Source organism: Microtus pennsylvanicus, chromosome 5 (genome assembly GCF_037038515.1).
Source record: "Microtus pennsylvanicus isolate mMicPen1 chromosome 5, mMicPen1.hap1, whole genome shotgun sequence".
Taxonomy (NCBI): domain Eukaryota; kingdom Metazoa; phylum Chordata; class Mammalia; order Rodentia; family Cricetidae; genus Microtus; species Microtus pennsylvanicus.
Window position 1 is genome coordinate 30,452,326 of NC_134583.1, and position 288,358 is coordinate 30,740,683.

At 38.3% G+C, this 288,358-nt stretch overlaps 1 protein-coding gene across 5 annotated transcripts; it reads left to right on the top strand.

Annotated features, from left to right (window-relative positions):
* The first annotated feature begins 94,057 nt into the window (after positions 1-94,057).
* Positions 94,058-241,403, top strand: Hnf4g (hepatocyte nuclear factor 4 gamma). 5 transcript variants are annotated; one of them, XM_075971453.1, is made up of 12 exons: positions 94,058-94,337; positions 128,409-128,490; positions 158,070-158,127; positions 217,418-217,589; positions 220,996-221,090; positions 223,867-223,973; positions 225,470-225,625; positions 228,736-228,823; positions 232,991-233,143; positions 233,260-233,496; positions 234,459-234,581; positions 238,415-241,403. In XM_075971453.1, the coding sequence occupies exons 4-12, from the start codon at positions 217,444-217,446 to the stop codon at positions 238,534-238,536; spliced, it is 1,227 nt and encodes a 408-aa protein (XP_075827568.1). In that variant the 5' UTR covers positions 94,058-94,337; positions 128,409-128,490; positions 158,070-158,127; positions 217,418-217,443; the 3' UTR covers positions 238,537-241,403. The 5 variants fall into 5 exon arrangements, with proteins under 5 accessions (XP_075827568.1, XP_075827569.1, XP_075827570.1 ...); XM_075971454.1 differs by lacking the exon at positions 128,409-128,490 and adding an exon at positions 146,595-146,667; XM_075971455.1 differs by lacking the exon at positions 128,409-128,490 and having other exon boundaries at positions 94,095-94,337.
* The last annotated feature ends 46,955 nt before the right edge of the window (positions 241,404-288,358 follow it).

A 288,358-nucleotide genomic window follows, 5' to 3' on the forward strand; every position in this document is an offset into this window, starting at 1 on the left:
TCCCCAATGTATGCATTCTCTGTTTTCTTTAAGTGGGCACTTAGTGCTATGTACTTTCCTCTTAGCACTGCTTTCATTGTGTCCCATAGGTTTGAGTATGTTGTCTCTTTATTTTCATTAAGTTCAAGGAATACTTTAATTTCTTTCTTAATTTCTTCCTTGACCCAGGTGTGGTTCAGTAGTTGACTGTTCAGTTTCCATGAGTTTGTCGGCTTTCTGTGGGTAGCATTGTTGTTGCCTTCTAAATTTAATCCGTGGTGATCAGACAGGACACAGGTGGACACTGATATTTTTTTGTATCTTTAGAGGTTTCCTTTGTTTCCAAGTATGTGGTCAATTTTCGAGAAGGTTCCATGAGCTGCAGAGAAGAAGGTATATTCTTTCCTATTTGGGTGGAATGTTCTATAGATGTCTGTTAAGTCCATTTGCTTCATTACGTCCAATAATTCTCTTAATTCTCTATTAGGTTTCTGTCTGATTGACCTGTCCCTTGGAGAGAGAGGTGTGTTGAAGTCTCCTACTACTAGTGTGTGTGGTTTAATGTCTGCCTTGAGTTCTAGTAATATTTCTTTTACATAAGTAGGTGCTTTTATATTGGGGGCGTAGATATTCAGAATTGAGACGTCATCCTGATGAATTGTTCCTGTTATGAGTATAAAGTGACCATCTTGGTCTCTTCTAATTGATTTTAGTTTGAAGTCAGTTTTGTTAGAAATTAATATGGCCACACCTGCTTTTTTCTTAGGACCATTTGCTTGATACACCCTTTCCCAACCCTTTACTCTGTGTAGGTGCCTGTCTTTGTGGTTGAGATGTGTTTCTTGCAAACAGCAGAATGTTGGATCCTGTTTTCATATCCAATCTTTTAGCCTGTGCCTTTTTATAGGTGAATTGAGACCATTAATATTAAGTGATATTAATGACCAGTGGTTGTTTACTCCGGATATTCTTATTGCTTTTGGTAGTAGAGATTGTGTGTCTCCCTTCTTTGAGATGTGCGGGTGAAGGGTCACTAGATGCCTGGGTTATTGTAGGCAGTGTTGGCAGTGTTGGATTCCTTGGGTTGCGATTTTCCTTCTATTACTTTCTGTAGGGCTCGATTTGTGGCTACGTATTGTTTAAATTTATTCTTATCCTGGAATGTCTTGTTTCCTCCATTGATAATGAACGATAGCTTGGCTGGGTATAGTAGTTTGGGTTTGCATCCATGGTCTCTTAGCTTCTGCAGTACATCTGTCCAGGACCTTCTCGCTTTCATAGTTTCCATAGAGAAGTCAGGTGTAAGTCTGATCGGTTTACCTTTATAAGTTACTTGCCCTTTTTCCTTTGCAGCTCTTAATATTCTTTCTTTAACCTGTATATTTTGTGTTTTGATTACTATATGGTGAGGAGATGTTTTTCTTTGATCCAGTCTGTTTGGTGTTCTGTATGCTTCTTGAATATTTAAATGAATATCTTTCTTTAAGTTGGGAAAGTTTCTTTCCATAATTTTGTTGAATATATTTTCTGGGCCTTTGAGCTGTGACTCTTCTCCTTCTTCTATTCCTATTATTCTTAAGTTTGGTTTTTTTATTGTGTCCCATATTTCCTGAATGTTTTGTGTTGAGAATTTGTTGGCTTTGCTGTTTTCTTTGATCTGTTCGTTTATTTTCTCTATGGTGTCCTCAGCATCTGAGATTCTTTCTTCTATCTCTTGTATTCTATTGATTATGCTTGTTTCTGTAGACTCTGCTCGTTGACCTAGATTTTCCATATCTGGCTGGTCCTCAGTTTGTATTTTCTTCCTTGCCTTCATTTCAGTTTTCAATTCTTGAACTGTTTCCATTACCTGTTTGATCGTTCTTTCTTGGTTTCCCAGGGTATCATGTACATATTTACTCATTTCTTCAAACTTTTTGTTATACCTCTCATCCATTTCTATAAGGGAATTTTTTACATGTTTTTAAGGGACTCTATTGCCTTCATAAAGTCATTTTTTTCCACTTCTTCTGTGTTAGATTGTTCAAATACTTCTGTTGTAAGATCCTTGGGTTCTGGTGTTTTCATGTTGTTTTTCAGATTATTGGGTGAGTTCTTGCCTTGGCGTCTGCCCATTTCCTCCTATTAATCCTATCTAATGGGTCTTTTAAAAACCGGATCAGGTTTCCCTGCTGGCCCAGGGCTCCGCTTACAAAATGCCCTCACTCTATTTCCTGGTTCCTGCTGCAGGCCAAGAACCCTCTCACCCCTCTGAAGGGTCTTCAGGACAGGACCAGGCTCCCCGTTTGCCAGTGACCTGGCCAACCAAAGGCCTACCTCTTTGATTTAATTGTAGTAGGGCAATCTGCTCTCCTTATTGCATGCCTGACCCTGCCGCTTGAGTCTGCCACCGCGCTGGTCTCCCAAAGCCTCTTCCTGAATGCGGTGTCGCTTCCGCGTCTGGCCGCCGCGCCGCTCCGCCTCTGTGTGTCTCTTAAACATTTTTTGAAAAAATAAAAGAGGGGGAATTTATAGGACCAAACACTAAAATATCCTATATTCTTTTTATATTGAACTTTTGGGCCAAGGATGGCCAAAGTCAGTCAGCCATGAGTATAAGTATGGTGCTGTCAGCCTTCTGTGGCTTGGAAAGTTCACTAGAAAGATTTGGCAACAGGAAGATGGATGAATCCTGCTCCAGTCCTGGCCAGGGTCAGTTGGCTGTTTGTATTTTCTCTCCAGATGCAGACGCTCCTGTCTGGATTCTGGAGAGATGTGTCCAGCCTGTGGATGACCATGAGCATGATGATGCTGATAATGACATGGCCAGTGCTGAGTCAAGAGAGGAGAGTGGTATGGAGCTTGGTAAGAAATACCCCTGTGTTGATGCCAGTGGAAATATATAGTCCATTTTGCCTGTTTATGTATACCACCAATTATACCACACGTTGGGCATCTGCTCATGTAAGGATTGAACAGGCTAGTATTAATGTTACCTTTACCCTAATTGATGCCCTATGTTTTTCCATAATAAAGAATGTGTCCCAGTTTGGACCAACCCAGGCAGGTATAGTCCCTATGTTTACAGGAATGTATTTCTGTGGACCATATGCCTGTATGGATGCTGTTCCCCTCATCCTTAAGGAGGGGCTTACATTTAATGAAACTGCCAATTATAAATTACACAGCTGGAAGGAATTTTTCCATCTGCTTTTTCCTTTGTGTATTGTCACCTTTTCTTTTTGTAACAGGGAGTGGGATGGATCTAAAAAGGAGGGGAGTCTTAACTGCTCTTTCAGCAATTGTACCACAAGACAACATCCTCCTTATAAGGATTCCTGCTGCCATGCCTAAGCCAGTTAAGATGAAAGGTGCATCACTATTATTTTGTATAGACAGAAGAGAGATTTTGGAATCACCACAGGCAGGTTGCTGTTATTGATATCTCTGCCACTGCTGCTACTACTGCCAGAATTGCTCTCTCCCAGACTGTGCAAACAGCTGAGACAGTCAACCAGCTGGCTGAAAGAGTCAGCAATGCTTTGGACATTCAAAATGATCTGAATGGACATACTCAATTGGGCATATTGATTTTTTTACCAACAAGTGGCTCTGGTTCAGGAGCAAGTCCATCTTTGGACTTTTCAATAGTTAATCATGTTTTGTGCATTTCTCCTGGCACTGTATTGCATGCTTCTTCTACTGTTATGGAACTCAACCGTTATATGAGAGGGGTTTGGAATATTACCTTTGTCAATTTTACCACCCAGTTGGTGCATGCTATTTAAGCTGTAAATTCTGCCCGGGTTGAGCCTGTCCAGGCCAATGATTAATAGGCTTGGATGGCTAAAGTAGAAGGATGGTTTCAGCGCTGGTCCAGCTCATTGGTTCTGTCAGTCCTGAGGATACTTGGTTTAGTGCTAAGTGTCTGGATCCTCTGTCAATTCCACCACCAGTATCAGAATCAGATGAGTGTCACGCAACAGGTGCTCCTAGCTATGGCTGTGCAGCCTAAATCCATGCAAGTTTGGCTGTAGATGCTATATAAGTGGTAGCCACAGACAGGCAATACCTTGCGGGCAGGATGTCACCTAAGACAGGGAATATTAGAGGGCTATTCCCTACAAAGAGCAAAGTATTCCACTTATAGTAACCTAAGACGGGCACCGTTTATTTTACAAAATAAAAAGGGAGGAGTTGCTGCCCTTACTTTCCCTGACTGACAGCAAAACTTCCTTGTACTCTGTAATCAAAAAGGATGTTGTGTTCTTTCTGGCCAGCGGTTTTTCTGCAGAAGCGTTTCCAGTACACAATGCCCTGGTCTTGACCTCTGGCTGCTCAGCATGCCTTGGGCCAGCTGCCTAAAGGTATAAAAGGCTCTATCTTGTGGCAAAATAAAGGTCTTCCTCTTTCACAAGCAACTGCCTCTGTGTTTGAATCCCAGCACCCCCACCAGTTTTGGTATCCAAGCCACGCTGGCACGACAATTATGAATATGTTGGAGAGAACTATAACTACTATCTACGGAACCCATTTAAAATAATAATTCAAGACCAGTGTGTGGAGGTGCATATCTTTCATCCTGAATCTTGGGGATCCAAATCAGATGAACATCTATGAATTAAAGGCTAACCTGGTCTACCTACCTAGTTCCAGGGCAACCAGTACTACATTTTGAGATCTTGTCTCAAAAAAAAAAAAAAAACAAAAAACAACAAAAAAAATAGGTTTTCTTATGAAAAGTTGTGTTGAATCCTACAGGTTAATTGTAATCTACTGAAGACTGATTTAAAAGAGCACCCAACATTGCTGACTTTGTTAATACTTCAGGGCTTTAAAAAATTAGGAACAATAGCCCCTGTGTAATTAATTAGCTAACATCCTCTGCCTTATTCATCTTACAGAAAAAAAAAACTGACTCAATAGACATTTATTGATGCCTCATAATCCAAGACTCTTTTACTAAGTTTCCATGGGGATATTTAAGCTTGGGTCTCTTTCAAGAGTGGTACACATCCTTAACCACTGAATCTTCTTTATAGTTCCAAAAAGCAATTGAATCATATTTTTAATTAGGTAAAATTATGTGTCAATATATTTTTTAAGTTGTTAAAAAATAAAGTGCTGAATCAATGAATTACATGTTTGGCACTTGACATTCAAAATGAAATTGTTTTAAGGAAGAATGTTATAGAGAACAAATAAGTTGTGACAATGGATTCTGATTCAATGGTAATTGCAACAAAAAGAAATGTAGATGCGGATGGATGAGAGAGAGTGAAATGAGCTAAATCACTTTGTTCAGTATTAGTGTCTAAAATGGAAAGTATTTGTGAGTATGATTACACTCATTCAATCTCTGTAAACAAACATGTTCAATCTAAAATAAGAAAACGACAACAGAAAATGAATCTGGAGTGAAAGGTGCAGGGACTTCCTAATCTTCAGAGAAATATTTAACTAATAGTACAACTAATTAAATTTAAAGAATAATAATCTGTATCCTCAATAGATGCCCAAGTGATGCTGTTTTAATGAAATTCATGAAGTCTACCATCACATCTAAGGAAATGTTTTTTTATCTTGATAACTCCCATTGTTCTTTGATACCAATGAAGTAAATGTATTTCTAGGAAGAAGACAGTTAACCCTTGGCAGTTTGACTCTGCCACTGGCTTCACGGGTGTCACTATAAAATAGAAAAAGAGTAGTACTCTAATGTGTATATGTTCCATACTTCATCCATTCTTCCATTGAGGGGCATCTAGGTTGTTTCCAGGTTCTGGCTACTACAAATAACGCTGCTATGAACATAGTTGAACAAATGCTTTTGTAGTATGATAGGACATCTCTTGGGTATATTCCCAAGAGTGGTATTGCTGGATCCTGGGATAGGTTGATCCCGAATTTCCTGAGAAACCACCACACTGATTTCCAAAGTGGTTGCACAAGTTTACATTTCCACCAGCAAAGGATGAGTGTTCCCCTTACTTTACATCCTCTCCAGGAAAGGCTATCATTTGTGTTTTTTATTTTAGCCATTCTGACAGGTGTAAGATGGTATCACCATAGAACCTTCAGCTGGCGATGGATGGAGATAGAGACAGAGACCCACATTGGAGCACCGGACTGAGCTCCCAAGGTTCAAATGAGGAGCAGAAGGAGGGAGAACATGAGCAAGGAAGTCAGGGCTGCGAGGGCGATGCCCAGCCACTGAGACGGTGGGGCTGATCTAATGGGAGCTCACCAAGGCCAGATGGACTGGGACTGAAGGAGGAGGTGATCAAACTGGACTCTCTGAATGTGGCTGACAATGAGGGCTGTCTGGCAATGGCATTGGGTTTTGATTCTACTGCATGTACTGGCTTTGTGAGAGCCTAGTCTGTTTGGATGCTCACCTTCCTAGACCTGGATGGAGGGGGGAGGACCTTGGACACATGGCAGGGAATTGGGACTGCTCTTTGGACTGGAGAGGGTGGGGGAGGGGGAGAAGAGGGAGGGGGATGGAAGTAGGAGGAGGGGAGGAGGTGGAAATTTTTAATAAAAAGAAAAGAAAAAAATTAATCTTAAAATTAAAGCCATATTATAAACAAAATAAAATAAGAGAAAAGAAGGATGGAAAATTAACAAGGAGTCTGACTGTTAAAATAGGTTATTAATTAGGACAACAGAACCGGGAGGTCAATGGCTTTATCCTGACCAAGGATGCAGTCTGCTGGGATCCCAGCAGCAGATCACCTGGCAGTGACACTGAGTGTTAGAATTGCAGGTCAGGTTTGACTATGGACCTGGGCAAGAAGTCAAGTTAGGTCAACCAGCTGTGTGGGTGTTCTTACTCAATAAGCACCTAAAAAAATAGGTCAGATTCTCAGCAAATAAGCATAAGTCATAGCAATTAAACACTGAGAATGGCACTTGTTTGGATGAATGAGTCTATGTTTTTTGAAAGTAACCTTTCCACAAGTCAATACTACAAGCTAAGGGAAAGTGTGAAAATGCATGTTTCTCCTTGGTTTCACTGAGTGACCAGTCAACAACTGATTCAGTGATCAAGGTGACAACTACAACATGGCTAGATTTAAAGGTAGACATGGACATATCTTCCTTTTATCAATGGGTCATTTTCATGGAGAACAGAGAGCATGCACACTCTCCTAAATGGCTCTGAGACCGAATTGAGATGCAGACCAGGGCCACTGATGATCCATTCCAAGTGTATTCCTATGGAAAGCTTCAGATTCTGGTGTCTGCTGTTGAACACATAGCCTATTCATGAACTTGCATTGAATTTGAAGGGTACAGGTGTTTTCCCTCCTCCCTATAAACAGGATGACATCAGTACATGAAAAGTTGGTTCAGGTTAATATGTCACTAGACATAAAGAAGCAAAAATTCAGAGGTCTAAGAGTTTCAATATCTTCCCTTCTGATTAGTACATCATCAGATGAGCCCTGCAGAGATCTATTGTCAAAAGCCATTGTCATCTTCCCTTGCTTCTGCCATTTCGATGACAATAATACTAGCATTATGAAATCGTTAAAGACCTTCAATATCAGTTATGTTCAAGTGAAAAGTGTCCTATTTTTTCCAGCTAATTTATGAACTTACACTTTTCAGAACCAGGTGAACTTTAATACGGTAGAACTATTGGAAAACATTACTGAATATTTACCTGAGTTAAGGAATATGCTATAATCTACCTATGAGTTAAAACCTAAGAGCAACTCATTCATTGGTATTTTTATTCAGATATCTTTTGCAGAATGAATCAGCACTATGATGTCAAAATATTTTGTTGCGCCGGGCGATGGTGGCGCACGCCTTTAATCCCAGCACTCGGGAGGCAGAGGCACGCAGATCTCTGTGAGTTCGAGACCAGCCTGGTCTACAAGAGCTAGTTCCAGGACAGGCTCCAAAGCCACAGAGAAACCCTGTCTCGAAAAACAAAACAAAACAAAAAAAAAGTATTTTGTTGCTGGTGATGACTCTCAGGAGCAGATCCGGGCATCCAGAAATATGCTACGTTCATGAGCTTTTATCCTGTGAAAGGGAACGCTGTGTGCTGCTAGATAAAGGCTGGCATTTGTGTGTAAAATTGCCTAAAATATTGGAAGCCTTGAAAGTTTTGGATGTATTTACAAAATCATGAATCTTCTTCACAAGTTCTGCGATGTGCAAAGGCAAGACTGCATAAGAGCTGGAGACTGCTGGCATTTAAATACACAGGTCTTCAAAAGGAGAGCATTTTGGAAGTAAGGAAAGTTTATATTTGCAGCATTGACTCTCAGTGTTATTTTTTCCTCTTGAACTGAGAGCAGCAAGGGAACTTGAGGGCTGCAGGAAAAGCTCTGAATGAAGTTGTGTCTCATAACCAAACTGTTCTCAGTTTTCGGATCTCACTTTGCCTAGTTCAATATTTCTCTACCCATCAAAGAATAGCTTTGAATAACTTGATTTACTAGCACTATGGAAAGATTATTTTTTTCCTTTCTGCTCTTTTTAATTTATACTAATAAGAGTAAAAGAAATAGTGGCCTAATCCTTTTGAAACAAAATATCACTATTTCTTTTCAAAATATTTTATATAGTTTGTGACTCAGCCATAAATCATCATAGTCAATGAACACAGGATACTATTATGGATAGTTTACAATAGCTACTAGTCCAAAAATTACAAATAAATAATTCATATTTAAGATCTATGCTGAATGAATTAAAGATAAGGCTGTGTCAGTGAATTCTACTTTTTTCTTAATAACTTAATAAGTCTCAGTACATACCCAGCTCAAGAAGCACATTTTAAAAGAGATTGCCTTAAATTCTTGCACTTAATTGTTCTTTCCTCTGTTTTATGACAATTTGTAGATAATTATATCCTATTTCTGTCATATTTAAACTTTTTTGTAGACTGTGAACCCCTTCAATCCATTGCATCTGTTTTCCTTACTAATTTACATATTTCTTATAATTTTTAAATTTTCTTTAGAAATTAAAATATAATTGCATTATTTGCCTTTTCCACTTCCATATCTTCTTGCTCCCTGTCAAAATCATAACCTCTTTTTTTGTTATGTTATACATACATATTTATATGCCTAAACATATAAATACAACTTGTACAGTCAATTTACTGTTACTTATTTGTATATAATTTTAGGGCTGAGCACTTGAAATTAGATAGCCAATTTGGGCATTCATTCATGGGAAAAAAAAGTATTTCTCCCTCTCTTAGCATTCTTAGATGCTCAAGCTCTCTGTGTAGAGTTGTAGCCTCGGTGAAATATCCTTCTACTGTATGACCATGTCTATTGGTTTCATGCTTGTTCAGGTATTGTTTAGGCAGCCATATTGTTAAGCTGTCATTTCTCAGAGATACTTTCTTATAGCATATTTTCCTCTGCCTCTTATGATTTTTCTGCCTCCTCTTCCTTGACTTTTCATGGGCCTTATGTGCAGGAGTTATGCTACAAATGTATCAGTTGGGGGTACCCAGTGATCATTTGTTTTATGATTTTGGTCTGGTTCTGATTTTCTGTAATGGTCTTTGTCATTTGTAAAAAGGAGGGTTTTCTTTTACAGGTATGAGAGGTATATTTATCTGTGGGCATAAGTGTAAGTATATAAAACGCAGTTAAATTTTATGCTGGTTTAGTAATGTGACAGTAATAGATCCTTCTCTTAGATCTATGACTCAATTAACCCTGAACAGTTGGGTAGGTTTTCAGTAACAGGAATGATTTTCTTCCTGTTGAGTGGACTTTCGTTCCAATTAGAAAGTTGTTGGTTACTGCTAAGATATCGTGCCCTTATTGCACCACTAAGGTTATTGTGCCATAGTGGTCATCTCTGTTGTTATAGATATATAGTTGTGTGAGACTATTGGTTTTTTTTTTCCTTTGGAAGCTTGCACAGCACTATCTCGTACTATAAGAGTAATTCCTCAAGAAAAAAAAAGGCTTCCCAGTGAGCTCCTGCTTGGGTCCTCATTAAACCATTCACTGAGAGTCTATAAGGCATCATCAGTGATGATTATTGCTAGAAAAAATTGTTTACAAACAGTTGGTTTTTCAATGGGTGAGGAGATCATTACTGCTAAGCTATTGTATAGAAGTTTCCCTGTGAGGGAATTAATGTCAAATGAACTGTGGCCTAATCATATACACAACTGAGCTCACCCATGGCCTGAAGCAGCCAGCTCAGCAAATCAGTTTGTTTTCTCCATTACCCAGCCAGGCTTCCATATTACCATCTTTAGGCCAGTTCATAGAAAGTCAGATTTCTGCCTCTAGCATCAAAAACCAGAAACCAAGCAATAGCAATCAAGTAAAAAGCTCCAGAATTTAATAAATAACTTACTAGGAACCAGAGGAAGCCCAATGTGTATTCCTGATGAGCTTCTAAAATGCCTTACTTCTAGCTGCCTTCCTTAGCCCCTCACTAGCAATGTTTCCCATCAGAACATACGAGAAGCTCTTTCCCTCCTGTCTATGAGTTTCACCACTCTGCTGCCTGTGTGTCTGCCAAAGCACAGGATATGGGGCTCCACTCCTCTAGAAAACACTGAATAGGCAAGCGTTAATTTTCCTCATGTGGCTGGTCTTCGTTTATTTCTTAAACAGACTCTGTAGCTACAAGTAGCCACAAAGAACCAAATGTCCATTTACTTTTCCTAGTTCTGTCTCCATTTATTGATGTTCTGAAACCTTGAATAGAGCACAAAATTGAGTTAGCATGTGTATGAGCATGTGCATTTGTAAGAGAAAAGATAAGATTTCTTTTAAAAAAAATTCTAGGTGTATAAGAAGACAAATTTGAAATGGAGGAATGCAGAAAATCTCACATTTTGGCATCAGGATGCAATTCTGCCTTTTTGTATTCTCATTCAAGAGAAATGTAGGAATCCAGAAGGAATGCGTTACAAGTTAACCTGGTTACGGCCCATTAGAAAGATATTCCTTTCCAACTATAACTGGTTCCTGATGGCTGAGAGGTATTCCAGGATTAGAACTCATTTAAATACCCAAATCAAGTAAACAAGGAGTCATCCTCACTATTATTCTGACACTTGCAGATTATAAAGTGACCTACATTATTTTGGGGCTTTTCTACTCCATGCTTTTATAAGAACTAAAATTATTTAAGTTTCCAATGAGTGTCAGTGAGATGCTTTAAAGGAAGTAAAAATGGATAAAATCCAAGGAAACAAAATATAGCTTGTCTAAAATACTACTTAAAATAATTTATGTCTTGTTAAAAGTATTTTTACATCTACTTGCTGTGTGAATGTATGTGTTTATGTATGTGGGTACTCATGTACCATTTCAGGAGTGTGGAGGTCAGAGGCCACCTTGCAGGAACCAGTTCTCTTCTTCTTCCATGTGGGTTCTGGGTATTGAACTTGGGTCATCAGCCTTGGTGAAAAGGACATTTACCTGTGTTGCCATTTTATTGATGCAAATAACTTACTCCTTATGCATAGCTTGCCATTCTGGTTTCCTTTCACTTTTTGTTTTAGACAGTTGTTGAAATGACACACAAATGAGAACTCACAAGGCAGCACACAGTTATCATGAATCTCCCATCACAATAAAATGTAAGCCATCTGTGCGAAATAGCTTGACAGACGCAAGGACTGAATTAGCTCCTATTTCACAGCAGTGACTACATATTATTTTCTAACTTTGTTATGAAATTATTCTGGATATCTCACATGACCCCCAGAAGGAATATTTTTAAATTTCTTTCACAGTCAGGTGAAATATCACAGTGGCTACATATCTCCCACGTGACTGATGGGGTGTAAACAAGAGTGTTCCTATTTGAAGGAAGCATCCTATCTCTTGGACTTAGACTTGTAAAATGAATTATATATAATACATAATTTATCATATAAGACTACTAATAGAAGAAAAAGAACTGGTAAATTGTTCCTCTATCATCCATATAAATGGAAGGAAATAATGACATGAATATCCAGATGCAGTTATTAGTGAGGTTTGGAATGGTTCTCTTACTTCGTGTACAAATGAACATGCCCATGAAGACTGAAAGGCTATAGTACTTTATCTCAAATTAATTAACAAAAATCCGCAAGTATTTAACTCAGAGAATGCTCAAGATTTGTTTTAATCTGTGTGGGGGGATTGAATGGCTGTATCCACGATCATTCTTCAAAAGATATCTAAATATAAATATAGAAACGTAAACTATGCCTTTACAAACTGGCTACATTTGAAGTTCCAGTCTTTGTAGGTTGGGTGCTTTGGTATAGCTAATTAAACATTTCCATAAGCCACAGGACAGAAAGAGACTTGGAGGAATCATCTGTTGACATTGAAATATCTGCCGTGCAAAGTGGAAAGCCAGATGTGCATCCAACAATGCCACCTGGCTGGCCCAGCTGCTTTTATAACCTGGCAAACTGATCTAGTGCCCTGGCACATTTTCTTCAGAAATTAGGTGGCTACTGTCAATATTATAACCAGCATTTTCCCCCTCATCTCCCTTAAATTGGGGTATATTCACTGTAACAGATGTCTCCCTCTTTATGGTGAGGTTAAGCTGTGTGTCTCTGGACACAGACTGGCAGCCTTTGGCTTTGGAACATTTAGTCTTCCATCAGGTTATTCCCTCAGTTTCAGGCATTGGCTTAAAGTCTCCCTTTTCTTCCAACCCCAACAACATAGTATCCAAACACTATTTCTCCATTAGTCACCTGGTTCCATGCTGCAAACTGCAATTCAGACTTGGAAACAAATGTGTATGCATGACCTTTAAGGTTTAACATGGTCTGGTGGAAAGCGCATTGGAAGAGTGGTAGTCTCACCAGCTTGCAGAGTGACCTTTGACAAATGATGTGACCCCAATATGCTTCATTTTACTTCCTTTTAGAGAATAGAGGCAATAGCATGCAACATCCTGCCCTGTCTTTAAGGGATTCCAGAAGGCTGAAATAAAATACTCTTCACATTCTGCTCTGATCCATTGGTGCCGATGGCTACTCTATCTGGGCTTGTAAAAACATGTTACCATATTTCAAATAAAAATGTTGAAAGAGGACTTAGTAGAAATATAATTCATGGTGTTATTTACTTCCTAGAACAAATACATTCCATTCATTAATAAAGCATGATATTTTAAAACAGTAGGAAGAAATGATTTAGAATCAGATCCCAATAGAAGATCTAACACCACTGTTTACAAAGTTTCATCGCCATGAATCCCGGCCACCAACAGCAACTAAGGCAAAGCCAAGGGATTATCACCACCTGATCTGGCAACTCTCAGGTGTCTGGTGTCCTCTGATCAGTGTATCTACTTTTTTGCAAATAGGATCCAGAGCACAGAATCAGCAGTTAGGAAAGACGGTGTGAGAGCTTTAAGTCACAGTTCTACAGAGACCAGACAAATTGCAAATGTAGTACAGTTCCTATGTAGGCCCGAGGTTATGATCAAAACACAACCCTCACAGTCTTGTGCATAAAGTAAGGGATCAACACTTGTGATCACAGGGAGCAGGATAACACAGATCCCTGTTCTGCTTTTGCTTTTTTTGCCCACTTCCTCAATCTGACCTCTCATTCTCATAAGTAGATATCTGAGTTCCTGACTTAAAAGATATAGTCGGCTTGGGCGCTGGGTCCTAACCCAAAGCTTAGGGCAAAGGGGAGCTCGGGGGCTTCTTTGTCCCCAGAGCCCGCCTGCAGCAAGCAGGGTGGGCCCTTTGTCTGTGAGCGAACCAAGCAGCACGGAGTTGCGATCAGGGCACCTAGTGAGACATCATTGTGGTGAGTGAGTGCTGCGGCACCCGGGAACAGCCCGCCTACACTTCCTGATCAACCTACAGGGCTACACTGCCCGGTACCTCCTCTTTATTCCTATCCCATCCAGCTTACATCCAGATCCCCCCACCCTCTGTTTCTCTCCCCCCTCCCTTCCTCGGTGGCAGAGCGCCTCCCTGCTCGGCCCGCTTGGGGGCTGGGTCCTAACCCAAAGCTTAGGGCAAAGGGGAGCTCGGGGGCTTCTTTGTCCCCATAGCCGGCCTGCAGCGAGCAGGGTGGGCCCTTTGTCTGCGAGCGAACCAAGCAGCAGGGAGTTGCTATCAGGGCACCTAGTGAGACATCATTGTGGTGAGTGAGTGCTGCGGCACCCGGGAACAGCCCACCTATACTTCCTGATCAACCTACAGGGCTTCACTGCCCGGTACCTCCTCTCTCTTCCTATCCCACCCAGCTTACATCCAGATCCCCCTACCCCCTGTCTCCCTCCATCCCTCCCTTCTTGGGGCAGAGCGCCTCCATGCTCAGCCTGCCTGGGCGCTGGGACTGAACCCGAAGGTGAGTGCAAAGGGGAAGGTGGTAGCTCCTTTGTCTCCATAACCTGCCTGCAGCAAGCAGGGTGGGCCCTTTGTTTGCGAGCTAACCAAGCAGCAAGGAGATCCGAACTGGACTCCAGGAGAAACATCACGGGGGAGTGACATCACTGGGAAGGTACATCAGTTGGCAAGAAGACCTGATCCTGTAAAAGAAGATCCATAGGAGAATATTGGGAGGAAGAGATGGGGAGACGCCAATGCAAGAATTCACCCAACAATCTGAAAAACAACACGAAACCACCAGAAGCCAGCGACCTCACAACAGGAGGACATGAACACCTTAATCAAGAAGAAGGAGAAAAAGCTGACTTCATGACAGGGATTGACACCCTTAAACAGCATATAAAAAATGCCCTTATAGAAATGGAGGAGAAGTATAACAGAAAGTTCGAGGAATTGAGTAAATCAGTGAATGATACCCTAGGAAAGCAAGGAAAAACAATCAAGCAGATAATGGAAACAGTTCATGATTTGAAAAATGAAATGGAGGCAAAGAAGAAAACACAAACAGAGGGCCGGCTGGACATGGAAAATCTAGGTAAACGAATAGAGACTACAGAAACAAGCATAACCAGCAGAATACAAGAGATAGAAGAAAGAATCTCAGAGTCTGAGGATAACATAGAGAAAATAAACGCACTGATCAAAGAAAACAGCAAGTCCAACAAACTCTCATCACAAAACATTCAGGAAATATGGGACACAATAAAAAGACCAAACCTAAGAATAATTGGAGTAGAAGAAGGAGAAGAAGTGCAGCTCAACGGTCCAGAAAATATACTTAACAAAATTATAGAAGAAAACTTTCCCAACCTGAAGAAGGATGTACCTATGAAGGTTCAAGAGGCATACAGAACCCCAAATAGGCTGGATCAAAAAAAAACATCCCCTCGCCATATAATAATCAAAACACAAAATATACAGAATAAAGAAAGAATATTAAGAGCTGCAAAGGAAAAAGGCCAACTTACTTATAAAGGTAAACCTATCAGACTTGCACCTGACTTCTCTATGGAAACCATGAAAGCCAGAAGGTCCTGGATAGATGTACTGCAAAAACTAAGAGACCATGGATGCAAGCCCAGACTGCTATATCCAGCCAAGCTTTCGTTCACCATAAATGGAGAAAACAAAATTTTCTAGGATAAAAACAAATTTAAGCAATACGTAGCCACAAACCCAGCCTTACAGAAAATAATAGAAGGAAAATCACTAACCAAGGAGTCCAACAAAGACCTCAATAACTCAGACATCTAGAGACCATTCACCAGCGCAACTCAAAGAAGGGAAACACACAAACCCTACTACTAAAAAAGTGACCGGAGTTAACAACCACTGGTCATTAATAACACTTAATGTCAATGGGCTCAACTCACCTATAAAAAGGCACAGGCTAAGAGACTGGATACGAAAACAGGATCCAACATTCTGCTGTCTACAAGAAACACACCTCAGCCACAAAGACAGGTACCTACTCAGAGTTAAGGGCTGGGAAAAGGCTTATCAAGCAAATGGACCTAAGAAACAAGCAGGTGTGGCCATACTAATTTCTAACAAAGTTGACTTCAAACTTAAATCAATCAGAAGAGATGGAGAGGGACATTTTATACTCATAACAGGAAAAATTAATCAGGAAGAAGTCTCAATCCTGAATATCTATGCCCCTAATATAAAAGCACCCATGTATGTAAAAGAAACATTGCTAAAATTCAAGGCAGCCATCAAACCGCACACACTAATAGTAGGAGACTTCAACACTCCTCTCTCACCAATGGACAGGTCAATCAGACAGAAACCTAACAGAGAAATTAGAGAATTGATGGAGGTAATGAAGCAAATGGACTTAACAGACATCTATAGAATATTCCACCCAAAGAGGAAAGAATATACCTTTTTCTCTGCAGCTCATGGAACCTTCTCGAAAATTGACCACATACTAGGTAACAAAGCTAACTTACACAGCTACAAAAAAATATTACTAACCACCTGTGTCTTATCAGACCACCATGGATTAAAGTTAGAATTCAACAACAATGCTACCCCCAGAAAGCCTACAAACTCATGGAAACTGAACAGTCAACTACTGGACCATACCTGGATTAAGGAAGAAATAAAGAAAGAAATTAAAGTCTTCCTTGAATTCAATGAAAATTAGGAAACAACATACTCGAACTTATGGGACACTATGAAAGCAGTCCTAAGAGGAAAGTTCATAGCACTAAGTGCCCACTTAAAGAAAACAGAGAAAGCACATATTGGAGACTTAACAGCCCACCTGAAAGCTCTAGAAAAAAAAGAAGCAGACTCACCTAGGAGGAGTAGAAGACTGGAAATAATCAAACTGAGGGCTGAAATCAACAAAATAGAAACACAGAAAACAATCCAAAGAATCAATGAATCAACAAGCTGGTTCCTGGAGAAAATCAACAAGATTGACAAACCCCTATCCAAACTAGTCAAACGGCAGAGAGAAAATTTGCAAATTAATAAGATCAGAAATGAAAAGGGGGACATAACCACAAACACAGAGGAAATTCAGAGAGTCATTAGATCTTACTACAAAAGCTTGTATGCCACTAAACTGGAAAATGTAAAAGAAATGGACGCTTTTTTAGATAAATACGATTTACCAAAATTAAATCAGGACCAGGTGAACAATCTAAACAGACCTGTCAGTCGCGAAGAACTAGAAGTTGTTATCAAAAACCTCCCTACCAAAAAAAGCCCAGGGCCAGATGGTTTCAATGCGGAATTCTACCAGAACTTCCAAGAAGACCTAATACCTATACTCCTCAATGTATTCCACAATATAGAAACAGAAGGGTCATTACCAAATTCCTTTTATGAAGCTACAGTTACTCTGATACCAAAACCACACAAAGACTCAACCAGGAAAGAGAATTACAGGCCGATCTCACTCATGAATATTGACGCAAAAATCCTCAACAAAATACTGGCAAACCGAATCCAAGAACACATCCGAAAAATTATCCATTATGATCAAGTAGGCTTCATTCCTGAGATGCAGGGCTGGTTCAACATACGAAAATCTATCAATGTAATCCATCATATAAATAAACTGAAAGAAAAAAACCATATGATCATTTCACTAGATGCTGAAAAAGCATTTGACAAAATTCAACATCCATTTATGTTAAAAGTCTTGGAGAGATTAGGGATACAAGGGTCATACCTAAATATAATAAAAGCTATATACAGCAAGCCGACAGCTAACATCAAATTAAACGGAGAGAAACTCAAAGCCATCCCGCTTAACTCAGGAACACGACAAGGCTGCCCACTTTCGCCATACCTCTTCAATATAGTGCTGGAAGTTCTACCAATAGCAATAAGACAGCATAATGGGATCAAGGGGATTCGAATTGGAAAGGAAGAAGTTAAACTTTCGTTATTCGCAGATGATATGATAGTGTACATAAGCGACCCCCAAAACTCCATCAAAGAACTTTTACAGCTGATAACCAGCTTTAGTAATGTGGCAGGATACAAGATCAACTCCAAAAAATCAGTCGCCCTCCTATACTCAAAGGATATGGAAGCAGAGAGGGAAATCAGAGAAGCTTCTCCATTCACGATAGCCACAAACACATAAAATATCTTGGGGTAAATCTAACCAAGGAAGTGAAAGATCTATTTGACAAGAACTTTAAGGCATTGAAGAAAGAAATTGAAGAGGATACCAAAAAATGGATGGAAATCCCTTGTTCTTGGATTGGGAGGATCAACATAGTAAAAATGGCAATTCTACCAAAGGCAATTTATAGATTCAATGCAATCCCCATCAAGATCCCATCAAAATTCTTCACAGATCTGGAGAGGACAATAATCAACTTTATATGGAAAAACAAAAAACCCAGGATAGCCAAAACAATCCTATACAATAAAGGATCTTCTGGAGGCATTACCATCCCTGACTTCAAACTTTATTACCGAGCTACAGTAATGAAAACAGGGTGGTACTGGCATAAAAACAGAGAAGTCGACCAATGGAATCTTATAGAAGACCCGGACTTTATCCCACAAACCTATGAACACCTCATTTTCGATAAAGGAGCTAAAAGTATACAATGGAAGAAAGAAAGCATCTTCAACAAATGGTGCTGGCACAACTGGATGTCAACCTGTAGAAGAATGAAAATAGACCCATATCTATCACCGTGCACAAAACTCAAGTCCAAATGGATTAAAGACCTCAATATCAGCCCGAAAATTCTGAATCTGATAGAAGAGAAAGTGGGCAATACCCTACAACAGATGGGCACAGGCTATCGCTTCTTAGGTATAACCCCAGAAGCACAGACATTAAGGGCAACATTGAATAAATGGGACCTACTAAAACTGAGAAGCTTCTGTAAAGCAAAGGACACTGTCACTAAGACACAAAGGCAACCTACTGACTGGGAGAAGATCTTCACCAACCCCGCAACAGACAAAGGTCTGATCTCCAAAATATATAGAGAACTCAAGAAACTAGACTTTAAAATGCTAATTAACCCAATTAAAAAATGGGGCGCTGAACTGAACAGAGAATTCTCAACAGAAGAAGTTCAAATGGCCAAAAGACACTTAAGGTCATGCTCAACCTCCTTAGCGATCAGGGAAATGCAAATCAAAACAACTTTGAGATATCATCTTACACCTGTAAGATTGGCTAAAGTCAAAAACACCAAGGATAGCCTTTGCTGGAGAGGCTGTGGAGGAAGGGGTACCCTCATCCATTGCTGGTGGGAATGCAATCTTGTGCAACCACTGTGGAAGTCAGTGTTTCGGTTTCTCAGGAAATTCGGGATCAACCTACCCCTGGACCCAGCAATACCACTCTTGGGAATTTACCCAAGAGATGTTCTATCACATGTCAAAAGCATTTGTTCAACTATGTTCATAGCAGTATTATTTGTAATAGCCAGAACCTGGAAACAACCTAGATGCCCTTCAATGGAAGAATGGATGAAGAAAGTATGGAATATACACACTAGAGTACTACGCTGCGGTAAAAAACAATGACTTCTCGAATTTTGCATGCAAATGGATGGAAATAGAAAACACTATCCTGAGTGAGGTATCCCAGACCCAAAAAGATGAACATGGGATGTACTCACTCATAATTGGTTTCTAGCCATAAATAGGGCTCACGGAGTCTACAATAGGCGAATCTAAAGAAGCTAAGTAAGAAGGTGAACCCAAGGAAAAACATATAGTTATCCTCTTGGATAAGGGAAGTAGACAAAATTGCCGGGGAGAAAAGTGGGATCTTGGGGGTGGGGTGGGATGAGGGTTAGGGGAGATGGGGAGAGAAAAGGTAGAAGGGAAGGAGGGGGGACTTGGGGAAACAGGAGGATCGGGATAAAGGAAGGTTGGATAGGGGAGCACGGAACCACAATTCTTAGTTAAGGGACCCACTTTAGGGTGGGCAGGAGACTTGACCCTAGAGGGGCTCCCAGGTGCCCAAGCTGAGGTCCCCAGTTAGTTCCCTGGGCAGCTGAGGATAGGGAACCTGAAATGACCCTACCCTAGAGCAATACTGACGAATATATTGCATATCATCCTAGAACTCGCATCTGGCGATGGATGTAGATAGAGACAGAGACCCACACTGGAGCACTGGACTGAGCTCCCAAGGTCCCAATGAGGAGCAGAAAGAGTGAGAACATGAGCAAAGATGTCGGGACCACGAGGAGTGCACCCACCCACTGAGACAGTGGAGATGATCTACTGGGAGCTCACCAAGGCCAGCTGGACTGTTACCAGAAAAAGCATGCGATAAAACTGGACTCTCGGAACATGGCGAACAATGAGGGCTGATGAGACGCCAAGGACATTGGCACGCGGTTTTGATCCTACGCAATGTGCTGGCTTGGTTGGACCCTAGCCAGTCTGGATGTTCACCTTCCTAGATATGGATGGAGGGGGGAGGACCTAGGACTTACCACAGGGCAGGGAACCCTGACAGCTCCTTGGACTGGAAAGGGAGGGGGAGAGGAGTGGGGGGAAGGGGAGAGGGGTGGGAGGAGGGGGAGAAGAGTGGGAGGAGGGGGAGGGAAATGGGAGGCTGGTGGGAGGAGGTGGAAATTTGTTTTTTTTTCTTTTCTTTATCCTCCTTTTATCAATAAAAAAATTTAAAAAAAAGATATAGTCTTTAAATAAAAGACCTCCCATATGAACAGTGATTTCTAAATTCCTTAAGATGTACTGTGAGTGGACAAATCTTGGTCTTATCTCTGATAGAACCCTAACCCCGAGTCTTAGATCATCAGGAAAACAATGGCCTGATCATCAGAAGCTAAGAAGTCTAACTTGAACAACCCCACTGCACTCTGATTTGTGAATCTCCTGCCAGGTGGAAAGTTGGAAAATTCTCTAGACATTCAAATCTGTGCATGCATGTGTGTGTGATTGTGTGTGTTTGTCTGTGCGTGTCTGTGTGTGTATATGTGTGTACGTGTGTGTGTCTGTGTGTATATGTGTGTGTGTCTGTCTCTCTCTCTCTCTGTGTGTGTGTGAGAGAGAGAGAGAGAAAGAGAGAGAGAGAGAGAGAGAGAGAGAGAGAGAGAGAGAGGAGATGGGGGGAGAGAGAGAGAGAGAGAGAGGGAGAGAGAGAGAGAGGAGATGGGGAGAGAGAGAGAGAGAGAGAGAGAGGAGATGGGGGGAGAGAGAGAGAGAGAGAGAGAGAGAGGAGATGGGGGAGAGAGAGAGATCTAATATATGTCAGGCAGAGTGGCAGGATGTGAAATGACATCTATTCGTTTACTCTATTAGACTTCATTTTCAATGATTTTATTTTCTATTATGATAACCTTGAGTAGATAATGTTCTAATTCCCATTTTATAGGTAAGGAATTGAACCAGAGAGAGTCTTAGTTATTTGCCCAGTGTTAAAAATCCAGTTAATAGTAGGGCTAAATTCTTCAGTTTTATTACAGAACCCATATTCTTTCTTTTATTGTATTTATTTATTTATTTTTGTTAGGGCAGTGTTTCTCTGTGTAGCCTTGGCTGTCTTGGAACTCTCTAGGTAGACCAGGCTGGCCTTGAACTAAGAGCTCCACTGCCTCTGCCTCCCGAGTGTAAGGATTAAAGGCGTGCGCCACCATGGTTGGCCAGAACCCATATTTTTAAGTACTATGCCAAATTGAGACAGTGGAAAGATTTTTTTTTTTAAAAAAAAATGCCTCTCTGAAGAGGTAGATTTTAAAAGTAAGAGCAATGGCCCAGTAAGGAAGAAGCAGGGTATGAGCAGAAACACAGATTAGGAGAATACAGTGCGGGTTGAAAAGAAAGAGATGTTCCATGGTGAGTAATATTGCTTATTGGAAAGGAAAAGGCAAATTAGTGAGATGGGAAGGAGTTAGAAGAGTCATGTCTAATAGCTAAGCTGCTTGTGCATTAACATAATACCACTAAAGAGAGACCAAAGTAGTGAAACCAAAGGAATTACAGAGTGAAGCATGCTTAGATATAGGTAAGGAAGATTCACAGACATTACATAGATTGTGTTATAGTAGGAATGGGTCCTGTATTAAGATGATTATCCCATCTAAGGTTGTCAGGGACTTCTTTAGTTTTAGCACGCAAAAGAAAAAAAAAAGCATATATCCAAAAGTCTCAGAACGAAAGGTTGGTGATGACTAGAAATGGGTTTCCTGGGGAGCGTAACTGTGATAATGTGGAGAGAAACTGGGTCTCAGCAAAGCCATTTCGTGTAAGTATATTCATAGGCCATGTAGGAGAGTGCTGATGATCAAGAACATAAGTCTCAAAGAAAGCAACTGAGGACTGCACACACAGAGCACATGCAGAGGGGCTCAACAACCATAGAAGGAAAATGTTCTTTGAAGTTACACAAAATGAAGATGAACAGACACGGGCAGGTGCCTAATTGGAGACTGTTTTGATTACAAATTCCTGCAATCTCTTTATGGTGAATTAGGGGAAAGAAAGAATACAGATTTACAGTCATTTCTTAGCACATTGAAAAAGGAAATAGTCTTACAAGGACCTCAAAACATGAAGCAGGACATCCTCATGTTCTATACCATCTTTAAGTCTCTGAGCCTCTCCTTTCCATCGTCCCTGTTACTTCTGCTAAAATACCACAACATTATCAAGTACAGCCTCTGAATTTGTGCATGTCATTCAAATTCAGAGACAGCATCAGAGGTTGACTAAGATCTCTGCAGCCGAATTTTGCAGTTTCATAAGAAAGTACGCCAGGGATCTAATTTGAACTGAAGAGTAGGTAACTTGTCCACGTTCAGCTAATCTTTCAGGACCATAAAGTGCAAATTAGCAGCAAAAACTTTTCTCTGCCAGTCAAACACCAAAGTCTTCATCTCTGCAAAGCACAGGAGTTTACTAGTGAAGTAAAGGAAAACAAATGTGCTAACTTACATTTTACTAAGGCACGAGGGTGCTCTGCCTAGTGTGGATGTGCAAAGTTGCATACTTTTCCATGAGTAACGAGGGTTGGGAAAGGTTTTCTTCAGAAAGCAAGGACGATTTCTATAAAGACCTCAGAAATGTCAGTAGGACATCAGGTTTACAGCTAAGATGAAAGAATCTTTCCTGATATCAACCCAAACCCTTAATGGTTTGGAAAATCTTGGCTGTTGGCTACAAGAGAGTGGGTGAAAATGTAGACAAATATAGGGCTCAAGTTGAAGATATTGTATAATTTGATCAAGTTTATATAGAAGTACCAGATGGTATATTGAAATGTCAATAGTTAGGAGCTGGGAAGATAGCATAGTCAGTAAAGTGCTTACTAACAAGCATGATGACAAGTTCAAGCATCAACATGGATATGAAGAAAGAAAGGGTTGCTCCACATGCTTACAAGCCCCGAGATGAAGAGGTGGAGACAGGAGATCTCTGATGCTTGCTGGTTGACCGCTTAGCCTAATTAGCGAGACCCAGAACCAGTGAGATGCTCTGTGTCAAAAGATCCAAGGCGGAGAATAGAGGCATGACTCAGTCAGTTCTTATGCTGAGCAAGCATAAGAACCTGAGTCTGGATCACCTGTACCAATTTAAAAACCAAGATACAGCAGCTTGTGTCTGTAATCCCGGTATTGATGGAGCAAGGGCACACAGATCCCTGAAACTCATTGGCCAGACAGGCTTGTCAAATGAATGAGCTCAAGATTCAGTGAGAGGTTCTGGCTCAAAGACTAAGATGACCAACAATCACAGAAGACATCCAGTAAAAACTTTGGCCTCTATTACATGGACAAACATGTTCATATGCACTTGCATATACATATTCTGTGCACACACCCTCATAAACATGTCCATATACCACACACACACACACACACACATACACGCTACCCTTAAATAAAAGGTGGCTGACTCCTGAGAGAAAACCTGAATTTGACTTCTGGCCTAAACATGCAGGGCACACATGTGCATGTGCGCTCTTGCACACATAGACATGAATACACATAGTTATACACAGACACACAGAGAGAAGTCTAGTAGCTGAAGGAACAAAGTTTTGTGAAGCTGATGAGAGAGGAGGAAGATATGGAGGAAAAAAGAAGGGAGGCAGGTGGGCAGAAGACAGAGGGGCACAAGGCGAAAGGAGCAAAGGGAAGAGATGAGGGATTTGAGTGAGCTGTCTTGATGAGGCCAGTGTGAAAAGCACACTAAAGGCCCAGGCAGAGACAGATTGATAGGGAGACACCGACAGAGAGGTGACCATTTAGGTTCACACTCTTATGGGGTAAAGAATGCTTTGTAATGTCTAGTTCCGAGAACTAGTAGAGAGCAGATATTAGATCAGATATTAGCCCTTCATGTCTGCACTTGAAGCCAGAAGATGAGAAGTAGCTTTGTGGTGGAGGGAGAAGCAGCCCTAAAGTGGAGAAGCTGTCCTGAAATGGAGAAGTTGCCCTGAAGTGGAAAAGCAGTCCTGAAGTGGAGAAGCTGCCCTGAAGTGGAGAAGCTGCCCTGAAGGGCGTGAGAAGGGGCACTACAGTCTGAACCTGAGATTACATTTCTATTAGGGAAACAGATTAATGTCTTTGAAGGCAAAACAGTGGAATTCCACTGTTACTTACTTGCCTGAAAAATAAAGGATTGGGGGTCATAAGTGATATCCAATTCAAAATTCAACAATGAAAGCAGAATAAATCAGTGATTTGAGTTTTACCTGCTCTGTCTTAAGAGACCTAAAATTTAGAATAGTTAGGGAGTGTTTTTGCTTTGGAATTTATGTTTCTGGTTCAGTGGAAATTTGACTATAACAGAAAACTGTTGAGTCACCTACTTGGCCTGAGAGTAGAACATCCCAACTAAAAACTGAAAAATATACTGAAACCTAGAACAAGCTTTGCTTGTAGTTTATGTTTTAGACATGTTTGTCTCAGACCATAAGTATGAAAACTCCCTGCTGTTGACACAGGTAAAGCTGCATACTGCGGGATGGCAAGTCCTAGATGCTAAGGACAGCTGGATTCCTGCTGCTGGGCTGGGCTCCTCTCCGCTGCTGTGAAAACAAAATGAGAGAGAGAGAGAGAGAGAGAGAGAGAGAGAGAGAGAGAGAGAGAGAGAGAGAGAGAGAGAGAGAGAGAACTGACAAGAGTATCTTGGGTAGGAAAGGATTTATTTTATTCTGTACTTTCCAGTCACAGTACATCATCGAATAAAGTCAAGACAGGAGGAACTGAAAGCAGGACTACTTGCAGCTCCACCTGCATTGCTTCTGACCTAGGAACTACTCAGATAGAAGAATTACAGCAGCAACCATGGAGGATTCTGCTTGCTTGCTAGCTTGCCCACAGATTCAGTCTTAGCTAGCTTTCTTCTGCATCCCATCTGCCTTGAGATGATTCAGCCAGGGTGTAGGGGTCCTCCTGTGACATTTTCAAGATCGTCCTCCCACTGGCCAATCTGCTGAAAGCTGTTACTCAATGTAGGCTTTTCTCTCACGCAGCTCTAGCATGTGTCAAGGTGACAAAGCCAGACAGGACACCATCTGATTGTCCAATATTTAATAACTTTTACTCTTGAAAGGGTCTTGCCTTGGACAATAGATGGTCTGAGCACAGTGTGTATTTCCCACTAAACCCAGCAGGCTTAGCAATTCCTATTGTTCCCACCCATGGCAACCCCTAGGAGTCAGTAAGAAGCCATCAGGACTTAGTGACAGAGTCACAGGGCACCTCACGGGGTCAGCATGTCTCTGTGGCACTTAGGCTAACTTTCAGAAAAAAATAGAAACCTTAAGTTAGAAGGAAAGATAATGTATTAACCTACCTTCTCACACTGGTGCAATTTCAGCACAATATCTTACTGATCATATGAAATGCCCTTTCATCTACTTTTTTACTACCTAGTTATCTAGAGTCATATCATCCTACTAAAGCATTTCTAAAAGGAAAGTTGTCGTTTTAACATTTTTTTGCACTCTGAAAATAATTCTTTGACTTTAATTTTTATTCTAAATTTTGAACTTTCTGTTTACATAACGAACAATGGATTTCTCTTGTCCACGGCAATTCAAGAGTCTTGTAACTTGTAGACTTATTGTGTCCTACTAAAAATACTGCACATGTCCTTTGGATTCTAGATGGTGTTTCAACAAAGTATGTAGAGTGTAACTCAGGATAACAAACAAACACCCAGAGCTTGAAGTATTCATGTTCGAAAAGATCTTACTGAGTTCTTCAGATGAAAGGGCTAACTTAGAGTAACTTTGTGTGAAGATGAGGATCTTTGGATCAAGTACTTAGGAAGAAGGCTGTTTCCCTCAAGCAAGAGAAAGAACATTGTACAAGAGGAACCATTTGGATAAAGCAATTTCAAGCTTTGGAAAATAATATAAAGTCTCAAAAGTTCCCAAATGAAAATGAGTAAAGTGATATTGACTAGTACAAGGAAATTGATAGGTTTTTGGAAAACCAAGTGATTTTTTTTCCTGAGCTGGATCCACAGCTGGCCAGTAGAGGGCTCCATAAGACCGGAGGAGATTTTGCTCCACAGCTCTGATGAGGTTCAAGTGAAGCCATCTTATGATTATACACAACACAATAAATAGTGTTTTGAAAGTCAGCCATAGTATTTTCCATGATGCCATACAGTAGAATGAGAGTAAAAAATTACATATGCACACACACACGCACACACACACACACACACACACACACACACACACACACACACGCATGCAGAGTGATCCAGTACTGGCTATGGGGGCAACCCTGGTCTAACACTCTGAGTATATGTAAACTAGCCAGCTTCTCAGACTGCTGTCTGGTGATACAAAGCAATCCAGTGTCTGAGCTGCGGGACACATGTGGACAATAGGAGCTGTTTCCTTGACAACCACTATGTGAAAGCTCTTGGAACATCTCCTCCCCAGGAGTTAATTTGTTTCAGATGGGGAAAGGTGATTACTTCTAAGAAAGAAAAAGAGAGACAGAAAAAAAGAGGCTCATGCTCAGGGGGGTTTTCTTTTCCTATCATCACTGAGAATCTCTCTCTCTCTCTCTCTCTCTCTCTCTCTCTCTCTCTCTCTCTCTTTCTCTCCCCCTCTCTCCCCCTCTCTTTCTCCCCCCTCACTCTCTTTCTTTCTCTCTCCCTAATTTTAAAATGTAGGGTATATGGTGGCAGCACTGGTAAATATTCACAACATGCTCTGCATCAAGATTGGAACTCAACAACAGGTTTTGCCTATATGTGAAAGAAAGGAGTGTGGGGGAATAGGAAAATTTCTTGGTTGATGCAAATGTATTCAAAGTATATTGCCTATCTCTTCCAATTCACTGAGAAATGTTTCCAAATCTTTTTTCTTTCTTTCTTTTTTTTTTGTGTGCAGATCACTGTAATGTGCAGATGTCTATCAAGCAGATAGAATTCCTTAGGAAAGATAATGAGCTGTCACGTAATAAAGATTGCAAATCTTCTTTCTTGCTTGCCTTCTTTCTTTGTGTTTTTCACCTTGAGTTAAGCACTGTGCTGTGTTCATAAGATGGAAATTTGCTTAATTCTGGAAACCTGGCAGCAGGCATCCAGTGAGCCTCTTTTAGCTGACTGGTTAAACACTGACATTGCTGACCACGGGTAAGTTAAGGTTTGGACTTAAAGAATTGCATAAAGCAAATGAGTTTACAAGCGAAAGAAAGCCAGGGCATGCAGGTCCTTTTCATCACTGTCCTGATGAACAAAGTGAACCAAACATTTGATGTCTTATAGAATGACAAGGATTGAGCTTTGAACGGAATCATATCAGTCCAGAAGTTTCTCAAGAGCAGAGGCTGTGAGGTTACATTTTGTAGGGCTTCTCAGCTTAGTATGGTCAAATATAAGAAAGGGGAAACGAAATTAAAGTCAAAGCCAAGGCGGAGAATGTAGCTCAGTGGCAGAGCACTTGCCTAGCATGCACCTGGCCTTATATTCCCATCAGGGCAAAAAAAAAATTTAAATAGAAAGAAAATAGAATCCAAGTATTACCTCAACAATTTCATGCTGAAATTGAGCCTTTATGGGGAAAGATAGCTCTGATGTCATCTGATATTTTTTCCTAGAATTTTAGGAATGTAAGTTCTTATCTTTTGTGTTTTGCAAATTCTCAGAGAAAAAGGAATAAGTAGTCTAACAAAGCCTTTCCTTGCTACTCAACTGCATTCTTACTGTAAGATTCCTAAAGAATTTTCATCAGAGGAAATGATTCTTAGGTCTGCCACTTAACAGGAAATCTGAATGTCTTAAAGTTCTTGTGAAATACCTACACAAATGTACATAGAATGGGATCTGGATGAATTATTACAAACATTAAATATCAAAAAAGATATTCAGATAAAAGTCCACAAGGTCTGTTAGCAGATGCCTCTGTGGAACTTGAGAGGTGAAGGCAGGAGGATCAGGATATGTCATCCTCAGCTATACAGAAAATTAAAGGCCAACCTGGGCTACAGGAGACCCTGTCTCACAAACGCCTAAACAAAATCCTAAACAAATAGTTCCAGTCATTTTAAAAACAACACTTTAGTGTTCTGTACGTTGCTTATGACAGTTGTAGAGTTCTATTTTCATAGAGAAGACTCTGGGTCACCACAATACACAGACGCACTGATGTGTATAGGGAACAATGCTCCAGAAGCATTTTTCTCTCTGGCCCTTTCCCCAGTTATGTTGATTGGTTTTACAGACAGATATGCACAAATTGTTACATCAGCTGAGCATGAGTGTACATAAGTAAAGGGATTACCTATGTCATCTAATATCATATTTTTTCTTTCAATATATGTGTATTTTCAATAAATTATAAAACACGTGAGCAAGGATAAATTTATAAAAGTTCAAATTCTGGGCTTTTCATTCTCTGAAAATATCATCTGTAAACTCTGAGTAATGCCTTATACTTATAAAAATCCTGTGTAAATCAGGTAATACTTTGGTTGTTAATTTGCTTTCTCTTACTTCAAATTACTCTAAACTAACCAATCACAAGTAAACAAGTTTCAGACAACAACAATTATTTTCTTCTTTGTCTTTTATTCACTTCCTTTAAAGACCATAAAATAGCTATGGACAATAGTGTGCTCAAGCTATAAATGTATCATATTTATAGTGTAAGAATCTTTGTTCTCAGCATAAGAGTAACAGCTTCATTCTGTTTGGTTCAAATTATTGATCATTTTCCCCAAAGGTGGTATTAATTAATTAGCCTGTGAATTGTTGGTGATGTTATGGCAACATTCAAGGAAGAACATTGTCTCACAAGGTATGCAGAATTGCCAGAAATTAATTCACCATCTGTTGCTTAAGTGAAATAGTCTTCAAAACATGCACAGAGTGTCTGCAAACTTCAAAACAGTTTTTTCCTCACAAATATCGCTATAACATTGGATACAGGAAAGACAGAAAGAAAGAAGAAAGGAAGAACAGAACAGAAGAAAACCACAAGTCCCTGGAGTCCTTCTGAGAATGAGTTAAAATCCAGATCCTTCTGAAATTAATTCCTTTTAACATTGTGCATCAGATCGTTAGCTGATCTTGTTTCCCAAAAGATAGAAGTTTTGTTTTCATAATGCATTCTCAGTTTGGCCTGAAATAAGAGAATTTACCTCCACATTCTTGGCAAGAAACATTTCTTTGCTGAAAGAAATGTTCACCTCTTAACTGAATATTTGGCTCAAGATCAGGGAAAAATAAGCTCAGATTTCTTTTACACGTGTCTTCCTTTTTCATGTGAGCCTTGTGCAAAATTGCCTTTATTCTTCACTCTGTCAGCTGTAATATAGTAAATTATGCCAGTTTCTGTTGATCTACACCCTTAGGAATTCTTCACGTAGCCCTCAAATAATGTATCTTTCACCTTATTGAAATCTAGCTGTATGCTAATTCATTCGCCTCAAACAAAGAGTGTGCATTGTGCCGTCCTCACTTCCTGAGAAGCCCAGTGGTTGAGGGCTGTCTTTAATTTTTCCAGGCTTCTTGCTACAGCGGCGCTGGCTCTTTAGTTCTCTTTGGCCTTCTCAGCCGGCGCAGTTCCCGCTTCTAGTTTTCAAACTGCTGCTGCTCTGTTTATATAAATGATTTTCCTAACTGCTCTGTGTCCTTTCCCAATACCCACCTCAACAGCCAGGCAAAAGGAAGTAGCAAGGAGAGAGGATGGAAGTGGAGAGCTCTGCTTCTGAAGTACACTTGCGTGAAGAGAACACAGTATTACAGTGCACTCAATAGTAAACCTTCACTATGAGAGTATACACATGATAAATAACTACTCAGTTATGTAATTTGAGGGTTAGCTTTGCTTGGGTTTTCTGTCCCACCTGGTACCCCACAGCCGGCAAGCCCCAAAGAAAATAACACAGAGATCTCTATAAGTTATAAAGCTGATTGGCCCATTAGCTCAGGCTACTTATTAGCTCTTGTAGCTTATATTCATCCATTATTCTGATCTATTTTTGCCATATGGCTTATTACCCTTTTCAGCTGGCAGGTCACATCCTGCTTCCTCAGTGGTCTACACAGGACTGGGAGGAATCAACTTCCTCTTTCCCAGAATTCTCCTGTTCTCATTGCATCATTTTTACTTCCTGTCTGGCCAATCAGCATTTATTTACAACATGATTGACAGAATACAGACAATTCTCCCACACCACTGTAAATAAAAATGATACTCATATTTATAGATTAAATGGAGAATGCATTATTTTAATCTTATGATGAAATAATTAAACATACTATGAAGAAAAGTATAACAGTTATTGATTGTTAAATGCTGTAAGTGGTTTGTGGGTTGAAAATGTAAAATACAAGTCTATATTATATGTGTTATCCTATAACCAGACAGAAAAGCAAGGAGATTAGCTTTCACCACTAGCCCCATTGTGTGTTTCCTGTGGTAGGTCTAGCTAGTATTCTATTGAACATTCAGTCTCTCTGATAGTAATTTAGTTGATTTGTAATGAGTTTTTATCTGAGGAAAATCCAAGAGGCCAAGAAGATCTTTGTCATTTACAAAGTCTCGGCATCTAGTTCAAACTTGCTTTAGATATTCTTTTTTAATTGTAGAAAATAGATATTTTAAAAGATTAATTTTTTATAGAATACAATTTTCTTCTCAGATCTTCCTCACTTCTCAACCCACTCAAATCTACACTGCTCCTTTCTCTCATTATAATAAAAACAGGCATCTAAAAAAATAATAACAATGGTATAAAATATGATAAAATAGTAGCAAACAAACCAAAGTGGAACTACTCAAACAGAAAAATTTAAAAAAAAAGCAAAAAAAGCACAAGAAACACATACAGATGCTGAGACACACACATTTTCACACATAGAAAACCCATAGAAACAAAATTAACAACCATAATAATTTAAAAAAAAACCCTCCAAGTAAACCATCGAGCTCATTTTGTGCGACCATCTACTGCTCTAATGCTCTTAACTAAGGTCTGTGAAGTCAGTGAGACTTAGCAGAAGAAAACAAATTTTTCCTTTTCCATGAAGTTGTCAGTTGAACATAGCTTCTGTTTTGGGAATGAAGGCTTGTGCCCACTGCATTGCTCAGAACTGGGACCCCAAATCCCTGTATGTGCTTCCAGTCTCTGTGAAGTCATAAGTGCTGCAGTCTTGGTGTTCCGGAAGGCCTTATTTTCGTGTCCTCTATTCATTCTTTCAGTCTCGTTCTCGGTGGAGTTCCCTCAGCTTCCTCTTCCAGGCCATCTCCTATCCAGACAAAGGTGTCAGCAGCCCACTGCATTATCTCCCTAACAGTTCTGATGGGACGCTAATTTTGTCCTGCTTGAGACTGCATCACACTTCCCTCATTGTCGTTCTGTCAAAAGAGTGACTTTAAACTGATTTTTTCAGATTCAAGCCCATATGCAAATCTTTTGGAAGGAAGGGGTAAAATTGAACTTAGTAACTTGAAAATTTGACCTTTAGCCTTTCATAATCTAAGGTAATGTATATCTGACCAAAAATCATTTTGCTTGAGGTCTTGAGTTCAATTCTAGCCATCATTCCCTATATAAATTTCACACATGCCCCTTTTGGTGAAAAAAGTTTTCCATATCCTGTGTTTGCCATTGTTTTTTTTCATTACCAATGTGGATATTCACTAATTGGAGCTTGTAAAACTAAAAGTTCTAATTTTGATCATTTGAACTAAAACTTCAAAAAAGAAAAAGAATTTTCCTTAGATAAAGCATTAATTGCTATTCTTCAGAGACAGAAACTCAAGTGTCTGATTCTCATGTCCATATTATGTACCTCATTTCTTCCTTCTCTTCATCAGACACCCTAAGTCTGGCAGCTGTAGGTAGCTCTGCCTGGATGTGAAAATCAAACACAATTGCACATTCTGTTCTCACTTCTTTGCCCAGTGCCCTTCAGTTTGTCACTGAAAACAGAATGACTTGTTCCTTACAGATTGCTCTCTGAAAACCGACACAAGGGCCCCACTGCTGAGGAAACATCCACACAGTGCATTGAACAAAGAGAGGTCTAGCTGGTGCCTGCATGGAGCCTTCACAGTTACATTCTAGTCTCCTTGGCACAGGCACTCTCCAGTCTATAGCAAGAGAAATCTGAGCTCCAACTCTTTTCTTCTTATTGGGTCAACTTGTCAAGTCTCGATATGAGGATTTTTGCCTTGTCTTATTATATATTGTTATTTTTTCCTATTCGACTGTCCAGTCTTGTAGACATGTTCTTTTCTAATAGAAAAGGAGGGGAAGTAAATTTGCAAAAGAGGCTAGGTTTGAGAGGGTGGAGTTACCTGGAAAAGAGTGGAAACAAGGGAAACTGTGGTCTGGATATACTTTATGAGAGAAGAATTTATTTTCAATTAAAAAAAGAAAATATAAAAGAACTGTTGATAGAAAATAGAATTAAATAAATCTAAAAAATTAAAGTTAAATATAATTATTATCATAACTAATTATTTAATATTGAGTCATCCTTATATATTATATATGCAGTTTTGTGCTCTGCACACCTGTAATTTGACTGCTTTCACATCTGTAATAATGTGATTATTATAACATGCCTTCCTTTGCTATACAGTATCTCTATTTTCTTGATCTATTTAAGTTTACCACTTAGGGGAAGTCTAAGAGTCTTTAGAGCATCATATGTAAAAGCTTCTAAGCAGTATTTATTAGGAGTGTTGCATTATATATTAATAAATTCCATCTTAAGAATTAGAAATGTTCACAGATTTGTCCATAATCAAAACTAATGGAGACTAAACTTCATCTTCATGGTACTTTAAGATTTAGTTATGTATAAAAAGGGATCTACATGTTTCAGTTTTTAAATAATATTTATTTATTTATGTATACAATATTCTTTCCTTGTGTATGCCTGCAGGCCAGAAGAAGGCACCAGACCCCATTACAGATGGCTGTGAGCCACCATGTGGTTGCTGGGAATTGAACTCAGGACCTTTGGAAGAGCAGGCAATCCTCTTAACCTCTGAGCCATCTCTCCAGCCCCTACATGGTTCAGTTTTATGAGCTCTATTTACTGTGAATCATGCAGGCTTTAATACTTTAGAATTTAGTGGAAAGGCCAAATGCCTTCATAAACTATTTTGGTGTACGTGTGTGCTACTAGTCAGCCCCCTATTAATCCTAGACAAGTACTTTATAACTAATTTATATTCCTAGCCCCATGATTCTGTATTTGATGGTAAGGCATCATATGCATTGGTTACAGAACATGAAACAATCATTATAGTACTGATCTAGTGGATTCCTCCCTATCGGAGAACTAGCATAGTTCTAGAAGGTGATATGCACATTGAAGGGAATAATCATCAATAGTCGCCTTTAGTATTTTCAATAGTTGAAAACTTTAGTATGGCTTCCTGGCAAGATACGCCCATGGTTGCAACAGTGACATGCATGTTATGAGAATAACCAACAACTTTCTGATTTGAAATAAGGCCCTTTCCATGGTAGCAAATGAATCCCTGGTACTGCAAAACTAAACAAGAACCTGTGAGTAGTACTTTGACAAGCTGTGAGTCTTTATGTTAACTGTTAGGCACTACAGAAATATGCTTCTCTGATGACAGATGAGAAATGAACTCTTCTATGGGTAGAGAGATAAGTTTTTAGAAGACAGATTTGCTATGTTTAGTTAACAGAAATCATAGTAATAGGTTCTACTCTAGGACATGTGATCAATAACTAAAGTTTCAAAATGTTAGACAGCAAAGATGAAGTTGATTCCAGAAGTGTCTCAGAATATGACATGTAAATAAATACAAGTGATCCTGAGTTAGTAATATGCATGTATTAGTCACTGTTCTATTGCTGTGAAGAAACACTGTGACCAAAATAACTTACAGAAGAAAACATTTAATTAGGGGCTTACTTCTACTTTCAGAGGATTAGCCCATGACCATCATTCAGGATGCATGACCGTAGCAAGGCAGACATGGCATTGGAGCAGTAATTAAGCATGTATATACTGATCCACACAAGACTGGGACTGCTTTGAGGTTTCAAAGCCCACCCCCAGTGATACCCCTTCTCTGATAAAACCACAACTACTCCAATAAGGACATACCTCCTAATCTTATCCTTCCAAGTTTCACTAACAGGGAAAAAATATGAACCTACATGAGGAGCGGGGGTAGGGGGTCATTCTCATTCAAACTACCACAATGCATTACCTTTCTATTAGTATAGCAAATATGTAATAACTCTTCATGCAAAAGCCAGAGTATGTCCTACAGAGACACTAGCACCAAGGATGATAAACCTCCTTTTGAGTTTTTGGTTAGAGTAGGCTAAGAGACTCCAAAAGCAACAAAGACTATTGTTGATACCCTTGATCCCAGAATTTGAATGTAAGTCCCTATTACTGAAGACTTTTATACACTTTGGACATAGATTTGAAAGAGTTTAAGTGGAAGTGATGGGGAAGCCTCCTATCTGAGAACGAACTCTTACAATACTCGAAGATGCTATTCAAGTCACCAAGGTAGAGAAGGAATCAACAGTTTTATACAGTTGTGAAACCTGTGGAGCACAGTAATGACCAGCAGAGCAAGATATCCACAAAGATACAGTAGTGGCACTTACCACTTGTTAGTAAGCAGAAGCTGTCTAATTGGAGTCAAGTGCCAATTAACAGAAGGAAATTTATGCCTAGTATTGTAACCCTAGCCAAGTAGCTATGGCTCAGGGGAGGGGTGGCATGGGACCCAGAGAAGAACCTACTCCTCCTACTTTCTTAAAACAGTATAATTTCTAACTGCCTTCTAGATGCATATCCTTATGCACACAAATACTTTTATTTCTCACTCCTCATCACAGACATTTTTGCTGAAAGCCGCAGTTGATCAGAATAGAGAGGAAAATCTTACTCAAGAGTACCCAGTTCCAATTGCTTTATCTATAACATAACCCCACAGTTCAGTCTCAGAAAACACCAAGGAAGAGAAAATAGAAGGATTTTAAGAGCTGAAGGTCCAGGATATCTTTTGGCAGACTGTCTTCTGCAGAGGCTAGAGAAGATACTCCATGATATCTCAACAATATGGTTACCTAAACAAGTTGGAAATGATGACATCACCAACTAGCTTGTCAACACGAATGGGGACAATCTAAGAAATGGCTACCCTCCTAGAACTTTTGGTAATTACTGAAGGAAGAGAGAGGACACCTTCCCCAGGCATGAGTCAGCTAACTAGTTATCCAATATTAAGTGGTCAACACATATAAACAACACAAAAATGACTTCGAAGGTTGTCTTTATGTATTTAAATATATGTAACACTAGAAATTAAGGAGTGAAAAAGAAAACAATAGAGATAACACATGAAATCAAAAAAAAGTTTAGAGGCAGAGGGAGGGGAAACAAATAGCAGGTCTGGTTAAAGGGGTGAGGAAAATTGGGGAAATTCTAGATGCATACTGACTCCCTGTTTATAAAAGATTTCTGTCAAAACACTAAAAGTAGTTCCAGTTTAGTTTATTGTTGAGACAAGGCCTGTGTTTCCAGCCCAGGCTTGGATTCTTGGCTGTCCTGACTCAGGCTCTTGAATGTCTGGTTTACAGGGTGTGCCACTGTACCCAACTAACAGTATGAGTTATATCTGGGTTGGTACTGTGCATAATCTCTGTTTTCCCTGTAATGACACAAGTCTACTTTACCACAGTACCACATCTCACCCAAACATTTTAGCCTGAGGAAGGAGGTCACCATAATCTTCCACTCTTCTCTTCCTCTTACACACACAAATATCTTTCCTAACTGAATGCTTTCAAGATTACAAGAGGTATTCGGATATAGCCCAGTCAGGAAAATTTTTGTCATTCAGTCCTGAAGACCTAATTTTAATCTCCTACGCCCATGTAAAATGTCAGAAAATTGTGGTGCATTTGTCATCCAACATGGGGGAGTTAGAGACAGGCGGATCCCTGGGGCTCAATGACAGCCAGACTTTCCTACTAGGGGAGCTTCCAGACAAAAGAAACATAGTCTATAAATATGATAAGGTGCATTGCTCCTATGACAACTTCTGGACCACACATGCACACACACACACGCACACAAACAGAGCATGTGTGCCTGCACAAATATGAGACACAAACAAAAGATTCCCAGAAATGTCCCCATGTGTATCTAAACTTTGATTCTCTGAGTAAATTTCAACATGATACCTCTAGAGGGCTGCTAACATAAATAAGTAAAACTTACCACCCAGCAGAAAGCAAATATGGCTTCTCTTAGTCCGCAGGGGCAAGTAAAAAAAAAATGGAGTGCAAAATAACTCTCGGTTCATTTGAGAATTGATAGGCTTCGAGTTGAAGCTAAATAAAGACCTGCTGTATTTATCTCTTCCCTAAGTAAGAGGGTGGTTCACATAAGGCAATAAGCTCATTTTAGCTGACACAAACTAACATTCTCAAAGCTTAGCATGGTCACATTTGCATTTTTATGATTTTTCAATTATTGGAAATATATTTTTCTCATACACTATATCTTGATTTTAGTTTCCCTTCCCTCTAATTTTCCTAGTTCCTTCCCTCTTCCCTTCCCCTCTGGATCCACTCTTTTTCTGTCTCTCAGTAGAAAAGACCAAGATTCTAAGAGATAAAAACCAAACAGGGCAAAAAAAAATATAACAAGATAAACCAAAACTATCATATCAAGCAGGACAAGGAAACCCAAAAGAGGGGAAAGAGACCGAAAGCGGACACAAGAGTCAGAGACCCTCTTGTTCACATAATCAAAAATTATAATACATATGCAGAGAACCTAGTATAGACTCAGGCATACTCTTTTCTTCTGCTTTAGTCTCTGGGAACTAATATATGAATCTTGCTCAGTTGATTTAAAGGGCTTTGTTCTCCTGGTATCCTGTGTTCACTCTGGTTCTTATACTCTTTCTGCCTCATCTTCCAATAGGTTCCCTGAGCTCTGAGGGGAAGGATTTCATGGAGATATTCCATTCAGAACTGTGTGTCCTAAAATCTGTTGTTCTGTTACATGACTTCCTGTGGGTCTCTATGTTTGTTCCTATTTACTGAAGAAGGATGCTTCTCTGATTATGACTGAATAAGACACCAAACTCTGAGTACAGAAGATTATCATTAGAAGTCATTTTTTGTTATTTTTGTGTTGTTCTTTGTTTGTTTTTGTACTTTTTAAGACCAGCAGTATTTGGTTTTACCCTAGGTCTCCAAGCTATCTAGTCTGATTCTTGGTCACCCAAACAATGTTGTACCAGTATGGTTTCCATCTCATGGTGTGGAATCAAGTTAGATATTGATTGCCCACTTCTACAAGTTCTGTGCCATAAATCGCCCTAGCATATCTTACAGGCAGGATATTGTAGGTCAAAAGTTTAATGAATGGCTTGTGGTTTAAGTTTCTCTTTTGGTAGCCGGTAGCATACTTTCCCACACCAAAAGTGATAGGACATTGGGATGAAGGCTCCATATAGGTTACAGCTGGACTTCTCCTTGTTCATGGAGTCATATGGGTGTTGTCCTCTGCAACAGGGCCTTTGCAAAGAGCAAACCATTGTCTTAGCAACAGCTTTGGAACTGTCTTAACCTACAACTCAGTTGAGCACAACCCACTCTCAGTACTAGAAGACTAGTTTGGTGGCAAGAGATGGCTGGCTGGGAATCTCTTGTTCCCATAATTTGAAGGCCTCAATTGAATCCCATTCACATATTTTCGGGTGTGTCCACTGCACTAGCTTTCCATACATCCCTCAAATGTCCCTCAGTCTTCACTGTCTTGCCCTGTATTCCCTCCTTTAGCCCTATCTCTCTTTCTTCTCCAGACCTGATCCTCCCATCAGTGTCCTGTCCTGTCCCTAGTTCACTCATAAAATCTATTCTATTTCCCCCTCCAAGAATGATCCACGTATTACCCTAGTCCCTTCCTCTATACCTATCCTCTCTGTTTCTACTGATTGTAGCTTAGCTATCATTTTTTTTAGTGGCTAATATCCCCTTATAAGCGAACACATACTATATTTATATTTCTGAGCCTGGGTTGTCTCACTCGATGATTTTTCAAGTTCCATCTATCTACCTACAAAGTGCATCATGACATTTTTTAACAGCTGAGTAAAAACCCTGTTTTGTAAATGTACTACATTTTCTTTATTCATTCTTCTGTTAAAGGACACCTAGGTTGATACCAATTTCTAGCTATAATGAATATATCAGCAAAAATATTGTTTAGCAAGTGTCCCCTAGGTATAAGCCTAAGAATGGTATAACTGAGTCTTAAGGAAGATTGATTCCCAATTTTCTGTGGAATCGCCATGTTGATTTCCATAGTGACTACACAAGTTTGCACTTCCACTCATAATGGAGAGTGTTCTTCTTGATCCACATTTTTTCCAACATGAGCTGTTACTTTGTTGTTGATCTTAGCCATTCTAATATGCGTAGGATGGAATCTCAAACTGGAAAGCATCTCACAGAAAAATTAAAATAAAGCCACATCTATCACCCTGAACAAAGTTGAAGTCCAAGTGAATCAAAGACCTCAGCATAAAATCAAATACATTGAAACTGAAATAAAGTTTCCCATTCCTTCCACACATTCTCCCACCTGACCCACCTCTAATCCTAAGAGAGGGTAAGTCACATTGTTTTGGGAAAGGTCTAAGGCACTCTCTACTATATCTAGGCTGAGCAAGGTATCCATCTAAAGAGATTAGATTTCCAAAAAGCCAATACATACAATAGGGATAAATCTTGGTGCTAATGACAGTGGCCCCTCAGTCTGCCCCAGCCATGCAACTGTCAACTACAATCAGAGGGACTAGTTTAGTCATGTGTTTGTTCCTTCCCTGTCTGGCAGGACCTTGTGAGCTCCCACTAGCTCAGGTAGACTGTTTGAGTGGGTATAACCGTCATGGTCTGGACTGATGGAGGAAGGTCATTGGTTAAATAAAAAGAAACTGCTTGGTCCTCATTGGTTAGAAGATAGGTGGAAGGAGTAAACAGAACAGAACGCTGGGAGGAAGAGGAAGTGAGCTCAGACACGACAGCTCTCCTCTCCAGAGCAGACGCCTCAGAGAGACACCATGCCCTGCTCCCAGGCAGATGCACGCCATGAAGCTCCGACCTAGAATCTTCCCAGTAAGACCGGTGCTATCATATTATTAGAGATGGGTTGATCAGGATATCAGAATTAGCCAGTAAGGGCTAAAGCTAATGGGCCAAGCAGTGATTAAAAGAATACAGTGTCCGTGTAATTATTTTGGGTAAAGCTAGCCGTGGGGGCGGCCGGGTGCCAGGGACACAGCCCCGCCACTCTTATTACTACACTGGACCTCCTCACTCATATTCTCATTCCACCCACTCTTCAATCTGACTTTGGGAGCTCCACCCAGTGCTCCAATGAGGGTCTCTGCCTCTGTTTCCACCAGTTGGTGGATGAAGGTTCTATGGTGATATTTAAGATATTCATCAATCTGACTACAGATCAGATCAAGATCAGCCCCCTCTTCTCTGTTGCTTAGTGTCTTAGCTGAGTCATCTTTGTGGGTTCCTTGAAATTTCTCTAGAGCCAGGTTTCTTGCTAACCCTATAATGGCTCCCTCAATTAAGATATCTCTTTCCTTGCTCTCATTTCTGTCCTTCCTCCATCTTGGATATCCCATTCCCTCAAATTCTCCTCATTCCTCCCCTTCTTTCTTCTTCTTCCCCTTGTACCCACCCTTCTGCCCCCACCCCCATACTCCCAATTTTGTCAGGCAATCTTGTCTCTTTAAACTTTCCATGTGGATCTATATGTTTTTCTTAGGGCTCACCTTATTACTTAGCTTGTCTAGAATCATGAACTATAGACTCAATATCCTTTGTTTAAAGCAGGTATCTACTTATGAGTGATTACATACTATATTCATCTTTTGGGGTCTGTGTTACCCTACACAGGATAGTGTTTTCTAATTCTAACCATTTGCATGAAAAATTCAAGATGGCATTGGTTTTTATTTTGTTTTTGTTTTTTTACCACTGAGTAGTACTCTAATGTGTAAATGTGCCAAATTTTCTTTATTCATTTTTTCAGTTGAGGGGAATCTAGGTTGTTTCCAGGTTCTGGCTATTACAAATATTGCTGCTATGAATATAGTTGAACAAATGTCTTTGTAGTATGATTGAGCATCTTTTAGGAATATGCCCAAAATTGATGTTGCTGGATCCTGAGGTAGGTTGATTTCCAATTTACTGAGCAACCACCATACTGGTTTTCAAAGTGGTTGTTCAAGTTTGCACATTCACCAGCAATGGATGAGTATTCCCCTTACTCCACATCCTCTCCAGCATATCATTGGTGTTTTTGATTTTAGCCATTCTGACAGGTGTAAGATAGTATCTCAGAGTCATCCAAGAGCATGGAAGAGCTTTGCATTTTCTGCTATTTTCTTCAATTTCTTTCTTCAAAGATTTAAAGTTTTTGTCAAATATGTCTTTCAGTTTTTTGGTTAGTGTCACCCCAAGATATTTTATGTATTTGTGGCTATTGTGAAAGATGGTGTTTCTCTGATTTCCCTCTCAGTTTTTTTTAATCATTTGTATATGAGAGGGCTGCTGATTTTTTTTAGTTGATTTTGTATCCTGCTGCATCACTGAAGGTACTTATCAGCTGAAGGAGTTTTCTGGTAGAGTTTTGGGGGTCGCTTATATACACTATCATGTCATCTGCAAATAATGAAAGTTTGACTTCTTGCTTTCAAATTTGAATCTCTTTTATTTCCTTTTGTTTTCTTATTGCTATAGCCAGAACTTCAAAAACTATGTTGAAGAGATAGGGAGAGAGTGGACAGCCTTGTCTTGTTTCTGATTTTAGTGGAGTTGCTTTTAGTTTCTCTCCATTAAAGTTGATGTTGTCTGTCAGCTTGCTGTGTATTGCTTTTATTACATTTGATTATGTTCCTTTTATCCCTCATCTTTCAAAGACCTTTATCATAAAGAGGTGTTAGATTTTGTTGAATGCTTTTTCAGCATCTAATAAAATGATCATATGCTTTTTTATTTCAGTTTATTTATATGATGGATTACATTGATAGATTTTCATATGTTGAACCAGTCCTGAATCCCTGGGATGAAGCTGACTTCTGTTAATCTATTTTTTAATTGGGAAATTTAGACCATTGATATTGAGAGATATCACAGATCAGTGGCTGTTGATGTCTGCTATTTTACTGTAGATAGAGATGATAGTCATTTGTGCAAGTGTGTGTATGTGTGTGCTTGTGTGTGTTAATGACTACATGTGAGATTATTTATTACCTGTGTTTTCCTGAGATTATTTAATCTTTTTATATTGGAATTTTCCTTTTTGTACCTTCTGTGTGGCTGAATATGTAGATAGATATTGTTTAAATTCAACTTTTTCATAAAATGTTGTTTCTTCCATCCAAGGTAATTGAAAGTTTTGCCTTGTTTAATATTATGAGTTGACATCTGTGGTCTTTTAGAGTCTTCAGGACATCTATCCCAGCCCTTATGACTTTTAGAGTCTTCATTAAAAAATCAAGTGTAATTCTAACATGTGTGTCTTTATATGTTATTGGTCTTTTTACATTGTAGCTTTTAATATTCTTTCTTTGTTCCATATGTTTAATGTTTAGAGTATTATGTGACTAGATAATGTTCTTTTCTAATCCAATCTATTTAGTGTTCTGAATGCTTCTTGGTCCTTCACAGGCATATACTTCTTTAGGTTAGGAAAATTTTGTTCTATGATTTTGTTGAAAATATCTTCTGTTAATCCCAGCACTCGGGAGGCAGAGGCAGGTGGATCTCTGTGAGTTCGAGACCAGCCTGGTCTACAGAGCTAGTTCCAGGACAGGCTCCAAAACCACAGAGAAACCCTGTCTCGAAAAACCAAAAAAAAAAAAGAAAGAAAGAAAATATCTTCTGGGCCTTTGAGCTGAGTTTTTTCTCTATTACTATTATTTTTATGTTTGATGTTTTTGCAGTGTCCCATATTTTCTGGTTCTTCTGTGTCAGGAGGTTTTTTGGATTTATCATTTTCTTTGCCTGATGTATTTATTTCTATTATCTTATCTTCAACATTTGATATTCTCTCTTTAATCTTCTGTATTGTGTTAGTGAAGCTTGCCTCTGTATTTCCTGTCTGAATTCCTAAATTTCCATTTCCAGAATTCCGTCAGTTTGGGTTTTTTTCATCTATTCTATTTCTGTTTCCAGGTCTTGAACAGTTTTATTTACTTCCTTACATTGTTCATTTGTGGTTTCTTGAATTTCTTTAAGGAACTTATTAATTTCCTCTTTAAAAACATCTACAATCTTCATAATGGCTGTTTTAAGATATTTTCTTTTGCTTCTGGTATGATGGAATATTCAGGGCTTGCTATTGTAGGATAGCTTCTAACAACCTTGTTTTTAACATCATCACCAGGTCATATGCTGGAAATACGTTTAGTTTTGTATTAAATTTTCAAAAGCTTATTTCAAACCGTCTACAAAATTTTGGATGCTCACCAGAAATGAGGGAGTGGCTATATATCTTTCTTCCCTTGCCAGCCTTTAATGTTTGCTCTCAATTTTGTCTTTCTTTGCTAGCCTTTTGTGAATTTTTAGGTGTTCTATTATTTCTCTGTGTGTTTTTGTTTGGAGACAGTGTCTTACTCTGCAGCCTAGGCTAGCTGAAGCTCCCATAATCAGGTGTTAGATTACTGTCATGCCTCATCATGCTGGACTTTATTTCTGTGAATTTCATTAAGCTTCTCTAAGATTTTGTTTTCTGTGCCTTCTTAACATATCAATTATGCTTTCTTGAAATATAGTTCAGGACTGGATAGATGGCTCAGCTATTGAAGGCTAAGTTCAGAAACAGCAAAATACATTTTTATGGTTTCTACAGAATTTACAGTAGACATTTACAAGCAAATGAAGTGTGCTTTTAAGTCACATAATACTGTGTTGTGAGAAGTTGTGCTCTTTTCTCATAGATAAAGATTCCTAACTCCTCTTTTTTTCCTTACATCATTGCTCTCATTTCACTTTACACACATGCTTGCACACAAACACATACAAATAAGCATACATAACTGTTGCTATTATTTTCAACAAAATATTGGCAGGTCATTAATACCAAAAATAAAGCTTTTTATGTCTTCATTTACTCCTTCTCAATAGTTCCTTCTGGAATGCAGATCTGAGTATTTGATGAAATAATATTCTCTCCAGAATTTCTTTTAGTTGTATACAACACTATTTACGTGTGTATGTGTGAGCCCAGGAATGTTTATGCATCTGGTGTGTATGCAGGCATCTGCAAAGGCAAGAATAGCACACCAAGTCTCCTAAACCTGGAGTTACAGGCAACTAAGAGCTGCCTGGCGTGGGTTCTGTGAACTGAATACAGGTCCTCTGCAAGACCAAAAAGTACCCTTAGTCACTGAACCACCTGTCTAGTCCCTGATGTTTGCTTCTTCTTGCTTCAGTTACTTCTGAGAAGTTGATTATATTGTGATTTTTTTTTGCTTCTGTATTGAGTAAGTCCTTTTGCCTCTGGCCTTTTCTTTACATTTTGGTTTCTACAGGGCTGTGTTGACAACCAAAAGTGCAGTGTGTGAGGTTTGATCCTGCTTGCTATCCTCTGAACCTCCTGGAGGTAAGGTTTGTTTTCAGATATTAATTTGAAAAAATTATGAGTCATTGCCTTAAATATTCTCTCTCTCTCTCTCTCTCTCTCTCTCTCTCTCTCTCTCTCTCTCTCTCTCTCTCTTTTCACTCCCTCCCTCCCTTCCTCCCTCCCTTCCTTTCTCCCTTTTCCCCTGTTGTTCTGTTAGTCTATTTTTTTTCTCTTCATATCTGTCTTATTACTTTTGTAAATTTACCATATTTCCTGGACATCCTGTGATTTCCCTTCTTCTTTTTATTTAAAGTTCTATCATCAGATCCTTTGCTAAAAGATTCCCAGCAGTGAACTATATAGAGAGAGCTTGTGAGACACATTTGCTATTTTCATGTATTGGTTTACAAAGATTTTCCAAAGAATGAACAACAACAACAAAATGTCAAGCACTGACTTTTAGAAGAGAATGTGGGGAATCGTCTTGAAGTCACAGACACAGGAAAAGATCTTCTGAAGAGAACAAAAATAGTGCAGGCATTAAGATTAACAATTAATAAATGGGATATGAACTGGGCAATGATGATACATACTTTTAATCCCAGGACTAGCACTCAGATGGCTGAGGTAGAAGGATCTCAATGTTCAAGACCAGTTTTATCTACATAATGAGTTCAGGGACAGCCGGGATTACATAGAGAAACACCATCTCAAACAAACAAAATAAAACAAATAAATAAATGAAATTGGGGCCTCATGAAACCGAAAAACTTCTGTGTGACAAAGGGCATTACTATTTGGACAAAGTGGCAACTACAGAAAAGAAAAATATTTTTATCAGTTACATATCTGAGATAGGGCTAATATAAAACACTTATAACGAACTCAAGAACTGTATGCCAAGAAAACAAATAACACAATTAAAAAGGTGGTACAAATCTAAACAAAGAATTCTCTATAGAGGAAACTCAGATGGCTGAGATACACTTAAAGAAATGTTCAACATCCTTAGGCATCAGGGAAATGCAAATCAAAGCTATTTTGAGATTCTATCTTACAAACACCAGAATGGCTAAAACCAATAAAATAAATGACAGCTCATGCTGGTGTGGATTTGGAGTAAGAGTGGCTCTCATCCATCACTGGTGGGAGTGAAAACTTTTACAACCAATATTGAAATCAGCATGGTGATTTATCAGGAAGATGTGAATCAGTCTATCTTAAGATCCAGCTATACCAGTCTTGGGCATATACCCAAAGGATATTTCATTCTACCACAGAGCAACAGGATAAACTATGATTGTTGCTGTTCATTCAGAAAATCCAGAAACTGGAAACAACCTAAATGTCATTCAACAGTAGAATGGCTACAGAAATTGTAGTACATTTACATAATCGAGTTTACTCCATTGTTTAATAAAATCTTGAAATTTGCAGATAAATGGGCAGAACTAGAATAAAATCATCCTGATTGAGGTAACCAAGATCCAGAAAAACAAATATGCTATGCAATTACTTGTATGAGATTATAACTGTTAAGTCAATGATAACCAAGCTACAATCTGTAGAATCAAGGAGGTTAGACATAGATTAAGGGACTAGGCAAGATGGATAGATCTCCCCAGGAAAGATAAATAGAATAGACAATTATGGATCAACTTGGTGGGGTGGGGGAGGCTGGAACCAGAGTTGAAGGATCACACTGAGAAGGGAAAAGAGGGACATGAGGGAGGGACTGATAGGAGAAAAAGGTAAAATTAAGGATCATTTTAGGGGTGGTACGAAAACCTAATACAGTAGAAACCTCCTAAATATATGCACACACAGAGAAGTTTCCTACTACAGCAGATGAGAACCAATAGAAAGACCCATAAACAGATAATGTGCAGAGTGAGAGATCGTGAAACACTCGGCCCTAAGTGGGATGTCTCCATCAAGTCCCTCCCTTCGGAGCTCAGAGAGCTTTGCAGAGGAGGAGGCAAAAAGAGTGTAAGAGTCACAGGGGATGGAGGACACAGCACAGGCCTGAAGCATAGATGTGCTCTAAACACAACAGGACTGAAGCACAGCTGAACTCACAGAGACTGGGGCAGCAGGCACAGGGCATGCAAAGATCTTCCCCAGATGGGATCTTAGAGATGAAAGAAGTGGACACATGTCCCTATCTCCGACCAAGAAACTAGCTCCTATTTATAACCACTTGTAGATGAAAATTTAGTTTTCTCCAAGGGAGTCTCACTGGGGAACAAATTATCCTTAAGGACAAGCCACATGCCCAGCAGTAGATGACCAACCAAAAACAAATTCAACAGCTTCTCTGGAAGACCTTGTCTTCTGATAGCATGTCGGGGCTCTTCCTTTTCTTTTCAATTTTATCTTTTCTATTTTACATTTCTCTTTCATGTACCCTATAGGTCCTTTGTATTTCTATCAGGGCTTTTGGTTTTTCTCTTTATATGGGATTCTTGAGTGTGTGCTTGCGTGTGTCTCTGAGTCTGTATCTGTTTCATGTGCCTTTTCAAGGGTTCTTTTCCTTCTGTTTGTGTTTTCTTATCCTGGTATGTTTATATTTGTTTTACCTTATTAATTATAGTATATTTTATTTCCCTATAAAATAATAAAACATGATGTAGGTTTTCTAATGAGAGGCAGAAGAGGGGTCCATCCGGATGGGATGGGGTGGAGAGATGCTGGGCGTAGTAGTGAGAGGGGAAAGAGTAATCAAGATATATCATACGGAAAAAAAATCTATTTTTCAATAAAAGAAAAACACCACAACAGTTTGTGGCTCAAACATGTAATTCCAGTACTCAGTAGTAAAGACTGGCAAGTTCCAGGCCCCCAGGTTGGCACAGTGAGACCCTGTTTCTAAAAAAACATCAAACTAAACAACAAAACCTTTCCATGAAATTCCCATATCTGCTTTTGTGCTCTTTTTCTGTTTTAATGTCCAGTCTGATGATTCCAATGCTGCTACTCAAGCCATGTCTGGTGATAATTTTTGTTCAGTCCCTTCAAACTATGGCTCATTTTTCAGTATGACTTTGATTTTTTGTCGATTGCCAGACACAGCATACTGAATAAAAGAAAATACATCAGGAGAGCCTTCAGGAGTAAGATGTCCAGATCTGAGAAAGGGACACAACCTATAGTCCTGTGGGGTCGGCCCAGACTGCAGTCGGTCCCAGGGAGAGCCTGGGACTGACTGACTACAGGCTTTACTTTACTAAGGTTTCAGTTTGCTTCACCTTAGGTGTGAAATGCTGAGAGGGACTAGAGCTGGACATTCACCTCCTCCTGGTGGGTTTGGTCAAGCTCTTAGGAAACCACAGGTCAGGCTCTGGCAAAGTGGTTTATCTTAAAAGCAACCCTTACTGATAACAGGATGTTCTTATGAATTTCCAACGGGCTCCTTTTCCCTTTTCTTTGCCTTAATACAAGGCAAGGTTTGGTATCATTTCCTGTGGAATGCTAGTCAAACTTGTGACCGAGCTCGGAAGAGTTGAACCTGTCCCCATGACTGGTTCTGCTGAAATTTTTATTTCTGACATACATCTAGTGTGAGCCTCCAACAATACAGCCTTCATTATCCAGGCTCTTGAGATGGGTGCCCTCTGAGGTTTTGGCTCCACAGTTTCTGTTACCATCAGTGGTGATCCACGTCAACCTGTCTGTCTCTGTAATATGAAGGGACAATGGTTTGACCTGTGACATCACATCTCTTATGGGTCTCAGAAGTCTTGTGTTTTTCATTTGGTGAGAATTTTGCTGGGTTTCAGGGTAGAATTCTTCTACACTCCTTCCTTCAAATACTGGAAACTATTATGCCTTTAACTTCACATATTTTCTGAACTTAAGTGATTGTTTTCTAACATGCTAGGTTTTTGTGTGTGGTGTCATAAGAGGGGGAGAGCTCAATTAGCTAGGAAAAGTGGGAGCAGCAGGTGATGAAGGAACAGTGGGATGAAGGTTAACTAAGGAAATGGTAGACAGAACTAGGATTGATAGCAGAGTAAGGTCAAAGGGCAAGAAAACTGAATGTGGCTCAACTTTCTTGAAAGGATGAAAAAACATAAATATTTTATTCTGGTGGGATAGAAATTATTGTTTGTAGTTAAAAACAAAGTCAACTAAAGGCTCAGAAAAGTTAAGCTATTTACTCCAACCTGCAAGGGCTTCTCAGTACAAGAAGTCCTTAGACTTTTAAGCACTCTCTACCTTGTTTATATTTCAGTTTAAATACTTTAACTCCCCACAGAAATGGAAGAACATGAGGCTCCTGTAATAGGTATTCTGTATTTTATAACTGCTGCTATTGTTCATACATGCAGATCCTTTTACATGACTGGATTTTTGTTTTATTTTATTTTGTTTTAAGGAAGTCACTGTGGTGTGACTTCACTTTAGATGTTCACTCTGTACAATAGTTTCCTCTGAACCTGAAAGGAATTTTAAGCTCTACTTCATCTTGATTACATTGAACATAAAGGAATACTTGTGTCTTTGCACATAGTCAAGGAAGAAATGTCATTTTATTTCAAAATTATCATGGTATCTAAGGAACTAAATATAAATAATTAGGGGAAACGTGTCCCAAAACTACAGGAAGAGCTGACATAGTGGCACTTTGTCAGTAGATTACATCTGCACACTGTGATGGAATTGTGTGGGTGCATGATGCAATAAATTAAATAATTTGTCAAGTAAGTACTATTAAATCACATTTAAATATACTACCCTTGATTGCTAGAGTGGAGATCCGAGTGTACGCCAGGGAAATCAAGTTGTTTTGAACTTAGTTATCTAGCCCTTAAGTCAATTATGCTTTGCTAATGCATTTGCTTTTGAACAAATTTCAGTCTAGACAAAAGAGGATACTAATATAAATCTCCTATGTAAAATAAGATTACCAAGATATGCTCTTACCATAATGAGAAATGTAATCATTTTCTAGGTCAGAAACATGATCTTGATAGTATTCAATTAATAAGAGCGTAATAGTTGTGGTAAAAATGGCATCACATTTTATTAAGAAAAGTAGATTATAGAGTAGTCGTTGTCACTAATGTGACTTTGGGTTAATCATTTATGTTTCTCAGTCCTCAATTTCCCAATGAGATAAATGACAGCATCGTCTCTACTAATTCTAAGATGTCTGATCTTCATATTAAGTACCAGAAGGAGGGAGCTTAACATGGCCTAAACAATTTAGTAGCCTTCTGATTTTTTTTCACCACAATCATCTATAATGGAAGTGTCCTCATCATGTACAGATGAAAAAGCAGAGGTTTGGAATGGTTAAGTACTGTAGTTACAGCTGACAACTGGTTGGTGGTAAGACTAGAATTTTCACCTATCTTTCAGAGTTGGAAAGACAGCTTCTCCAAAATGGCCACCAGCTGAAAAACAAGCTTTAGAGACTGTAGTAGCGGTAGGTGTACATATTCCCATTCATGCCATGACATATGCAACTAAGTGTAGTCACAGCTGGGAGCGTGTGGTTACCTTGAGATAGTTTATTAGTTCTCAAGTACTTACTTTCTCCTAGTAATGATGGTGAAGGGAAAGCCAGGCATTAGATGCTTGTTCTTGGACTCAACACTAGTAAGGCTAAGGCAAGAGGATTTGAGTTTACAGTCCGTGTGGGTTACATTGCAAAATCCTATGAAAGAAAGAAAGGAGGAGGGGAGACACAGGCAGGCACTCAGGCATACAGGGTATGAAGGGGAGGGAAGAGTAACTGGAAAGATCCAGTAACTTTCCCATAGCCACAACTTTTGCAGAAGAGCACTGAAGGCTGCCTCAGTACCCCAAAAACATACACAGTTATTAATTTAAAAACGAAAGGCTAAAGAAGAAAATGGCTTTATATGAGCAAGCCCTAATTAAAATTTCAACAAAATTTACCCCCAAAAATTACATAATGAGATCTTTCTGTGTAACAACAGGAACAAAATTAAAATAAATTAAAATTAATAGCAGTTATCTCTTGATTTTCCAAATTAATTAATTTTCTTTAGGAAGCACTTTGTAGAATACAAGCTCTTAAAAAAACTATGGATCTAGTAATGAGAACAATTAAAAAGAGAAGAAAGGAAGAAAAACCCAAAAGTTTGTTGTACCTAAGTGTGTTGTTGTCCGATATTTTTAAAAATAACCCTAGGACTGAATATAAAAACCACTCCATGGAAATGCCACAGAGCCTGGACCTAGACCACAGTTAAAGCTTTTGCTGCAGACACCAGTTCATGGTGACACTGTGAGAGGCTGGAGGTTTGCTGAGACAGCCATATCAGAGACAGGTTGACATCTCCTCAACCCTAATGATGTGTGTGTACCAAGACAAACACATCAAGGTGACCACGTGCTTTCCAGGGTAACTGATCTATTACACAGCAAATATTAGTTAAGACCTAATGTGTGCAAAACAATTCTATGAAGAAGTGTGAACACCTTCCATTTGGTCCTGGTTATAGAAGTCTTTGTAGAGATGGCTCAGGGGTTAAGAGTATTGCAAATACAAAGTATTGTATTTTCACACCTTTATGACATCAGTATTTTTCTTATATAGTTATTGACTAAGAAACTGGGAAAGCCAGGTGTGTGTGTGCAGGGGTGGAGTGCCTTTAATCCCAGCACTCAGGAGGCAGAAGCTGGAGGATCTCTGTTTACAGAAGTTTCTGCTCTGCCTGGTCCCACAGCCATTCAGTCCCAAAGAAACACACAGAAGTTTATAGTCATTATAAACTGTTGGGCCTATTATCCCAGGCTTATTATTAACTAAAACTTAAATTAACTAATAATTGTTGCCTATGAGAAGCTACATGGCTTGGTCCCTTTTCTCAGTGCAGCATTCCCATCTTGCTTCCTTTGTGTCTGCCTGGTGACATCTCTCCGCCTTTCCTCTTCCCACAATTCTTTTAGTCTGTTCTCCCTGCCTATACTTCCTGGCTGGCTACTGGCCCATGAGCATTTTCTCAAACCAATATAAATAACAGTGTACAAAAGCATTATCCCACAGTAGATCTCTGTGAGTTTGAGGCCAGTTTGGTCTATAGAGTGAGTTCTAGGATAGCCAGGAACAAGTAGAGAGACCCTGTCTCAAAAAGAAAAAAAAAGAAGAGGGGCTGGAGAGATGGCTCAGAGGTTAAGAGCATTGCCTGCTCTTCCAAAGGTCCTGAGTTCAATTCCCAGCAACCACATGGTGGCTCACAACCATCTGTAATGGGGTTTGGTGCCCTCTTCTGGCCTGCAGGCACACAGACAGAATATTGTATACATAATAAATAAATAAACAAACAAACAAAAAATAAATAAATAAATATTTTTTAAAAAAAAAGAGGAATAAGAACTGATTTGTGCCCACATGGCCAACTAAATTCCACTTAAAAATCTGAGAGAGCTTAGTTGTAGACACAAAAAATACAGAGTTTAGAACAGCTTCTTGCTGTTTGCTGGTGGCGTGTCACAGCTCCTTTAAAAGAGGTTTTCCTGATTCAGCTGTAGCAAAAGAAAACAAGCCATGCCATTTTGAAATGCTGTCTTTCTGAGTCATGCACCAGTGCTAATTCTGACTCTTTTGGGCAAGAGGTTTGGCTACAGAGCATTTGGATGGGGTTTGTGAGAAGATTGCTGCAGCTTGCCTAATGGCAACTTGGACCAGCTGTTTGCCTGGAAGTGGGGCAATATGTAAGACTCTTGGAAGGAAAGCAGTGAGCAGCTCCGCCATGCTGGTCTGGGCAGGGCAAGAAGAAAGTACCACATATATCCTAGTAATGGCCCAGCTTAAGTTTTAAGAAGCGCTTAGCATTTTAAAAAGTGCTCCTGAACAGTAAAGTATGACAGATATTCAATAAAGACAAATCCATATGAGTCATAGTGTTGGATAAGAGGTTTGGAAAAGAGAAAAAAAGTTATAAAATAAAGTTAATGCTTTAAAAAAAGGGGTAAAGTCTTTAAAAGGACAGAGTACAAATAGTCATAGATTAAAAGGATTAAAGAAAAATAATCCATGTAAAAATGGAAAATTCACACAGTCTGGATTATGTTTATTATTATGTTATCTCTGAATTTTTTGACGGTGAGAGAGCTAAGTATGGAGAGACATTTCATTGTATGGACTGCTTAGTTAAACCAAAATAAAGATTTCTTTTTTTATTATTTTTACTTTTTAATTTATTTATTTATTAAGGATTTCTGCCTCCTCCCCGCAACCGCCTCCCATTTCCCTCCCCCGATCAAGTCACCGTCCCTCATCTCCTCGAAGAGCAATCAGGGTTCCCTGACCTTTGGGAAGCCCAAGGACCGTATCCAGGTCTCCTAAGGTGAGCATCCAAACTGCCTAGGCATTCCCAAAGCCAGTACGTGCAGTAGGATCAAAAACCCACTGCGATTGTTCTTGAGTTCTCAGTATTCCTCATTGTCCTCTATGTTCAGCTAGTCCCGATTTATCCCATGCTTTTTCAGACCCAGGCCAGCTGGCCTTGGTGAGTTCCCGATAGAACATCCCCATTGTCTCAGTGTGTGGGTTCTTGATTCCAAAATTTGGGTCTAAGGGCATGTTGTTTTGGAAAGAGGTTCTTCTCTTATTTCCACAGAGGATGAGAACCTGTGGATTGCTTCCACACTGGTGTCATTTGATGGAACAAGACACCCTAAAACGTCTCCTTGAACACCCCTCAAAAAAACTACTTTGCCCAATAAACAGCAGGAAGCAGTGTGGAGAAACTATGCTCATATTTCCAAATATTGTTTTATAAATGTTTGTTTATATTTAAAGGGGGATATGCTATAAAGATTTTCATTGGTTTGGATTTTGGTTTAATAGTACAAATTTTAGGTCAATTTTGTTATATGTATATTTCTGCTCTTAATTACAGTATATGATTGTGTAGTTCATTTAAATATGTAATGTATAATTAAGAAACATAGGTTAATTGATAATCATCTATAATAGTCAAGGTTATAGTCATGTTAGTTAGGTTTTCTAAATATATAGAGATATATTTCACTTAGTTATGTATTCTTCAAATCTTTCAGGGACCTTCAAAATATGGCATTTAAATGTTTTTAAAAATTAAGACTTTTCATGACAATGAGACACATTTGCTCCTGGAAACACCAATCATCCTCAAGAGGAAGATGGGCATTGAAGAGGCTCCTTATGGAGTTTGTTAGATGAACTGAACATGCTGGACCCTCAGAGAAATGACTGCTGATCTTGCCTAAAGATGAGACAATCCTTCGAGGTCCCTTCTTCATAAAAGGGTCTGATAGCGATTCTTCAGGATACAGAAGAAAGTGACTAACAAACTCAATATAGATGAACTTGTCTTTGAAATTTCCTGCTTCATGTAAAAGTGTGCTGCATACTATGGGCCTTTAGGCTGAAGATGGATGCCCAATGGTACAGAAAAACTTTGGGTAACTGTCCAGGCAGTGAGATGTCTCTGTTAAATCTAGAGTTTTGGAAGTTGCTTACAATGTCTTCCTGTTTACTTAGGTAATATTATATCCTTCTGGAGTCTTTGATGGAGTTGAAGAATAGATAATTACTATTATTGTTTTCCTTAGTTACGATAAACAATAAAGTAGATATAAATATTGTAACTGTAATTCTTGCTTGATACCTGTTTTGTTATATGTAATTTTACTATATTAAAGTTAAAGCCTTTCTTTTTGTTTAAACTGAAAACGGGAAATGGCATGGGAGGTCCTTCTGTCTATGTGTTGGTTTTATTAGTTAATGAATAAAGAAAACTGGCTTGGCCTATAGCATGGGAGGAGGAAGGCATAGTTAGACAGACACCATGGAGCCACCAAAGTAAGATATGCCAAAACTTTGATGGCAAGCTGCTGCTACATGGCAGTATACAAATTAATAGAAATGGGTTAAATTAATATGTAAAAGTTAGCCAGTAAGAAGCTAGAGCTAATGGACCAAGCAATGATTTAAATAATATGGTTTCTGTGTGATTATTTTGGATATAAGCTATGCAGGTGGCCAGGAACCAACAACTGGGCTCCTACAACAGAAAAAGAAGAAAGAGAAGAAGCAGGAAGATTAATATAAGCTTTTCTAAAGCATCCCTTTTCCCAATAAACTGACATAAAATTTCTCAGGCATTATTTATGAAAAATGTCATATCCAAATGCATTTTGACATCCCCTTTTCTTTTTTAAGTTTTTTTTAATTTTTTCGCACCCACATATAACAGACTTTGTTCCTTCACCATCCTTTTTTCTTCTCAAAATCTAACAAATATCATGTTTCATGTGTGTGTGTGTGTCCCACTGAATTTAATGAGGGTTGCTTGCATGCGTATGGGTAGGTAATTACTTATTCATTCAAGGATAATAAAATGTTGTCCATTTCTTCAGAAAATGTTCTAGATTTTGCTTGTAAGGTTAAATCCATTGTAAAACATATCAGAAAATTTCATCTTAATACTGTTCTACTGATGTAGAAATTTGAACAACCTGGAAAGGCTAAAATATATTATTTTTCTCTGCTTAATTCTTTGTAGCTAAAATAACTTAGACAACTAAAATTGAACCCAATACATCTCAATGTATTAGTTACCAATGCCTGCATGTTGGGTAAATATACTTATCCTAAAATATTTTTTGAGCAAAGCTATTCATCTTTTATAACTTCAGAGATGTGGAGCATGAATACAAACATCACAATTGTATGAAACTATTTGGCTTAATTGTAAATTAGTGTAGAAAAGGTGGTTGAGTGACTCAACCTCACATTGGTAATCAGATATGTAGAGACCTAATCTCATGTCTTTCATTTAGGTAGCTGTGCTTCATCCCTGAGTCTACTCATTACCTAGAAGTTCAAAATTAAAACATCAATTCAACTTAAGCTTTATCTGACCACTAAAGCAGTCAAAGGAAGAGCCTGTGCTTGGAGCTTAAAAGTTGTCAGTCTTCCAGAAGACCTTACTTTGGTTCCCAGAACCAAAGTTGAGCTGCTCACAACCATCTGTAACTTCATGTCTAGGCAATCCAGAGCCTTCAAGTAACTTTTACAGACAGCCACATACAGGAGACTCACATAAGCACACTCATACATAATCATAAAATTTAGAATGATAACTAAAAATAAATGTTTGAAATAATGTCTAGCAAGTAAAGTTCTACGTTTTTTTCCTTCTCTTGTTTTTCACCCCATTTTAGTGCCAGGAGTGTGCATGGGGAGTATTTTCTTTTATGCTTCTCTGTCAGACTGTTGTTACACATAGCCTGGTTGTCACAGACCAAGATGTATCTTATGTAACTGTGAGATATGAAGAAGCCATGCCCTTCTGGGTTTCTTGTTGATATGTATACAGAGGAAGAAAACTTCTGACAGAATACTTTTTGCACTGTGAAAACTGAATATAACCTTATTCTTTCTGGAGAAGACCTCGTAACTCTTTTCCTCTCCAGTCAACTCTGTCACTAGAGAGACAAATGCCACTGGGTTTCCAGGATCAGTGTAGTTCAAAGGGAAATAGAGGCTAACATTTTTCAGTATATTATTTCTTCACAGTCTGGATCATGAAAAGACAATATGCCTTCATAACAGGCTATTTTTGGGACTCTTTTACCCTCTTACACTGGTGATCTAGTATTTTCCATTTGTGAGACCAAACACTTTCCCTACAGTTTGCCTTTTTATTCTTTTTTTTTGGGGGGGGGAAGCTTTGTTCTTGAGTCATTAATTTCTTTTTCCATTTGATGTCATCATTTTAAAGTGCCTCCGCACGGTTCATAGATGCTGCTCTAGCGCTTATTCTCAACTTCCTTCATCCAGTTGTTAGCTTGCGTGTTCTGCTTCCTCTCAGTGTGGCACTTGTTTGACCTGGGAAAACTAGAAATGAAGGGGTCTGGATAGGAAGCTATGTGTGCAAGGAAAAGGAGTTCTCTTTGGTGGGCGTCTTAAACCCCCTCAAAACAGTATTAATACTCACTTTCCGCTAGAGGCACTACACCCATTCTGCCAGATGTCCCTTGTTTTCATTAGAAGGGTCTTCTGCTTTCTAACATACTTTAGTGACCTCTCACAGAAAGTTCCTGCTTCCAAAATTATATCATTGTGTTTTGAAACCACTTTGCTTGTTATCCGCTCTGCCATCCCCAACATCAAGTCATAAGACCAAGTCCCACCTTCACATCTTAATAAGGAGATTCACAAAAGGCTGCTCTTAGCCTTTTCTTCTATGATAACATTTAGAGTAACTGTGATAAAAATAAAGTAATAAATGAAAAAAGTTTTATGGGGTACTGCTTTAAGCCAGAGAGTAAACTTACTTTTGGCATATATTAATTATTAATCCATTTTTCTAGTACACATGGGTAAGGAAAATAAGACAGTACAAATATAAGTACATGTAGTCCAAAATTATTGCAACAGAATTTTATAGCCAAGGAATGTCTTAAACTTTAGAAAAACTGTAACTACCATGAAATTACATGAAAAAATATCTTTCCGTATGCAAATATAGGTACAAAATATCTTTTTCCAGTTAAATAATCTACAAATCTCCACAACTTATTTTAAAATGTTGTTCTTGAAATATAGTTGTAAGAGAACTGTTGCTTCTTTCTTAGCTAAAAATGCATAGATCCAATTTTTGAACTCCTTACATTATACATTAACACTCCAGGTGGTAATAAGTGAGCAAGTAAATTATCCACGTAGAAACCAATGAAATCCCTGTTCATTCACTACCCTTGTCTGGTGAATTGTGGTGGTGCATGGAACATAGGTCTCCATATGCAGACAGTAGCATTTTTTTCAAGGAAATGATGAAATTGTACTTCTCAAAAACATGCCATGCCAAAATGATGTCCAATGTCAATGTCTAGAATGAATATTGTGACAGTGGGTTTATGGAAACCTAAGTATTACCCTTCAGCTTTAAAACTGAAATGTTTTCTATAATTTCTCTTGAATGTTTTTGATAATGGTTATGTAATTGTTTTAAAATTTCTAAAAAAGCATCTGAGTGAGTGATGTAAGAAGATTCAAGCTCTTTGTTCTAACATTTTGGCTCAAGTTTGATATCTCACCAAATACAATTTAGGTTATTGAGGTCTTTGGAGCTCTTATACCCACACACTTATATAACGTTTTTCAAATGTCTCATTCATTTTTAAAAATACATTTTATAATATCTTCATCAAAATTTATTAGTTGTATTTCAACATGTGGGCTCAATAGATATGCTTATGTGCTTATGTATGTTATGTGGTGTATGTGTGTGTGTGTGCGAATCTAGGTATGTTCGTTTATATGCATACATACACAGGTCAGAGAAGAAAAGTGAATATAACATCTTCTTACACCACTATACAACTTGTTGTCTTGGCGGTAAGTTCTCTTGCTGATCCAGAAGCTCGCCATTCTGGCTAAGCAAGCTGGCCCACAAGTTCCCAGGATCTGTCATTACTCCTCAATACTGGAGTTACAAGAATGCACAGCAATATGTGAGCTATTCAAACTCAGAGCGTCATGCTTGGACAACAAGTATTCTTACCCACTGAGCAACATCCCAGGTCCCTCAAAAGATATGCTATACTGATCAATGATAAATGTTAAACCAGCATTCTACGTTGATGTGATTTGTTTCAATAAAGTCTCCAACATTAATATTCATTTCTTTTCCAAATGATTTTACCTGATAACAAGACTGTCCTATTATATCTTGAAATATGAAATGAATCTTTTAAAACAACCAAGGCCCAGTTGTGAAAGAGTTTAGCAGAAGATTTTACTCCAAAGGCCGCATTGGAAATAGTTTACGTTTGCAATTGGTGGCAGATTCGTTGCAAAATAAGGTGTTTGCAGCTCTCTGCCATTTTCCAGTCCTGTGTCATTGTGATGGAAAGGCAGAAGGATTTTAACATTCAATATATTCTTAAATGCAATTTCCTGCAAAGATATGTAGATTCCTAAGATATTTGCTACCTATGTTTGCTTGTAAACCACACTTGCTCTCCTATTTCTGAGGGCATTGCCTGCTTGTGATCAGTGAGTGCTAAATCTGGTTTCTGAAACATGGATGGCTCACTGGAAATTTACCCGTCACCCCCAATCTCACTCATCTTAGAGATATAAACACAGTTTATTCTAAATTTAGAAATGCTTCATAGTTCATGTTGTAAACCTAGGCAGCTCATGAGCAGAATGGGAAAAGTCAAAATATAAATATATTATTTTTTGAAAATAAACCCAAATTTTTCTGCTTGACTATATCATGGGCTGTCTTATTGTCACTCTAAAGTCTTCTCATGAACTATCTCCCATGGCAACCAGGATTCCATTCTGCTGCATCAGTGAAATAAGTCAGTCAGAGTTGAACTGCTTCTCATCCATGATAGAAATAATGTCATTTAATAAAAAGAAAATTTAGAGTGGAATATTCTAAATTTCTAGAATATTTCTCAAATATTCTAGAAATTTCCTTATTTCTAGAATAAGGAAACATGATATTTTAAAACTTTAAGGACTATCAGAAATATAAAAACAATTAATTTATATCTTTCAGTGTACTGGTATGATGAGATATCTGTGACTAGAGACATGATGAAAAAGCAGTAAAAATTATGAAAATTACAGGCAATTTGAAAAGCTCTTTGGAAGCATCAGCATAAATTAATGTCAGCATAAAAGAACGAATAGTTTTGATTAAGAGCAAAGTACTCCAGGCTTTGTCATAAAACACAGTATATGCTAATCATTTTGTTCTTCCCCACATGGTATCTTCAGCCTCGCAAGAACAACAAACACTTTTGAATAACAGGGTTAATCTCCAGCCTTGGATAACATTCACCACAAAGTCGTCATGGGCCAAACATCTGAAAAATTAACTTATATTTATCATTCATGCCCAGGAAGATCACTGTGGAGAAACTGAAGAGGTAATAGTATTCTATTGAAATAATATCCTGATATTATATTGGGTACCTAACCAGAAATAGCAGGATAAATATATATATATATACATATACATATATACACACACATATATATATTACAAAAAATGATGATAAGAAATGTTAGTGTGTTGTTAGAGGACCAAATATTGTAGCTCTAGTGTCTATTCCCCACTAAACTTTATTTTTAACTTGATTTTTAAGTGCTCTGTGGGGGCTGGAGAGATGGCTCAGAGGTTAAGAGCATTGCCTGTTCTTCCAAAGGTCCTGAGTTCAATTCCCAGCAACCACATGGTGGCTCACAACCATCTGTAATGGGGTCTGGTGCCCTCTTCTGGCCTGCAGGCATACACACAGACAGAATATTGTATACATAATAAATAAATAAATAAATATTTAAGTGCTCTGTGGTAATCTTATTACAAATTTCCTTTCTTGCTACTGAACCTTTTGTTTGAATGTCATAAAAGCAAATATATTCCCATTTTTCACACACTCCGCATTGAATACATACAGAACACTACTAGTCGTCAAAATTTTGAAATATTTTTTCACACACTAAATAATTCTCTGGTGACTATAAGTGGATATCTTAATTTATTTCTGCCATTATCAACTGATAGTTGAAACCATATCTCTCAGGTTAAGTTATCAATACCCTAAGAGTGTTGCCCTCTTCAGATTCTCATTCTATGTAGTAGATTACTGCCTCTACTTCCGACTGGGTAACTATAAATTGGAGTTACTATGACAGCCTCCTTCATTTTTATTAATATACTAGCACAGCTCATAGAGCCTGGGGAGATACATACCGGTTTATTGTATTGATAAGGGATATAATAAATGAGATAGCTGTACAACCATGTGAAGAGAACCATGAAGTGAGCCTTAGTTCTATGAGAATAGACATACATACTTCACCTTTGTCTCCACCCAAAACTTTCAGTTCAAAGCAGTTCATTTGTTATGCTTCTCCTGATCCAAACAGCATCTTTAAAAATTTTAAATTCATCTATGAAGTACTTTGTGGCATTAATTTGCCTAGAAGTTTAAAAGCATACGCTGATTATCTGCTATGTCCCAACCCATGCTGGTCTTTTATGAACTCAACAGACAATAGAAAAGCCTTTTATTTAATGAAGTAGTAGAACACATACAGGAAGTACAAGAACTGGATATGAAAAGTCTAATCCAGACAGTAGGATTTCAGTTTTTATAATTGTTATTTAAATAACTTCAACTGAGTGTCTTCCCTAAATGTATGAGTTTCCTGACTTCATCAGCAGAAGATGTTTGGCATAAGTAAAATGTTTCTTGATAGTCAGTATTATAAATATAAGCATCATTGAAGACTCTGATATAATTACAGCACCCAGCTTGCTTAATAAACAGAAACAGGCCTTACTCATTTATTTAAATTGAAATAAACAGAAATAATTTAGATAAAATTACTGTGTCTGTAATGAACCCACTAATAAAAAAGCATCACTCAAGTGGATTAAGGTAGCCACTCAAACACTTAAGGCAGCCACTCTGAAGCAATGGAGCTTTGCTTAGGGTTTCACATTTTCACTATTAAGCTTTACACAAACATTGGAACTAAAGATTGGGAACAAATAATAATCTCCCAAAGGCAAATAGTATTGCAATTAATATAGTTTCAGTGTGACCATTTTGGGTCTGGGTGGTTGGGAAATGAACAAGTGGCCTCCCTATACAGATTGGCATGCCAATGTGTGCCAGCTAAACCTATGAGAGCTTGGAAAAAAATTCTAGACAAATCATCATCATCATCATCATCATCATCATCATCATCATCATCATCACTTTTTTTTTGGATGGGCCGTTGGCTGGCAGCCCCTTTAAGGAAAGGCTTAATGACTCAGCATAAGAAATGATAGCTTCCTGGATCATGCTGACAGAACAAGCTCTGGCTCTTTCAGGAGGCTGAGCACTTAAATGGGGTTTGTGCACAGTGTGTTACAAACTGCTTAATGGAGCAATGTAGACCCGCCATACACATGGAACTGGGGTGGTGTACCCTCTTGCAAAGGCAGTGACCAAACCTCTGTTATATTGGGACTGGGTAAGCCAAAAGAAAAAGTAACTTCAGTCCTAGTCACACTGCTTATTATTTTAAAAGCACTCCTGGTCAGAAAATTATTTCAGATACACAATAGGGCAGATTCAGACATAAAAGGCCTCGAAAAGAGACACACAGTGTGTTTTAAAAATGTACATAGGCATGGGAGAGAGAAGAAAAGGAATACACAGAGTTATAAAAAGAAGTAAAACATTTTTTAAAAAAATAAAACAAAGTCTTTAAAGAGACAGAGTACAGTCATAGATTAAAGGAGTAAAGAAAAATAAACAACATAAAGATGAAAAATACACAGAGTCTGAATTATGTATATTATTGTATTTATTTTAAATTTTTGAGTATGAATAAGCTAAGTACAGAGAGAGAAACATTACATTGTACACACTGCTAAGGTAAATATACATATATATACTTTAAAGGTATCTTGACTTCAAAATTTGGGTCTAAGGATATGTTACTTTGGAAAAGAGGTTCTGCCTTTGTTTCCACAGAGGATGAGAACCTGTGAATTCCTTCTAGACTAATGTGGTTTGATGGACCAAGACCCCTGAAAGGTCTCCATGAAGCCCCCAAAAGAAAATACGTCATTCAGAAAAAAGCAGGAAGCAGTTTAGAGAGAACTACACACAAATTCCCAAACAGTGTTTATAATTGTTTGTTTACATTTAAAGGGGAATATGCTATAAAGATGAATACTTTGCATTGGTATGGTTCTTGATTTATTGATACAAATTTAAGGTCAACTTTGTTCTATGCATATTTCTGCTCTTAATTAAGGTATTGTTTGTGCAGTTCATTTAAAAATGTAATGCATAATGAAGAAATACAGGTTGATAGATAATCATCTCTAATAGTCAAACTTGTAGCCATGTTAGTTAGGTAATCTAGATATACAGATATATATTTCAGTTAGATAGATAATCTTCAAGATTTATGGAATCTTATGGAATATGGCATTTAAAATGTTTTAAGAACTTAGGAATTTTCATGACACTGAGGCACATCTGCTCCTGGCAGCACCAATCTACTTCAAGAGAATTAAAGGTATTGAAGAGGCTCCTTATGGAGTTTGTTAACCATTTGGCAAGAAACTGCTTTTGTCTGGACTGCTTGATATTATGCTATATGAACTGGACATGCAGAACCCACAGAAAAGTTACTGCTGATCATTCCACAAAATGGGAAGGTCCTTCAGTGTTCCTACTTCACAGAAGAAACTGGCAAACATTCTGCAGAACACAGAAGAAAGTTACTAACAAACTGCCAATATAAGTGGAACTGTCTTTGAAGTTTCCTGCTTTATGGAAATGTCTGACAGATACTATGGGCCTGTAGACTGAAGATAGATGCCTAGGAGAATGTTAAGTAGAACTTTGGATGACTGCCTAGGCAGTGAGATGCCTCTGTCAATTCTAGAGTTTGGCAAGTTGTTTACAATGCACTTCCTGTTTATTTAGTTAATACTTTATCCTCCTGAGTCTTTGATGAAACTGAAGAACAGATAGTTATATAATAGTTTTCCTTATATATGATAAAAGATAATACATATAAAACTTTAGACTCATGAGAATAGATGATAGAATGTTTTCCTTAATTTGCTCAATGTAAATGGACTAAATATTGTAACTGTAATTCTTGCTTGATACCTATTTTGTTATATGTATTTTTGCTATGTTAAAGTTAAGACCTTATTTTTTATTTTGACAGAAAAGGGGATATAATGTGGGAAGTCCTTCTGTATATGTGTTGCTTTTATTGGTTAATAAATAAAAAAGCCACTTGGACCTATGACAGGGCAGAATAGAGTTAGGTGGGAAAACTAAACTGAATGCTGGGAGAAAGAAGGCAGAGTCAAAAGATACCATGTAGGTGCCACAGGAGACAGATGTGCTGAAACCTTACTGGTAAATCATGAGCCCCTTGGTAAAATATAAAATAATAGAAATGGGTTAACTTAAGATGTAAGAGCTAGCTATAAATATGCATAAGCTATTAGCCAAATAGTATTGCAATTAATAGAGTTTCAGTGTGATTGTTTCAGGTCTGGGCTGCTGGGAAATGAACAAGCAGCCTCTGCCTACAAAGGTGTTTGGGGTTTTCTCAGATCCTCCTTGTTTCTGATTTCTTCTTTAGGACAGGGCACAGTGCAAGAGTAAGTCTTGCAATACATATGCATGCCCTTGGATTGACTATGTGGAGTATTTTTTAGTAAAATCTTTTCAGTACATTTAGTTCAAAACTGAAAAAAAAACCACCTGGGGAGACAGAAACTGTTCAAATTCAACTGTTATTTTGCCTCTAATAACTTCCCTTCATTCTTCAGTGTATTAGGGAGAGGTTGAATAGATAATAAATCAGAAACAATGCAGGCAGCAGCAACCTTAAAGCAGACACAGCCTCAGATATAAAGGCATGACTCAGTTGGGGTGGGGCTCTTACTAAAATCAGGAAGGTATTCTGATTGGAAGACAAGTTATGTGATGGGAACCAAATGCAGGGTAGACATGAGTGATGGGAGTGTAGTGAACCCAAGTAGCCAAGGCTATGAAGCACTTTGCTCTTTCTAAGGAGGCTGTTCTTCAGGGCAATTCCTCTTATACAGCTATATGTTTCAACATCATGGATGAGATGGTTAAAAACTGCACCTACAGCTTTAGTACAAACTGAGAACCATTGATTTAGAAAAAAAGAAGTCACTGCCAGTGTAAGAACAAAGGACAGATAGTATTTTGTGTGAATTCATTTGCCTTGAGAAAAATAATCAAAAATATCATTGAAAAGAAAAAGACGGAGAGCTGGTGACATGACTCAACAGTGAAAATGCTTGCTGGCAAACCTAATGACATAACACTGGTACACAGATCACATGACAGGATGCAAAAGCTTTTGAGAGATTTTTCTGTCTTTCATATATATGCTGTGGCATGCATGTACTCATATGTGCACACCCGACAGACAATAATAACAACAGCAGTAAATTTCAAAGAAAGCAATTGAGGAAGTAAATTGGAAGCATACGAAATCCAAAGCTACACTACAAAACCTTGTTTACAGTCTCTGTGAGATAGAAAAAGGCCCAGGGTATAACTCAAAATTTTAAGAATGAAAAAAAAAAAGAAACAAAAAACAGATAAGAAATATCATTATCAATTGTGCATGATTTGTACCTCTGGAGAAGAATATTTGTAGTAATTTTCATGAACTGATAACTAGTTTATCTGTTTGCAAAACAATAAAATATTGTATAGTAATTGTTAATGTAGTTCACTTAATGTTTATAAACATTCTGAGATATCTAGGCTTAGACAGAAATTTGTTGCAAACATTAAAAACTTGGTGTATCACAGTCTTGAAAAATCTTAGCTTCTTTTAACTTTAGGAATATAGCTGCCATCTTCTAACGCTCCATCACTTCCTGCAGGCACTGAGAAAGGTGCTGGGGAAAACAAATACCATCATTCCTTTACCTGTGAGCAAATGGTCACACTTTATTCACTCTTGAGGTCACCTGACTACTAGCTAGGGAGTATTGTATCCATCAGGCATTTAAGCATATGCAGATTTAGTGTGAGCTGAAACTTCTGCATTCAATATACCCCAGAGCATGCTATCTCTGTCCAGAAGGATATTAATAGATGAAGATCTCTTCTTGAGCCTAGTTTCATCCCTCTGCAGTCTAGTTCCACAGCCTTGGTCAGCGTACCCCTCCTGCTCTCACTCACCAGCAACGTGAGGATAAACATTGTCCTAGTTTGCTTTCTATTGTTGTGATAAAGACCATGTCCCAAAAAAAGCTTAGTGTGGAAAGGCTTTATTTGGCATTCACAATCATAGTCCATCACTATGAAAGCCAGGAAAGGAAATCCAGGCAGCAACCCCGAGGCAGGAGTTGATGCAGACACCATGGAAGAATACTGCTTATTGGCTTATTCCCCATGGCTTTCTCAGTTTGCTTTCTTATATAACCCAGAACACCTCCCAGGAGTGTCACCACCTACAATAGGCTAGGCCCTCCCACATTATTCATCAGTCAAGAAAATACTTGCTGGACTTTCCTATAGGCAATGTGGTAGAAGCAATTCCTACTTGACCGTCCCTCTTCCCAGATACTCTTGCTTGTGTCAAGTTGACAAAATGACCAGCACAATCATAAAGCTAAAGGAAAATAAGATAAAATGCATAAAAGCATTGTATAAGTTATAAATGACTATAAGCATCTTAGATGACATATAAACAAAGTGCTTCAAAGATCTCTGTCAACACTGAGCTATACATGAGAGCATGCTCAGAGAGTCTGTTTCCAGTGTTTGTCATGAGTAGTGTGGATCTGTAAATTACTGACAGCACTGTTGCATAATTGTCAAATTAAAATTAACAGCTGTTAAAAATTAGAAAGTCAGAAAAATGGCTATAACTTCAGAACTTTATTTCGGTGTATGGGTGTCCTGAAACTCCTCCTGTTTGTTAACTTGTCACTGCCTAGTTCTCAAGAGTCACAAGGTTTCAATTCCCTACTTAAGTAAATACAACTTTAGTATAGCCATAATTCCATACATAAAGCTGCAGGATAAACTCAGGCTTCCTCAAATGTTCCTTAACAGAAACACAAATACTCAAGCTTTCCAACTTTTGTAAAATGGGTCAAAATTAAACCTCAAGAGTGAGATGTTTCCTTAAATAAACTGCTGACAAGACTTTGGAATGTTCAGGATTAAATTTGGCTTCCCTCACAATAAGCTTTCTTCTGTCCAGATTGTTAAAACCCATTCTCGTTTTTGTTCCAAAATGTCACTGGAAAGGATTTTTGTCCTTGCAAAGTGCATAAAATTTACAGTAGAATATTTGTGAGAGCAGCATGCTGAAACAGATCTGCTCTGATTCCTTGGTAAAGAGAAAGGAAGGGCCGGAAGCCACAGCTTCTATTTACCCTGGCATTAACTCAAGATAAGCCTGAAAATGACTTTTTGGTGTACAAACAGTGTGCTTTCTCCATCAAAAGGTTATTTGTTATAAAAGGGCTTTATTCTGTAAGATATTGGGTACATTCACTTTTTAATTAGAGCTACCAGACCCCAGGCTAGTACGAGGTCAAAGGCAAGTCTTTTTATGATATTCCTTTTTCTGATTATAAAGCAATAACAAGTACAAAAGAACCAATTCCTTTCTCTGAGGATTCTCCCAGAATAACTGTGCCATTAATACATACACACACTCATGCACACACCTGTGCATGCTCACAGCACACATACACACATCTCCTAATCCTGCACTTTTAATGTCCTCAAAACTTTTCAACAAGACAATGTGTTAGGGAGTCTGTGTTAGGGAGGGGATTGTGTTGCTATTGTTATTGCTGTAGTTCTTTTTAGATCCATCCAGCTCTGCATGGATGAATATATGAATAAATAAGTGAATGAGCTCTTACTTGAGGTGGGCTAGTTTGTTTTCCTTTGCTCTGCCAAATGAGCAAGCAACAAGCAATGGAGGTAATCAAATACCAATCTTAGGCTGTGTTAGTGTTTACTGCCTAGAGTTGTGGTGTAATTGCAGAACACAGTGACTAACTGTGGGAGGTTGCCACTCAGTCGAAATAATGAGACTGTGATAGTCTACCTACTCCAAATTCTGATTTTTCAAGTTTCTCTGTCTATTTCTTTAATTCCTTCTTTCACATTTGAGAGGCAAACTACTTTCATTCAAATAAATGGTTATTGTTCAAATTTTAGATTCAAGTGCTTCCACTAAGAAATGAAAGTTTGGAACATTAGGTAACATTCAAAGAGACAATCATGTTTTCAATGTACAGCCCACTACAAAGCTAGAGTAGTGCAGGATTTCCCTAAAGGAGCTGAAGTAGAGTATGTAAATATAGTTGTGTAATACAAATAGAAAGATCAACTTTTCGTATCAGGATGGAGTTAGAAAGATTTGGAAGAGAACACCTGATGGGGATGCAACTTCCTTCACCATTACTCAGGCAATGGTGAAAGAGAAGACAGGGCACCCAGTTGTGAGTGATAAAGGCCAATGGGTCTTATTCCATGCCCTGCCGCTGCCTGGAAGCTTAGTAGCAAGTGTCCCTTGAGACAAATAGTAACACCATGGTTTAGCTGAAGCTTCAGTAAGGTTAAAAGCCGTCAGACAGAGGCCAGCTCACCTCCACATAAGTCACACACTCAGAGGTTCTAGATGACTAAACAGGGAAACACGGAGATGGTGAAGTCTGGCGGATTCAGGTTATCTGAGTGGCCTATGCTGGACTGCCAGTGACATAAAGTCCTCAGAAACAATGCTGAGTTGTCTCTCACCATGGAGAGAGTGTACCCTGAGAAGAGAGCAACACCCAGGGAACCTTCCCAACACAACAGAGAAAAATGACGGTCATACAGCAAGTTAATATTTTTAATAATGTAACATTAAGATAAAACATTTTCAAATATATGTTAGATAAAATAGTGAAACCCACAGCAGAGGTGACTGGAGTTGGGATTCAAGAAAGCGAATTCATGTCTTTCTAGTCCTTATCCTCTGAGGAGTGGGAATGCCATGTACTTGCTTTGACACAATGCAGGTGGCTTGAGACAGCAGCCTTTGAGGAGCCAGTGTATTTCTGAATCCTGAAGTAGCCCACGTACTTGAAACATTCAAGATGTACAGCTTGCACACCCCTCTCAGTGCCAGGCTGTATTTTTCAAGCAACCCATCCTATACTGGACTGAGGAGGTCAAGGCTCTCACCTGAGGAACAAGTTCTGTACAGCTATCCATAAGATGTGGGAGAGCAAAAAAGATACTGCTGGCCGTGAAAGAGCATCTCTACCACCAGGAGCCATATTCCCAACAATATTAACTTCATTTTACAGTGAAGCCAGTGAGTAGGCTTGATTGTAACTGGTGTATTCATTGAGGATAGGATATGTGGCTGGGAGAAAAGGGGAAGGGGTAAGATTGTTTTGCATAAAACTGGGGCTGTCAAAAGTCGAAATAATGAATAAGTCTAGAATTTTCAAGATTTTTCATAGCACTGTAAAGGTGAACTGTGAGAAACTGCTCCAAAATCAGAATATGTCTAAACCTACAGCCAAGGTGCTCCCTGTCAGGTCTCAATGTTGCCCACAAAGGACAAGGCCACTTCCTGGGTTATCAGAGATGCCCCTAGAGAGCCAGACACAGACAGAAGAGGGCTGTGTCTTTCATTGGAGAGGACATAAAGAGAGACCACGCTGACTTAGAGGTGCCGATCTTTCAGGTTAGAGAAAAAGTACACTTTTCCAATTACTAGGTTAGAAATAGCAGTGTGTCTTTCTAAGCCACTGGCTCAAGTGTTGTGGGAAGGGCTGAGAAAGCATAGGAGATGGGAGAGGGGGACCTGAGTTCTTGGAGTGGAAACAGCTCGGGTGTTTGTTTGTTTGTTGGTGGGTTGGTTGGGTTTTTATTTTGTTTTGTTTTTCAACTTTGAGTTCTAAGACTTCTAGTGGCAACCTTTGGTCACTAACAATACAAATTTCATTGAGCCAGTTCAAGGCTGAGTGACTTCAAAATCTCTGGACTCAAGAGAAATCAGCTTTTGTATTGACACAGTGGATCACCTCAAAACACAAAATCTTCAGATTAATGGAAATCCAAACTGCTCTGTCTTCAATCATGAGACTCCTTGCAACTTGATATGGTTGGGGGGTCTACATCTGGATCTAAACTATAATATCTTTCATCCATGTGTTTAATGTCTGAAATTTTTATTTAAATGGAAACTTCACAGCATACTGTCATTTTATTCTTTAAAAAACTAAGAATCCAGAGATAGTGGAGAGAATTATTATTCTGTTAGTTACTTTTCATGGTTGCATGAAAATTATTATATTAAAGGCTATAATGTTCCAGAGAAAAATATGCAGCTAAACTGTAATCATTACAAATGTTTCAGACTTGTTTTGTCTGACTGTCCTTATAAATGCATAAATGTGCTGTTAGAATAAAAGCAAAATGGGTGACAGGACTTCTGGAATAACGTGAGGGGATGCTAGTTTTTTATTTAAGTCTTATTTTCCCTTTTTTAAATTGATTTTTGTTGAGCCCTACATTTTTCTCTGCTCCCCTTCTTGCCTTTCCCCTCCCCATCAACCCTCTCCCAAGGTCTCCATGCTCCCAATTTACTCAGGAGATCATACATAGATCTAATCTACATGGGTAGTAGAAAAAGACAAGATCTCCTGGGAATGCTATTTTTATTTGTGGAGCAATTTTGCTCATCCTTTGGTTCCCTTTCCTAATGTCTTTGAACTCTCTTGATAATGCTCCTTGATTCTTTGCCGGAAAAATAAGCCCCGAATGGTGGAATGGGCCACATCTTTCAGATCTCATGTTCTTATCCTGTAAAGCAAGGAGTTTAGACAAAACAGTAGCTGCAAAGGTCAAGGTTTCTAAGCTCTGTTGATTGAGAGTCTTCAAAAATCATTTGTATTAACTTTATCATCTACAATAAAATCAAAAGAAACAGCAATGTGCACACTAGTTACCGAAGCTCCATCTGTCATGTATTTATATTTTAGTTATTTCAAGTTTCCATAAAAATTGTGTAATGAATTACTGAAGTGTTCCTTCTTTAAGGGGAAAGGGAAAAATAGACTAACTAAACTCCACACTGGAGACAGGCCCTTAAAGCCATCTGGTGGCTACATAGAAAAATACACTTGTCTTTTTCTGTACAAATCACAGAAAGGTGTATTTCAAAAAAAAAAAAAAAGAAATGGATTGCTCCCATCCTAATATAATATTTGCTTAATTCCAAAAGGCAGGTCAGGTATTTTAATCCTTTGTGCATGTATATTTGCTGTTAGATTCTTTTGAACTTTTGAACTTTGTACATGTCTGTGCTGATCACTAGGAAATACACATAGCTGTCTTTGTTTGTAAAGAGTGTCATCGTGGCTTAAAGATAATAGTTTAATAGTTCTGTCAAAATATAAGCCTTGGATAGACTAAAAATGATGTTATTAAATGATGGGTATTTTATGAATATTCATATATAATCAGCTATATTACTGTAGTATACCTTCAATGGGTATACAATATTAATACACACACATATATACATTGCTAAGTGCTGGACTCTACAACTGTATGAAGCACAGCTTAAACTTAAGGACAAAAAGAGAAAATATTCTTTAAAGAAATAAAATTGCAAAATATGTATCTACTAGTTATGTTTAGGTTCTATATCACAATTATAAAGTTTTATAAATATATAATCTTTTTAGAAATTCTGAAACTTCTATTTGTTTCAGCTATTTCCAAGCAATGAAGCCAACATAATTTTCCAGTTTAACATTACTTCAATGATAGGTTACATAAAAGATTCACAGGTCATAATAAATGTCTATATGTATTGGAAGAAACCTTTGCTATCTAAGCAAAAAAAAAAAAGGCAGATCACAGAAAAAAGAAAGTAAAATAATCTATGTGCTGTATCGTCCACAAGAAAAGACAATTGCACTGTCATCATATTAAATGAAAGTTTTATTCACAAAACAGATTTTTGGGCAGAAGGTTCAGAGGGTGAAGGCACATCCCACCAAGCCCAAAAATCTGAGTTCAATCCCCAGACACACAGGGTAGGAGAAATGCAGCTTCTGCAAGGAGTCATCGCATCTCCACACACATGCTGTGATATATGTGCACAAACGTGGGCAGGCAGGCACACATGCATGCACGAACACCCACTCATGCATAAATAAAGAAGTTAAGCTTTTTTTTTAACGGTGTTTCTAAAGAAGAAAGTTTATGAGCTTAGCATTTTTGTGCATTTTCACGGTAGTGGCTTCACAGTCGGCAGAGTACCTGTAGGGTACTTTGCTGGTCCGGGACACACCTTTGTCTATACTAGTTATGCAGTGTTTGTTTAAACAAAGATTTTGCACACTTACTGCCCATATGATAGCCTGGCTCAGAATCTGTTCTCAAATGTGCAATGCTATCCCTCTTGCAGTCCCATTGCTGTCTTCATTAATATTTCATTAATACATCTTGAGTCAACATGCACCAAAGTCATACAGAGAGTCAAGGTAAGGTGGTGGTGAAAATTTAGAAGCTAGCCAATATGATAACTAAAGAACATGAGGAAATAACATGCTTTCAACTCCAATATTTACATCTAGAGAATTCAATAATCACAATATTTTTTGTTTAATCTAGTGAGTTTTAGAACACTTCTGTGGAAGCCACACTTAGCACAAATAACCAAGCGTGGCTTCTTCCATTCTCTGCTGCATTTTATTTGTTTGCTTGCTTGTCTCTTGTTTACGTAGCAAGTGTGTGTGTGTGTGTGTGTGTGTGTGTGTGTGTGTGTGTGTGTGTAGCCAGGATGACATGGCACGTGCGTGAAGGTAAGAGGACAGCTTGAAGGATGTTTTTCTCTCCTCCACCGTGTTGGTCCCAGGGTGATGTGGGATTTCATTGGTCAATAAAGAAACTGCCTTGGCCCATCTGATAGGGCAGAATTTAGATAGGCAGAATAAACAGAACAGAATGCTGGGAGGAAGAGGAAGTGAGGCAATCGCCATGCCTCTCCTCTCTGAGGCAGACATGATGAAGTTCCGACCCAGGGTGGACATAGGCTAGAATTTCCCTGGTAAGCACACCTTGAGGTGCTACACACATTAATAGAAATGGGTAATCAAGATATGAGAATTAGCAAGTAAGAGGCTAGAGCTAATGGGCCCAGCAGTGTTTAAATGAATACAATTTGTGTGTTGTTATTTCAGGGCATAAGCTAGCCAGGCAGCCGAGAGCTGGGTGGCAGGAATGCAGCCCGCAGCTCCCACTACACCAGGGATTGAACTCAGGTTGTCAAGTTTATCAACAGGAACCCTCTCATGATGAACTATTCTCACTTGCCCATGTTGCTGGCTTCAACATGGGAATTCACCTTGCTCAAGTCAAGGCAACTATAGACGAAACATTAAAGGATACAAAAGAATAAGCAAACATGCCTAGGAAACACTAAAACTGTATGTATGAAAGAAAAATCTATCATCTATATTTTTTTATGCTATCTATCTAAATTTTGGGTATGGATAACCAAATCCAAGTGTGCACAGATGACTGTCCAGTGTCCTCAGAATCCTAAGGTCCATGTGCTATGTGTATGATAGTGGAGTAGAGGGTGTGTTCAGACACTCCTCTTCCAAACCTTAAATGTATGTTTTCTGTATCACTTTTTGAAAATAGCAGAAAAACATCCTTACTTCTTTTTTCATAAGAAATTAGAAAAAATGCTGAATATATTAAGTCCATCTCGGCATTTGTTTCCTTTTTTTCCCTGTGTGTTACTTGGTTTTGCTTCTCTTTATTATCTTTTTATAATTACTAGTCAATAGGAAAGAAAACTTTTTGTTTGGAAAGAATTCAAGTAATGCTCTTCATCCTAGCTGGGTTTCTGTTGCTGTGGTGAACAATGATCAAAAGCAGTTTGGGGAGAAAAGTGGAAGTGGTCATTTCATTTTACCACCTGAAGTCCATCATCAAGGGAAGTCAGGACAGGAACCTGGAGCCAGGAACTGATACAAAGACCACAGAGGAGTGTTTCTTACAGGCTTGCTTTTAGTGACTTTCTCAGCCTGCTTTCTTGTAAGACCATCACTCCAGGGATGGTACCACCCACAATGGTCTGGACCCTCCCACACCAATCTTCAATAGAGAATATGCACCAAAAACCTGCCTACAGGCCAATTTACAGAAGTAGTTTCCTAAACAAGAGTCTCTCTTTCCAAATGACTATAGCTTACATCAAGTTGACATAAAACTAACCAGCACATTCTTGTTCCCTTTTATTCCAACTTTAGGTATAACATTTTTGCCAGTAGTCTCGTGTAAATGTTATGTCAGTGAGTGGAAAAGAAAAAAAAACCCTGGCCAGACACAAAACCCAACATGATCCAAGGGCTTCTTGCTTATTCGTCTTAACATCTACTGTTCCCTCTTGAAGACTACCTTTTTGTCTATTCAACTTTACCCTTTTCGGATCCTAGGAATGAGTTAGCGATATGAGATAGAGAACATGTGGCCTTTGTGCACACAAAATGTGTGACTCTGCCAACAAGGAGACTGTAACTACATCTGTGCTGACGATTCTGCATATAATAGACTGGCTAGAAGTTTGTATTGTGGAGAGTTGGAATGTTCCAGATTGAAAGCCAAAGTTATCTTGAGCTACATTCATAGCCTCCTTACAGACTGTTGATTTGGTCTAAGATCATTTTGAATACTGGATTAAAGTTTTGGAAGGGACTAATTTAGCCAACCACTAGTTCCCACCAAACCTGAAGCTAAGAATATCAGGTAGTACCCTGAGGCCCAAGATTTCCTTACCTTGTTGTAATACATCCCCCCATGATGTTTCCATAAAGAAATTTAGTAAGCATATGTATTCGTGGTTTTTAATCCTACGTCTATAAAAATATCATAAAACCTCTTTCTCAGCAGGGCATGTCATTCAGGATGATGGGAATGCAGTTTTCCAGGCCATGATCACTCATACTTGGTTCATATGAAATTCCCTTTGGAGGAAAGGTATGAGAGTTTACAAAAACATTTTTTTCTTAGCACTATAATTTTTTGTCTCTTTATTAGATTTTTGACTGTATGTCTCTATTTGCAGTGAGTTTTCCAAGGTAAAGTATTCCTACCTAACAGGCTATTATGAATTATAATTTTATGCATTAACTAAACTTAGAAAACTTAAAACACTCTGAACGCTTGTCATCCCCATCTTCACTTTGTGCTATATGTCACATAAAATCTAAAGTTCAAATTCCGTTATGTCACCATCTATTGAGTCTGAGGGAGGTTAGATAGAGAGGGCAGCATGAACAGAACATCCTTTCAGGGCATGAATTTTAACATAGTACATTCTGCCAATGCATCAGACAAATTATTGTCTTTTGTTTCTTTATTATTCTTTATCTTAAGGTGTCCTGGGTTTTGTAGAAGCAAGAGTACCTGAACTGGCCTTCTCCTGTAATCAGACTGGTGACTACCCCAATTGTCATCATAGAACCTTCATTCAGCCAATGATGGAAGTAGATGCAGAGATCCATGGTCAAACACTGGGCTGATAGAGAGACAAAGAGAGACAGAGAGAGACAGCTAGTTGACAGAGTCAAAGAGATGCCATGTAGCTGCCGAAGGAGAGAGATACTGGAGACTTACCAGTAAGCCACAGCCTCATGCTGATATGCAGATTAATAGAAATTGGTTAATTTAAGATCTAAGAGTTAGTTAATAAGAAGCCTAAGCTATTGGTCAAGCAATGTAGTAATTAATATAATGTGATTATTTGGGTCTGGTTGACTGGGAAACAAAAGAGCAGCCTCCGCTTACAAGACTAGACAAAGAATAGATTAGAGGGAACATTCAGTTAAGACCTAAATTGAGATCAAAGCTCAAAGAAGCCACAATATTGCAGTACTGGGCACATATCAGGAGAAACACATCTGGACTCTTTGCTGCTTGGGATTTGGACACAGAAATTTTGGTGAGATGAAGGGAGAGGAGTTGGCCAGGATCCTGATTAAAAAATTTATCCTCAATTGTCTAAGGTTAGCTTTCTGTCAGTGAAAACATTAGTCAATGCTGGCAATATTGCTGGCAATAAGTTCAGTCTCAAAAATCAATTTACAACCGACTTTGTAAACTATACATAATTGACAATTTTGAAAGGCAAAATTGTTTTAAGAAATTGGCTAAAAAGATAGCTATTCCAGGGTTTGTAATTTTCTGAACTTTGAGAGTTTCTATTTGTCTGGGAAATGACTTAGAACACAGGAATAAATAAATAGATAGTAGGGTGTCCTCAGAATGGAGCTCAGCCCTTCAAATGATGCAGAGACTTTCAGGTCTGCATAACTGTTGAAGAGCCTGGCCATGTTGTCTGGAGAAGATGGGTCCAGACAGAAAGGCATGCCTTGCTTATTGTTTTCATTAAATCCCTAAGTGTTGAAGGGAACAATGGAAAATCCCCTCAAAAGTTCACCCTTAAGAAAATAGTCACCACTTACCTCATAGAACAGGTTGAAGGGGAGGATCTCTTGCATGGAGTGCTTTGTGTGGCTTCAGGATGAATAGAAGTGGCTGCGGGAAGGCAATTCCTTCTGGCTTAACTGGTTGAAGGAGAATGATTCCTGGCCTCCCACGTGAACATCTGGCTTTCCAGCCTCTGTTGCAGAGAATGGTGGCCAATGGGGCCAATGAAAACAAAAGGACTTATGGGAGAGTCCTACATGAAAGACAACATAAGAATTAACAGTCAAGTTATGAAACACACTGAAAATACTTTTTCAATAAACACTTTGGGCAAGAAAATGAAAATACACTTATAGTAAAAACAGTGGTAAAATCAATTTCACACGTCCACACTATGTGCTAATTTCTGCTCCCTGCTCTGTGGGGAGGAAGCATACAGTGTTTTCACTGACGCACTCACTGAAGGGCCAAAGAAAGAAGTCTGATGAAGAAAGAGCAACCATTCCAGAAAGCAGCAGTTAGTTACAGAGACTGAGCTTGGAGACAAGATAAGCCATTCAATGGTGATGCTTTTTCTATATTTCAGATAACTGTCTATGTAAATTAATTTTACTCATTTTAATCCTGGACCTCTCATAGACTTGTGAAGTGATTATCCTTCTTAGGTTGGAATCACTAGCCAAAGAAGAAACTGATAGAATTAATTTTTTCAGAGATCTCAAAGGCTGAAAGAAACCATGACTGAAGTGTGTTTTAATAATGACTCAAGGATTTCCCCAAACAATTTATGGAATCAATACAGTCTTAAGATTTAATTTTTTCCAAAGTGAAACACCAGATGTTACCATGGATGCCACTGTGAATTCAATTAACAAGGTCAAAGTTAAATACAACATTTGTATTGATAATTTAAAATACCATATTTTTGTGAGACTCAACATCCTGACAAAATAATGTAATTTCTAAATTGGAAAACTAATGAACCATGAATATGCTTTGAATAACCTGTAGTGTAAACATAATTCATAACTGTACCTATGTTCATTTTTAACATGGCTGTTTCGAATTGCCACAAACTTAATGCCTTCAAAAAACACATGTGTCATCTTAGAGCTCAGTAGGTCAGCATTTCAACTTTGTTTCTCCCATTCACTGCAAATCACACAAATACACAACATACACATTCAAACATAACACACACACACACACAAAACATGCATAAGCCATGCCCATTCCAGCACACAAACACTTATACACAAACCACATCTTATATAAACATACATCTTTCCTACATTCTCACACAGCTCAAAACACACTACACACAATACCACCACGTCAAACACCCTCTGCACATATACACATGTGCCACATACCACATATACACACAAGTGCTGCCACATATGTACAAATAACATACATATGCCTGCACCACACACACTACACACACACAACTCACACATTTCACATACTATGTACTCAAACCATGCACATGCCAAAACCTAGTCACACATACACTTGCACACACATGCACACATGAACGCACGCATGCACACATGCACTGCAATCCACACATTCAAATATTCCCTGTGAGCCTCACCACAGCACTGTTTGCTCCAGATCCTGATGCTTTTCTGTTTCCAGTTGTTCTAATCCATGCAGAGCCCTCAGTGCTAAACTCTATCTCAGAGGTCAACTGTCTCTGCATTTTCTGCACTCTCTCTCTCAGAATGCCTTTTCCAGGTGCCTTCCTTAGTATCTCTGGGTAGACTATTTTTCCCTGTTTGATTCCCGTTCATTTACAAATAAAGCTCACACAAGCTTTAATCTCATGGTGGGGGGGATGCAAGGACACCTTAACAGGTGAAATAATATGTTATTAAAAACCAAACTTCTACTCTTGAAGGCAGAAAGTGAGACCTTCTAATGAGGCAGCTTAGAGAACATAGAAATTCACTATTTAAACACTGTGATGAATGAAACAATAAAATAAAAAACACTCCATCTTCTAGGCCATCACTCCATTGCCCTTCATAGCACTAGATTCCCCTTTCCTTTTTCTTGCTAACAGCTAAGGATGTTATCACTTACACCGAGGTCACACACGGGTAATGCTGAGCTTGGTGATGCTAATGAAAAGGTACAGTGGTGACAAGAGTTAATTGCATAGTTACCATGCAATTACCAATGTATGTTCTACTGATGCTATCACAGAACAGAAGAGAGCAAGAGAGAACTAGCTTTCTTTGCATCATGTATGGCAAGGCATGACAGTATAGTGACTATAATAATATAATAGAAACAATACTAGGTAGTGTGTGATTTTTCATTAACAGGTGTTTGCCATAAATAAAGATGAATAGCAAAAATAAAAGCTTTCTCAGCTTAACTACTCTAGCATCCGCTTGGAAATGGCCCTTATACCAACGATCAGGTCTCTAGTTTTAAACTTATTTTATATACTTATATTTCAGAACCCTCAACAGGCCATTATTTTATTAATTTATTTCATTTTGTGATACACAATGCAGGATAGACAAGAACTTTGTGTGTAGCCAAGGTTGGTCCTAAATTCCTAACCCTCCTGCCTCTACCTCCCAAGTTTTGGCTTTACAGACATGCATAACTGTGCTCCATGTTGGCTGAAAGATATTTTCAGCAAACCAAATGTAACATTATTAAATAAAAGTAGTTGTATTACCCTAAGCACAAATATCATTTTGATTTTGGGTTTCAGTAGGTACATAGCTGCATTCTAAACCACAGCGTTATACTAACATGTAAGTGCGGCTCTCACCTGTCATAAGAGAAGCTTCTTTCACAGTAAATGGAGATCATTACAGAAACCACAGCAGGTGATAAGGCAGAGCTCAATAAACTGTATAGAGCCCAGCCCCAAATGATCCACCCCATCGCATATACTGCACCTACCACTCAGGGAACATCTCAGAACAGAGTGTAAAGACCAGTGGAGCAGGAAGCCTGCCATGAGATTGTCTCTCCTAGAAGAACCATACCCATGATACCTCAACAGTATGGCTGCCTAAATAAGACTTGGAAACTGTAATATCAAAAGTCATGCTAAAGTAGAAAGAGGAGGTCTCACAGGGGCCCACAAGTATATAAAGAAGTACAAGTGACTAACAGCTGCTGAAAGAAAAAATAGCCTCACATTCATCATCTCCTTGCCATAGCTTCCCGAATGCTGGGGTTGTGGTTGTCTACCACTCCACCCAGCTCTGTGTTCTGCTTTAGAACTGTCAGCGTAGTAGGTTTGCTTAAGTCAGCAGTGTCTCAAGCATGTGAGGCAAAACTGTGCCATGACTCTATGTCAGATAGAAGGCCACCAGGTGAGAAGATATGTCGTATCGCTTTCAGCTCCGTTCTCCTACATGACCACTACAGTATACACTAGCTATCACAATGGTTTATACCATCTCACCTAAACATCTCTGCATAATACGTGATTGCTTTTGTTGCTGGTTAACAGCTTCTTTTCTCTCACTGTCTTGCCATAGGGTGAACACAAGTTAACAACAGTGACTGGACTCACTTTACCTGGCAGGCATTTCTAGTCACATGTTTATCTTTTTTCTTTTTTACAGTTCAATTCTTATTTATTTGGCTTCATGTTTTTTTTAATTTATTTATTTATTAAAGATTTCTGTCTCTTCCCCGCCACCACCTCCCATTTCCCTCCCCCTCCCCCAATCAAGTCTCCCTCCCTCCTCAGCCCGAAAAGCAATCAGGGTTCCCTGCCCTGTGGGAAGTCCAAGGAACCCCCACCTCCATCCAGGTCTAGTAAGGTGGGCATCCAAAATATCTAGGCTCCCACAAAGCCAGTACGTGCAGTAGGATCAGAAACCCATTGCCATTGTTCTTGAGTTCTCAGTAGTCCTCATTGTCCGCTATGTTCAGCGAGTCTGGTTTTATCCCAGGCTTTTTCAGACCCAGGCCAGCTGGCCTTGGTGAGTTCCCAATAGAACATCCCCATTGTCTCAGTGTGTGGGTGCACCCCTTTCGGTCCTGAGTTCCTTGCTCGTGCTCGCTCTCCTTCTGCTCCTGATTTGGACCTTGAGATTTCTGTCCTGTGCTCCAATGTGGGTCTCTGCTCTGTCTCCTTTCATTGCCTGCTGAAGGTTAATATTCAGGACGATGCCTATATGTTTTTCTTTGGGTTCTCCTTATTTAGCTTCTCTAGGATCACTAATTATAGGCTCAATGTCCTTTGTTTATGGCTAGAAACCAAATATGTGTGAGTACATCCCATGCTCCTCTTTTTGGGTCTGGCTTAACTCACTCAGGATAGTGTTTTCTATTTCCATCCATTTGCATGCAAAATTCAAGAAGCTCTTGTTTTTTACTGCTGAGTAGTACTCTAATCTGTATATATTCCATACTTTCTTCATCCATTCTTCCATTGAAGGGCATCTAGGTTGTTTTCAGGTTCTGGCTATTGCAAACAATGCCGCTATGAACATCGTAGAGCATATACTTTTGTTGTATGATAAGGCCTCTCTTGGGTATATTCCCAAGAGTGGTATTGCTGGGTCCAGGGTTAGGTTGATCCCGAATTTCCTGAGAAACTGCCACACTGCTTTCCAAAGTGGTTGCACAAGTTTGCATTCCCACCAGCAATGGATGAATGCACCCCTTTTTCCACAACCTCTACAGCAAAGGCTATCATTGGTGTTTTTTATTTTAGCCACTCTGACAGGTGTAAGATGGTATCTTAAAGTTGTCTTAATTTGCATTTCCCTGATCGCTAAGGAAGTTGAGCATGACCTTAAGTGTCTTTTGGCCATTTGAATTCTTCTGTTGAGAATTCTCTGTTCAGCTCAGTGCCCCATTTATAACTGGGTTGATTAGCCTTTTATGGTCTAGTTTCTTGAGTTCTTTATATATTTTGGAGATCAGACCTTTGTCAGTTGCGGGGTTGGTGAAGATCTTTTCCCAGTAAGTGGGTTGCCTTTGTGACTTAGTGACAGTGTCCTTTGCTTTACAGAAGCTTCTCAGTCTCAGGAGGTCCCATTTATTCAATGAGGTCCTTAATGTCTGTGCTGCTGGGGTTATATGTAGGAAGTGTTCTCCTGTGCCCATGTGTTGTAGACTACTTCCCACTTTCTCTTCTATCAGGTTCAGTGTGTTCAGACTGATATTGAGGTCTTTAATCCATTTGGACTTGAGTTTTTGCATGGTGATAGATATGGATCTATTTTCATTCTTCTACAGTTTGACATCCAGTTTTGCCTGCACAATTTGTTGAAGATGCTCTCTTTTTTCCATTGTATACTTTTAGATCCTTTATCAAAAATCAGGTGTTCATAGGTTTGTGGATTAATGTCAGGGTCTTCTATCCGATTCCATTGGTCGACTTCTCTGTTTTTATGCCAATACCAAGCTGTTTTCAATACTGTAGCTCTGTAATAGAGTTTGAAGTCAGGGATGGTAATGCCTCCAGACGATCCTTTGTTGTATAAAATTGTTTTGGCTATCCTGGGTTTTTTTTTTCCATATAAAGTTGATTATTGTCTTCTCCAGATCTGTGAAGAATTTTGATGGGATTTTGATGGGGATTGGATTTTACCTATAGATTGCTTTTGGTAGAATTGCCATTTTTACTATGTTGATCCTCCCAATCCAGGAGCAAGGAAGATCCTTCCATTTTCTGGTGTCCTCTTCAATTTCTTTCTTCAAAGACTTAAAGTTCTTGTCAAATAGATCTTACACATCCTTGGTCAGAGTTACCCGAAGATATTTTATGCTATTTGTGGCTATCGTGAAAGGTGATGCTTCTCTAATTTCCCTCTCTGTTTCCTTATCCTTAGTGTATAGGAAGGCCACTGATTTTTTGGAGTTGATTTTGTTTCCTGCCACATTACTAAAGGTGTTTATCAGCTGTAGGAGTTCTTTGGTAGAGTTTTTGGGGTCGCTTATGTATACTATCATATCATCTGCAAATAACGAGAGCTTAATTTCTTCTTTTCCAATACGAATCCCCTTGATCCCCTTATGTTGTCTTATTGCTATTGCTAGAACTTCAAGCACTATATTGAAGAGGTATGGAGAGAGTGGACATCCTTGTTGTGTTCCTGATTTTAGTGGGATGGCTTTGAGTTTTTCTCTGTTTAATTTAATGTTAGCTGTCGGCTTGCTGTAAATAGCTTTTATTATATTTAGGTATGACCCTTGTATCCCTAATCTCTCCAAGACTTTTGTCATAAAGGGGTGTTGAATTTTGTCAAATGCTTTTTCAGCATCTAATGAAATGATCATATGTTTTTTTTCTTTCAGTTTATTTATATGGTGGATTACATTGATAGATTTGCGTATGTTGAACCAGCCTTGTATCTCTGGGATGAAGCCTACTTGATCATGATGGATAATTTTTCTAATGTGTTCTTGGATTCAGTTTGCCAGTATTTTATTGAGAATTTTTGCTTCGATATTCATGAGTGAGATAGGCCTGTAATTCTCTTTCTTGGTTGGGTCTTTGTGTGGTTTTGGTATCAGGGTAACTGTTGCTTCATAAAAGGAATTTGGCAATGCCTCTTCTGTTTCTATATTGTGAAATACATTAAGGAGTATAGGTATTAGCTCTTCTTGGAAATTCTGGTAGAATTCTGCATTGACACCATCTGGTCCTGGGATTTTTTCGGAAGGGAGATTTTTGATAATAGTTTCTAGTTCTTCGCGACTAACAGGTCTATTTAGATCGTTCACCTGGTCTTTGTTTAGCTTTGGTATATGGTACTTATCTAAAAAAATGTCTATTTCTTTTGCATTTTCTAATTTTGTGGCATACGGGCTTTTGTAGTAAGATCTAATGAGTCTCTGAATTTCCTCTGTGTCTGTGGTTATGTCCCCCTTTTCATTTCTGATTTTATTTATTTGCGTGTTCTCTCTCTGTCGTTTAATTAGTTTGGATAGGGGTTTGTCGGTCTTGCTGATTTTCTCCAAAAACCAACTTTTTGTTTCATTGATTCTTTGGACTGTTTTCTGTGTTTCTATTTTGTTGATTTCTGCCCTTAATTTGATTATTTCCAGTCTTCTACTCCTCCTGGGCGGGTCTGCTTCTTTTTTTTTTCTAGAGCTTTCAGGTGTGCTGTTAAGTCTCCGATGTATGCTTTCTCTGTCTTCGTTAAGTGGGCACTTAGTGCTATGAACTTTCCTCTTAGCACTGCTTTCATAGTGTCCCATAGGTTTGAGTATGTTGTCCCTTCATTTTCATTAAATTCAAGGAAGACGTTAATTTCTTTCTTGATTTCTTCCTTGACCCAGCTGTGGTTCAGTAGTTGACTGTTCAGTTTCCATGAGTTTGTCGGCTTTCTGGGGGTAGCGTGGTTGTTGCCTTCTAACTTTAATCCATGGTGATCTGATAAGACACTGGTGGACACTGATATTTTTTTGTATCTGTGGAGGTTTCCTTTGTTTCCGAGTATGTGGTCAATTTTGAAGAAGGTTCCATGAGCTGCAGAGAAGAAGGTATATTCTTTCCTATTTGGGTGGAATGTTCTATAGATGTCTGTTAAGTCCATTTGCTTCATTACCTCCAGTAGTTCTCTTACTTCTCTATTAGGATTCTGTCTGATTGACCTGTCCATTGCTGAGAGAGGTGTATTGAAGTATCCTACTACTAGTGTATGTGGTTTGATGTCTGCCTTGTGTTCTAGTAATATTTCTTTTACATAAGTGGGTGCTTTTATATTAGGGGCGTAGATATTCAGGATTGAGACGTCATCCTGATGAATTGTTCCTGTTATGAGTATAAAGTGTCCATCTCAATCTCTTCTGATTGATTTTAGTTTGAAGTCAGTTTTGTTAGAAATTAATATGGCCACACCTGCTTTTTTCTTAGGACCATTTGCTTGAAAGACCTTTCCCAACCCTTTACTCTGAGTAGATGCCTGTCTTTGTGGTTGAGATGTGGTTCTTGCAAATAGCAGAATGTTGGATCCTGTTTTTGTATCCAATCTCTTAGCCTGTGCCTTTTTATAGGTGAATTGAGACCATTAATATTAAGTGATATTAATGACCAGTGTTTGTTTACTCCGGATATTCTTATTGTTTTTGGAAGTAGAATTTGTGTGTCTCCCTTCTTTGAGTTGTGCCAGTGAAGGGTCGCTAGATGCCTCAGTTATTGTAGGCAGTGTTGGCAATGTTGGATTCCTTGGGTTGCGATTTTCCTTCTATTACTTTCTGTAGGGCTGGATTCATGGCTACGTATTGTTTAAATTTGTTCTTATCCTGGAATGTCTTGTTTTCTCCATTTATAGTGGACGAAAGCTTGGCTGGGTATAGTAGTCTGGGCTTGCATCCATGGTCTCTTAGCTTCTGCAGTACTTCTATCCAGGACCTTCTGGCTTTCATTGTTTCCATAGAGAAATCACGTGTAAGTCTGATCGGTTTACCTTTATAAGTTACTTGGCCTTTTTCCTTTGCAGCTTTTAATATTCTTTCTTTAACCTGTATATTTTGTGTTTTGATTATTATATGGCGAGGGGATGTTTTTCTTTGATCCAGTCTTTTTGGTGTTCTGTATGCTTCTTGAATATTCAAAGGAATATCTTTCTTTATGTTGGGGAAGTTTTTTTCCATAATTTTGTTCAAAATATTTTCTGGGCCTTTGAGCTGTGACTCTTCTCCTTCTTCTATTCCTATTATTCTTAGGTTTGGTCTTTTTATTGCGTCCCATAATTCCTGAATGTTTTGTGATGAGAATTTGTTGGCTTTGCAGTTTTCTTTGATCAGTGCATTTATTTTCTCTATGGTGTCCTCAGAATCTGAGATTCTTTCTTGTATTTCTTGTATTCTATTGATTATGCTTGTTTCTGTAGGCTCTGCTCATTGACCTAGATTTTCCATATCCAGCTGGTCCTCAGTTTGTGTTTTCTTCCTTGCTTCCATTTCATTTTTCAATTCTTGAACTGTTTCCATTACCTGTTTGATCGTTCTTTCTTGGTTTCCCAGGGTATTATGTACGTATTTACTCATTTCTTCAAACTTTTGGTTATACTTCTCATCCATTTCTATAAGGGCATTTTTCACATGTTGTTTAAGGGACTCTATTGCTTTCATAAAGTCAATTTTTTCCACTTCTTCTGTGTTAGGGTGTTGAAGACCTTCTGTTGTAAGATCATTGGGTTCTGGTGTTTTCATGCTGTTCTTCAGATTATTGGGTGAATTCTTGCCTTGGCGCCTTCCCATCTCCTCCTATCGATGCTATCTAATGGGTCCTTTAAAACTGGTTCAGGTTTCCCTGTTGGCCAGGGGCTCCTCTTACAAAATGCCCTTGCTCTATTTCCTGGTTCCTGCCGGGAGCCAAGATCCCTCTCACCCCTCAGAAGGGTCTTCAGGAATAGGACTCGGCTCCTCCTTTGCCAGGGAGCTCGCCAACCAAAGGCCTACCTCTTTGATTTAATTGTAGTGGGGCTATCTGCTCTAGGTGTTGCGCGCCGGTCCCTGCAGCCTGCCTCTGCTGCCCAGATGGTTCCTGCCACCTGCAGCCTGCGTCCTCTGCTGCCGCTGAGGTCCCAGCTGGTCCCCGCTGGCTGTGGAGGGTGTCCTCCATCTGCCTCCGCCATCTGGGTTCCGTCTGCCCACACGTTTATCTTTTATAACACTTCCCTTCATTTAGACATTTTCCCAGGTCACTTCTCTTAAATGTGTTAGCAATCATTCTGCCCCTTTTGCCAGGGACTGTCTGCACCATACCTATGCATCAGGTTCACTGACCCAGGTTGGGTAAGAAATACGTTATCTTCAGATTCTGAAGTTAAGTACAGGGAATCTTCTAACACAACGAGTCCCTTAAATCTTCCAGTTCTCTGTCCTATCTGATTATAAATCAGCATCTTATGTTTTGTAGTATCTTTCAAAGATAGTCAACAGCAAGAATAACTGTTGAGAATGTCTGGTTCTTATGTATGGTCTATAGAGATGAAATTTTGATTAGGTACAGAATACAGTCAATACTATCCACAGTTTACCAAGTATTTCCCTGATACTCTCTATAGACTCTGGTTTGAGAATCTAGCTTTCCTACCAACAGATACACCCAAGTCCTTTAACTCCTGTTACATGCTTTAAGTGGCTTAGAATCCTTGAAAATAGTATCCCTGTTGACTGAGTTTCTCTCCTGCCTGGTCCCCCAGCCATTTAGTCCCAAAAGAAATCACACAGGGATCTACATTAATCATAAATTGATTGGCCCATTAGCTCAGGCTTTTTATTAACTCTTATAACTTATATTAACCCATTATTCATATCTATGTTATCCTCGTGGCTCGGTACCTTTTCCAGCGACATAGTCACATCTTCCCTCTTCTGTGTCTGGGCAAAACCGTGGAGGAATGAACTTCCTTCTTTCCAGAATTCTCCTGTTCACATTGACCCAAATTTACCTCCTGTCTGCTTTTCCTGCTTATACTTTCTGCCTGGCTACTGGCCAATTAGCATTTATTTAAAACATAATTGACAGAATACAGACAATTGTCCCACACCATACCCCACTTTCTTTATCTGTTAAAATTCTTTGGTTTAATCTGGGAGTGGTAGCTCATACCTCTAACCCTAGTGCTCTTGCAATTGAGGTAAGAAATTTGTCATGTGTCTGCAGTCAATGTAGGCTAACTAGTGTGTTTCAGACCAACCTGGACTGTGTAGTGAAATTTGTTTTCAAAGAAACAAAACAAAACAAAATTAGCTACCTTCTGTAACATCATCAAATGAAGTCACACATTTCAAGTAGGTGGGGACCCTTCTATGCTCTGCTCACTTTTGCAAGCCACGTTATAGAGCACCTACTCTCTGGATAATGAGTATATAGGTCAAGGTCTTGCGTATCAAATAGCTGATTCTGCATAGGCTCCAACTCTTCACTACGGAGACACTCAGATGTGAATAGGATGTATCCCAATTGATATAGCGTCATTGTTTTTGCCTTCCCATAACAACTGAGTTTCTAATCTTTTCTGTGGCTGTTAGACTTCAGTAATACTGTGTGCTCAAAGACTCTCAAAAGTAATAGAAAAATCTAAATGAATTTTTGTCTGCGAATAAAACACTGGTGAGAGGGTAAGGAGAGAGATGTCCAGCTCGGTGGTAGAACACTCACACTGAATGCACCATGCACTAGGTTTCATTCTCCAGTTCTGTAAAAGGAAAAAATAAGTTTGGATACAAGAAAATTGTTGGGAACAGGGAATCTACATTACTTGTGAAAATAGCAGATAATATTAGAAGGTGGTTAACAGAGGAAGGTATTTGAAGCTTCTGCAATAGTGACTCTTAAGGGAAAGATTTAAGCTTTTAAAAAAACTAACAATTTATTTTTTAGGGATGCATGAAATTGCCAGGAAGAGTAATAAAAATCTTAGGTAATTCTAGTTGTTATGAGATTGCTGGAGGAAAGAAGTGGGAAAGAAAGACAAAAGAATGTTAAGAAGGTTAAACATCAACTCCTGTTGGGATTAATATAAGGATTGAATATGTCCTTGCTGGATTTGCCAACGAGGAGTCACTAAGGCCTTTTTGGAGGAAGACAGATTCTGTGGAGTGGAACCAGCTGAAGTCGGATTACTGGGGTGGAGGGGAGAATGGAAGATGCTGATAAGAAGATGACAGTACTGAGCCTTGTGAGTCCTGGCTGTAGAGGATACAAGACAAAGTCACATGGGGGTGGGGGCTCAACAGAGACAACAAATTTTATCTTTGCTTTTTAAACACCTTTTGGTTTGTTGGTAAGACGTGAACTTATTTGTCCCCCGCAGTGAAGATGCTATTGAAGAGAGAGCATTTGAAGATATAAGAAAAAGAAATAATTGATAGAACAAGGCCAAGCATGGCAGGAGGAGATGGGATCAAGAACACAGGTGGAGGGATTAACGTTAAACAGACGTTGAATCTCCTCGTCCTGTGAACTTGTCAATATTTCTTCCTGCAAAGGAGCAGGTACACTTAGATCTACATGGATACACAGGAGAGATACAAAGGGTCTGACCGCTCTGGTCTCTGCTTTTATCTGCTGTCTGATCTTGATTGGAGGGAGGTAGGGGATCAGGAAGACAGAACTGGTGGCTTCACCCAGGAATAGAAAGCATGGCAGGAATCCTAAATCAACTGCTCTCAATTTTGAAAGGCAGACTCTACTCTTAAATCGATTCCTACAAAACACAGCGTTTTCTAATAGCTTTCTAATATGTGTGTTGAAACAAACCATATCAAGTCAACCAAACAAATAAACAAAACACCCTATGTCATTGACTGATCTCTCACCTACCCATCCCAGGGGGTGGGGACTGGTTCCCCAAGGCACAGAAAATAGAATCAAATTTATCAAGTATTAATTATAGTAATATGAGATTTTTCAATGTCCAACTTTCTTTTATTTATAAAGCAACAGTTCTTTTCAAAGGAATAAATTTTTGCATATAGAATAGAAAACTTGTTAAGAGCATAACTTAGAACGAAGCAATAAGGGAAAGTAATTGAGCTGAATTCAAGGATAAAACTTTGTGATCTCAGAATTTTCAAGATCTGTCTTACCATAAATAAATTCATTAATTGTAATGGAAGCAAAGTGGGCGTGTACTTTAGGATTAATCGATGATAAAAGGTTGCATTGCATTTGTCAAAAATTGTACTGGACACAATATGCTGTCTGAATATGCCATTTACTTTTTACAATATGTTTGGTTAGTACTGGATTTTACAAAAACCAGGCATTGTCTTTCTTTTCAGCTGGCTGTCTAAGACTTTTTCACACTGTGTGCCTCGAAGCAAATGTTTCTGTTGGAAGCACCGTGCCTGTTTTCACCTAGAACATGGATCACAATAATGTCCTTTCGTTTCTTTTCTCTGTGGGAGGTGGAATGACAGAGGGGACCCTAGCAGACCTTAATCTGGAAGCCCGTGAGCTCTGGACTTCCGGGCTTCAGCTCTCAGGATCTCCACCTATAAAGTGGTGTTAATGATGCAAATTTTCTAGGGGTGTTGTAAATACTCAACGCGTGAGCTAATTAAAATCCCAGGAGCAAACCTGTGCATGTTGTAAGCACGAACAGGACTTGAGAGAGGTGAGCGATCATTAAATATGGAGTCATTTTCAAGTAGCTGTTGGATTCTGAAAACCTTCCTACATGTGCTTTTATTTTATGATGTAAACTAAAAAATATCAAGTTGTCAATATCAGCTAGGTTTGAATCTGCTTTTAATGTTAAGGTCAAATTGTGGAGGAAAGTAATACTTATAACAAGATATCAGAAGTCATTGAGCTTGATGGCTCATACCTGTTAACCCAGAAGCACCTGAGAGGTGGGGATAGGAGAACTGCTGAGCTCCAGGTCAGTCTTGGCTATATGGAAAATTCAGGGTCAACCTTGGAAATTAGCTTAAATTCTGTCTCAAGCAGCAAACAAGCTAGTGTGTTGATGGGATTATCTATTATTATTTATATATTAATTATATAATAGATATGCATTTATATATTTATGAAGATAAATATATAACAGTTATATTAACACATATATTAATATAATACTATTACCACAGTATTACAGAGACTGACCCAGGTGGACTCCCATTGAGTTCCAAGCTAGCCTGGGCCACAGATACCATGACCCTGTCCAAACAAACAACAGAAAGAAAGAAAGAAAGAAAGAAAGAAAGAAAGAAAGAAAGAAAGAAAGAGAGAGAGAAAGGAAGGAAAGAAGGAAGAAAGAAAGAAAGAAAGAAAGAAAGAAAGAAAGGAGAAAGAAAGAGAAAAGCAGAAAGACAAGTAAATGAACATAACTTACTCTCCCACAAACAGGTTGGTGGTGGCAATAATTTGGTGAGCTTAAATAATAAACCTAAACAGAGAAGATCCAATCAGCTTTCTTTTAAAACGTTCCATAGCAACAAGACAGAAACTGAATTTAACCCAAAAGAAGTTAAACAGAACAAAATCTACACAATGAGGATATGTGGGAGAAAGAGTAGTATAGCAGCAAATGGGTTATCTGAGCAAAAATGAACCATTGCTGACTTCTAAACCCTGAAAGAACAGGACAGCTGATGATGGCAGTATAAATCCCCCTCGTATCCTTATTTGTCTCCTTTGCTTTAGGCTTAATCTTGTTTTGTTTCTATTTTTCTTTCTTACACTGGTTTCCTAAAGAAGAAAACTGTAGTCTCGACACCTGGAGTGGGCATTTTCTCCCATGCCCACTAGATGGCAGGTATGGGATTTGGAATACCACACTGAAAATGCCTAAGTCACCACACTCAGCTGCGACAGCTCCAGAAGAGAAAACCCACTGGGGCGAGAGGGAGAAGCCACGCTCCTTTTCCTCACAGCCTATCCCTACCTCTTACACATAGCTGTTTGTCTTTTAAAGACAAAGCAAAGGAAAGGAAAACTGCTAAAGCTGGTAAACGTGTATCAGGTTTCTAATACGGTATTTAAGTTCTGTGCAGAATTGCACTGGAAAAGAGGAGCAGCCCCAAGTATTCTGTTTCTTTAGAAAAATCGTGAAGCTACAATCTAGCAACAAATAGTCACGTGTTCTCGTGGGACATGTTTAAGATGTCTCTCTCCTCCTCCCTTCCTCCCTCCATCTCTGCCTTTCTTTCTTTCTTTTTTCCCTCTGAACATATACAGTGCAAATAGTGTGCTGCCTCAATGTGATCTCAGAGCTTTAATTTTCTTACAGTTGTAGGTAAAGGAGCTGAGTTTTCTGTTTTGAAGGGTGTGTGCCTTTCTATTAAGGGGCGGAGGCTCTAGAAATGTAAAGGGCCAATCTCTGTTACAGAGGGGTTCATTGCAGAGAAGGGTGTGTTCTGCAAAGACAAACAGGTCTCACAGATAGTTGCCAAGGGCACCGAGTACATCTTTGCATTACACCTTGAACTAGCGAGCTCATATCACCGGTTTTATTGCATGCACCATAAATGACTGTAAAAGTTTGCAAATCTTGCAGAGACCTTGGCAATCAATACTTCAAGAGGAAATTTACAAAGAGGATGGGGGGAGGGGTCCATCCTAGTAATTTGCTTTTTTTTTTTTTGGCACAAGAACCATGTGCTGACATTGAGAATTATTAAGTGTTCGATTTTCACAGTGTCTCTGTCACATGCATAACATAGTGAGAGCAGTTTCAATTTAGATGCTCAATTTGAAGTCTTGGCTTTGCATTTTTATCAACAGGTAAGAGAGCTTTGAAAAGAGTCCTCTGGTCTTCCTTACATAAACTGGTCCTCCAGGGCTGTGACTTGAATGCCAGTAATCAGTAATAAAGTAATTTTAATCTGGGTAAGACTGGAACCAAGTTGGATGGCATGGTGGTCCCTACTGTGACGCTTCTAACTTTAACGTCTGTAAGTCTCTGATTTATCCTGCCACCCAAAAGACCAGGAAAACATCAGGATTCCTTTTATTTTGGGGAGGATGATAAGAGATAACCAGTAAGTGGGCTGGGATTCAACCTGCCTGGTGACCTGATTTTCTTCTCTTCCTTCTCCTCTCTCCCTTTTTCCTTGAGCTTCCTTCTTCTTGCCTTGTATCGCTTTAAGTTTGAACTGTGGAAAGATGGGGGCCTGGTCGAAAGTTCAGCTAGATAAACAGCAGGTGAGGGCACCCAAGATGAGGTGCCTGTTCTAGTACTTCCTCAGGCCCAGGGACTGACCTCTTTGTAGATCACTGCCCAGAGTCAGCGAAAATGAAGCTGGCCCCAAACTAGTAGGCTGGGGGCTTGTTTTAGGCTGGACTAGGGGCTTAAAGGATTACAGATCCCCTCTTGGTTAGCGGGGATCACCTGAGAAAGCCCAGTGAATGGGGCCAACATTTCAGATGGTCTAGGAGTCACGTTTATCCTCATCCTCACCCTGCAGCCCCACCCTTCTCTTCCTCCCAAGCACAGTGACCTGAGTCTTGGCCTTCCCTTCTGATGCATAAAACATTCGAGGGTCTCCAGGGAGTTTTAGAAGTTTCAGCGGACACTGTTTTATCCAGTGCTTGGCAGCAGGGTCAAACATGGCTTCCTCAGTTGAAGAGTCCTCATCCCAGCACAGCGCAGGATTAATTTCAGCAAAGGTCTTTTACAGGCAAGTGGCTTTGATGATATTGCTAGGCTTTGTCCAAATCTAGTGTGTGTGTGTGTGTGTGTGTGTGTGTGTGTGTGTGTGTGTGTGTGTGTGTAGAAATGTTTGAGCTTCATACTTTCTTTGTATTTTCTCCTTCTGCAGGTGAGTATGACTGAGCTTGGACTGTTATTCACCTCCCCTGCGCCCCTGCACGCCGCGGTGGCCGGTCTGAGGCCTGGGTACCACAAAAAGCGCTTAGAGGATCATATTTTTTAATCTAGCCAGCAAAGGTGGCGGCGGTATCAGCTGGCCTCTGTCAAAAGCGGACTTCTGCCGGTCACGTGGTACAAAGGGTTTAAGTTCTCAGCAGGTGGGGCGGGATTGCCCCCAGCAGCCCTGTAGGGAAGCTCGGGGTCCTGAGGACCAAATTGTCCTCAGATCAGCCCTGTGTGCTCAAAAGGAAAAAAAAAAAAGACCGTACCCCACTCCGCAGCATCCTCACGTTCGCCTGCGCCCCCCTCCGCAAGAAACCAACTCTCCTGGCGAGCCCACTGTTTGTACGTAACTGCATCGGGAAACTCGACCTTTTAGACAATCTTTGTGGCGTTGGGAAGAAGAATGAAATAGAGAAAGAAGGAAGAATACGTTCAGGCTGAAGGAGAGACCTTTCGTGAGAAAGTGAAGTGAGGCGGGTTTTAAGGCACGTTTCGAGCGTTCAGTGTTCGGTTAAAGGGGCAGATGGGACGTAAATACGCGTGTATAATTTTCCTCCTGCCAGCAGCTAGTGAAACGAAGCTTCATGTGTCTTCCAGGAACCTTTCCCTGAAACATTCTCGCGATCTCTTCCTGCTCTTTGTGGGCCCACGCTCCACCCCTGCGGAGCATTAGGGACCGGCTCTGCATAAATGCAGACTTTTCACCTTCAGCAACTAAAACCCATGCCACGGAGAATCGGAGAATCGTACTAAATTAGGTTCAGTGACAGTATACATGATGGTCTCAGGCTCCGTCCTTTGGTTTACCTGGTAAAATTGCCAAGCTCCGAAGCCCGGGCGACCTCTTCACGAAATTTCTTTTTACCTGTAAATAGATTGCTTTCATACATTCATCTGAAATCACTCCCTTCGCGTTCTTGACCCTAAACGTCATCTCCCGTTCAGTAGGTTTTCCACGGAAAGAAATACAATACCTCTCTTCCATGGTATCTAAGACGTCACCCACTTTTGAGAGCTTGGCTTGGCTGTGTCCATCGTCATTAGTCAAAAAGCTGTTGATTAGATTTCCTGGCCAAAATTCTACAAATTGTCAGCACACTTTTGAACAGATTCCACGATTATTTCTTGATAGATCAAAGATTCTACCACACAGCCAGCAGGCATTGATCATGCAAAAACAAAAACAAACCGACTGATACTGTGGACCCACGGTTTAATAACGAGTTTTTTCAAGTCAAATATGATTTCCTTGTGGGCGTGTGCGCATCAGGTCTCAGCTTTATGTGATCAGGAAGGGAGTTCATCCCCAAACTTTCAGGTTTTTATGTTAATTGTACATTTATATTTTAGAATATTATTATACACTCTTCACTATCCTAGCTTCTGAAAATGGTCCTTTCTTCCTTCTTTTTTTTTTCTTTCTTTCCCTTTCTTTTCTTATTTTTAAACAATGGTCACAGAAAAGCTGTAAACAACACACCTGTGGGCTATTTGCATAATCAATGAAACCCGTAAATTCTAACTCTTTGGCTCTTGCTGACCCGACCTGGTTGGAAGCCACTTCCTTCCTCACACTGTTTGCAAAGCCTCATGGGCAATGAGAACCCAGAGAATCTGTTTTGCTCTGGAAAACTCCACGTAAAGAAAATTATATGTGATCTGCTTCCTTTGTTCCGATTTCTAAAACAGCTAACTTCTTGGGTTTAAAAGAACCTTTCAGCAAGATATTCAAAAGGAGGAAACTGAGAAAGTTTAGTAAATCCTATCTAAAAAGAAAAAAGACAAAAACCACTCCTAGCTCTTTGATCTCGCTGGGTTATTACAATACTAAAATAACAGCCAACCCCCTGGTCAGAAAAGAAAATCCGGTGGATTAAGTAACTGTTTATCTCATGAGCGTAATTACTTGTTAGACCTGAAACCTTTTATTCTTGCGACCACGCTGTTAAGTTGGTGAGATTAAAAAAGAAAATCACGGATCTGTCTTTTCCTGTCACAAACTTTTGGACAAGATGACCAGCTCTTGCCCGGAAGTGCCAGACATCATTTCATGAGGAAGAAGGTTCTGGAAGGTGCCAGTGGGTATGGGAGGGAGAGAGGGAAGTTTCCCACTTGAAACATGTGTAAAAAGGTATTTATTGACTAGATACCACGAGTATGAGGAAGAGAAATGCTTTCTCCCGTGACAGCACAGAACTCTTGCAGAACAGAGCACCCGTGAGGCGTTCCCGCTCACAGGCCCAAGGCGCAATTTAAAGAAGTGCCCTTAGGGTCCCCTAGCGGTGTGGCTGCAGTCCTGTCCCCAGGAACCCATTTAATTCCTTTTAATGATATTTCCGCCCTTTTCTGGACCTCTTGGGCAATGAATTAGATTCGCATACTAGGAGGACAGGCTTCTCCTTGCCACTTGCCTAAAGCACTTTACAGCTAGTGTAAATGCCGCCGCCAGGAGGCTTGGCTCCCAGGGGAGGGGAAGGTCCCTGGGTTCGGACACTCAGCCTGGCCCAACCTGGCCAGGACTCGGCGTGCCTAGGAGATGGAGAACGGCCAGCTAGGGTTGGAGGCGTCAGGCCTTGGTGGTCCTCTCCCTGCTGGATCTCAGAGCGGCTGTGGCTGTCACTGAGTGATGACTGCGAAGGCCCCGACGGTCACTGCGGTAGTCCCTAGCCCGCAAGCCCCAGGGCTCGGGAACCGGGAAATGAGCTCTCCCGGGCGGAGGCTGCCTCGCTGCTTTCAGTTTTCATTGAGGCTCGCTGGTTACTGTTTAACATCCCCACCCACGTTTCAGTTTGTTTAGTAAATCGATCTCACTGTGAGAGTCAGGCCCTGGCCCTGTCGCCATTGAGCAAAGCTAATATTCTCCCGGCATATGGTCCCCCAAAATCTTTGCTAGAGATCCTGGAAAACAAACAAACAAAACAACAAAATCCCTGGGCCACCTCTCCCGGAGCCCCACCCCAACTCCCGGCTGGCTGCAAACTTCCTGGCCCCAGGACGGTGCTCCGTGGGACACCGCGGTCAGGGCGGGTGGGGACCTTCTGCTGGGATGCGGCTCAAGCCGCGCAGCTGAGTGCGACGCGGGAGCTCCGGAGCCGCTGGCGTGGGTGAGTCGCTCCGCCCGCGCCCAGTGCCCGGGGATAACCCACTTCACGCTCGGCTGCTGTCTGGTACCGGGAGTCTCAGTTTCCCCAAGAGAGCGGTTGAGAAGCTGAGCACCCTGAACCCTAGGCCTGATATTATGTAAAGCAGACCAGATCACCCTAGGCCTTTTTCAGCCCAGGTGGACTGAAGAAAGGCTGGAGGATGCGGGAGTTAGAAAACCGCCAAGTCCTTGGCCTTGGAGAAGGAAAATAGAAGCTGCATTTGTTTGGGTGTTGAGAAAGCTTTGGTAGCTGTCGCTGGTCACGTGATTCCAAGAGCTGTTGATAGTGTTGGGGGAGTTTCCTGGGGTTTGGGGGGCTTTGGGTACTAGCTAGACTGGATATTAACAGACAATAAAGGTGTGAGGATTAGTGTTGGTGCAGAAGCATCCCCTGACCCCATGGTCTTTGCTTAAGTATGCTTCCATATATTCTTTCAGACATTTGGGAATGAGGCACCTTCTACTGATGCTTTTGGGGACAACTATGCAAGTCAGTAAAAGTGTCAGTTTCTTTGGGAAGATTTGACCTATTAGCTGATGAGTTAAACCTCATTTGGATTAAGTGACAGTCATTCAATGTCTAACGGGAAAAAAAATCAGTATGTGAGAAGATCTTAGAGCCCACTACCATGATCCCTACCCGAAGGGATGTGTTGTTAAGGGAGTCTGCAAACTGAGCTCATATATGCATCTCCAATATGCAAAAACAATCCCAGTTTTCATCTGAAGAGAAGAGCTGGAGAACACAAGTGAAGGAGCTTATCACCTTGTGGGATAGTCTGCAAATTGAAAGCCTCAGTGATGGCAGCATTTTCTGGTTTGGGCTTTAGTTACTTTATCCGGCTTGACAACTTATTTTACACGTGACTTATTTCTTTTCACAAGCATGTACTATTCCTCCACCTTGGCCGTCACTATTTGTCCGTAACCCTCTTCCTGCTCTGCCCCTCACCAGCTTCCTCTTTCTCATACTTCTGACTCAAGCATCTGATTTCCTGTGTCTGAGCTAAGTCAATGTTGGATTCCCTTGGTTGCACATCAAGTGATGGGGTGGGAGGCATAGGAGTTGCTGATAAGTTAGTCACTGACAGCTATTGGAAGCACGAAGGAAATAATAGCTACTTACATTCTCCTTGCTGGTCCTCTCAGTCTTCATTTGTGGCTCTACAAATACGGGGATATTCTCAGCAAGCTTTAGGAAGGCACAACCCTTAACCAAGATGTCACTGTAAAGATTTCAAGGGACTATTTATTCTGCGATTGTGGCTATACGCTTATGGAACAGCACAAGTTAATGTTAAAGATTGTTATTTTTAAAAGCGTACTCAGCATGCAAATGATAACTGTATTCAGAGTGTCCCATTATTAAACTTCAAAACTAACAGATTTTCAGCAAGAGAGTGCCAGCATCTTAAACATTGGCCCATATATATATATATATATATATATATATATATATATATATATATACACACACACATATATGTATATATATGTATATACATATATAGTGTTGCAAGCTCAGTAAGTTATTTCCAGTGGAGTACTACATTACTTTGAAATTCTTTGTTATTTTTATAAATTCCAGAAATAACACTAGTTTGTAAAACAACAGGCAATTTATAGTAAAATATGAAGGGAATGTCTGTCCTGTTATATATGGAGCCTTTGTTGACACTGGTTTTGTGTCTTCATTTATGTGTACAGATCATTAATGTTTAATGGCTTCAAAACTGAATAATGATTCATGTTATATTGAAGTACCTACTCTAAACTACCTATGCCTCAGTCACTGGGTACCAATTTTTAAGATGTTGTCAGTCTCTAGTTGAAAATTGCTTGTCAGTTTGGAGATTACCAAGTTTGGAGATTACATAGGCCATCCCTGGTTGGGTGAGTTCAAGAGTTTGAAAATTTTGCTTTGCAGGTTAAAGAAAGAAAGATTAGTAAAGTTTTGGAATGCTGTTCCCAAGGCTGGGGAAGTAGCATCATAAGGGTAGAACACTTTCTAGCAGGCCCTATGTCTGCAACAGCACCATCATATTTTTACCTCATAAAGGATGCTCCTGTGTTTATGACTATTCACCCAGATACAGGTTCCTGATACATGACAATTTCTACATCCCAGGTACCATTGATGACCTGAAAGTAGCTATGATCTGTGTTGCTAATGAATGCTATGCTTGTTCCTAAATGATTACTATAAAAGATTACTATCCACGTTCCTAAAAGAGGACTAACATCCTAAGGTCAAGGTATACTTTTAGTATACTTTTTTCTATTTAGTCTTCTTCATCTTCTTCTCTTCATTTTTTTCTTTTCTACTTCTCCTTCTCCTTTTTCTGCTTTTTTCCAAAAAGGATCTCATTTGTTCTCCACTGGCCTGGCCTTCAGATAGCTTTGTTGATGACTTTGAACTTAGGAATCTTTCTGCTTCTATCTCTCCCTTTCTAGGATTGCAGGTGTGTACCATTATCCCTGATGTAGGTGATGAGGGAGGGTGAACTCAGGGTTTTCTGTAAGCTAGGCAAGCACTCTACACAGTGAGTGAGCTATATTCTCAGCTTTCTTGATTTTTACATACAGGGTAGCCCAGGTTCACAGAGATTTTCCTGTGCTGCGATTGCGGCCACCATGCCCTGCTGAATTCTTTAAAAATTATGTGATCAATTTCCAAAAGATGAGAGTCTTCAAATCTGGCATGCCAGAATATCTTTGATAATCCTACCCCAGGAGATAGTGATAAGAAGGGCTAAGCCCTCAGGTGACTTCTTCAAAGCTATGGAGTGACCTCACTGGTGACCTTGATAGAGCATGAATGCTGGGTTATAGTAGCCTTTTCCAGCATTGCACCTTGAGAGTGTCTGCCTTAAATTCCTCACTTTGTACCATTTCTTCAAAGGAATAAACATGGGAGTGAGGAAGACTTCCATCAGTGAAGAGCTTACCACACAAGCAAGAGGGTCTGAATTTGCTCCGTAGAACCAATGTTGAAAAACCAGGCATGGTAACGCAGACCCCTGTAATCTCAACACAGAGGATGCAGAGAAAAGTGGATACCTGGGGTTTCTGTTCCAGGCAGTCAGCCCTAATCTGTAAACCCCAGGCTGAACAGATACCATAACTCAAAAACACAGAGTGGAAGGTGCCTGAGAAGCAAACGCTATGTTTTTCCTCTGGCCTCCATTCACACTTATGAGTGGATGCACAAATATGTAAACATGAGCTCCTATATATAGGTAGACATAGAAATCAAAGAAGTACATATTTTTAAAGAAGTTACCCCTTGTAGGGAGGAATAGGTGCTTATACTGTCATGCATACTTGTAGCTGTGAATCTGCCTCTCCTTGGAGGGAATTACCCTCTTCTTTGTCAACCCTGCCATTCATTCATGTGCAGGTGTGTGTGTTTTACACATATGAGTTACTCCATAGCTGGATCAGTTAAAGAACCAACACACACACACACACACACACACACACACACACACACACACACACACACACACTTTAGTTAATATTGAGTTCTTAATGAATAGGTGATATTGTTCTAAGTCATTTTCATGTATTTTTCAGATCTTTTTGGTAATTCTGCATGATCAGTATTAATTTTCTCTTTATCTTACTAACAGTACAAATAAAGCATAAAGAAAAAAATTTGAGTATGACATTCACAAGGGTCAAAGTTGGGGATTCACGTACTGCCATGTGACTCTGAGCCAGAAAGTAACCCTGGATGTTCCACATAGCCATCCAGTTGTTGAAGCCACAGATGTTCTCAAACAAAGAAGTGAGAGCTGAAACCTTGATGCCACAGGCAAAGCCGACTTCCCCTGCTCTTGGTCCGGGAAGGTACATCTAGGTCACCAAACATAGGTGAGAAATAGCATTTAAGTCACCAAGCATAGGTGGGAACTAGCGACAGACCTGTGCCTGGTGTGTCATGTGCAAAACTCCACGCTGCCATTCTTGAATACTGATGTAAGTGGCCCAACATGCTCTTGTCCACTCACCTCAAGAACACCTCAAGGAGCAGCTCTACCCATACTTGTCAGCCTGTGCTTTAAGACGCTGTGGTGAACTGTGTTTGCGCTTTATGTGGTAGAGCCAGCTGAGGGTATGGAGTGCTCCATCCCTCTGACTACCTTTTATGTGATCATGGTGGCTTTCTGGAACGGGCATAAGTAGTTCAAAATGTATTCCAATTGTATTCACAATGGAGTGCAAAACGATTTGTGATATTTTTGTTGTTTTGTTTAGCTTTGTTTTTTTGAGGCAGGTTTCTCTGTGTAACCTTGAGATTAGTCTGCCTCTGCCTCCCAAATGCTGGGATTGCAGGCATGTGACATTGCTTCAAATAGCAATGCTCTTTGAATACACACACACACACACACACACACACATATATGTATGTATGTATTATGTATTCATGTGTGGTTGTGCAAGTAGATATGTGCAAGCCAGAAAAGGATGTCAGATTTGTTGGAGCTCGAGTTACAAGTGTCATGAACTCACTAATGTTGTTGGTGGGGACCAAAACCTGGTCTTCGGCAAGGACTGTGTGCTATTTTAGCAGCTCAGCCATCTTTTCAGCCCTGATTTATATTAAATCATTAAATGTTACTTATTTTTATTTGCTCTTACCTCAGAGATTGTTATTTGTATATAAGCAAACAGAGGACATATGGCTTTAGCAGTCTATGGACCCCTAAAAACCTAGCCAAGCTATCTGACAAGCCTTGGAACTCCAGTGATGCCTGCATAGACTGTCTCTTTGTTCACAGAACTTTTGGCTTTCAAGTGGAAAAGAAATTTACCCCAGCCTAGTTTATTAGATCGGAATATGTGTTTGGGCTTTGGCATGACCTGTGTGTAAATCTCAGTTGTGTAGAGAACAAGTCACTTCATGTATGTGTGCATCAGCTCAAAGGGTTGTGTTCTGAGAACCATATTCTCTTACTCTCAAGTTATGTGTGAATTCTTACATCATCGATATGAGGTACTTTATTTGTCGAGGAGCCATACTCAGGTATAATAACAAAAAAAGTTGGCAAAAATCTAAGTAGTATACCATCTGTTCTGACTATGTTGGGTTAGATCATCCGGACCTGGTTACTTAATTTTTCAAAGTATTTTGCAACTTCTGTGTTTACATTCTACACTGTACATTGTAGGATATTTTTCTTTCTTCTTTTTCTACGAAATTTGTGGAATGTATAATTTAAAAATATTATACTTTCTGGGCTATAGAGATGGCTGGGTAGTTAAGAGCTATGTCTGTTCTTTCCAAAGACCTGTGTTCAACTCCCAGAACCCAGCAGCTGACAACTGAATTCCTGCTCCAGGAGATTCAATACTCTCATACAGACATATATGCCAGCAAAACACCAATATACATAAAATAAAAGTTAATAAATCATAAAAAATTTTAAAAATATATTGTTCTTCCTTATTTTAGCTATCATGGTTATGGTTTGCAAATGAAGCTGATTAGTATTAATTTAGAAATAAGTTATAGGCATAGTACCAAGGGCATAGAAGGCAAATAGAAAGAATAGTTGCCTAGAAAGCAAACAGAATTTAGTATCCCCACCCTCAAACATAAATAATCTACTGGGAAGACAAACATATGCAGTAGTCAGGATGGAATATAGGGTGTAATTGCCATAAAGCTGTAGAAAATGGAAGCGAAAATGCATTTAGTTTGGATCATCTAGAAAGATTTCATGGAGGAATTAATTCTGTTCTGATTAGAACTTGTTGGGGAGAATCAGAAAAGTGTTGGATGCTGGGAGATTTCACCTGGAGGAGAAGTTGAAGTATATGTTGGGGGGAACCCAGAACCACAGGGTGGCAATAGTGAATTTGGGTGACAATGATTACAACTAGTTGGCTATTTGAAGGAAGCCATCAAACTATTTAGTAGATTGGATTTTGACTAGTTTTTAGATTGACAGCATTTTGGAGTATGGATAAAACGCGCGATATGAGAGACAGGGTGAAGAGCTCGAAGCTTCAACCAGATGTAAGATGGTGCATTGGTGATTAGGAGATAAGGGTGGTGTTTAGACCGCGAGAGAGTCGGAGAGGCTGAAGCCTGCGGAAACAGCATTCTCTAAGCTTGTGTAGGCTCAGGGTACTGAATTCTGCTGGCTTTCTAGGCAGCTAGTCTTTCTACGTGTCTTTCATGCTGCTGGTACTGTCCCTGTGACTTAATGCTTGCCACATCGATGTGGCCTGCTTCAAGAGTAACGAAACATTTATTTGAGCGTGGTCATCCCAATGGTAGTGTTTCAGCTATTGTTTCCCTACATGGGCTCGTGATAAAATTTGATCTGCTCAGCAAAGCTGAAGTTTATTCTGTCATTCATGAAAAATGTCTCATATTTACAAAGAACGTTGTTCACTATTTTTGGTTAATTTTTAGCTAAGTAATTTTTATTTCCAACAAGAATTTTTATAACTGGCAAGGACTGCCTTTTCTGAGCCCTAGCAGCCTAACCAGTTCTAAGGTAACAGAGCCCGGTAGGAAGGAACTCTCCTCTGCTGGAAACCGTGTGTTAATCTCCTAATGTGCTCACTAAAAAGGCTGGCCTTCCATCACCGGACCCCTCGTAATGTGACCTGGAATCGCTACAAGCACGGATCTCTCTGTTTGATATCAATTAGTTGAGGTAGAACGGTTCGTTTAGCTCCTTGGATGCACTGCGTTATCATGCGCCTTCAGAGGTGACATTTCTACCAGGTGGAACGCTCTTTCGCCAGCCGCCACTGTCTCACCTGACTCCATCCTTCCAAGCGAATTGCCACTTACGTTTCAAGTCTTCACTTCCAGGCCACTTTAAACATGTTTCCCCACTTCTCACCCCCACATGTCATTTTAATTGCAGCTTGTTCTTTCTCTGGCCTGTTAATTTTTAACTTCATAAAGCATGGTGGTTACATGTTTGATGACTATCAACTGAATATTAGGTCTCTGATGACAGGGCCTATCATTAGGAACGCCTGCCCTTTGGGGTGGGTGTTTATTTGAGACTTTACTGACTGAATGTGGACCTGTATTGAGAAGCGAAGTGACACATTGATCACGGAACCAAACCATGTATTGAGAGACTTACTTTAAAGCACAGCCTACTATGTTGTGGGTTAAGCCATGGTCATCGTCTAGGTTTCTCATGTCTGGGGGGAATACACATAAGAGAATTACCAGTCACTGAGATGTACAGAATAGTTTAGTCCTGGAAAAATATTACAGATACCTGGTGCGAGGCCCATTAACTCTTCTTGAAAGAACTTACAAAGAAATGGTGTGTGAATTATGTATTGTTGTGTTCACTAAAATACTGTTTAAAAATAAATTTCTGTGAATTGTGACATATACACACAACCTTGTAACCATTCACACAAGGTAAATAACAAACATTTCTGCATCCTTACCCTCAAATCCATCCCTTGTGCCCCCAGGCAGTGAGCATCCTCTGCCACTCCCAGCAACCTAATCTGAACTCAGTCCAGTGCTGCCTATTCCAGAATACCATAAAAAGGGAATCAAGAAGTATGTAGGCTTATGTGTTTGTTTCTTTATTTGTTTGAATTTATTACAACAATTGTAAGATTTATTTATGTTGTTATATCTGGTAGCATTTTCTTTCTTTGGGGGAACAAAATCCCAGATTTATGAGGTATAATTGACATGTAATAAAGTGCATATATTCAAAGTACATAGTTTGAAAAACCTTGTCAGGTATATACACACATCTGAAACCGTCATCACAATAAAGATAGTATGTCTAACACACCAATAGCTCTTTCATGCTATTCCTTACGTAAGCCCTCCCTCTTGTTGGTCTCCCAGTGTGTCTACTTTCCATCACTACCATTAGTTCTCCTGGCCTAGGGTCTTGCACCCAGGAGATCCTACAGTGCTGTCTCTACTTGGTTTCTTTCATGCACATTAGTAAGTTCACTATGTTCATTATAAGTGTCAGTAGTTCAGTTTTAAAGTTTATGCTGATGAGCATGACGTCCCGCAGAAATGGCACAATTTGTTTGCTTAATCACTTGTTGGTGAACGTTGGCTCCTTTCCAGTCTTAGGCTACTTCAAATAAAACCACTATGGACATTCTTGTACAAAGTCTTTGTGTGCACATCTGCTTTTGTTTGTTTCATAAAATTCCCCAGGAGTAGAAAGTGGTTCTTACATAACAACTCATTTGTTGGGTTCCAGAGTGAGTGCTAATGTTTTATATTCTAGTGGGTATCACTGGAGATTTACAGACTCTTCACATCCTTACCAACCACGAGTATGCAAGGCCTTGAATTTAGATATTCTTGAAGAATGGTGTGATGCCAAATGCAATTTTAATTTTTATTTTCCTTGTGGCTAAAGAGGCTGAGAATCTCTCTGTGACTTGGTAAAGAAACTGAAGATTTGCTGGGAGAACTATTCTTCAAAACTTTTTAATTGAATTGTTTCCCTTTTAAAGTGTAATGTGTTTGTTTGTCTATCATCTACTATCTATCTATCTTAAGGATATGTCATTAGTAAGGTAGAGCTTTCGAAAATATTTTCTCTTCACATGAATTAATTCTGATTAAAAGTAGGATTCGGCATAAAGAAAAAGACAGTCGCAAGTATTACCAACACAAGTGTGAATAACACATACAAATGGGAAAAAAATAAGGTCTGTTTTATGAAGCTACAAAATGCAGCAAAGGGGGAAATAGCAGTAGATGGCATGTTTAAAAGTATAAGGAGATTGAATATCAAGACCTTTACATAGCATCCTATAGAGTCTAGACTTGTTTCTGTGAGCAGTGATGCAAAGCCATCAGTATAACGGTACTGAGAACAGGAACTGAGCATGAAACTTTATAGAAGTCCTTCAAATGCGCAGTCAATATTAACCAAGTTTTTGATTCAGTGTCTTCTCTCTCTCTCTCTCTCTCTCTCTCTCTCTCTCTCTCTCTCTCTCTCTCTCTCTCTCTCTGTGTGTGTGTGTGTGTGTGTGTGTTCTGTCTGTCTCTCTGTGTGGGCGTGTGTTTGTAAACATTTAAGGACATGTGCAGACGAGAGACATGGTGCACTGCTGTATTTGGAAAATGAAAATTCACAGTTATCATAGAATGGTTAGGGGGAAAAAAAATCCCCAAACCCCAGAGATATTCTAGCTGCTGTTTATTTTTGTAGTTGTTTTCTTTTTTAAGTGTCTTTTGAGGACCAAAGTGAAATCAAATCTGTTTGTTAATTGGTGAAGTGGAAAAAGCAACAGTCCAACCAAATCTTCTGTTTTTAGAGTGCTATTCATGTTTGCATCTCACATGGAGTTTGGAGAGCTCACTTTTTCAAACAGTGGTTTGGTTCAATACATTTTGTTGACATTTTTCTGCTCAGGGCCTTGACTTCTCTGCCCACACTGGGCCTGTGTTGCTGCACAATTTGTACCTCCAATGGCTGATGTCACAAGCCTGAAAAAGCATGTGCAGTTTGGAAAACAACCTCTCTCCTCCCTTCACGCCTTCACTCATTCCTTTTTCATTTCTCCCTCTGTCCTTCCCTCTTCTTTCCCTCCCTCCCTCTACTGTTTTCTTCCTTGCACTTGGAAGTATCAAAGGCTTCTTATTTGCTACTTATCTTTTTTCTTGATGTTTTTAACTTTCATAGATTCTTTTCAAGGTAAAGTAACAAGGAGGTTATAATCCAGATGAAGTGAGTTAATTGCTCTCAGTGTAGGACTTTTTAGGCTGGAGAAATGTCCCAGTGGTTAGGAGTACTGGCTGCTCTTCCAGAGAATCTGAATTTAATTCCCAGCACCCACACGCCAGTTGATAGGCATTTGTAACTCCAGGTTCAAGAGGTCAGATTCCTTCTGTCCTCTCAGGGTACCAGGCACACGTAACTAAAATACCCATATCCATAAAATAAAAATAAAAATGATTTTTTACCTAGACTATAAAAATGATTATAAATTGATTATGTACAGTGTATCTGTATGTGTTACCATATGTTATTTATTAGTCACACCTTTTGTGAAATCCTTTAGTATACACATGTTAAAACTGGTCATGGATTAAATATATATTACTTAGACATTTGGGGATCATATAGATACTGGAACCAAATTGACTTAGCCTATATGGCACTGTGCACATCAGCTAACTTAACTGAGAATTGCTTTGTGTAAACTCCAAGTGATCTTTATAATAAAAACCTGGAGTCAGATATAAGTGTTATTGCTGAAAGATCAGAGATGTAGAGCAGCCAGCCACTAGTTCTTACCTCTACTAAATCCTCCGACTAACAGGGCAATCCAGTCCCTACAGATGCTCAGGCTGAATGCAATGAACTCCTATTTCCTCCCACTTTATATTCCACTCTCCACCCAGCCATCTCCTTTCCTGTCTCCACCTTATTAATTTTGGAAAAAGGCATGTGAATCCCAAGTACTGGGATTAAAGATATGAGCCACCACAGACTGACTTTGTTTCTCTTTGAGACCTGAAGAATCAATGTAGTATAGCCCAGGGTGGCCTTGAACTCACAGAGATCTGTTTGCCTCCATCTACTGAGTGCTGAGATTAAAGGTGTGTGCTACTACTGCCTGGCCTCTATGTCTAACTAGTGTGGCTAACTCCACATGCTGATCTTCAGGCAAGCTTTATTTGTTAAAGAACAAAATAGCACCACACTTTTTTATTTTTAAAAAAGGTTACAACTATTATAAAAATATATATAATAACTATATTCCATATTTACAGGAAATAAATAAGCAACAAAATCTAGTCCATTTGCATTTGACAAATTCAGACAAAATACTACATTATCTATCATATCTTGGTGATTCCAAAGACTTGTACCTAATTTGCTTTATATCCTAACTTACATTACCATCCAGAACTTTCTTTTGATTTTTCTCAACCGTATACTCTTTATACCTCTTTAGCAAAATTCTTTTCTGAGTCTGGTAAACAAGGGAAACTATAGCAAAATTTTTTTTCTCAGTCTGATAAACAAGGGAAACTATAATTATAACTATCTAGTCTTTAACTCCCTCTGAGACCTGAGAAAAAAATAATATTAACTGAGTAAGCAGGGAGTAGAAGCAGGAGACTTCCAAATTATGTGAGAAATTACAGAAAAAAAGCTTGGATAGTCACTCAAGTGTCCTCTGTAAAATTGGCCATCCATCTTCAGCTTACAGGCCTAAAATATTCAATGGATTTTTCAATGAAGCAGGAATTTTAAAGGACTGTCCTACCTTGTCTTGGTAAAGATCAGCAGTCCTTTCTTTTGTGTCCTACTTGTCCAATTTTGACAGCATAATGTCATCAGTCAAGGTAAGGGTGCTTTCTTGCCGAGTGGTTTACTTTTGTCATAAAGAAGGGAAACTCGTGGAGTTTCTTTGATGCCTATCATTTTTTAAATAGATTGGTAATGCCAGGAGCAGACATATCTCATTGTCATAAAAAAGAACCTATGTAATTAAAACATCTTAAATACCATATTCTGTATATCTCTGAAATGTTTGAAGATGATTTTTCTGTCTAACATTTATCTTTGTTTGCTCTTGAAAACAGTCCTAATATTACTACAAGTTTGATTATAATAGGTGACAAATTACTAATCGGAGTTATAAATTTGTATTACATTGTTAAATGAGCTGCATAGGTACAATGCCTTGAACAAGAGTAGAAATGTATATACAGTATGTTCTAGCAAAAATAGTGTTAAATTTGTATAAATATAGAAATCCATATAAATGAAAAATATTTAAGACAATTAGTTGCTTTTTGGTTTAAAAGCAGATTCAATATTCTACTCTTATCCTATCTTATCTATATTCCTCTTTTTTCAAAACAGGAACTCTGAATCTAATCACCTTTGTTCAGTTTTTCCTGACCATTACCAATAACCAAGAGAGAATAGATAATGGAGTATTTTTCCTGAATTTGTCAAATGCAGATGGACTAGACATTGTTGATATACATATTGCCTGTATATATTGTATATAGTTATATATAGTTTTATATACTTATATATTTATTTTTCTTAGTTATAACCTTTTTTTTTTATTTTTTAGACAGAAAGGGGGAAATGTTTTGTTTGTTCTTTAACAAATAAAGCTTGCCTGAAGATCAGAGTGTGGAGCTAGCCACATTACTTAGCCAAAGAGGCCAGGCATTGGTAGCACACACTTTTAGTCCCAGCACTCAGTAGACAGAGGCAAACAGATCTCTGTGAGTTCAAGACCACCCTGGGTTATACTAGATTAACCAGGTCTCAAAGAGAAACAGAGTCAGACTGTGGTTGCTCACACCTTTAATCCAGTACTTGAGAGTCACATGTCTTTAATCCCTACACTAAGGAAGTGGAGACAGGAGAGGATATGGTTGCATAGAGAGAGGAATATAAGGCAGGAGGAGACCAGAGTTTATTGCATTCAGTCTACTCTGAAGATTTGTAAGGACAGGATTGCCCCCTTGGTCTGAGGATTCGGAAGAGGTAAGAAGTAGTGACTGGTTATTCTGCTTCTATCTCCTTTCAGCATTAACCCCTATATCTGACTCAGAGTTTTTATTATTAATACCAATTAGAATTCAAGCTACAGTCCAGTGCAGTGTGATGAGACTTACTGGGCACTTAGAGCACCCAGTATGTCCAGCTAAAAGCAAATACACATACTCAATAAATATTGAGACTGTTTGTAATCTTGATTCCTTATATTGAGTTAATATTCCCATGCTTGTATCCCTATTTTCACTGATTTGATATACAAACACTACTATAATCATCAACTACTGTGACTAATTATTTTCTGTGTGTCATGCAGTAAAATCCACACACATGTGCCCTTATATAATCTTTCTGCCAAGTTTACATGGAATAAATGGCAACTATCTCCATTTTAAAATGAGGTAACCAAGAAAGAGATAGTCTCAGTTGCTATTTGAGACCTTATAGCCCGTATCAGGATTAAACATGATTCAAGACCCCTCGGCTCCATGGTTCATGGAGTTCAACTGATGATTTTAAAACATGAAATCAGTTTGGGAGCTGATTAATCTCCTCTCACTTTGTACAGTATCTTCTAAAGCTAAAACTAAAATAAAGTAATTTTACTTTCTTGTACTTTGTACCTTATTATTATTTATCTAAAATATGAATGGTTTTACTATTCTCATTTAAATGTATATTAATTTTCTGTCTCATTTTACACATGTTTGTTGAGATAGGATCTTGCCATCCTACAGCTCATAGCAACCCACAATCCTCCTGCCTCAGCCTCCCAAGTGCTGGGATTTAGGGTTGGATCATCTATGTCTGGCTTTGGAATTTCATTTATAAACAAAATTTTTGCAGACTGACTTCTGAGATATGTTAGCATAGACTGCAAAACACCAATTTCAAGCTTTCAACAAAAGAAAACTAAATTTAGTATATCAGGAATAAAAGTCATACCAGCCATATGTTTGATGAAATAAAATCTGATTCTTATGTGGTCTGAAAACTTGTCTATGAAGAATTCCGCACAATGGGTTGAAACATTGTGAATATTCATTCAATTGTAAATGTGTAAATCACATTCAATTGTAAATCACATCCTCAGTGATCACAATGATTCGTTTAAATTTTCTTTGATTAGTAACTACTAAATCAAAAAACTTCCCAGGAAACAGTTTCAGTAGTGTATGTATATTGAACGCTGATTTATTTTCTTCATTTGGGTAATCAACACCTTTCCAAACAGAGAATGAAGCTACCTGAAATATCGTCAGCATGGGGACACTGAGTGAGGAATGTGAATATCTATGTGTGCACACAAGGGTCACAGAGTCACTTTCTAGTTTTATTGCCAGGTAGTGGAGGGCATAAACTCCTCTCTTTACAGTCCTGTAATCTGAAAGTTCATGGTCAAGGCAACAGTAGGTTTTGTGTTTCTTTGCAGACCTCCTTCCTGGCTTTGAAGAGGACTGCCTTTACTTTGCAGGCCTCACAAGGTTGCCTCTGGGCCTGTGGGTCTGTGTTCTAATCTTGGTTTATAAAAACAATAGGACTCACCCATATCACCTCCTTTGAACTCAATTACCTTGTTAAAGGTCCTATCTCCATAGACAGTCACTGTCTAAGGAAAGGATGTAGAAACTTTCTTTTAGGCCACCAACCAGCTCCAAAATCATGACGCAGAGACTTATTAGTTATGAACGCTCGGCCTTATTTTATGCTTGCTAGTCCCACTAACTCTTATAACTTAAATTAACCTATTTCTGTTCTTCCTTGTTTTGCCTTGGGGCTTTTTACCTTTCTTTCATTCCTAATGTTCTACTGCATGTCTGGCTGGCTGCTGCTGACTGGCCGCAGGCGTCTCCATTGATTCTGCCTCATTCTCCTCTTGTTCTCTCCTCCAGATATTAGATTCCTCCTATTCATTCTCTCTGACCCCAGCTGTACCTAATCCTCTACTGCCTAGCTATTGGCTGTTCAGATGTTTATTAAATCCATCAGGTGCCTTAGATAAACAAAGTGAAACAGCAACACAATTCTACATAATTAAACAAATGCAACATAAACAAAATAACATCCCTTTACCTAATTATACAAATGCGTCATAAACAAATACGCTACACCTTTATGTAGTTAAAGTAATATTCGGCAACAAAGGATCTTAGGACTTCCGCATGTGAATGCTGCCCTCTCTCACCCTTAGATGACGCAGTGCAGAAGGCACTTTGCCCATATCTGCAGGAGAAGCACAAAGTGATGAGCTAATCTCAGTACCACTTCAGATATTTGAACCCTTCTTAGGCTATATGTACTTATTTGTTTCAGATTATAAGTGAAATCAATCTAATGTAAATATATAAACCCTAGACCAGTTAGAGCGATCTCTAGATAGGTTTTCTTTGTACCTCATCCCAGATCCTTGTGTTCCTCACCACTGCATTCTGTACCCTTCTTTTTGAACAGGACCTCTTGCTAGGTCAAAAGGCAAAACTGAAGTAGCTAAAAGATGACACCTAGGTTTGGGGTCATTATTAAGATTTAAAACAAAGGGTCTCCAGTGAGCAACCCATTCATATCTGCTAGCTTTACCTAACATTTATGCAGATTGCTACTTCTGTATAATAACTCTTTCCACATTGGCTTGAGTGTGAGGGGTGCAGGGTTTAATCAAGAGGCAGCAGAAGGAAGTGTTGTAGGAGGTGTGTTTGTGTCACTGACCAGAAATCAGGCCGACAGCCAGAGCAGGGCCTACAAGAGGCTTCTTTTCTTTCTTTCTTTCTTTTTTTTTTAAATTTATTTTTTTTATTGAGAAAAGGAAGAAAAAAATACCAAGTTTCCACCTCCACCCAGCCTCCCATTTCCCTCCCCCTCCTCCCACCCTTCTCCCCCTCCTCCCACCCTTCTCCCCCTCCCCCCACTCCTTTCCCCCTCCCTCTCCAGTCCAAAGAGCAGTCAGGGTTCCCTGCCCTGTGGTAAGTCCTAGGTCCTCCCCCCTCTGTCCATATCTAGGAAGGTGAACATCCAAACTGGCTAGGCTCCCACAAAGCCAGCACATTACGTAGGATCAAAACCCCGTGCCATTGTCCTTGGCGTCTCATCAGCCCTCATTGTTCGCCATGTTCAGAGAGTCCGGTTTTATCCCATGCTTTTTCAGTCACAGTCCAGCTGGCCTTGGTGAGCTCCCAGTAGATCAGCTCCACTGTCTCAGTGGGTGGGTGCGCCCCTCGTGGTCCCGCCTTCTTTGCTCATGTTCTCCCTCCTTCTGCTCCTCATTGGGACCTTGGGAGTTCAGTCGAGAAGCAGATTTAATGTGTCTTTCAGACTCTGGCTCCTTAGATAGGCCTGTCACCTTCTTCTTAATCTAAAGAGATGTGTTCAAGTAAAAAAGTTTTGAGTTAATGTGTACAAATATTTCCAGGCTGCTAAACTGCATCCCTGTTGACCTCATGGAAGGTTAGATCCACAGAAGACTTTCATCTGTGGTGAAAGACAAGCAAAGATCATCAACCAACTGCAAGATTCCTTTGTGGGAATCTCTTGTGCTCTGATTAAAAGAGATGAAGTTTTAAAGCTACAGAGGGGACTTTTTGTGCTTAATGTTGAAGGTGAAACAGATTGCTTCAGTGTTTTTCAAGTATTTATTTTAATTTCAGACAGTTCACATGGCATGAAAACTCCTCAGCCCTCTTTGTCCCACAATTTCATGTTAAAAGTAAAGGCAGCTGCCAAGCTTGGGTGTTGGAACCTTGTGGTCACTCCTATGAGTGTGTGTGAAGGATGGATGGTTGGTGGGGTGTGTATGTCTTTAGGTATCCTGCAGAAATAGTGTAGGAACAGTAGTTAAGATGTTTAGAGCTAATTGGTAAGTCTTGATTTGTGGCTTTTACATTTCTCTCAACTGAAGATTTTCTTTTTTAAGCTGAGAACCGAATCCAAAGTCTTGTACTTAGAGACCACTGAGCTAACACCCACAAATCTACTTTTAAAGAGAAAAACATTCTATTATTTTTAAGTGTGTGTGTGTCCACAGAGGCCAGAAAAAAAAAGCACAGGATCTCGTGGAACTGAAGTTCAAGGTGGTTGCATACTGCCGCATACATGTGCTGAGAACCAATACATGCTCTGAAACACTGAATCTTTCCCCAAGTTCCCAAATGAAAAAGTTTCAAAGTTGAATTATATTAAATATTTTAGATATCCCAGTATTTTATCCATGTGTATATTCATATTGGCATACCCCACCAAATGTCCAGCTTTCTAAGAAATGATCCTGGCCTTCTGTCCAGGCAGATTAGCTTGTTGAGTACACTATGTTCTGTAGCTTTCTAGTTTCCTAGTGTGTCTTTACATGAATATATAAAAAGTAATTTACCAAACCTCTATTGTTAATCACTTACATTGTTAGAAATAAAACTGTCCTGCACATATATTACTTTCTTTCACTGGACCAAGGCTCATTTTGTTATTACGTTCCCAAGGGTAGAATTTCTAGGTCCTATTGAGACACATATACTCAGCCAATTTTAATCTCTTAATATTTAAGGGTAATTTAAAGTATGAGTACAAACACTTCTATTTTGTGAGTTGGTAATGATACTATGCCATTAGTCAAAAGGGGAGAAGGTTATTTAGGAAAGTGATGTCAAAGTTGAACTTAGAAATTCAAACAGAATTTTAAATATGAATATAAATATTTTTGTTTTAGAATTGGTAAAAGCATGCTCCCATTCAAAAGGGAATGGGATTAAAGAATTAAGGAGAATAGAGTCGAGGCTAAAAATTCAAAGAATGTATCCTTCTTGTTTTGGTCATTGAGTTTTGTAGGAATTTACAATACGCCCGAACTATGCAATATTTGTTCTCATAACTATTTCCTAAGAGCTAGACTTTTATTATTATCATAATCTCTGCTTTGGTTGTTGTTGCCTTTCACCTCCATCCTCATGCATTTCTTTATGGCATTGTTTTTGCCTGAAATGGTGTCCTTGCCTGGTCTCTTTCCCTACCTCCCCACCCCAACATGCTGTAACATTCCTCACTTAGTACTGAGCACACATGACTCACTGACAAACTGGTGTTTTTGCTAAGGAAGGAAGTGGGAACATGCCCTGCCGAGATGGTTACCATGCAATTCATAAAAATATCCAAATGGCCACCTAAGCACACCTATGATAATTCAGTGCATTTTTTTAATTCACTTACAAACAACACTAAGTTTTGAGGAACTGAGGCTGTTCACCATAAGTTCAACTCAGTGTTCAGATCATTTTAGTATAATTTTTCTTAGATTAATTTGATGCTTCTTTTATATCCTGTCCTGTGCATCTGAACCAGGAAGTGAGCTCAAAAAAAAATTCCTTTAACAGGCTGTCATGCACAGTCATTAAGCAGCTTTTATTTGTCAAGGTGTGCCAACAATAAATATTTTCTCCCTGGGACGCCTACATTATAGTCAACGTGTGAAGCTTGATATTCTTCAGGTGAGGCAGAAGGGATAGTGTTTCCATTACGCAGCTCTTCGTGGAGGATCTCGGGTTGTTTACTGCAGAGTAGGAGGAGAAGAACCATTGGCTGAGCTCTGGGGAAGTCCCTGGCTGGTGGGACTCTCCCAGTGTGTGGTGTGGGCCTTGAGGGGTTTAGAATTAAGACAGCATCATAATGCCATTTCCAGGGATAATGGAAGACAGAAGAGGAGTGATTAGATCTTAATGTGAGATAATAATCAGATTAAACATTTTTCATATCACTATGTGATTATATTTTTAAAAATTCTTTTAAAATTATTTTCTATGTGCATGGGTACTTAGCCTACGTGTGTCTTTGCACATCATGCGTGTACCTGATGCCCACAGAGGCCAGAAGAGGGCATTGAATCTTCTGGTTACAGACAGTTGTGAACTGCCATGTGGGTGCTGGGAATGGAATCTGGCTTACATCAGCCAGTGCACTTAACTACTGAGTCATCTCTCCAGCCCAAGCGACTATGTTTTTGAATGAAAAAAAAAAAAAGTTTGATGTTAATGTTCAAAGATACAGCCCCAGCATTGGAAGTTAAAAAACAACAAATATTCCTTTTATACCAGTGAAATCAGCAATTTACAGCATGCCACACATTGGCTAGTCACAAGTATTATTACTACAACTATTATTTTGAACCTTTAATCTGGTTAGTTATATTTAATCTTAGGACTGGAGAGTAGGAAGCCCATGGCTCACATGCTGGACAGACACTCTACTACTAAACTACACCCCAGCTCCTTTCAGGGTGATTTTGTTTTAAATCTCTCCAAACGATTTCCAGTTTCTGATGATTATCGGGTGTGTTTTGCTGTTGAGGGTCTAGCATGAATCTGGACTCTAATCAACTATTGAAACAAAGTCTATAAAACTGAATGTAATTTGGTACTCAGTATAGCTTCTGACACACAATGGGTTACTTGATAAACAGCTGTTGAATGAAATGGGTGGAAAGTTTAAAATGCAGATTTTTTTTGACAAGATATATTAAGAAAAATAGAAATATAGTATTTCTATAAATCTAGACGTGCCTGTCCGTAGCACATACAATAGCTCTACTTTACTAATTTAATTTATCTGTGTGAGCTTGTACCTTTTAAGTGGGCAGTTATTTTGCAATGTATGTGCTCTAGGTAAGGATTTGAACATGAATGGGAGAAGACGTATTCAATTTATCAATCAGGGCATGATTGTTTATAACGGAAGAAATTGGCAAACTACAGCAATGTCCAACAGTTGCTGGATGAGAAAAATATTTTTATGGACATACAATGGAGTAACCCATCACCATGACGAAATCTCAGCATCAGGTGAAGAGGATGAATCACAGAAAGCTGCATTAAATGAATATGATGGGTGTGAGCCCTTGCATATAATTTAAAAAGCTAGAAAATAGAGACACTTTGTTTCCATAATTAAAACATATAAAGTTCTTTACAATTCTATTTACTGTACAATTCTATTTTGTGTGTGTGTTTATACACATAGAGAGCCAGGATACGATTTTCTCTCTTTCTACCATCTGTATTTCGGTGGAGGAACTCTGGCCTTCAAGGCATGTTCCTTTACCTGGTGACTAATCTTGTCAGCCCATGATTTACGGTTTAGATAATGATGGCTCCATGGACAAAAGTTGTCATTTGTCATAAACGCGGGCATCTTGAGTTTGTGCTTCAGAATCCACGGAAAAATCCTAGGGGATGACTAACGTAAACAGACTTCAGTTATAGCAAAGGAATGCCTCCAACACCACAAAATGGTCTAGACACAATTATAATAAACAAACAAACAAACAAACAATAAGGGACTGGAGAGATAGCCCAGAAGTTAGTGCTGCTTGCCGCTCTTTCAGAGAACCAGAGCTAAGTTTCATGAACTCAGGGTAGGCAGCTCAAAATTCAGTTGCAGGGAACATTCATCCTCTCCTGGCCATTGCAGATGCCTTACACACACACACACACACACACACACACACACACACACACACACACACACAGACACACACACACACAATTAAAAATAAAGTACAAAATTAAGCAGGGGAGTGGTGACATTCGCCCTTAATCCCAGCACTCAGAAAGCAGATCTCTATGAGTTCAAGATCAGCCTGGTCTACAAGAGCCAGAACCAGGACAGGCTCCAAAGCTACAGAGAAACCCTGTCTCAAAAAACCAAATAAACAAATAAAAAATAAAGCATAAGATTAATAATAAAGAGTAGGAATAATGATAACAACCTTATATTAATGCTTCATTCCTTGATTTACGCCTGGCATGTGCATATAACTGAAAAAGTCTTACATTGAGCTTACATCAATCTTCCTTCACTCGGGTAAAGGTACTTAATGTTTCATTTATTGTGCAACATACGTAGACTCCCCTTTTTATGTCTTTTAGAGTTAAAAGGTTAATGACGTATTTATTAGGACATGATGCCTTAGGTATCTTGTGCTCATGGAGATTTCAGTGAAGGTAAATCCTAATTTAGCAACTGCAATTACTTGGGTTTGTTGAATGAGAAGTCCGCGATGGCAAAAGACCAACAGCAAGTGAGAGGATCCGATTCGGACAGGGCAGAATGAGCTTCACCTAGAAAGGGAGAACTGGGCTGCCATCTAACTGGAAAGGTGGAAATTAACGTGGGAAAGAACAGAGGAAGACCATTCTGAGCAGGGAAGCTGCTATCTCCATGGCCTTGTGGGACATGTCAGAGTGGCTTCGTAAGTAGAAGAAAAGAAAAGAAGCCAACATAGCCGTGCAAAGACAAAAAGAAATATTGTGTAAAGTTTTATCTGAGAGACAGCAGAGGACAGCACGTGTATCTTGACATAATATCCTGGCATTGGCTCCCCACAGACTGATCAGAAGCTACTGAGATAATGTAAGAAGGGAGATGGTATGAGCGCACCCTGACTTCGTGGTTGGGAGGAAAGGCGTTTTTAATAGTCCAGGTAGTCACAAGAGCTCGGATGACGATGGTGTTAGAGGAGCTGAGAAGAGGGAGACTGGCAGCTAAGAAATTTTGAGCCTCGAAGGACAGGGATCTGGTAGTGAAGAGATGGGCTTACTGTGAAAAATATTCCTCAGGATGATTCCCCAGACAGAGTCACTGCCACCAAGCTTGAGCTCAGGCTCCAGAACCAACATAGTGCAAAAAGAGAAGTAACTATGCAAATGATCCTTTGATTTCATTGGGGTGCCATGAGACATGCATGCCCTCACACAACAAGTGCGTAGCTGGAGGTTCTTTTCAAAGACAAAGGAACTAAAAGGATCACAGGGCAAAGGCCTTGACTGTGTGTGTTGTCTACTAGATTCCAACAGGGAACTTTTATGTATTTTAGGCCTTTGAGAGCACACTGACTCTGTATTCTATAATTTTACTGCTTTCTATTTGTTTGTTTCTATACAGAAGTGTTTTATGTATCCCAGGCTCTGAATGTGATATGTTGCTGAGTTTAGCTTTAAAATTTTGATTCTTCTGCCTCTACCCACCAAGTTTAAGATTACAGGTACTTAGTACCACCTATGTCCAAACTTTGGTTAGCAGTGTATCTAAAACTGAGCCACCCATACAAAGTGAGACCATGTTTTCCTCTTCACTATTTTGGGGCAACACACAGACACAAGACTGTCAAGGCAGCCTTTCTGTATCTGTATTTTTCTTTTCCATTTTAGTTTCTGACTTTCATCCTTTCCATCCACTAAAGAAATCTATGGATCAGGGCCAACATGGTAGAGGAGTGCTAATTCTTTACTCTCCATGGTTAAAATAGTAATCTCATAGTGGCTAGAAGAGAGTTGTTCCAAGATTCATGAAGGGTGCTTTGTGTTTTGTTTTTTTAAAAGAGGGAAAGCTAACCAGGGCCAAAATCTCAAAACTATAAAAAACCTAGAAAGGCAGCATTTTGCTGTTTTCCTTCAATTAGAAGTTCCATGGCTAACCCCTCCTCTGATAGTATAACAGAGCCACATCTAGAAAAGTCTTCCCGTGAGCCAAACACTAAAAGGACAGGACATAATGCATACATTTCAATGTTAATTTCATGGCTGAGTTGGCAGGAATGTAGGAGAATCTAGAGTTTGTACTCAACATAAAAATCACACCAAGGAAGTGAGCAGTATTGAAAGGAGAGACCTGGCAGTTTTTCATGGCACACAGTCTAGGTTTTAAGAGACATTTATTTTTAAACAAAACATTTGACTAGCTAATGTCAGCAAGCTGGACTGCAAACCCCTTCATGTAAACAGGATCCTTGAACAGGAACAGAGAAACAGAGGGGGTGTGGAGGAGCAAAAGAAGAGGTATGTGGCAGCGAAGATGAAGTCTGGGTGTAGTGTAAGAAAGGGATGCTCATCTGAAGAAAATCATTCATCTCACCCTCTATATTGGCTAGTTTTATGTCAACATGGCACAAACTGGAGTCATTTCAGAGGTGGGAACCTCAATTAACAAATTACCCTCACACAATAGAGCAGCTTAAGTCTGTAGGGCAGTTTCTTCAAAGGAACACTCCCAACTGAGCTATTTCGGCCTTATAAAGCAATTTCTTAAATAGTGATTGATGTGGAAGGTCCCAGTGCATTGTGGGTAGGCACACTCCTCTGCTGTTCTATAAGAAAGCAGACTAAGAAAAAAATAACACCACCACCAACAACAAAAGGAACAAGAGAGTAAGCAGCACTCCTCAGCTCCTGCCTCCAGGTTCCTGCCCTGCTTGAGTTCCTGTCCTGACTTTCCTCAGTGATAGCCTGTTACCTGTATAAATGAGAAATAAAACTTCTCTTTCCTAACTTGCTTTTGATCATGGTGTTTTGTGAAAACAGGGTCATGTATTTTTGTTTTTTTTTTAAATTAAATTCACCCTACCTGCAAGACCTAAACACATCTAAAGGAGAAAGCTCAATTTTAAGTGATACTTAGTTTCACCACGGATTTGTAAACAAAAATCCTAGGAAGAGTTGCTTTCACCCTTGCTTTCATTCTTCAGTGTTTGTTCTTTTTTGATGCTTCCACAGTTTGAGCCCAAATAAGCCACCTTCCCAGTCTCCAAGATAAGTTAAGTTCTTCAATAATTTTCACATATAAATTTTCAAAAGATAAGAATTGGAACTGTTTGTTATACAATAACTAACTAATATACTAAAGACAGAATTTCAAATCAATATGAAGATATAATTTTGCATTATTATCACATTTCAAAATAAGGTAGGCAATTTTAAAATACACTTTCAATTAGATAAACATATGGCAATTGAAATATTGATCAGCAAATATTCAAGTGAGTGTATAGATACTGATGCTCTTAGAAATTCTGATAGCATTAATAGTATACGGCCATATTTCCTGCCCATTTAATTTAAAACAATTCAGTTATAAAAGAAAGATCTCCTATTTTGAAGAAGAAAATAAAAGCATTTACTTAAGCAACTGATGTTTTGTGAAGACATTGAGACAGAAATTAAGAGTATTTAGAATTGAATAATTATGAAAATGCTGCACACTTTAGAACATAACTACCATGAAAACAAAGGGAAAGGGCTGGAGAAATGGTTCAGCAGTTAAGAGCGCTTAGAGCCTGTGGAGAGGATTTCCAACACCCACATGGTGGCTAATAACCTGCAAATCCAGTTCCAGGAAGTCCAAGCTCTCTGACCTATGTTGGTCCCTGCATTTATATATTAAAGATACATATACATATACATATACTCAGGCAACACACATACACATAACATAAAGGAGATAAGTATTTTTAAGGAATTTGAGGGAAGCTTAATATGCTTACAGTAAATAAAAAATATGTAGTAAACAGAGATGAAATTAAATATCCAGGTAAGGTCTAAGAAACAGCTAAATATATTAAGATAAAAGAAAAATAGAATAAAAATTAATGAACATAGAATGATAACATAATAATGAAGAACAAGCAATGAAAAAATAATTTAGAAAATCAAAATCTCCAAACCAAATGCCTGAAGAAAATAAATAATGTCAACATTACACATAAAAGCATGCGCACACACTACAGAGAGAGAGAGAGAGAGAGAGAGAGAGAGAGAGAGAGAGAGAGAGAGAGAGAGAGAGAGAGAGAAACACACATACAAGATAAAAGTTGGGTGTACCTATGATGCAGTAGATATTGCAATGATAAAACAAGAACATTATGGGTTTGTTTATAGCTCTAAACTAAAAATGAAATTCTATCCACAAAGCATAACTTATCAAACACCAGCTGAGCATGGTGGTCTATGTGCTAATCTAGCACTCCAGGGAGTAAGGCAGGAGGATCCTTGGACTGGGTCACCTTGGGTTATAAAGTGAAACCATGTCTCAAAATTCAAATAACAAAATGCATAAAGAAACCAAAACCAAAAAAGAAAAATTACCATAGGTATACTTAAAGCAAATTATTTATTGTAACTTGTAAAACAGTCTACTAAAATAGTGATATAAATTACAAGGTACCTCAGATCAATCAATGGGAAAATGGGAAAAACATAAAATTATATTGAAACTCTACAAGTCAAATAAGCAACAAGCTAATAGTCTTATTATAGCTGAAGAGATATTTTTAAAAGGATGCTTTTACTCAATTGGTTTATGACCATAAATGCCTATCAAATCTTCCAAAGAAGGTGCTGAAAACTACTGATTCATTTGGCATTATCTACTAGGGCAAATACATGGGACTTAAAACAACCCCCGAGAAAACAGGAAGAAAAGGCAGCTTGCCCAGACAAGCATCAAGGTGTGTTTCTCATTGTATTTTTTACAATGTGCTTAGTGTTGAAACAGAGGGCAAGGAGTTGAGCCTGTAAACTCAGAGCTTGGGAGACTGAGGCAGGAGGTTCATCTGACATACAAAGATAGCTTGGTCTGCACAGTGAGTTCCAGACCTGCCTGGGCCAGAGCAAGAATCTGTTCTAAGAACGAAAAACAAGCAAAAGATTGCTGGTGCAAAATACCTAGCTCATACCATACACCCATTCTCTGAAGTGGCTTCGAAAGACAGTTGTCAAGTAGGTTCCCTGGATGAAAGGTGTGGGGAAAACTGATAATTGACAGAGAAAAGATATAGAAACTGAACCTGACCTCAAATTTATCATTCATTTTGAGAACAGTGATTGAGAGCAAACCCAGGATTTCAGATATGGCAGTCAAATGTTGACTACACTATGCTGAATTCTCAATGCAGCTCAATATAAGATTCAATGCAAATTGAATTTATAAATTAATGAAATAAGTGAAAGAGCACAGAAGAAAATATCATTCTGATTTCTTCATGAAAGGATTTCTTATCAAAAAGAAGTACCACCACAAAAAGAAAGATTGATATTTCATTAAAATGAAGCATTTTGTTTATGGAAAGTCACCATAAAAATAGCAAATGACATTCCCAAGGATGGAGAAAAAGCACGGGCACTGTCTGTGACCAATAGACTTTGAGTTATCAAGCAAAACAGTCAACCAATAGGAAGTTGTAACAGTTATTTCATAAAAATCAAATTACCCAAAATCACTTGTAAGCATCTTGTACTAATCTGTAAAAAGCAGAAGATCAACTTAGGCTGTCATAAATATTAAGTGGTATTCATTGTACGTAAGCATTTAGTTTGGGAGTTTTCAGAGGAATTCACCCAATAGAATATACCTGTGCAATGATAAGACATATCAAGTAGATTGGCTCACATGGCCAGAGGCTGGATAGTCCCACAACGGCCTGCAAGTCAGAGGCTAAATAGTCCCACAACTGCCTGGGAGTCAGAGAGCCAGGAACATTTTTCAGGAACTTGGAAGTCTCAGAATAAGTGGGGCAGGTGATGTGGCTCCAGTCCCAGGCTGAAGGCTGGAGAGTCAAGAGCTGTTGCTGTGTCTGCATTCCGGGTCTGCAGAATCTGGACTGTGGGGCTTCTGGACAACAGCAGCAACAAAGTATGTCTTAATTAAGAGATGGACTTGCATGTTCCTTTCCACCTGGATCCTTCTGTTCAGTTCAGAGTGGGTCTTCCTCTGTGTGTGTGTAACTCCTGTCAGCATCTTTTGTGCGGTTGGTTAGGTGACTGGCATTACACATGTGAGAGTGAACCACGTGTATTGAAATGGTTGATCTGTTCTCTCAAGGATCTTTCTTCCCTCTCCCCTGTCTTTCTTCTTTCAACAAAATCCTGACTCCTGCATCTCAAAGCATTCATTCATTCATTCATTCATTCATTCATTCATCCATTCATTCACTTAGCCCTATATTAACATTTAAATTGTTTCCAAATTGCTTCTAAATAGTATTACGCTGTTTACACATGCAGTAATTTTTTTATCTGCTTATCTGTTGATAGTTATCAGGTTAGTTCCTATCCTGTGAATTGTGAATAGCTCCTCAATAATAAACAATGGTGTAGGTACACTGGCTTCCCTTCTCTTTGCTACACACTTTGAACTGGGACAAGCTGGGTCAGATGTGCATGGCTCTTCAGAGTTTTGGTGTAACACTCTTCCCATTCCCCACAGTGGCTAAAAAATCTTGCATTTCTGTCAGCTGTGTGTAAGAAGTCCAATGACTATGCCCTGTATCCTCCCCAGCATGGTTTTGGTTTTGATGTCTTGGTAATTTGTTTCCTGTTGAACTGGTGGCTATTGTCCTGCACTTGGCTTAATCAGATTGCTTTTAATAGGTATATTATGCTTTCAAAAATAAAAGTGATATAAAAATTATAATAAAAACAACACTGCCTCTTGTAATGCTCCTATAATGTAATCCTCTTGTTTGTTTAATGAATTTCCCTGGAAATGTTTTACAGGGGAGAGCAGCCATAAGTAGATGATTTTTTTCTTTCTGAGAGAGAAGTTATTCAGCCATGCTTTCGTCACTTGGTTTTTCCTCATATCATTTACAGCCCCTAGAATTATGCCACGCCAGTTCCAAGCACTGCCACTACTCTCCGGAGCTCATCCTCAGTGATCTCTGGACACAGACCAATGCGTTCAGCCACCATGCCAGGCTCAGATGCTTAGGAAGTTTCAACAATGCATCATTAAAAAAATAATCCTTTCTGGGACCAGTGAGGTGGCTCAAAGTGTAGAAGTTCCTGTCACTCAGAGCTGATCATTGAGGTTGGATCCCTGGACCCCACAGTGGAAGGAGAGAGCTGATGGTTAAAGTTGTCTGCCTAATTCCACATAGGCATTGTTGTGGTACATGTGTACCTCCCAGGTACACATAATAATAGTAATAATAATAAATAATAATTATAATAAATAATAATAACAAATATGTATACCTCCCACAGGTACACACCATAATAGTAGTAGTAATTATTATTATAGGAATAGCAATAATAGTAGTAGTAATAAATAGTTTTTGCAAATCAATCTGTTCATTAGCAACATCATGCACATATTGGGAGTGTAACCTCAGAGTAAATTCACAGAAAACTGAATTGTAAATTCAAGTATACTCATTAACTTTTATTCAGAATGAACCTAGAAACAGCGCTGCACAATTTACTTCCAAACTTCTGTTGACTTTCTAATTTATTGATTTTATTCTCTCCTCCTCTCGCCTTTCTCCTCCTCCTCTGAGACTTAGTTTTGTCATCTTCTTCAGGCTGGTCGTGAGATGCCAATTCTCTTACTTCAGCCTTCTGAATGTGGGAATTATAGCCTGAGACACCATGCCTCTTCCAGTTTCTTACCGGGCTCCCTCTTTCCATCTCTGTCTGTCTCCCCCTTCTTATGTAAAAGATTTCCTTACTTTTGACTATACATATGAATCTGTGTGGTGACATATGCACGCGCATGCAGGTGCCTTCCTCAGTCCGGGAGGGCTTCTGATAACCCGAAGCTATCATCCATCATTAGGTGGTTGTGGCCTGCCTGATGTGCTATCAACTGGACCGGTCTGCAGGAACAGTTCCAGCTATTAACCACTGTGCAATCTCTCCAGCCTTGATAGGTGTGTATTTCTGGTGGAAAGTGAAATTCAAAGCATTCTTTCAAGTCTTAGACTCAGAGATAATGTGTTATTACAATATCCAGATTTTTTTCTTCTTCACTGATAATGGGTTCAAAGTAAAGAACAACTCTAAAACCTACAAACTTAGCTCATTTTGCTTTGCACTTTCTATTTCTTTCTTATTTGACCTTAAAAATCATACACATTCTTTTCATGAATAGAAATAATAAGACCATTGCATATAATCAAGATAAAGATAACTGAGCAAGTCAGGCTTCTCAATAATATCTGTAAAGTGTCGGGATTATGTGATTAAAGAACACATAAAAGGATAGTTCAAGTGTATGGACATCCGTACCCAACATTCCCTATGGAAAGTTCGAACACTGTTTTTTCACAGTAAAGCAACAGATTTTAAATAGCAAGCAACTTCAAATCAAAACTGTGTAATGTAAATAATTGCTCTCCTAGAGGTCATAGAGTTTGCTGTGTCACTGGGACTTCTTTTCCACAGCAAGTCTTTCTTGGTGGAAAACTGCAGTGCCTACAAATGCTTCTTCTCCTGGAACTCCACTCTAGAACATCCGCTTGTCTCACAGCTGTGCATCAGAACACGCTCCCCAGAACAGAGATGCTCTCAGCTATTGATATAACCGTAAAATTGATTATAGTTTTACAATTTCATGGATACTAGTGTCTGTCATCAATAAAGTTCAAAACAATCACTTTCTGGTATTAGCATTTTGTACAGTTTATGAAAAGGAATTGCCAGGTTCAAGGTGCTTTGTATTCATGGTCTTATTAGATGCATTTCCTTGGCAAGTCTGTCTTCTTATTTCCATGCTGCATTGAACTGTGAATTTATTGAAAAGTTGCATGTGAACTGCTAACCTCTATGCTCAAGATGCTGGCTTCAAACTTGTTGACCTTCCTTCTCAGCCTTCCAGAATACACCATGTCCCGTTTAAGGCTCCATCTTTTTTTTTAATTGTTGTCCCTTGATTTTTGAGACAGGATCTTAATGTGTATCTCTGGCTGTCCTGGAACTTGCTAAGTAAGACAGGTTGGTCTCAGGTTCATGGAGATCCTCCTGTTTCTGCTTCCCAAGTGCTGGGGTTAAAATTCTGGGCTACCTATTACTGGTCAGTGTGGCCTTGCTGGTGTAGGTATGGCATTTCTGGAGGAAATGTGTCACTGTCGGGGGAGGCTTTGGGGTCTCAGAAGCTTAAGTCAGTCCCTGCTGCCGGTGAATCCAGATGTGGAACTCTAGCTCCTTCTCCAGCATCATGTCTGTCTGCATGCTGCCATGCTTTCTGCTATGACGATAATGGACTGAGCTCTGAACTATAAGGCAGCCTCCATTAAATATTTGCCTTTATAAGAGTTGCCATGGTCATGGTGTCTCATCACAGCAATAAAACCTTAACTAAGACACCTATCTACCTAATGTTCCTATCACCGTATTTGGAAAATGCCTTACTTTATGAATTTCGTTTTTTCTATTTCTATGAAAATGACATCAAACTGTTACCATTTGGAACATGGAATTCAGGGGAACTCAAATCTGTATTCCCTGCCATGGTCAATTATTTTTCTTGGCTTCAGGATAAACTCTTTTTCTTTTTGAGGTGAGAGGTGTTATTAATTTTTGTATCTACAATTCATACTGTTTTAAAACAATGGCCCACTCCAGAATTTTCTGTTATAAAATAAAATCTTCTATCATTTATAAAAAAGTCTAAATGTAGGCAGATTTTTCCTGTCCCAAATAACTGGCAGTCAATTCCCAAATAACTGACTCGGAGGCTTAATATACATTATAAATGTTTGCCAATAGCTCAGACTTGTTACTGTCTAACTCTTACATTTAAAGTAACCCATATTTCTTACCTCTGCTTTGCCACATGCCTCATGGCTTGTTACCTCATTTTCTACACCTCCTGCTTCCTCGGCACCTGGCTGGTGCTCCCTGATTCTGTCTCCCCCCCCCATTCTCCTAATTTGGTTGTTCTGCCTGTAATTTCTGCCTGGCTACCAGCCAATCATCTTTTTATTAACCCAATCCTAGTAACACAGCATTTCCCCCTCATTGTCTAATTCAAAAAGAAGGTACTAACTTTTACATATTAAAATTATATATAACAAAAACAATTATTAAGTAAGAATAAGTTACTATACCCAGTCCATTTGTATTTGGCAATTTTAGAGAAAATACTCACTTATTTATCTTATCTTGGTAAATCTAAAGTTTTACAGCTAATTTACCTTTTTATCATAAATAAGTAAAATTATAATTATAGCTATCTTGTCTTTAACTCTATCAAAACCTCAGATGGATGAGCTGTTACCTAATAACAGGGGCATCAGGCTCATGGACAGTCACCCAATGTTCCTCTGCAATATTGAGGGCATCCAACTCTGGCCTACAGGCCTAGCATATATCACTTATTTTCCTGTGAAACAGGAATTTTGAAGGATTCTCCTAACTTGTCTTGACAAAAATTAAGTAGTCACCTTTCTTGTATCCTGCTGGCCCAGTTTGTACAGTAGTTGTCAGCAATTGAGGCAAGGGCAGTTTCTTTGCCCACATGGCTAGTTTTTACCATGATGAAAACAAACTCCATTTGGGTTTCTTTTATGCCCATCATCTTTTCTGAAGTAGATTGATACTGCCAGTAACAGTAACATGTCCCACTGTTACGAAAAATGTTAGGACTTTAAATGGCATATTCTATAGGTCTTTGAAATGTTTGAAGATCATTTATCTATCTTTTTATGATCTTGAAAGCACACCTAACATGACTATAAGTTTGACTATTGTAGATGACTATTAATTTGTATTTTTAAATTATATGTTACATTTTTAAATGAGTTGTATAAGCTTAATAACCCAAACAAAAATAGATACATATATACAGCATAACAATTAATTTTAAATTTGTATCAATATATAAAAATGTATACCAATGTAAAATATTTAAGACTACTAGTTGCTCTATTGGTTTTTAGAAGTAGATTCAATAATATACTCTTTATTCTATCATTTCTATATCATATCCCCTTTTCATCCTTTAGAAAGAGAGTTGAATTTAACTCCTTTGATTAGTTTGTGTTGTTGCTGTTATCGTTTCTTTTACATGATCAATAATAATTTGCAACCAATACAAAACAAAGACAAATATCCATAAGCCATTTTTTTGGGAATGTGGGTGCAGTTCTTTAAACTACTTCCTGTTGTTTGGAAGCACTGATAATCTTTGTATCCTGAGAAAATCTAGGATAATTTTGAAGTCTTAGTTATATATTTTATGAGACCAGTTAAGCTTAGTAAGCAGCCTGGAAGTTGTTCTGGATACTAGATAACTTGGGCCATAATTTTCATTTGTGTCTGATCCCCTTGCTCTGAAAATACATAAACTTTTAAAGGTAGCAGCATACTTATCTGTATTAGTACAAGTATAGATTGTACATGGTATACAAGTTAGTAAAAAAAAAATTTGTTATGATGTTTGAGTAGGTAAAATATATGTCACATGTCTTGTAGCTCTTTTTGGTTTATTTCTTTATGTTTTAATTAGGATTTAAGGGGTGTCTTCCTCAATCAAACCCAATTTTCTTTCTTTTTTTTTTGGATTTTTCCAGACAGGGTTTCTCTGTAGCTTTTTGGTTCCCGTCCTGGAACTAGCTCTTGTAGACCAGGCTGGCCTCGAACTAATAGAGATCCACCCGCCTCTGCCTCCTGAGTGCTGGGATTAAAGGCGTGCACCACCACTGCCCGGCAAACCCAATTTTCTTTAAGCAGAAATGAATTTATAGCGTCTCATTTTCTGTGAAAATAAAAGCAAAACCTCTCTCCCAACATTTAACTTAAGTTTTGAAGTCAATATATTTTTAAAATATATAGGTGGGTGAAATCTAGCAATTTTTATAATGCAGTATCTTCTAGCAACCGAAACATTCAAAAACAGCACAATATTATACAGGATCCAGACTTTCTGTGTATTTCCCATCTTTAAGTGGCTCTTATATTTTTATTACACTCTTCCTTTTTAAATACTTTTTCTATCCTTTTCTTTTCTCTCCCAAGCATTCACATATTTTTTAACACAGTATAGCAGATTTAGAGAACTTTTCTATCTGAATCTATCATTACTGCATATCTGTAACTTTTTCTATCTACATGAGACTTTTTTTTTTTTGGTTTCTTGAGACAGGGTTTCTCTGTAGCTTTGGTGCCTGTCCTGGAACTAGCTCTTGTAGACCAGGCTGGCCTCGAACTCACTTAGATCCGCCTGCCTCTGCCTCCCGAGTGCTGGGATTAAAGGCATGCGCCACCACCGCCCGGCTATGAGCAAAAATTTTAAATCTGCCACACAGTGCTTCTGGGAGTTGCCTCTTTGGACTGTGGCCCATGTGAGAAACTGAGGGAATGTGCCATGCAGCTTAATTCATGGCATGCTGGCAGTTGCCAGGAGATATATCTCTATACCACAATAGGTATGAGAGACAGAAGGCTAGGAAGTCATATCTGGTCCATTTCTATACATTTAGAACCTTTTTTCTTAAAGGTTTTTTTCCAGACTTTATGTGGATATGCATAGCCCTTGTTGTTGGGTGTCATTTGTAGGCAGAGTTTTCTTGTCCCAACCAACTGCTTCCCAAATAACTAGATTGGAGACTTAATATTAATTATAAATGCTTGATTGATAGCTCAGACTTGTTACTAGCTAACCCTTACATTTAAATTAACACACATTTCATATTTATGCTTTGCCATGTGGCTCATTGCTTGTACCTTGTTTTCTACATGTCCTGCTTCATTGGCAGCTGGCTGGCATCTCCCTGACTCTGTGCTGCTTCTCCCATCATTCTCTTAATTTGGTTGTTACACCTATAATCCCTACATGGCTAGTAGCCATTCAGCTTTTTATTAAACCAATACAAATGGCAAATATTCACAGTGTACAAAAGGGTTATTCCACAGCATCTATACCACCATGCCTGTTGTTTTAGGGTTTCCAAGTCTAAAATGAAGCATCACAAACAAAAAAAACAAGTTGGGGAGGAAAGGGTTTATTTATCCTGTACTTCCACATCACTGCTTACTATCAGAGGAAGTCAGGACAGGAACTCAAACACAGCAAGAACCTAGGGGCAGGAGCTGATACAGAGGCCATGGAGAGATGCCTCTTACTCCTCATGGTTTTCTCAGCCTACTTCTTTAAATAGAAGCTAGGTCAGCCAGTTCAAGGACAGTATCACCCAAAATGGGCTGGGCCCTCCATCAATCACTAATAAGAAATTATCCTATAAGCTTTTCTAGAGCCCATGATTTCCATATGATCTTACAGAATGATTTTCTTAATTCAGGTTCCCTCCTCTTAGATGACTCTAGCTAGTCAAACTGATAAAACTATCCAGCAGACCTGGTTTGCTCCACACTTTTGATTCAGAATTGCATTAAAGTTTCAGCGATTGTTTATAAACTGTAAATCTTACAGCATAGGATAGTATTTTAGAATTAGAGGACAGTTGAGAGCATGGTGCCAAGGCCAGTGTAGGTTGCATAATAGGATCTGTCTTAAAACAACAATTGAAATATTAATAATTAAATGAAAAATATTTAATATGTGTCATTTCATAAATGATTAAAATAATAGCTAAATAACTGAGTCAAGTAAACAAAAAAATGACATTTCTGAGTAAAACTTAACAGACACTGTGTCTTCCCTTACTTGAAATCAGCTTGCTTTCATTATTTCATTTATTGTTTCTGTATTCTGATGCTGTGTATTCATACACCAAAAATACAGTGAACATTACGATCCTCTCAACAAATTCAGCATTAACAATAAAGCTAAACATTTTAATGTTAAATTATACATTTTAAAGGTGGTTTTAATTAAAAATTAAAATCTACAGATAGTTTTACATGATAACCAGCTAAATCAGGATATTTTCTTTTCTCATACCATATATGTAACAAATATTTCATTAATCAATTCCTTTATCAGTTTGTGGTAGAACACAATCTTCATTGCATTTTTATTTTTCAAAAATACAGCATATTTACTGGGTGTGGTGGTACAGATCTTCAGTCCTTGGTAAACAGGAAGACCTGGAGTTCAAAGCCACTTGTCCTCATAGTGAGTTTGAGTCTGGGCTGTGTTGAGTCTAACACTCAAAAAAAAAAAAAGAAACAAAACAAAGAGCACACAACCTAAGAACATATTATCACTAACTGTAGTCACCAAATGAGATATTAACTTGGGAAAACATGTGTATACCTACCTGTAGTTTTATATTTTGGAGTGTAATATAATTTCAGTCTATCTGTGAAGTATCACAGAACTGTACTGCACAGGCCTTGTATGTGTGCACAAGCTTTGTATGTGTCCTCTGCTTGTTTTTCTTTTGCAACAAGCTCTCACTGCATCACCCAGGCTGCTTCAAACGTGACCCTCCTGTCTCAGCTTCTGGAGGGCAGTGATTACATACATGCACCCACACACCTAGCCTATTACTTCTGTGATTTTCTTTTTCTCATGGCAAGGCTTCTTAGATGAAGCTTTCATATGGATTGCACATTAGAAGTGTGCACTGCAGTATTCCTGACTGCAAGTACAACTTATACTGTATCCCTTGAGACCTGGCTTTTACCAAATTGTGACTCACCAAAAATTTACCATCAATGAAGTTGTAAACGCTTAATAAAGAATGAATCAATAGCTCCACTAAGAGCAAAGTCGCCGTCAAAGCTCCTAACTGTGCAACCACCAGTTTTTACTCAGTCCATCACAAATCTATCAGAAACAGTTTAGAAACTGGATGAGATCGACAGACCACATGTTGATATGATCATGTGAAATATATACAACTTTATTTAGAGAAACATTGTTTATAAAATCAAAGACTGCAAATGCCCCAAGTGTACATTGATATGAGAATGAATAAACAAAGTATTGGGTTACGTGTATGGTATCCCTTACTATAGTGTAGATAAAAGGAATAAACATTCTATATCTATCAACATAGATTAATCTCCTAAATACAATGTTCAGGAAAGAAATAGAGTCAAAGAAGGAAATATTACTATAGCATTTTATTTATAACAAGACCCACAAAGAGAAACAACTGAATAGTATATAAATACATTGTAAAGCTTAAATAAATATCAAAAATTATTATCATATGATAACGCCAAGAGTGGGGATTCAATCAAGGACAGATACTCATGACTCTTCAAAATGATTGCTTAAGTTATACTTTATAAATCGGGCACCAGTCATTGTTAGTGCATATGGAATTGCTAATAAATTGAGATCGTATATAAATATACAATACATTTGATAACAAATTACTGAGTATATAAGAAATATTTAATAACTTAAGGATTTTTGAAAGTCTTATAATAATTTTTGAATAAACTGATTCTCCTGCATGAGACAACATAGAATTATCAAGTTGTGAGTTCAGGTGTATAGATGCATTTGATATAGTCTCTATAATAAAAATAATAAAATTCAAAAGTTATCTCCCAGAATTATCCCCAAGTTCTGCAAAAAATACAGTTGTTCCATATGGGATTCCAATGTAAGTATTTGATCATAACAAAACATAATACAGTTTACTATATGTTGGCAGTTTGAAAGAAAATCCTCCCCCAAAGGAAGTGGCACTGTTAGGAGGTGTGGCCTTATTGGAGGAAGTGTGTCACTGTGGAGGTGAGCTTTGAGGGTTCATATATTCTCAACCCACTCCCAGTGACCCTGACCACTTCCTTCAAGATGTAGGACTCACAGCTACTTCTCCAACACTGTCTATCTGCACCCCACTACTTCCTACCGTGATAACGGACTGAACCTCTGAACTGTAAACAATTCAACTAAATGTTTTCCTTTATAAGAGTTGCCTTGGTTACTGCATCTCTTCACAGCAGTGGAAAACCTATGTAATACAGATATACAATATGCCCACGCTTCCAAGGACATTTTGCAATTAATACGTGAATGGCAGGCAGTGCTTGGCTGCAATGGAAAGTGGAAGGGCCCAGTGTTAGTGTCTACTCCTTCTGTCTGAGGCCCCGTGCTCACTCTTAAGTTCTAATGCTGAATCCTGCCACCAAAAGAAACAGCACTAGGAGGGCACTATTCTTCGGGGACGACTCAGCTGTGGGATTTTCTACCTCATGTATTGGGGTTGACTCTTTTTTTTGGCTGTTCAAAATAAGATTTCTCTGTGTAGCCCTGGCTCTCCAGTAACTCTGTTTACAGACCAACCTGGCCTTGAACTCAGAGACTGGCCTGCCTCTGCCTCTTGAGTGCTGGGATTGAAAGTGTGTGCCACAATTGTTCAGCTATAGATTGACTCTTTTATAACAAAGGCCTGGTGTGTACCGCTCTAAGGGCTATGGGACTTGGGAGACTGAAGCCTGCAAATGAATTAACCAAGTCCTCACACGAAAAGCCAGCTTCATTCAGAGCATCAGACACTTTATGCCCTGAGGGTTGAGAGGAGTCACAGGGGCAAAGGGTGCGCGGCAAAACCCCGCTTCTGCACAGGGTCATATGCACAAATAACAAAAACCAGGAGTTAGGGCTAACCTAAAGAAAGCTCACTTCTCTCCACTACACCTGGGAAGAACATGCAAACACATTCCTAGAAAAACTCTGTGTTTTTGAAGAAATTGAGGTCACAAGACTTTTTTTCTTATTTTCTTGGAATTTTCTCACAAGCACTCAGATTCTCTTTGCTGTGTTCCTGTAGCCCAGGGAGGTAGTGAATCTTTGATGCATGGAAGGGTCCCAAAATCGCCATTGAGAACCAAAAGCTGTCTTTACCTCTCATTGAATTTGTTCAGAGAATTGTGAAAAGCAAACAAACTTGCCCTGATTTTTATGGGATAGTTTATATTATTTTCTCAACAATGTCAAACAGTGTCTAAGGCACTGGCTTTACGATTATACTCAAACCACTTAATTGTACTATCTGATTTCTCAGCCTAAAAAGTGTTAATAATTATATGAGAGCTCATATCAAATACAGAAATTACATGAAAAGAATATATATATTAAAAATGGAGTCACTCTGTTACTATTTGACAATTCCATATTGTATTACTGTAACTGAAAGTTCTACAGTGTTAAGAGAGTTGCAGGTGATTTGAGGCATTTATGTGATGTATCTCCCTTTCTGTGTATCACAAGTATCTGCCATAGAACATATCAACCTTCCTTTGTAATTGTGATAAGCTAAACAAATAATGTCAACTCCTGTTTAACCTTGGCTTGTCCAGCATGCCTTACCGTGTTTTCTTTAAAGCTAAGCTGTAAGGACGGAATGGTCTTCTACAGTTCATCTTAATCTGAAATTATATACTACACTAGTTAAAGCTTGACAACACTGATTTGAAAAAAACAAAGACTAGATCAGTGGGATACTGTGAAAACTCTGAAATAGATCTCAATGTTTATATGTTTGTAATGTATGATTTTGTGTGATAAATAGATAGACATACATGATTATATTATATTGCATAAATAAAGAAAATAGTTAATAAGAACTGCAGGATATTTTATGGAATATTCATGTATAATAGAACATGAATGAAATATAAAGAATTCGAACATATTTAATTTGAATTATGGGAATCATTTAAAACACAAAAGCAATGCAATACTTATAACAAGTAATGAGAAGTTGTATTAAAAGGTGTAAAACACATAATTTAAGCAACTAGTTTATGGACATTTTTTCCCATGTATATTGCAGACAGGTTTAAATTTCAAGAAAAGCTAATAAAAATACATTTTCAGTCCACATTAAAAATAACAAGAGCCTAAAGAGCATAATTTTATTCAAATGGACCTCTCTTTGAAACATTTTTCCTTTAATTTATATGTATGAGTGCTTTGCTTGCATGTATATCTGTGTACCATTTTGAGTGTTTGGTGACTGCAGAGGCCAAAAGAGGAATGAGATCCCATATCCAGATCTCTAATCTGAAGTTACAGATAATTGTGAGCTACCATACGCATGCTGGGAATTGAATCTAGATCCACTGGAAGAGAAGCCTGTGTTCTTTACAACTGACGTACCCCTCCAGTATCCGCATCCTTCTTTGTAAGTTTGATAGATACCTGTATTGCACTAACAAGTCCCAAAAATTTGTTTCAATACAGTTCTTATTTTTTCCTCATATAGCCACAAAGCATTTACTCTCAGCTGGATGCTATTCTATGATTTTAAAAGAGATTTATATATTATTGTTGTTTGTGTGTGTGTGTGTGGGGGGGTTGTTCATGTCAATATGTGTGGATGCTCGCGTATATGAGTGTGGTGGGTATACATGCCCATATGTGTGTGTGTGTTTGTGTACATGTGTGGAGGGGAGTGTACATGCCAATGTGTGTGTATGCATGTGTAGTTTGTGGGGGGTGTACATGCCCATGTATGTGCATGCCTCTGTATGCGCATGGATGTGGGGTGCATATGCCTGTGTGTGCATGCTTATTTATGTGTGTGAGGGAGTGTACACATCCATGTGTGTGCATGCTTATGTATGTGCATGGCGGGGGAAGTGGCTCAGAGGATGACTTTATAGAGTTGATTCTCTCCCTCCTTTTTGTTAATTCTTGGTTTGGAGCGAGGGTCACCAGACTTGTATCAAAAGTGCCTTTTTCTACTCGGCCATTTCACAATCCCAAGTTGGATGTTATTTTGTTTCAAATGATTATTGAAAAACATAGATTCTTTTATCCTTTTGTTTTTCCTTTTGTTAAGATGGGATTTGACTTTCTTGGAAGGAAACTATGTAGAATTAAAAGAGTAAATACTTTATTATTGGGTTTATACAGTTTATTTTACAATTATTTAACCACTTGATTGTTAGAATCAAAGCAGATTTGGACAAATTAGTATGGGCATGTTTTGATGAAATTTTGAAAAGTTATTTTTAACTGACAGTAAAATTACATGCGTGTTATGGTATTTTGATATATGTCTACACCATATAATGACTAAATCATGTCACTTAGCATAGCATTCCCTCATATTATCTTCCTTTGTGGTTCAGAAATACTCTCTTGACAGCTTTTAGCAGTGTGGCTTTTTAAACTACTCATTGTCTTTCTTCCTCATTTCCCGTGTTGCTGTGACCAAATACCTGAGGTGAGGCAACTATAGGGAAGAAAGTAAAGTTGTTTGATTTATGGTTTGAGGACACAGTTCACCAAGAAAGGGATATGGGGTTCCTGCCCACTGCTCTGGGCTGTGACAGCAGAAGCATAAAGCTGTTGGAAAAAAAAAAAAAAAAAAAAAAAAAAAAAACTTGGATCAAGAAAAGGAAACAAGGCAGACAGTGGAGGCACACACTTGGGAGAGAGAGGCAGGCTGATCTTTGTGAGTTCAAGGCCAAGCTGGTTTACAGAGCAAGTCCCACGACAGTCAAGGCTGCTACACAGAGAAACCTGGTCACTAAAAACAAAACAAAACAAAAGAAAAAAAAAGAAGAAAAAGAAAAGGAAGCAGAACAGGAAGTGTGGCTGGACTTTTGATCCTAAACTCCCTCCCATCATTAGTAATTCTCTCCCTGCACCTCACATTAGGCCTTACTCCCCAAAATATTCCACAACTACCCCAAATTGCACCAGTAACTGGAGGTCAAACATTTAAGTTTATTTCTTGAGGGGGCATTCAACATCCAAACCATAATATACATCAACATGACCAGTTTCTCTCCCCGACCTTTTATTAGAGTTTTCTACCATAATATATTTTGATTACTGCTGCCTTTCCCTCTACTCCTCCCCCCTCCCTTCCAATCTGAATCTATTCCCTTTGTGTCTCTCATTAGAAAACAAGCAGGATTCAGAGGGATATCAGAGGGATAACAATAAAATGAGATAAAGCAAAAATCATACATTGGAGATGGACAACGGTAAACAAACGGGGGCGGGGGAAGGACCCAAGAAAAAGCACAGGACTTAGAGACCTACTTGTTCACATGCTCAGAAAGCCTATGAAACACAAAAATGAAAACCGTAATGTACATACAAAGGGCATAGCGCAGACCCATGCAGGCCCTGTGCATGCTGCCACAGTCTCTGTGAGTTCATATGACCTTTAACCACATTGGTTTAGAGGACCTTGTTTGCTTGGCATCCTCCATCTCTCTGGCTCTTGAAGTCTTTCTGCGGTTTCTTCTGTTGTGTTTCCTGAGCCCTCAGGGGAGGGATTTGGTGAAGACATTCCACTTGGGGCTGAATGTTGCAAGGTCTTGCTCTGCATAATGTCTGACTATTGGTTTCTCCATTTTTTCCCACCTGCTGCTGGAGGAAGCTTTTCTAATGTCAGCCAGAAATGACATTTATGCTTCTTTCTCTCTTTCCTACCTTTCTATATTTTTTTAAGAACTGTTATATTTGGTTTTTACCTTGGGTCCCTAGGCTATGTAGTCTCAGATTCCTGTTCACCTAAGCAGTGTTTGGTATGGGTTCCATCTTGTGGAGTTGGCCTTCTGTTATATCTGATATTGGTTGGTTGGTTATTCCTAACAGTTTGGTGCCACCATTTCACTACTATATCTTGCATACATGATACTATTTTGGATCAGAGATTTTGTAGCTGGGTTGGTATTTACATTTCTTTTTTGATAATGTGCAGACTATATTTCTGTATGTATTTGCTGGTTTTGTGTGTCAACCTGACATAAGCTAGAGTCATTATAGAAGAACGAGCCTCTATTGAGGAAACGCCTCCATGAGAACTAGTTAAAAGGCATTTTCTCAATTTAAGATCAATGGGAAGGGCCCAGACCATTATGAGTGGTTCTATCCCTGGGTTGGTGGTCCTGGGTTCTAGAAGAAAGCAGGCTGAGTGAGCCATTGGAAGCAAACCAATAATTAACTCCCCTTCATGGCCTCTGCATCAGTTCCTGCCTCCAGGTTTCTGCACTGTTTGAGTCCCTGTCCTGACTTCTTTCAGTGGTGAACAGCAATGTGGGAGTGTAAAGTAAATAAACATTTCTTCCCAACTTACTTTTTGATCATGGTGTTTTGTTGAAGCAATAGAAATCCTAAATAAGAACCCAGGGTGAAGGCTCTATGTAGGCACTAGCTCAACATCTTCATATCCAAAGAGTTCTGTGAGTGTTGTCTTCAACAATGACATCTTACTGCCAGTTTATGGACAGCAACCTATAGTCCTGGCAATGACTTATGTTGTTTGGGGATTCCCAAGGATGCCTTTAGTCAACAACTTTTTAAATGCAACCCATTTCCAAACTCAAAGCTTCATTAAGTGAGAAGAGATGGTGACCAATTCCTTTATGTTAATATAATGTTCTCTAGGTTCAGCCATGTTGTGTTGCATTGCCGTTATTTTCAAGGTTAAATAGTGTTATATATGTGCTAGATATTTATTAATCATTCATCAGCTGGTATACACTGATTCCATTCTTTGGCTTTGCTAATAATCTTTCGGTGAATATAGGGGTGTGCATTATTTTCTCTTGGTATGGATTTCAGTTCTTTCTTATCTAAATACTGAAGTGATATTGTTGGTTTGTTCCATTGTATTTTATAATAGCCTTTAGTTTTTAATGATTCTCAATACTATTTTCCATAGTGGCTGTACTAATTTTCATTATCAACAAGTGTTTCCTTTCCTCCACCCTGTGGGTGGTATCTTACTGTGGTTTGAAATTGTGTTTCCTTGATGAGTAGTGAAGTTGGAAATTTCATATTTCTGAATTCATAGACCTGCTAATCTTTTCTATTTCTTCTTTAGAGCAATGCCTATTTAGGTCCTTTTTCTATTTTTAAATTAAAGTATTTCAGTATTTAAATTTCTGGTCTGGATTTGACAATATTCTTTTCCAAGATGTTTATCGTTTATAAATTGTGCTCCTATACTGTAGGCTTGTGTCTCCTTTGTGGTTGTTTCCTTTACTTCTAGAAGCCTTCTGGGTAGATATAATCCCACATGCCTATTTTTGACTCTTGCTGCCCATGTTTTGGGGTCAGAAATGAAAATTATATCCAGACTTGTACAATGAAACTTCTCCCCCCAGTCTTCTAAAAGAAACCTGTCAGAAGGTGTTATAATTTCAGATTTTGTGTTTATGAATATAGTCCAGGTTAAGTGAATTTTAGTATGTGATGTGAAATGAAGGGGCTAATTTCTTTTACATATATGTGTTCATATTCACATATAAGATTATATATACATACACACACACACACTTCCTAGGATATTTCTACTGAAGCCATCATTTCCTTATTGTGCATTCTTGGTGCTTTTGTCAAAAATTTCAACACACCCCAACTGCATACACTAATATTGGGGTTCTCCATGTATTTTTTTGCTGTTTGATTCTTTTTATTCAGGCACAAGCCTTTTGGATAATGGTGGCTTTGTGATAAATATTGAAATCACTTAATACGAATTTCTCCAATATGCTTATGTTCAGAAAAATCTTTGCTTATGTCCACTGGCAGCTCTGAAGAGTTATGCCCTTTCACTGTAGTTCTCTGTGTTCTGTTTATCTGTAGCCCCATCGCAGGCAGGTCTGTACCCCAGCTTCCATGAACAGGAAAGCACAGCTTTCATACACATGCTCGAGGGCCCAGGTACACAAGTAGCAAACTTCATTTCTATCACACTCCACTGGTGAAAATGTTATAAGGACAACTTTAGCTCCAAACACTCACTGTTCCCGTTATGGAAGGAGGAAAACCAGGTGCTAAGGAACTACTAGCTGACTCTGTCAAACTGATGTAAAATAAGTCCAAAATGACCCCACAATTTCATACTAAATTGTAGAACTAAATACTGCTAAATGACAAAACTTCAGGGTTGACATCATCCTATTACATGTGGTTAGGGCTGGATAATTAGTAACACAACAATCAATCAGTGTAATGCTAACGTGTGCTAAACACCATGCAAATGAAGTTTATATTTTATGTCTTTTAGCAATAGTAGTATTTTCATCACTTTCCAAGTCTGTAATTTTAAAGAGGGTAGAGACTAAAACAGACAATTAGTGTTTGGGGGAATCTCTTAGCATTCCCCTTCACTTTGTGGGAAAGCCTAAACCCTTCACCCATCCAATGATACAAACAGGAACCATGCTAGACAGTGTGTGCAAGCCTTCAATCCCAGAACAGGAGGCAGAGACAGGTGGATCTCTTTGAGTTCCAGACCAGCCTGGTCTACAGAGCTAGTTCTAGAACAGTCAGTGTGGCTACACAGAAAAGCCCTGTCTCAAAACAAACAAACAAAAACAAATAGGGACTCCATTGTGGAGAGTGGCTATTTCTTTTCCCATTTCATGGGGGATTCTCGTAGACGCACACCATTACTGTCCACTTTAGCTCATCGACATGTACTCTAGTGTGTTACTGCATGTTTATAAGGAGCTAATGAGGTGACGAATGACTCAGTAAGTTGAATTTTGAGAGATGAAGTGATTGTTCAGCATGGCCTCACAGAGTAGCGATGTCAGTGCTGCGCTTTCTCAGTGTGGTTTTCCTTCACTCCACCTGGATGTTCTAATACTATAAGCCAACCCCTGACTTTAGGACTGAGCTTTGTGTTAGTGCTGTTTTCTTTAGGAAGCAGAGGAGTAACATTTGACCCTGCTAGGGTTGGGTCCTTAGTTGGTCTGGATTTGCCCTGGGCTTTGCTTCACTTTGTAAAATGAAGAGAGTAACAGGTATCAGATAGAATTAGTATCACAGACCATTTTGTTCCAAATGCTAAAACCCTATCGCTAAATTGTTAAATTTAGAAATGGGACACAGGAGGTATTAGGGTTAGATTGGGGAGTAACTGCACAACCCTCTTAAGACAGAACAGTGGCCTTAGAAGAGGGGAATATCCTGTTTTCCTCTCTGCCTCTTGGATCTTCCTGACACATCAGTGGTTCTCAACCTGTGGGTCTCAACTCCCATGATCATCACATATCATATTTTCTGGATATCAAATACTTACACTATGATTCATAACCGTAACAAAATTACAGTTATGAAGTAGCATTGAAATAAGTTTATGGGGGGGGATCACCACAGGATGAGGAACTGTATTAACAGGTTGCAGTGTTGAGAACAGTTGCACTACACCATATCTGACCAAGGGCGGAGGTGATTAGAGTACTCAGTGAGAAGGTAAGCTAGATATGTGTGGGCTGGAATGCCATCTCACAGGAATGCAGGCATGGGAGCACCTCGGTCTCAGACTTACAGCCTCTGGAGTACAGAGAGCTCATTATCACTTCACCTATCAACCCAAGCTGACTAAAATAGACACTTAAATAAGTGAATTACCTAAGGTTAAAGTAAGTAAAATAAACTGTTTAGTACATTTCCAAGTCAATAATAAGTGCTTAAAATGTGGCTGAGTTTAATTATTATTGCATGTGGCAGGGGCGTGCATGCCATGGTCTACATATGCTGGTTTGGGATAGCTTTGCAGAGTGGGTTCTTTTCTTCCTCCTTTATCTGGGTTCCAAAGATCAAGCCAAAATGGCAGGCTTGCACAGCAAAAACTCTAACCTGCTGAACCATCTTGCTCACCCTTATTTTTTGAGGCAGACTATTTCTATGCAGTTGAGTCCGGTCTCCATGGCTTGATTACCAAAGACTGTGAATATAGTCATGTGTGACATATGTGACCCAGTGTGTGTGTGTGTGTGTGTGTGTGTGTGTGTGTGTGTGTGTGTGTGTGTGTGTGATTCTTTTATCTGTAGAATCGCCTGGGCCATTTGTTACTGTCTCATTTCCAAAGCAAAACAGGAGCCTAAACTACATAGGAGGTTATACACACAGGCCTAAATGTCCCCATTTTGTTTGGATTGTGCATTTGCTTTGCTTTTTGAGGCAGGGTCTCACTATATAGTTCTGGCTGACCTGGCACTTGCTACATAGATTGGGCTGGCCTTGATCTAACAGAGAATTCTCTGCCTTTGCTCCTTGAGTGACGAAATTAAAGGCATGTGTCACCAAGCCTCACCTGCATGGTTTTTAGATGTTTGACATCTAGAGAGATTTTATTTAATTTTACTTATTTAATCACATATCTCTTACATAGATAGGAAATGACTAAGATTTGAAAGTTCAGTATCATAAAGTGTTAATATTTTTATTTATATATATGATCAACAGTGATAATTAATATAGAATGACATCTATGATCCAGAAGACAATTAGATCAATTACTGGAACATGGTGAGTCCTTTCTGTCTTGTATGAATGCAAGTAATTATAAATTTCAGGAAAATTCAGCTTAAAATGAAGCTAAATGAAATGTACAAAGGAATTTGACAATTTACTCTTTGGTAAGACTTAGTATGATGAGATGTGTCTGCTGAGTTTTCAGACACCTTCAGATCAGTGTGGCAGTGAAATAGCTCTAAAATAACTGACGGGAGTGACAATTGCCCCTTGTATATTCAGTAGGATGTCAAAATACTGAAGCAAAATACGATAGCAGTGAGGGGCTGTGAGCAAAATGGCTTGTATAAATTATTTTGCTTCTTTTAAAATATAGGAAGGTGTAATGTTTGCATACATTCTATATGAAGAAGAGTGATTCTATCTCATCTCTTTCCGATAAAAGCAAAAAAAAAAATCAAACAAAAACAAATTCTTCTAGAGCAAATCAACGAAGGCCAAATCCAAAGGGCTTCCCCTAAACAGAATAATCATCCTATAAAATTAGTTTTTTTAACCTGTTTGAACTTTGCTGTTATCAAGAATTACTAAGTCATCATAAGAGCTATAAAATATATTCCTTATCTAAATGCAGCAGGGAATGTCTTTATTCAGAAGTGCACACAGTTTTACAAGGCTCTGTAGAGCTTCATATAGCTGAAGCGTTCATGTCTACTTCTCTGAGATCTTACTCTCTGTATGAAGCTATAGCTGGATCATTCAAAATTCAGCATATTTATTGCATTATTACAGAGGAAGCACACAAACAATTAAAAGGTAGATTTAAAAATACTTGAAGGTTGTGTGTGGTCTGAGATGCAACATAATTCAAGTAGAGAGTTGTGAGACTGTGAACCGTGACTGACTTGGATATGTGGGATAAGAGAAGTCCCTGCTCTATTCTTCTGAACACAGAGTCTCTGAAAACCGTGTATTTCTCTCGTGTATTTTTAGTCATTAAGTTTTTGTTTCAAGTTTATATATCTTATCTAAGTAGATTTTTGCCTAATTCCATTTGTTTTTGTTGGTTTGTTTGTTTGTTTGTTTGAGACATGGTTTCACTATGTAGCTTTGGAGCCTGTCTTGGAACTTGCTCTGTAGATCAGGCCAGCCTCTAACTCACAGAGATCTATCTGCCTGCCTCTGCCTCCTGTATTCTGACATTAAAGACATATGTCACCACCGCTCAGTCCTTTAATCTTTTTTTTTTAGAGTTGAATATAACAAATTTACCCAGAAATATCTCCTTAGGAAGTACATTAGTCACTTTTCACTGGCTAACTTAAGAGAAATAAAAATGTTTATTTTAATTTATGGTTCCAGAGTGAGTCTGTCATCGTGGAAAAGGTGTGGTCCAGCAGCAGAAGCAGGAAGCTGACTGATCCCCTTTTACCTCCACAGGGGAAGCTGAGCAATGAAACTGGGAGTAGAACAAAGTTTGAAATCTTGAAAGTCTGTTCCCCTAGTGAAATACTTCCTCCAGGGAGAATGTGCCTCCCAAAGGTTCCATAACCTCCCTAACGTCTGCCACCAAGTGGGGACCAGGTGATCAAGTACATAAGCCTATGGGGGATGTTAAAGCACTTTAAAGCACTACAGGAATCATACTAATAATAATTTGTTTAAGGGTGGTAACTAAAATCTGTTCTTAGTCGGCAGAAGTTCTTACAATGAACTGTCTATATAAACACATCCGAATATATAATATTCTAATCACCTGATTTGCTTAAATGTTTCTCAGGTCCCTCCTATATGTAGAACACACCCATTGACTTTTTGATTCAGTATCTTATTAGTCATCAGCAGCATACAGAGCATAGCTGAAGGCTGTGTGGCCATAGGTGGGGCCCAGGCCTGTGGTAAAGAGGACTTGTGTTCTTCAGTTGTCATGATGAAATAATGTCACTTTCTGATGCCATTAATCTAAGAACATGTGCAGATGTGTGCCTTAATATTCTGGGTCCTTCCTTACTTCTTTGGCACCATGAGGTACTGCCTTATCAGATAGCTGTGTTTTTCTATTTCTTTCTCAGACTTAAACCAAAGGAGTCTTGACCACCAATCATGTATCATATATCTTATGTTTGCTGGTTCTACAACCCCGAGGTAAATCTTTTATCACCATTGCCAACGTTAATAAGCTGATGTGGTTTAGAGCAAAACAGGAGGTAGCACAGCTAAAATGAAGGCTTCCATTTTAGTATATGCTATTTGAAAAGTGATATAGTGTTTTCCAAAGTGCCGTATTTAGCACCTGAACCTTTTGTTAGATACTGTAGGAAAAAATTCTGAACTATCAAATTAGAGCATAACTGGTACAATAATACAATGATAGTGATGATACTTTAAAATACATATATATGTATAAATATAAACATATAATTTGCATGCATGTCTATGTTCAAAATCTTGTGTCTAGTGCATTTATACATGCAAATACTGATCAGCATTTGCAGTACAAGACAAATCAAAAAAATGTCATTTTGAAGAAAATATGATGAGATATTAAATGATTTAAGACATCTTTTGGATAGAGAGATGTCTTAGTATGTAACATGCTTGCTGAGAAAATGAAGACCTGTTTTAGGATCTTTAGCCCTTACCAAAAAAAAAATCTGGGTGGGGTGTGCATCTGAAATACCTATGCTGGAGGGGAAGAGACAGGCAGATCCCCAAAGGAGTCAGCCTAGCCTAATCAATAAGCTCCAGGTTCAGTGAGAGACTTTATATCAATCACATTCTTAGGACAATTGGAGGAGATACCTGATTACCTCTTACCTTAGCACATATGTGTTTACACATGCAGAGAAATCCATGTATATACACATTCCCGTACAATCGATGAATCTGTTCACTGGTAAATGATTAGAAAACATACTTTAGATCTTTGAGATTAAGTGTGTATGGATAAGTCAGCCACCAGGGTTTCCAGTAAGGATGGAAGGAATCCTCAACTTACAGGCTACTAAAGAGAAAGATAAGAACGAAAGTACTCAGGAGGAAGAAACCCACACTGTGTTTGTATTTAAGACTCCAGACTTTTATCTAGTTAGCATGGAAGAAGAGTTGTCAAAATGAGGGAAACTAAGAGAAAGCACAGGGGTTGATGTTAAGAGCCTTCCTATTCCCAGATGAAGAAGGGATTAAAGATTTGTAATTTCCCCTCAAACAATAATATCAAAGAAGCAGAAACCTTCTCTGAGCAAGGATGAAAATGATGTGTGTGACTCTACTGGTTTGTGAGCTCAGGGAAACGGGTATTATGTCTTTTTATTTTCTTTGTTTCTTATGTGCTCAATACACGTACTCTGTTTATCAAATTGAACTGACACCTCGTGGGAAGAAGCCATAATCTTCTCTTGTGTGTTGGCATTCAGGGGCAGAGTTCATGTTGCTTCACTGCTGAAAATAGGTCAAAGTTAAGAACGCAGTTTTCATCTCTGGTAGGCTTTCTAAATAAAAGGCAAAACACTAAAGACATTAATAGCCCCTCTGCTCTTACATTATTCCCTAATGATCTTTTGAGATTATAATTTTAACTATTATCTTGTAAGTAGAATAATAAGAAAAGTGTGGTGTTTTTCATTATGTATGACTATTTTAACTGTATAATATATGTTCACAGGACAAGGAGCCTGACGAAAAGAGCCACTATTTGCTGAGTGATGAAATGTTGGGGAGTAAGAGACTTTTCTAGACTCGACTTTGCTTATTGCTTGTATTGAAACCCAGATGAACACACTTGTACACATGTATGGATCTTGGAAATGTTTGTTCTCTTAGGCATTTCATCACAAGGCCAGTGTCCACTTACTTTTCCCACTGTTGATGTGATTCACACACAGGCTGATTGTCATGAAGATGCACTTGTCTGGAGAATAGTATCCACTTACAGACACTGTCCATGTGTAGATTTTGCCCAGAGTCCAAATGAGCTATTTCTAAATAATAGAAGTTGTGTCTAAGAGCAACTTGCATGCTAAGAAACCCCACATATATGGTAGAGGAGGAGTTACATGGTAGACCACATATGTGGGTTTGAATTCATGTTTCTGTTCGTGTGTGTGTGTGTGTGAGAGAGAGATTCCCATATATCCCAGGTCTCACTTAAACTCCATGACTTCCTTTCTCTGACTCTCAAGTGCTGAGATTATGTGTGTGCACCTCTATCTCTGGCTTTTCCTTAGTCATACTTTATACCTAGTTATGAAGCTTCATGAATACTAATCGATCAGTCCTGTAGAGAGAAAATATAAGTCAATATAAAGTTTCTGAATAAGAAGATTAAAATCTTGAAAATCACCCATACAAAGAGTTCTTGAAACCATCTAGAAACTAAGTGATTTAAGGGAGCTAATTAGTTCCCCACAGGCCTGATTAATGAAGACAGGAACTACTCCTGCCGTGGGAAAAAAACGATATTTTCAAATCTATTTCAGGTCTCTTTACATGGAGACACTGGTGACAGAAATACTGATTTTAATTCATTTTGCCATTTAATCTATAAATATAAACCATGTTAAGTTAAGGATGCTTGGGAAAAAAGATAAACTTGAAAGCTGACAATACTATCCCAAACCAACTGAAGGTACACAAGAGACACAAAAGGCAGAATTTCATTATACATGCTTCAAGTGGGATTTCTCCAAAACCCATAGTCTTTCTGACTAAAATGATGAATGCCTCTCTGATTCTAATTGACAAGTGTTATATATAAAAGAGTTCTTGCCTTAGTTCTTATCAAAACTGTGGGGATTTCCAATGATAGGGCAATATTATGTGGGTGGAAACTTCTCAGAAGAATAGGGAACTTATCAGTATTTACTTAGGTTCTATTACATTCAGAGCCATAAAAGCAACTACACTCATAAATTTATAGCCAGTCAAGGATATTGCCTCTTCCCCCAAAGAGGCTCGATATTAAAGGAGTGCAGTGAATGAGCTCAAATCATGAAGTGCTTTCAATAGTGGAACAGATTCCCTTTATATTTCAACTTGTAGCCAATACATTATGAAGACTCACAGGCTAGCTTTTAAGTTTGAGAAATAAAAATAATAAAAACAATGATAAGGGTTAGTATTTTTTCATGGAGATTTTATTCCATTTTTATTTTCATTATTATAGCACTTCATGATAATAATATCTACGTTTAATAGTTCTGACTGTAGGTTAATGATCACACAGTTGTGTCAATAGACGTTTTTATGATTTCAACTGTGCAGATAAAGAAACAGGGACTGGTAGAGGTTATGAATCCTGCCCCAAATCATACAGAAGAAACAAGACTTAAGCTTATGTCATTCCAGTACCGAGGGAGATTTTGTACTAGTTTGCAATTTCTGCTCTGACAAATTGCCACACAGCTGAGCTGTCCTGTAGTCACAGAAATTCATCACTTTATAGCTCTGGAGGTCAGAAGTCCAAAAGGGGTCTCCCTGGGCTAAAATCCAGGTGTCCACAGGGCTACCTTTCTCTGTAGACTAGGGAAAAACCCTATCCTGTGTGTGTGTGTATGTTTCTGGCAGCATTTGTCTTCCTTCCTTCTGCCTTCAAACTTGACTCTGTCATCTCATTCCTCTTTCTGACTTCTACCTCTCTTCCATATGTTTAGGGTCGTTATCCTTGTGCAGAGCATTCCCTGGTAAAAGGGGGCACCCTTAATCACAGCTGCAAAGGCCCTTTTCACATATAAAGTCCCCAAGTGTAGGATGTCTTTGCCAGGCATTCTTCTACTTTCCTAGACACGGAGGAGCTGACTAAGTATCGTGCAGTCAGTTCTGTGTATATTCCAGTACCAGGACTAATAGTTTTGTGCACTGAAAAATATAATTACTAAGATAAAACATTAGCAAAGTGATCACAGTAAAATTAAGGACAGTGATGACCTTGACTGGCCGTCTACATAAGCTGATAGATAAGTCTCTCACCATGATCTCTTTTGAATGGACACTAGAGTGAGTTAGATCCAATCTTGAATCTTACAAGTTGGACCATACTTAAATACTTTGTTTCTTTTTATTCATCTTCTATAAAATCAAAGAGAAATCTGATACTACAGTATAAAGTGTATTATGTATTACTGTTGGTATTAAATCGTGTTTTATTAAAATGTGAAGTACTCTGGAGGTCTGATTTTGGTTTGTTTGTTTGTTTTTATGATTTTAGACAGAGTTTCTCTGCATAAAAGTCCTGGCTGTCCTGGAACTCCCTTTTTAGAGGAGACTGGCCTAAACTCACTGAGATCCATCGGCCTTTGCCTCCCAAGTGCTGGGATTAAAGACATGCACCACTACTGCCTGGCTGTATGTCTTGTTTTTATTTAGCAAGTTAATGGCACATACACACATACACACACACACACACACACACACACACACACACACACCATTTACTTGCTGAAATATATGTTCATCTAGTGTCCAATACAACACCTCCTTCGTTTGTTTTTGCCAATGGGGCTTTTATTTAAAATGCGGTCTCATATTGTAACTCACGCTAGCCTCAAAGTCTTCAGTTCTCTTGCTTCAACTTCTGAGTGCTAAGATTATAGGTGTGTACTACTTAATCCTGGTCCTACTATCTCTTTTATTTAGGCACTTGATAATTCTGATGAGTTATATAATATGTTAAATGATCATTCTGATGAAGGTATTCAATTATGGGTCCTTCATATTTTATTTAGTTTAATGTATCTTTTTTTTAAAAAAAATGTGTGTTGGTATTTTGCCTGCCTATATGTCTACATGAGTGTGTGAGAGCCTCTGGAGCAATGAGTTACAGACAGTCATGATGTTTCATATGTGTGCTGGGACTTGAACCCAGGTATTCTGGAAGAGCAGCCAGTGTTCCTTTTTTTTTCAATTTTGGGATATCATTTTATTATTTTTTTAGTTTATTTTTTTCTAGTTGTTGAAAAAAAATTTCTGCCTCCTCCCTGTTTCCCATTTCCCTCCCCCTCTTCCCACACATCGCCCCCTCCCCCCTCCTCACTACTCTCCCTCTTCCCCCCCCCACTCCATTCCCCCTCCCTCTCGAGACTGAAGAGCAGTCCAGATTCCCTGCACTGTGAGAAGTCCAAGGTCCTCCCACTTCTATCCAGGTCCAGGAAGGTGAGCATCCAAACAGGCTAGGCTCCCACAAAGCCAGTTCATGTATTAGGATCGAAACCTAGTGCCATTGTCCTTGGCTTCTCATCAGCCTTCATTGTCTGCCATGTTCAGAGTCCATGCTTTTTCAGTCCCAGTCCAGCTGGCCTTGGTGAGCTCCCAATAGATCAGTTCCGAGTGAGGTATCCCAGACCCAAAAAGATGAACATGGGATGTATTCACTCATAATTGGTTTCTAACCATAAATAAAGGACATTGAGCATATAATTTGTGATCCTAGAGAAGCTAAATAAGAAGGTGAACCCAAAGAAAAAATATAGTCATCTGCCTGGATATGGGAAATAGACAAGATTGCGGGGCAAAAACTGGGAACTTGGGGGTGAGGTGGCATGGGGCTAAGGGGAAATGGGGTGAGAAACGTGAGAAAATGAGGATGGGAGGAGCTTGGGGGAATGAGATGGTTGGGATAAAGGAAGGATGGATACAGAAGCAGAGAAATATATATCCTAATTAAGGGAGCCATCTTAGGGTTGGCAAGAGACTTGACTCTAGAGGGGCTCACAGGTGTCCAGGGAGATGTCCCCAGCTAGTACCTTGGGCAACTGAGGAGAGGGAACCTGAAATGGCCCTATCCTATAGCCATACTGACGAATATCTTGCATATCACCTTAGAACCTTCATCTGGTGATGGGTCAAGATAGAGACAGAGACCCACATTGGAGCACCGGACTGAGCTCTTACGGTCCAAATGAGGAGCAGAAGGAGGGAGAACATGAGCAAGGAAGTCAGGACCACAAGGGGTGCAGCCAGTGCCCTTAATCGCTGAGCCATCTCCCCAAACCTTAACTATTTAAGTTTTGGACATACAGTTGTATACTTATTTTATGAAAATTAAAGCTTGTTTCAGGTTTTTAGAGGTAATTTTTTTTAAACAATAAAATACAAATTTTCCTGGGAATGTTACTCTAGAGTTCCTACTGTATCTAGTAGGATCTCTTTCCTCCTCATCTTCCGCTGCTCTAAACCCAATGTCAGAGGCAACATGCCACTGTTACTGTAAAATTCTTTCCCTGGGAATGTTACTCTGCAATCCCTGGTCTCATGCCTGTCCACTTGGAAACATCACTGTCTTATAACCTGAGGTCAGAAGCTGTCTGATTTGCCAGAGTTGCCCCTTGTCCCTTCCTTCCTTTTCATATCTGCCATTTACATTTTTGGGTTTATTTTATTGATTATTTTCACAGAAGCTCATTTCTTTTCTCTAATGGAGCCCCCCCCCCTTTCTCTCTCTTTCCCTTTCTCTCTCTTTCTCTCTTTTTTCTGAATTATTAGTTACACTTTTGTCGCTGAGCAGATACCTGACAAGAAGCAGTTTAGGACAGGAAGGATTGATTCTGGTCCATAAAAGGCTCTGATCCATCATGGCTGAGAATGCAGGACAGTGGCGCCGTTATGGGCAGCAGGAATGTGAGACAGCTGTTGCTCACTTCTCAGTGGGCCAGTGACCAGGTGAGTCAGTACTCAGCAAGCGGATAGAAAGTAGAGCTCGGTCATAAACCTCGAGGCCTGACCCTGAGAGCACTGCTTCCTCCAGGTAGGCCCCACCTCCCAAAGGTCCCATACCACCCCAAAGAGCATTAGCAGCTGGGAGCCTTTACAGGCACACCTCTCTTGTTGAACTCTCTCTTCTTCCTGGGGCTCACTTTTGTTTACATTTGCCAGTTTTTCTATAATCACTTCACCAACTCTTTATTTTTATTTTATTTATTTATTTTTTTTACTAAGTATACACTTGAAAATTGGAATTGTGTAGATATCGTTGAAACTCCACAAATATTGGCTAGAGATGAGTCACAGTCTTCTATCCTTTGGGACACTGGTTTGCTCAGTAAACCCAGGATACACGTGGGGAAAAGTCACCAGATCTACTCATGTAGACTGTCTTTTCCGTTTCCCTCTCCAACTCAATTGCTTGAAATCATTCCAGAATTAAATTCCCTTGAAATCTATGTTTACTTTGTAGGAAATCATAGTAAATTTGTTTTGTTTGGGTTATTTGGTTTCATAGTCATGTAATTTTGTTTTTAATCTTGAAATTTCAACCTGCCGTCTTTGTTTGTGTCCTGACTAAATTTGCCTGTACATTTGTGCTCTCGTTATCTTGGTGTTTCTCTTGCTGAGAGAACATAGTGTTGCTGCTTCCCCAAACTCCTCCTGTGCTGTTCTAAGTGTTTATCACTTACAGCTGGCTCCTCTCTACTGTGCACCATTATTAGGCTCTCATTTAGATATTCCTATCTAAATGCCTATCTAAGTAGAATTTTAGTATTTGGAATACTTTAGATATCATGGGAGCCTATATTTGGCTCTATACATGTGTGCATAAATGTGTGTATTATGATGTGTGTGGTACACATGCACGTTTATTTCATATTAAAAATTCCAAAGCAAAACAAAAATGATGTCAATAGGCACACACACACACATGCATACAAGCACATCATGGTAATAAATTAGATAGCTCAACACTCAAGTTTATCAGCTTTTACCAAACCAGTCAGTGAAGTTGGAATATTTTCAGTGAAACCCAAATAGCTTAGTTGATATTGATAAAATCAGTTTAAATACTCATACTAATCAAAAAAAAATAGCCAAGGTGGGCCATAGAGACGATTGAGTTGCTAGAGTGCCTGCCATTAAATAATAAAAACTTGAGTTTGTATGCCCAGAACCCACACAAAAAGCTGGGCATGCCCTTATGTGCTTGTGACTCCACTGTTGTTGGTGGAGGGTGGCAGAGACTGGTGGATTGCTCAAACTTATTGGTCAGCCAGCCAGGATAAAGCCATGAGCTGAAGGTTCACTAATGGACTCTGTTCTAGAGAGTAAGCGTGGAAAGTGATGAAGGAGACATCCCCAATGTCAGTCTCTGGCCTTCACAATCACAAACCTATTCGTGCACAAATACCTTCACACACATGTGCACACGCCAATGCTAACAAGAACATATACCACACAAACAACATATACCACATACACCCATCCACCCACCCTCACACACACACACACACACACACACACACACACACACACACCCTCACACACACACACACACACACACTAAAAACAAATTTTCCAAGAAGTCTTAATGATAATATTGTATAATGTATGGTAAATTTTATAGTTTTTATAACTTTAAGCAAATAATTATAGAACTATAAAGTCTTAGAGCCTAAGAATGTAATAATCAAAATATAAAATTCACCTGAAGCCAGAAAACTAAACAGCAAAAATATTTCCTTTGTGAAAAAAGTGAAAAAATAATAAAAACATGTGACAAAAGGCCAAAGGTAGGGCCAACTATCCGGGAGCTTTGTTCAGCTCTGGGGTCTGCAAACCAGGCTGTAAAAGGGAAGAAAGAGACTAGAGACCATCCTCCACACGAAGCAGGATTCAGTTTCAAAGCTGATCTCTTTTCTTTTTCGACACTGACTTTGTTCCTATCTCCATGGAGATCCCCATCGTGCTGAGACCAGAAAAAGCAGCCTGAGATAGCGGGGATAGTTCACCTATATTCTTGTCCCTGCCTTGGGAGTTAGTGAACCACATGTTTCCAAGGAAGCTGTGTACTTCATGCAGAATGAGTGTGAATGTAGATCAGAAAACAGCTCGTATGTATTTGCTAGCCCCATTTTGTGTGTATGTTTCAAATGTTTATTTAGTGATTTGAAAGAGATGTTAAGTGACACTGAAAGATTCAATATTTGTCTTAGTTTGGGTTTCTACTGCTGCAACAAAACCCTATGACCAAAAAACAAGTTGGGGAAGAAGGGGTTTATTTGGCTTATACTTCCACATTACTGTTCATCACTGACAAAAGTCAGGACAGAAACTCAGAAAGGGCAGGAATCTGGAGGCAGGGACTGATGCCGAGGCCCTGGTGGGATGCTGTTTATTAACTTGCTCTCATGTTTGCTTGGCCTGCTTTCTTATAGAACCTAGGACCACCAGCCCTGGGATGACGTTACCCACCATGGGCTGGGCCCTCCCCCATGGATCTAATTGAGAAAATGTCTTATAGCTGGATCTAGTAGAGGCATTTTCTAAACTGAGACTTCTTCCTCTCCGATGATTCTAGTTTGTGTCAAATTGATACACAAAATCAGCCAGTAAAATAGCCAAATAGTTTCTTCAGGCTTTAAATATCCAACTATCTAACTCCTAGATGTTAGATATATGTTCCTTTGTACTTAAGCAAACATTTTCTTTCTGCGGGGAATTTTGTTCCTACTCTCTCTCTCATCTCTAGCTGTCTTTCAAGGGAAGCCTTTCTATAACTGAGTCGAGTGTTTTTCAATTCAACTATATTCTAATAATCAAATACATTTAACCATATTAGTCAATTCTGGGTTTTTACTGGGTTGTAGACTGCATAAACGTTACCTTGAATGACATTCTTTGGATGAAAATATGCTTCTTTGTCTTTTTGTGGGTTAGAAGGATCAGCGTAGAGGAATCTTTGGCTTTCACTGAGCATGAATGTTACCTTGAGGTATATGTATGAGATTGTATTTGTTTCTATAGGTTACTCATTTTACATAACACACACACACCATACAATATACATATAGTTCATATTTCATATATTTAATGAGTATATTCTTATTTCTGACCATTTTGTATCTTATCTTTTTACGAAAATTTTGTTTTTATGTGAGTGTAAATATATGGATATATTTAAGTAAACTGATATCCTACTCAGGATCAGATCTACATATTTGTATGAATATATTTTACATATTTTTAATTTATATCTTTAATATGTTTATGTACATGTTTATGCTTATTCCATATTGCTGTCTATATAATTCAGTTCTATAATTTCGTGCATATTTATAAATACTCTGCATAGAGTACCATTGTTAGATGAGGTTATTATCCATACTTAGCCCAACACTGAAGATTAAAGAGTAATTAGGACATCTCCCACAGAAGAAGGTTCAGGCCCTGTGCCTAGCTCATTGCCTATGTTTTCACTAAAAAGTTCCTTAGAAGAAGGTGAATATTCAGAATTCCTAGTCTTCGCTGAGCATGCCTCTTGGAGCCATGGCCAGACACCTCTTTTACTTTTAAATGAAATGCATGAGTGCTCATTAAACAGTGAGCGTCTTACTCCATCCCCATCACCTATATTTTCTGTTTTGGGAGATGGTGTATCATCAGTACTTCATAGGCCTTCTCTAACAGGAAATTGGGTTTTCAACTTTGTCTCCTTCTCTCTTTTTCTTTTTTCCTTCTCTTTTTTTTCACGCTCTTTCCCTCCCCCTCCTTCACCCCACCTTTCTCTCCCTTCCTTCTTTTCTTTCTTCTTTCTATCTCCCATGTTGAAGGGACAAAAGCCACAGCCACCCATCTTAAGCCACTTTCTTAGAGACAGAGGAAGGATAACATGGGAAGGGTTGTCTGATACAGTTAACGGAAACATGAAACATATATCATAAAGGGAAAGGCAGCAGAAAACCCTATGGCCGTGAGTGAGCTAAGTCTTCCCCTCTGAGCTCTAGCCCTGCCTTTTTTCCTTTTCCCGAGTAAGATGAGAGATACTTAGGAATGACAGAGTAATCAACTCATAAGAGATGAGACTGGGGAGCCACAGATGAGGCCAAAATTCACATGTATAAAAATGTCACAATAAAATCTACAGTGAATAATTATTATATTATAGTCAAGAAGATCAAAATATCATCTTTTTTGAAATATGAATGATTCTTGGGTCACCATTCACTTTCATTAGATCCATACCTGTGTGCTCTTATAACTCAACTAGACAGAAGAGGACCTAGGCTTGATTCCCAGCACCCACATAGCAGTATACAATCAGGAGTAACTCAAGTTCCAGGAAGTTCTGACACCCTCTTCTGCCCTCTGTAGGTAATACACACATGTGTGATATATGCACATACCTTATATAGTCATAAAAACAAACACATCCCTACATATTAAAAAGAAATTAATCTAGGAGTACACTTTGGCAGTGGAGTGGCTGTCATCTAGTATATGTGAGGTTCTCAGTTCAACTCTTAGCACTGAAACAAAAGAACAACACCAAAAAAAAAAAACACAGCCAATTTTTGAGTCACATTCTACAAAATCTAGGGGGATTTTTAGGCTCCATATTAATATAATGATGCTTTAGATGATGTACATTTACATTTGAATTACACACATTTGCAAAGCCACTGCAATTAATCAATTAGTTCCTTTTCTTGAAATAAAAATATTTTCATATATATTTCTGCATAAGTAGGTATAAAACAATATATAGTATTTAATAATTATGCCATCTATAATATAGTATAATGAGAAAATTACATTGTATATAATCGTATCATAATAATTATATCTTTTCTCTATCAATAATTATGTCTTTGGTCAGGTGTCTGAAGGAGGTAGTTTGTATTTTCACTTGCTTTTCCATCACCATCCCATTCTCTTAACTCTTCTGTACATTTAATTCTCTAATGCACTGAGATTCCCTGGTTGCAGTTGTATCCTGGTGACCACTTCTGTTCCACCGTATTCATTGGCCTCTCTCCCGTGAGTCAGTGAGTACTGTTGTTTCCTAGGGAGAGCTCCTTTTGGTCCTTTCCACCAACGTTAGAAGAGAATACTTCATTTCTGACAAACTCGATTGCAACTGGCATGTCCCAGGTTATGTAGTTTTTATGACTTAGAAAGCAACATAAAGTGTGCTGTATTTCAGTGTTAAAACTATCTGAAAGGCTGTGTTTCCCTGTTGTCTCTTCCTTGGTGAGCGGCCACTCCCACTTGTTGGCAGACCTCTATTGCTGAGACAGCAGCTTGAGATGCTCGCTTGTGGCTCCATAAAGCCGACATCTTAAGAAAAATATTTTTATTCGGAGAATGGCTAAATTAGCCAGGTATTACTGGTATTACTATAATAATACCACTTATTTTTTTTTAATGGACATAAACCTCTTATGTTTTAGTGTATTTTATCCAGCTTTCTACTCATAGGGCTGTAATCTGCTTATTTGAGGCTAGGCTTTTCCAGAGTCAAATTAAAGCACAGAATTCTGATTGGCTTTCAGATTTCAGTGCTGGCTGAGGGAGCAGGAAAAACTCTGGTAAACTCTCAGGTATATTCTCTGCTACATGCCCAGTGACTCATTCCATTGGGCTGGCTCTACTACTCAGTGCAGTTGCCTGGTCTGGAGAAACGGACTCCACCCAGCGCAAGGCACTGTAAACTGCAGCACAGGGTGTGGGTGCGGAATCCACCTACAAGGAACTGCAAAGGTGGACGATAGTGTAATCGCTATGGGAAGGAAAGCATAAGAATGGTCTGTAGTGTTGTTGCAGTACCTCGTGCTTTGTTTGCTTCTTTGGTCATTAACAAAACTGCCTTAAACCTTTTAAGGAGTTCCGCTTACTACATGACAGGGTTACTCACTCACCGGCTTGCATTTCCTCTTGAATAGCTTACATGAGCAGCGATAGAGAAAGAGGAGAAATGACCACAGTGTCTCCTGAAATATCAGACCTGTGGTTCATTTTTGTCATTGAATATCCCGTCATCCCACAGATTCTTCGTTTGGTAAAACCTACATTTCCTTTATGTCTCATTATCAATTTCTTCTTGAATTACCCTGGGTATTCCTTTTTCTAATCCTTAAATCAATATATATTAATATTGAGGGATAGAGCCTAGGCCCCCGGCTGGGTAAGTGCTCTACCATTTAGCTCTAGGCTCGATCTTCCTTTCACTTGGATTTTGAAGTAGGATCTCAGTGTGATTCTCAAACTAACCTCAAACTATTTTTGTAGCCCACGCAGACCTTAAGTATATGATCCCCCTGCCCCAACCTTCCAATAAGCAGGAATTACAGGCTTGCACCACTAAATTATGAAGATTCTGTCAGATCCAATTTATTTGCCTTTCAAATTTCCTCATTTGAGTTTTTTCTTTACTAAAATATTTCACTTTTAGCTAAAACTTCTTACAAAGCCCTGGAGGCAGAAGCATCTAATTTTAAGAAGGAAATCTGAGTGTGTTTGTGCTTTTAGGCCCCAGATACTGAGTTTCTGGGTTTCATTGACTAGGATAAAATTCACCTATCTTTAGTCAACATCTAAGCACTTTGACTCGACTACATTTCTTTCTTACTTCAGAAAACTCCAATTTCCAGCATCTTTTCCCCATGAACATTCACTATTGATAGAATATACACACAAAACTTACTCTTGACTGGGTGTTGTGGCATATATGTATAACCCCAATATTCAAAGGCTAAGGCTGGTTGATTGTGAATTTGGGACCAGCTTATGCTACCTAACAAGACACTGATTTAAAAATATATATATATCAAAACAAGCATATCCCCTCTTCCTCTTTTTTTAAATAACTTATTTATTTTCATTTTATGTCCCTTGGTGTTTTGCCTGCATGTATGTTTGTGTGAGGATGTTAGGTGTTGGAGTCATAGACAGTTGTTAGCTGCCACGGAGATGCTGGGAATTGAACCTAGTACCCCAGGCTGAGCAGCCAGTGATCTTAACCACTGAGCCACCACTTCACTCACAGCCTTTAGAGAGTTGTAAACTGTCTTCTATATTCAGCAAACTGGATCAAGGGTTAGCTTTGTTCACAGCTGCCCTTACCTGTCTCGCATATGGAGTCAATGACCTTGCACTGGGATTCTTCAAAACGTGCTGGCCAACTGTGTCTAAAGGGTTTATTTCATTGGGAAAGTGATATTGCTCTGGATAAGGTCCTTTAACACAAATAAGACAAGAGCAACATCCTTGGTATATGTGGGTGTGTGTTATAAATATACAACGTGTGTAAACATGTATTTCATGAATATTTTTATTGTGAATACATCATCAAAAGACTTTAAAATTTAGATGTATTAAGAACTGCTAAAAATATATATCTATGGTAATTACTGTTTTCCCTTGCTTAAAAGAATATTGTTAGTATTTTGTGGTTATGCCTTAAAATAATCATTCTCTCTTTTAACCATATGGCTAGGGTAGTTTTTCAAATATACTTCACTGCAGAAATTCATTTTATTGCTTCTCTCTCACTCTAGAGCTTGCATTCCTTTAAGGGACATTTTTCTCACCTTATACCTTGCCCAACATATATAAATTATTTAATTAAATTTTGTGTAGCTTGAGTATACTAGAAATGCCACTTTTAAGTTGAATTTACTCAGTGAGCAAGGAAAGTGTAACTATTGTCAATAAACAACCACAAACAAGTGGAGCTTTGCTAATATCAGTACCTAATGTTGGTGGTAAGGATATTAAATGGCATCGTCTTAATTGGCCCAAAGTCAATACAGCAGTTACACTGTTGTTCGTATAGAAATCCTGTTGTCTTCTTCCTGCCCTTTGTAAGCTATTTGCTATAGGGAATCCAATCCCAACGAAGCATCCACATCAATCAAATAATGCTGCAGCGCTTGCACTGCAAAGGTATGCAAGGGGTTAAATCACTCTGGTATTTTTTTTCTTCCTTCTCTTTCTTTTAAAGGAGGGTAGCTTCTTGTCTGATCTCCTTATGGTCCTTGTCACAAGTCCACAGCTTTTAATCACTCATCCGTCCTGTGACTTACAGCACTGCGGGCACCATAATAATGCTCTAGCTTGCGTGGGTGATCTTCTTGATAAAATCCCGACAATCTCTCAATATAATGGGAAGACAATCAAAATAAAAAATGCTTGAAGGGTTCAGGTAGTAGGGCATACTATTTATTTTTCACTACGTGCAAGGATATTAAAATACTGACATTCATACTTTTGATTGAGTTCATGATGAAATCCAAGAAAAATTGAAAATTTGAATTATTCCACTGCCAGTACGGACTGTATATCATGAAGAGAAAGCCAGCCTGTATCGCCAACTCTGTACCGTGATGTGCACCATGTCACGCTGCCTGTCCTCCTTTTGTTTCAGTTTCTGGAGGATTTCTAAGCAATTGATTCGCTGTATGGTTCTTTTGTATCTAATCACCCTGTGAAACTTTGTAAAGATATGTGATATTAATAATGGTGCCTGATTTTGGATGGCTACTAATGGGGCATGGTGTTGGGGTGGTTCAGATCTTTCAAGGTACTTTCCGTGAATTTATCTCACTGGACCCTAGCTGCTCTAGGGAGTAAACAGTGGGCTTCTCAGAATTCCCCCACCTGCCCCACACCATCTGCCAGCCCTGTGTCTGTCCTCTCACTCCTCCTTGTTCCTTCCTTGAGAGGAGTCAGTTTGGTGCAGAGGGAGGCAAGAGCAGAGTGTGGATCCAGGAATCGAGCTCCAGCCTTGTCTTGTTGAATAATTTTCCTTTCTCTATACATTGATTTTTCTAATTGGCAAAATAAGAATAATGATTTACTGTATTCCCCGAGTTTCTATGCTTTTCCATTTGTCAGGCACAGATGGAAACCGTGAACAGGATAAGACAGGCCTATTTGCCTCTTTCAAGGGAAGCTAGAAGGTTAGAATGAAAGCAGACATTGATATCTCTGCTTCTTAGTCGTAGATTTGATGAAGACAGCCAAAGTTTTCTCAGCTTCGAGTTCTTAACTGGAAAATGGGAACAAAGCTGTGTATCTTTTGTAGTTGTTGAGAATATTACATATACATTGTGATCACAGCTCCACATACAAAAAAGCTTTAACCTTGTTCTGTCTTCATTATTTGCTCCCCTCCTACCCCACCTCAATTCTTTACATTTGGAAATTGTGTGGCATAGAAAGTGGGGGAAAAAAACCTAAAGATGGAAGACTACTGAGATTTTATGATATAAAAATTAGTCAAGAGTTCCGAGAGAAGAAACGACTTAGTGAATAAGAGAACCTGAGTTAAAATCCCCAGTACTCCTACAAAAAGCCAGGTCTGGCTTCATGTTTCCCTAACCCCAGCACTGGTTTGGTGTACAAAAACAGGTTGGTCCTAAGATACTGATGACCAGTCAGTCAGGCTAGGTGAAATGGTACAATTCATATTTAATAAGAGCGTTTAATCACAGCATATAAGTTAAAGAGCAATAGAGAACCCCTGACATCCTTTTCTGGGTTCCACATGCCACATGCATGAACATGGCTATTCACACTTACACACACACACACACAAGCACACACGCACAGGCATGCACACACATTCAGCATTGAGTTTTTCTTTTCTAAAACCATACACAGGCTCTAACTGCATCAGCAGGAGGGGATGTAAGAAACTGCATGGTTGAGAGAGGAGCCTGTCATGTTAGGGTTCACTGGGTTTGTCCTCTAGATCCTGTCTGTGAAGACTTGAAGGTCACGTCCAGACCCTGTCTGGTAGGAATTGAATGTCACTGACATAATTCAATTCTTTCTTTTCACAGACAAGGAAACTGAGCTTGAGAGAAGAGAAGAGACGTGGGTGCCTCACCCACAAATCTGGTGAGTGCTGCTCATCTGGGTTTCTCTTTTTGGTTCCTTTAGGAACTGGGGGTACACAGTGTTGATGTGGACAGTTAGGATTCCATGACTACAAGTCTGCACAGTGTTCTTTAGTGTATGATGGAACATGTAAAAGAGGAGGGAAGGATAGGGGCCTGAAGCAGCTGTGAAATAAGTGGAAACAATTGACACTTTGAGGAGAGCAAGGTGACTTTTTGTGACTTTCCCAGGGGAATATGTGAGAAATAGTCTGGCCACTACAGGAAAGACATTGACCATAGCCATCTAGAAAAAAAGTGAATATAAAAGTTTGAGATATATGTATAATCTGAAAAAAAAGCAAAATAAAATCATGGCTAGTTTTCCATTACTCTAGCTTTGTGAACCAGTGGATGAATTGAGGTTAGTAGCAGGTGTTTGGGTGAGAAGTTACAGGAGTATAGGAGTGTCAAAGGAATCTACAGGAATGAAAAGGCCAATTTGCCAGCACAAAACTTGCTTCCTTGGAATTCTCTTCATATCTTGCAAGCAACTTGACGTAAATATATAACTTATATAACTTTGGGTAAGGTCCTTGGGACTTCTGTACCTTTCAGGAGTTTGCTGAGTCTTATGAGTTTTGTGAACTTCCTGAGTACTGTAAATTTCACTTATTTCCTCAACTTCAGTAAGCCTTTCTCACAGAGGACATTTTGCACTGAGAGTAACCAGTTGTACCACAGAGTCCACACTGGAAACCCCAAGAGGACAGCAACTTGTTTCCCCTGCTTCTGGTCCATTTAGGGAAAGAATAGTGCCTGACTTTCAATACAGACTTAACATTTTTTTTTGATAGTTTATTTTTGATAGATTGAGTAAACCAATAGTTGAATGAGACATGAAATTAGAATAGTCCAAGAAAAAGAACAAGGCCATAGAAAATGTCGATGAGAACATTTAAATTATGGACGCTTATCCTGTTAGAGGTGACCAGATTCAGTAGGTCATGATTTCAAGACAGAGGGTCAATGTCATTATTGTATCATGAAAATTATTGAGATTTATGTGATAATGGCAGAAAACCCTCAAATAAACATGCTTATGTGTTAACTTGTTCAAAATTAAAGTTATTAGTCTCACTATAGATCATAGCTTAACATTTTTGGCTATATTGTTTTACAGAAACACAAATACTAAATTTTGAGGAAAATGTATAAGTACTTTTCAAGAAAAAATATTAAGTTTACCAATTTTATCTAAACTGGAATTTAAGGAAACAGTGTCAACTGAGAAGTCTTGTTCTTTATCATACAGGAACTGAGAACAGCTGGTAGTCTTCCTGCTATTACTATTTGCACATTAAGGAGACTCAATGAACTATGTTAGTCATCTTTTTAAAAGATTAACCTATCAGGTATTGATAGATTGTGTTGGAATTGAAAAGACTAGAAAGAAGTGTGAAGATGTCTTAACTTTGAATTTTTTTTTATTTTTCCATTTAAAAATTTACACTTCCTCCCCACCTCCCATTCCCCTCCCACTCTCCCACTCACTCTCTTCCCTCTTCCTCACTCCTTAAGAGAAGACAGGAAACCCTGCCCTGTGTGAAGTCCAAGGCCCTCCCACTATACCCAGGCCTAGGAAGCTGTGAATCCAAATAGACTAGGGTACCAAAGAGTCAGTACATACAGTAGAAACAAGTCCCAGTCTTTCCCTTCTCCCTTCTCTCTCTCCCTCTCCTCTTCTCCCAACCCCAACCCACCCCTAGCCCCACCCCCATGCTCCCAACTTTTTCCCGACGATTATGTTTGCTTCCAATTTCCAGGAGGTTTATATATGTTTTTCTTTGGGTTCACCTTGTTATTTGGCTTCTCTAGGCTTGTGAACTATAGGCTTAATGTCCTTTGTTTATGGCTAGAGTCCACTAATGAGTGAGTACATACCACATTCTTATTTTTGGGTCTCGGTTATCTCACTCAGGATAGTGTTTTCTATTTCCATCCATTTGCACGCAAAATTGAAATTGTCATTGTTTTTTACTGATGAGTAGTACTCTAATGCATATATATTCCACACTTTATGCATTTTTCCATTGAGGGGCATCTAGGTTGTTTCAAGGTTCTGGCTATTACAAATAATACTGCTATGAACATAGTTGAACAAATGCTTTTGTAGTATGATTGGGCATCTTTTGGGTATATTTCCAAGAGTGGTATTGCTGGATCCTGAGGTGGATTGATTCCCAATTTCCTGAGAAATTGCCACACTGATTTCCCAAGTGGTTTCACAAGTTTGCGTTCCCACCAGCAATGGATAAGTGTTCCCCTTACTCCACATCCTCTCCAGTATAGGCTATCATTGGTGTTTTTGATTTTAGCCATTCTGACAGGAGTAAGATAGTATCTCAAAGTTGTTTTGATTTCCATTTCCCTGATTGCTAAGGAGGTTGAGCATGACCTTAAGTGTCTTTTGACCATTTGAACTTCTTCTGTTGAGAATTCTCTGTTCAGTTCAGTACACCCCATTTTTTAATTGGGTTAATAAGAATTTTAATGTCTAGTTTCTTGAGTTCTTTATATATTTTGGAGATCAGACCTTTGTCTGATGCAGAGTTGGTGGAGGGAGATCTTCTCCCAGTCAGTAGGTTGCCTTTTTGTCTTAATGACAGTGTCCTTTGCTTTACAGAAGCTTCTCAGTTTCAGGAGGTCCCATTTATTCATTGTTGCCCTTACTGTCTGTGCTACTGGGGTTATATGTAGGAAGTGGTTAAATTATTTACTTTTAAAAAGGGATTAAATAATACAACTTTTCTGCTTATTAAAGAAAATCTGTCACATTAAGAAATGTCACAAGAGAGTTTATATATAAATTCATAGAACTAAGAGAAAAATATGAGTTGTACCCATGTGTATATTGTGTGTCTGTGCATACTCACTCACACGTGCAAAAAAGTCTGTTTCTAGGCATTGTTTGGTACAAAGGTCTCTATTTCAGTCTTAGAACAAAATAAACATGTGACATGTGAGCTTATAATTATTTTATTGAACTTTCTTATTTTATGGCCCACTAATGGTTCATGGATCAGTTATACTGATGAGTGCTAAAAACCTACAGCTTCAATGAGGTTGGTTTTTAAAATCTATTCATCTATTTTCTTTTTTATTCATTTATTTTATTTTTCTTAGCATTTATTTTCAAATGCTAAGAAACTGCTCCATTCCAAGTCTTATTTTGCAATTATAGAAAACCATAGAAGTATAATTTTTTATTATGGAGAAGGAACTAAAATATATTGTATGTATCTAACTAGCAATATATATATATATATATATATATATATATATATATACTATTCTAAATTACTTTTAATTTATATTGTAAATTTTTCTTCTAAGATTGAGTGTATGTCTTACTACCAGATACCTTCTTCACTTTTTAGGCTGAAATTGGTAGAAAATTTACCTTTTGATGTCACTTATCATTTGTAGTGAGCTAATATACCTGAAGGTTTTCTTTAAAAAGTTAACACCTCATGTATTTTATAGTGGGCTATTTGCACCATATTTTATTTTGTGGACAGGTCTATGGTAAGGATTCCTTTGCTTTTCACTGTTTTTGCAAGTATGCATGCAGCTTCATACCCAAATAAACAGGATTGGGATAGAAGTATATATCTCAGTTTACTCTTCCCAAATTTGCCTGGTAAGTTAAGTTTCTTCATGTTCCCTGGGTCTAAGCAATAAATGAGTGGACACAGGTCAGAAGGCCCCTCCAGTTCCATGAGCTAAACTTAAGTGCCTCAACACCAAGTATTAGTATTTTTTCTACTGTTTAGGAGAAGATTCAATTTAAAAAGCAGTGTAAAGGATTGCTTTGTTTTATTTCATTATATTTAACAAAGTACCTTAGCTCTTCTCCTGTTGACTCAGTAACTCAATAGGCTGAAGTTGATGGGGACCTCTGAGTTCATAGTTTAAGACCAATTTTGGTAACAAGAAAGTCTTCATCTTGATAACAAACAAGACAATGGAGGTTCAGTCTAGTGGTTTAAAGTACTACTAAAAACTAAAGAATGTCAAAATTAGTCTAGGCATTGCAAACTCCTTGCTTTATTAATATCTTGTTCACTGATAGCACCTTCAGCAGACTTAGTGAGAGTGAAAGATAGCATTTGTCAGTTTGGCTTGAAGAATCTTAAATGTTTTTAGAAGTCTGTTATTATGAAAGAGTAACCCATTTGACACATACTATGTGCTCACTGAAATCAGTGTTTTTCCTTGTACAGTAGATTTTCTAATGAGCACATTTTTTTTTGAAGATAGTAGAATATCTTTCAAGAGGTATGTGCTTCAATGTGGAGACATAGGAGCTGTGAGGCCACACTGAATGTCAGGGAAAGTGGTGCATTCCATTCTAAATGTGATGTGATGAGAAGAGAAATGTTTTGGCAGTGTCTGTCCTTGCTCAAGTTACTATCGCATTTATTTATTTATTTATTTGTTTGTTTGTTTGTTTGTTTATTTATTTATTTAAGATTTCTGTCTCTTCCCCGCCACAGTCACCCATTTCCTTCCCCCTCCCCCAATAAAGTCCCCCTCCCTCGTCAGTCCAAAGAGCAATCAGGGTTCCCTGCCCTGTGGGAAGTCCAAGGACCACCCACCTCCATCCAGGTCTGGTAAGGTGAGCATCCAAACTGCCTAGGCTCCCACAAAGCCAGTACGTGCAGTAGGATCAAAAACCCAGTGCCGCCGGGCAGTGGTGGCGCACGCCTTTAATCCCAGCACTCGGGAGGCAGAGGCAGGCGGATCTCTGTGAGTTCGAGACCAGCCTGGTCTACAGAGCGAGTTCCAGGACAGGCTCCAAAACCACAGAGAAACCCTGTCTCGAAAAACCAAAAAAAAAAAAAAAAAAACAAAAACCCAGTGCCATTGTTCTTGAGTTCTCAGTAGTCCTCATTGTCCGCTATGTTCAGCAAGTCCGGTTTTATCCCATGCTTTTTCAGACCCAGGCCTGCTGGCCTTGGTGAGTTCCCAATAGAACATCCCCTTTGTCTCAGTGCTCTCTCTCCTTCTGCTTCTGATTTGGACCTTGAGATTTCTGTCCAGTGCTCCAATGTGGGTCTCTGTCTCTGTCTCCTTTCATCGCCTGATGAAGGTTAATATTCAGGAGAATGCCTATATGTTTTTCTTTGGGTTGAAGACAATAATCAACTTTATTTGGAAAAACAAAAAACCCAGGATAGCCGAAACAATCTTATACAATAAAGGATCGTCTGGAGGCATTACCATCCCTGACTTCAAACTCTATTACAGAGCTACAGTATTGAAAACAGCTTGGTATTGGCATAAAAACAGAGAAGTAGAATAGAAGACCCTGACTTTAACCCACAAACCTATGAACACCTGATTTTTGATAAAGGAGCTAAAAGTATACAATGGAAAAAAGAGAGCATCTTCAACAAATTGTGCTGGAAAAACTGGATGTCAATCTGAAGAAGAATGAAAATAGGTCCATATCTATCACCATGCACAAAACTCAAGTCCAAATGGGTTACTATCGCTTTTTAACCCTCAGCTTTTTCTGTTTTAAAATATATTTCTCCTAAAATGGGAATTAATTGAGAAAAGGGCTGAAGGTACCAGGGAACAGAAGTGGTTTTATTATTTGTCCCGTGCAGTATTGCACTTCTTTAATGGAACTCTAAAGATGACTGACCAAGCTAAAAACTTTTCCATCAGCAGTTTTGATTCTGTCTTGAAGCTTTATTAGTGAATAGTAGAAAAATAATTGTACAATGGAAACTCCATGGAATCTACTAGAGTAACCCTATCAAAAACTCATAGAAATGGGGGGACATGGAGCCTGAACCAACCATGTTCCCGAAACCAGGCAAAGCCTCAAGTGGAGGGGTTGGGATACTAACTCAATCACAAGACCGTTAATCCTACAGTTTGTCCTGACTAAAGAGTGTTGTTGTGAGGAGAGTGGGCCCCTCTGTTTGCCCCCCCCCCAAAAAAGAGGGGAAAGTGATGTGGGACAATTGTATTCTGTCAATTATATTTGAAATAAATGCTGATTGGTCAGTAGCCAGGCAAAAAGTATAGGTGGGACAACCAGACAAAAGTAGAGGCAGATCAATGAGAACAAGAGGATTCTGGAAAAAAGGAAGCTCTTTCTGAAATTGTGAGCATGCCACAAAAACAGCAAGATGTAAACTGCCCCGCTAAAAAAAGGTACCGAGCCATGTGGCTAACATAGACAAAAATAATGGGCTAATATAAATTATAAGAGTTAATAAAAAGCCTGAGCTAATGGGTCAATCAGTTTATAGTTAATGTAGATTTCTGTATGATTTCTTTGGGACTGTATGACTACAAAACAACGGGCAGGACAAAAACCTCAGACAACAGAGTATTCTGGGGCCAGGGCCTAGCAGAGTAATTAATAACTAAAGAAAACTAGAGAGATTTTATCCAGCAACTGATAGGAGCAGATGGAGAGTCCCACGGGCAAATATTAGGCAGAATTCAGGGAGTCTTGCAGTGAAGGGGGAGAAAGGATCAGAGGAACAAGAAGGGTAAGAGACACCAAGAGGACACAGCTTGAATCAATTGGCCAGGACTCATAGAAACTTAGAGAGATCAGAAAGCCTGTAACCACCTAGATGTTACTGCTGAGTGTTCTTGTGGTACTCCTAACAGTAGGAGTGAGGGTGATCACTGACTTTTGCCTACTGATGGGATCCATTTCCTACTCCTGGGTTGCCTCATCCAGCCTTGATATGGTTGTATGTACCTGATATTATTGTAACATATTATGTGGTGTTTGGCTGTTGTCCCTGGCTGGCCTTCTCTTTTCTGAGAGAAGATGAGGGAGCATCTAGGGAAGGGGGAGCAAAATGAGATGAAACCGTGGTGGGGTTGTAATATAATGCAAAAATAACAATAATTTTCCACCAGTTTCCTTGTTTATGTTAGAAGCTTTAGTAGTAAATGATAGAAAATTAATCCTTGTACCTTAAGTAGAAGCAATTTTTCCTGAACAGTTCAAGGATTACTGCACCTAAACATGCAGCACACATCAAACCTTTTACTTCTTGCATGTTTTGCTGATAGTCTGATTATCAGATGTTGGTTGACCAGATGGATCAGTGGTGTATCTTTAGGGAGAGATAAGGTTTTCTTGATCCCTGTGGAGACAGTACAGCAGAGTGGAAATTTGTACTGGAGAACGCTGTTTTAAGAGCTGTGTTGTCATCTGAAACTTAGCAATTGTCAGTTAAAGCTAGCACAGAAATGATTGTCAGGCTGCATTATCAACAAGATTCCGCATTGTATCTATGTGACTTTTGGCTCTGTGTATGTGGTCTGTGTGTGTGTGTGTGTGTGTGTGTGTGTGTGTGTGTGTGAGTGATGTGTTTGGACATTGTCCACTAAGTTTTTGACATTATGCTACAGAAGGCCCTCCAAATGGCAATGTAGTTACAGAATGAAGCTCCTTAGTTACTTAAGCAAATAAATTAGCTGATCGCAGCTTACCTGAAAATTTTAGAGTATTTTAATGAGACTCTCTTGTGTAGATTTTGAAAGGGCTTGTGTTAGTCTTTCATTTGGATGCTGTTTCATGGCATCTTTGGAGTTTTCACTGCCCAGGAAAAAACATGGAAGTTAACATGCTTTTAAATCTTGTGATGACTGGTCATCTCACTTCTTTTTTCCACTGAGAACACTTTTGAATTTGGGATTGGAGAGATCACAAAGGAAGCATTTGTGTTTTAATTCTGTATGAAACAGGGGTAATGCTTATTATAGCACCCTTTTATAATTGCTTGCTGATTGAAGTAATTCCTAATACATTTTCTAGGTTTAGCTTCTATCTGACACAGAATGTCAGTATTAAGGAATACTGAGTATCTGAGCACTGCTACACTCAATGGTGAGAGTGTTGAGCATGCATGGGCATCTTAAGGTTAGAAAGGATGTGTTTATGATCCCGAAAGAACTTTCAATGTGGAAAATAGCCAATGACCTATCATGCTACATTTTCCAAAATATAAAGTTGATGATGTCTCTAAGGAATGAGTATTTACTTAAGACGTTTATTTATTTATTTGTTTATTTGAAATCGCTCCTATATAAAGTACCTAATTGTATTGTCCTACATCAATCAAGAGAACCGTCTGCTAACACAAATGAGCACTTACCCTTAGGAACCTTTGTTGTTCCTAAACTCCTCAGCAGGACTAAGTCATCTTCTTCTTTTCCAGCCTATTGACATTGTCTTGTTAAAAGGAGACCCATCTCCCTTTTCTGCAGGGGACATTGCCCTGGGGCCTGCCCCTGGGCTTGTGCCCTTGGCTACAGCCACTTCCCTCCTCCTTTATTACACTGCCCCCTGGACCTCACCAGGTGGCTTTGCAGTCTAAAGCCCTGAGGTGATGTCTTGGTTTCTCTCCGTGAAAACTGCTTCTTCTCCTTCAGTCTTCACTGAAGTTCAGTGTGATTCATCTCAAGTTGGATTTATGTCATGAATCTTATGTTTGTTCTCTTTAATATAAAGCTAATGATGGCACTTAAGAAAAGCACAGGTAACATTTCAAGTATTACTTGCTCAAATAACTTATTATAACATCCACTAAAGGGTAGACTAGGTTTCTTTCTTAACAAATAATGACTGTTGTCATTTCTTACAGCTCTCCTCTCTGTAAATGTCTGTAAGTGCGAAATTGCGTCGGTACTGATGAGTGACCTTGTAGTCTCCTATAAACCAAGATGATTTATCAGGAACAACCCAGTCACATGCATATCACACACACCTTATTGTTATCACTGCACATTTAAATTTAAGGCAGGAAATATTTAAGTTAGGGAAGTCAAATGGATGCTACTTTTTGCAGTGCAGATTGTTACCACTTTAGTGAAATACAGTTTTGCAAAACTGACAATATTTTTCGTTTTGGACCTGTGTATGCCAAAACCACAGCTCTCATCTTAAAGGGGATTAGAGGTGGTTTATTTTAGAGGTATTTTGGGTGATCATGTCCCAGAAATACAGGTTCCCCTCAAAGTTCATCTATCAGCATTTTCATAAATTTTACAGAACAAGAAAAGTTATAAATCAAGGCAAATTTAAAATACATTGATGGTGTATCAGAGAGGTCGTTACAGAGGCATGGGGAAAGCTTTTCAATAAGTCTTAAACATATCTGATACTATGTTTAGCTTTTAGTTTTGTAGTTAGTGTCTGCTAAGTTAATAGATTTTCAAAGATTTTTACCTATTAGTCACAGGATGTTAGTTCTGACACACGGGTAAGCAAGGAATGGCTATTTAGAGGACAAAAGCCAACTCAAGAAAAGGTACTTAACCTCTGGAACTGCAACATCCCAACCTCTCCACACTTTTAATCAATCAGTCTTTGCAGACACAACTTCTCTCCAAGAATTCTTCAGAAGTCCCAGGTATAAAAAATGTCAGGAGGTACACACACACAGAGAGTCACACAGAGAGAAACAGACACAGATACACACACATAGACAACACACACATAAACAGACGCAGATACACACAGAGACAACGCACACACAAACACAGATACACTCAGAGAGAGAGAGAGAAACAGACACACACACACAGACAATACACACAAACCAACACAGATACACACATTCAGAAACAGACACACACAGAAACAGATACACACACAAACACATTCACAAAGACACACACACACACACACACACACACACACACACACACACACATACGTCAAGCATTTGGTTTCTATAAGGAAACATAGATCTCCAGTAATGAATTCTCTGGTGCCCAGAGCAGTCCAGCCCTTCCTCAGAAGTCTCTCAGCCACTCTCTCATCACACTCTTTGCTTGACGGCACCTCTTCATAGAAAATCGCTCAGGGGTCACTTTGGGGAGAGTCCACACCCAGTATCTTTTTCTCATTTCACTCAAATTGTATGCTAGCTCTCAAGCTCCTCACACCTCTAGTGAGGTAGGATGCTGATCAAATGGCCTGCAATGCCTGCAGAAATGCCCAGAGGCCACTATGACCATCTCCCGTTTGATGGAGTCCAAACTTCAGGTTGCCTGTGGTTATTGAAGGAGCTGAAAGGCAACTGCATCTCTTCCAGCTTCTCCACCTGTGTGGGTCCTAAGTGGCACAAAACTGAACAGTGGGGGAGGAAATGGGCCCCCAGAGCTGTGACTCAGTTCCCTGATTAAGAGTCAAATATTTCTACGTTATCAGTAGCCTGCAAGGCATTCATTCGCCTGCTGGCAGCTTTAGAACTCAGTTACAATCATTTTTCGATTTACAAGATCCAAGTCACGTGTACCGTGTTGTAAAGCAAAGTTAAAAATAAACAAAAACAAAGCCATTTACTTATTCTGCCCCGGGCAGGTGGTACCACGTTTGTCTGGAGTCAGAGGGCAGCTTGCTAGAGTCTATTCTCTCCCTCCATCCTGTGGGTTCCAGGGACTGAATTTAGGCCATCAGACTCAATAGCAAAGGCCTTTACTCACAGAAGCACATTGTCGGCCCCAAAAGGCTCCATTTTAAAACCTGCTTCCATGGCTATAAGTTAGAATCATTTCTTGTTGTTTGCCTGTTGTTTTGCCTACTACTTATTTAATGAGATAATTATTATTGTGCTAAAGTGTAATGTGCTGGGATCATGTTTGAAGTTTGGACCCTTTACATGTTTTTCACTAGATACATACATTCACATAGGTACAAAGGGGCAGTTTACAATTTGCACTAGCGTTTTGAGATGAGACCACCTTTTAATCTGATAACTGACAAACAGAGAAGCTAGCCAATAAATCTACGTTACCAGTTCCCTCAATACTGTGCTTGATCCCCACTGGTAGTTAGGTATACGTCTTTCATGACTGTTTCATGGAGAAACGTTTGGATAGCTCTTGTAATAGCAATAGGGTTTTCCTAAGTATAAATCATTCCCAGATCACAAGGTTATTGCCAGTGGCTTTATGGTCAGGCTGTGTAGTATTCCTTTTGGGCTACTGATCTTTCAGCATGCAGGTGGGGGATTAAAGTAAATCACTTAATCCATGCAACATGTCGCTCAATAGTATACTTTTGGAAGTTGTTTCCACAGGAGCAACAGTGAAAGCCGCCAGTCTGAGATATTGACACTCTAGAAAGAAACCGACAGCCCATTCCTTGTATTGATCCCACTCTTCTCTACAAAGACAGACTCCACTCCCTACCACAGCCTGGAAGTGGTGCCTGCTGAGGTTGCTAAATTGTGGTGTAAATTATTTATTACTTGGACACCTTGTAAAGATCTCTTTTTTTTTTCTTGTCGGACTTAGTTGTGCTTTCTAGGGTCTCATATATATTGAAAGGTTTCAGAAAACATACTGACCACAATGATATGGCACCCATTGCTTGCTATCATATACCACAGATGTGATCTGCCTGACTAGGATTATGCTGGAATCTCAAATCAGGTTCTTAGTTTTAAAATATTGCCTATAAAAACCATCAACATTTATATACATAGAGGTCAGATCAAGAAGCAGACAGTCTGGCAACTGTGAGCTCAATACCAGACAATTAGCACACTTTCAAAGTAAAACATGCCAAGTATGCAAAGAATATTTATTTAGGGGGGTCAGTTACTGTTGACAACTGTTTATCAGAGGAAACATAATCCGCTTGAGCTAACATAGCATCAGTACTCAGAAAAATTACAAATGTGTTCTGTTATGAATTATTTTTTATCATTTAGAGTGTTTTGGTGAGGTTTTTATGACCAGAATGTCTTTGATACTGATAATTCTTATTATAAGAAATATGGTTTTATGCCCAGGCAACAGGGCAGCTTGCTCAGATCATGGTGCTTGCTTTTAGTTGTCTGAAGTTCACACACATGTATGAGTGTGCACATGCACGTGCACTCGCATGCACACTAACACGCACATCATATGCAGTAGAAACATATTCATGTCTAGCACGTCTCTGTCCTCCTCTATCAGATTTTTACACTGGTATCTCAGAAAGAGGCCAAACGTTGTGAGATCGTGCTACAGTTACTTGAGTGCGCTTTAGGATTTTCAAATCCACAAAATTGCTCTTTGTATCCATCCTTACGACTGATGGATAGGCCAGGGAAATGACTCAGTCAGCAAGTGCCTGCTGCAGAAGCCCACGAACCCGAGATCAAGGAGCACCCTGGTCACGGGCAGCCAGCCTAGATGAATTTAAGGTAGCTTAAATTCCAGTGAGACCATGTCTCTCAAAAGAACAAATTAGAAAGGCATGCAAGATGGCTCTATGGATAAACACAACCTCTAACCAGCCTGACAACCCGAGTTCAGTCTTTTAGGCCTTCATGGTGGAAGAGGAAAACTGACTTCTACAAGGACACACACACACACACAGGTAATATAATTTCAGAGGACAAGGGGAAAGCTACAGTGCAAAGACCCTGACATTGACCTCCAGCTTCCACAGGCAAGGCCACATGCGTGCACATTCATCCTCATGCACACAGTGAATGCATGCACCTCATCTCCCTCAAATCCCAGCTCATTTGTGTGCTTTCAGAGTGTGAGCTTCTTCATTCACCTTCTGCTGTATAAAATCTATGACTTTAGGTAAGAGTATCGTTTTTCCTTACTATAAAGAAAAAGAATAATAGTGACATTTATATTATCTATGAAAAGCATTAATAGAAGTCTGCATATTAATGAACATAAGTGCTAACGTAGACATAAGAAACATCTCCTCTCCCACATATGATGGGAGCAAAATCCAAGACTGTTTGTGGTTCTTCCTACATTGAGATATTCTGTGCAGAAGCAGATCATGGACTCCTCTTTCCCAAAAATATTTAGACAAATAATATTCATGAGCCATAGATTGGAAATGCTACTATTACCTAAAATGATGCTAATCATAAATAAAAATGTGTGAAACTAGTAAAACTTAATTTTTAAAAAAAGATTCATATTATAAAGCCTAATTTATGACCTAGGGACCATGTCACTAGGTTTCTGTGATGATTGCGACATGTTGCTGATATTTCATCACAGTAGATACATGATGAAAATAAAAGTAACAATTAGCTATTACCCACTCGTATTATAATACTTCATAGGCAATTTTATTGTAATTTGAATTCAGTGAAAAGTCCCAGGTTTTATGTGGTAAGGATTTGGATCATGAAGGCTTATACGTAGAGAATGGGCAGCTATCTCTAGTCAGGGTCTGTGCACAAGGCATGGGCATGAAACAAAGCAAACTGGAAACAAGCGTGGTTTTCCAGTGAGTTTATAAGATATTTTGGTGTCAAGTCCTGGCATGGAGTGCATGTTTTTCCCCCTCAATTTTTTCCTTTACTTTTAATTTAAAAATGCATATTCATGCATTTATTAGAGGTGGGCTTTTCCAGAGGGCAGCATGTGGGACCCAGTTTTCTGCTTCCACCTTTTGGATCCAGAGAGTCAGTCAGTCAGGTATGTTTACCCACTGAGCTATCTTGCCAGTCTCTTTTCTTTTTGAGGCAGGCTATGAAGTAGTGCAGGCTGAATGCAGCTTCTTTTGTAGCTCTGGATTCCGTGTGGCCCTCTGGCCTCAGTTTTCTCAGTCCTGGAATGATGGGATGCACTGTCTTACTAGGTGAATGCTGGATTTTACCTTTATTCCAATGTTGCACTATCTAAGTGAAGTCTACTTTTTTACCCAGTCATTCCCTCATGGTCCCACCAAGTAGCTTTCTCCTCTTCTTAACCAGGCCTTGGCATCTGAGACTACACTGTGGTCCTATGAGTGTTTCCTCTAAAACTATCAAGCTAGTAACAGACGGAGAAATGAAAGATTCCTTCAGTTCGGTTCTTTGGATAACAACATAATGACAGAGTAAAGGGGGGCCATGTGCCCCCGAAAGCAGAATGGAAGCATACAATTCATATAAATTGTATGGTCCCACACCAGCTCAGAGTGTTATTTTAACCACTTGCACTTATGCACGTTATACATGCCACGCTCTCACCAATAATAACCAAATGACTACACCCTTTCCTAGAATACATGATTTTTCACGTTAAACGCATCTCATGTATTCCTTACAACAGCTTATGAGATGGGTTTTCTATCCTTATTTTGAAGAGGAGAATCAAAGAATGCAATTTGTCCCATGTCTTAACAAAGCCGGTTGAGTTTACAGCCACCCCAGCTGACATAGCCTTTGACGTAGCCGCTCGTCCAGTGAACATTCATTCACTTAGTAGACACAGGAGGAAGGCCAAACACACATTCTTAGGATTGATTTATAAGCAAGAAGACTAGCTTTTCTTGAGAAAAACCAAAAACAAACAACAAACAGAGAAAAAGCAGCTGCAGCACTGATCCTAGCAGGCTGTGTGTATTCCCTTGCACCGTTAGAGACAGGGTGGCTCTCCACCGGCCCGGACTGCGCGCGCGCTAAAGTTCTGTAGGGAGCTGCTGTCCAGCACTGGGAGTGGTTTCCTATTTATGTCTGCTGCTGAGAAAGAGGTCAAATTCAAAACCAAGTCACTACTTCCACTGAATGATTATCACTGTGAAGCGCTCCCAAAATAGGAAGCTAAGGATCTGCAGGGACAGAGCTAAACTCACGTAAATCAAGAGCTGCAGGCGTTTCTCCACCCTGAAGACTTTCTGGGAACATGACTCTCTTCTTTTATAGGAAGTGAACCATACAGGGAAATGCTATGAAGTTATATTGTGAAACTGTCTTTTGCAAATGTTGATACTTAGTGGGTATTTATAAGAAAGAGACAAGCTGGGCATTTGTTGGCGCACACCTTTAATCCCAGCCCTTGGGAGGCAGAGGCAGGTGGACCTCTGTGAGTTTGAGGCCAGCCTGGTCTACAGAATGAATTCCAGGTCAGGCTCCAAAACCATACCCTGTTTCAAATTTTTTTTCCACAATCATGTATTTTCTCTTTTTACTTATTTTAGCAATAGTATTTTAAGATGATTTCATAAAACCTTCATAATGATTTTTATCTCTTGTTCATTCAATCATTTGATAAGCATATATTATTCCTGTTCATGTAAGAATTGCAATGTTCGTTGGCAACTTTTATTTATTTCATTAGGTTGGGTTATGGGTTTTAAAAAGATATTGAATTCTTACTGTTCATTTCCTTATGGTACAAGCAGTATTATTAGCACATATGTATGCATGGTATATGGAGAGTATACATGCAAAAGTTAACATGTGGAGGTAGGAGTTCAACTTCGAGGAACCAGTTCTCACCTCCTTCCCTAACTTGGCTGCAGAGATGGAACTCGGGTCACCCAATTTGCAGTGTTTGCTTTACCTGCTGAGCCATCTCTTTAATCATTCTTAGTCATTAAAATTGATTTATAATTAATTGTGTGTGAGCGTGCACTTAAGGGCTTCAGTGTGTGTGTGTAAGCGTGTGCACACACATGTGTTGTGCTTCTGCAGGCACGAGAGGCTGTAGCTCACACATGGAGGACAGAAGACATCTGTCAGGAGTGGTTTCCTTTTTGCCCCTTTACCCTTTAGATCCCTAGGATGAACTCAAGCCATTAGCTTTTACTCTGAGCTGTCTCTGTTTGGCTTATGTTTTTACTTTGATAATATTGTTTTTTTAATTTAATTTAATATTAAATTTAATTGCTAATTATCATATTTTTTTCTTATTTTTCTCAGTTGCTCTATTTTCTACTACTAGAAAAAAATATGACATTTTGAATGTCATATGCCTAAGGACCAATGTATTAATATTGTAATTTAAATATTTATATATGTAACAGTGTAAATGAATGCAGACAGATTATAAAAATATATACAGCTTTAATGGGAAAATAGACTTACAGACCCACAGGTTCCCGCAGAAAACAGGTAAACAGAAGGGGCGGCGGGCTCACGCTTGCCAGATTTATATGTAAACATTAGCCTGAGGTGAACATGCCCCCTAATGGGCTGGGCTTATCCCTACACCCCCTCCTTTTGTCTAAATAAGACAGAACTAAACTAACTACAACTATGTATAATAATAACAAATAATAAATATAACAAACAATATTGAGAACAAAAGTTTTGTTAAACATTCTATCTCAAGGAGTCTAAATAATGTAGAGAGTAACAACAATTATATAATCTTTAACACTCCGTCAAAGATCTGACAAGGGAATAAATATTACTTAACAAACGAGAGATATCTAAAATGTGTAACAATTGACAGAGACAACTGACTACCTGGGCAATCACCCAAAGTCTCATTTGCAATGTTGAGTCAACCAACTTTGGCTAAGGCCTAACATAACTGACATACCATTATTAAAGGCAAGGAACTTTCTTAGAACTATCCTACCCTGTCTTGGCAGGATAAGACAATCCTGTTTTATCCATTTATGGATATTTTGTATCTTTGTCAAAAGTTGAGGTATGGGCTTTTTTTAACCCAAAGGGCAGTTCTGCCAAGAAGACAAGCTCTCAGTGGAGTGTCTTTGGTGCTCAACGTTCTCTCGGGAGTAGAGTGGCGTTGTCAGGAGTAATTGTGTCTCGTTGGCACAGAATTTTAGGTTAGATTAAAGGCCATTTTCTACAGCTCTTTGAAGAGGCTGAAGATTATACTATCTATACTAAATATAATCTCTATGTATCTAAAAGACCTGATTAACCTAAAAATAAATATGACAAACATATAATTCTCAATACCTATCTAACTTGAAGACTAAAAGAATAAACAACTGTGCAATATATGAAGACAATGATCTTTAACTGTAAACAATGTCATTATATAAATAGTATCAGAGGTAGAAAATTACATTGTAATATGGTAGATGTATCAATACAATATAGACAAAGTTATAAGCATATTCTTATACAAAAATAGAGCTAGGAACACTCACATGTTAAACAAAGATCTGTTCTCTTTCTGGAGAACTTTAAACTGATTTTTGAGAAGATTGTTGTCATTCTCAATTGTTTTTAAGCATTCAACCTCTGCCTTAAGAATCCTGGATTTGTCTCGTAAAGACTTTATCATATTTTTATTATCAAACCATATAGTACCAAGGAAAACTATGAATCCCAGAAAGATCCATAGATGTGGGGTGACAGACACCTCTTGTAAAATTTCCAACATGGTACAGTCAAAAAGGCTGTTAAAGTCTTGAATGGTAACGTTTTTAGACATTTTCAATTAAATCAGTATTTATTTTTATTTATAAAAGAAAATTATTTACCTGTAATGATGTTTTCCTGCCAGTGGTGGCGAAAGAAATGCACCTGAGTCTACGTGGCCTAAGTCAGAGCCGGTCTGAAACAATTAACTCAAAACTGAAAGTTAAATAGCAGTTGGGGGAGGGCCAGGAAGCCCAACAGAGCCAAGGCCGGATTGAATTAGATGTGGATTGTTCTGCCTGAGGAGTTAGAGTGGTCGCGGAAGCAGTCTCTCTGTATCAGACCAAATCTGCTGATGTAGCAGCTGTGGCGGTGCAAATGGGGAACTGCCCTGGTGCTGCAAAACCGCAGGTACCTGAGCTTCCACTAATTCAGGCAGCGGGGTTCTGCTGCAAACTTAGCCAAGGCAGGTAGGGAGGGGTTAAAGTGCTCCCGCGAGTAGGTCTGGCGGGTGGGGCGGAATGGACTCGGCACTGGGGCTCGAGTCACGAACTAACAAACGGCACCCGGGAGCATGCTGTGCTTTTAGGACCCAGTCAGAGGGCTACGAGATTGGGACGTGTAGCTCTCTCAAACTAAAATTCAAGCCTACATCCCCGAGCCGCTCGGGGCAGGGCAAAAAAAGGCCCCATGTTGGGCGCCAAGTGTAACGGCGTAAATGAATGCAGACAGATTGTAAAAATATATACAGCTTTAATGGGGAAATAGTCTTACAGACCCACAGGTTCCTGCAGAGAACAGGAAAACAGAAGGGGCAGTGGGCTCACGCTCGCCAGATTTATATGTAAACATTAGCCCGAAGAGAACACGCCCCCTAATGGGCTAGGCTTATCCCTACACACACACACACACACACACACACACACACACACACACACATGTGTGTGTGTGTACTTATATACAATATACGCTTACATATATGCATGTACACTAAATAATTATGAACCTACTTTATCATGAAAAGTATGATTCCATACTTTGTTTAAAAATGTTAGAAAATCTGACTGACTAGAATGGCAAACCTTCTCAAAGAAGGCAAGGACTGAAATGAGATTTATAAAATTGTGCTCAATAATTTAGCAGGAAGTATGAAGTAAATGGTACAGGAAGATAAAGAAAATGAGGAAAAAGAGGACTGGGGAGATGGGTCGGGGTTAAGAGCACAGGTTGCTTTCCCAAAGGATCCAGGTTCAATTCCTAGCTCCCTCATGCAGACTCACAGCTACCTGTAATTCCAGCTGCAATGTATCTTCTGGCCATTATGGGCACTAGGCATGTATGTAGTACATATATACTCATAGAGGAAAATTACCCATAAATATAATAAAATAAAATCTTTAAAATGTGGTTTAAAAAACAGAAGGAAAAGCAATTACCCTTTAGTTCCCTCATGCTGTTCAAAATATAGAAAGAAAAACTCATGAAGTAGATGGGTGAAAATTTAAGCCATTTTCAATACAGGAAAGGACAGGACATACACTAACAGAGTCGTTCATTATAGGTGCACAAATTGGGTTTTAATTTGTGCCCATTGAGAATGCAGCTCCTGACCACAGATCAATTTGTTTTCATTGAGCATAGCAAATAAAAACTGCACATTAAAAGACTATGAACCATATGTACTCAGAAACATTCCTGTCAAGTGCAGGCAGTGTGCTTTATTAACCCTTGAAATTATTGCCAAGACTAGTGCTTTAAACATAAGTGGTCATTATTTCTCTTTTGAATGAATGGATAGTGTTGAAGTGTCATCTTTTAAATCCTCAGTTTCATATAATTCTCCCAGCTCAGCATATACAGAAACATGTGTTAAAATGCCAAATAGTAAAAAATATATTTTGATTTAATAATAAATATCTGTTTTAAGAGGGAACAATAGTCATTTAAATTTAAATAGATTTAAATTATGGCCTGTCCTACTCAAAGTAGCATTTTGGGGTTTAAGGAGATGACTAGGATTTTGGTTTAGTTTCCATCAAGGAGAAATTTATGCCAGTAGTAAACCATTTATCTCATTAAGTAATCAAAAGTGCGGTCAGAAAATGGTGATTATAGAACAAAAAAAATACTACAGAGTTCAGGGAAAAAGTGAATGTCTTGCTTATTCCACTTGTGCTTTTATAATTGATTTACGCGTCATACTTTTAAGATTTTAATATTAAATGAGCAAATAAAACATCCCTCCACCTCTTGTCATGCCCTGTCTTTGGACATCACAGGAGAGGTGTGTCTGTTTTCATGTGGTTAACTTCTGTACGGCTGTAATAGGTCTGCAATCCACATTTAGAAAACACTCATGCGTCTGCATTCACCTTTGTCATTTTGAATGCAGCTGCTAAGGATGAGAGGAAGTTATGACAAAAAGCTTTTGGGTAGTAGGATCAGTATTTCCTCACCGTTTCCACAGTGCTCAGAATTCTCGGTGCGTAGAAGCTCCCGAGATTCTGGTGTTTAATAGTCTTGTCCGGAACAGTTGTAAATTTGTCAATGTACAAAAATCAGTACATTTTCAATTTGTCATATAAAATTTACCACTTAGTAAATCTATTGTGTCGAGAGAGACAATGCAATAATTATAAATAACTACTGTCCTATTGAAAAAGGAAAACAATATCAATATTTCAATAATGGATCTGCCTTGTTAATTACCAGTCACACATTCCATTTTTTTTCCAGCAAAATCTTTGGCTTTTGTGAACTATATGTCTGTAAAGCTGTATTTCTGATAGTCATTTAAAGACCCTTGAAAGAAAGAACATAATACCGAAACTAGTATCTAAGATCTATTACTTCTTCAATAATAATTTAATATTTTAATCCAGTTTTATTTATCTTTGTTTATATGGATATTTTGCCTGCATGTATGTCTGTGCACCATGTGGAGGCCAGAGGGGGCCTTCAGATCTTCGGGAAAGAGAGTCAGTGATGGCTATGAGGCTACATATGTGTAGTTGGAATCAAACCTAGGTCCTTTGGAAGAGCAAACTGTGCCAACTGTTGAACCATCTCTTCAGATGATATTTTAAATAGTATGAACACTTTAGGAGGCTATAAAAATAAAACGAGATCTATTGTAAAATGACCTTCTCTTTCTTTGGTTTCTGAGGACAGAGTCTTGCTATACGTATTTGCTATGATGTGTACTTTGCAACAGAGCTCATGCCTCAGCCTCCTGAAGGCATACACTGTGATTCTCGGCACTGTAATATACTTCTTGAAGGGTGCTGATAAATTTTCAAGCACCATTCTGTTCACTGTTAATTCTTTATTCCTTTCTTGCCATGAAGCTTACCTGACATCTACTGGCAGAGCTCTATTGGCCTGTTGAATATGTCTAGACATTTTAAATTATTGTCAATTCAGTCCATGTTTATAAACTTCCTAATGCTTGGATGTTTTTATTCTTCTCTTTGTGTTTGCTGTAGCCCTCAATGCATAATTCCTCATAGAGATGTTTTTCATGTGTCAGTTGCAGTTGTTTTCTGAGCATTTATGACCTGGTAGTTATATTCTCTCATATTCTTTCTCTTTCATATTCTCTCTCATATTTTCTCTCACATTCTCTCTCTCTGTCTCTCGCACACACACACACACACACACACACACATATACACACACACAAACACATCTGTTTTCAATACTAGAGATGATCTCCTGGCTTTGTGTACTCTATGCAAGCTCTCTACCTCCAAACTATATTCCCAATTCAATATTTCCTAACTTATAACATGAGGGAATTTGTTCTCTAGTATTAGAATGTATCATGAATTCTGCATCTTTACTATTTAACCTATAAAAGAGAAGATCCTTCTGCAAAGTTCAAACACCTGAAATTCATGTCATGAAATAACTCAAAACATTGATGTTTTTATTTCACAAAAGCCCACACTCAAAAAAAGAAAAGCCCACACTCTAATTGTTGCTCCACTCAGAAAGCTAAAGTCATAGGAATCATAGAAACAAGTTTTGCTGTGATGAAGTGATCCAAGTCCCTTCTTAGCTCTGATAGAGTGATCTGAATCCCTCCTTGTTTATGGAAATATCTGCAAATGAGGATGGTTGTTCTGTGCTTCCGATAACCTGGATAAACTTTCGTGACTCTGTAAATTGCAGTTTTAGGGGAAATCAAAGTCAGCAAAATCAAAATTATCTTATCACTTTGTGTTTGAATGGTCAATAAAGCTATCCAAAGGTCTTTCAAAATGGTTTCCCTTTTGTGTGTGTGTGTGTATGTGTGTGTTTGTGTGTGTGTGTGTTTAGAGGTATGTATATATGTATGTATGTGAGTTTGTGTGTGTGTGAGTTTATGTGTGTGTGTGTGTGCATGTATATGTGTGTGTACTCACCTGCAAGATGATCAAGATAGAAACTTAGGCCTGTGCCTGCTAGACAAGCCTCTTACCATGAAGTTACATTTCTAGCTTAGCAGAACATCTCTAAATTCTTGAATATCGATTGTTTTGTTAAATTGTTGATATATGATCATTTTCAAGAAAATATATTTTTTGAGCATAACATCCCATTCTATGCTGTCTTCTCCTTTTTTATTCCCCAGCCTTCAAGTTAGTCCTTTCTATTCTGTTACACAGTTGTGCTTCTATTTTCATGTCATTGTCCATGTATGCATATGTATACATGTATATGTATGCATACATATATACACACACATATATACACATAAATATCCCGTTTTTTTCTGAGCCTGTATTAATTTGCTTAATATTATTATCTCTAGTTGTATCTAGTTTTTTGCAAGTGACATATTTTACTTTTTTTTATGGCCAGAAAAGATTCCTCTGTGTATATATCCCAGAGCATCCTTCTCAATTCCTCTGTTGACAGATGACTGTGGTTCCTGAAATCATGCTTTACATCCAGGATCTCTAGCTGCAGAGAAGCTGTTCTTATGTCATCAAAGCATGTCTACGCTCACTAGGCCAAGGAAATCCCACTGGCTATTTGTGGAAGGAAGTGCTAACTGATGGACACAGTACACCCAAGGAAAAGACTGAACCATAGAGAAATTAGCATAGGTATAAATCACAGAAATAAAAGTGATAAATAACTCCCTGAGAAAAATATTAACATTCTTTGTTTAACTTCTGAAGAGAAGAAATTATTATCGACTGGTTCCAGAAAATATTTTATCGTAATTATTATTTTGGCTTTTTGTTTCTTTGTTTTGTTTTCCTTCCTGAGTTTTTTTTTTGTTTTTGTTTTGTTTTGTGGTCACTTTTAGATAGCTGGTTAAACCAAGCTTTTGTTACTTTATGTTGAAAATATTAAAGAATTATTATTTTGGAATTATTCCTAGAAGACTTAGGAAAATGTTAAGACACACATTATTAAAATGGATTTAGGGCATCTATTCTCAAAATCAGAGTAGATGCACAGTAAAAAAAAATGATTCAATAGTAACTCACAAATTCTCATCATGAGAAGCCTTGGATTTTAAAGTCACTGAGGAGTCATAGGAAGCTTTCAAAGATGCGAAATCCTTTGAGATAATTTGGAACACTGAAAAGAAAGGGTGCCCTTTAACCTATTCTGTGTTGTATTGTTCTGATCCTCAAACTAGGTACTGACGTCAGAAATCAATGCAATCACAGACTGGTGCAAAGCCCTTAACAAAACACCAGTGATTCAAATGCCATGTAAGTAAAGATTGTCACTGATTGGAGTGGTTAAGGTCTTTAATCCCTGAACTCAGGAGCCAGAGGCAGGGTGATTGTTTTGAGTTTGAGGCCAACCTCAGATTGCATAGCAAATTTCTGATTATCCAGGGCTATGTAGTGAGACAATATTTCAAAACCAGAACAACAATCACATATCAAGCAAATGAAAAAGGATTATGCAGTATAACCAGGTAGGAATTTTTTCACACAAGTAACAAATGAAGCAATAAAAAAAGCAATATCTACCGAAAGAATAAATCAGAGCACACACTGACACATACACACATGCACACATCTGGCAAAATATAACAAAATATAGTACATTTTCATGTTAAAAAATTTGTCAGCTAGGCATAGATGTTCAGCCAGATAACGCTTGCCTATTAGAAAACGTCTATCTAAATCATATTAACAATAAAGACCGGAAGTCTTTCCCAAAGACTAGGAACAAGATAAAGATGACTGCAATTGCAATGTCAATTTAACATTTTTCTGGCAGTCCTGGACAGCACATACAAGAAAGAAAAGAAAATTCAGTTGCAAAGAAAGAAATAAAAATATTTCCATTTGCTAATAATAATATATATAGTGTTTTTATATTGGTAAGTTACTTTAAAAACTCATAAAGTTATGAAAACTGACAAATATGTTCAACAGATTGTAGGATTCAAAGCCAATATAAAATCATTCGCATCTCTATATAGGAACAATGAAACAATGAATAATTAGGTGTACAGTACCATAATAAAAATAGATATACAGATAAATGTGAAGGGCTAGAATCCGGTCATTTATAGTTAAATGATTTTGATAAGACCCTCTGTAACTCAATATGGAAATAATAATTTTCCAAAATCCATGTTAGGAATCCTGGAAAATGGCAAGCAATGAATGATTTAGAATGAAACTAAATCCCTGCCTGAAACCATGTAAAAATAACTCAAAGTGATCAGTGATGGCAACTGTGCAGCTTAGAACCCGGAACATTCAAAGGACACCAAAAACAGCAACAACAAATCAAAACAATAGGATTATAAACAGCTATGCTTTCGGGGACACAAGGACACAAACTCGGAGATGCCATTTGCAAATCCTGTATCAAAAGAAAGAATCTCATTATTTTGCCCTTCTTGGTGTGATTATGAATAAACTGTTAGCACATTTTATTGCTCATTAATGTGTACGTGTATTTGTGAATCACCTTAAAGCAGTGTTACATGGAAAAGAAAACATAAAGTCAGCACCTTGTAACTTCAGGTCCCTGTTTCTCACTCTCACACATTGTCAGAAAGGATATCTGTGAGCTATCCATGACTTCATATGCAACATTGAAATTCTGGCGGGAATTTAACTGTCTGTTAGAAGGCTATTAAAAATGTTCACTGTTCAATAATATATGAATACTTGTTGAATATATATTCAAATCAAATATGCAGATTGAAACAGTTTATTCATACTTTAGAAGCACAAAGCACATATATACATACAGAGTATAAAACACATTCTCTAGACAGATGCATAACTAGAAAACAATGAGGCTTTTCAAAATGATGTCACTAAAAAGGACAGTACAGAGTCTAAGACACACGGTTTATAAGTATTTCAAGAGAGTTTCTATATTAAAGGAAAATGTTAGCCAAGAGAATTTGGCATTAGATATCTGTATTTGAGTTTGGTTTTGTTGTATACTATCCCTTGGGCAACCTACTAAACTTTCTAGGTCTTAGTTTCACTTTTGCAAAATAAAGATAAAAGGTAGGGGTGACTTTCAGATATGCTAATGCTAAAAATCCAAAAAAAGTTGTCAGGTAGCATAAGAATTGACATGGGAGGTCATTAAATCAATAGCATATGTTATTTTTACATCTTAGGTGCTTGTGTATCATAACATATGAAGAAAGATTTCTATGAAAGAAACTGTGAAGATATTCTAGTAGTGGCTGCCAGTCCCAGTGAGCAAATCCTGTCCCTGGTTCTGGAAAACAAGTCTATCATAATCATTGTTGCAATTATGTATTGAGTACTTTGTTACTCTCTAAGTCTTTACCAAAGCTTAGTGATTGAGATGAATTAGTTCCTCTCCTATAAAACTCTCTTCCTTTTTGAATTATGAAATTTTTGTTTTGTTTTTTGAGCGGGAGAGAAGATTGAAGTCACTCACAGCAATAGTGTTGAACGTTTAGGAGAAGTTTGGGTGTGCCAGTGGGTGTCGGTTGGTCATCTATGACAAATGGCATGGTAACAACTATAATCCTTTGCTAAGGGTGAGAAATGGTTTAAAGTCAGTAAACAGGAAATTCTGGGTCATCTAAGGGCCTAGGAATCACTATAGACTGTTTTCAGAATACATGCATATAAATTGTGTCCATAATCCTAAAAGTCAATACAATTCTGGGTATGATCAGGAAAGAAAGTAAAAGATACAATCTTAACCTTTGTATTATAAGCAGTATTTCTGACTTTAAAGTATCAAGAATAGTTATGGAAATTACACTTAAGGAAGATACATTCGTAGAATTGGGATTACTGTGCCAAATGTGAGACTGTTTTAACAATTCATTGCAGGTGTGCACACACACACACACATTTTTGAGAAAGACAAATTATATTGCCATCATCACTATATAAATTATTTTAATTATCTACAAACCATGATATCCTCACAGATGTCATTTAAAAAATAGTGAATATTCAAGGCATTAAATTATATTTTGAGATTAATACAATTATTACAAACTGAATATTTTCCAATGTTGGGTTTTTATTTATAATATTATATTTATATTTATAAGATGTGCATTTATGATCTTCTTTTTTTTTTTTTGATTTTTCGAGACAGGGTTTCTCCGTAGCTTTTGGTTCCTGTCCTGGAACTAGCTCTTGTAGACCAGGCTGGCCTCGAACTCACAGAGATCTGCCTGCCTCTGCCTCCCAAGTGCTGGGATTAAAGGCGTGTGCCACCACCGCCTGGCGGCATTTATGATCTTCTGATGGTGTTAATTAGTTTACTGAGATTTAGTTGCTTTTTTACCAATTAAAATAATGTTTTTTTACTTACAAGCAACGTGGGAAATTTGCAATGTGATTTATGGAATCACAAAAGCTCTTTTGAACATATCAGTCATCATAGATTTCTTGTATGTTCCTGATCTCATCAGTGAAATCTTCTGAGAACAGACTCAGTGTCTTAGTTTGGGTTTCTATAGCTGTGAAGAGACAGCATGATCACAGCAGCCCTTATGGCTATGTGCAGGCAAATGTGGTGCGGGAGCTGAGAGTGCTACGTTTTACAGGCAACAGGAAGCCAGCTGAAACACTGGGTGATATTTCGAGCACAGGAAACTCAAAGCCCACCCCAACAGTGACACACTTCCTCCAATAAAGTGATACCTACTCCAACAAAGCCACATCTCCTAATATTGCCACTCCCTGATATTATGGTGTCAATTACATTGAAACTACTATACCCAGAAAGGCAATGAAGGATGGTGTGTTTGGATAACACAGCAGAAAGATGGAGATCTTGGCAGGTGCTGGCAAGAGAAAGAGAAAAGAGGAGGAAGATAGATAAGTTCTAAAACTTAGAACTTGGACTGATGCAGGTTGGAGAGCCACAAGCTGGAAAAATGGCTTTGGCTTTTCTAGGTGCACATCTATGAGTATACTTATCCCACACATTTTCTAGGTGCACATCTATAAGAGTATCGTTATCCCACACATTTTCTAGGTGCACATCTATAAGAGTATAGTTATCCCACACATTTTCTAGGTGCACATCTATGAGTATAGTTATCCCACACATTTTCTAGGTGCACATCTATGAGTATAGTTATCCCACACATTTTCTAGGTGCACATCTATAAGAGTATAGTTATCCCACACATTTTCTCGTCATATCCTATTGTGTATGATGTTTACCTTTAGGATTGTGATTACAATCTAAGACATTAGATTATGAAACTGAGTTTCCCCTTTAAGGCACTTCCTTGCATTTTCTAGACTAAGAATGCTGTCTATACCAAAAAGGTCTCCCACTGATGAAGCCACTTCTAAAGGGCAACAGTGCTTGTCAACATACTGGTATTCATATGTCCCAAAGGGGATCTCTAACATTAAAGCCTCCCATTGTGGACCTTAGAAAGAGTGTCATTTACCACTGCCCATGCCTAGTGGCAAAGGATGCTGACATTGATATTCAAATTTCACAAGGAGCTTTGGGTTCAATAGCTGCAAATGGCCTTTCATTTCCTTTCTCTCTGCCTGGTATCTCCTATCAAACCTCACCTTTGGATCCTACCCTTCAAGGAATATGGACCCTTTAATCTTATTAGGAAAAACAGATCTCATTCTTCTGGATCTGCTTCCTGTTGGGTAGGATTATAGTGCCTATTCACAGGCACATTCCTTGCTAACTAAGGAGAGTAAATCAATGCCTTGCAAAGTTACACGGTTCCTGCTGGACTCAAAAGTCCTGGCAGATGAAATGTTCTTCTGGTGAAATTGTCTGTAATTTCTTGTTGGATCATCATCTGGAAGTGGAATTTTTGGATTCTGGAAGGAATGACCTTTACTATTATGTTGAGAAGTCAAATCATAGAAGTAATACTTAGAATATAGTGAGCAGAGAGGCCCAAGTCCAGAAAATGGCAAATAAAAATAAAGTTAAAACTCTAGCAGACACGCTTCAATGGAGATCATGTCCTTGGCTATGTTTCTAGAGGTGTGCCCTGGATTATAAATATGAAAGTCAGTCCCTATCAGTCAGAATTGGTTCACATTTGTACAAGAAATTTTATTTTTCCCTTTGAGACAAGATTAACTCTGTAGCCTTAGCTAACTAGAACTCCCTATCTAGAGCAAACTAGTGTCAAACTCACATAAAACTTCTTGGCTCTATTTCCTGAGTGCTGGAATTATAGGTGTGTGCTACCAAACCCATTCTAAAAAGTTTTGTTAATAAGAACAAAGACTTCAATTAGCTCTGCTTAGAGGCAATGTAAAGCTAACTAATTTTCTAAGATGCTACAGGTTGGTTATTCAGGGGAGGTGTTGCTTTTGCCTCGTATAGTGAAGGAAACAGAAGTGATCATATTTTTTTGTGGGGTTTTATGAGGTGACTTCATGATGGGTAAACCTATTCCAAGAGGCTGTGGATTCCAGCCAAAATTAATGCATTCCTTCGCTTATGACAGGAGTGACGGGCTAAGAAACTCCAAGCCGAGTCATGTGTCACAAGGGATGGGCTCCTCCGAATGACAATAAACGTGAAGCCAGATTAAGTTACGTGGAAATAGGTTTGATAGAAAAGTAGACCTATGTCCATCCCATAGAACTGAGAGCTAATACTTTCTTAGAAAAACTCAGAAAAGTAGGCATTAAACCATGGGGGGAAAAAAAGATAAACCAGGAACATGACATGAGGGTGCCAAGGGAGTTTCCTCAACTTGAGGAAATCTTTGTGTATAGTTAGGTCCAGGAATCATGTCCAATAAAGGCATTTTTCCTCTAAATAAGATCAACTGATCAGATAGATCCAGTAATTGCCAGTTGCAGTACAAAATCTGTCTAGGACACAATTACCAATTGCTGCAAAATTATTGGATTGAAAGATTATAATAGACTTCCAAGGTCCAAGGGTCATGAGGGAGTGGAGAGATAGGAGTAATAGTGCAATTTATTACCTTGGTTTTCCTACCATAAGAAACAGTCAGAGCTGGGAGTTAGTCATATCTTGAGAAAGTCATAGAAGATAGATTTTGAACACTGCAAATTAGTATGCTCCAGTTGTCCCACAATGTCATGGAGATCCCCTGGGAACCGAGACTCATAGGAGGAATTAAGTGGTATATGCTGAAAACAGGAGTAAAAAGCAGAGGCATTGTCGGTTGGTCTTGAGGATAAATAGAACATATCAAACCCTATTGGGGATTTTTCTCTACCAGCCATAAAAGTAATGATGATAAATAGAACTGGGTTCCCATTTACAGGCTATAGATCCATCTTGACAGAGAAACAGACTGCTTTAAAGGGTAAGCCTAGCTAGTGTCAGGAGCCCATCAGGAGCATATGTCTAAGTGTGGTAGCTTTGAATCATGGTCCAATAGATGTCCTTATATGTCCTTATCTTTGGGGTCATTTTGGGGGGGGGGGAGGGGAGAAGCTACCCAGGGTGTGAGTTAGTTCCAGATCCTGGTAGAGTTCTCTCAACTCTTACCTGGAACACTTTAGGAAAGGTGCTTTTAATCTGGACAGGTTTATTTAGGTAAGAATGTCCTGAAGTTTGACAGGAGTTTAAGTACTTAATAAGACTTTTGAAGGGATGAAAGATGATTTTGAAAAGCATATGGGACTGGAATGAGAGTGTTTTTTCTCTTAGTCACCATGCCACAGTGTGATAGAGCCTTTGTGTAGGTCTGTCCGCGGATGTTCTTGGAGGAGCCTGTGTTAGTTGGTCAAGTGCTCGGTTCCTTTTCAAGTCCAGTCTGGTTCTTTCTCTCATTATCATCAGATCTTCCACTCTTCTGTGGAATTTTCCTATTGGGTGTTGAAGATCATGTGTTTGCAGGTTAAAATTGAGCTTTTTCCTACTAAGGTTGGTCAAAGCTCTTTAGGGATTACTTTTAAGGGTGTCGAATAAGCTCCCTGGCTTCTTCAGTTTTTTTCTCTGCTATTCCTGGCATCTACTGCCGATGGGTCAAGGATTTCTTGATCATGTAACATTCCTTGGCAACTCTGAGGACATCTTCTTTCTTATTGAGGCTTCTCTTACAGATTCTTCACTAAGTAAAGTCCAGTGCCTGAAGTCTTGGCATGATTTTTGGTCAAGCAATGGGTGACTTACCAGAGTTGAAAGACTCTTTTAGAGGCATTTCACTGTCCCCTGGGACCTAACTTGTGCATGAAGGTAGGGGGTCAAGAAAAGAATAATGCCTCTCTTGACCTTTCATATTATACAACTTCGACTTCTGTCCAGTTGTTGAATGCCCATGATATCAGCACCCAAGGGAACAAAGAATTTCAATTTTAGCTTTTATATAACTTTTAGCTAAGCTTAGAAATTTGACACCTTTAGTTCTCAGATGTGAGATCATTTTTATTCTTACACACACACAACATTAAATTAGCTTGGTGACCTAAATTAATTTTTATGCTGATTTGTTTTTTTATGGCCTTGATGTTTTTATTACCAATTAAATTATTTCTTACGAATAAGCAGCCCTCAGGTCTTGAAAGTATGAAAATGAACTTGAGCCTCTTATCTGCGTGATTCTATGGTTTATAATGACTATATTAATTATAAAAATGGAAGATGGGGATTTTTTACTTCTATCCAGTAGTGTAGATGATTATGAAACTTCTACCAAAATCTGGATTGTGTTCCACTCTCAATACTATTTTCTTTTTTACTGCCACTGAGAAATTTCCTTTGTGAAAGGTTTTATCGTTAGTTTCTTTGGGTTTGGAGAGGATTTCCCTCTCCTTTGTTGGCATTCTGTAAACATGTTTTAGGTTTTGAAGCCAGGCGCTGGCTTTAGCAGGAAATATCTGAGGTTGTTACTGATTTGTAAGCTCAATGCTGTTGCAAACATGGAGTGGATTTTTATACAAGACATTTCACTCTGCGCTTCCCCAGCCACAAGCTGCAACGTTGCTTTAAGATATCTCAAAGCTCCTAACTATGTGGCCTGTCTGATTTGCATGTCAGTACACCTTTAGAATATACAAAGGAGTCAGAGTTTGTCTGCTCTCTCCCATGGGGTAGCATCTCCCCACCTCAAGTTCACCATTTTCCAACAAAAGAAGCTATAAAGGATAAAATTGTGGAGACCTCAAAACCAGGACTTTTTAAAGTTTCATCCATTCACTACAACGAAATGAAAGCAGACCCATAGCAAAATGTTGAATAACCTTTGCTTTACCTTTCTGTTTTGAAAGCCTTAGTTGAACTGCTCTCACCTTAGGAAGGGATAGAGACAGTCAAATTGCAGATCTCATGAGAGCTGCAAAATGCTACCTAATACGGGGACACAAGTGTTTGGTAGATAGTTAGTAGTTCTTCCCACATTTTAAATAACATTTGAGGTTTTGTTGCTGTTGCTGTTGAGGAAGAATGTGATTGATTCTTTTAACTATCTAGTAAGAGTTTAAGTGCTTTGTAGAAACACAAGCTCTGAATAATTAACTTTGCTTACCACTCAGTGACTGAAGTGGAATGACCCTTGGCTGTCTGTTTGTAATAAATAACAAAGCACAGTCTAATTAAATTTTTATTAGGAAATGCTGTCCCCAAGAATGTTCTTGGAGACAAAACTAAAGTCTTAAAATTGGTAAGTTTAATGATTATTTTTTCTCTTGATGAAAATACATGTTTTGCATTTAAACAATTCTGTATGTAAGTTTAAGAGGATTATATAAATATTTCAATGTATGTAATTGTATATATGGAGAGAATTATAGATTCTTTTTGCTAATCTTCTAGTATAGCATAAAGTATAGACCAGAATAAATATGGCAGCCCCCAAACCTTGAAGGTGTGGTGACATTTAAGAATCTGGGTTTGGATATTTGTGTTAAAAATTTGTTGGATTTAATACTTTCTTTGATCGATTGATCTCTTTCCTCTATCATATCTTCAATGCCTGAAATTCTTTCTTGGAACTAGAAAAAAAAAAAAAAAACACCCCAGTGAGGTAACCCAGACCCAGAAAGACAAACATGGTGTGTACTCACTCATATGTGAATATTACACATAAAGCGAAGAATAACCAGCCCATAGTCCATGACCCCAGAGAAGCCAGGAAACAAGGAAGACCCCACGAGAGATGTACATTATTCCCCTGGGAAGGGGAAACAGACAAGATCTCCTGAGTAAATTGAGAGCGTGGGGGTGGGGTGGGAAGGGTGGAAGGAAGTGAGGGGGGAGAAGGGAAGAGGGAGGAAACATGAGGGATCAGGAAGTTTAAGTTGGGGGAATGTTGGAGAGGGAAAGCAAGGAAAGAGATATCTTGATAGAGGGAATCATTACAGAGCTAGCAAAATAACCTGGCATTAGGGAAATTCTCAGGAATCCACGAGGATGACCCCAGCTAAGAATCTAAGCAATAGTAAAGAGGTTGCCTGAACTGGCCTTCCCCTGTAATCTGATTGTTGACTACCTCAATTGTCATCACAGAACCTTCATCCAGTAACTGATGGAAGCGGAGATCTTTGGATGCAGAGATCCACAGGCAAGCACTAGGCCAACTTCTGGAATCCAGACATATTCGTAGAGAGGGAGGAGCAATAATATGAGCAAAGGGGTCAAGACCATGATGGGAAAACAGCTGACCTGAGCTAGCGGGAGCTCACTGACTCTGGACTGACAGCTGGGAAACCTGTATAGGACCGAACTAGGTCCCCTGAATGTGAGTGAGAGTTGTGTGGCTGGGGCAGAGTTGTGGGGCCACTGGCAGTGGGACCAGGATTTACTTTTAGAAAATGAACTGGCTTTGGGGGCCCATTTATGGAGATCTACCTTGTTCAGCCTAGATAGGTGGGGGGAGGCTTGGTACTGCCTCAGTGTGATGTGACCGTCATTGTTGACTCCCCATGTCACATACCTTATCCTCTCTGAGAAGTGGATGGAGGCTGGGGGAGTGGGGTGGGGGGACGGTGGGGGGAAGCAGGAGGAAGAAAGGGAGAGGAAACTAAGTCTGGTATATAAAATTAAGAAAGTTAAAAAAGAAAGAATCTGGGTTTGTATGATGATTAAGAGGAGCAGGTTATGGAGCTGAGAAGGAGGAGAAGGATACTTAGGAGGACTTGGAGTGAGAAGACCGTGGGATAGAAATTGGAAATACAGTTCTCATATAAGAAATTCTCAAAACATAATGAACTAAATGTTTAAAAATCTGGCTTTGAAAGTTCAGCTAACATACAAATTTGATAAAAATATAAATTCACCTTTCAAGATAATCAAAGGAAAGTAGCCTCCCTGCTCTAGGGGCTTAGTTAGGAGATCTCACGAGCAGGGTTCCTGCACCTCCACTGTGAGGAGTTGTTTATCTCAGGCTTGAACTCTTCCCTCATTTCATCCTTTTGAATAATACTGCACTAGAGTGAATCTCTGATTAATATTTAAGTGCACATGCGATGAAATAGGTAACCTAATCAGAGAAAATAATTAACAAACCTCATTCTCATTCCTTCTAATTCCTACAAGGAAGCATGTGTCTTGATTGCTACAATATCATTCCCTTTGACCTCCTTTCGAAGTCACAACCTAATAAAGCTGGTGTTTGAACTGTCGCGGTGGACACTTCATTACGACTTCAAAATCGTTTCTGAATGTGCGACTGTGTACTGATTTCTCTCTATTCTGCTTTGCCTTTGCTCTTACTCTATAAAGAAGACACCTGTAAAAATTGTTTGCCATCGTCTGGTAGATTCTGTGATAGAATTCAAGGATAGAGACCCCTAACTTAGGTGGACAATAAGGGAAATAAGACGGTTGTTGCGTGACCAGAATAGCAACAGGCCTGTACGCAGTACCTAAGATGTATAATGCACCTTTACGTGATAACGTAGGGTGACGTCTGGCTCTGAGGGTAAGCACTACAATTTTATCTGAGCTGACAGCTTGTGGATCGATAGGAAAATGGTATGTGTACACAGGTATTGCATATATGTGTATATATTTATGTGACAGTAGAAGATATATAATATTTATATATTAGGAATCATGGATAGATTACAACTTACTTCTATTTAAAAATCTACCTACATATTCTTGCCTACTTTTGTCATATTCTCTATTTCTGTGGTCTTATCACAGAAAGGAAAGGGGGAAAAAACTTCTGTTTTCAGTATTGGGGGTCAAATTCTGAATTTCACATGTTCTAAACAGGTACTCTTCCACTAAGCTATATTTTTTGCTTTAAAATTTAATTTAAAAATGTTGTTTTTTAAAAAAGTTAGTGTTATAACGTTTTTGCTTTGCTTTTATTTTTATAGTTTGAGATGAGATATTCCTATGAAACGCAGGCTAGCCTGGAACTCATGACCCTCATATCTCAGCTTTCTGAGTGCTTAGATTACAAACTTGCAACATCAGATCAGCCTTATCTGTACATAGTCTTAAATGAAGATTAACATGGTAATAGAAAGTAATACTATTGCCTAAAACATATTTGGAGACTAACAGAGCAAAATAAGCCCATTGAAGAAATATTTAAGCTTTCTTAGATTATACACACACACACACACACACACACACACACACACACACACACACACAGCTATTTTCAGCTTAGTGTCTCTAGTTAATCAATAACAGAATGCAAGTGGAGGTTGGTCTGTAGCCTTGAGTGCCTGAGGCCCTAAGTTTTGTCCCCAGCATATCTAGGAAGAAAAAAGAGACTATGGGAATCCATCTACCTTAAGACCCAGCTATATCACTACTGGGCATAAACCCAAACGATGCTCCATCATACTACAAGGACAGTTACTCACCTATGTTCATAGCAACTTTATTTGTAATAGTCAGAAACTGGAAATAACCTAGGTGTCCCTCAACCAATGGACGGAGGAATAAAATGTGGTACCTTTACACTACGGAGTATTATTCAGCTGTTAAAAACAATGACATCATGAAATTTGTTGAAAATGGATGAAACTAGAAAAGGTCATCCTGAATGAGGGAACCCAGACCCAGAAAGACAATGATTGGTGCCTAGTGGAGAAGGCATTAGAGAGGCTTCACCCAGCAACAGGGAAACAGATGCAAACCCACAGCCCAACATTAGGAGGAGCTTGAGGGATCCTGCACAAGAGGAGGAGAAGAATTGTAAGAGCCAGTGGTTCAAGGGCACCATGAGAAAACCCAGAGAATCTACTAACCTGGCCTCAGAGGGGCTCACAGAGCCAGCGTGGGACTGGCCTAGGTTTTCTGCTTATTTATTACAGTTGTATAACTTGGTCTTCTTGTGGACTCCAAAAAGTGGGAAAGGGCTGTCTTTGACTCTGTAATCTCCTTGGGGGGCCCCCTTGTTCAGCCTTAGTAGAAGAGGAGGTGCTTAGTCTCACTGTAATGTGATATATCGTGGCTGCCTGAAGTTCATGGAAGGCCTGCTCTTTTCTAAAGAGAAACAGAGGTAGAGGAGTGGGTGGGAGGAGGAAGAAGGGAAGTGAGGGGGAACTGGAAGGAGAGGAGGATGCAAAAGCAAAAACAAACAAGAAAATTGTGATTAGTGTGACAATATTAATTTAAAAATTGATACAGAAGGAAGTAGATATCTTAGAATGTAGTACAAACAAAACGCATTTAAAATATTTATAGAGTCTGGAGAAAGGACTTGGCAGTTTGGAGGGGGTACTGCTCTTGCACAAGACCTGGTTTCATTCCCAGCACCCACACAGCAGCTCATAGCCACCTGTACTCCCAGCTCCAGGAAACCCATTGTTCTCTTCGTACCAGCTTTGGGTTCCTACACACGCAGTGCACATAAACTCAAGCTCACGAACACACATATGCATAGAAAGAAGAATTGAAAAGAGATCTTCAAAGGTACCATCAGAATTTAACTTTAATGATTACATACTCTAGGTGTAATAATAATAGTGACCGGTGAGACCAAAAGTGATTTAGAGAACAATTTACTTATATTGAATGCTCTAAAAGACCTTGCTGGTCCCAGAAGTCTGGGTCATTTGAAAGCTCTGACCAGAGATAAATGTATACTCTTCATCTGTAACATTAATTTGATACCATGTTTTACTTGACAATTTTTGTTTGAATCTTATTGTGAACCACTTGGTAAACTACAGTGATTTCAGAGATCCGTGAACACATGAAATCATAAGAAATAAATATTAGATGAAAACTTCTGTACTAATATCCACTGTACGGGCTCAGAGATGGCTCTGTCAGTGGAGTGCAGCATTCGAAGATTAAAGACCTGAGTTCAGATCCCCAGTACAACATAGAAGGCATGGTAACATGAAACAGGAAGATCCCATGGTCTCCAGTCTGCCGGCCTAGTCTAATCAGCATGATGCATATTCAGTGAGGATCCTGCCTCAAAAAATATAGTGGAGCATGGATGAAAATACCAGATATCAGCATCCTCAAGCATCCAGAAGGACACACACATACATATCCTCATCCTCACATGCAGTGTGGTACCCCCACCAGTTGTCAAAAGATCTCCTTATTATCCAATTCCCCCTTCGTAGAAGTCGAGGGTCAAAATCATGCCTTTATGATAGCCAGGGATATGACTTGATGGTTTTCCTAATATATCATGTAAATTTTGGTTGATTGATGATTCAGATGTTAGTGTAAAGGAAAATTATAGCAAGTGTGTATAACACTTCCTCTGGAATTTGATGACTTTAGCATCGTTAAAGAAGAGAGCCTTTGCCATCAGACAGTCTTCTGAGTTACAGCTCTGTGTGATGCTCCAAAGGGACAGTCATATCCTCAAGTCACTCTGACTTCATTTCTTCTCCTGTTTTTCCACAATGCATAAAGCTCAGTCTGATAGAATCAAGAAATCCAAGTAGTGTGGTCCAAAGAATTCTTCTGAAAATATTTTGATTATTTAAATTTTTTCCAGCCATACACAGAAAATATTTTTAGATATATTAGTAACTAACTATTCTAATATTTTGGAGTTCAGTAGTGAGCACTAGATAGTTAGGAGGTATTTTTGTGAAATCTCCCCGTAGTGACACAGACAACACAATAGGAAATATTAACAGAAGATGTCTCACATGGGCTGCCACCATTTGATATAGACATTTCCTTAAGATACAGTCTCACAATAGATTAATATTTCAAACTCTTTATTGAGCATAATATAGATACAGAGAAGCTATAAGCATAAAGCTTAATAAAAATTTCACAACTCTACACACCCATGAATCTGAAGATTAGGATTTAAATATAGAGATAAGAATGTCCTTTAATGACCTTCATTAACATGCATTTGGGAATAATTATTGGTGATATTTAGTAAAAAATTGAAATTATTGTGTGTCCACTCATGTCTTTCTTCATAGGAAGCAGAGAAAGATTGCTAGCTTAGTCTGACTAACATAGCATTCATGAGAAATAGTGTATCTTTTTAAGGCTCTCTTGTGCATATGTTTGAGATATACCTTGTATATACGTAAAATGCATGAGTTTCATGTTACAGTTGCTTGATTTTTTTAATCAAAATTATGTCATTATAAAGTAAATGCTATCACATGTTCTTGTGGCACGATTGACATCCTTTGTATATATACCCCAAAGTGGTATTACTGGTCTTGACGAAGAGTGTTTCCTAATTTTCTGAGAAATTGCCACACTGACATACAAATGTACCAGCTTGCATTCCCACCAGCAATGCAGACATGTTCCCCTTTCCCCACAACCTCTCCAGCATAAGTTGACATCAGTGTTTTTGATCTTGGCCATTCTTGCAGGTGTAAGATGGAATCTCAGAATTGTTTTGATTTGCATTTCTCTGAGGACTAAGGATGTTGAGCATTTCCTTGAGTGTCTTTTAGCTGTTTTAGATTACTCTGTTGAGAATTCTCTGTTTAGGTCTGTACTCATTTTTTTTATTGGATTATGTGTTCTTTTGATGACTAATTTCTTGAGTTCTTTGTATATTTTGGAGATCAGACCTCTTTCTGATGTGGGGTTAGTGAAGATCTTTTCCCATTCTGTAGGTTTTCGTTTTGTCTTGTTGACCATATCCTTTGCTTTACAGAAGCATTTCCATTTCAGGAGGTCCCATTTATTAATTGTTTTTCTCAGTGTCTGTGCTACTGGGGTTATAATTAGGAAGTGGTCTCCTGTGCCAATGCATTAAAGTGTACTTCCCACTTTCTCTTCTATAAGGTTCAGTGTGGCTGGCTTTATGTTGAGGTCTTTGATCAATTTGGACTTGAGTTTTGTGCATGGTGATAGATATGGAGCTATTTTCATCCTTCCACATGTTGATATCCATTTATTCCAGCACCATTTGTTAAATATGCTTTCTTTTTTCCATTTGATATTTTTTGCTTCTTTATCAAAGATCAAGTATTTGAAGGTGTATGGATTAATATCCAGGTCTTCGATTCAGTTCCATTGGTCCTCCTATCTGTTCTTATGCCAATACCAGACTGTTTTCAGTACTGTAGCTTTGTAGTAGTTTGTCATAGCCCAAATCTGGAAGCAACCTAAATGCCCCTTGACCAAAGAATGGATAAGGGAACTGTGGTACATTTACACAATGGAGTACTAAACAGCAGAAAAAAATAACGACATCTTGAATTTTACAGGCAAATGCATGAAACTAGAAAACTTCATTTTGAGTGACATAACCCAGACCCAGAAAGACAATTATCACATATACTCACACATAAGTGTTTTTTAAACATAACACAAAGAAAGCCAGCCCACAAATCATAATCCCAGAGAACCTAGACAACAATGAGGACCCTAAGAAGAACATACATAGATCTAATCTACATGGGAAATAGAAAAAAAACAAGATCTCTTGAGTAAATTGAGAGCATGGGGACCTTGGGAAAGGGTTGAAGGCGAGGGGATCAGAGAAAAATGTAGAGCTCAATAAAAATCAATAAAATAAAAAAAAAAGGAGAAGACTCCATTTGCAACACAAACCATTTTTAAAACGTAAATGTTATCATTATAAAATAAGTATTTTAGGGGCTAGAGAGGTGGATCACTGGTTACGAGCATGGCTCTTCCAGTGGAACCAGATTTGATTCCATCAACCACATGGAAGTTCACAAGCATCTATAACTCTACTTTCAAAGGATTCAACACCCATTTCTGTCTTATTCATTTCACCCTTAATAAACAATTGATATTATTTCCAAAACATCGCTGGAAAACATGGGTTGTACCACTCAACACCAGCCTCTATTCCAACTATTTTTCCCTGTTACCCTGTGCCGTTATGCTAAACTGAGAGGAAGGGACTTCTTTATCCTTTTTGTTTGTTTGTTTTTGTTTTTTGGTGTTCTTTGCTTGTTTGTTTTTAGACAGGGTTTTTATATAGCTTAAGAGCTTGTCCTGTAACTCATCTGTAGAGCAGGTTGACCTCGAACTCACAGAGATCTGCCTGCCTCTGCCTCCCAAATGCTGTGATTAAAGGCTTATGCCACCACTGCCCGGTAGAAGGGGATTTTTTTTTAACCTTTTGTTTGCACTTGTATTTCTACAGAAGAGTGTGTGAAGAAAAGTGTTCTGGAGTGGGGGGATTATTCACTCAACAGCTGAGGTGCACAGTTATGTTTTGCAGTAGAGCAATCTCTAGGATAAATATTTGGACTCATTTTCCAAAGGATAATGACAACTTTAAACATCTGAGGTTTCAAGGGAAGAGACCAACAGGAAGCTTAAGTGTGAGCCTTGGGGGTTGTATACTCATGGGGATGAGGAAAATGGGGAAAGGAATCGTAGAAGGAAAATGGAGACAACATGACCATATGCAGAGGTCACTGGAGAACTCCAGCAGAGGGCGATTCCCAGGGAGGGTGATAGTGTGGACGTTTCCGGCCATCTTCTCCTTGGATTCCTGTAAGTCCCGATATGATAATGCATTTCCCACGCTCGGGCCTCTGTAAGAGGCCACTCTAAACTGTGCAAGGGTACAATCCCAGGAAATTACAGGAGCACCTGAAAGCACTTCTGTTTTGTACTTCTTATTTTTATTCATTCCTATTTTAAAATAAAGCAGCATCATAAACATGATCTTTGTGTTGGGCTCTGTTCTCCTTTGGAGAGGGAAGGGTGCTGGGATAACTCGAGGATGCAGTCTTTGTCCAGTACTCAGTTCTGATTTCTTCTGTACATTTCAGAGAAACGGTTTAGCCCCTAGCATCTTGGCACACATCCTTTTAAATTTATTTAAAGTCTGTGTATTTGGGGCTTAAACTGTTTCAAAGGTCAGTATTTATGACCCAAGATAAATTTTCATTTTTTCTTGTTTCTCCTCTCTCTTTCCATTCTTTCTCTCCATTTCTTACCCCTCTTTTCCTCTTCCTTCCCAACTGCCCTTTTTCTCCCTCCTCCCATTTCTCCTGTTGTCCTCGCTCGCTTCCCTCTTCCCGTCCTCACACCGAGCTTCTCTGCCTTTCCCATAACTGAAAGGAGAACAGTTAGAACATGGTATCTGCTATCACATGTGTATTTATCACTGAGAATTCAATTGCCCCAATGAATGTGGGTGTAACTGGGTGACTGAACAAACACTCCAGGTCCTGTCACACTGTCACAATCCAGTATCGCAATTACAGTACTGTTTGCCCTGTGGCGTTTTTCCCCTTTCCTTTTTTAGACCAGGTCTCACTCAGTCACTGTGTGGCTCAGGTTGGCTTTGAGCTTTCAATCCTTCTGCCCTTCTGCCTCTGCCTCTGAAGTACTGAGATTAAAGACATGAGCCATCAAGTCCATTACAATGAGTGTGTGTGTGTGTGTGTGTGTGTGTGTGTACCTTTCTCTCTTTCTGCACATACACAGACACACACATACACACACACAAACAGAGGATAGGAATACCTGATAAAACTCACATAACTGACTATAAACAGAAGGGACTTTTAATAGTCTCTATTTTTTGGCAATGCATTTCACTTTTTCTGTATTTAAAAAGTGGAGTTCTTTCAATCCTGAAACCAGCCTTGTGGAAAAAAGATTCTTTAATTTGCAACTAATTCATACACATCATGTTAAAGTGCCTGAAAAGGATGCAACCTATGTCTGATGAGGCCAAGAGTAGACTCTATTTCTGGCACTTCCTTAAATCAGGGTAATTTCTGAACACATTCTAAATACTTATCCTTATACCCACAGAAAGGTGTAAGTCACTCTTTCAACCCTCATCTAAGAAGCATCTTGTTAAAAAAAAAGAACTATTGTAATAGCCACACTGGTCAAAAGAATCACGCTATTCAGCCGAAACTGATACATCTATAACACAACTCCCATTTCTAAAGCACTCAACACAGAAGAAGAGGTCTGAAGGCTGACAGATTGTATAAGCAGAAGAAGAAAGATGTCTGTGGACAGACTACATCTCCTCTACAGGAAAGGGAAGCTACGCCTATGAAATCTAAACAACAAAGTTGACTGAAAAAGACCTACAAAATAACAACACCAGTTGGCATGCCAAAATGGGTAGGGAAAATCTCACAAGACTCCATGCCTAGAAGAGCTACATGCTGTATTTATAAATATGTAGCAATAATAGTTTAAAAAAAGGGGGAGGCCATAGACATGAGAAAGAGTGATAGGCAGGTCACGGATACAATAAGCATATAAAATCTCAATTTAAAAAAAAAGACAGAGAATTAAAGAGGATTGTCCCAACTGAGATACATAGGCCCCCACAGAAGGATCTACATGCAGTATCAGCGTGAGCCTCAGGCCCTGAATCTGTTCTGCAAGCTTCCTGTGGAGCCATACTGGGAGGGAAGGGCTTAAATAACTCCCTAGTTTTCCTCATGGATTTTCAGCTGCATTTAAAGGCAGAAGGGCCAGTGATGTTGCATGCGGGAACTCTTTTCTTCTGGGGATTTAACTATAAAAGGTCACCCTGCTAAAAACGTTTTAAGTTCCACAGCTGGAAGGTAGAGGTTGGGGGTGACTGCAGTGGACATGGGGTTCTTACTTGTCACATTAGTTTGATTGTTATTGTGCAAAATAGACCATTATCACATAAGCAAAATTAGTTAGATCTGGGAAAATTCCGCAAAATGTAGTTTGTGAGAAAACTATAGGGAGATCCACTTTACATTGCATGGGAATGGCTTTTCATCAGCATCTATGACTTTGGAATTTCTCTCTTTATAGCATTTATTTCCTTTATTAATTTGTTTGATTTATTTTTAATTCTCTCCGTGTGTGTGTCTGTGTGTGTGTCTCTCTGTGTCTCTCTGTGTCTCTCTGTGTGTGTGTGTCTCTCTCTGTGTCTCTCTCTGTCTCTGTCTCTCTCTGTGTATGTCTCTCTCTGTGTCTCTCTCTGTCTCTCTCTGTCTCTCTCTCTGTGTGTGTCTCTCTGTGTCTCTCTCTGTCTCTGTCTCTCTCTGTCTCTGTCTCTCTCTGTGTGTGTTATATGTATGAGTGCCTATGTTTGCAGAGGTCATAGCTGTTGAATACCACGGAGCTGAAGTTACAAGTAATTGTCAGTTGCTGGACAATAGTGGTTAAAACTGAAATTGGTTGCTCTCCAAGAACAGAGCCATGTCTTTATTCCCCTTACTTAAAAATCAAAACAAAACAAACAACAACAACAAAAACTTCATTCTGAATTATGTTGGAAAGGCTTCCACTGCTCTTTCTAAACCACTCGTCCAATCAAGTACAGGATCCTTTCCTTCTTCTTTGTCCTCTGCTCCTTCCAGTGAGCCAGTTTTTGTGGGTAAGGTTGGGAGGGTGAGAGCTTACTCTGTAGTTGGAGCTAGCCTCGTATCTGTAATTTTCCTGCCCAGAATCTTGTACCCAGGGGTTAGGGGTGTGAGTCTCAACACCTGGTGACAGTGAAGTTTTGACATCCATCACAGTTTTTGTGTATGTTGTCTTTAATTTCCTGTAGATTTTAGCTTTTAACTTTTTCTTTTTAACATCTGAGTCCATTGCCTTTGACTTTCACCATATTATCTTTTTCCTTCAGATTATACTTTTGGCTGATTAGCTAATCCTTACTTATCCGTGTCTGTTTGTTTCCATTTCACACAATATTTTGGCATCTGAGTGGAACATAACAATTTGCTAGTAAACAGTATATATTTTCTAATTCATAAATTTATCATAAAATCTAACCAGCCCAAATATCATCAGGCAAGATTTACTCAGTTTTGACAGCTCCATCCTTAACTGTACCGAACCCTCCTTCAATCTAGTTTCCATTTGCCTTCCTTCTGAGGAAATTGCTGCAAGTAGCTGGCAGCAGGGTCAGCAGGGTGTGAACGAAGCTTAGCAGAGAGAGTCTGCAGAGGCCATCGTGTCCCTGATCTAGATATGAGGCTGGGGAATCTGTGCCAGACAGTGCCGGGGCAGCAATCAGAGTGCTGACCAAGATATCTGGACCAACCCCACTGCTTTCAAGGATAGGGTGTGCCACCCTAAATAGCTTGTCATCTGAACAACTCAGATCTTCTGAGCCTCTTAAGGAAATGGTAGGTCTGTGATGGTAAAGCTGAGTTTCCTTATTCCCAAGATCCTTGGGTAGCTCTGCGACATCAGATTGAGTAGAACCATGAGTAACAGTAGTACTGAGCTCACCTAATAGCTTCCAGAGGTGAAAAAATACAAACAGAGGCAGAAGAACAGTCAGGACAGAAACAAGCATTTGGCAAGGACTTTCTGCAACTGGCTGATAATCATTAGAATTATAATTAATAAGAAACATGTCATTGTAAATCATTGTGCATGATTTAGAACCTAAAGTTGAAAGAGGACTTCACTGAGAGGGAGATCTCTATGAAGAAGAAGACTATGGAAAAGAAGATGCTATACAGAGTCAGTTTCTGAGTCAGAACCAGCCTGGGAGACATGGAAGCCGTGAAGATATGCCTGGTGTTTTCCTGATGTGGGAGTGTCATATATCAATCTGTTGACTTCATTGGTTAAGCAAAAAAGAAACTGCTTGGCCCTGATTTAAAACATAGGTGGGTTGAGCATCCAAACTGCCTAGGCTCCCACAAAGCCAGTGCGTGCAGTAGGATCAGAAACCCATTGCCATTGTTCTTGAGTTTTCAGTAGGCCTCATTGTCCGCTATGTTCAGAGAGTCCGGATTTATCCCAGACTTTTCCAGACCCAGGCCAGCTGGCCTTGGTGAGTTCCCAATAGAACATCCCCATTCTTTCAGTGTGTGGGCGCACCCCTCACGGTCTGATGCTCAACTTACTAGACCTGGATGGAGGTGGGGGTTCCTTGGACTTCCCACAGGACAGGGAACCCTGATTGCTTTTCGGGTGGGGGGAGACTTAATTGGGGGAGGGGGAGGGAAATGGGAGGCGGTGGCGGGGAAGAGACAGAAATCTTTAATAAATAAATAAATTAATTAAAAAAAAGAGAGAAACAAAAAAAAATAAAACATAGGTGGGAGGAGTAAACAGAACAGAATGCTGGGAGAAAGAAGCTGAGTCAGGGGTCGCCATGATTCTCCCACTCCAGGCAGACACAGGTTAAGATCATTCCTGGTAAGCCAGCTCATGGGCTACATACATTATTAGAAATGGGCTAGTCCAGGGGCGAGAGTTAGCCAAAAAAAGGCTAGATATAATGGGCCAAGCGGTGTTTAAAAGAATACAGTTTCCGTGTAATTATTTCAGGGCATAAGCTAGCTGTGCGGGTGGCCAGGTGCCGGGGACACAGCCCCGTCGCTCTTATTTCACATTTTCCCACGGGCTTCAGCTTCTCTTTCATTTATATCCTTAAAGGCAAAAATGTTAGAGAAATCACAGATTATAACACAGGATTTAGAAGGGAAACAAAGGGCATAAGGATATCTTTATAGACGACATCTTTCTCTCTTGATGATGGATTAGCTTGTTCCACAAAGAAGAAATAAATGTAACTGGTACATTCCTAAGTAATTAGCAAAATTTCTGAATTCTATCAACACTCAAAATTTACATTTAAATAAATGAGATTAAGACTGGTCAAAACTGTATTGTATTTATTGTTTTTAAAAGAGAATTTGATGCTGGAGAGATGGCTCAGCTGTTAAGAGCACTTGCTGTTCTTGCAGAGGACAGATTCCTTCCTTGCATCCACATGGAAGCTTACAACTGCTGTAAGTTCAGTTCTAGAGGATCTGACACCCTCTTCTTGCCTTCTTGTGCACCAGACATGCACATGGTACACACACACACACACACACACACACATACATTTAGGAAGATATATTTAGAAAAAAGCTAAAAGTGTTATGTATGCAGTATTTAAATATGTAAAAGATAAATATGTACCCCACGTTGGCTTCCTACATTCTATATAAACCCAGAGTGGCAATAAGTTCATCCAAATCAGAGGGATTTCATCTGATGCTAACACATCCAATTCATAGGAAATAGTTTAGACATGCTACCTTCTTTTTGTCTAAGATATACTTTACTTATCACAATAAAAGCAAGACATTTTCTACCCAGTTTCTGTAATTGCTTGTCAACCCATTTGTTTGGTTGTTGTTTTTAGAGACAGGCTAACACTCTGTAACTAAGGCCAGCCTTCAAACAGCAGTAAGCCTCCTACTTTGTCTCCTAAATGCTGATACTACAAGTCTAGGCTACAATATCATTGTTTGTTGCTGCTGTTTAAATGTATATAAAATTTATTTTTAGGTGTTAGGTAATAAATGAGACCAACTTTCTTTAACTCAGGATTGTAGCTACAAATATTCTCTATCCTGCTGGTTCCCCTGGACTGGTTTCTCTCCACCCATTCCTGTAGCCTTTTATGAAATAACCACTCTGAGGTTTAATACTAATTACATACTCTTTGTCCTATTAGCTCAGACTTTTTATTAACTAACCCTTATATCTTAAATTAATCCATTTCTATGATTTTATATTTTACCACAAAACTCATAGTTTGTTACTTCTTGTTTCTTGGGTGGCTACATGGTGTCTCTCTTACTCCATCTTCTTTGTTCCTCTATCTCCGCTTGAATTTCCCGCCTTGCTATATTCTGCCCTCCCACAGGCCAAGGCAGATTCTTTATTAACCAATGGTAATAAAACATATTCACAGCATACAGAGAGTATTCCCACATCACAGGAGATTAAAGATAATAAAACAATTATTTGTATCCATAATAAATGGTTTTAAGTTCTCATTGGAATCTTCTGGTTTGTTTATAGCTTAATGTTGCCATATGTTTTAAAATTATGATTGTATCATGGCTGCATTTCTATAGTTATGATAAAATTACCCCAACAGAAAGCAACTTGGTGGGAAAAGGGACTTAGTCAGCTGGCAGTTCAAGATTACAGATAATTATCTGTAGGAAAATCAATATACACACTTCAAACAGGTAGTTCATTGCACCCAAAGCCAATGGCAGAGAGAAATGAATGCATGCATGCAACACTTGTACAGTTCAAGGTTACCGCTTCCTAGGGAATGGTGCTACCCACGCTAGGATGGGTTTTCTTACAACAATTAGACTTCTTATTTAAGATAATCAATCCCCCACAGACATGTCCACAAGTCAAACCAATGCTGACAATCCTTCACTGGGATCATATTACCATTTTAGTCTATATTACTTTAAGTTGTCAGATAAAGCTAACCATCATAGATGGCTTTATATTCATGCTTTGAGTGGATTATTTCTGGTTTTCTTTTATTTACTATTTTTAGCTCTTTGTGAGGTTTTACTCTTTAATACACATTTGATACAATTTCTGATCCTCATCAGAAATAAATAAAACCCAATCATCATATACTCGGCTTTATAATCAGAATGCATATGTTATTTTTAAAAGACCTATAGTTTTCATAAAACTAATTTTTTGTAAATTTAATATTTGAGATTGAGTTTACTTGTCACTATTTTCTAAAAATAATTTTCATATCATATCCTAAAATTTATAGTAAGTATTTAATTTCTTTACCTATTGCAAATGCTAGACTATAAAGAAAAATGTTGACTAGTATTAATGAGCTTGTAAGCTCTTATAGTATTCTTAGGTTTATGGAAGCAGTTTTATTGACTTTTACTTGTGAATTTCTCTGAACTTTCTTTAAAAATAAAAGCTTTCTGATACACATTAATTTTGTGTGAGTGTATACTTAGGTGTTTGTGTATGGACTGTCATATTTGAAGGTCAAAGAACAGCTTGTGGAAGTTAATTCACACATTCCACCATGTGGAACCTGGGACCGAAGGCTGTCTACTTGGCTGTAGACACTATGATTTGCTGAGGCACCTTGCTGACCCTCAGCAAACTTTCCTTATAATATTATATGAGCATTTTCTATTCTAGTGCTTGTTTCGTAAACTACGTGAAATATGTTTTCAAAAGTGTTGTAATAGGAGCGGCGGAGCTGCATCCCCAGCACCCTGGCCGCCTGGCTAGCTTATGCCCTGAAATAATTACACAGACACTATATTCTTTTAAACACTTCTTGGCCCATTATATCTAGCCTCTTCTCGGCTAACTCTCGCACCTGGACTAGCCCATTTCTAATAATGTGTAGCACCGAGGTGCGCTTACCGGGAAGATTCTAGCCTACGTCCATCCTGGGCCGGAGCTTCATCGCGTGTGTCTCAGAGAGCAGAGCTATCGCATCTGGAGAGGGGAGCATGGCGTCTCTGCTCCAGAGAGCAGAGCTGTCAAGTCTGAGCTCACTTCCTCTTCCTCCCAGCATTCTGTTCTGTTTACTCCTCCCACCTATGTTTTAACCTATCAGGGCCAAGCAGTTTCTTTATTGCTTAACCAATGAAATCAACAGATTGATATATGACACTCCCACATCACTCATCACAAAAGGTTACTTCTGATCATACTTCCAACAGTATAAAAGAGTGAGGCAACTAGAAGAATTGTGTGTGTGTTGGGAAGTTTTACCATTGGTATCCTGATATACACTAAAATGTTAGTTACAGTATTAAAATTCAGGACAGTTTTCTAATTTAAACTAGAATTAGACTCATAATGTTACAAACATCATTTTAAACTTCCCACTGTATCGTGGAAGAATTAATACCAATATTACTCAAGACAGTATTCAGGAGTCAGCAAAAGGAGTATCACTCCTACGTATCTCTATACCAGTAAATCAGCTCTGCTTCAGAAGTGTACATGTGTGGGGGATTAGTTATATATTTCCTCGGATGCTTTGGAACATCAATGGTCTGTCTATCTGTCTGTCTGTCTGTCTGTCTATCTATTTATCTATCTATCTATCTATCTATCTATCCATCCATCTATTATCTATCTATCTATCAATCCATCCATCTATCATCTATCTATCTATCTATCTATCTATCTATCTATCTATCTATCTATCTATCCATCTATCATCTATCTTTATCTGTCTGCTTTCTCTTATAGAGATATTGGTGATGGTGGTGTTTAGGAGGATGATGACCATTATGGTGATGATTACCTGATTGACAGATCTATGAACAAAGATATTTTGAGTATTTTCTGTAGAAATATGTAGTTATTGGAAAGTACTCAACCCATGAACTATGTTTACAGGATGTCAAATTAATTAATTGTGTAGGTCTTTAATTTACAGCTTTAGTATATATGGGGTACTTATCAAGTATAGTGTTACAATCCCCAGAACCATAATAATATGTAGAAAATTGAAAGTCTATTCGTCCATCAAACTCAGAAACAGTCTCTTCAAAGATCCCTTTTTTTAATTTAATTTTATTTATTTATTTTTATTTTTTTGATTTTTCGAGACAGGGTTTCTCTGTGGTTTTGGAGCCTGTTTTGGAACTAGCTCTGGTAGACCAGGCTGGTCTCGAACTCACAGAGATCCGCCTGCCTCTGCCTCCTGAGTGCTGGGATTAAAGGTGTGCACCACCGCCGCCGGCTCAAGGATCCTTTCTTGAATCACATAAAGTTCTTCAAAGACAATAGTACCACTCCCCTCTCAGCAGATATATTTTGAAAATATTTGCTTTTGCTTTCTTTGTAATTGTTTATGTGTATCTACGGGTGTGTGCTTATACTTGTGTGTGTGTATGTGTGTGTGTGTTTGTGTGTGTGTGTGTGTGCAGGGGATATGTGCAGGTGCCTGTGGAGTCCAGAAGACTCTTTGAGCCTGGACTTACAGAGTGCCCTGAGCCACCTCACTGTGGGTGTTGGGAACTGTGATCCTCTGCAAGAGTAGTTATATACTCTTAACTGCGAAGTCATTGCTCTAGCTCCACTGTTTTAATTGTATCTAATGTATCTTGGACCTTTTGTGGCCTTTAAGAGTCTCTTAATTCTAACACACATCAGAATCTACTAGACTGGCATGTAAGTTATGTATTAAGTTTCCACATAGTTAAAGAATGATACCTTGTGCAGAAGTCACCACCTCAGCTAAGATAATTAGTCCATATTAGATTAACATGCTTGCTCTTAAAATAATTATAATTATGTTGTATATTACTCAAAGTAGCAAATAAACATTTAAGTATTTAGTAAACGAGGGGTGAAATATTAACATTTTTGTTGTGAGCATATACCTATCTTTATTAAATGCCAATGCAATTACTTTAATTGATTGTTTAGTTTTATCCCAATCAAAAGGCACAATAAAGTATTGTTCTACTGTGGTATGTAAGGAAACTTTACTGAGGAATACTGAGAATCAACGCTTCATTGTGTGACAATATACACAATCTAGGACTTCATTTTAAAGCCAAAGACGTAACTCTTAGTTGTCTACTTATTTGTTTCCAGATGTAAAAGTTCATGGGTGTTATAGCACATTTATTTAAGATGCTTAGGGTGGAACATATACTCGGGATCATAAAAGTGCCATTAATTTTTCTTAAGCCCTATATCTGAAATACATAAGAAACAAGTACAACAGCAAACCGATCACTTCCTACCCTTTCTGCTGTATAATAGAGCAGGTTTGGTACTGGGTGCCATCATAATCTTTATTATTCTAACCAGCTTTGCTGAGGTTGCAGGAGCAGCAGTGATAATATGCCTTGTAAAACGAAAAAAATGTGCAAAAGCAGGGCCTACCCATGGAGCCTGTGCCTTATACCACACTTACTTCATTTTCGTTGCCAGCATAATCTGGATTCCGGTTAATAATTGAGTGTTAATCATCCTCTTATCTTCAGAAAAGGAGAGTCTGTTTTGAATCATAAGGCAACTGACCTTGAAGGCAAGCTGAATGCATGCAGATTTTGTATGTCTTCCAAAGGTTTCCTTCAGTGGATTTCTTGCTTCTGCCTGGGTCTCAGTGTGCGATCCTCGGTCTCAGTCTCACACGTTTCTGCGTCTTGAAGTTTACATGTATTTGTATGTTTTGTTACAAACAATAATCTTATGGTTTCATAGGTAAGTAGAACAAATATTTTAAAAATTTGGTCACAACGTACCTGTGTCCGCGGTCCATTTCTCAAAACACGACTATCAAATGACATTCTCTAGACTTGTGTGAGTTAATCACTTTCTACAAATAAAAAGAGGTTTAAGTTCATTTCTGAGTTGCTTGTGATCTGCAAGACATTAGTTGAGAAATGCCCTATGAAATAATCATTATTTTAAGAGAGGAATTCAAAATACATTTAAGCACAGTTATGAGAGTTGCATTTAGAGCTTAAAAAATTCATCAGTGCTAAGGAATAAATTGTCAGTATATAATACACTACTACTACTACTACGAATAATAACACTAATATACTTTTGTAATTCAGGAAAGACTGTCCTATCTGTCCTAATGAGTTGATGTGATTCTGATGACCACTACATGGGTTTATTAGAACAAAGAACAAGAAAATAAGAAGAAAAGATGGTTTTGTTTCTCTAGAAAATTATATGTATTTGGACTTTTGAAAAATACTAATCTTTCTTAGGGTTAAGCACATCATTATAGCTAATGGAAAACTTGGTTGTGTAAGTGACAGCAAAATTTTCTTTGAAGACAAACACTTAAATAATTGTCTGCCTTGACTTCTTTTTATTTTGCAGTTTCTCTTTTCCTCAAACTTAAAAAGAGAGGCAAGCTTTTCATTTCAAAGAGGGATGATAATTTAGTCAGTTCAATAATAGCAAGGAAGTGAAATGATCTTATTGAGTTTTTATAAGAAGTGAAAAGTTGAAGGTTGTTTTATTTTTAATTAATATGTCATTTTGTTGAATAGATGCTATCAACTGATGGTTTTCTGTTTATAGTGAAAATTACTGTCTGGGTGTGGATTATTACCTCCTTCACGTAGCTTTCAGTGATTGTATTTGTGTGGTTTTCATGTTAGTAAAGTAGAATATGGAAATTATGAAAATTACAGATATACCTTGGGGATTAAATTTAAAGAACAAATTTTACTAACTATACTTGAAAATAAAATGTTTTTATATAGGTATTAGCATCAAAATTGCTTCCATGAAAATGTTCTAATGAAAATAACCTTGATTTTTATTAGCTTGTTTTCTTTTTTAAATCACACTATGAAGGAATGATTAAATCAAATATAAAGTATAGAACAATTTAACAGACTTAATAGTCTTACAGATAAGATAGAAATGTTTCTGCTATTAAGAGTCAAAGCTAAACTGAATTTTCTTTTGTAAGCACTACATTTATTGTTTTTAGCTCCTTCTGTTTCTCTAAAGAAAGTTTATGCAATTTTTAAGGCAATTTATAGAATCACCTCTTTGAGAAAAGCAGTTTTAAAAATCCTTGATCATACCAATTCAGTTGACACTTTAGTTACTGTCAACATTCCCTTCAGAGCAACTGACTGACCAGAGCTCGGAGAACACACATTTGATCTGTCAGAACTCTAGATTCTCCATAAGGAGCTGGAGTTTATTTCTCAGGCTTACTACAGATACTGAAAAGAGGACTCCTTTGAATCCAGCATTCAGAAGAGGAGTCCAAAGGATCTCTGTGAGTTTGAGGTCAACTTAGTTGACCTGGTGAGGTCCAAACCAGCCAGGGCCACAGTGCGGCCCATCCTCAAAGACAGTGAGAGAGAGCCAAGTGGTGGTGGTGTATGCCTTTAAATCCAGCTCTTGGGAGGCAGAAGCAGGCAGATCTCTGTGAGTTCAAAACCAGCCTGATTTACAAGTTCTAGTTCCAAGACAGCTAAAACTGCTACACAGAGAAACCCTCTCTCAAAAAACCAAAAACCAAAGACAGAGAGAGAAAGAAAGAGAGAGACAGGGAGGATGTATGTATGAGCTTATGAGCTTGTGAGCTTGTGAGCGTGTGAGTTTCAGGCTTTCAGGGGTAGGCAGCTGTACTCATGCACTCAGCTGAATGGAGAGTTCAGGAGCATCAGTTCCATCTCCTCGGAGATAATGCTTTGGGTTAAGCCTTGAAATAAGAGTAATATAATGTAGCCTTATGATTTCTTCCTACTCTTCTTAAAATCTAATGATCTTTAGTGTGAGAAACTGTAAGATGGAATTTTTTTTCTGAATTATGTGAACTCTACACTCACTTTTGAGTGTAAAATAAAAGTAAAACCAGACTATGATACTTCTTTTGATTATGATGCACAATAAACAGCTCAAACGAACAACTTGAAACCTTTCTTTCTGTTTCACCTTTCCTTCCCTCCTTCTAGGCTTCCCTCCTATAACTCAGGACTACATGGGAAACACAAGGAAAACCAGGATGTGATACTTATTTTCTTTATGATTCATAATCATCAGCTCAAAGTGAACTTTTTCTGTCTTTTATTCACTTCAATTTCTCCTTCCCTCTTCATACTTTCCCCTTAGTCTTCCTGTCATCCTTCATATTCTGATATCTTGAAGAAATAAAATATTCTAAATAGACTTAAACAAAATAGAAATAGAGAATATAGAATAAAGGCTTAGAAACAGAGAATCTTATTCTCAGTTTGTGAAAATGACTGTAAGTCAATTATTTGTACCAGTAATCTCAATTTAAAGCCAATGTATAATCAATGCTTTGGTTTAGCTAACTCCTGTGATGAACTCAGACCTTTAGTCTCCGTTAGGGAATGCAATAATTTTCATGCAGGATGGTTGCCTCCCATTGCTTCACACACCTCTGGAGCGCTGGCTGAAGTTGATGTCCAGCATGTTCCTCTCATTTCTTCTTGCTATTTCATTTCATAATATATTATGGCATTTTTTGTTTAGTAACTCAGTAAATTTTCTATAACCTATAGAACCTATAAAAAGACTTTTACCTCCTTTCATCACCTGATGAAGGTTAATATTCATGAGGATGACTATGTGTTTGTCTTTGGGTTCACCTTCTTACTTAGCTTCTCTAGGAACATGCATTATAAACTCATTGTCCTTTATTTATGGCTAGAAACCAAATATGAGTGAGTACAGCCTAGGCAGTTTGGATGCTCACCTTTGGAGACCTGGATAGAGGTGGGCGGTCCTTGGGCTTCCCACAGGTCAGGGAACCCTGATTGCTCTTCCAGCAGATGAGGGAGGGTGACTTGATCGGGGGAGGGGGAGGGAAATGGGAGGCGGTTGAGGGGAGGAGGCAGAAATCCTTAATTAATAAATAAATAAATTAATTAATTAATTAAAAAAAAAGAGGAAAAAACAACAACAAAAAAAGACTTTTATCTTTTTCCTTTAATAAATTAAAATAAATGCTATGGGATGAGTAAAAGTAGGTTCAAGTAAGTAGAGTAAATCTTTTTAAGAGCTGGAAAACTGTAAGGCTTCTCCATTCAAATTACTCCATGGGTAGCTTTGTCTTGATCTCTGTTTATAAAGACATTGGTGACTGAGGACAGTGCATGGGATTTATGTTAAAAAGGGGGGGTCCTTAGGAATGTATAACGTTTAGTGTGTTTTCATTATACAACCAAACATTAGCATGTCTACCACAGAAGTCAAAAGGATCGGACATGCTCATTCTTATGATTATCTATCTAGTTTTCTGCTTAATTAGTTTAGAAAATTATCAGTGCATGAATATGAAAAGAAGGATTTTTCGGTATAAGCTTGTAATCTGAGAAAAATGCTGGAGAATCCTTCCTTTTGTTAATTGATGCTGACTGGATGCTGTGAGTGTCCCTATGTCTGACTTCCATTACAAAAGCAAACTGTACTCGAAGGGATGTGTCTGGCATTTTGGACTGCTTGTAGCCTTACGATCTTCCTCTGGGAAAGGCAAAGAATAATTTACAATTACGTGTGTGGGAAACATTTTCTATCAGAATCTAGATCCAAATAATTCAAGCAACTTCTTAAAGATTCTTCCACCTTGAAGAGGAGTACCCTGGTCTGATCGTCACATGGAAACAGAACAGTTTAGAATAATCAGAAAACTATGGGGTTACTCTACTGAGCTGTGTTTGTGTTGGTTTTAGTATTGACAGTGTAATAATCAAAGATCGCACTTTGCTGTTTAGTTACCATGTAGATAAGAAAGGATGCGTGCTGGGCACACAGTCTTTTGGTCTTCTTGGGAGCATAGCCCTATTACCACAAAGAGGAACAGCCTCATATAAACAAAAAGCCCAGTATGCACTCGCTGCTACTTCTCCAAAAATGTAATAACTGTGTTTAACCTTCATTGAAACGTTCTCCACTTTAAAGTAATTATTAGTTGTCAATTGGAAATACATTTTTCCTTTTTGTGAGGGCAAAGAGACTATTCCAATGATCAGTACAATTTGGTGTGTTTAGCTAATGTGACATATTTTCTTCACAGTCCTTCCTATGTGTTGAGTTTGTCTTAATATGCTATATTTCTCTGGGGAATGTAATAATATCTAAGAATATCCATAAGAGCAGAAAATTAATTTCCAAGATTAATTTACTATAATCTTTGAAAATATAGACTATAAATATTCAAAATTAAAAGAATCATGAAAAAGTAGGTAGAGAATTTTTTTAAAAAAATAAGATCAGTAAACATATTTTCAGCAGTAAAATATTGACACTCAATATACTAAGTATTTCCTGAACTCAGAACGCTTCTTGCTACAATAACATATAAAAGAAAAACCATGTTGTGTCTGTCATGTATGTTGAAGTTAATGAGATACACTAGGAATAGCTTCATTTGGTTAATGCTTCAGATGTAATTAGATAAAGTCAAAATAAATGCCTCCTTATTATCATCACTGGATTGCAGCGTACTGGCCACTTTCTTGGGTCTGCCCTCCAGAAATTCCCAACTGTGGCGTGACACAGACGGTAAACTGATAGGTGGGGAGGATACTGCGCAGCTAGCTCACGTAGAGACATTGTCTTTATGCTGCTAGAACACATCATAAATCCTGACCGTACAAACTGTGAATCTGTTCTACTCCAAAATAAACAAAGTCGGTTTTATTGTGCATATAAAGGAAACCTGACCCTGTTAAGTGTTCAGTGTGTTAAGTGACAGGTTTCAGTGTTCACTTACCTAATGGTAAAGGGAAGATGAGTTTGACTTCTCAAAATGTGTGGTCTGTGCGTTGAAGCTCCTCATGTAGGCTACCATCCCTGACAAAAACCTGACAGCAACTAAAACCTGACAGGGATTCCTGTCTGTGTTTAACCCCTCTTTAAGTGATGTCATTTACTGGGTCCTGGAAGTCCACTTAGAAAATCATGTTAGTCTACTAAGCACTTCAATGAGGCAATTCCACGAAGCATTCCAAGATTATCACAAGGAATTGCACTCGTATGCCATAAAAGAAAAATGAGCAGAATATGGCCTGCTGGAGGAGTTACAGTTTGACAGCCCCTCCCACAGAAGCACTGAAGTCACCCATTGACACTTAGCTCCGGTTTGCACTCCCAGCCGGAAAGCCTACCAGTGGCCACACTCTGGGCTTGTGGAGTCATTTGTATGTGAGTCTCTCAGCCGATGATGAGGGTGTCAGAGCCGATGCTGGACATGGACATGGGAAACTACAGCGAAGTTTTGGATCCAACTTACACAGCTTTGGAGTTTGACACTATGCAGATTCTGTATAATTCCAATGGTGAGTTTGTGCACTCATATGGAAGAGAAACCAGCCCCAGAGGAGAAGGAAGTGGCGCTCCTTGAGGAGGCTGGCTTAGCTTCATTGCTGGGGAATTCAAGAGATGGTTTTAAGGCTACAAACCTGAGGCTTTTTGCAGCATCACACAATTTCAGATCATGTTGTCGTAGCTGTGTACTACGAGAGGTAGAACAGCTTGTATTTGTGTTATAGAGTTACCTCAGAACTCTGTATAGGCCAGTTGGGGTAAGAAGCATAGTTTCGAGGGCTATTTTATTTGTTGTCTGTCATAGTAATAAGTAATTTTGGCAGATTGGCCTTGGGAGTACATTTTCTATGCAGTGTTTAAAGTGGCTTATGGGCATCTTTACATAGTATGCTGGGGAGTTTACTGGGTCACCGTTCCTCTCATTTCAGTACTCCATGGATGGTGATGAGAAACTACACTTAAAATGACTGTGCAGTTGCTTCTCTGGCCACGGATAGAAAAGAAATAAAGGTTTATATTATAACCCCAGGTGGCAGGCTAATATTTAGCTTTGCAGAGCTCTTGGCATTTATCTACTGTAACATTTTAACTTTAAATGTGACATGGATTGTTTGGGGTCGGGTCTTTATGTAATACCGTTTACTAGTCACTCTGCATGTATTGCTTTTCCTAAGGAGAACGCTTGCCCAAATAGGTTGGAACTGCTAGACCTTACAATATTGTATGTTATGACAGATGTGTGTACTTGTGTTTGTGTCTGTGTGTCTCTGTGTATGCTTGTATAGCTCAGGACTTAGGAATCATCTTATGATTACCTTAATAGTCTACGGAACTGTCAACTTCACTTACATTTTCAATAAGCGAGAACTTTATAGTGGGGAGATGTTTAAAAATTGAAAAACCCAATTCTGTAATTTAACACAAATACACAGTGAAGCTGTAGTTTAATTCTTAGAAATGTACAGTTTTGATAAAAGACAGTCAGTTAAGTATCTATTAAAGTAGAATCAGAGTTTTAAATAACAGACCACAGATTTGCAAGTAGTAGGTATAGATGTTCTCTCTCTCTCTGTATGTATGTATATATATAGCATTTATCAGCTTATATAAAATAATTCATATTCATAACTACTTCTGCATTAGTGTCTAATTTGTTTGTAGCAACATTGCCAACTGCATGTAAATATTGTGTTAAACTTGAAGCCAGAGTTAAATTTGTGTTTAATATTTCAGTGTGATCCAAGAGTACAGATGATTTCAGATACTTCCTTTTAAAATATTTTTTTTATTTAAAGCAATTTTTAAATTTATCTATGTTTTCATGATATTCTTCCCTCTCTCAAATCTGTCCAAACCTACTCTCCTCCCTACCCACCTAACTTTAAATTCTTTCTCAAAGAACAAAAACCCAATATAACAATAAAATCCTCAAAACCAAGAAACCAAATCAAAACAGCACCTGGAAAAAAAACAATACAATATGACAATGACAAACCCAGCAAACTCTAACCAAATGAAAGCACACAAAAGCCAGGAGAGTCCCTCATATAGGTCAGCTGCTCTTGAACATGAAGCCTTCCCTCGAGTGCTTGACATACCTGATAGACTTCCCCTCTAGTGGAGAAACCTGATTTCCCCTCTCCCAGCTCAGCTGTTAACCTTTACACTAGTGACAAGTTCTCATTTATATTTTTAAATATAACAAAATAAAACATAATAAGATAAAACAAAACGATCATATTGAAGTTGGATAAGGCAAACCAACAAAAGGAAAGGAGCCTAAGACACATGATTCAGAGATACACTTATTTGTACAGTCAGGAATGCCATAAAACACTAAAGTGGAAGGCATACTATTTATGGACGAAGTGTAGATCTGTGAAGGCCCTGTGTGTGCTGACTCAGCCTCTGTGAGTTCATATGAGCCTGGCTTACTTGATTCAGAGGGATCTGTTTTCCTGACATCCTGCATTCTCTCTGGCTCGTACACTCATTCCACCTTCACTTCTGAGAGATTCCCTGAGCTCTGAGAGGAGGGATTTGATGGACACTTTCCATTCAGGGATGAATAATAGCCTAAGGCCTCTCACGTCCTGTATAATAACTCACTGTGATTTCAGACAATAAGGTATTGCTAATATCTTATTAATGTTATAAAAAATTTCTAATATTTATATTCTACATTTTGTGATGTCACATGATTAATTTTCAGTATATTTTTATAAAATTTCCTTTTACCTTTATGAAATTGCATATCACAACATTTATCTATTCAAAAACATTGTGTATTCTTAAGTAGAATATGAATAGTATTACATAATGTATGTAATTAGTATTTGCCAACTTTTAAATTTAGTGGTAGAGTAATTGCTTATTATTATACCTATATTATGCATTCAGTTTATTTTTAATTAATATTTTAAGGTTGAATCTATGTTTTTGTGATTACTAGATTACTAGGCAATTGCTTTGTCATTCAGCTATATCCCCAGTCAATCAAATTCAAGTTTTACTGTAGTACCTTATATATTTCAATGTCTTTGAGTTCATTGGAGTTCATTAAATATTTTCAACAATACAAATTCATTAAAGAGTATTTATATATGACACACACACACACACTATATATATATATATATATATATATAGTCTTTTCTCTTCAAACTGTTCAATGTTCCACTCTAGCTATGCACAGTTCTAGGAGGTGGGAAGAGTAGGATGAGTAAACCGCATGAGTTCTCTGGCGTCATGATGTTGGTGTTCTGTGTAACAATGGACATGAGCCAACCCAATGATAATGTAACTTAAAATAATAGTAGTTTGTGGAACTCTAGGCTCTTCTTGAAAGACAGGTGGGAGCTCAATTTGATTTAGTAAGGAAGATTCATGCTAAATGGGGGAAGTAATCAGACCCCTTAAACTTAGCTTACATCCAGGCTTGGAAAAGTCCAGGAAACTATTATCAGTACAGTGGACGAAATCAGGATTCAAAGAATACAAAAGTAACAGGAATGTAGAGCAGGGCACAGAATGAAAGCTGTGAAAGACAGTGGGAAGAAGTCAAACAGGGCCGGAGTAGGGGACTTCAGTCATTTTGGGTCATTGTGCAATATTTGGCTTTCTGCTTTGTAATGAGAAGTCATAGCGGTATTGGATGAACAAAGGTTACAGGAAGTGACTGTTGCAAAATAAAGAGGACATCTTCCTTACAGATGTTAGTAAGTAAAATACTTAGAAATCTATTCTAATAACACTTGGGAAGGATGATGGTACTGGATAAAAGGAGACTACGTTGAAGGAGAAAAATGGAATAAATAATTATCTTAATTATGGGATCCCAGTAAGTTAAGTGGTGATCAGAATTCCCAAAGGCACCTAGTGCTTTATCTGTGTGGTGGAACTGTGGGCATTTATGAAGAGGACTGAATGAGGCAGAGACTCATTTAGTAGGGGGTTGGAAATCCAAGTTCTCTTTTCAACTATTATGCTTGCTAGGTTTCAAAAGGAAACTTTGGTATAGATTCTTAAGTCTTTAATACTGTCTTCTGTGGTGTTATCTATGATATATCAGGGCATAAATAAGATCTGAGGAGTTTTCTTTCATACAGTTGATCTTGGATGTCATGAGATTGCATGAGCTTCCTTTGAGAAAGGTGGTAGTTAGGGGATTGAGCCTGATTGTAACCCAAAATTCAATGAACAGAAGTGTGAGACAGAAGCCTGAGAAAGAGGCTTGCAGCACTTTAAGGAAAGCACCAGAAAGGTACCATGACAGGCAAAGCCTGACTTCCAAGTAAGCAATAGGGCACTGTGCTATTGCCAACTGCACTAACTCTTCCCATCTTACTTCAACAGACAGTTCTGCCCCAGAAACCACAAGTATGAATACCAACGACAGTGGTGTCAACTGTCTGTGTGCCATCTGCGGGGACAGAGCAACAGGAAAGCATTACGGGGCATCCAGCTGTGATGGCTGCAAGGGGTTTTTCAGGCGCAGCATTCGGAAAAGTCACGTTTATTCCTGCAGGTATTGGAGCGCTCGTTTTTGGCAAAGTTTTCTTCATTAGTGTCTAAAGATGCCATGAGGGTGTCAAAAAAGTAAATTGAGCTCTTCCATGTCTCCGTAATTCTGAACAAAACTGCTAAGCTTCAAAGAGAGTGTGACTGTATGTGCAGTTCACGTCCACACTGGTAGTTCCATGGTATGAACAATTTGAAACCTGTAAATGTGTATAAAGACATTCATATACCTACCACCCAGTTTAGAGCAATATATTTGAAGCCTCCAGTGGACACCTCCCTGGCCATTTTGTCATTCTCTTCAGAGTTACAGGGGCAACTACCATCGAGAATTTAGTGCTAATCTTTTCCTTGTGTCTCTTTATTGTTTTATCACATGTTCATATGCCACTAAACAGTTTTTAAACCTGCTTAAGAAGTTTCTTAAGGTGTGTAGATTCATTTTTTAATTTTTCTTTCAGGCTCAATACATCCTTGATCTGTAAGAACAAAATTATTAAATTAAAGATGATTTTGTAATTACAACTCAAAGGGTGAAATTTGATTTTTTGCTTCAAACTACTTTTCATGTTAAATTTTTCATAATTGACAGTGTTTTGCCTAAGTCTTATTTAATTACTTGATATGTCCATATATTCCTACTAGTCTTTTTGCTATTACCCAGTCAATATCATAGAAAAGTTTAAGTATTTATCCTGAATGATTTCTATAAAAATTCTTGAATATTGTTTAGGTTGAACTTGAGCTTTTGACAAAACTCACTGATTTTAACATAAGAAAAACTATTTTAACCTTGAAGGAACTAGAAAAAAAATAAATAAAAAAGTACGCTTTTGTTCTCTCAGTATTAGACATTACCACTTATTGTCACTGTTACTGTTTGGTTGGAATAGAGATTAAATTTGGGTCCCTCCACATGCTAGCCAAGTTGTCTACTTCTCCAGTTCTGCAATGCTGTTCTAAAAATAAGTTGGGCATTTGAGAATTAACAGTCTGGTAGCATTTGACTTTTCAAGCTGTAATAAATGATAATACATAACTCCCCTAATATTCACCTGGTGTTGTCATGTAATATTTGCAGGGGAGTTTGATATAAGTTTATAACAATACAAATCATCCACTTTTGAAATCTGACCAAGAAAAGAACATTTAGATGGTATTGTGTTTGTACACATGGGCATTTCATAGCTAAGCATGAATCATCTTCTCTACCAAACACATCTTCACTATGGTTACCTGACACACATAGAGTTCTTCACGTTAGCATCTAAGGAACAAAACAGCATAGAAGTTCCATGGTTTGGAGTCATGTGCACCATTAAAAGTAAAACACATCTCTATGAAAAGGGATGGTTCTGACAGTGGAATCTGATGTCTCGCATATTTCCTATATGGGGCGAGTAGGGAAAAATAGCTCCCAGGAAAGTTTCTGAGGAGTAGGGGCAGATGGAACTTTTGTCCCTTCTCACCATGTGTGCTGTCAGCCGGCTAAGCACATTCACAGCTTTGTTATCAAGCAAGCTCTGTGATCTCTTTTTAAATTGTTATTATATGGATGCAAATTAAGACACTATAATGTCTTTTTAGTAAAGTTTGCTTGTCTCAAATGCATCCCATTTCTTAGATTGATAAATTTTAATTTGGCTTTAACAGTCCTGTGATGCTGAAGCTGGCCTTTTCCTTCTAAAGTGCACAAATCTTCTACTTCAATACTGTACATAGAATGTTTTCTATAACATTTGTTAACATTTCTATGTCCTTGTTACACTTCAATTTCTTTTGATGGAAAATTTAGGCAGCATTCATATATTATGTACCTACATCAATATCTTGAACGTGTTAAGAGCTTAGTAACATATGTTTCTTTTGTTGTTCTTGTTGTTTAATTAATGTTCACTAAATGTATTCTCCTTATGGTTTTTGATCATTTGATTTTCTCCTTTGAGACTCTCCATCCATATATATATATAAAGTGCCTCGTCTTTCCTTACTCTAAGAGCACAGTTTACTTGTAGCCTTATTCTTATTCAATATTGAATTGTTGCCCTCAAATTTTTGTTTTTTGCTGCCCACACCTTTCAATAGGTCACAAAACATGTTTTACTTTCCTCATCATTTACTAATCATCTGTAAGAAATGAGGCAACAGCATCAAATGTAACCAGGAATTTAGAGTTTAGCATAGACAGAATTGTGTGACTACTGCTATCATCAATCAAGAGCAGCATTTAAGTATGCTCTTAAGAATTCCCTATTAGAGTATCCTCCAGTTTCATCAACTCTATGGCAGTGTGAGGAAACTGTTACTCTGCTTTCTGTTTCTATAGATTTGTCCTCTTTGGACACCACATTAGTCAACCATGCACTATGGGCATTTGGTATCACCTTTATTGGATGTGTTTTCAAGGTTCATCAACAGTGTAGCATGTCTCTTGGTGCTTCATTCTTACTAACAGATACTACTGTTCCATTGTCTGGGATTTTTATCTGTTCAGAACTCTAACATTTTCCTCACTAAAAGTGTTACTTTCTGGGCATGGTGGCACATGCCTTTAATCCCAGCACTCAGGAGGCAGAGGCAGGCAGATCTCTATGAGTTTGAGGCCAGCCTGGTCTACAGAATAAGTTACAGGACAGACTCCAAAGCTACATAGAAAATCCTGTCTTGAAAAAAATACACACAAAAAGCTACGCTACATATAGATTTTTTTCCTTTTTTTTTGGGGGGGGGGGTTATGTACAATAGCCCGGAATTGCTGTGTCTTATGTGTAGCCTTTTATTTATCTTTTTGATAGACCACTAAACATTCCTCCAAAGCAGCAGAAGCATTTAATATTCTATCCCACAGTGTCTAAAGGTTTCAATATTTTTTTTACATCTTCATCTACTAATGTACCACCCCCATCCCTGGGTTTTTAATAGAGAATAAGCTGATACATCATTAAGAATTATTAAGAATACATTATGAATGTATTCTCAGTGCAGTTCTTACTTGAAGTCATTTAAAACACATAGAATAAAAGCATTTAAAGAGAAAAAAAACATAATTGTAAAAGCTCTGAATCACTACACATTGTCCACTGTTCTGAAATTGTTTAGCAATAAACACCAAAAATTTATACGACAAAGATTTTAAAGCTGGGTTTGACTTTTGTGACTCATAATTATGTACACCAGCCCAAAATGATGTAGTCATTCAGTTTTATGTTAGTATGAAGACTGTTTAAGAGGTGAGCTGTGTGTTATCATGTATGTGCTGACCATGATACATTCAATCCTTAGAGAATTACTTTTTTACATGCTTTATAGTGAGCCTGATTTGCCTGTACTTACTTAAAGTCTCACTGTTTGCAGATGTGATTTCTTTGATAAATGGTGGTTTTCTGTGAGCTAATGTGTGCTTCCTGCTACAGGTTCAGCCGCCAATGTGTTGTTGACAAGGATAAAAGGAATCAATGCAGATACTGTCGATTACGAAAGTGTTTTAGAGCAGGAATGAAGAAAGAAGGTAATAATAACGATAATGATGATGATGATGATAATTAACATTATTGATGAAAATTGATAACAATGTGTAAGAATTCTCAATAATCACATCACCTACTTATAAGCTCTGATTTCCCTCAATATATTAATGGGGAATCTGTCAGAGTTCCTCGAGGTAAAGAATTTAGCCAGTAGTGCAGTAAGTGGTAGAGCTGGTGTTTATCTGCTCCGTTTCTGACACCACTCGCTATGCAGGCAAAATCTATGGGTCTTCAAATCTGAAGACTAAAGCTATGGATGTATGGCATACACAGTTTTCATTCTTAGTAACAACTGGGTATATTTACTTATCTCATGAACATCACCTACATCTTTTTATACATTCCTCCATTTAAAAATATCCGTGGAGATTGCTGTTTCCCAAATACTGTTCCAGGTACTGAGATTTGAATTTTGAACTTGATAGACAAAATAATCCTCTATCTTGAAAATTTTATATTCTATTCAAAAGCAGAAGCAGTGCAGATATGGTTTTAATATGTGTTGTTTTATTTTCATCAGGTTAAGTCATCTCATTCTATCTTTTCAATTCTGATTTGATTAGAAATGAGAGTGTTACACATCCCTAACACCTGGTAGACTTAGCAGCTGTAAGAGTTTTTGCCTATAGTTTATCAAGTGCATCTGTCTGTCACATGCAAAGCGCTGTTTTCCACAAGTGTACTACAAACTTAAAAAATAAAGTTAAATTTAATCATGATGCTGTAGAAGTAAGAAAAATAAGGAATCCATCTCAGACATAGCTCTTTTTCTCTTAACACAATAATTTAAAATTATGGAAATTTTGTTAGCTGTTATTATGTTGCTAAACTTAAAAGAATATTACAAAAGTAAAGTTCACTAAATTAAAGAGGCAATTTCTCCTTTAACAAGTGACATAGCTAATGTCCTAAGAGCTACATTAGGTAGTTCAAATAAATAATTGCACAATTTATAAAATAAATTTTTGACTTATTACCTCCTACCAATCTTTACCTTATAAATTATAAACAATACCAAGCCTACATTTCCCTTTTGAGTCTTACAATTTATGAAATAAAATTACCTTTGAAAATAGTGAAATTACATCTTTTAATGTTCATAAAATGATGTGTTTTGATTTTAATAAATAGATTAAAAAGTAACTTTTGAGTTTCAATAAACAGAAAAAAATATCAAATTAATTAAGGGGAAACAGAAATGTGGATTCATGTAAAACTTGAAAGCAGTAAATATTTTGTAAATGTTTATGATATTTTCAGCATTTTTAAAGTTTGATCATATGAATGAAATTTAGAAAAGCAGAGGGATGTCTTATTTTTCATGTCTTATGTGTATTTTCACATAAATGGAAAATAATTTTAAAAAATGAGCTATTAGTAATTATGATTTTTAATATAAAATGTTAAATATTTGATCTACCATAATGATGTCTCTTTTAGACAAAAGCCCATTATTTTTGTCTGCTTACTTAACAGGGTCATTAGCTGCTACTTTTAGGTCTCTGTGACATCGATGTAAAAATTGTTGAATTTTTCTGTTGGAAATAACTTTGGTGGTTTGATATCATCACCTCTTCTTTCTTCCTTCCTTCCTCCCTTCCTTCCTTCCTTCCTTCCTTCCTTCCTTCCTTCCTTCCTTCCTTCCTTCCTTCTTTCCTTCCTTCCTTCCTTCTTTCCTTCCTTTCTGTTTTGGTTTTTCGAGACAAGATTTCTTTGTGTATCTTTGGAGTTTGTCCTGGAACTTGCTCTGTAGGCCAGGCTGGACTTGAACTCACAGAGATCCACCTGTCTCTGCCTCCCGAGTGCTGGGATTAAAGATGTGCACCACCATTGCCCAGCCAATATCAACATATTTCTAACAAAATTAATTAGAGAATTTATTGACCTAATAATTGAGGGACTATAGGTCTTTTTTTTCTTTTGTCTTTGGTTATTGGAAGTTCATTTTATGTCCTTATTTTTGAAATTTAACTTTGATATCTGACATTTTTATTTGAGTATTTATGCAAATTTATGGGGTTATGCTTCCTTTTTTCCCCCTTATGCTTAAAAATTCAGTTTTCAGTAATAGTTTTGGACATGTGCATATTTGTTCTTTTCACTATGAATCACAGAAACAGGACTACTTCTCTCAGACCATTTTATATGATGTAAGGGATGATTTAATATTTCTGAGAAGCAGGTATTCTGGTCTCTGTCTTCTAGAGGGATACCTCAAATTGTGCAATGATTTCTGAAGTGAATATCTGTAAACATTGCTTTATAAAAGGTCACAGATTTGCTTAAGCCATCTTAACTAAAATAAATTTACTCTCCATTATGGTAGGTGTTTTATGGTTAAAAGAAATAGGAATTTCAGAAAGTATGACTCACTCACATCTGACAGTGACTTATATTTGACCTGGCCAACCTGGCAGGCAATGTTCCTTCTCTAGCTACCTTACAGCTTTAACTGGGAGAGAATAAGAAGCCATCTTATTAAAAACATAGCATTTCAAAAGTGAGTGACCCAAAAGTTCGCAACCATACAATCCATCATGAAGTGCAAGCAACTCTATTTTATGAGTGCTGGTGACAAACTTGCCTATTCCTACTTTTGAAAGTAGTTCAAGAAGAAAAAAAAGGCAGTCTTACCTTTTACGTTTTGCCTTTTGAAAGACCATGTCTGAACTTCTGTACTTTTCCTTATTCCTAGCTGTACATCCTAGCCCATATTAGAGATCTAACTAACAGCATCTGTAATTTTTTTTTCATTAGCTGTGCAAAATGAACGCGACAGAATAAGTACCAGAAGAAGTACATTTGATGGCAGCAACATCCCTTCCATAAACACTCTGGCACAAGCTGAAGTTCGGTCTCGCCAGGTACCCACCACACCTCAGCACTGGCTCCGTTCAAGAGAATCTAATGTCTGCTGATGCAAAGTGCTGTAATCTGAGCTCACTGCTTTGGGCTCAGTGCTAAAGTTAACCTAGACAGGCTCAGACACATCACTTTGAACACAGTAGAATTGTTGACTTAGTTTTGAATTTTGTTGAGCAAGACCCTATCTTTAAATTGTTTGACTCTTTATTTATGAGGCTGAGTAAAAATAAAACACAATGCTCTAGTGACAATATTTTAGTCTAGTTGAACTGCTCTAATTTTGAAGGACTTTGCCATCAGAACTTCTTCCCTTAAAATTTATGTTTGAACTCAAAATGTCAATTTACTACCTCCTTAAGGAAGAGGTGTTTTTATGAGAATTAAAGGTAGAATTCTCAAAATGGGGAAGAAAGTAAATCATTATTTTCAGATTTTAGAATAAGAATATCAGGTGTAAAGTTAAAGTGGTAAGTCACCCATTTTACATATAAAGACCAATCATTTAGGGGTCTGTCATATAATCTTTTGAAGAGAGTATATTTTATCATTGCCTTTATTGGAAATGTTCAAGGTGTTTGTCCATGACAAAGCAAATTATGAAATAGCTAAGTAGTTAATCAGGCCCTGTAAGGAGGCAGTGAGTCTACTTTCATTCTTGATAACACTGGGGTAATATGATGAGGCTAACATCCCATTATCATCGCTATTACTTGCAGATTACTTGATGATCCAATAAAGCATTTAGAAAATGACTTAAAGGGGAACGGTGAGGAAACATCTGGGTGCACATGACAAATACATGCATATGTACACACACGTACACGTGTAAACCTATGGTTAATATTAATTTTACAAAACTTTGATTATGTAGGTTGCCTTTTCATGAGACAGCATTTTAAAGTATCATTTGTATTTTCATACAGTTGAAAGTCATTTGCAATTTAAAAATGATTATCATTATGTGTCAAGCATTTCACCATTGCCTAGTCAAAGGGTTGTTTCTTAATTTTATTTTTATGGCCTTATATTTAATGTAGTGTCATAAATATTTGTAGTTTCTTTCCTAAATATTTCCCACATTTTATAAATTTTATTCACTAGCTATTTTCATACAAATTAAAGAAGGACTTAATGAGAATGTGAGTTTTAATTAAAAATAAAATCAGGGTATTTTTTCTTGTGGTTACTATTAATTTCTTTAAATAACCAGGCTGAACTACAAAATTCTGAAAAAGCCTTACCTGGTTTATAGATGTAGTATTTAAAATAAAATTATGCTCTTAGAGTATGGATTTATATATACATATTTTCAATTTAACTTTAACCCAAGGAAGATTTTATTTTTCAAATTAAAGATGTTTAATATATATAAAAGCACTATGATAATGATAAGTTTTGCATCCATGCTTTTTACTTTATAAATATAGGAGGAGAAGGTTAACTGGCTATCCAGTAGTTTCAATGATGATTAAATACAATGTTCTGTTAACCTTAGATCTCAGCCCCAAGCCCCAGTGCAAGTGCTGACATAAACCTGAAGAGAATTGCAAGCATCAGTGATGTCTGTGAGTCTATGAAGCAGCAGCTTCTGGTCTTGGTGGAATGGGCCAAGTACATCCCTGCCTTCTGTGAGCTGCCCTTGGATGACCAGGTATGACTTAGAAGAAACCATGGCTCCCTGAGAAAGTGCTTTGGATAGTTGATAAGCTCTTGTCTTTGATTTATATTTCTAATTTAATATATTAAACAATGGGTGGACTATTTTGTGAGTCAAATACGGGTCTTTTCCTCATCTTTTCACCTCCCTATTCCATCAAGAGACAGGATTGTCTGGTGTCTATTGTCAGGCTCTGATAAAAGCATTGATTGGTTAAGAGTTGATCAAGTAATTGTCTTTAGTCTTGGGGTTTAAATGTTACATGAGAAGGAAGGATAAATAACAAATAACCGCATTCGTGCGGTTTTCTGGTGTTAGAGAAGTAAATGTTTGTAAGTTAGAGGAAGGAGATGGTGTGCTGTACTGTCTTTAGTTTCCTGAAGGTCCATCATTAGTGTCTTCAGAAATGCCTGGGAACTCCTTGGCAGAAACCAAACAGGATATATTGGTGTCTTTGTGGATCATTTATATAATTAGCATGTCAGGTTTTTCTCTCATTCTATCAGTTTTGCTCTGGCACTTATTGTTTTGAAATATAGGTGTGACACGGTACCCACAGAGCTGAAATCTTAAAAAAAAAAAAAAGAAAAGAAAAGCAAAATAAGATATAATCTTCTTTCCTAACATATGCATTTTTAAACTTGGTATATTTATATTAAGAAATTTAATTAATAACTAGAAACTTGGATTTCCTAATTAGCATATAAGGATTCGTTTGGATTCGAGTCACTTTGAACTTTTCTTTCTAAAGATTGTATACCTTCTCATAGATGAAAATGGTCTTAAAATCTCTATTTCTTTCACACTGAAAGAGTTAACCAAACCAAGACTTTAAGCCAGTGTGTGTGTATACATCCTCTGACCAATGTAGTCACTGACGCAGAAAACTGTAACAAATATAAGAAAAACCAAGGGTGATTGTGTAAAAATCAAGAAAGAGGGAAATAGTCACACACCAGGACAGAGCAGAAGCTTCAGAGGAATGTAGAAGCTACAGTTCTAACACCAGGACAGAGCAGGACCATCAGAGGAATGTAGAAGCTACAGTTCTAACACCAGGACAGAGCAGGACCATCAGAGGAAGGCAGCAGTTACAGTTCTAACACCAGGACAGAGCAGGACCATCAGAGGAAGGCAGCAGTTACAGTTCTAGGAAGGCATTTTACTTGGTGACAGGAAAAAGTTCCATGAAAACTGAAATCACTCTTGCAGTGTTTTGTAACTCCCTTCCTGGTATGAGTCACAGTTATGGACATGTCGTAAAGATAGCTTGGCTCATGAGATTATGCCAGAGTGAATGATGCTAAATTGCTAAAACCTGCCAGTCTCACCCCAAGCAATATAAGTAGGGCTGTGTTATTTATCAGCTTTATATTTTTATTATCTTTAGTTTTAAAAATCCTGCTGACTTATATATAAAGACAATGGTTGAAATACTGGGAAATTGGAGACCAGTAACTAGTTTAAAAGTCTTTGTTTACTGCTCATTAATATTAACAACATAACGTTAGTAGTTATGGTTAGTGAATGTTATCTGTGAGGCACTGGGAAATGAACTCTCAAATGTATGATCAATTATGCTGTTCCATTTAATTCCTTTAGGAGCTCTGTGGGGTAGGTGTTATCTCCATTTTACAGTTCCTGAAACTGGACCTCAGATCAGTTTATCCCATCCATAAATCCACGAGATGACTATTTATTAGGAAACTACTGGTTTCAGTTAGGTGCTGAGGGGATCCTGCAGTAAAAGTGCAGATTGCTTCACTGGTCTCATAAACCTTGTGTTCTATTCGGGAGAGATTGACAATAAAAAATATGCATAAGTTATGAGTAAGTTGACTCTAGGTGGGGATAGGTTCTATGAAATTCCATAAAATGGAGCTAAATGTGTTGAAGGATGAGCAGGTCTGGGATGGAAGGACTTAGAGTGGGAATCCGAGAAGGCATCCCCCAAGAACAGATTGGCGGGGACCAAGGTCGAGGAGAAGAATCCTGAGTGCGTGCACACTGCGCTCAAAGGTTCTCAGGCAGGTGGAGCAGCGTGAACAGTGAGTGCTGGGTGATAACGCAGGGCCGGGGCAGGAGGCAGAGGAGGGAATGTCTGCTCACCTCGTGTCATCTCTGAGGCCACAACGGAGAGATCTGGATTTGCTTTCAAAGACAATATGAAGCCACTGAAAAGTTTATAGCCGAGGTGTTGTATTGATTGAGCTCCTCATATACACGTATGAGAAGATGCGTCACCTGGGGAAGTAATAGAGAAGCTAAAAACAACTACTGAGTTTGCTGGAGTGGTCCAGGAAACAAGTGACCGCCTGGACCAGGGTGTAAATCACAGAGAAGAAAAGCAGTGGATGGATTGGGTTTACACTTTAATCAGCATCATTGAATAATTTGAATGGAGAACACTCCAAGTGGCCTCCTGTTCAGATGCAAACAATTCCATATGGATAACGGCACCATACTGCGCAGGGGACAGAGGAGAGGCAGTTGCTTGGGATGAGCTACTCTAATCTTGTTTCCTCTGGAGGCTCAGCACACAGCTGAGTGTAAGAATGAAGCTCTGTCCCCATGCTCACCGCTGTAAATCAGACAGCCAACCTAGAAACAGGCAGGAGCCAATCAGCTTCCCTTCTTCTTTGCAAGCCTATGGTTTGCTTTTGTTTATATAATTTATTATTTGCAGGAAATCATGTTTGTACATATTTGTACATAATTCTCAGGGCTACATTTGGTAATACATTTATATATGAAAACAAAGGAAATCCAAACCTATTAGTAAATGTATGTTGGGTTTAAACAGGAATACAAGGTGCAGGCCACAAAACTGGGCTGTGAAGAAAAGTCTGCTCCATTCTGCTTGCCTTGAAAACAGAAGATCCGTTTTTCTCTGCTACCCCAGAGCAACTGTTTCTGAGGTGCTAAGAGCAAAACCTAGGAAACCTCATCATTTTAAGTATGTATGAATATTGTATGCTAGGAAAAAAAAAGGCAGAAAAGGAGGCAGGCATAAGGAACAGTGTAAGTTAATCAGACTCACCTTGTACTGCCTTTTAATCATTATATTTTATAATTAATTGTTAAACTTCAAAACTTCCTTTAAGGTGGCCCTGTTGAGAGCTCACGCAGGAGAACACTTACTGCTTGGAGCTACAAAGAGATCCATGATGTATAAAGATGTTTTGCTTTTGGGTAAGATTTTTTTAAAGAAGAAATTATGCTTATTTTCTAGATATGATATGTGGGCTCTCTTCTGCATGTACAAAACACACAGTGGTGCTCTGTTTTCGAAGTGTGTGCTGTTTCTTCTGTCCTTCCTCAGCTCTAGTGTGGGGTGTGGTATGTGTGCATATGTGCTCGTGCTTGTGTGTGTTTGTATGTGTGTGTGTGTTTGTGTGTGTGTGTGTGTGTGTGTGTATGTGTGTATGTGTGTGTGTGTGTGGTACCTTGGGCCAGCAGAGAACAATTCTGTGTATCCCTGAAATGGAATCAGGTCCTCCCGCTTGGATGAACCCATCTTTACTCACTGGGCAGTCTTGCTGGCCCTACTTCTCTTTGTTTTGATTGAATGTAAGTTCAGAATACTGTGAAATGATGGGGAGACATTGAAATTGCAAAATGTGATAGAGATTTTGCTCCATAATCTTGATGCTGACTTGTTTAAGAAATAACTATTTAAATGTCCAATTATTGAATCCCACGTCCTTTCATGCTCTATCAGAGACTGCTTAGTAGGCTAGTTTATACTCTTTTAAGGAACATGTTTCTTTCCTATGATCTTGTTGTTCACAATACACTATAAACTAATTGTATTAGAAAGGGCGGGCAATGTCTGAAAACTACTGGTAGGTAGAATTGTAAGAATCAGCAAAAGTAGAACAGAGGTTGGGCAGTGGTGGTGCATCCCTTTAATCCCAGCACTAGGGAGTCAAAGGTTGGTGGGTCTCTGTGAGTTTGAGGTCAGACTGGTCTACAGAGCTAGTTCCGGGACAGCCAGGGCTGTTACACGGAGAAACACTGTCTCAAAAAACTGGAAAAAAAAAAAACAGTAGAAAAGAGTAAGTAGGGCGAAAAGACACAAGAAGACCCGGCGTTCTCCCTGAAGATTGTCTCCGTCCTGTCCTGTTAACTGAAAAGTTTAGCTTCAAAGTGACATTTAAGTCCCAAATGTAAATGAATGGGACACGATGTAAGAGTGCTAAGTATTTATTGAACATATACACTTATTAAATGCTCTGCTTTAAGTGCATTGTGCTAACATATACTCTCTCGTTTATTCACTGAAGGTGGTAAACCCTGCTATCATGCCTATTCTGCAATGAAGGAATAGAGGAAGTGAATGTTTTGATCATGATGGAAAGTCAGTCAGCCAAGACCTAGAATTCTAAACCATAATAGGGACAACAGAATGTGCCATGGACCTCAGCTAAACATGTTGGCTGGATTTCTACCAGACACTGTGAATTCTGTTCTTTCTGTAAATCTTTTTATAATATAACCTGGAAAACAAGCATGCTATACCTCATTTTTTCATTAATAACTAGGTCAACTCTTTTCACATGACAGAATAGAATATTCATAAAGATAACTATATACAATGATAGGTATGTTCAGTTTGTGTGGCTGTGGTAATCATCTCTCTTTCCATGTATGTGTATATACGAGCATTACATTTGCACACTTTAAATATATACGATATTTTAGTCCCTCACACATCAAGAAGCTGACATTGGATCTGGGAGATAGGTTGGCACTTCAGTGTTTGGATACTTTGGGACATACAGAACGTTGGAAAAATACCTGAAACAATCAACTTAAAAGGAGGAATGGTGAAGCCAGGTATTGGTGGCTCACATCTTTAATTCCAGCACTCAGGAGGTAGAGGCAGGCACAATTTTGAGTTCAAGGCCAGCACGGTCTCCAGAACAAGTTCCAGGATGGTCACACTACCCAGAAAAGCCCTGTCTCCAAAACCCATCCGTCCAAACAAACAAAGGTGAAAAGTTTATGTGGCTCCCAGTTCCAGAGGTTTCTGTTTATAGGTGCTTGACCCTGTTGCTCTAGACAGGGGACAGCACAGAACACTGTGGAAGGCGTATTCTGCAGAGGACACTGTTCATGTTAAAAAGAGAGAGAAATATAGTGTACATATACTCCCTTCAAAAGGACACCTTGAGGACCGGAGAGATGACTCAGGGGTTGAGCATTAACTGTTCTTCCAGAGGACCAGGGTTTGATTCCTGGTACCCACAAGGTAGCTCACAGCTGTCTGTTCAAGGTGATCTGACAACCCTTTCAGGCTTCTGTGGGTACTCAGCACATAATGTGCTGCACAGGTAGACATGGACACCAAATACCTGTGCAGGGGAAAAAAAATCAAATTAAAAAAGGGCATATCTTCAGTGAACTAACCCCTTCCCTTCCCTGAGCACCTCAGTTTTAAAGGCTTTACTATTTCCCAGTGATGCTGTAAATTGCAGTTTAAAAATTCAATGTATAAGCCTTTGGGAGATATCCAAGATCCAAATAATAATAGTCACCTTTACCTACAGTGGGATAATTAAAAATATATCTTTTTATATAGTACCAGGATATGTTTATTTTTTAAACTGTGATAAATATTTACCACATTATACCCAGAGAATGTCTAAGATAGAAATATTTGGAGGGTTAGCTGCTCTGCTCTATCACATTTCCGAACTCCCTTGAACTCAGTTCAATAAATTGGCCAAGTCACCTCTATGTAAAGAAACTAAGTGTCTTAGATAGGATTTCTATTACTGTGATAACACGGACCAGAAGCTACTTGTGGAGGGAAGCGTGTACTTTGCCTTCACTTCCACATGACTTCCTGCATCACTGAAGGATGTCAGGGCAGGAGCTCAAGCAGAGCAGGGGCCTAGATGCAGGAGCGGATGCAGAGGCCATGGAGGGATGCTGCCTATTGACGTGCTTCTCATGGCTTGCTCAGCCTGCTCTGTTATAGAACCCAACCACCAGTTTCAATCACTAAAATACCCAATGGGTTTGCCTACAGCTAGATCTTATGGAGGTGTTTTTCAATTGAGGTTCCTTCTGCTCAGTTAACTCTAGCCTGAGTCAACCTGAAATTAAAATCAGGTGGCACAATAAGGAAGAAGAGCCTGGGGCGATGGCTGAGGGGGTCAAGTCCTTTCCACATAATTGTGAAGAACTGAGTACAAATCTCCAAGACTTATGTAACATCAGGTGCTATGACATGCATCTGTAGGCCCAGGACTTCTATTGGGGAGGGCAGGCAAACGAGGGAGGTTTCTGGAATGCTTACGGGCCCACTAGCAGGGCATACAACACGGAGCAACAGAGATATACTGGATTAAATGATGTGCAAAGTGAGGGTGTCCTCTGACTTCTATGCATAGGCTGAATGTATTGCAGACCTGCCTCCCCTTACACACACACATAAAAGAACAAACCCTAAAAATGGAGTATACTATCTGTGAGGCAACTCGTGACAATGCCCGTGCTAATTCTTCTCCCACGCTTAAGCTTGTTTAAACTGCATCTGATCTGTTCTTACTCTAAGAGCACCGAAGCATGCTGGCTTTAATCCACTGTTAGCAAGGAGGATTCTTTAGGATTTGTGTTCAGCTCGTTAAGGACTGAGGCACTAATAGAGGCCTGACACAGAGGAAGGCTAATCATTACCGGTCGATTCGCCCCTGTCAATTATTAGCTGGTTATGAGTCTACTTTTTGTTATCACCAGTGACGGAGGCTGTTAAAACGCACACGGGTACATTATCGTTATCGATTCTCTCTGAGTGTTCTGATGTTCTCGCCTGACAATTCAGTGCCATGGGAAGGTGCAATACCTAACACAGTCCATGCCACAGGACACCATTTTGAACACCAATACATAAAAAGGCAAACAGCGTCCAACAGTGTTGAAGGAGCTGTGGGCTGCTTTCCTGCCACCCAGCTCCCAGCTGCCTGGTTAGCTTATGCCCCGAAATAACAACACACAAATTGTATTCTTTTAAACACTGTTTGGCCCATTATATTTAGCCTCTTCTCGGCTAACTCTAGCACTTTGGACTAGCCCATTTCTAATAATGTGTGTAGCACCCCAAGGTGTGCTTACCGGGAATATTCTAGCCTATGTCCATCCTGGGTCGGAGCTTCATTGTGTCTGCCCCAGAGAGCAATGGCCTGGCATCTGAGCTCACTTCCTCTTCCTCCCAGCATTCTGTTCTGTTTACTCCACCCACCTATGTTCTAACCCATCAGGGCCAAGCAGTTTCTTTTTTAATTAACCAATGACCTTCCTCCATCACAACAGTCCAGTAGAGACAGTGGTTAATTCTTTATTTTCTTCCAGGAAACAACTACGTCATTCACCGTAACAGCTGTGAAGTCGAAGTCAGCCGTGTGGCTAACCGGGTCCTCGATGAGCTGGTTAGACCATTCCAAGAGATCCAGATAGATGACAATGAGTATGCCTGTTTGAAGGCCATTGTGTTCTTTGACCCAGGTGTGTTTTCAAAACTGTGAAAATTAGTAGCGTGATACTTAAACGATCCTTCCCCACCTTATAGAGTCTTCCATCTGCCGGCCTCCTAAGCGTGCTTGTGTCTGTTCCCTCACCAGATGCAAAGGGCCTGAGCGACCCCGTGAAGATTAAGAACATGCGGTTCCAGGTCCAGATCAGCCTGGAGGACTACATCAACGACAGGCAGTATGACTCCCGGGGCAGGTTCGGGGAGCTGCTCTTGCTGTTGCCCACCCTGCAGAGCATCACCTGGCAGATGATTGAGCAAATTCAGTTCGTCAAACTGTTCGGCATGGTGAAAATTGACAACCTCCTCCAGGAGATGTTGCTGGGCGGTGAGTGCACTTCCGCACTTCCTTATTGCTTAGCTTTACTGCCCATGCACAAGAGGATGGTCCCCCTTTATTTCCTTTGACCTAGAATTACTTCATTAGTTTGAGGTTCCCATTCCTCCCTGTTGTTGGTCTTCTAACAGGGCATACAAAATCTAGTTTGCTGCACATAGAGAGTCTACACTATGTGAGGTAGACAAAGGATCTTGAATAGATTACGATGCCAGTTCTTCCTAGCCCTTAGCATTGCTTGTGGGCCTGGCCTCTGACTTCAATCCCCAGACTCTTCCATGTGTGCTCACTAGAATGCATTCCTCACTTTGAGGGCTTTGAGAAGTATGGATTCTTTTGACTTTCACTTCCTTAAAAGTCTAAAAACAAAGAAATTGCTGCTTAACCCATATACGAATCAAATGACTGAAAAATGAACACTTTGCCCCTGAAGGAATTAACTGACATAAACTCGTAGAAGAAGAAAATGCTACTTCAGGGTTGCAATAAATGTCAGGAATAAGTTAAGGAATCGTTATTTTATGTTCTGATTTAGATTAAATTTCCTTGGAAAGTCACTATATCTATTTTTAGTTTTCTGGTACTTAATGTGTTCCTAATGTTATCTTTCCGAAATAAAAGTTGTTCATGCCATTAGGGTGAATCCAAATACTATAAACTTGAGGTAAGTGATTCTTGGAATTGCTTTAACAACAGGCAGGAAACCTAATGATTCCAGGAAACAGCACACAAGGTCCATTATTAATACTCAATATTATGATATAGCATTTATTTCTCCAACGCACCATGAAAGCGGACATTGTCTTTAACATGGGGGTAGTGCTCTACATTTGTTTCTGAATTTTTCCAAATGTACTTTGCAAATAGTAGCATTTAAACGATCATTGGAAACGTGCATCAAGGTGAAGCCACAGTAAATGTCACTAATGCAAGCCTTTTTATGTCTTTCGTAGGTGCTGCCAATGATGGAAGCCATCTCCATCACCCAATGCACCCCCATTTGTCTCAGGATCCACTAACTGGGCAAACGATACTTTTAGGTCCCATGTCCACATTGGTTCATACAGACCAAATCTGTAAGTATCTGAAGAAACCCCATCTGTAACATCTCTTAACTTTAGTTATTTGGGGAAATTATAACTTAGGATAGGAAACTCTCAGTTCCCAGGAACTGCAGATCTTAGATGGGATTTCCTCCACCGTAGTTAGATATATGAGACTTAAATACTCAGGTCATTACTTACTCTCTCAAGGTATGAGTTCGAATCCCAAACTGAAGATGTAAAAACTTAAATTTTTTCTATTCTATAAGTCTGGGCAACATAAAATATACAGATAGTGTCTGCCTTGGTGTTGGTATAGAGCCATACAAATAGCCATTAAATGGAAACTAAACCAACAAATTGTAATAAACAGTATGGTTGCTCATGACCTGTAAAATTTATAAAATACCAAAAGCTCTTCACTACAGATAGAAAACGTATTAAGAATTTGAAAAAATAAACGTGATATAAGGGATCAGAAACAGTGAGAAGTAACACCATATAATTTTGTTGTTAAAAACATAACAGACTAGTTTGAGTGTTCCTTGCTGCCTTAACACTTTAGAAGGACTCACCTTTCTAGGGTTTGTGGGATCAGGGAGAATGGAGCCTATAAGTGAGGTGAATTAAAGTATGTAATAGCCAACTTTACACAAAGTCTGGGACAATTTATACTGTGAGGGTTAAGAAAGGTCACCTAAGTAAAGTTCTCCTGAGTTCGAACTGATACAATCACAAGAACAAGACACATGTGGCAAAAACACATTTTTCCATACAAAGAATAAAAGTTTAAATATTGAATTGAATAACAATAACAAGCAATAATGAGTACCCCGAAATAAATTCATTCCCGTCTTTTCCACCCAGAGGAGCACAAAACACATTCTAAAAGCAATTGCTTGTTTTGAAGAAACTGAAGTCACAAGACTCTTGTATTGTTTTCTTGAGTGTTCTCATAGTCGCTCAGGGTTCTCCTCATAGGACTCCCATCCTGGACCATGTCCTGACAGAAAGGAAACATTTTGCATGAATGGTGGTCAGTTTTACCCCTTCAGAAGCTTGAACCAACTTTCCGCATCTTACATTTTCCAGGCTCAATGTCCCGATGTAGCTGTGCAAATTTGTTCATTAGGACTTTTTTTCCTTTGTTGATTTCACTTCCATTGCTTTTTTTTTTTTTAAATCAAAGTTTCTCTCCCTTACACAAACATGTATTCCTTTCTAAGTTCCTGGATGCATGTTTCTAGCCTTAAAAAGCAGTAATATTTGCAGAGCTGTTTCTGCTATCATCCCGCGTAGACTTGAATTTCAATTTCCAGCATTATTGTTTTTATTTCTTTGTTGCTTATCATTGCTGTTGGTCAATTCTTTCAATTATCCAGTTTCCTAACTGGTTACCAGAGATCATTATTGTGATGACAAGAAAGAAGACAACTACATGATGTGTCTTTGCCTAAGCTAAACAAAAGGTGTCAGTGGCCTATCGCAGACAGAGATGCATTGTGATCAGTGACTGATCAAAATGGCATCTGTTATTTAAGAAGTGGTTTCTAGATGGAAGATTGAGACTAAGTTTTGTTTACGCAGGTATTCGTGAGTAATTGTACGTTACCATGGTAACTGGATTTTAAACCACGTTGTTAAAAGATTAGTGCATTTTCACTAAGCTATGGTAACTACAATTACAACAAATAATAATTGTGCAAAATGTGGCTACTTAAGAATTTAAATCTTTAGAATTTAAAAAACTGTTAAGTGTTATAAGTTGTTGGTGGCCATGTTAACCACTCATTGGTGTAGGCTTAATGCAGGTTTGACTTTTTAAAGTTACTCTGGGGATAAAGATTCTATTTAACATGGCATCTAGATTGATTGGTTAATTATCTGTGAATCAATGTTCATCACTATGGCGGGAACTAAGAGGGACTGACTACTCACCAGAAAATATTGGTTTTGGTACCTGGTTTCAGTGCTTTCATAATGTGCTTGCTACATTCCGCCCACTGCAGGGAGAATGACCAGACAACTTTAGACAGGGCTTAGTGCAGAAAAACTTCTCCTTTCAAGGCAGCCAAGAAGCAAAGAATTAGAGAGAGGATTGGGGCATGCACAAACCACTTTCCAGAGGCATTCCCCAAAGATCTACTTCCAGCTGAAGTTTCCACCACTTCCAAGGCACCACCAATTTGAGGCTAAGCCATTCATATGTGGTCTGAGAGAAATGCCTCATATCAAAACATAAAACAGTGCTTATGAATCTGTACCTATTAATCAAAATTTTACTTTTCGTCTATTTTCTTTTGATATCAAACCAGGTAATGCACTTCACTGGCTTTTGTTATAGTGATAGAATTTTATGCACATTTGCATTGCCTACTGAACATAAAATAGTCTTTAATAACTATTTATAATTTTGGTGCACCCACATGGCCCATGTAGTTTCACATTTTTGGAGTTCTACTTGACTGGCTTGTAAAGGAAAACTTGAGCTTGCTCGTGCTCACTTGGAACTGTTTGTATTTTATGCGAAGTGAGACGTTAAGCATCAGCTAAAAGAAATCAGTGGTTCTTTGATCTTTATAGAAGATTCCTAAAATTTAAAACTGCTCTATTTATCAAGAAATAATTTGAGTAGAAATTTTCTGTATTTTTATTCAAACAAGCCACATTACAGAGAGACATACATAGATCTAATATACATGGGAAGCAGAAAAAGACAAGATCTCTAGAGTAAATTGGGAGCATGAGGACCTTAGGAGATGGTTGAAGGGGAGGGGAGAGGGAGGGAGGGGAGCAGAGAAAAATGTAGAGCTTAATAAAAATTTAAAAAATTAAGTGCTGCTTTTTGCGGGGTGGTGGTGGCACACGCCTTTATTCCTAGCACTTGGGAGGCAGAGACAGTTGGATCTCTGTGAGTTCAAGGCCAGCCTGGTCAACAAGAGCTAGTTTCAGGATAGGTTCCAAAGCTACAGAGAAACCCTGTCTCGGGAAAGATTTTTGAAGTAATTGCTAATCCATACTTAGCAATAATATAAGGTATTAAAGAATAGCAGCCATAAGGAGATTGTTCTTGTTTTTATATGCATTCTTTAAAAACTGAAAAATCTATGACGTTTATGAGTAAACATTTAATATTAGTTATATCAAATATTTTGTTTTTAAAAGTTAAAGGATATCATAGATTTTATTTTACAATATACTAAAATTCCACGATAGGAAGAAATATATTGCTACTCAATAAAGTATTCAAACTACATTTCAAAAAAATTTTCAATTCAATTTTTTATATTCAATTACTTTCTATTCGATTATGCAGGTTTGCTCTTAGCATTGAAGGGGAAGGAGCAGGCCAGCTCAATTGTAATAGGATTGTATAGCAACAAACTAGCGTGCTCCAGAGGTTATGGGCTGCGGCTTAGATTTCAAAACTCTTGTAAAGCAACTGAACTTTAATTTTTAGATCATATAAAATGTATAGAATGCAAGCCACATATATGCTCATTTTATACATATCTTGACTAGAGATGTTATGAAGATTGCTCTTTCTAATATTTGGGATAAATCAACATTTTAATAATTGTCTTTAGTAACTTCTTTCTTCTGGGTGTATAGGAGAACATATGAAAGCCAGGAAACATTTTGAAGTGAGAACAGATTGCTTAGCATGATCGTCTCTCATTGTTTAACTTTATGTGGGAAGAGAGGATGAGCATCTCACCATTAGTGTGTCAGGGGCCTGATAATTCATTCTAAACATCAATGTGACCTTTTCTCTAAATATACTAATGCCTATTGACATTCTGTAGAACCTTGTGCGGTGCGGCAGAGAGATGGCTAACATACACTATTCTGTGTTTCCTTTTCAGCAACTCCGGAAACCCCACTCCCTTCCCCACCCCAGGGCTCTGGTCAAGAACAGTACAAAATCACTGCGAATCAGGCGTCCGTCATTTCACACCAGTCCCTCTCTAAACAAAAGCAGTTGTGAGAAGGTGCTTGCTTCTGAATGGTACTGTGTCAATGTGAAACCCATTGCTCTTGAAATGTCTCAGGATGGTACTTTTGCCAACTTTTAGGCAAGGCTTGCTTCTCCATGGTGCTGTTGTAAGGTGGTATCCTATTTTCTTGTTTGTAACCACATTATGCTTATTGTTGCTGTAAAGGAAAGCTTTCACATGCAACCTCTGTATATTTGAATTTGAAGGTTTTTTTTGTTTTTGTTTTTTTTTTTTATAGTGTATTGTTTCCAACTATTCCTGCACTGTGCCCACGCTACTGGGATCTTATGTATGGCTTTCTTTTTTTTTCATAATATTAATTTAAATCTGTAAATAATTGCTTTGTTGTAATGTGGTGCAGAATTAAATGTTCTTATTGGTTAAAAGTAGATCAGCAACACTAGGTAATATAAAAATAAACCAATTATTTAAAAAAATAAATTGTAAACTTGAAGATTAGAGAAGGTGAGCGGTAGCTGTGGACTAGAGCATTTCTCGAAAGGATAGTAGTCGGGGCCTTCTGCTACCTGCAGCAAATGTTTCTGTGTTAACTTCAGAGAACTAACGCCATTTTAAGGATGACTGGATATACTCTGCAATGTGACTAAATTTGAAGAGGTCTGCTAAGGGAAGGCATGTTACTTCTTTTAGTGATGATACAAGCCATAGTAAAACAAAGTCATGCCAAGCAATGGCTCAATATAGACGGGAATTCATGTCTCACTCTTAGGAAATATGGAAACTCACTCATTCATTAGACTTTGGCGCATCCCCACACCAGCTCTCTGGGAAACCAGGAAAGTCTTTCTATGTGAACCTGTGTCAGCTCAGGTTATACAACTCTGGGAGAAAGGACACCGGAGAACATGTCTTTGAACACATTTGTGCAAACCCAGATCTGGTTGGTTTTAATGAGATTGGGTAAGGATGTGGTTTTTAAAATATATCCAGGCTGACAATGGAATATTATTTGCCATAGTGCTCATGAATGAAGGTAATAAGTACACAAACTGCTTACAATATTTGCAATGAGGGTAAGAGATCAGTCTTATACCTTTTGCAATCCTCACATCTTTCCCTATAAAACTAAAGAACATAAAAATACACAAGATTGGTTTTGATTACTTAGGGAAATTTGCAGCATAGGAATATACTGAACATCTAATTCTTGACTAAAAAGTAGCCCCAACTAGTTGATGTAGTACCTACATCTGGAATTTATTTTCAAGGCATTAATTATAGGACACCTTATGAAGCAGTAATAGCCCCACCTCTGTGTGTACTTGCTCTCCTTCTCCCAGCCTTTCTTGTTCTTTCCTTTTTATATTTACAGAAGTAGTGAAAATGGTTGAATACATGAATATAAATATTATTATATAAGTATATAAAATCGAATATATATCAAAAGTTAAAAAGCATCCAAAGTTGTAAGATTTGGGTTAAGGTTTTCCAGGGACCTTCCCAGTTACTCAGACTATGAGTCATTGTTTCCACCTTTCTAGTGGTACAAAGACCATTTTCATATGAACTAACTCGGCTCTAAAAGTGAAGTAGTCTGACAGCTATCAGCACTTTCATAGAATCACCTGTATTTCTTCAATTGCAACTACCCTTGTAAACTAAAATATAACATTGAGTGAGTGAGGGGGAAGGCAAAGAGAAAGAGGGGTTCTTTAATTCTTAATATTTTGAAAATTTACTCTTGTTCCATGAAACAAACAAGTAACTAAATCTCGTGAGTATAAATATCATTTGTAGGTTTTGTTTCCTTCTTTAATGTTACTCTCCTAAAATAAAAAACTAGTCTACCTGGGTCACTATAAGAAAATACGATATACTGGGAAAAGTAAACAACAGAAATTTATTTCTCATTGCTGTCCATGTTAGGAAGCCCATGAGCAAAGAATTATCAGATTCTCTCTCTGATCTATAGATGGCTATTTGTGAAACAACTCTCAGGGACCACTTTTGTAAGAATACCATTCTCCCTCATGCAGGCTCAGCCCTCGTGACCTCTTTACCTTCCAGTATCCCCATCTCTGCATAGCATATTTTTGACTGTGTAGCAACATAAGTGAGGAGGCATTTGGGCATTCAGACCATGGCAAATCATCTAAAAACACAGAATATAAAATTTATATTTGGGTGAATAATGTGTTAATAAAAATTTATGAAAAAGTTATGTTTAAAAAACTATTGCTATTAACTTTGTTTAATAACTATTGTCAGGGAATTTGTAATATAGTATTTTTATACATCAAGCTGCCAGAAATGGTGGACAAAGAAGAACTGATGTTTTCAATGTATTATCATGATATTGTTAAGAAAAGTCATTGCTTTTATAAAATACACTTTTTCAGGTGACAGATATAAATAATTTATTGTGAGATAACAATTCATTTTATAAATGCAAAATTATTTTTATAAATTTCATTGTTGAAAATCAGAAATGAGTAACTTTTTAAATGTTGAATTACAGTGAGATTAAAATATTTCTAAACTGTGATGCCTGTTTTACTGAGCTTTCTAAATAAAAACTGAGAAAATATAGCTAAAATGGGATGCTTCATTAGTATTTAAAACTATTTTTATCACTTTGGAAATACATGGCCATTTGTATTGTCAGTGTGTTATATTGCTATAGAGTGGTCTTTAGGCAGCAAAGATTGATATTTAGCATATATATACATACATACACACATATATGTGTATATGTATATGTATAAATACCTCTATTTGTATACCTGGGTTTGATTTCTAATTTGGTACCAGTAATTGATAAATATGACCAAAATAGCCAACTGCTAATCTAATAGTGTGTTAATAGTGTGTTAGTCTTTTCAGTTTCTGTGATTAATCACAAAACCAAGGCAATTTATTGAAGAAATAGTTTATTTGTGCTTTTTGTTCCAAAGCAATAAGAGTCTATTACCATGACAGTAGAGTCCACTTCCATTTAACTCCTTTCTAAACAAGAGATATTCCCACTTGAAGGGTGTCTACTCCATAAGAATGCCCCTTGAATCTAGCCTGCTATACCTTCCTGGTACAAATGTATATACCCTCCACATGGTAATCTCTCTCTTTTTATAGATATTCACTTTTGCTCATTCAAAAAGAAAGAATATTAAAAGCTGTAAGAGGAAAATACCACTTAACAGAAAAAGTCAGAACTATTAGAATTACATATTACTTCTCAATAGAGACTCTTAAAAACTGAAAGGCTTGGAAAGATGTACTACAGACTCTTAAGAGATTACATATTCTAGTTCAGACTACTATAACCAACAAAACTTTCTATCACAATAGGTAAAGAAAATAAAACATCCCATGTTAAAACCAAAGTTAAGCAATATCTAGCTACAAACCCAGTCCTACAGAAGGCACTAGAAGGTAAACCTCAACCTGAGGAGGTTAGCCACACCCAAGAAAACACAAGGAATAAATAATCCCAGACAAGCAAATCAAAAGAAGAAAAGCACACACACACACCATACAACAAAAATTATGGAAATCAACAACCACTGTTCATTGATGAAACTCCATATCATTGGTATCAATTCTCCAACAAAAAGACAGATTAAAAGAATGGATGACAAACAGTATCCATTTTCTGCTATATCCTAGAAAAACAGTTTACCACCAACTATAGACATCACCTCAAAGTAAAAAAAATGGAAAAAAGATTTTCCAACCAAATTGAACTAAGAAAAATGGTGTAGCCATTTTAATATCTGACAAAATAGGCTTTAAACAAAAATTAATCACAATAAATAGGGAAGGACCCTACATATCCATTAAAGAAAAAAAATCACCAAAAGGACATGGCATTTCTTAAATATGATGTACCTGACATAAGGGTTCCCAAGTTCTTAAAACAAATACCACTACAGCTTAAATACCATTGACATCAAACACTGATATTGCAAGACTTCAATACCCTACTCTTTCTAACAGACAGGTTGCCCAGACAAAAGCTAAACAGAGAAATGCTGCAGCATAGTTATAAACCAAATGAACCTAACAATTCTTTATAGAATATTTTGCCCAAACACAAAAGAATATATCTTTTCCTCAGCAATTCATGGGACAGTCTCAAAAACTAAGTACATTCTTAGACATAAACAAGACTTAACAGATTCAAGAAATTGAAATAACATTCTGCATCCTATCTAACCAGCATGAAATAAAGTTATATTTCAACAAAAACAGATATAACAAAAAGCTTATAAAATCATGGACACTGAAAAACTCACTACTGAAAAAAATGGATTAAGAAAGAAATTAAGAAAGAATATGAGGCAAACCAAAAGGTGAGTAAACAGACAGCCAGCTTGGCAACCTACTGTCTAGGCCCTCAGTACATGAACAAAATACAGGAGCCACTTCCCCACTTGCCTCAGCTTCACTAGCCAGTGAGCCAGCAAGCTTCCTGCAGGTAGGCTGCTCCAACCCACCATAGGTTGGCACTGTAAGCTACAAGGCCCATTCTGCCCATAAACCCACCTGCTGTACGAACTCCTTCAGTCAGTAACCTTTAAGATATCCAAGGATGAAAAAGTTATCCTTAATGAAAAAATTCCATACCTTGAAGTCATATGTGTAGAATGAGGACCAGAGGTTAGGTGAGTCAATGAAATCATTAGAAATATTCATAGGGTAAGAGATCTAGGCTTTACAAAAAACAGTGGTAAAAAGATTTGAAGTGATTGAGGAAATTATCAGAACTGATGAGCAGGTTGAGAAGGTACAAGGAAAGGATTTTAAAATGTTAGTACTTGTCAGAGATGACTTACCAAGACTTTTAGCTACTTACACCATAAACACCTCTGACAAACTGCCAAGTACTAAATATCCAAGAAGATCCAAAGAATGTAGATGGAAACCTATAGGTATGAATGACCTAAAAAAAAATGAAGAAAGCAGAAGTATCTTATGGTTTGCATTCGCCATTAGCTACGGGAGATGGTAAAGACATGGGCTTTCAGCAATAAGTCTGAAAAGTCACACAACTGGCTTCAATTAGTTTCAGTGGTCCTGGAAGATGGGCAGCAACTGCAGTGGAAATGCTACTATTAAGAAGAGGCAAAAATTTTAGAATAACAGGGAAAAGCAAAAGGATTTGAGGTACCTCAAGATCAAATTCTGGCAAGGGCACTTATGCTGAGCAACATGATCAAGTTCTTTATGATGAACACACCTTGTCCCTTTGACACACAGCAGCTATAAATGCTTGGGATACGATTCAAGAATAGGAAAAACAACTGAATCACACAATAGGGTCAAACAAGGCCAAAAAAAAAAACAACAAGGTAATTTAATTTGTGGGTCCTCTACAATCTGGAATTCTTTTGCTTTCCCTGTTACCTAAAGGATGGCTTCTTATAGTCATTGATTTAAGAAGTTGTTTCTGATCCTACTGCATGCACTGGCTTTGTGGGAGCCTAGGCAGTTTGGATGCTCAACTTCCTAGACCTGGATGGAGGTGGGGGTTCCTTGGACTTCCCACAGGACAGGGAACCCTGATTGCTTTTCAGGCTGGGGGGGGGACTTAATTGGGGGAGGGGGAGGGAAATGGGAGGCGGTGGCGGGGAAGAGACAGAAATCTTTAATAAATAAATAAATTAAAAAAAGAATATATAAAAAAGTTGTTTCTTCACTATACCTTTACAAGAAAAGGACAGAGAAAAAATTGCCTTTACAGTGCCTACTTATAATATTTTCCAGCCTGTTAGAAGATATCAATGGATTGTTTTCCCACAGGAAAAGCTCAATAGCCTCACCCTGTGCCAATATTTTGTAAGTCAATCATTGGATAAAATATGTAAACAATTTCCTACATCTATAATTTACCATTACTTGGATGATATTTTACTATCTGATTCAAAGGTCGATACTTTAGAAAGGATGTTTGAAAGAAATGGACTTTACAAATTGATCCTAAAAAAAAAAGAGGAGATTTGACCAATTACCTAGGTTACAAAATAGGTTTACAGATAATTAGAACACAGAAAGCTCAAATTAAGACCTTGGGAGCGCCTGGCGGTGGTGGCGCACGCCTTTAATCCAAGCACTCGGGAGGCAGAGGCAGGCAGATCTCTGTGAGTTGGGGACCAGCCTGGTCTACAAGAACTAGTTCCAGGACAGGCTCCAAAGCCACAGAGAAACCCTGTCTTGAAAAACCAAAAATAAAAATAAAAAATAAAAAGACCTTGGGAGCTCAGTCCATTGCTCCAATGTGGGTCTCTGTCTCCATCTCCATCCATTGCCAGATGAAGGTTCTATGGTGATATGTAGGATATTCATCAGTATGGCCATAGGATCAGGCCATTTCAGGCTCTCTCTTCTCAGCTGCCCAAGGACCTAGTTATGGACATCTCTCTGTACCACTGGGAACCCCAGAGGCTTTATGGGAGCCTAGCCTGTTTGGATGCTCACTTTCCTAGACCTGGATGGAGGGGGGAGGATCTTGGACTGCCCACAGAGCAGGGAACCGTGACTGCTCTTTGGACTGGAGAAGGGGGGGAGGGGAGGGGGCATGGGGTTGGGGGGAGGGGGAGGGAAAAGGAAGGCTGGGAGAAGGTAGAAATTTTTAATAAAAAAAATAAAAAATAAGAAAAAGCTCAAATTAGGAGAGACTGATTGTGGACCCTTAATGACTTTCAAAGATTGCTAGAAGACATTTGCTTTATGACCCAATGAAGGAATAACACCTGATCTAATAGTTCATTTAATCAAAACCTTAGATGATGACAAAGACTTAAATAGCCCCAGGGTATTGACAACTGAAGCCAAGAAAGAATTAACTTAGGTTGAAGAGGAATTACAAAAAGCACATGTGAATCAGGTGGATCCAAATCTTAATTGTATTCTAGTCATATTGCCTTCCAGAATTTCCCCTACAGAAAATTTAATTCAGAGGAAAAATATTATATTAGAATGGATCTTTATACCACAAAAACTGAGTAAATATTAAAACTTATGTGGAAAAGTTTTCTTAATTAATTATAAAAGGAAATGTGAGAATTTGTCAACTACCAGGAATAGACCCAGCAAAAATTATAGTGGCTTTTACTACTGATGAAATTACATAATTATGAGAAGACAATGAACCCTGGTAAAAAGCTGGTGTTAATTTTTTTTAGGAGAGATTAGTAGCAATTATTCCAAAAGTGATATAATTAACCTTATAAAAAGAATACTTGGATTCTTTCCTGCATTGTAGGTGACACACCAATAACCAGAGCCTGTACATTTGAACTAATGTGAATAAACCAGGAAAGGCAGTCTATAAATCAGAAGATTAAAATAAAGTGGAAAAAAGCTCTTATAATTCTGTCCAAAAGGCAGAAGTATATGCTCTTTTCATGGTACTAAGGTATTTTAAAGAACCTCTTGAAGGCGCAAGTCATAAACAATCCCACACCAGTTTGGAATTATGATTAATAGGGTAGTATTTATTTAAAGGGGAAAAAACTTACAGATCACCGTCCCAGACAACAGCCCTCTGCGCAATTAGGAAGGGAGTCTAGTTGCTGGAAGCGGAGCAGGAAGTAAGAGAGAGTGAGAAGGGAAGTGGCCGCTTTTTTAAAGAGAGAGACCACGCCCCAATGGGCTGGTATCTCACTGGCTATTGGCTGGAGGACCGGAAGGAACTCCGCAACAACCTCTCAATATAGTTACTGATTCACAATATGTAGAAAGAGTTGTTTTGCATATTGAAACCACTGAATTTATTCCAGATGATACAGAATTGACTTCATTATTCTTACAGGTTCAACATTAGATACTGAGAAATCCAGAGAATTAGTAGGACATACTACAAAATCTGTACTCCACAAAATTGGAAAATGAAAAAGAAATGGAAAATTTTTTGTATAGGTACCACATACTAAAATTAAATTGAGATCATATGAACAATTTAAATATACCTATAACCTACAAAGATATAGAAGTTTTCATCAAAAGCCTTACAACCCCAAAACATAAAGTGTCCAATTTTTTTAGTGCAGAATTCTACCAGAACTTCAAAAAAGAGCTAATATACATACTGCTCAAATTGTTTCACACAATAGAAACAGAAGGAACATTGCCATTTTTTTCTATTTCTTTTTCTAAATTTATTAGATATAAAAATTATCAATCCAAGTTCCCACTCCCTCCTCTCTTCCCATTCCCTCCACAATATCCTCCCAACACACCCCATCCAATCCTCAGAGAGGGTAAGACACATTGCTTTGTTGAAGACCTAAGGCCCTTCCTACTGTATCTAGGTTGAGCAAGGTATACATTCAAAGAGAATAGAATCCCAAAAAGCCAGTACATTCAGTAGGGATAAATCCTGGTGCCACTGCCAGTGGCCCCTAAGTCTGCCCCAGCCATGCATCTGTCAACTACATTCAGGGGGACTAGTTTGGTCCTATGCTTGTGGCTGGAGTTTGTGAGCTCCCATTAGCTCAGGAAAACTGTTTCTGTGGATGTTAACCTCATGGTCTTGACCTCTCTGCTCATATTCTCATTCCTCCCACTCTTCAACTGCACTTTGGGAGCTCAGTCCAGTGCTCTGACGTGGGTCTCTGCCTCTATTTCTGCCAGTTGCTGGATGAAGGTTCAGTGGTAATATTTAAGAAATCCATCAGTATGAATATAGGGCAAGTCAAGATCTGGCCCCATCTCCTCTATTGCTTAGGATCTTAGCTGGGGTCATCCTCGTGGATTTCTGGGATTCTCAAGAGCCAGGCTTCTAACACTATATGGCACCCTCAATCAAGACATCTCTTTCCTTTCTCTCATCTCCATCCTTTCTCTGTCTCAGCTATCCCATTCCCTTAAGTTCTCCTCAACTCTCCTCTTCTCCCTTTCTCTTCTCCTTCCACCCCCTTCTTCTACTACCCCTTTACTCCTAATTTTCTCAGGTGATTTTGTCTGTTACCAATTTCTAGGTGAATCTATGTATATTTGGAGGAGTTCAACTTAATACTTAGCTTCTCTACAATCATGAACTATAGGCTCAATGTCCGTTTTTTATAGCTAATATCTACTTATGAGTGAGTATATACCATATTAATCTTTTTGGATCTGTGTTTCCTCACTCAGGATAGTGTTTTCTAATTCCATCCATTTGCATGCAAAATTCAGGATGTCATTGTTTTTTAACTGCTGAGTAGTACTCTAATGTGTAAATGTGCCACATTTTCTTTATCCATTCTTCTGTTGAGAGGCATCTAAGTATTTTCTAAGTTCTTGATATTACAAATAATGCTTCTATAAACATAGTCGAACAAACACTTCTGTAGTATGATTGACCATCTTTTGGGTACATGCCCAAGAGTGGTATTGCTGGATCTTGATACTGAAACCACACAAAGACTCAACCAAAAAAGAGAATTGCAGAGCAATCTCACTCATTAACATGGAGGCAAAAATACTCAATAAAATACTGGCCAACTGAATCCAAGAACACACCAAAAAAAAAAAAAATCATCGACTGTGATTAAGCTGGCTTCATTGCAGAGATGCAGGGATGGTTCAGCATATAAAAATCTATCATTGGAATCCACTATATAAATAAACAAATGAAAAACCATATGATCATCTCATTAGATGCTGAAAAATCATTTGACAAAATCCAATACCCCTTCATGATGAAGTTCTTGGAGACATCAGGGATATAAGGAAAGCATGTAATCATAATAAAAGCATTATACAGCAAGCCCACCGCCAACATCAAATTAAATAGAAAGAAACTCAAAACAATTCCACTAAAATCAAGAAGATAAGACTTCAAATCTTTCCATATGTATTCACCATAGTTCTTGAAGTTCTAGCTAGAGCAATAGGACAATAAAAGGAGATCAAGGGGATTCAAATTGGAAAGGAAAAAGTCAAACTTTCGCTCTTCACAGAAGATATTATAATATACCTAAGTGACCCCAAGAATTCTATCAGGGAACACCTATAGCTGATAAACAACTTTAGTAATGTGTCAGGATACAGAAAAATCAGTAGCCCTTCTATATACAAATGATAAAGAAACTGAGAAAGAAATCAGAGAGACATAATCATTCAAAATAGCCACAAATAAAATAAAATATCTTAAGGTAACACTAACCAAAGAAGTGAAAAACCTCTTTGACAAGAACTTTAAGTCTTTGAAGCAAGAAATTGAAGAAATCATTTGAAAATGGAGAGATATTCCTTGTTCTTGGATAGGTAGAATCAACATAATAAACAATGTCAATCCTACCAAAAGCAATCTCCAGGTTCAATGTAATCCCCATTAAAATCCCAACACAATTCTTTACAGTCCTCAAAAAAAAAAATAACCCATACTCAACTTCATATGGAAAAACAAAACGCCCAGGATAGCCAAAACAATCCTGTATAGCAAAGGAACTTCTGGAGGCATCAGCATCCATGACATAAAGCTCGATTATAGTGCTACACTAATGAAAACAGCTTATTATTAGCATAAAAATAGAGAAGTTGACAAAGAAAATCCAATTGAAGACACAGACATTAATCCAAACACTTATGAACACCCAATTTTTACAAAGAAACAAAAATTATACAATTGAAAATAGAAAGTATCTTCAACAAATGGTGCTGGCATAACTGAATGTCAGTACGTAGAAGAATGCAAATAGATCCACTTTTAACCTCATGCACAAAACTCAAAGTCAAATGGATTAAAGACCTCAATATAAATCTGACCACAATGAACCTGACAGAAGAGAAAGTGGTGAGTATCCTTCAATACATAAGCACAGGAGAACACTTCCTTTATATAACATTAATAGCACAGACACTAAGAGCAACAATAAATAAATGGGACCTCCTGAACCTGAGAAGCTTTTGTAAAACAAAGGACGTAATCACTAAGACAGAAAGGCAGCTTACTGAATGGGAAAAGATCTTCACCAATTCCACATCAGACAGAGGCCTGTTCTCCAAATATATAAATAACTAAAAAAATTAGACAAAATATCAAACAATCCAATTAGAAATGGGGAACAGATCTAAACAGAGAATTTTCAACAGAAGAATTGCGTATGGCTGAAAGACACTTAAAGAATTGCTCAAAATTCCTAGCCATCAAGGAAATGCAATCAAAATGACTCTGAGATACCATCGTACACCTGTAAGAATGGATATATATATATATATGTATATATATATATATATATATATATATATATATATATAGTTTTTCCCTACTGATTGTTCTAGCCTTTTGGAACCCATTCTTTCTGGAGACAATCACAAGCAACCAGGGCAATATGTTAACAACAGAGCCCAGCTGTCCTACCACAGCAAAACTGACTATTCCAACACAGCTGATGCACAAGAAAAAGACCTCAAAAAACCAACTTCATGAAGATAATTAAGGTCCTTAAAAGGAAATGAATAAATCCTTTAAAGAAAATGAGGAAAAGATAAACAATACACTGGGGGAAATTAATGAATCCCATAAAGAAAGCCATAAAAAAGAAATAGCTGAAGGAAACAAATAAAAGTGTTCATGTTTTCAAAATGGAAAAAATATAAGCAACAAAGAAAACACAAAGAGGGAATTCTAGAAGACAAGAATCTGGGTAAGCAAAGAGGAAATAGATACATATGCATCATTTACAGATGACAAGAAATGGAAAAGAGAATATCAGACATTGAAGTTAAGATAACCTCCGTCAATGAAATGTGCAATCTAAAGAAACTTCTTACACAAAACATTCAGGACATCTGGGACACTATGGAAAGACCAAACCTAGGAATAATAGGAATAGAAGAAGGAGACGAATCTTAGCTTAAAGATAAAAAAATATATATATTCAACTAAATCTTCCAAGATTTTCATAACCTAAAGAAGGAGATACCTATATAAGTACAAGAAGCATATAGAAAACCAAATTGATTAGACCATAAAAGTAAGTCTTCTCACCATGAAATAATCAAAACACTAAATATACAGAACAAAGAGTATTAAAAGCTGCAAGGGAAAAAGAACAAGCAGTTATTAGAATTATACAAACTTCTCAGTGGAGACCCAAAAAGTCAGAAGGGCTTGAACAGAGGTCCTGCAGACTCTAAGAGACCACAGATTCCAACCCAGATTACTACACCCAGCAAAATTTCAATCACCATATGAGAAAAAAAACAAGATATTCCATTATAAAGTCAAACTTAAACACAAATTCAACCCTACAGAAGGCAATATAAGGTTAACTACAGCCATGAAAACACAGGAAGCAAATAATATCACACCAACAAAGCCATTAGGAAAAGAACACACACACTCACATTTTCACACACACACACACACACACACATTTTCACAAATATACACACTCACACACAGCACCATAAACAAAAACCAAAAACTGGAAGTAACAATCCTTGGACATTGTTATCTCTCAATATCATTGGACTCAATTCTAAAATGAAAAGACACAAACTAACAGAAAAAGATGTGACTACTCTTCTGATCTACACAAGAAATACACCCGAATATCAAATACAGATATTGCCTCAGAGAAAAGTGTTGTAAAAAGTATTTTCAAGCATCAGGCCTAAGCAACAAGCCGATGCATTTATTCTAATATCTAATATAATAGACTTCAAACACAAAATTACTCAAAACGAGATGAGGAAAGACTTTTATTATTATCAAAAGAAAATGATGTTTAAATTCTTATCATTTATCCTTGAATCAAGGGAAACTGCATTTGTAAAAGAACATTACTACAGTTTAAATACATCATATACATTGACCCTCACACATTGATGGTGGGAAACTTCAATACCCCACTGTCAGCAATAGACCGGGGCAGCAGAGAAAAACTCAACAGAGAAATGCTGAAGCTAAGATATGTAATGAACCAATGAGCCAAACAGATATCTACAGAACATTCTCCCAAACCCAAAAGAATATACCCCCTTCTCAGTACCTCACAGAACGTTCCCCAACATTGATTTCATAATCAATCACAAAGCAAGTCTCAACAGATACAATAAAACTGAAATAATCCCCTGCATCCTCTCAGACCACTAGATTAAAGCTGGATTTCAACAACAGAATGTCTACAAACTCATGGAAAATGAACAACTCTCTACTGAATGATTATTGGAATATCACACAAATAAAAAAATTAAAGACTTCCTAGATTTAAATGAAAATGAATATACACCATATCTAAACTTTTGGGACACTGTAAAAGAAGTGTTAAGAGCAGAATTCATACCACAAAGCTCTTTTGAAAACCTGGAAATACCTCATACTAGCAACTTAACAGCACAGCTGACAACTCTAGAGCAAAAAGAAGAAAGAACACTCAAGAGGAATAGACAGCAAGAGATATTCAAACTGAGGGCTGAAATGAATAAAGTAGAAAAAAGGAGAAAAATACAAAGAATTAATAAAACAAAGAATTGGCTGTTTGAGTAAATCAAGAAGATAGATAAACCCTTATTCAAACTAACTAAAGACAGACTATCCAAATTAATAAAATAAAAAATGGGAAGTTGGAACATAACAACATTCACCAGAGATATTCAAAGAATCATAAGGACAGCTGTAAAAAACTTATTTGACCCCACATTGGAATATCTAAAACAAATGGCAATAGTTTTGATAGGTACCATTTATCAAAGTTAAATCAGAATCAGATAAACAATTGTAACTCCTAGAGAAATAGAAGCAGTCATTAAAAGTTTAAAACCATAAAAATACCAGGGCCAGAATGTTAAACACAGAATTCTTCCACACTTTCAAAGAAAAGTTAAGTCTAATAATCCTAAATATTTTCCACAATATAGAAACAGAAGGAACATTGCTAAATTCATTTTATGAGGCCATAGTCATAAACAAAATGATACAAGTATTGAACAAAGAGCGAGAATTATAGATCCATTTCCCTTATGAACATATCTGTAAGCATTCTCTATAAAATATTTTCAAATTGAACATATCTGTAAGCATTCTCTATAAAATATTTTCAAATTGAATTCAAGAACACATCAAAATAATTATCCACCATGACCAAGGTTATCAGAGATGTAGGGATGGTCCAACTGACAAAAGTCATTTAATGTAATCTATAGTACAAAGAAAGAAAGAAAGAAAAAAAAACACATGGTCATCTGGTTAGATGTTGAGAAGCCTTTGACAAAATTTAAAACCCAATGTGATAAAAGTCTCAAAGACAGTTGGAATATAAGAGACAGACTTAAACACAGTGAAGGCAATTTACAGGAAGTCTATAGCTAACATCAAATTAAGTGGAGAGAACTCAAAGCTGTCCTACCAAAGTAAAAAACAAGACTACAAGGTCCACTCTTTCCATATCTGTTCAATATAGTAATCAAGTTCCTAGCAATAAGACAACTGAAGGAGATTGAGGGAACACAAATTGGAGAGAAAAAAGGCAAAGTCTTGCTGTTCAAAAAATGATCTGATAATATACATAACTAAACCCTAAAATTATAACAGGGAAGTGTTACAACTGATACACACCTTCAGTGAAGTGAATATATAGAAAATTAACTCAAAAAATCAATAGCCCTCTTAGACACAAATGACAATCTTAATGGGAAAGAAATAAGAGAAAAAACACTATCCTGAGTGAGATAACCCAGACCCAAAAAGATGAATATGGTACGTACTCACTCATTAGTGGACTCTAGCCATAAACAACGGACATTAAGCCTATAGTTCATAAGCCTAGAGAAGAAGTTATCAGAAGATGCAAAGGACTCCCATGCTCATGGATTCGTAAAGTCAAAACAGAATAATGACCATTTTACCAAAAAACAACTATAGATTCAGTGAAATTCCCATCAAAACCCCAACACAATTTTTTATAAACTTTAAAAGGACAATGCTCAACTTCATATGGAAAAGTAATCCAGGATAGCTAAAACCATCCTGTACAAGAAAAGAATATCAGGAGGTATCCCCATCCCTGATTTCAAGCTGTACTGCAGAACAATTATAGTAAAGCTGAGTGATATTAATCAAAGAATATATAGGAGGTTGATCAAAGAAATCAAATCAAAGATACTGATGTGAATCCTCGCACCTGTGAATTTTATTTATAAAGGAGCCAGAATTGTTCAATTGTAAAAAGAAAACATCTTCAACAAATGGTGCTGGTCTATCTTCTGATAACTTCTTCAATTTATTTTTTCAAAAACTTGAGATTTTTATCAAACAAATACTTAACTTGCTTGGTTAGAGCTACCCCAAGTTATCTGACATTATATGTGACTATTGTAAAAAGTGTCTCGAAAAGCCAAGTGAAAGAAAATCAGGTGTTTAAAGGTGTGTGGATTAATATCCAGGTCTTCAATTCAGTTCTATCAGTTCACCTGTCTCTTTAGGCCAATACCAAGCTGTTTCCATTACTTGTAGCTCTATAGTAGAGTTTGAAATCAGGGATGGTGTTGCCTCTGGAGGCTCCTTTCTTAGACAGGATTGTTTTGACTATTCTTGGTTTTTGTTTTTCCATATGAAATTGAGTATTGTTCTTTCAAGAACTGTGAAGAATTGTGTTGGTATTTTGATGGGGATTGCATTGAATTTGTAGATTCCTTTTGGTAATATTTCTATTTTTATTAGGTTGATCCTACCTATCCAAGACCGTGGAATATTTCTCTATTTTCTTATATCTTCTTCAATATCTTTCTTCACAGACTAACATTCTTTTTGTATAGGTCTTTCACTTCTTTGGTTAGTGTTACCCAAAGATATTTTATATTATTTGTGGCTATTGTAAAGGGTGATGTTGTTCTTATTTCTTTCTAGGCCCTTTAATTATTTGTATATAGGAGAGCTACTGATTTTTTAAAATTGATCTTGTATTTTGTCCCATTACTGAAGGTGTTTATCAGCTTTAGGACCTCCTTGGTAGAATTTTTGTGGTCACTTTTTTACTATCGTATCATCTGCAAATACCAAACATCTGACTTCTTCCTTTCCATTAAGTATCTCCTTGATCTCCTTTTGTTTTCTTATTGCTCTACCTAGAACATAGAGCACAAAATTGAACAGATATTCAATTATCTTGCTCCATTAATTTGATTGATGTTGGTTGTAGGCTTGCTCCATACTGCTTTCATTATGTTTAGATACATTCCTTGTATCCCTGCCCTCCCTAAAACCTTTATCACGAAGGGGTGTTGATTTTGTCAAAGGTTTTTTTCAGCATTTAGTCAGATAATTGTATGTTTTTTTTTCTTTCAGTTTGTTTACAAGGTGGATTACATTGACCGATTTTCACATGTTGTACCATCCTTGCACCTTGGGATGAAACCAACTTGATCATCGTGTATGATTTTTTTGATGTGTTTTTGGATTCAGTATGCCAGTATTTTATTGAGTACTTTTGCATTAATTTTTGTGAAGGAGATTAGTTTGTAATTCTCTCTTAGCTGAGTCTTTGTGTAGTTTGGGTACCAGGGAAACTGTACAGTCATAAAGAGTTTGACAATATTCCTTCTGTTTTCATTGTGTGAAACAATTTGAGAAGTATTGGTATTAGTTCCTCTTTGAAGCTCTGGTAGAATTTTGTGCGGAAACCATCTGGCCCTGGACTTTTTTGTGGTTGGGAGACTTTTGATGACTGCTTCTATTTCTTTAGGGTTATAGGTCTGTTTATTGTGTCTTGATTTAGCTTTTGTATGTGGTACCTATCAAGAAAATTATGTATTTCTTTTAGATTTTCCAACTTTGTGGAGTACAGGTTTTTGAAGTATGACATAATTATTCTTTGGCTTTTCTCAGTGTCTCTTGTTGTCCCCCTTTTCATTTATAATTTTGATAACTTGGATAGTCTTTCTCTGCCTTTTGGCTAGTTTCAATAATAATTTGTCTATCCTGTTGATTTTCTAAAAGAATCAGCACCTTGTTTTATTGACTGTTTGTTTTCTTTGTTTCAGTTTTATTGATTTCAGCCACGAGTTTGATTATTTCCTGGTGTCTACTCCTCCTAGGTAAGTCTGCGTGTTTTTTTTTTTTTGTTTTTTCTAGAGCTTTCAGATGTGCTGTTAAGTCACTAGTGTGAGATTTCTCCACTTTATTTATGTAGGCACTTATTGTTATTGACTTTTCTTGTAGTACTGCTTTAATAGTGTCCCATAGGTTTTAATATATGTTGAGGTTTGCCTTGTGACCAAGTATGTGGTCAGTTTTAGAGAAGATACTATGAGGTGCTGAGAAGAAGGTATATTCTTTGGTGTTTGAGTGAAATGTTCTGTAGATGTCTGCTAAGTCCATTCGAGTCATAACATTTATTAGTTCTCTTACTTTTCTGTTAGATTTCTGTGTGTCAGACTTGTCTGCTGGTAAAAGTGGAGTGTTGAAATCTCCTACTATTAGTGTGTGGGGTGTGATATGTGATTTAAGCTTTACTAATGTTTCTTTTACATATGTGGGTCCACTTTTATTTGGGAAATGGATGTTCAAGATTGAGACTGCATCTGGATGGAATTTTCCTGTGATAAGAGTATGAAGTGTCCTTCTCTATCACTTTTTAATAGTCTTAATTAAAAGTCTATTTTGTTAGTTTTTAGGATAGCTACAGCTGCTTGTTTCTTAAGTCAATTTGTTTGGAACATCCTTTCCCATCCCTTTTCTCTGAGGTAATGTCTGTTTTTGAGGTTGAGGTGTGTTTCTTGTATGCAAAAGAAGGATGAATCCTCTTTTCATATCCATTCTGTTAACCTGTGTCTTTTTATATGTTAATTGAGTCCATTGATATTAAGTAATATTAATGAACAGTGATTGTTGATTGTTCATTCCTGTTAATTTTTGGTGGTAGTGTTTATGTGTTTCCTTCTTTCGGGTGTGCTGGTGTGAGATTTGAGCTTATCTGTTTCCTGCGTTTTTGTGGGTACAGCTAATTTCCTTAGGTTGAAGTTTTCCTTCTAGTATTTTTTGCAAGGCTGGACTTGTGAATAAATCTTGTTTACATCTGTTTTTGTCATGGATTATCTTATTTTCTCCATCTATGGTGATTGGTAGCTTTGCTGGGTATAGTAGTCTAGACTTGCATCCGTGTGTATCTTAGTATCTAAGCACATCTGTTCAATACCAGAAGGCTTATTGAGAAGTCGAGTACAATTCTGATGGGTCTGCCCTTATATGTTACTTGACGTTTTCCCTTTGCAGCTCTTAATAATCTCTCTTTATACTGTATGTTTAGTGTTTTGATTATGATATGGTAAGGGTGTTTTATTTTCTGGTCCAGTCTATTTGCTGTTCTGTCATCTTCTTGAATCTTCATAGACATATTCTTCTTTAAGTTGTGAAATTTTTCTTCTATGATTTTGTTGAATATATTTTCTGTTTCTTTGATCTGGAGTTCTTCTTCTATCCCTGTTATTCTTAGGTTTAAACTTTTCATGCTATTCCAGATTTATTGGATTTGTTGGATTTAACATTTTCTTTGACTGATGAATCTATTTTTTATTGTATCTTCAACTCCTGAGATTCTCTCTTCCATCTTTTATAATCTGTTTTTCATGCTTACATATGTAGTTCTTATTCATTTACCCAGATTTTTTATTTCCAGAATTCCCTTGTTTTGTTTTCTTTATTGACCCTATTTCAATTTTTAAGTCTTGAACTGTTTGAACTGTTTGCTTCATCTGTTTGAATGTTTTTTTTTTCCCTTGGTTATCTTGGCTTTCTTTAAGAGATTTGTTGATTTCTTCCTATTTTTGTCTTTCTTTTTGTCCATTTCTTAAAGGGAATTTTTATTTCATCTTTAAGGATCCATATCTTCTTCATAAAGTTATACTTAATGTCATTTTCTTCTACTTCTTCTTGTTTTGGATGTTTATGTCTTCCTGTTGTGGTCCTGGTGGTACCATATTGCTCTTTATGTTGTTATGTGTGTTCTTACACTGCTGTCTAACCATCTCTTCCTCCATGGGTGCAGGTAGGCCCTGTGCTTTAGGGGGTCCCTCTTCCTCCAACTGATAAATGTGGGTCTTATTGCTTAGGTGGTTAATCTTCCTCCAGGTACAGGCAGGTCTATGACTCTAGTGGACACTGATAAGATTTTGGTACTCCTTCAGGTGTAGGTGAGGTCAAGGCTCTCTCCAGGGGCAGTCAGGGCTGATTCGGTGGTTACAGATGCTCTCTAGGGGCAGTCTCTTCAGAGACAGTCTGGGTCAAGTCTTTGGTTGTCACAGATGTGGTGGGGATGGTTGTAAATGTGGGGAGGCTTCTATAGGGTCCCTGGCTTTGATGAATATGGGTGGGGCATGGGATTTGCTTCCTAGGGCTAGGGCCCAGGGCCTAAAAAGCAGATCCCTCCCACTGTGAACCCAGATAGTCACCTCTCCGAAGGCAGTCAGGGCCAAGGCTCAGGTGGTCACAGATGTGGAAGGGGATTTTTTCATGTGTGTGAAGGTTGCTCTTGGGTCTCTGGGGTTTGGTGGGTAGGGGTGGAACACCGGATGTGCCTCCCGGAGATAGGGTCCAGGGTCCACAGAGCAGAACCATCCAACTGGGAACCCAGGCACTCACCTCTCCAGTGGCTGTCAGGGCCAAGGCTGGTTACAGATGTAGTAGGTGATTATTGCCGCTGGTCCCCTTCCTAATCCCCTGCTCCATTGTACACTCCCTTTTCATTCCTGACCCTTTATCTCTTCCATCCTTCTCTTTCTTAGATAGTACTATCTGCCACTTCCTTCCTTTATTTCTAACCTCTTCTGTTCTACAGAATGCAACTTGCTTATATTCATTTACCTAAAAGCTAATATCTAGACATGAGTGAATAAATATCATATTTGATTTTCCGGGTCTGGATTACCTCACTTGGGATAACTTTTTTGTAGTTGTATCCATTTGTCTATAAATTTCATGATGCCACTTTTTTTAGCACCTGAGTAATACTTCATTGTGTAAATATATCACATTTTTCCTTATTTATTATTCTACTAAGGTGCATCTGGATTGTTTAAAATTTCTGTCTATTATTAGTAGCATAATAATTAACATGGATGAACATGACCTTTGGGTATATGCCCAAGAATGGTATCACTAGATATTGAAGTGGATCAAATCCCATCTTCCTGAGAAACCACCATACTGATTACTGTAAAAATTTGCAATCCAACCAGCAATGAGTGAAAGTTTCCCCTTATTCCACATCCATTTCAGCATGAGCTGACTCTTGTTTCATTGATGTTAACCATTCTGACTTATGTAATATGAAATTTCAAAGAAGTTTTGATTTTTATCTTTTCTATGGCCAAGAGAATTGAACATTTCTTTGTGCTTTTCATCCTTTTGAGTTTCAGAATTCTTTGTTCAGATCTGTCCTCCATTCTTAATTAGGTTGTTTGTTTTCTTGATATCTAGTTTATTTCAGCTCTGTAGTGAGCTGGACAGGATCGCCATTACAAGATGGCGCCGACATCCTGTCTTGTTGGAAATAAACAACTCCATATTTGGCTAAGCCTTTGAGAGCTGCGTGTCCCCTGATTCCCGCATGTGCGGTGGATAAGGGTCCCTGGGCCTATCCCAATGCAGTCTGGTGTCAGCTGTTGGTGGCAGCCAATCACAGGGCGACCCGTGTGCCATTTCCATATATAAGCAGCTGCCTTAATGCTCTCGGGCCCCTTCGCTTCATGTTCTCTCTCAATCAAGGGCACTCCAATAAAGCGTGATCTGAGAAGAATCCTCATGTGGTGGTTGTTCTTTCTCGCTGGTCGAGAATTCCGCCGCACAGCTCATTTTATATTTTGGATATTAGGCTCCTATCTGGTGTGTAGTTGATAAAAGAAAATCTTTTCACAAGCTGTAGGCTGTCATTTTGTCCTCTTGGTTGTGTTATCATGTGTTGTTTTGTGTTTCATTCAGAAAACTTCTCCTGCATCAATTAGTTCAAAGCAACTCCCCACTTCTTCTTCTCTCAGGTTCAGTGGATCTGGCATTATGCTGTGATTTCTGATCAGTTTAGTGTTATCTTGTTCGGGATAATAAATATGACTCTATTTTGATTCTTCTACATGCAGCCATCATGTTTGAACAGTATCATTTGTTGAAGCTGCTATCTTTTTTCCATTGTGTTTCTGGCTTTTTTATAAAAATCAGATAACACAAGGTGTGCAGCTTTATATCTGAGTCTCTAATTCAACTCTACTTGTCAATGTGGGGCTTTTTGTGACAATATCATGATGTATTATTGTTAACTATGGTTGTGTAGTACAACTCTAAATAAAAGATAGTGATCCATCCCACAGTTCTATTATTCAGGATTGTTTTAGGTATCCTTTGGTGTGTGTGTGTGTCCACATTTAATTAAAAATTATGTCTTCATGGCCTATGGAAGCCTGGTGGTGGTGGCACATGCCTTGAACCCCAGCACTTAGTAGGCAAAGGCAGATGGATCTGAGTGAGTTTGAGGTCAGCCTAGTCTACAAAAATGAGTTCCAGCTGGGCGGTGGTGGCGCACGCCTTTAATCCCAGCACTTGGGAGGTAGAGGCAGGCGGATCTCTGTGAGTTCAAGGCCAGCCTGGTCTACAAGAGCTAGTTCCAGGACAGGAACCAAAAAAAGCTACGGAGAAACTCCGTCTCAAAAATCAAAAATCAAAAAAAAAAAAAAAAAAACAGAGTTCTAGGCCAGCCAGTTCTGTTACACAGAGAAACTTTTTTTCAAAAAATGAACAAACAAACAAACAAAAAACAAAAAACAAACAAAAAAAGAACAGAAGCAACAACATCAACAAAAAAAACAAAACCTGTGGAGAACTGAGTTTGAATTTTGACAGGGATTGTATTGAGTTTGTAGATTGCTATTGGTAGGATGGTTGTTTTAACTGTATTAATCCTATGTATTCATTACAATGTGAGATCTTTTCATCTTTTGATATCTTCTTCAATTTTTTTCAATTACATGCAATTTTATCACACAAGTCTTTCACTTGCTTGATTAGAATTACTTCAAGGTATCCTAAATTATTTTAGTCTTCTGTGAAAGTGTTGTTTCCCTCATTTCGTTCTCTTTCTATTGGTCATTTGAACATAGGAGAGCTACTGGTTTTGTGTTTGCTTTATTAAATCAATTAACTTATCTTTGTTTTCAAAGTATTTTTACTGCCGCATGGTTTCCCTTCTGTCCACTTCTCCCAGCTTCCCAACAGAATCTTTTCTGTCTCCTAGGTTGATTTCTTCCTCTGTTTCCTTTCAGAAGAGAGCAGGACTCCTGGGGTTATCAACCAAATGAAGCATGACAAAATGCAGTAAGATTAGTCACACTCTTTTAGATTTGTACCTCTTTTTAAACTAGATTATTATATTCTTGGTACTTAGTTTCTTGAGTTTTTTTTTATTTATTTTGGATATTACCTCTCTATTGGGTGTAGAGTTGGTAAAAATCTTTTCTTATTCTGAAGGCTGTTGGTTTTTTATTCTTTGTAGTATCCTTTGCCTTTCAGAAGCTTTTCAGTTTCATGAAGGTTCCATTTAGTAACTGTCAATCTTAGCCCTTATGCTACTGGTGTTCTATTCAGAAAGTTGTCTCTTGTGCCAAAGTGTTCAATGGTATTCCCACTTCTTCTTCTATCAGATTTAGAGTAACTGAATTTCTACTGGGGATCTTTGATCCACTTGGACTTGAATTTTGTGCAGGGTGATATATACTGATCTAGTTTTCTATTTCCATCCATTTGCATGCAAAATTCAAAATGTCATTTTTTTTTACCACTGAGTAGTACTCTAATGTGTAGATATTCCACACTTTCTTTATCCATTCTTCCATTGAGGGGCATCTAGGTTGTTTCCAGGATCTGGCAATTACAAATAATGCTGCTATGAATAGTTTGTAGTATGATTTGGCATCTCTTGGGTATATCCCCAAGAGTGGAATTGCTGGATTCTGAGGTAGGTTGATTCCCAATTTCCTGAGAAACCACCACACTGATTTCCAAAGTGGTTGCACAAGTTTGCATTCCCACCAGCAATGGATGAGTGTTCCCGTTACTCCACATCCTCTCCAGCATAGGCTATCATTAGTGTTTTTGATTTTAGCCATGACAGGTGTAAGATGGTATCTCAAAGTTGTTTTGATTTGCATTTCCCTGATGGCTAAGGAGGTTGAACATGACCTTAACTGTCTTTTGGCCATTTGAACTTCGTCTGCTGAGATTCTCTGTTCAGTTCACTATCCCATTTTTTAATTGGGTTAATTACAATTTTCATGTCCAATTTCTTGAGTTCTTTATATGTTTTTGGAGATCAGACCTTTGTTTTATGCGGGGTTAGTGAAGATCTTCTCCCATTCAATAGGATGCCTTTTTGTCTTAATGACAGTGTCCTTTGCTTTACAGAAGCTTCTCAGTTTCAGGAGGTCCCATTTATTCATTTTTTCTCTTATTGTCTGTGCTACTGGGGTTATACGTAGGAGGTGGTCTCCTGTGCTCATGTGTTGCAGTCTACTTCCCACTTTCTCTTCTATCAGGTTCAGGGAAATGGAGGGTGGAGATAGAGGAAAAGTGGATATAGGAGCAGGGAAGAAGATATCCACATTAAGGGAGCCATTTTTGGGTTGGCAAGAGACTTGGCTCTAGAGGGGATCCCAGGTGTCCACGGGGATGTCCCCAGCTAGGTCCTTGGGCAGCAGAGTAGAGGGTGCCTGAACTGGCCTTGCCCCATCATCACACTGAAGATTATCTCAAATATCACCATAAATTTTTGTCCGGTGACGGATGGAGATAGAGACAGGGACCCTCATCAGAGCAACGGACTGAGTCCCCAAAGTCCAGTTGAAGAGCAGAAAGAAGGAGAAGATGAGCAAGGAAGTCTGGACCACAAGAGGTTGGTCCACCCACAGAGACAGTGTGCCTGTTCTAATGGGAGCTCACCAAATCAAGCTGGACCAGGACTGAATGAACATACGGTCAAACTGGACTCTCTGAATGTGGCTGAAAATGGGGGCTCACTGAGAAGTCATTGATAATGGCACTGGGACTTGTTTCTACTGCATGTACTGGCTTTTTGGAACCCTAGTCTATTTGGATGCAAAGCTTCCTAGGCCTGGATGTAGGGAGGGCAGCCTTGGACTTCCCACAGGGCAAGGTTCCCTGCCCTCTCTTAAGGAGGGAGGGAGAGGGAGGAGGATGAGTGGGGGAGTGGGAGGATAATGGGAAAATGGGAGGAAGTGCAAATTTTCTAATGGAAAAATAAATTAAAAAAAAAGAAAATCTGACCTCTCCTAGAGCTGAAATATTTTCTCTGCACAGGAAATTATGCTGTGTTTCACTGCTGGGAGTCCAACCCAGTCATTGAAGGAGGACACTCTGAAATACCTTTCCACAGCATCATAGGACACATGCAGAATAAGATTTCAGAAGCATAAGGTCCCCTGTGTTGAAGCTCCTCAGAACTGACTCTACATTTCTCTATCATATATGGGAAGAAAATCTCCAATAAGCAGTATCATGGTAATTCTAGGAAAAATGCAATTAAGAAAATTTTAAATATTCAAGCATAATTAATACTTCACAAATATTTATTTTGTACATGCTGGGGTCAAAAAATGAGGTAAAATCTGCTCGGAAGCACAAAGGCATATTTTTATTGTTTTGGAGTTGTTTTAAATCTAGTAAGAGAGACTCACTCGTCATTAATATTTATAAAATAGAATGTGATATGCATTAGGGGTCACTGTGCTTCAAAGATTAAGGATTTACTCAGTCTATGTTCAAATGCGTGTTCTACTATGCAGTAGCTATAGAATTATTTGCAAGTTTGTCCTGAATGTTAACCTCCTAAATTAACACAAAAGAATGTTTATGGTACTTAAACAAATTACATTATAATTAGGACAAACTGAGAACAATGATAAAATATGTTTAGTAGACACTCAGAAATGATATTTGAAACTAATAGTAACGGTGTTAACAAGAAGGCATGAGAGGAAAGAGAATGGGATCTTTATTTAAAAAATAATCCACTCAATCAAGTATTGATCAAAGCTGAAAATTGGAGAAGTAATTTCTAAACATATTGCATATGCTTTTTCATATGTGGCTGAATAAAACAGTATTATGTGTATACTCTGGTGAACCATGCAATCTTTGCATAATCTCCCTGAAAACCTATGGGCCAAGAGCTTATAAACATGACTCAGAGCATGATAACTACTGGAGGATGAAATGAAAAACAAATACCTCTACACTCTGAAGTCTAAAGCTTTTGAACATATGAATAATAACTTCAAAGTGATGTGAAATATCTACTTCCATTCATTTTTCATTAAATAAGAAATGCTTGGCTGGGGAGGAAATCAAGATCAGTGAAGTGGTAAATCCCCATCCAGAAGTGGTGGTGTACTTGAAACCTGCAGCTAGCAAGACACCCCCGCCCCCCATCAAAACCATGGGACCAAGTTCTGCGTGACAATGCTTCAGACTAGGCAGAGCAACATATTCTGAGAAATCACTACACTGAGAACCACAAATTTTTAGAGAGGTGCTACGGTCTGAGCACCACACACAAGTGTCTCTCCATTTCTGCAGGTGGAGACATTTCTACAAATGACAGAGAGCTCAGAGTCCTCATCCCCATGGATCTTGAGGACTGGCTGAAGATTCTCAAAATTCCGTTGTGACCATGATGGTTTCTGGAGACTACTTCGTTCTTCAGATAAGACCACGTATCGAACTAAGCCTTCCTTGGAAACTCACTAAAAAGTGCAGAACTGTTTCTTCCTTTTATGTATTCTAACAACTTAAAAAGCCATGAAATTACTTTAAGTTTTATATTTGTTTATAATATATTATTAAATCTACAGTATTTTGGTTTTTATACACTTTGAAAATTAAAGATATTTTTCTTTATTTAGGACATTAGAGGATTTGGCAGACCTATGGAGTTGAACACTGGATTATGAAGTAGCATGAGTAGCTGGTAATGGGCCTGTGGTTGGGTCTGAATTTTCCAAGTCTCCTTTAATTTGTGTCTCCTGCAGAGTGATCCTAGTGGTATGACTGAGCAGTATCCATCCTGAGGTAATGTGCTAACCAATCAGTGGATATGTTTCCTTCTTATAAGTGGTTGTTTACCTGTGCAATAAAGCAGATGCGGTTCCCTAAAAATGTCCGGAAGTGGTTTTACTGTGATTCTGCCAGGTTATGCTGTGTACCAGTTTCACCCACTACTATCCATTGCTCTCATCCTCTATGTTATTTCACTCATGGAAACCTTGGACTTTCCGCAATGGTATTGTTTCTCTCAAAGCTCTTCTATATTGTTAACATGTTGTAACTTTTTTCTTCCTTTATTCTTCTGTCACATCATCAGAGACAGGTCTGAACTCCCTCTGTTGTGGCCTGAGGTTTTGCTGTAGTTTTGATGCTGTCCTGAGACACTGAGAGCCCTTATGCTGCTCATCACTGGACCACTCAAGCACATCCCACCTCTCAACTCTTGTTCGTAACCACTGATTTTAACCACAATTTGTAACGCAAAATACAAAGCTAGAACTGTGATCAGAAGTGTCTAAGTTCTCATCTCTTCTTCTCTTCATTTTATTTCTATATGTTTGTATGATCCTGGAGCTGGAGCTAAAAGTTGTTTTGAGCCTTCTAATAGTGGTACTAGAAGTCAAACTTGGATTCTCTGGAAAATTACTAATGACTTTGCCTACAGAATCATTTCTCTAGCCCTTGTCATCTGTTCTTTTTCATTTCAGCATATAAATAAATGCAAAATGCCAGAAATAGGGCTTGATAATTCTCATGGAAATATTCTTTCTTTTAAACCTGTGGTAATGAGGATATGTAACTTCTATGATTTTTTTTTTACTAAGATAGTTCTCTTTAGTGAACATGCTAGCCTTTCAACTCTTATTTATTCAGTATTTATTTGGTAATATTGATAAAATAAAGTTCACAGAATCACACAACTTTAAAGCATTAATGTTCAATGGTTTCTAGTTTTTCCATCAAGAGTAAACAAGACTTCAAGTCATCTTTACATTCTAACCAGTTAAAAATCTAAATAAACTCTACATCCAAGGACTTATTTGTCAGCCAACTGAGGTCATAGAGCAAGCCGCTGTTTCCAGAGTAGAAGGGGTAGACAGGTGGGTCCAGGGATTGGCATAACGGAGTACAGCCTCTCTGGAGAACCTCCATAGGCTGCAAGAAAGACTGAAGAAAGTCTTACTCATGAGATGAGTAGGGGCTCCTGCGGGCAAGTCTGAGACAGACAAATTCCAAGGAAAACTCAGGTTGGTGAAATGCCCCTCTCACCTTTGTGAGTTCCACTTTGAGGAATTTTCAGATCAAAAAAAAAAGGGGGGGGTCCCTCTTCCAGTTAACATTAGGGAAAGTGAGCTACCAAACTCTATGGGTTTCTTTCACAACACCTGTCCTGCCAAAGCCAATGTGATGTTCATTTTCTTTCTGTTTCAGGTTTCCTGTGTGAGAAGCAAATATGGCGACTGAGCTGTGGCTGCCCACTTTACACCTGCTATATGAGCAGGTACCACTTGGGAAGTTCAAGTCCAAAGGTGCAGGCCTTCTAAAAGACTAGGATAAAATTAGAGGATTACAGAATGTTTTATTCGCCCTGTACCCCACATTACACTTTTCACTACCTTAGTAAAGGGATGCTTGATGTAGGGTTTTAGAATGATAAATCACTATGCAATTATAAGGTAAATTTTTACAAGGCAAAACTTGAGAAACAGTCTAAGGTTGGAAACAGATATTGATGTTGGGCATAATCAAGTACAAGTATAAAAATGTATGAAAAATTGTTAAGGCCTCTGGTGAAAAAAAGCAGATGATCCAGAATATTTGGATAGCAAAGTAAGGTATTCTATCAAAGTGTCTGAAATAAGTTTTAGAGATAAAAAAAAACAGCCAGGCATAGTGGCTAATACTGTTTCCCCCTGGCATACTATTTTTTTTATTATTATTTGGGAATGTAGTATAAAGCACCCTGGTCACACTTGCTTCCCATTCCTCTCATGTTCACCATCCACCACTGCACCTCCAAAATCAAGCAAACAAAACCCACCAAGTCCAGTTTGTGTTGCCCATACACTCATTGGAGAATGGTCAAACTCCCAGTAATCAGTTCCTAAAAGAAAACTGAGTCTCCCCCTCCCCCCAGAAGCTATGACCTGTGAAGAGTTACACTTCAGCATCTTTATTATACTTTTTAAGGACTCTCATCCATAGCTTTTTGCTTAGACTGTTTTTCTTTGTGCAGGCAGGTGGAGGTTGTCACAAAGGCCTTCAAAATCTCCCATTCTCAGTTATGAATCTGCAGTCATCAACACCATTGCTAAAGTGTCTACTGTGTGGTGCAATCCTAGTACTGGGAAGATGAAACAGGAGAATTTATGTTTGAAGCCAACGTGGATTGAATTCTAGTTCAGCCGGGGACACCAGGTAGACCCTTTCTCACAAAATGAGAGAGAATGACAATGACAGAGACAGAACACTGAGCAGAAGGAAGTCCTGCATGGACTCCTTGGAGGATTGGTGTGCCAGAGAAAGGAATCTTTAAACAGAGTTGCAGCAGTAGCAACTCATCAAACTAAAAAGGAGACAGAAAAATGACAGCAATACAGATATAAAATACATGTAGAAAAGTTAAAATCTCTAAAAAGTTATAAAGTATGAATCTAAGCAGCAGCCTATTCAATATTGTGGTTGATAAAACTTAGTATTACTATCAATTTGGCTGTATTGTGCTGGTATACTCAAAGAGATATCACCTAGATGCTGGTTCCTTAGTTGAGGGCAGAGACAAAACTCGTAAAGACAGAAAGTAAATTTTTAATAAAAAAGATATAAAAAACAAAACAAACAAATGAAAAAGATTAGATGAACAGACAAATCACCAAAGATTAGATGAACAGACAAAGCACCAAATCAGTTAACACAACATGAAAGGGGAAGAAGAACACATGGAAACTGGAAGACTAACATTTCCTGTAGAAGGATGACAAGATACTTACTGATGCAAGAATGGCCCTATGCAAACAGATTTTAATAGTTGTTTCTCTATTACTGTGATAAAACACCATGACCAAAAATAACTTATGGATGAAAAAGTTTATTTTGGCTGATGAGTTCAAGAGATGAGTCCATAAGTGGTATAGAAAACAAGCAAAAGGCAGTCAGAGTAAGAATCCCAGAGGTCAAATATTTAACTGTGATCAAGATGCAGAAAGAGTGATCTGAAACATAGATGTGGCTACAAACTCTAAGTGTCTGAACCCAGTGATACATTTCTGCCAGTAAGAAGGCACCACCTCGCTGAACAGTTCAACCATTTGAGGATCAAGTATTCAACTATCTGTGACTATGACTGCAATATTCTTATTCAAATTTCACATCGATAAATGCAGCATAATAGGGAGCTCATAAGTAAACTCACATAAATACCCTAACCATATTTGTCTTGGTAACAAAGTCACTACATTGGGAAAACAAGCCTTTTAAACAATATTCCTGAAATAACCGGATATTCACATACAAACAAAGAAAATGTGTTTAGACATGGATCTTACATTCTTCACAACATTGACTTTAAATCAACAATATAAAATGATAAATCCCATGAAGTATTAACATAGGAGAAAATCTGATTAACAGTTAGCTCTGGAGACTTGAAGAATGGAGTAAATACTAATTAAAACAATATATTTGGTCTTAGTGAAATTTAAAAAAAACACTTGAAATATACATTCATACAAAATGAAAAGATAAGCCTAGAGACATGGATCAGCAGGCAAAGATGTTTGCTGCCAAACTTGGTGCTTGAGTTCAATCCCATTTTCCCTGGATTCTCCTAATATTACTCTCTCCCCATTCTTTTTTTAATATTATTAATTTTCTTACCTCCCAGGAAGTACAATTATTGCTGGTGCTTGTACATGGGTGAGGGGCCATCCCCAGGTGAATGGGCAAACTACCTGTAATCATATTCCCAATTAAAATGATTCTGTTTTCCCTAGTACCAACTGCCAATATCTCTTCAGCTAAAGATGGAGCCACATGAGGCCCTCTCTGCTCTGGTCTGGAATGTTGATTGGCTTGTGTGGGTTTTATGTAGGTAGCGCTATCTGTTGTGAGTTCATGAGTTCAAAGGCTATGTCAGAAAAATGTTTCACAGCACCCTTCTTAAATCCTGAAATGTAGTGAGGAGGCGAGTAGGCCTGCTTTTCATCCCGCCCAACTCCCACACAGCTAGCTTTACACCCAAAGTAACAACACACAAATTGTATTCTTTTGAACACTGCCTGACCCATTAGTTCTAGCCTATTCTTGGCTAACTTTCACATCTTGCTTAACCCAATTCTAATAATCTGTGTAGCACCACAAGGTGGTGACTTACAGGGAAAGATTCAGCATGTCTGACCTGGTGGCTGGCTCCATGATGGCTTCCTGACTCTGCTTCTTTCTCCCAGCATTCTGTTCTGTCTACTCCACCTATCTAAATCCTGCTATATCAAAAAGCCAAGGCAATTTCTTTATTAACCAATGAGAGTAACACATAGACAGATGACCCTCCTCCATCACTGAAAATCTTACAGTTTTTCTTTCACCTCTTTCATGTTTCTTGAGTATTAGAGAGATTGATATTGTGTTCTCTGGTTTTATGTCAACTTTACACAAGCTAAAGCCATCTGAATGGAGGGAACCTCAGTTAAGAAAATGCCTCCATGAGTTCCAGACGTAAGGCATTCTCTCAATTAGTGATCCACCAGGAAAGACCCAGCCCATTGTCTGTGGTTCTATTCCTGAGCCAATGGTCCTTGGATTTATAAGAAAGCAGGTTGAACAAACCAGGAAGAACATGTCAGTAAGCAGCACTCCTCCATGGTCACAGCAACAGCTCCTGCCTCTAGGTTCCTGCCGTTAGAGTTCTATTCTATCTTCTTTCAGACTATGGCTTGAACGTGTAAGCCAAATGAATCCTTCCCTCCCCAACTTGATATTTGGTCTTGGTGTTATATCACAGTAATAGAAACACTGATTAAGACAAGATATAAATATCAGTTTTAGGACTGAGAATTGAACAATTACTTATTCTCTGTACTTTGGTCAATAATTAGTCTCTCAATATGTTGTTACCTAATGCTAAAAGGAAGTTTGTAGTTCATTAGCCCAGGGGTGAGAACAGTCCGTATACATACATACATAATACATACACACATACATACATTTATACACACATACACATATGGTTATTTAAAAGGCAGTTTAACAACATGCTCATCTAGAAAATCAACTATAGGTTCACTGGTAGGGTTTGTGAACTCCCTGGCATTTTGTCTAGAATTACAGCAACAGACATGGAATCACTACTATGAAGAAGGACTGAACTCCAAAAAAAAAAAAATGATTATGGGGTTGTATAGAAGATTTGGCAGTTAAGAGCATGGGCTGCTCTCTTAGAGGATAAAGGTTTGATACCCAGCATACATATGTTCACTTACAACTACCATGTAACTCCACTTCCAGAGACTTGACACCCTCTTCTGAACTCTATGTTTTAGGGATGTACATGGTACATAGACATGCATGCTGACAAAACACCTGCCTTGTTTTGCTGATATCCCAGGAAGGCCTGGTCTTTTCTCACGGGAAACTGAGAAGTAGTTGATCTGTAGGATAGAGAAGTATGAAACAGGAATTGGGAGGAGTGAAGGGAGGAGAAGCCACTTTGTAATGTATTGCATGAGAGAAGAATAAATAAAAAGCATAAAAAACTCCACAGGAATCCAACTGATATGTTTTAGATCTTTCACAGCTTTAAGAAGACAGTTTCAAGATCTTAAGTGAGGCAGTTGAAATGATTGCAAAGATACACATATATATAATACTTATGTATATGTAAGCATAATTTCATAGGTTTCATTTGTATTTATGTGCATAGATTGTATTTATGCTTGAGAACTAAATTTCACACTAATAGATCAAATGAGTTTTGCTGTTTGAAAGCATTTAAGTCTAATTCTAACATGGAGAGTTTCAATTATTCAAAAAAAAATGTTTATTTTTTATGAGTATGTGTGTCCCAGCATCTATGTATGTCTGTAGGGACCAGAAGAGGGTGTTTGTCAAATCCTATCAATCTGGAATTATAGGCAGATCTGATCCACCAGATGTGGGTACTCAGAATAGAACTCAGGTATTTGGAAATGTGGCCAGTTTTCTTAATGGATGAGTCATCTCCTTAGAGCCATGATTTCCACTTTGTACTGCTGTTCTAAATATTTCTACTTTTTGAATTAAATAGGGAGAAAAAAATGACTGAAAGCAAAATGTGAAAAACATCACCTGCATATGCACCATACTGCCAAATTGTTGTTACAAAACATTTTTAATAGTTTTTATAAAAATAAATGACAAATGTGTTATAATTGTGTGAGATACTTCATCCCTGATGTAGTATATTGACATCATTTTTGACTTCCTAACAATTCTTATAACAACTCTTTAATTTTTCATATTCCAAACAAGAATAAGCAGAAGTCAGCAAAGATACCAGCTTGAAAACAAACAGATAAATAAATAAAGCTCTGAATTGTTATGTAAGTTTAAAGGCAAAACTGTAGTAGGAGCTGCGGGCCGACCTGTTTTTTGTCCCGCCCAGCTCCCGCATGGTTAGCTTTACACCGGAAATAACAACACACAAACTGTATTCACATAAACACTGCTTGACTCATTATATCTAGCCTCTTCTTGGTTAATTCTCACATCTGGACTAACCCATTTCTAATAATCTGTGTAGCACCACGAGGCAGTAGCTTACCGGAATGTATTCAGCATGTCTGGCTCCATTGCGTCTGAGCTGGAGAGGAGAGGCATGGCGTCTGGCTCACTTCCCTTCTTCCCAGCATTCTGTTATTCTGTTCTGTCTACTCCACATACCTAATTTTATATCCTATCAGGCCAAACAGTTTTCTTTATTGATTAACCAATGAAACAACAGATTGACAAATGACCTTCCCACATCACAGACTATCCTAAAATTCTTGAAAATTAACTTTCCATACACAACACTTTGCAAAACAATATTTTTTGAAAAAAAATATTATAAAACATTAGCAGACTGAGGAGGTAGTAAAGTTAGAAAAGTTATTGTCTAGCATTAATGAGTCCCTTGGCTCAGTCCCAGCACCACATGGGTACCACAACAGTACTCTCTCAAGAGGTAGTTGCCGGAGTTCAGCACCATCCTTAGCTACTTAGAAAGTTTGAAGCCAGACTGTATTGCATAAGTTCTTGTCTCAACAAATAAATTAATAAATGAATAAGTTAAAATAAACAATTATAACATATTTTGGGTATGTTTGAGTTCCCAACATGATTTAAAAGCTTTATGCTTAAGATTTATTGATTTTCCTTTATATATAGTAAGTAGAAACCATTTATGAAAATTAAAGACCTAATAATATTGGTAAGTATTTTTGAATCTCAAACTGGCAGGGAACACATCCAAATGGCTGGCGAACATCAGGGGAGCCCCAACTCTACCTGGGTTCAGCATGAGATGATAAGTATTTTTGATTCCCAGGTAGTAGGTTTCTCCACCCATGCAGTAAGCCGAACTGAACTGAATTAAAAGGTAGAGGGCCAGGTTTAATCTGAGCAAAGCACTCCTTTGTGATAGTGGGGGTTGGGGAAAGGAAGAGGAGACTCACATGGCAGGTCTATGGACAAGTGCTTAAATACCCTGTAAGCATGGTCTTGAGCAGCTCTGGGGGAAAAGTTGTCACTTGGCAAGCTTGCCGAGGGGCAGGGTTTGAAGAGGGAGGAAGAAGGCTGGGGTGAAGCTTCTAATGGAACAAATACAATGTTCATTAATAAGATAATGTAGAATATAGGTGATTGAAATGAGTTATTCTGAAAAGTAATTTTTGAACTCATCTTTCTCATGTAAAGTCACCTGTTTGATACCTTTATGGATAAAACAAAAACTCAATCATTGAAACAAAATTTGATGAAACTTACTCTACAGACAAATACAGGGACCGTGTTTTATATATCTAAGTGAACTGTTTTCTTTTAACAGTTATGGTACAATCATATGTCTATCAAGTTTATTAATGTATACTCAAACCATAATTATTTTTAGAAATATTTTAGTTTTGTCTTATTTTGGTACTGGGTATACTAAACTTTTCTAAGAATGTGTCTTAAATTTTCTTCTGTTATTATGTATTTTTCTATTTACTTTTAGTTCTAGGATTTTAACTTTTCAAAATATTTTATAATATCTGATCACACACTAATATTGTTAGTATATCTTAGTGTGTTAGGAAATCTTCTATAATTTGAAACTACCAGTTTTGGGGCTGGAAACAGAGCTCAGTTTGGTGAGTACTTGGTCCACATTCATAATACTCTGGGATTAATCCTTAGCAAAACCAGGTGAGGTGGTACATGCTTGCAGTAAGTAGAGTCAGGAGTGTCACAAGTTCAGAAAGTTCATGTCCACTTTACATGGTGTTAGGTTTGAGCCCAGGGATTCATGAATGTTAGTCAATAGCTTTTTGAATTCAGTTAATAGGCTACACAGAAAAGCCCTAAAGATACATAAAGTTCTGTTTAAGAAGACCTACTTACGAAAAAGCTCTCTTAACTTTTATTGTATTAAGTATAATGCATTAAAGTCTAATGAACAGAACTGAACCTCTTACTTCTGTTGGGGCATTAGATTCTAGCAAGATATGTATTTTATTTTACTCCATACTTAATATAATTGTTCATATATTGATGTTCAAGTCTCCCTTTAGTCTCTACTTCCTACTTGTTTTGTTTTTCCTAAAGCATGCTTTCATTTTAAAGAGTATTTTTAATGATGGTTCATAACCTTAATTTAGCATACTAATGGATAATGCTTTTGGCTGGAATAACTTATCCAGATTTTAACTTGATTTTCATTCCATAAGCAGTTTGGGGTCAATTAGGGATCCTTGTATCTAAAATAGTTAGATCTAGTTTTTGTTAGAATTCCTTGGGGCACTTCAAAGATTAGGCTATCAAGATGCTAGGGACATTGAAAACAAAGTCTAATTTTCTTTTTTTTAATGTGTTTTTAAAAAGTATTTACATTGGTCTTGACATACTGATGGTGAAGTATTCTGAATGTTGTAATCTTGAAATTAATAAATAGATTTACAGACTATACCTTTATAATTTTGTGCCATTGTTCATAATAGGTAACCCTGCTGCTGAAAAGACCAATTGAGGGCTATCATTGAAGAGCATACCTTTTCCTTCCCCTTTCTTGCTGTCTGTAATAAGCACAGTAAAAATGCCTTTTAGGCATCTCAGGATCTCCACTACTCCCATGACTTCACCTGATAACCAGAACTTAGTGGTATACCTCACTCAAGATAACTGGACACAGTCTGAGAACTCCATGACGGACAGTATATAAGCAGAAAATAAGCATTGATATACTCTGCAGATCTGGAGAGACACTGATGGAGGAAGGTCATTGGTTAAATAAAAAGAAACTGCTTGGCCCTCATTGGTTAGAAGATAGGTGGGAGGAGTAAACAGAACAGAACGCTGGGAGGAAGAGGAAGTGAGCTCAGACTCCACAGCTCTCCTCTCGGGAGCAGATGCCTCAGAGAGACACCATGCTCCCCGCTCCAGGGGAGATGCACGCATGAAGCTCCGACCCAGGATGGACTTAGGCTAGAATCTTCCCGGGAAGCGCACCTAGTTGTGCTACATAGAATATTAGAAATGGGCTAGTCCAGGTGTGAGAGTTAGCTGAGAAGAGGCTAGATAGAAATGGGCCAAGCAGTGATTAAAAGAATACAGTGTCCGTGTAATTATTTCAGGGCATAAGCTAGCCGTGGGGGCGGCCGGGTGCCGGGGATGCAGCCCCGCCACCCTTATTACTACACACCACTGTGGTTTTTGCTGGGGGGGTCAAAGCCCCCTCCCCAGGGAGTTGCCGTGGTCTAAACTCCACCTCCGAGTAAGCCCATCAAATGGTAACCCCTCCCCAGGGAGGGTCAAGACCACTCCCACAGGCTATTTAAACTGCCTCCCAGAGAATGAACACATGGTCTCACCTTTTACAACTCCCTGTTTTCCTGGGGGAGGCATCCAGGAGCACTGGCAAACATTAAACCTGGGCTTCTTCTACTTCAGTCTGATTTGGTTTGATTTGGATTATTGCATCAGCAGAGAGGTTTACCAGGCCGAAATATCTTATCATTTGGAGGTTCCACTGAGATGGGTTTTTTTTTTCCGCTGGCTCAGGGCTATGTGTTAGAAAACTACTTTCTCACCTGTGCTCTGTGCCAGGCTAAGATAGTTCCCCCTTTTCAAGTACATGTCCCTAGGGTCCTGGGCCCTTATGTTTGTCAGGTCATCTGTTGAAGTCACGGTTGTGCCAGGCACCCAAACCTACCAGCAGCAAGGCAGTCCTTGCTGAGGTGGGACTGCCCGTGATCGAGACATTTGCCCATGAAATTCTCACACCCTTCTTTTTTTTTACTCAAGATTCTTACCACAGTAGACACATTGTGGTAGGCATTGAGTCCTGAGAATTGGCATAGATGTATAAATGGACACTTACAATTCAAGCTCCAAACACCCTTGGGCTGCCTTTTACAAAAATCCTTTTAAATTGGGGCTATCTAACACCTGACATAAAACACTTCCATTGCTTTTCCCTGCTCCCCTTCCTAACTTCTCTAGCTGTTTATTGTTTGTCTCCATTCCTGGCATTAATCTGGTCACACTGGGACTCTACAATGGATCCACATCCATGTTCCTCCATCCTTCCCCTTTAAAACTGTATAGGTATTCCATCCTTTGTTTCTCTTCCCTCTTGCAGCCTCTGCTAATCTGGTCCTTAATGGGACCACCTGTGTGCTTCCCTGGCTTCTGCCACCTGCCTACACCAGGATTTTTAAGATGGTCAGCTGGCACAGGTTCCAAAAAAGTTTTATTTGTTTCTCTGTTAAAGTAGTGTGGCCACACTATTATGTCTATATGTGTATGTGTGTTTGTTTCTATAGTATATTTGTCTTTTTTTGTGTGTGTGTACATGTGCGTGTTTTAAGATTTTTAAAACTTGTCACTCCAGATTAAAACATCTGTAAAAGATACAAACACGTGGGTAGCCTCCATTTTGACCTCACCGCCATCTTGGGTAAGATTACCCAAGTGTGTGTGTGCTGGTATTCTTTGACTTACTAACATGTTTCTTTTAATCTTCTTACATTTATTAGCATGGGTAAGATGTAACTAATTGGCTAAAATTCATGTTTAAATTTAACTTATATGTCTAATTTAAATATAACTAAAAAGTAATGATACCCAATTGTCACATGCCTTTACAGATCTGAGAGTATGGCATTTAACAAAAAAACTTCTAAGATAGAGACATATCAGCTCCTGCAGCATCCTATAGCTCCTCCAAGAAGATGAATGGTTACAAAAGACCTATCTGGAGGCTTGCCTTTGGGTATGGCAAAGTCACCCATACAACAAAAAGCAGTCTTCCACCTCATTAGCCTTTTCTGACCTGACAAATTTGTCCTGTGATGCAATAATCCAAATCAGACCAAATCAAACTGAATTGAAAAAAGTCCAGGTTTAGTGGGTGCCAACACTCCTGGGTGGCTTTCTGGGAAAAGACAGAGAGGGGAAAGGGGAAATCATGTGTTCATTCTCTGGGGGGCAGTCTTGACCCTCCCTGGCTTGGGGTCACCGTTTGGTGGGTTGTCTTGGAGGTAGAGTCTGGACTGTGGCCACTCCCATGGGAGGAGGCTTGGAACTTTCCACCAAACATTTAAGACTCCTTATATATGGATGACAGCGGGCTGGGATGACACTTCCAACCAAACATTCCAGACTAATTTTGGATAAGGATGTTAGGGGATGGGTTGATGCTTCCAACCAAGCAATCTTCCCTATGTCTAGAGAATCACCCTCAGAACCCACACCCCCTGAATCAGAGATGTCTCTTAGGGATTATACCTGACCTTTAGATAATATACTTCATACAAGTGAGCAGTCTTGGGGAGACAGGCTTGGGACCATAGCTAGGAATTTAGAGTGTGAGCCTTGTGTGATGATCTTCAGCATAATAACTTTTGTTATATTAGCTATGTATATTCCTTTCTTGTTTGTGACACTGTCTTTCTGCTTTCTTACTATAAAGAGGTGGACATCTTCCTCACACTCATTCCTGTCAGGACAGTGCCTTAATATGTGCATCACTTGTAGCTTATTCCTGTTATCTGACTCCCCTTTGCAGCTGTATTTTATTTTTCTATGCTTGATATTCTTTGATTGGATTCCAGGTGTTATATTTTAAAATTATTGAACTAACTTGAGGTTATAGTATAGCCAATAAAAAAGTATACTATTTTTCCCCAGAGAGAAAGAGAATTTCCCTTTACTGGTAGTAGAGTTAAACTTTAAATACCACATTTCTGGAGAACATTGATGCATCTATAGAATACTTCCTTGAGCATTTCCTTGAGTCATTCTTGCTTGTAGGATCCTGACTTCAATGTTTGCTGTCCATACTCCATAACAAAAAATTTGTGACCCTGCTTTGCTAACCCTTTTGGAAATAGTGATTATTCAAGGGAAACAAATAATTTCTTTGAAATTCCAAAGCTACAACTTCCTTGCTGGCTAGGTTTTTGATAAGTTGACATAAGCTAGAATCATCATGGGGAAGGGAATCTTAATTGAAAAACTAAGTCTGTGTAAGATTGGCCTGTAGGCAAGTCTTTAGGGTATTGTCTTCATTTTCTTGGTTAATAGTTCATGTGTGAAGGCACATCCTTATTGTGGGTAGTGTTACCCAGGTGAGCAGCCCCAGGATGTGTAAGAAAACAATATTGTTTGCCTGGAGTAGCAAGATAATAAACAGCAACACCCCCCCACTTCTGCTTCAGGCCCTGCCTCCAGGTTACTGCCTTGAAATCCCCACCACCACTTTCCCCTTCTCCTGGTCTTCCCTTAGTAAGAGACTAAGGTTAAGCAGAAACAAACTCCTTCTTTACTCTCCAAGTTAGGCTTGGTCATTGTGTTTATCACATCAATAGTAACTAAAACAATCTGTAATCACATGTACATTGTTATTGAGGATAAAGCTTATTAAAGCTAATTTTCTTATTAACAAATAAAAGCTATAGCTTTTCATTCATTTTTAAGAGCAACATATTATACTTTTTATTTTGCTTCTAAATCTAGCAAATTTTAGTGAGTATTTTTAAAAGACTTACAAAGTGAGTAATTATGTTTTCAGGACATAAATTGAATTATTGAATAAATGTCTTAATCTCTAAGCTAATTTTGATAATCTAATAAATTAACTTATATGTTAAATGGATTGAAGTTATATTAAATTTTTGAAACTGTTTAAGGGTCATAAGGTTACAACTTCAAATATGCACATTGATTTTTATTACATACTTTAAATTAGAATTACATGCTAATGTTATAAAGCAATATAACAAATCTTAAAATAACAAGTAATCACATTTATGCATACTATAATATAGGAATAATTATACTAAATACTTTTTTACTAGCTTACATTAATGCATAGTTTTAAATCTTTCTACTGATATATTTACATAAAATGTTTTCTATCTAAAATATTTTTAAGGTTCATTTTCTAGAAAATTGCTTGGGCATATTTGCAACTTTTTGAGTGGTATATTGACTGGAATGTTCATTTATGCTTACGAGTTAGAGTTGTAGATATAATGGCAGAAAAGATGAGCCCCACTTTCAAGTTGTATGCGGACATAATTAAAAATCTTATACCATTTAAATAAAGTGTTCTGCATATATATTCCCAAGTAAAGAAACTATTTCATTAATATTCTTTAAGTAATATCAAAACCATACAAAAATATCGCCCTCCCCCAATTTCTATAGATTTTGTGTCAACAGCTCCAGTGATATATCAAAACTTCCTTAAGTTATTTTTCTCTTATGTTGTTTTTTCTTTTTCTTTCTTTCTTTCTTTCTTTCTTTCTTTCTTTCTTTCTTTCTTTCTTTCTTTCTTTCTTTCTTTCCTTTGAAATCATGATTCTCTGTTTTTTCAATTTCTCAATTCTGGGGCAAGTATTTTGTAACACAGGTACCAAGGTAGCCTCTCTAGTCTTACCATAAGCAGCCTGAAGAATTCTCCTAGAGTTTTAGGTGCCTAGATGCAGGCCAAAGCAATATTTGTGGTTTCAGGCTAAAAAGAATTTCAGCACATTCCTGATTATGAAGCACAGTTGGAAACGAATAGAGGTTTAAGCATGAGCGTTATCGGGGAAGGCACTCATAAGAAAGTAAAATTCCCCCATACTCACACCCAGAGTGTGTGGGCTTCTCAAAGAGCAGTAGCAGCTCATTGCTTTACGACAGTCATATATAGGTCTTTACTTCTGTTTGAAGTTACTCTCTTATCAGTGGGTGGTTCCTGTGGGTATTTGTCTGGGAAAAGTCTAGCCTTTGGGGATGCAGGCTATCTTTGCTGTGAACAAAGTTAAGTTTAGTTGTTGAGATTCTCAGGTAATCATCATGGAAAGGATTGAGGCCCTATTCCAAGTCATAAAGATCCAGACCTTAAACTTGGCTCACAACAGAAAATGTGTATATAATAGGAATGTGGAGGGAGTCTTGATAGAAAATGTTGCTAATATGCTGGAGTTTTTGTTTCTCAACTATCAAAGTCTGCAATGAAGGGTCCTTCTCTTTTTGAATGCTTTCAGTTTTTTTTTTATTTGTTTGATTTTTATCATTTTATCCTGTTTTACTGAGGTTACATAGAAAAAGAAAAATTGAAAGTGGTACCATGAAAATACCATAATTAAGCATAATTTATTGTCTGAGGCATAAGGAAGACTAAGTCAAGAAGGCAATCACTTTATCAAAATGATGGTCAAGCCGGGCACTGGTGGCGCACACCTTTAATCCCAGCACTCGGGAGGCAGAGGCAGGCGGATCTCTGTGAGTTCGAGACCAGCCTGGTCTACAAGAGCTAGTTCCAGGACAGGCTGCAAAACCACAGAGAAACCCTGTCTTGAAAAACCAAAACAACAACAACAAAAAACCCAAAATGATCAGGTCTAGATTGCTAGCACAAGGAGTAAGTTTGGGGTCACATAGGAGGCCACCGCTGCAATTAAGGTGTCCTGAGAAGGGAAAACTATTCTCTTGATCAAGATGATTTGCTGTGCACAGAAGAGAGGCCATGAGCACACCAGGGTGGAAAGTGTGATAAGTTTCTACTCCAAAGCCCACGGTGATCCTGTCCTTTATTCATTGATGGGGTCTGTCCTCATCGTCTTTCCAGATTTGCTCTGTGCCCCCACCTATTTTACCCCCTTTTTTTGTTTTTGTTTTTAGAGACAGGGTTTCTCTTCATAGCTTTGTTCTTTAGACCAGGTTAACCTCGAACTTACAAAGATCTGCCTGTCTCTGCCTCCCCAGTGCTGGGATTAAAGGACGGCATCACCACTATTTGGACAGATTTGCTCTTCTTAAAGAGGAATCTGCACAAAGAAAATGAAGAAAAGAGGGAAAAGTTCATGTTTCTAGGTTATTGAGTTTTGGAATACAGAGGTAAAATAGGGGCATGTGAGGGGTGTGGGTAGGAGGAGTATAGGGTTGATGTTGTGTTAGATGGGGCACTGTGTAAATTATATATATATATATATATATATATATAATTTTGTTTATATATAATAAATAAATATATATTTGCTTCTTTGAGACAAGCCTGTTCTGGCACTAGCTCTTGTAGACCTGGCTGGCCTCAAACTCACTGAGATCTGCCTACCTCTGCTTCCCAGGTGTTGGGATTAATAGCGTGCACCACCACTGCCTGGCTCATAAATAATATTTTTATAGGATGCAAATCTTAAAACATTTGCATAATGATCTTACACGATAAGGGAGAAAAATTGAATTCTTTGTCCTAAACCAAAGTATTGTAGTGTTTGGCAGAAAATACTTAATATTTCTTGTAATAGGAAGTTGATGACATGGATTCTAAATATACAGAATAAAATTTTGCAAAAGTGAAACATGAAAAAAGCAGCAATCATGTTGAAAGAATTTAATCACATTTTCAGTATATCACAGATTAAAAACAATAAGGAAAGAGGAGAAATCACAGCTTGAAATTGAAAAACCCACAGACACATAAAAAGCACTAACAACAAAAGGAATCTATAGTTTTGCAAATATACACAAACATTTATCAATATTGACTACCTGGATCATGAAATATATTCCAGTAGTTTCAGCGGGCTGGGACAAGTCAAAGTATTATGAACTCCAGTACAATAAATGATGTTGGGGAATGCTGTCCCTAAGCAGTCAGGCAAGGCCACTGCCCTTTTACACTCCCAGCAATGAGCTCACTTGCAGAATAAAGAAGATTGAGCTCAGTAGTATTCTGTCACTGGAGGAGGGATTCTCAAGGCCCTCCTCTACCCAATTATAATCAAGGCAAATGTTTTTTGAAAGGAGGGAGATTTTCCTTCTGTGGCTTAGGTATCATAAGTAGCCCGTACTTTTTAATGGAACTCCTCCCCTGTTTTACGATAAGTAACCTCAATTAAACCCATGGTTTGCCTAGCTAAACTTTTTCTTTTTGTCTAGTCTAGACATCACTATGTATCTTATAGTTAGTGGATAGAGATGGCAACCATATTCACAAGTAAGAAACTTTTAAAGTTGTTAAGACATCAATCCTTTTCAGAGTGAGTTGATCAGACATTGATATACACAAAATGAAACAAAACCCTTAGTCACATAAGAAGTACATTTCAGAATATGAAAAGCAAAGTATCAAAGCTATGGAGTGGGGTCAAACAAGACTAAAGTAGTTGGTTAGTTTAAATAAAGAGATTTAAGCAAAAAAAAAGCAGTCAAATAAGCTACCCACGTGTTTGAAGTTATTTACAATGAATCTATCTGGCAATTATTCATTAGAAGACAGAAAGAAAGGTAATAAATCAAATAAAATGTGGACAAAGTAATATAAAGTGGACAAGTATTATATAGGTACTTGATAAAAAGAGCTGTCCATTGTGTCAATGCACATTAAAAAAACAGGACTCAAATTCATAGTTATCAATCAGGAAAATGGAATTTAACAGTACCTCACAATACAAGTCCACATGGCAATGAATAGCTGCAAAAAAGGGCTGAAAATTTCTTATGTTCCTGACAATGTAGAGCTAGTTGAAAGATTAAATATTGTCAATGGACTTGTTTAAAAATTACTATGGAAAAATATTTTTAGGATGACTTTTGCTAAATGAACATCCATGTATGTATGTATGTAAATGTATATAAAGATATAGATATAAAGACCATTACTGTGATAATTTAACTTCTAGATAGATAGCCTAACAGAATGGGCACAAAATGTTTTTCAACAAACATAGGAACATCATTACCACTAGTTTCAAACCAGGGCCTACCTCACTGTGATACATACTATATATATGTATATATATGTATATGCAATACAGTAGACTAAAGCAGTAAGATGAATGAGCCAATCACAGAAACACATTTATCACAAAGGCATGGATTTGAGCAAAATATGTGATACACAAAAGGATATAAAATATATAGAAGAGAGTTCAAAAATAGTCAAAACTCATTAATGGTATTAGAACTGAAAAGAGTGTTTATGGTATTTCAACTGGTATATACCAAGGACTTTGGGACATAAATAATCTTTTATTTCTCAACATGAATACTTTATTTATGGAAATTAATCTATGTTTATGTTTCAATCTATGTATGAGGGTTTGTAATACAATTTAAAATTTTATAAATCAAAATGTCAGGATTTTGTCAATGGGAATGGTCTACTTGCCTGTTTAAAGGATGACAACCTGGCAAAATATGTAAAATTGCTCTCTGAGACATTGAACTGCAGCAAGCATAGAATAATGTGCCTCTGAAAGGGAGTCAGGTGATGTGAGTCTTGTAATCCCCCAGCATTTTGCCTGCAGGAAGAGTCTAGTCATGTAGACCATGATATAGATAGGAGCATCCAAACCATAGCATGAAGTTCTTAAGAGACCTGAAGACAGATCAGAAGAAAGGATGGTGGAGATGTTGATATTTATTAATATATCATATTTCTCCTCATAGTATATCTACAAAGCATTGCTTTCTTTTCCAAATTACTTCTTCCATGGTACAAGCCCAACACTGAACACCCATGTAGATCATTCAACATACACAAATTATGTATTGTAAATTAGTTTCTCTTAGCAATAAATAAAAGAGTTTAATGCTGAAAATATACTCTGCTTTGGACTTCCATAGGAATATGTTTTAAGGTTTGTGCAACTGATTTGCTTTTCTAAGGATTTATTTTTTCCAACATCTCAATACTTCATCAACCAAATAAATCAATCCCTCCCTGCCCACTGTACACTTTGAGGGATACACAGCAGTGGCTTTTAATTTAGGGTCTGTGGCATCTGTAACATATGAATCAGCTGAGCATCAGAGAGACTCTGTGCCGACCTCAGTCATTTTGTTGTGTTGTTCTTCAAAGCAGGCCAGGGGCTCACTGCTGAACACACTTTCAGTACTGATGCTTGTGAAATGAAAACATTTCAGAAGGGAATTCTATTTCCCTGAGTGAGTTTCTAAGCACTAAACTCCCTTTTGAATTATAAAAGAGGTTGGAGACTAATTTAGGAAAGAGATTCAATTCTTCAGTGTGTAATTAATAGATACAAATCAGAGATAAAGTACATGAACAAGGAAAACAAAATGGATAGTGGATTTAAAACTAGTGTTCTAATGAAAAAAAATAATATTCTCTATAAGACGGTGGTATTTTTTAAAAATTTAGCTACCATTAATAGGATCATACATGGACAAAAAGTGAGCAATACAGTGGTATATAAGTTATTTAAAATTTTTCAGCAAAATCAAATAGACAATTATTTCTGTTTTCATCTCTCTGTTGTTATTGTGTGCCTTCAGTGATTTCTGTGCACTCCATGTCATTATAGAAATAGTAACACCGAATATTAAGCTGTTCTCTATCCTTCTACCAGTTACAGCAACAAAAGCAACAGTAAACAGCTAATAATCAACATTGTGAAACACCCAATTGTGAGGAAACATACCCAATTTTAGTTTTTATGTGGGCATATATAATGATAATTTTTGTGAGTATTTGATCAGTTTCATTAAAGTTCACAATTTTATTCATATCGCCTGCCTTTGATGTAAGATCTCATAAGACACAAACCAAATGAAAGTTTAAATTTTTCATGAAATTAATAGACTCCATAGCAATACATGTATATATGGCCATAACCAATATGTTGATCTTACTTAGGTCATGAAACCTGAAAATGTCACTTGAAAATATTCAAGCTTTCTGAATTAATTTATAGAAAAAGGAAGTTACTCCATGGGATGACAAAAACAGACTAAAGATAGAGATAAAATTTTATCTCTCTCAAATTACAAGGGAAAATATACTTCAAATATCATAATTGGTTCTAGCATACAAAGAGGCATAAGAAACCAAATATCCAAGAACCAACCAAAGGTTTGAGTTTGTTGTGAAGCAGTAGCTGTGACTGTTATATAAAAGGCCTAGAAGAAGAGATGAAGAGAAAATGAAAGTAGAAAAGAATGTTACAGTTACCGAAATTCCCGTTTTTTTCTTCTGATTTAATTTTTATTTTAAAAATTAGCATGGAAGGTATTAGGCATCATCATCGCATTTGCAAGGAAAGTGTATTATAGAGGGCTCTCTCTCCTAGCACCTCTCTTCTTTACTCCTCTAATCCCCCTCAGTCAGCTTTATGGTTTTAACTTCTTTGTTCTTATCATACTTTTCATTTTCACCCTTTTCATTAGATTTACTTGGAAGGAAATCCTACTTGAACACTGATTGTTTTTTCTACAATAACCTTTTAATCTCAGAGACAGCAAAGCTTAAGACAGGAAATTCGTTTCAACTTGTCTCTCTGGCTTTTACAAGATGAAACCGAGCATGATCTTGGGAAGGAGGCAATTGGTGAGTGTTACCTGAACTCTGTTATTATCACTGTTACACACATCATCTTGAGGTGTCAAAATCAGGCTAACAAGTGATTTTATGCTAGAAGTATGAGCTAACATCAAACATATAAAACCGAGGGTCAAGATGGCTGTGCCTGCACTCTTGTGGATATAATTATAACAACTTAACTTTCTCTGCCACAGGTTCTGAATATCTGCAAACCGAGACTAGCCTGTGTATTCTAGAAAATGCACTTCCAGGAGGTTAAATTCTTATTTTTTTAAGCAAATGTGTAAGCATATTCATCAAAACTTTTTCTAATTTCTGTGTAGTTTTTCTGTAGTCTGGAATGTAGCTGAATTTAATAGGTCAGTAATAGTGGTTTATTCTTTACAATGTGCATTTTTGAAACAATGGTGAGAAACTGTAAATATGAGATATATGTCATGAATATGCAAAACAAAATTACTAGTGTATCATTCACTTGTTTAGGGAAAACCATTTTGTTCTAAAAAATGTTCTTCAATTAGAAAGCTACTTCCTTTTACCATAAACTGAGAGGCCATTTTTCCCTATACCAAAGCTATTCTAAACAAAATATTTGAATGTGAGAGAAAATAAGATCACCATCTTCTTTTATCTGTTATTGTACTAGAAACTCTACAAAAATTGATCATTGCAGGCCAAGATCTGATAACATAGAAATTTAATATACACTCAGTTAAGAATTTAACAATTTCTAAACAGACATCACTCTGGTTGGCCCATGCGATCCTGCCATTTTTAGAAGCATACTTTTCTTGCTAATGGAGCAGCTTGACAATTTTCAGAATCCCAGAGCGCTTGAGTGAAAATTCAATAAGAAAGTTAAGAATACAAATGGTAACCAGGCCTTAGGGAGGCTACAGAATTGAAACACAACTTTTTCTTGACAGTTTGTAGTGTAGCTCTGGTGGTCTGTTTCAAAAATCTGTCAGAGAAAATGATAACTGGACTTAGGAGTTTAGTTTGATTCTTAAACCAAATAATCGGACAGGCTGTCTGGCCTTACTGCCTTTGGCCATCAATGAAACAAGAAGGAAATTTGAGTTCAGAGAAGCAAAATGACTAAAATCATCCGATTTCTGATTTATCCTGGCAGAATCATTTCCTATGTTTCATGCTATGAACACACAGCCAGGGAAATCAGATGCTGAAGGTGTCTTCCTTGATGTCAACTGGGATCCACAGTGAACACATCCCCAAGGAAACGCTCTTTAACACCCTTGTCATCCCGCGTGGGAGCCACCTTTAGCCTCCACTCATTGCAGTACTGAGTTTTCTCTCGGCTTCTCAACCTCTAACACATGAAATCACTCCACAGCTGGTGTGCCACACCCACAGTTCACATTGAGGGACTGATGTGAATAGCTCCATTGTTTCTCAGTTCCGAGGGGTTGACTGGGACCAGACGGGGAAAGAGAAAATTGCTTTCCAAGTTCTCACTATGAATAGTGTGTGCACGTATTCAGAAGTGGAGTTCATAATACCTATCACAGAGGCTTTATACATAGGTTTTAATATGTCTTAAATATTATCTAATTTTATAGTGTTTTACTTCTGTTTTCTACAATATTTGTATATATTTTCTATATTTAGCTGTGAAACCAATGTAATTACTTTATTAGTTGAGAAAAATATCAACCCATGGTAGGTGATAGTTCTTACATTTCTTCTCTGTAGCGAATATTGCACTGAGTTGTCTGCATTTTCATTTGACCCTCAGATGGCTTCTATTAAATGACTTCTATTAATAACTGTATTCGCAGACAGACAAAGGACAGAGAGAGTTCCTGACTTTGAAAGATCACATAGCATTTCAGAGGTCATTGACTCATGGCTAACCTGGATGGCATAGAAATATTTCGTAGGTTTATGGAAGAATCATGCAAAGAAATATTTATGAAATGCCTATCCGATGCACTTTAGAAGAGATCTGAAGTGAACTTGTAAAATTAAAATATAAAATCATTGTCTGTTTCCATAGACATTTATATCAATTCAATAATATAAACAAATTATCAAGGAGGTCACCTGCCTCCCGTATTGCCTTCATTCCCCAGTCCTGTGGCCACCCTCAAGGCATATGTCACTCATAGGAAGTAAGTAGGCAAGAGGGTGATAAATCTTAACTCAGGGGATTAGCATGCAGAAACCAAGCTGGCAAACACAGTCATGGTGTGCACTTTGTGCACAGAGGGAGAAAGGAAGACGGCTGTAAGGGACAGTAAGTTCAGGGCATGAAGGATCTTTCGGGAAGAAAGTGCCCTTGTTTTCCTCACGGCTGACAGTACTTCTAGCTCTACTCAGTCTGGGCTCTTTCTATGCACATTTGGATGCTGAGAATAGGAACTTAAGAAAATCATGTAGCTGCAGAGGGGGCCTCCCCACCCCAAACTAGACCAGAGATCTCCAATGCCAGAATTGGAAGGCATTGTCGAGTATGGTAAGACTTAGCAGTTAACATCAGCATTTATTCCACAGTATACTGTATGCCCACATTTTACATCTGTGCCTACAAGTCTTATTAGAGAATGTTGCATATTGCATTTAAAATTTCACCAAGGATCTACATTTAAAAAGAGTATCTTGACAAATAAGGTGTGGAGGATTCAGATATTTAACATGATTGTTTCAAAAGAAAGAAGGAAGGAAGGAAGGAAGGAAGGAAGGAAGGAAGGAAGGAAGGAAAGAAATAAAGAAAAGAAGGAAGGAAAGAAAGAAAGAAGGAAATAAAGAAAAGAAGGAAGGAAGGAAGAAAGGAAGGAAGGAAAGAAAGAAAGAAAAGAAGGAAGGCAGGAAAAAAGTAAGAAAGATAGAAAGAATGAAGAAAAAAAGAAAAAATCTTAGAAATACAGGAAAGTGTTTTCCACAGGCCATAACATGAAGTATTAGATTGCATTATATACGTATAAAAAAGGGAAGATGATAAATATGGCTTCAGTGTTAGACCTTGTGAAAATAATTTCTTTCAATTTATTAATCAGTGTTTAGATGACATATTTTCAGTGAAAACTTATGAAAAAAAAGCATCTGTCTCACTGAGGAACCAGCTTAGCTATTGTTATTTCTGGGTAGGGGATTTCACCCAGAGCTCCCGGGAACCAAGCTGCTCCTGGCAATTGCTGGTCTTCGTTTTACTTTGCTGTGTGGGACCTTGATCTGGAAAGTGTTTGGACCAAGGAAAGAGCTTGCTATTCCAGAGCCCAGCAAGTCTTTCTTCCTCCTCCAGACACAGTGGCAGCAGTTAGGTGGTTAGACAAGGAGCCCCACTTCCCTTTCCTCCTCTGCTTTCCTCAGTACACTCCAACTTCCAAATCTTAATAGGATTTAAGTTGTGCTTTTCTCACACCATAAGTACAAATTTCTTCATGCCAAATATGGATACAGAAATTTATGTAATCAGAGTGTGTGTCTGAAAAAGGCAATGAGCTGTTATGTTGGTTTAAGGGGTGTTGTTCCAAATAAACACCATTGAGTATGTCGCGGGCAGGTTGAGGAACACGAAAACTTCCTAAAATTCAATTGCTTTTTAGGACTACAAGAATGTTTTGTAAAAAATTAAGCATTTTTAAAATTTTTTTTGGCACGAGAAATTCATTTCATTTTAATATACTCCAGACAAATCTCATTAATCCATAGCCTGTCTTTCTCTTTCTTACCCCACTTCCTACCATGCATGTCTGCAGGTGTGTACACGGAGTCAGGCACACACAGTCTCATGAATATAGTCTTACTA

Excerpts from the sequence above, each read along its gene's own strand:
- Hnf4g (XM_075971451.1), top strand. The coding sequence starts at position 213,456 with ATGATGAGGGTGTCAGAGCCGATGCTGGACATGGACATGGGAAACTAC. Across the intron at positions 221,091-223,866 it reads AGCAGGAATGAAGAAAGAAG|CTGTGCAAAATGAACGCGAC; the intron begins GTAATAATAACG and ends TTTTTTCATTAG. Across the intron at positions 228,824-232,990 it reads TAAAGATGTTTTGCTTTTGG|GAAACAACTACGTCATTCAC; the intron begins GTAAGATTTTTT and ends ATTTTCTTCCAG.